Source organism: Eublepharis macularius, chromosome 19 (genome assembly GCF_028583425.1).
Source record: "Eublepharis macularius isolate TG4126 chromosome 19, MPM_Emac_v1.0, whole genome shotgun sequence".
Lineage (NCBI taxonomy): Eukaryota > Metazoa > Chordata > Lepidosauria > Squamata > Eublepharidae > Eublepharis > Eublepharis macularius.
The window spans coordinates 15,052,699-15,341,056 of record NC_072808.1 but is presented as its reverse complement, the minus strand read 5'-3'; the positions used below and the strand labels follow the sequence as shown (position 1 = coordinate 15,341,056).

The window sequence follows — 288,358 nt, the reverse complement described above, 5'->3', positions numbered from 1 at the left end:
CAACCTGAGTTGTAATATCACATAATGTTTCTGTTGCATAGAAGCTAAGGTCCTATGAGAGAGTCTTTCGCTAACTAGCAGTTCTGGGGATGGTTCCCAGCAGACCCAGAAAGAACTCCAAAAACCCACAACGGGATCTCATTTGATGTTCACCTTACTAGCATGTGCCGTGCCTGTTACACCGAGTCAACTGAAACAGATCACTACTCAACGTGGCTTGAAGACAACTACTCAATGGGGCTCCAACGTTCTTTCCAACCTCTTCCATTTAATGTACTCCACTCTTCTAGGATATGACAGCATCCTGTAAAAAGACCTCAGGCATCATGCTTGGTAGGAAGGAATTGGTTAGAAATACGTCATCCACAAGTGTGAATGGTGAGATTTGTTGTCTTTATGCACAATGGTTGTACTCCTAGTAGTATTAGAAACAAAAAGCAGCATGGCTGCTTTAGGATGATGGAAGCCTAGAATGGAAGAGGTTCACTCATGAGGGTTGGGTTGGGTTTATGGCTACTCTGAAGGGGAGGGCAGTCTAGAAATGCGATTAAATAAATAAATAAATTTAGAAGTTCAAGGAGAGAAGGCTTTTCATAAACAGGACTTTTAACATTCTCTCTGAAAGCCTCTGGAACATTATCTGTTATGCAACAATTTCTATCTTGCCTTTGGGATAATAAGCATCGGTCTCCACTCCGCCCTCTGTGGGGTTCCCTAGATGGACTTGCCTAGACTTGCCCGGTAAATTTCATAGCTGAGGGGAGGTTTGAGCCAGGTCTTTCTTTTTATCCTCACATCGGCTGTATCTACAGGCAACATTAAGTTGTTTTAATGCTTCAAAGTCCATTGCTGCAGAATCCATTAGCCTGAAGGTCTGCATTTATGGAGGCTATGTAAGACCCAATATAGATTCTTCAGTCTATGGGCTTGCTGTCCCAGAGTGAATCTAGGGGTGTCCCAGGGAATTCACCTGCCTCTTAATTTGTCCTGTGCTCCGAACAATGAGGAAACTGCTGTCTAGATATGTCCTAGTAGGGTGAGAAGTTTCTGGAAGTGGATAAAGGCTCAGTCATCATGACTCATCTTTCCTGTATCTGGCATCTACATAGATGTCACTCAGAACCCATTCCCATGCTATCCTCCACTGTATCTTCTGTGTATTTGATAAAGGAAATGTTATGATCAGCTTCTGAAAACAAGCCAATCTGTGAACAAGAAATATCTGAAATGCTCAGACACCATTTGTTAAGCTTTAGGGGGATTTTGGCTTCCTTTGCTATTTCTTCAGCTGCGTGAAACCAAAGAATTTCCCCCTCTCCATTCTCTGTAAATATAATTCCTGTTTCCCACCAGCACCTTTTGTGATCTTGCTTTGCTGCTACCGCTGAATCCAGCGATCCGAATTCATATCTCGGTGGAACCTCCCGGGAGCTGCAGTAGCATAGTGGTTAAGTGGCGGGGCTCCAAGCCATTATTCTGCTGGTTCGACTTCCACTACTGCCGTGAGTTCAGCAGGTGGCCTTGGGTAAGCCCCTTTTCTCAGCTCCAGCTCCCCAGCTGTGTTGTGGGGATAATAATAATGCTGATTTTGTTCACTGCTCTGAGTGTGGCACTAATCTGTCCAGAAGGACAGTGTATAAGCACACTCTTGTTGTTGTTATTAAATTTCCGGTTTCCTCTGTGCACCTTGGACCAATTTCTTCCATATCACTCCATGCCACTCCATAACTATCTTATGACAATAACCCAACAAGAGGGAATAATCAGCACAAGGGAAGTAGAGTGGGATTCTGCTGGCTGGCCTCGGTCTTCTGCACAGAAGCAATATATGGAGAAGTTGCAGGTGTAGGACATGAGCAGAAAGTCCATGCATGAACACCTAGGTTCTCTGCAGAAGCCATGAAAGAATAAATCCACAGAGGCCGAGAGAGAAGCCTGCAGATGCAACTATCCCTCCCATTTGATTATTCACAAGAAACATATGGAAATTGCTAAGGCAGCTTCCACATGTAGACATTATACGCATGTGTGCACACATGCACACAGACACATCATGGGCAGACTGGAGATAATGCAAAATTTAAAATCAAACTATTGAAGTATAGTTTGGGGAAACACCTTAAAATGAGATCCAGAGGAGTTTGCCGTGTTAGTCTGTAGTTGCGAAATAGTAAAGAGTCCAGTAGCACCTTTAAGACTAACTAACTTTACTGTAGCATAAGCTTTTGAGAACCACAGCTCTCTTTGTCAGATGCATGAAGAGCGAAGAGAGCTGTGGTTCTCGAAAGCTTATGCTACAATAAAGTTGGTTAGTCTTAAAGGTGCCACTGTACTCTTTACGACCTTAAAATGAATTACTCCTTATTTTCGATGGCTGTTGGTCAATAAAAGGACATTCCATATGTGTAATAAATGGAGCTCTATAGCATGTAAATGTCTATTGGGCATTTCACAATATTTGATATGCTTCTGGGAGGGCTCCTACTGGAGTGGCAAATTCTGGAAATAAAGGAGTGGTCTTTCTGTTTATTTTATTTAGCCATTTTTATTCTTCTTAAATAAGAAGTCGGGTGCACAGGCGGAAAGGACTCTCCATCTGTCTCTATACAGACCTTCTCATACGATGGAGAAAGAGAACAGGACTATCGTCTCTGAATTCGTACTCCTTAGCATCTCATCTCAGCAGGACTGGAACAGGCTATTATTCCCCATCTTTTTGATTATGTACATCATCACAGTATTGGGAAATCTCATTATTTTCTTGGCCATAAGGATGGACAGTCAGTTCCTCCACATCCCGATGTACTTCTTGCTCAGTAACCTCTCCCTGGTGGACATCTGCTTCACGACAGCCACCGCGCCCAAGATGTTGGCCAATATGCTCTCTGGAGCAAGGAAGATCTCCTATAGGGGATGTTTGGCTCAGATGTACTTTTTTATTGCCTTCGGCATCACCGACAGCTTCCTCTTGGCCTCCATGGCCGTGGACCGCTATGTGGCCATCTGTCGGCCATTGCACTATGCTACGGTGATGAGCCACCGCATCTGCCTACTTCTGGTGGCCGGCTCCTGGTTGGTTTCTCACCTCCACTCTCTCCTGCACACCGTCCTGATGTCCCGCCTCTCTTTTTGCGCTTCTAATCAGGTATCACACTTCTTTTGTGATGTCTTCCCACTGCTGAAGATCTCTTGCTCTGATACACACTTGAACACTTGGGTGGTGCACACGGAAGGGGCTGTGGTGGTCAACAGTGCGCTCGTAGTCATTGCTCTATCTTATGCCCGCATTCTAGTGGTTGTCCTAAGGATTCCTTCCACTAAGGGGAAAAAAAAGGCTTTCTCCACTTGTGGGTCCCACTTGACCATGGTGGCCTTATTCTATGGCACTGTCATCTGGGTCTACTTCCAGCCTTCGTCCAGCTTTTCGGCTAAGAAAGACACTCTGGCTGCTCTCATGTACACCATGGTCATACCCATGCTGAACCCCTTCATCTACACTCTGAGGAATGACAAGATGAAGGAGGCCCTGAAGAGGTTTTTGGGCCGGAAGGTCAACTAAATTGCCCCTTCAGGAAATGTAAGCTATCCCATCATTATGGTGTGGAAAAGTCTGTGGAAATGATTCATTCTTCTTACTGTGCTTTCAGTCTGCCGTGACTCCTAGTTCTTTCATTTACTTATTTTAAAATAACCGTATGCCTGCCTTTCTCCTGACTGAGGACACCATATCAAGACCAAGTCAGGTTGTCATTGCATAGACATCTTACTTGTGGTGGCAGCCATTTTCTTACGTTCGTGGCAACAACCTGCTCGCAACGAAATGGAGTCTTTTCGAGTTTCGCTCACAGGTAGATGAGAAAGGATGGGATGGGAAATCATTTCGTGATATTGCAATGCTCAGATTCCATTCTATGGGTTTTTATCAGCCCCACGGGACCAAAATCTAGAGCTGTGGCAAGTCAGGTTTTATTTATGGTTGTCTCTAGACAACCTTCTATGAAAGATTTTGGTGGGCCTCGTTATCCTTTCTTCTTTTTGTACAGATTTTTTCCCGAATAAAGTTATATTCTTGTTTATTTACAAAGACCTTCAGCAAGTTCCTGCATGACTACAGGTTCATACACTTACTAGTTGACCACTCTTCAGAAGACGGGGTTTTATTGCTTGACTCCATGACATTTATGCTATGGAGCCCCACGGAATTGTTTTATGTCCCCCCCCCCCCATGCATTTCAGCCTCTATTAGAGAGGTTGGAAATGTCCTGGAGCCTTTGGGGCAGAAGTTGGCAAGGGTGGGATTTTGGGAGGGAAGGGACCTCAGTGAGTATAATGCCATAAAGTCCACCCTCCAAAGCAGCCATTTTCTTCGGCAGAACTGATCATTCTCTGGAGATCAGTTTATTTATTTATTTTTGTAACTTATAGACCGCCTTTCTCACTGAGGGCCAAGCTACACATGACGAATGACACTTGAACGGCAAGTGGATTGAGTGGAGGGCAAGTGAACAGGGAGAAATACACTTGCTGTTCAAGTGTCATTCGTCATGTGTAGCTTGGCCCTGAGACTCAAGGTGGATTACACAGTGTGGATTATTACACTCAGGGCGAAGCTACAAGTGACGAATGACACTTGAACGGCAAGTGTATTCCTCCCTGTTCACTTGCGCTCCACTCAATCCACTTGCCGTTCAAGTGTCATTCGTCACTTGTAGCTTGGCCTTCAGTTTCAAGGACATTTCAATAAACAATGTAATACAGTATATAATGCACATTTGCAGATTTAAACCAGCAGAAATCTCATACAGAGTTGAGAAATGCTGAAACAGAGTATAAGCACTTCTAAGCCTGATGAACAACACAGAACTACCCAGTACATAGTACATAGTAGTAGGGTTTTTTTTCTGGGAAAAGAGGTGGTGGAACTCAAGACTGCACAATGACGTCACTTTGGTTCAGCTGGAACAAGGGGGGAGTTTTTTAAAGTTTAAATCGCCCTCGGCAAAAATGGTCACATGGCCAGTGACCCCGCCCCCTGATCTCCAGATAGAGGGGAGTTTAGATTGCCCTCCGCGCCGCTGAGCAATCTAAACTCCCCTCTGTCTGGAGAACAGAAGGCGGGGCCACCAGCCATGTGACCATTTTCAAGAGGTGCAAGAACTCCATTCCACCGCGTTCCTGCTGAAAAAAAGCCCTGCATAGTAGTAAAGTCTTTGGTCCCTATCTCTTTACTAGTACATCTCTTTATCACTTTTTGACAGTACAGCCTTCCGATCTTAGTAAAAATCCCTCTGGAATAATTTCAGTATCACGTTGTTTGTGGAAAGCCAGGAGAGTGGGAGCTTTCCTGACCTCTTCAGGTAGGACATTTCATAAGGTGAGGCCATCACAGAGAATGCACGTGTACAAGCAGCTGTTGATTTTGCACGTGTGCAAGCCAGCACCTGCAGAAGGTCCTGTTCAGACAAGCAAAGCTGCCATAGTGGAACATAAGGAGAGTGGTGGTTCCATAGATATGCCAGGCCATGAAGAGCTGTGTATGCGATACCCAATATATCTTGAATTGAGCCCAGTAACTGATAGGCGCAGAGTGGTGAGCTGCAGTACTGCAGCCCAAGCTCTGCTCACAACCTGAGTTCGATCCTGGCAGAAGCTGGGTTCAAGTAGCCGGCTCAAGGTTGACTCAGCCTTCCATCCTTCCGAGGTGGGTAAAATGAGTACCCAGTTTCCAGGGGGTAAAGTGTAAATGACTGGGGAAGGCAGTGGCAAACCACCCATTAAAAAATCTGTCAAGAAAACGTCGTGATATGATGTCCTCCCATGGGTCAGTAATGACTCAGTGCTTGCGCAGGGGACTGCCTTTACCTTTTTACCTAACTGATAGGTAGCTAGCGGAGAGACTGCAGAATGGGAGTAATATTAATTTTTCTCCTAGTTCCTGATAAGAACCGAACCACAATGTTCTGCACCAACCAGAGTCTCCAAGTTAACTTAGAGGGGAGACCTATATACAATGCATTGTACTAGTCAAGTATCGATGTTACTATGGCATGTATCAAGGTGGCCAGATTGGCTATGTCGAGGCAGGGGACCATCTCCCATGCTCGAAAGAGGTTTTTGCAGCTGCCTTAACTTGTTTTCCTAGCAGTAGCACTGGATCCAGTTTAACTCCAAGGGTCTGCAAGGGTCAGATGAACTCCACTGAAAGTGGGAAGCACTTCAAGATCTCTGCCTTTGTGTACTGGCCTGCAGGTTCCTAGTGCTGGTGCTGGGAGGCAGACTGGTGTCCAATATCCAGTCCAAGGTGGAGACTCTAGGGGCTAGGCGAGGCATGGTCATTCAGTCCAAGGTCGGGGTTCCAATCAGGCTAGGCAGGGTCAAGAGTCCAAGATCAGGGTTCCAGCAGGCTGGCTAGGCAAGGTCAGGCAATCCAAGGTCAGAGGTCCGACAGTCAGGCTTTCAGGGAGCAGGAAAGCTAAGGCAGAGTGAATGGCATTGAGCCTCTCTCAACTGGTTTTGTAGCCCCAGGGCTAAGGGCCGTGAGTGCAGCCAATTGCTTGGGAAAGAGTCCTGCACCTACTCTTTCTCATCATCATGGGGCAGCTGGCACCTGCTCAGGACTTTGCCTCCTTGCCTGCAGTTCCATTCTCAGCTTCCATCTTCAGCAGTCTAAGGGTGGAGGTGAAGCTGGAGGGCTGGAGCCTCCTGCAGGTCAGCTTCTGTTAGCCCCCCTTCTCCTGAGGAGTCCTGGTAGTTCCAGGCTGGCTGCACGGGGCTCCTCTTCCCCTGAGGAATCTTCACTGTCACTGAGCCCTGACACCTTGCAACAAGCATCACTTCCATCTTGGCTGGGTTTAGTTTCAAATTGTTCGCTTTTAGCCATTTGACCACAGCTGTCAGGCAGCGGGCCAAGATTTCTTCTGCATCCTGCATTGATTTGGATAGTGACATATAGAGTCAACGCCCAAGTCGAATATGTTTGGTCTATGATGACCAGTACAAACTGAAGGACAGAAAATTCACATCAGAACAACTTAAAAATACAGAAGGTCACTCCTGCTATACAGCAGTCAAAATTGACTAAAATTTAAAATCCCCGACGGATTTTGCAAGCCGCTGAAATTTTGCACAGCTGATAATATTTTGCTGATTATCACCCCTTAGAATCTTCTTTGTCACATCCACAACAGAAAGGCCTGGAAAACTTTTAAGCAATGGGGCAATTTTATATGAGTGAACAGGGCTCATTTTGAGGGGGAACATGCAGGAACCCAGTTCTGGCAGTTCCCCAAAGAGGTCACATGTCAGGTGGCCCCGCCCACCTGACTCTCGGCCATTTTGGGCCCGTTTCATCCTGAATTGGGGCCAAAATGGGCCGGATCGGGCTTCTGATGGGTGGTGGATCACTCTCCTGTTCAGCAATGGCCCAATCCTGACCATTTTGGGTCCCTTTTCAGCCATTTTCAGCCCCTTTTTGCCATTTTGGGCCCAATTTCAGTCCTGAATGGCCAGGATTGGGTCCAAAACAGCCAGGATAGGTGAAGTCAGGGGGTGTGGCATATGCAAATCAGTTATGCTAATGACACATTTCCAGTGATGTCAAGGGGTGTGACATATGCTAATGAATTATGCTAATGAGTTCCTCCCGCTCTTTTTCTATGAAATGACCCCTGTGAGTGAATATCATTATACAAATGGCAATTGAACAGGACATGCTCTACTGTTTCCACCTCTTCAATGCCACAGGGACAGTGTGCTGTTAGCTTTGTATTAGCTCAATCAGAAATATGTGCTGCTCCTTTAAGAATATGCCTTCATGGGAATTGTAGTCTTGCCAAAGGAGAGAGGGACATTTGAGATCTTTCTTTACCACTTATCTTCCTCTTTTAAGTGTGATTTTACAACCTCTTTTCCTCCTTTTTGTCTGTACCAAGCCTCTCCCATGAGGATGGGGGAAATGACTGCTTTTTTTACCGCCTCTTTAAATAAATCTCTGCTATGGATACAAAGGAAGCATTCATCTCTTTGGCTCAACTGTGAGTTGTTTTTGGGTCAATGGGAATGGGATTCCCTGGGTCAGGAGGCACCTAGAGAAGTGGTAGCCTGGAAGTCAGGAACAGTAAAAAAGCAGTCACATTCCCCATCCTCATGGGAGAGGCTTGGTACAGACAAAGGAGGAAAAAATTCTCCTTCATGGGGACCTTTTTATATCTCCCCTCCAAAACTGCAGAGGTATGGAGTCGAGTGTCATCCACATATAGGTGGCATCAAATTCCATAGCTGTGAATCTCCAAAAGGCAAATTTCCATCGAAAGCTACACCATTTGGAAACTGTTTGTGATAATGTTCGTTGTAAGTAAGCTGTATAAGATTCTTTAATGGTACATTGATATAAGATTCTTTAATGGTACATAGTGTCTTAAGATTTTGACTGGTATACTGTTATTTAATATATGCATGGTTTTTTTTCTAGAAATTGTCATGGTTTTAATGAGCCTTTGAAAAAGTGTTAATCACGAAACGGGAATATAATGCTGACACATGCCCGTCAGACTCCGCCCAGTTTTTTGGGAAAATTCAAAATGCAACCAGTTTTGTGAACTAAGGCTTTATTGACTTCATGCACATCTTGGCAAGAAGGAAGAATAGGCTGGTCTTCTTGTGAATGCCTGACAATAGAAGTACTTTCTAAGCAACTGAAAGGAACAAGAATAATATCTTTGTGAATATTTATTCAGGACTGCATACTTACCTACTTTTTACCAATGGTGTATGATTGATTCTAATTCTGTAACCTCTTCTATTTATTGCTTGTAATATTTATGAAATTAGAATATTTATTGCATTTAATCATAACTGTGACAATTTGCACTATTGAGCACCGTTTGCACTTTATATAAAACGAAAAAGTATATCAATCATAGATGGTTGTTTCCCTCCGATAGGCAGGGCCTTTTTGCCTTTTGTTTTTGGTTTACTTTGGAGGAGTCCCTGGTTTGGGGCTTGACTCGTATGAAACTACTGGGCAAGGCCATCTGGAGATGTGGAGTTAATTGAATGACACACAACTTTATTTCTCCATCTCACCAGGCTGTGGACAAATCTTGACTGGGTGCTTAACAATAGCATGGGCTGGATGAGGCCAGGCCACTAAAGTAAAACTCAGCCAGATAATGCCGAGTCACTGTCAGTCAACAAGAGAGTTGGTTAGAGAAATGGGATTCATCCTATTCTAGTTAGGTGATTATTACATGTAGTGCTTCAGAGACAGACACTCAGATTTCTCATCTATAGAGGAAGTGGCTTTTCCACCTTTTGCTGTTTTACCAACTTCGGGTTTTCCTTTAAAAGTCAGCTCTGGCCATGGTTATCCATGCTGTGGTCACATCCATGATAGACTGCCACCATGTGCGTTTCATGGGGCCACCTCTGAAGACTGCCCAGAAACTCCCATGGATTCAAAGTGTTGTTCACTAGCACTGATCGTAGGCAACCTATTCTGTTGGCTCTTAAAGAACATCACAGACATTCTGTTCATTTCCAGGCTCAATTCAAAGTGTGGGTTCTTGCCTTTAAAGCCCCCAAAGGTTGGGAACCAGGATATTGAAAAGATTGGTTGGTCCCATTATGAAAATGTCCATTGAAAGGGGATTATTTTATAGTACTCAGTGTTTTAAATTTAAGCCCCCTTCAGCCAATGGCTTTACACAGAATCAAGACACCAAATGCAATGATCTTCAAAGAAATATGGGTTTATTGTTTTTATCATCAGAAGTCCAGACACATTCTCCATTTCAGGCAGAAATGTGTAAAGACCAGTCACATCAGAGGATCTTATATACCCCAAATGCTATTTGTTTACAGAATGAGAGATCAAAAGGTTAATACAAATAATTCTTCAGAAGTACATCTCCCAGGATACATGGCACCTAATGGCCTGATTGACGGGACAATCAAATCTCACTGTAGTATAAACATGTTAAATGCCTGGAGCCAATAATTCTGTTATGGGTATAAAACCTTTCTCAGAGACTGCTTCTTCCAAGGCTAGGGCCGTTTTCACACATCTTCTCCCCCTCAAGAAAAATAGCGCACAAGTTACAGAATGACACGCCTTCATGGCGTGATTTCCCGACATGACTTTGCTTCATGGCATGATGATGTCAGAAAACGTGTCACGAAGCAAAGTCATGATGGAAAATCGTGCCATGAAGGCGTGTCGTTCTGTAAGTTTGGCGCTATTTTTCAGGAAGGGAAGACAGTGAGGAAACAGCCTAGTACTCGAATGCAAAGTGAAAACAAGAGGGACTGTTGACAATTGGAAAGAACGTTCTTTCCTCAATGTAGGGCCAAGGCTACCTGCAGCCTATTCCTCTAAAATGTAGCAGAAAAAATTAGTCTATCAAGGCAAACCCTGCCTCCTGTGTAAGAGTTTTAGCTTTAATAGTATTCATATAACTTTTACGTGAGGGATCCTTAGAAAAATTCCCCTGCACCCATCAGCTAAGAGCTGTGTGCTTCCATTTTCAATGGTCAGGGAGGTGTCCACTAAGCACAGGGCCTTTTTGTTCATGGCACCTCATGTATGGGACATGCCCTTCCCAATAGGCCCAATACACTGATTTTCCATTGCCAGGTAAAATCTTTGTTAATGGCAACTGCCAATTGTTGAATTTAATTTATCTATGAGCAACCCTCTGAATTGCTAGGATTTTATGAGACGAACAGATCTATTCCTTTTGAATCATTTTTAGTACCTTTGATTGAGTCAAACAACTAGGAATCTGCACTAAAAATTTTGTTTCATTTTCATGTATTTGATTTTTTTTGTCCGCTGTCCCCATGGTGGGCTTAGAGTGGAGTAATAACCAGATTAAAACAAATTAAAACATGCATAAAACAGTTCATACAGTGGTAAAACTCAGTTCGTACAACAATAAAGCGCAAGCGGTGCCCCTCAAAATATGCCCTGCCCCATTAACATTCAAGAGGTGGAAGGTGAAGAGAGCAACCAGTTTGGTAGCTCTCTCCACCAACCAGTTGAAACTGATTTTAAAAATTGCATTCAGGAATTGGGAAGGTTATAAATCTTGGTATTCCACATATTTGGGAGCTTCCATACCAGTTTGGTATTCAAATCCAATTGGGGGAGGGACTCCAAAATTAACTCGGTCTGTTATTTCCTATTGGGGAATATTCCTGAGGGATGGAGTGGTTGTTTTAAAGCAAATTTAAACCAAAAAAACTTCAGCAGAGCTGGTGCTACCTGTCCACTAGCCCCCCTCCCTCAAGTTTCAAGTAGTTTGAGTCAAAGGGCCCAATTCTATAGGCCTCTGAATAGGGGCCGATTCCACACGGCTTACCTGAAGCCGGAACGTTGCGGAACATGCGGAAAAAACGCAGATCGTGTTTTCTCGCGCGAGTTTTGCATGACATTGCGCAAAACTCGCGAGAGAAAATGCGATCTTCCGCGTTTTTTCCGGCATGTTCCACAACGTTCCAGCTTCAGGTAAGCCATGCGGAATCGGTCAAGGTGTCCTCAGCTACTCTCGATTGTTTCCTGTGAGGGAGAGGGGATTCCAGCCAGTAGCCAAACACACAAGAGCAACCACTGACCCAAAGTCTCCCTATACAAAAAGAACCAACAAAGCTCAACAGAACCAACGTTAAACCAGAAAATTATAGCAGAACCATTTGGCAGGGTAGCAGCTCTCCATGGCTCACTTGAACCACCTGATTAGAGGTAGAAACATTTAGGACAGGGGCAGGAGTTGAGGATATTATATGAACCAATAATTCAGTGTTACTAAGAAAAGACCCTCTTTCCTAGGAGATGCTTTAGGGCTCCTTTTACATCTTTGTTCCGGAGACTGTAGATGTAGGGATTGGACACTGGGGTGATGACACTGTACATGACAGCAAAAACGGTCCCTCGTTCGGAAGAATAGTTGGATGTGGGTAGGAAGTAGACCCCAATGACTGACACATAGTACAGGGCCACCATGGTGAGATGGGAGCCACAGGTGGAGAAAGCCTTGTGCCTCCCTGAGGAAGAGAACTTTGACACAGCTGCCACGATACGGACGTAGGTGATGATAATGAAGACAAAGGGGCCAAACATGATGGGAACACCCTCAACATATATGATTACTTTAGTGAAGCTGAGGTCTGAGCAGGCAAGCTGTAGCAAGGGCTGATGGTCACAGAAGAAGTGGGACAAGTGGTTGTCTCCACGGTAACTGAGTCGCAGGAGGAGGCCAACGTGCAGCATGGAGTGAAGGGTGGAAACGATCCAGCAGCCAGCCACCAAGTGTCCACAGACCTTCTGGTTCATCACTGCCGCATAGTGGAGTGGGTTGCAAATGGCAATGTAGCGGTCCAGAGCCATAACGCTCACTATGAGCAGCTCTGTGATACCAAATAAGTAGAAGAAGAAGAACTGAGCCATACAGGAGTAGAAAGGGATGGTCTTGGAAGAGGACAACATGTGAGCCAGCATCTGGGGCACTGTGACAGTGATGAACCCCACGTCCACCACAGAAAGGCTACGCAGCAGGAAGTACATGGGGGTCTGAAGTCTGGCGTCCACAGTGATCAGAACGAGCATCATGATGTTGCCCAGAAGGCCTGCTCCATACATCAGCAGAAAGAGGAAGAAGAAAAGAAGCTGTTTTTCGGGTTGTGAGGAGAAACCCAGGAGGACAAACTCCACAATGTCCGTGCCATTCTCACAGTCCATGGGACCTACAGAGGGAATCACAACATGGAGGAAATAGAAGGCCTTAGATGTACAGCCTCATGCCTGAGGGTACACCCACCTAAAAGGGAAGCAAAACTTTTGGAACAAATTTAAATTGCGGAATTTTTAGTTTTCAAGATTCAAATCCTCTACTTGAAATGTTCAGGACTATAGAGGTTGAAAAGTTTTCTGGCTGTCAGCTGTCAAAACTTCATGCCATGAAACTGTCAGTGTCATCAAAATCTCTTCAAATATCATTGCATTACCAGTAACCAGCACAAGAAACTGGTGTGAGCCTTCTACGTTTAAAGCAGGTATGGCTACTGAATTTTGCTTTGATATGGCATTAAATATCCCCCTGACAATGGGATACATTGGCCTATATCTACCAGGGTTTGTACAAGGATCTTTGTGTATAATAAATTTTATGTGCATTTTATGTGGTACTTCTTAGCTTGCACCTGATTTGGGTGGCCTCTCCCTCTTTTTTGGGTTTCCTAGGTCAACAGTGAAATATTGTCAATGTAGTTACATGTCTGCTGTCAAATATTAACTGTCAAATGTGCAATATCTGTGTTGGAAGAGGAGGATTCAGCGCTGTCCCTTTCCTCAGGTTTCAGAGGGGGACAAACCAAAAAGTTAGAAAGATAGAGAGGTCACAGCACTCTATTTACTATTGTTTACTGCTCTGATTGTCCTTTGATATGTAGGATTCAGGATTTCCTCCTCTTGACTTCCTCCCTCTCACTTCTTCTCTTCCTGGCTTTCTTCCAGGCAACACTTCTCCTTCTTCTCCCTCCATCTTGGCAGCACGGAAGCAGGCCTTGCCCTGCCATCCATGCCCATCCTTAGACTAGATAGGTAGTTAGGGTCTGTCTTTCCCCTTTCCTATCAGAGAATGGAGTTCCTTCAATAAAGAACTCTATTTCTTTTCTAAATATAAACCAAGCATATGCTTTTGTTATTTTCTCTCCTGCACACGCAGCAGCCAGCAGAACCAGCTCACAACCACCTATAATCATGCTTCCTATGCCAAATGATAGACTCTGTCTAGCGCTTGGCTCAGCTGTTATAGCAGTTTGACAGCACCCGTTACCAGCAATTAAACCACTTCACCACTTAGCACTTAATAACATTTAACTTCAAACCACGAAAAATTTTCACTGCTGTTGTCTGCATAGGAAATCTCTTTTAAAGGAATGGGGGATTTTTTTTCCTGGCCACTTGGCAACCCTAAGGCAGACAATGAGCAAAATAGATACTGGAAGATCCACAAATGGATTTCCTGAATGGATTCGTGGATAGACAGAAGCTGCAGGGAGATCTGATTGGGTCTGGAAAGGGAAATCACAACATCCTACTGAGACTGCGTCCTTTACAAGACATGGAACAGACCCTGATTATTATTGGTGCACATACTTTCCTCTTTCTTCTTTAATGCACTAACCTGGATTAGGCAATAACTACGCTGTAGTTATTGTAGATTCGTGGATAGACAGAAGCTGCAGGGAGATCTGATTGGGTCTGGAGCTGCAGCATGGAGAGGGTTAATCTTTCCCCTTCCTTCCATTTCCCCAACCCTGTGTGGCTCTTCGTCCAGTTGGGAAAAACGTATAGACAACATAGTGGGAATCTGTACGTGAACCTGAGTCCCCTAACAATAACCACACAACACCACACTGCCCCCATTTTCTCCCCACCTACAAACGACAATGTACTCATTCTGGAAACTGGCAAGTCTTTCCCCAGCTAGCAAAGCCATTGCAGTGTGTAGTTCTGTGGCATATTTGACAGCAACAGTGTCCAGGGCAGCCAGCAATCTAGAGAAATAAATGTTCTGTTGCTTTAGCAGAAGCCTGATGGGATGTGATTTACCAGGTAATGTTATTTAATTCCATGAACGGCTTCACTTGCCCATTTCCACACATTAAGCTTCTGTTTAACATGCAAGTCATTTCCCCCCTCCTGGTTGTTGACAACTCAACCTGTGAATTGGGGCCCTATGCTTCTATTTCTACCTTGATTTGTCCACCACACCCCTCTACAAATATTGGAACTATTTTGTGACTCACAGTGACACACAAGAAACATTGCCCACACTTGTACAGCTTTACCTGTATATAAGGGCACAAAAGGTTTTTAATAGTATGCATAACTTAAATTCCAGATTGGACGGAAGAAGTACACCCATGAAGGAAAGACCTTAGATTATTCAGTATATATTTATCCTGCCTTTCCTCCAATGAGTTCCAGACAGTATGCATGCTTCTTCCGTCTCCCTTTTTATCCTAACAACAGCCCTGTGGAGTAGGTTAGGATAGGACAATGTCAGACCCACGTTCACAAGCCTCTGGCATAATAAGGATTTGAATCTGTACACACTGAGCATTGCCAGGTGACACCTCCAGGGAACCAAGATCAAGAAAATCCATACTATCGTGTTCCCCATTACTCTGTATGAATGTGAAAGTTGGACAGTGAAGAAAGCTGACAGGAAGAAAATGGATTCATTTGAAATGTGGTGCTGGAGGAGAGTTTTGCGCATACCATGGACAGCCAAATTAGTGGGTTCTAGATCAAATCAAGCCTGAATTCTCCCTAGAAGCTAAAATGACAAAACTGAGTCTATCGTACTTTGGTCACATCATGAGAAGACAAGATTCTCTGGAAAAGTCAATCATGCTAGGAAAAGTGGAAGGCAGTAGGAAAAGAGGAAGACCTAAAATGAGATGGCTAGATTCAATAAAAGAAGCCACGTCCTCCAGTTTGCAGGATCTGAGCAAGTCTGTTAATGAAAGGATGTTTTGGAGGTCTTTCATTCATAGGGTTGTCATAGGTCACGGCGACTTGACAGCACATGACACACACCAGACACAGCGAACAGCCAGGCAGTTCCTCTTGCTCTCTTTTCCTTTTGCAGGAGGAAGACCGGTCGGTGAGCCCTGTTGCTGCTTCCCTGCTGTTAACTACACCCACAAAACATTTTCAAGGTGCCAGAGACTGCTAAGCCGTTTGCTGTGCCTGGGGCGTCGCTTGGCAATCCTCAAGGTGTACAACAATGAATAGATTTTGTAGTATGAGCTGACTTGTATTTCTTTCAAAAAGCAGGGGGGAAGAGTTCCTCAGGATAACAGCAGGTTGCATTGTAAAAGTGCCCAATGAAAGCACACATTCTGCCCAGCTTACAGACCCTGCATGGGTCCTGTAAATAAAAGGCCAAGCTAGAAGTGATAAATTACACTTGAACGGCAAGTGAACAGACTCAGGGCCGAGCTACAAGTGATGAATGACACTTGAACGGCAAGTGGGTTGAGTGGAGGGCAAGTGAACAGGGAGAAATACACTTGCCGTTCAAGTGTCATTTGTCACTTGTAGCTTGGCCCTGAATGTATTATTCCCTGTTCACTTGTGCTCCACTTGTGCTCCACTCGATCAAGTGGAGCACAAGTGGAGCGCAAGTGGACAGGGAGGAATACGTGTGAGGGCCAAGCTACAAGTAACGAATGACACTTGAACAGCAAGTGTATTTCTCCCTGTTCACTTGCCCTCCACTCAACCCACTTGCCGTTCAAGTGTCATTCATCACTTGTAGCTCGGCCCTGAGTCTGTTCACTTGCCGTTCAAGTGTAATTCATCACTTCTAGCTTGGCCCAAAGAGGCCATGGAGTTGGGGAATTTTTCAAATTCGGAGCTGGGATGGGGAAGGGACTAAATACCTCTGGTCCTGTGCACTCACAAATACCCAGCGCGCCTGTCCTGCCCTCCTTCTCCCTGGCCCCTTTGCAAAGAAGCGACACTGAAGCTGTATTAAGCCTGTATTAAAAGGAGAGGACCTTTTTCTCCGGGGCTGGTGGCAACTCTAGAAAGAACAAAGAGGAAAATCTGGCCACCGAAAGCAGAGAAAGAAAGGAAGGGTGTGAAGTGACAGAGGGTGGATGGAAACAGAGAAGGAACCTTCCCCTTTCTGCATGTGGATACAACACTAGGCTGGGCAGAGGGAGGTAGGCAGGCAGCACTCATCAACTTTATGATCAGAGAGGTGTGGGCAGGGGCAGCCGGATTGGGTCCCTGTCTTCCTCCTGCATGGGCGAGCTGGCCGATCAGCAAGCACACTCAAAAACTAGGGCTGCCTCACTGTGTGCTTGTTCTGGAGGGGGTCTTCGCGGCTCTGTGTTAAAAAAAACTACAAATCAATTAAAAATGGAGTCCACAGACATGGGTTTAAAACCTAGGATCCACCCCATCTTCCTTCCGGGATGTGCTTAGCTGAAAGAAAGAGCCCAGGGCCTGGGAGCAAGTGCTCCGAAATCTGGCTGTTTGTGGAGATGTCTTGCTGCCGAGGGAAAGGCATTCTATATACACTTGCAGACTCTCTTATTACATCTATACTTTCCATACTTGGGTGAGGTTTGCAAGCAGGGGCTTGGAAGCTGTGGCTAGTGAAGGCTTTTAAAGGACAGGTGAATAAAACGTTAAGAAGGCAGATGGATATTGGAGACTGGAGAAGGGGAACGGCACACTTGACCTGGAGGAAAAAATGTCCCCCTGTGCCTTTAATAAAGACATTATCAGGTAAATAGCATTGAGCCTGTATTAAAAGAAGAGGACATTTTTCTCCAGGACTGATGGCAACTCTAGAAGGAACAAAGAGGAAAATCCAGCCACAGAAAGCAGAGAAAGAATAAGAAGGATGTAAAGTGACAGAGGGAGGAAGGATACAGAGAAGGACTCAGCCTCCACTGCTAGCTCAACCTCCTGCAAGAATTCAAGGAGTATGTGGGATTGGGAGATCTATTTAGGCTCAGAAGAAAAGGAGTCAAGGGCTTACACAGGAGAGAAGAAATGTGCTTTCTGGTCTTCTCTGCTACCGATGTGCCTGTCCTGAGACACAAGTTTTAAGGGGCCAGCGGTAACTGGACACATTGCCCTCCTCCCATATACATTGTGGACACACATCCATCCCACAGGTTTTGCTGACATTTGCAGGGAGGTTGAGTGTCATGGAAATCTGACACGGATCTGTTGCTGGTGAAGATGAAGGATGGGTGCCGTCCTCTCTCCCATGACACCCGACAGCATAAGCAGGAGACTGGGGTGAAAGTGGTGAGAAGAACAGGACAGGATACCTCTGAGAACAATCAGGGCTGCCAACTGGCCCAGAGAAAAATGTCCTGTCCCTTTCACACTGAGAAAATGGGCTGCTGTAACTTCTCCAGGCATTAGAGTTCCTCACACTCCCTGGTAAATAATACCCCAACAAGCCTGTATTAGGGGAAGAGGACACTTCCCCCCTTCCAGACTCGCTGGCAAACCTAACAATAATTCTTAATCTCAGCTCACCTGAGTCCCCTGATTCTTGTGTGATGTATTGTGATGTAAAACACAGGCTGTCAGAATATTTACATGCTGCCAAGCCAAGCTGGGAGCATCCCGAAAAGAAGAACAGATTTAGAAGAGGGAGGCACATTAAAAAAACTGTAGAAAATACTGAGATACACTCATCTACCTGTGTCACTCGAGGGCATGAGCACACACACAAGCATTTTAAGACTCACCTTTCATTCCAAAGGTGATCTAATAGCAAAGCATGTTTATGCCTCTCATCTCCCAGGCCCAGGCAATTCAGTCCCCACTGCCCACCTACTTCCCTCTGGCCAATGCTTGTGTGAGATTCTCTGGTTGGTACTGTATAAAACTGTGTGGTTCTAATGGAGGCACCAGAGACGGCTGATCTCCCGGTTCAACCCCAGCTTACCGTTATCCATAAGATGCTCCTAACTTCTCCCCAACGTGTCCCTCTAGCATTGGATAAATGTGTTCAGCAAAAAGGGGATTGCAACCAAGTCTGGGAGTCTTGAGGTTCCAGCAAATTGCCAGGAGATTCTCATTTAAGTATCAGCGCTAGAAATCCCTGAGGAGATTGCACAGGGAATTCTCTAACTCCAGCACGTACTCAGGCTGAGAAAATCACACCACCCTCTCTTCTGCTTCCAGGGGGGCCAGCAATGCACTTCCATCCCATTGTTTAGGGAGAAACAGCTCTGGTCATCTGGGTGGGGAATGAAAGAAGAAGGGTAATGGGGTAGGTCAACACTTTGGGGGACAGAATCAAGGAACTGAAGTGCAACTTATGATCATGTAGTATAACCCCCTGCCTTGAAGTAGGGCAGGACTCTCTATATTCCAGTCCCAGAGCACTGATTCCAGTCCCAGAGGCCCTCATTCTCACACTTTTGGGTCTGTCGCTCCTGGCCCGGAGCAGCTTTGTCTCAATCCATTTCTCATTTTCTTTGCAGCCGTTGGGTTCTGTAATGCATTTCAATGGAGCCAGTGCAAGTCGAGTGGCAATCCTGTCTCCCATTCTATCCAATGGACCTTCAGGCATCTCCTATTGCCCTCCGGGGGCATTCTCGTCATTCGTTCTGGGATTCACTTTGGCGTGGAAAGGGGCAATCTGCAGGTGATCAGAAGTTTTGAGTTCCAAGTCCCGAACTTCTGGTCTTCCTGTTGCCAGACATTTTCGGACAAGAGACGGGTAATGTAGATTTTGTGGCTAGACAATAGATTCAGATGGAGTGAAAGAATGTTGCCCAGGAAAATAAGATGCAGCACTGGGGCCTAGCTTGCCAACCTCCAGGTACAGCCTGGAGATCTTCTGCATGACTGCAGAAATGAGTTCTGTAGAGAAGATGGCTGCTTAGGAGGGTGGAATTTATGCCATTTTAATCCACTATTGCCTCTCCCATTCCCAAATTCCAAACTTCCTGTGTTCCCCCTCTATATCTCCAGGAACTTCTCAATCTGGTGATGGTATCCCTAGTGGAGCACTAAGGGCCAAGCTACAAGTGACGAATGACACTTGAACGGCAAGTGGATTGAGTGGAGGGCAAGTGAACAGGGAGAAATACACTTGCCGTTCAAGTGTCATTTGTCATGTGTAGCTTGGCCCTGAGTGTGCAGAAGTATGAGCAGCTAGAGGGGGTGAGCAAAGGCTAGGGATGAGGGAGGAAGGTTGTTGCTTCTGGGATGCTTTTGTGTCACCCCTTGTCTTCTCTGCAGTTCCATAGGGAGCCAGGTTGGGGCATTACAACAACCTTAAGAAACAGGATTGCAAACTTCCAGGTAGGAGCTGGAGCTGCCTCAGAATTAGAACTCATTTCCAGATGATGGAGATCAGTTTCCTTGGAGAAAATGGCAGCTCTGGAGTGCAGACTCTATGGTATACCATCAAGTCTCGGAAGAAACAGACGTCCCTCCCAAAGAACTGCTTCAGAATTTCCAGGAATTTCCCAAGCCAGAACTGGCAATGCTATTAAGAAAAAGTTGGCTATTGTCATTGACTCAATAGCTCCTTGGAGAAAGGGTGGGATAAAAATGTACCATATGGACTATTTGTATCACCAGCAAATTTCCCACTGAGCCCTCGGGGGCAAGTGGGGGCCAGAAGGAAACTGAGCCAAGCAGCCGCACAGCTGCGGCTCATAGCTGGGTTATCAAGTCAATGACAATAGCCAGCTTTTTCTTAATAATAGTAATCATAATCGTAATTGTAATAGTAACATTCAGTTTCTATACCGCCCTTCTGGACAACTTAACACCCACTCAGAGCAGTTTACAAAGTGTGTTGTTATTATCCTCACGAGAATCCCTCTGTGAGGTTGGTGGAGCTGAGAGAGCTCTGCGAGAGCTGTGACTGACCCAAGGTCACCCAGCTGGCTTCAAGCAGAGGAGAGGGGAATCAAACCTGGTTCTCTAGATTAGAGTCCTGCTGCTCTTAACCACTACACCAAACTGGCATTACCAGTTCTGGCTTGGGAAATTCCTGGAGATTCTGAAGCAGTCCTTTGAGAGGGACATCTGTTTCTCCTAGACTTGATGGCATATCATAGAGTCTGCACTCAGGACCTGCCATTTTCTCCAAGAAAACTGATCTCCATCATCTGGAGATGAGTTCTAATTCTGGGGCAACTCCAGCCCCCACTTGGAAGTTTGCAATCCTATTCCTTAAGGTTGTAGTAATGCCTCAACTAGACATGGGCACGAACCAAAGAAAATTAACGAACCAGCAGATTGTGGTTTGGTACCACCACCGAACCCGAACTAATGAACCATAACAAACATTTCCCGTTGCTGAACCTGTTCATGGTTCGTGGGCATCGGAATGCCCCCCGTTGGACTTAGAGAGCCCATATTCACAGGGAGTATTTAGCAGGCTCTCCTCCAGCCAGCACCCAAGGTTGGTCAAGATTGCAATAGGGATGTTGGTGCCTATCAGGGTTTGCAGGGATGAGATTGGAGTGCCCATGGCTACAGAACACCCCCCTTCCCCCTCCCTCCCCCGGATGTCTTCTCCCGTGTAGCCAATTGTAACCAATTTACAGCTCCATGGTTGGAAGGAAGATCTGCTGATCAAAGTAAGCTGGGCTTCCATTCGGGTTTCCAGGGCGACAGAAGGAGTGCAGATAGAGTTCAGGCATTCCCACGGCTCCGTTTCCAAGGGAATAGATTGCTGGCGCCTGACTGTCTGGCTTCCCGAACTGCGTCCGAATGCAACGAACCAGGCCTCTCCCGAACGCTGGTTCGTTGGCCGTGAACAATCACAAACCGCCGGGTCACTATCGCGTGATCACCATTTTCGTGGGGTTTTGAGGTTCGTAATGCGGTTCGTGCCCATCTCTAGCCCCAACCTGGCTCCATAGGCAACTGCAGAGAAGACAAGGGGCAACACAAAAGCATCCCAGAAGCAACAGCCTTCGTCCTCTGTCCCTAGCCTTTGCTCATTGGTCACCCCCCACCCCGCCAGCTGCACACTCAGTGCGCTACTAGACAGAGATGTTCCACCAGGGATATGGTTGAGGCTGGCACTAGGACCATCACTGAGCCTCCCACAGGCCCCCTGCAAAGCATTGGACTATTTAGGACTGTTATGAGCTGTCCCGCGTACGTATCTCACCTGTCCATTTCCCTCCCTCCTTGTATGTTGCAGGCAGAAACGTGGAAGCAGCCATCTATGATTCTGTGTATATGATTATAATTGGTGATTTTTTTCTGTTTTATTATATTGTGTTTCATCCTGTTGTGGAATTGCATTTTAAGACTGCTGTACCCCGTCCTGAGCCCGCTTGTGGGGAGGGGAGGGCTAAACAATGAATAAACTAAACTTCTAGGGATGCCATCTCCAGATTAAGAAGTTCCTGGAGATATAGGGGTGGAGTCCAGGAAGGTTGGCATTTGAGAGCTGGAGGGGCATTAGTGGAGTAAAAGGTGGAGTAAAAAGTAGTCCCCTGTGCAAGCCCCGAGTCATTACTGACCCATGGGGGGACGTCGCATCACGATGTTTTCTTGGCAGACTTTTTTTGTTATGTGGAGGTTTGCCATTGCCTTCCCCAGTCATCTACACTTTATCCCCAGGAACCTGGGTACACCTTTTACTGACCTTGGAAGGCTGAGTCAACCTTGAGCCAACTACCTGAACCCAGCTTCCTCCAGGATCGAACTCAGGTCCTGAGCAGAGCTTGGACTGCAGTACTGCAGCTTACTACTCTGCGCCACAGGGCTCAGGAGTATTGGGGGAGTAAAATGGCAGAAAATCCACCCTCCAAAGCAGCCATCTTCTCTACAGTCAACATTCATTCACTCCATCTGAATCTATTGTCTAGCCACAAAATCTACATTACCCGACTCTTGTCCGAAAATGTCTGGCAACAGGAAGACCAGAAGTTCGGGACTTGGAACTCAAAACTTCTGATCACCTGCAGATTGCCCCTTTCCACGCCAAAGGGAATCCCAGAACGAATGACGAGAATGCCCCCGGAGGGCAATAGGAGATGCCTGAAGGTCCATTGGATAGAATGGGAGACAGGAGTGCCACTCGACTTGCACTGGCTCCATTGAAATGCATTACAGAACCCAACGGCTGCAAAGAAAATGAGAAATGGATTGAGACAAAGCTGCTCCGGGCCTGGAGTGACAGACCCAAAAGTGTGAGAATGAGGACCTCTGGGACTGGAATCAGTGCTCTGGGACCGGAATATAGAGGGTCCTGCCCTACTTCAAGGCAGGGGGTTATACTACATGATCATAAGTTGCACTTCAGTTCCTTGATTCTGTCCCCCAAAGTGTTGACCGACCCCATTACCCTTTGTTTCTCATTCCCCACCCAGGTGACCAGAGCTGTTTCTCCCTAAACAATGGGATGGAAGTGCACTGCTGGCCCCCCTGGAAGCAGAAGAGAGGGTGGTGTGATTTTCTCAGCCTGAGTACGTGCTGGAGTTAGAGAATTCCCTGTGCAATCTCCTCAGGGATTTCTAGCGCTGATACTTAAATGAGAATCTCCTGGCAATTTGCTGGAACCTCAAGACTTCCCAGACTTGGTTGCAATCCCCTTTTTGCTGAACGCATTTATCCAATGCTAGAGGGACACATTGGGGAGAAGTTAGGAGCATCTTATGGATAACGGTAAGCTGGGGTTGAACCGGGAGATCAGCCGTCTCTGGTGCCTCCGTTAGAACCACACAGTTTTATACAGTACCAACCAGAGAATCTCACACAAGCATTGGTCAGAGGGAAGTAAGTGGGCAGTGGGGACTGAATTGCCTGGGGCAGGGAGATGAGAAGCGTAAACATGCTTTGCTATTAGATCACCTTTGGAATGAAAGGTGAGTCTTAAAATGCTTGTGTGTGCGCTCATGCCCTCGAGTGACACAGGTAGATGAGTGTATCTCAGTATTTTCTAGAGTTTTTTGAATGTGCCTCCCTCTTCTAAATCTGGGGGTATTATTTACCAGGCAGTGTGAGGAACTCTAATGCCTTGAGAAGTTACAGCAGCCCATTTTCTCAGTGTGAAAGGGACAGGACATTTTTCTCTGGGCCAGTTGGCAGCCCTGATTGTTCTCAGAGGTATCCTGACCTGTTCTTCTCACCACTTTCACCCCAATCTCCTGCCTGTGCTGCCAGTTGGCTTGGGAGAGAGGACGACACCCATCCTTTATCTTCACCAGCAACAGATCCGTGTCAGACTTCCATGACACTCAACCTCCCTGCAAATGTCAGCAAAACCTGTGGGATGGATGTGTGTCCACAATGTATATGGGAGGAGGGCAATGTGTCCAGTTACCGCTGGCCCCTTAAAACTTGTGTCTCAGGACAGGCACATCGGTAGCAGAGAAGAGCAGAAAGCACATTTCTCCTCCTCTCCTGTGTAAGACCTGCCAGCTGCCCTTGGCTCCTTTTCTTCTGAGCCTAAATAGATCTCCCAATCCCACATTCCACAAATATTATTTACCAGGCAATGTGTTTTAGTCTTTTTAAAAGGCACAAGGGGACATTTTTTCCTCCAGGTCAGGGTGCAATTCCCTTCTCCCAATTTCCAGTTAAGTTATGCATACCAATAAAAACCTTTTGCATCCTTATACACAGGTAAAGCTGTGCAAGTGTAGGTAATGCTTCTTGTGTGTCACTGTGAGTCACAAATTAGCTTCAATATTTGTAGAGGGGTGCGGTGGACAAATCAAGGTGGAAATAGAAGCGTAGGGCCCCAATTCACAGGTTGTCAACAACCAGGAGGGGGGAAATGACTTGCCCGTTAAACAGAAGCTTAATGTGTGGAAATGGGCAAGTGAAGCCGTTCATGGAATTAAATAACATTACCTGGTAAATCACATCCCATCAGGCTTCTGCTAAAGCAACAGAACATTTATTTCTCTAGATTGCTGGCTGCCCTGGACACTGTTGCTGTCAAATATGCCACAGAACTACACACTGCAATGGCTTTGCTAGCTGGAGAAAGACTTGCCAGTTTCCAGAATGAGCACATTCTCGTTTGTAGGTGGGGAAAATGGGGGCAGAGTGGTGTTGTGTGGTTATTGTTAGGGGACTCAGGTTCACGTACAGATTCCCACTATGTTGCCTATATGTTTTCCCCAACTGGACGAAGAGCCACACAGGGCTGGGGAAATGGAAGGAAGGGGAAAGATTAACCCTCTCCATGCTGCAGCTCCAGACCCAATCAGATCTCCCTGCAGCTTCTGTCTATCCACGATTCCATTCAGGAAATCCATTTGTGGATCTTCCAGTATCTATTTTGCTCTGTGTCTGCCTTTGGGTTGCCAAGTGGCCAGGAAAAAAAAAATCCCCCATTCCTTTAAAAGAGATTTCCTATGCAGACAACAGCAGTGAAAATTTTTCGTGGCATGACGTTAAATGTTATTAAGTGCTAACTCGTGGAGCAGTTAAATTGCTGGTAAGTGGTGCTGTCCAACTGCTATGATAAGTGAGCCAAGAGCTGGACAAAATCTTAATCTTCTTCACTCTCTGATAATATTTACTGAGGGCCAAGCTACAAGTGACGAATGACACTTGAACAGCAAGTGGATTGAGTGGAGAGCAAGTGAACAGGGAGAAATACACTTGCCGTTCAAGTGTCATTCGTCACTTGTAGCTTCGCCCTAAGAGTCAGAGATGATGTAACAGATGTGTATTCGTGTATTTTCATGCTATCATCTCTGGGAAAATAGTTTCCTAAGTGTGTGTAGTGCTACAAATACCTACAAAACTTCTTTGACCATGGCTCTTTTCATGCTACTTACTTGCTTCTAAAACATCACGATCTGTAGTGCAAAAAATGCGGAAGATAGCGTCTTCTCGCAAGAGTTTTGCGCAACATCACGCAAAACTCTCACGAGAAGACGCTATCTTCTGCGTTTTTTGCGCTACATATCACGATGTTTCGGAAGCAAGTAAGTAGTGTGAAAAGGGCCTATGATGATAGTCGATGGGTGTGCATGCAGTTACATAAAGATTTTGCATCTTTTTTGGAAGATGAGTTCCATGCAGCAAAATAAACAACTGCGCCTTTGTTCTGTTGTGATCTGGTCTTCTGGAAAAGCCATTGGCCAGGAGTTGTACGGCTTTTAGCTAAATGAGGGCGAGGTGGCAGCAGGCGGAACCTGGTTGCTTGCTCCCCCATTGAGCATTGGTTTTAAAACTGAAGGCCAAGCTACAAGTGACGAATGACACTTGAACGGCAAGTGGATTGAGTGGAGGGCAAGTGAACAGGGAGAAATACACTTGCTGTTCAAGTGTCATTCATCACTTGTAGCTTGGCCCAGAGCCATTTAAACAAGTGCACTTTTACAGCACATCAAGCACATTTTTATCCTGGCCTTTCTAACAAAGAGCATAGAATAGCACTCCCTCCTCTATTCCGGTCCTTGCTGCAACCCTGTGAGATAGGATAAGAGGAAGAAGTGACTGGTCCAATGTCACTGAGTGAGTTTGAGGGCAAAGGGGGGATTTGAACTTGGATTTCCAATCTCCTAGTCTAACCACTCTACGGCATTGGCTCTGATTTGGACTACAGCGTAGTTATTGCCTAATCCAGGTTAGTGCATTAAAGAAGAAAGAGGAAAGTATGTGCACCAATAATAATCAGGGTCTGTTCCATGTCTTGTAAAGGACGCAGTCTCAGTAGGATGTTGTGATTTCCCTTTTTTAAAAAGTGTGCAGCCAGGAGAGAGGATTTAGATAGGGGACCTCAGTGGGTAAATGGAAGGCCTAAGATAAAGCGGGGAAGTTCCCTTCCCAATGGACGTTTCTAAGTGAGTTCATCATGCTGCTCTCTATTGGATTTGTATGCAAAAGGATTTTCTGCAAAAAGATGCTGAAGTTAAAGTAGTTTTTTTTTTAAAGGAAAATATGACCGCCAGGGGGGATGAGGGGCAGGTGTCCTTGTGGGCTCTTTGGAGGGGACAAGAGACTGAGCAGCCAAACTTGTACTTGCTTCAGACAGCTTCCCGAGGAACCTGTCAGGCTCTACTGAGCGATGCCGAGGTGTATGTTGCTTTGATGTGATTATCTATTCCCTGTTTGTGGAATTGATAAACACAGTGATTGCAGACTGGGAGCAATACTGAACTGAAATGAATGAGGGCCAAGCTACAAGTGATGAATGACACTTGAACGGCAAGCGTATTTCTCCCTGTTCACTTGCCCTCCACTCGATCCACTTGCCGTTCAAGTGTCATTCGTCACTTGTAGCTTGGCCCTCAGTCTCCACAAAATTCTCCATTGCATATTTTGGGAAGCTGATTATCAGGATAGGGCTTTCAGTGACATATTTTTCAGTACTTCAGATTGATAAATAAATTGTATGTAGTCTCCAGAAACCTTCATGGTTGGGCAGTTAGCAGAGGGCCAAGCTACACATGACGAATGACACTTGAACGGCAAGTGGATTGAGTGGAGGGCAAGTGAACAGGGAGAAATACACTTGCCGTTCAAGTGTCATTCGTCATGTGTAGCTTGGCCCCCAGTTGGCATGAGGCTGTACATCTAAGGCCTTCTATTTCCTCCATGTTCTGATTCCCTCTGTAGGTCCCATGGACTGTGAGAATGGCACGGACATTGTGGAGTTTGTTCTCCTGGGTTTCTCCTCACAACCTGAACAACAGCCTCTTTTCTTCCTCGTCTTCCTGCTGATGTACGGAGCAGGCCTTCTGGGCAACATCATGATGCTCGTTCTGATCACCGTGGACGCCAGACTTCAGACCCCCATGTACTTCCTGCTGCGTAGCCTTTCTGTGGTGGACGTGGGGTTCATCACCGTCACAGTGCCCCAGATGCTGGCTCACATGGTGTCCTCTTCCAAGACCATCCCTTTCTACTCCTGTATGGCCCAGTTCTTCTTCTTCTATGTGTTTGCTGTCACAGAGCTGCTCATGGTGAGCGTTATGGCTCTGGACCGCTACGTTGCCATTTGCAACCCGCTCCATTATGCTACGGTGATGAACCAGAAAGTCTGTGGATATTTGGTGGCTGGCTGCTGGTTTGCTTCCCTCTTGAACTCCATGCTGCATGTTGGCCTCCTCATGCGACTCAGTTACCGTGGGGACAACCACTTGTCCCACTTCTTCTGTGACCATCAGCCCTTGCTGCAGCTCTCCTGCTCAGACACGAGTCTCAACGAAGCCGTCATCTTTTTTGAAGGGGTTCCCATCATCTTTGGCCCCTTTGTCTTCATCATCATCACCTATGTCCGTATCGTGGCAGCAGTGACAAAGTTCTCTTCCTCGGGGAGACGCAAGGCTTTCACCACCTGTGGCTCCCATCTCACCATGGTGGCCCTGTACTATGTATCAGTCATTGGGGTCTACTTCCTACCCACATCCAACTATTCTTCCGAACGAGGGACCATTTTTGCTGTCATGTACACCGTCATCACCCCAGTGTCCAATCCCTACGTCTACAGTCTCCGGAACAAAGATGTGAAAGGAGCTTTGAGGCATCTCCTGGGAAAGAGGGTCTTTTCTTAGTAGTGGTGAATAATTGGTTAATATAATATCCTAAACTCCTGCCCCTATTTTAAAAGTTGGCACCTTTAATCGGGCGGTTCAAGTGAGGAATTGAGATCTGCTATCCTGCCAAATGGTTCTGCTATAATTTTCTGGTTTGACGTTGAGCAGAACCACAAGTGACAAAAGGCACAGGTTGGACACTTGTCAGCTTCCCTCAAGTTTTGATGGGAAATGTAGGCAGCTTGGCGGAATGTTGGACAAGTGACAGTTGAAAAGTCCATTGGACAGCAGTTGGAGAGTGAAGCTGCGAGACCAGGATGCCTACATTTCCCATCAAAACTTGAGGGACGCTGACAAGTGTCCAATCTGTGCCTTTTGTCACTTGTAGTTCCGCTCCTTGGTTCTGTTGAGCTTTGTCAGTCCTTTTTGTATAAGGAGACTTTGGGCCAGTGGTTGCTCTAGTGTGTTTGGCTACTGGCTTCTCTGACCTGGAGAAAGCCTTAGAGTCCCCCCTCCTCCATAGGAAACAATAGAGAGTAGGTGAGGACACCTTGTTCAGGGGCCCATAGAACTGGACCTCTTGATTTAAAGTACTTAAAACTTGGGAGAGGGGGGCTAGTGGACAGGTAGCACCAGCTCTGCTGATGGTTTTTTTTGCTTTAAAACAACCACGCCAGCCCCTAGGAATATCCCCCCGATTGGGAATAATGGACCGAGTTAATTTTGGAGTCCCTCCCCCAATTGGATTTGAATACCAAACTGGTATGGAAGCTCCCAAATATGTGGAATACCAAGATTTATAACCTTCCCAATTCCTGAATGCAATTTTTAAAATCATTTTCGACGGGTTGGTGGAGAGAGCACCCTTCCACCGCTTGAATGTTAATGGGGCAGGGTATATTTGGGGGGGCTCTACTTGAATTTTATTGTTGTATGAACTGAGTTTTACCACTATTTGAACTGTTTTATGTATGTTTTAATTTGTTTTAATCTGGTTGTTACTCCACTCTAAGCCCGTCGTGGGGAGAGCGGACAAAAAAAATCAAATAAATGAAAATGAAACGAAATTTTTAGTGCAGATTCCTAGTTGTTTGACTCAATCCAAGGTACTAAAAATGATTCAAAAGGAATAGATCTGTTCGTCTCAAAATCCTAGCAGTTCAGAGGGTTGCCCATAGATAAATTAAATTCAACAATTTGCAGTTGCCATTAACAAAGATTTTACCTGGCAATGGAAAATTAGTGTATTGGGCCAATTGGGAGGGGCATGCCCAATAAATGAGGTGCCACATTTGATCTCGCAGGATACCTATAAGAGTAGCCAAACTAATTTAATTAACCAGAAACTAAAAACTCTGGATATTGATATAACATCTTTACAGACAAATGAGGCCCTCAGAGTTATAAAATTAAAACTAAAGGATCTCGATTACAGCAGTACTCTCCAGAGAGCCAGACGTACATGTTCGGGCTTATCCCTGGGACTTTCAACCCCAGAGGCTATTCCATCTTATTGCTACTCTTTAAAGATTCCAGCTCAACGCAGAGCCTTCACATTGGCTAGACTTAACTCCTTCCCCTCTAAAGTGCTTTCTGGTTGCTTCTCTGGACTCCCTTATTCTGAACGAGTTTGTGACTGTGGACAAGGAAAGTTAGAGACCTTGGATCATATAATAGTTTTTTGCCCTAAGTGGAGTAAGGAAAGAGAGAGATTTATTATTCCTGTTATGTTAAAAGAAAAGCTTCCCTTCCTTCCTTGGGCAATCTCAGTGTTATTGTCTGATAACTTTCCTGACAATCAAACCTCTGCCATAGTGGCTTCCTTTTTAGCCTCGGTGATAAAGAAACAAGATTGTCATGAGTTTAGATAGTTTAAAGTGATAATGACGAGTTATGTCTATGTGAATTGGGTATGTTCAAGTGTACAGTTCATATTTTGTTGGTGTTTGTATGGCTTATGGCTTCGACCGGAAAAGCAATAAACTTATTATTATTATTATTATTATTATTATTATTATTATTATTATTATTATTATTATTATTATTATTATGAGGTGCCATGAACAAAAAGGCCCTGTGCTTAGGGGCCACCTCCTTGACCCCTAAAGATGGGAGGACACAGGGCAGAAGTTCTAAGATGCAGAAGGTCTTCACATTTTCATATGGATCAACCAACCAATCTTTTAAATGCCCTAGTTCCAAACCTTTGGGGGCTTTAAAGGCAAGAATCCACACTTCAAACTGAGCCTGGACATGAACAAGATGTCAGTGGTGTTCTTTGAGGGCCAAGCTACAAGTGACAAATGACACTTGAATGGCAAGTGGATTAAGTGGAGGGCAAGTGAAGAGGGAGAAATACACTTGCCCTTCAAGTGTCATTCATCACTTGTAGCTTGGCCCTAAGTGTAAACAGAATAGGCTGCCTATGATCAGTGCTATCGAACAACCTTGACGATGCACTTTGAATCCATGGGAGTTTCTGGGCAGTCTTCAGAGGTGGCCCCATGAAACGCACATGGTGGCAGTCTATCATGGATGTGACCACAGCGTAGATAACCATGGCCAGAGCTGACTTTTTAAAGAAAAGCTGAAGCTGGTAATACAGCAAAAGGTGATTAAAGCCACTTCCTCTGTAGATGAGAAACCTGAGTATCTGTCTCTGAAGCAGTACATGTAATTATGACCTAACTAGAATAGGATGAATCCCATTTCTCTAACCAGCTCTCTTATTGACTGACAGTGACTCGGCATTATCGGGCTGAGCTTTACTTTAGTGACGTGGCCTCATCCATCCCTTCTTCTCCTTAGGGCACCCCTCCCCTTTCTTGACTTAGGAGGGGGCGAGAAATAGTTCTTGGTGTCAATATCCCCCCACCCCCTATGCCAGTGCCAAGGCTGCTCCACAATGCTATTGGGGAACAATTGCGCTGCTGTTCATCGCTCCCAGCCAAAGGTAAGTCTGTTCTTGCCCAGAAACCCTTTAGTCGCCTAGGCGAACTAAAGTGGAAACCCACAGCCAAGGAACTAGAAACAGTCTGTCAATAGAACGTTGGTATAAATTTGATATTATTTTTTAATTGACTTGCAAGTGTAAAGTGACGAAGTGCTTATTTACAATAAAGATACAATGTTATATGAACAAATAGGTACAGCCTTACATTAATAAATAGACTCTGTCAAAATATCTTATAAAACATCCACATTCCACAATAAATAGTATAAAAATAGAAAGTAGGCCAGATTAGTCCATGAAATGTAGTACAATAAATAGTAAACCAACTGCACATCTGAGAATCCTCTATACGTTCTTTCTTTCTCTCTTTATAGGTGTGTTGAGGAAAAGTGTTCCTGGAGGAGACACCCAAACCAGCAGGTAAGAAGCCACACCTTATATTCTAATCTTTCAATCTATTTTCTTTTGCAGAAAGAATCAGAGAGGAGAAATATCCCTGCAGACCCCAACCAGGAGCTGGCTATTCTTACGCTTCTTTTATGTACAGAACTTCCTCAGGGGTCATAGGACCGATCCACCATACATCCACACACATGCTTGGATTCTCTCATGCGTCAGTATTGGTGCACCTCACATCTTGGCCGTGTAATATTATCCTATTACATTGTTTTAGTGAAATGTCTTTGAAATTGCCTGTACGGGCTCACGCTGTGTAACCTGCCTTGAGTCTTGACGAGAAAGGTGGAGTATAAATAATGTAAATACATAAATAACTAGCTGGGCCCTCTCTGGCAGAAGCTGGAACTAATTCCCTGGAGTCTGGAACCTAGTCGAAAGAGAGAATAGACTTAGGGTTGACTGCGGCTGGTCTCCAGCTTCCTGGCAGGGTACAGTTGCCACAGTGGCAACCCAATTTTCCCTTTAAAGCTGCTGATCTGGCCAGAGAAGTTCAAATCTCCACTCTGCCATGGAAGCTCTTCACTGACTTGAGCCCATCACACTCCCTCAGCTGCACCTACCTAACAGGATTGTTGTGAAGACTGAGGGCCAAGCTACAAGTGACGAATGACACTTGAACAGCAAGTGGATTGAGTGGAGGGCAAGTGAACAGGGAGAAATACACTTGCCGTTCAAGTGTCGTTCGTCACTTGTAGCTTGGCCCTGAGTAAGGGAGAAAGAACAATGGCTACTGCTTCAAGCTCCTTGGAAGAAAGGTGGGATAAAAATATACTATATGGACCCTTTAAAAAGAACAGCTAATTTCCCACTGAGCCCTCGGGGTGGGGGGCAAGTAGGGGCCAGAAGGAAACTGAGCCCTTACTATTACTATTATTAAGACAAAGCTGGCTATTGTCATTGACTCGATAACCCAGCTATGAGCCGAGTGAGGACTTGCCACCACCCTGTGCGGCTGCTTGGCTCAGTTTCCTTCTGGCTGCTTGGCTACCTTGGGCCTCAGGCACTGGCTGTCAATGTGCATGTGTGTGTGTGATGTGCCATCAAGTCACCTCCGACCTATGGCAACCCTATGAATGAAAGACCTCTGAAATGTCCCATCATTAACAGACTTGCTCAGATCCTGCAGACTGGAGGGCGTGCCTTCTTTGACTGAGTCCAGCCATCTCGTTTTAGGTCTTCCTTTTTTCCTGCTGCCTTCCACTTTTCCTAGCATTGTTGACTTTTCCAGAGAATCTGGTCTTCTCGTGATGTGATGTGACCTAATTTACATGATAGCCAAGAAAATGTTGATCTTAGGAGAAGGCCAGTAACAGCCGTGTTCAGGTGGGCACCACGGATGTGGCCTATGCTTTGGGCCACGGTGACCACGGCAAGCCCCAACACCAGCGAGACCTTCACGTTGTCTTGGATGGATGTCACGGTCATGTTGGCCACAATGGGTGAATCGAAGTCCTGGGCCGAGCCAATGCCGATGAAGACGGAAGAGAGTCATGTCAACGATTTCAGCCACCACTGTCCTCCAAAACTTCTTGAATTCACTGGCCAGCCTCGCTTCTCGTGTTGCTGGCCAACTTTCTTCTCTTGCTGCCTTTCCCCTCTCCCTCTGCTGAAGAAAGAGAGCGCTGCAATCATTTATAGGATTTTGGATGGTCAGAAGGAGGGAAAGGTGTTACGCAAAGAGAGACAAGAGCATTGAGTGGGAGGCTGACTGAAAGACGGCACCAGTTGCTCGCCAAGTATTTTCCGCCTCCTCTTTCGGTTTGCCAAGTGTCCAGTTTCGAACTGGGCAGGCCAGGATCTGCCCTTTCTGTCCAGTATTTTTTATTTAAGCAAGCCTGCTACCACTGCAGCCAAGCTGCATGCCTGCGCTCTTCCGTTCCTCTGTGCCTTGTTATAGTGGTGAAACCTTCGCCCACTTGTCATCCATTAAAGCCAGCAAGGTTTGAGAAGAACTGAATCCACCACTCAGCGGCCAGGCAGAACATTCCTGGAGAAATCTTACTGGGGAAAGCTGGAAAGGGAGAGACTTAGGGCCAAGCTACAAGTGATGAACGACACTTGAACGGCAAGTGGATTGAGGGCCAAGCTACAAGTGACGAACGACACTTGAACGGCAAGTGGATTGAGGGCCAAGCTACAAGTGACGAACGACACTTGAACGGCAAGTGGATTGAGGGCCAAGCTACAAGTGACGAACGACACTTGAACGGCAAGTGGATTGAGGGCCAAGCTACAAGTGACGAACGACACTTGAACGGCAAGTGTATTTCTCCCTGTTCACTTGCCCTCCACTCAATCCACTTGCCGTTCAAGTGTCATTCGTCACTTGCAGCTTGGCCCTCACACCGCCCTCCAATTAGCTTCCCATTTTGACTCCGAGTGATGGAGGCAAGACGGAATCTAAAGAAAAGTGAAGGAGAAATCTTGGGGGGGACGGGGGGGTCATGGTGGTGGTGGGGAAAAGCTGGAGACTTTGGACAGTGATTTCAGTGGGAGGGTTAAGTGTAGGACAAGCAAAAATGAATGACATTGAATGCCCATTGAAAACAAGGGGCGATGACTTAAGGCCCATCCCAAAATTTGCAAAGAAACTAAAGAACACAATTTGAGAATCCCGGTCTGCGGCCTGGAATGACAGCTCCCACGCTGGAATAACGGCCCCCAGGACTGTCTCAAAATCAGTTTCTTTGCCACTTTTGTGAGCTGTCATGCATTTTGATAGAGCCAATGCAAGTCAATTGGCATTTCTGGATCCCTAGTGTGACTAGGGTTGCCAGCTCCAGGTTGGGAAATTCCTGGAGATTTGGGGGACGGAGCCTGAAAAGGGTGGGGTTTGGGGAGGGGAGGGACCTCAGTGGAGTATAATGCCATAGAGTTCTCCCTCCAAAGCAGCCATTTTCTGCAGGGGAACTGATCTCTCGTGCCTGGAGATCAGTGGTAACTGCAACTCCCCTCCCCCCCAGCCACAAAAGCTGTAAACTTAGGGTTGCCAGCCGCCAGGTGGTGGCTGGAGATCTCCTGGAATTACCACTGATCTCCAGGCAACAGAGATCAGTTCCCCTGGAGGAAATGGCTGATTGGGAGTGTGATCTCTGTGGCATTATACCCTGCTGAGGTCCCTCTCCTCCCTAAACCCTGCCCTCTCTAGGCTCCTCTTCCAAAATCTCCAGGAATTTCACAACCTGGAGCTGGCAACTCAAAAACTTATGCATTTTTTAAAAAGAATTATTAAAACATGAAGGCCATTTTCACACATCTTACCAGCCTCCGAAATGTTGCGCAAAACTCCCTACAGACAATGTCTTCTCACGCGAAATGGTGCCAGGAAGACACTGTTATCTGGGAGTTTTGCACGAAATCGCGTCTTCCTGGTGCAATTTTGCGCAAGAAGATGCTGTCCGCTGGGAATTTTGCACAATGTTCTGGAGGCCAGTAAGACGCGTGAAAACGGCCTAAGTTGATACTCGTTTCCCTGTGATTCTTTCTCTGATACAGGGCCAAGCTACAAGTGACGAATGACACTTGAACGGCAAGTGTATTTCTCCATGTTCACTTGCCCTCCACTCAATCCACTTGCCGTTCAAGTGTCATTCGTCATGTGTAGCTTGGCCCGTAGTTAATCACTTCCAGCCTACCCGTGTGGCTAACAGTGCAATCCTATACAGAGTTACTCCAGTCTAAGCCCATTGAAGTCAATGGCCTTAGACTGGAGTAACTCTCCATAGGATGGCACTGTAAGAGACTCAAAGCAGACCATCTGTCCAGGTTGAATTGGGCAGTCGAGGCAAATGAGAGGATGGGGTTGTCTCTAAGTCAGCTTTAATTAAAACAAAAATATTTCTGTGAGGGTTATGCTTTTTTAGAGTAAAGAGTCTTTGTATTTTTTAAAGAAAATGTTTAGGGTTGGTAGCCTTTTAACTGTTTTAGAGCTTCAATCAATCCGCCCCGCACAGAAGGGGTAAATTTACAGTATGCAGAACTTTTTTTTCAAAGAATAATTTTAAAAACCTTGATCATAGTTCCTGTGTGGTTCTGTTTTTAATGCAGATAGTTAACTTATTTTCATTTTATTCTGTTTCACTTCCAGCCTGCCTTTGTGGCTGAGGCTTGGTGAATTTCAAAATGTTAAATTAAAAATCAATTAGGCAACTCAAGATAGCAAGAAAGCAGTGCAACTGAATTTCATGTTATAGCTGATAAATTATAAAACAGTTAAAACTAATTTCAAGAGTTGGGGAAATAATTTTAAATCTTAGAGGGGTCTTGCATCCTGTACTCTATGGCTAACAATCCTGGTTCTGAGACCTCATAATTTAAAACTATTTAAGACTCAACTCTTAGAAAAATTTAGTGCTTCTCAATATTATTTGAAGTAATAAAGCCAGGTTAGTTTGGCAGACCTTTTCATTATGTGGTTAAACATGTAAATGTTTTTTGTTTAATAGCTGTGAGGTGTATAGAGAGCTAAATTCTGTAGGCTTATGGACTGCAGAGAGATTTACAAATCAAAGTTGTGTTAATAGAACTGAGTGAAAAGTAGGAAGCAACTTAAGGGCTTTTTGTCACAAAATTCTCACTATTCCAGGGAAGTGGTTACTCACAACTTCACAAGCTTGCGTGTATACTGGTAAAGCTTGTTCTTCTTTCTTCCACAGGTACTCAAGGATCAAAGTGGAGCAGCTGGGTATGCCCGATGAGATGCCAGCTATAATCCCGTTTCATGCCCTTTCTCAAGGATGTCATTAGATGCCATAAACCCCACCAATCATTGCCATTCCTTAGTAAAAAAAAATCCCATAGCCTTGTCAGCTTCTCGCTGTGCTGTGCTGTCAACTTCAAGCTTGGCTCTGACGTGCCCCTCCCTGCCCCCAAGATCCTGGAGGAAAACCTGAGTGGAACGGATTTTTGTAAGAGACACTCTTGCAAAAATCTGCTCTACTGAGGTTTTCCAGTGGGAGCTTGGAGGCAAGGTCTGACTACTCTTCCCAGGTACACTTGAGGGAAACTGACTTGTGTTGGGCGTCTCATGCAGTTTAGCTCTAAGGGGCATTAAGCGGTGTTAACAAGTAAAATAAAGTTCATAGAGAAAGCCGTGCCCATTTCCCATATTTGTAGAGGGTATACAGTATCTATAGAAAAAATAGACAAGACTTAAATACCATTTTTGTGCTCTACTACTTCAGTTTAACCTGAATTCATGTAGAGAGATTTTCTCACCTGTACTGGTCTCCTTGTCTCTTCTGTTATTCTGTTTTGGTTCGTCCAAAATTCATTAAAAAAGCATGTTTTATGGTTTCTTTTGTTCCCCTTGGATGAATTGCTTCAACATGGGTCTTTTGTCCTTGTAGAAAGCGCTGAGCGAGGGTAGCTGAGGGCCAAGCTACACATGATGAATGACACTTGAACGGCAAGTGGATTGAGTGGAGGGCAAGTGAACAGGGAGAAATACACTTGCTGTTCAAGTGTCATTCGTCATGTGTAGCTTGGCCCTGTGGCAATGTTTTAGTGACTACCTCAGTGTGCAGACCTACACTGTATCGGTTTGGAAAAAGGGTGTCCAAGAGATGCATCAGTGATGAGACAGGAATCATAGACTTTACTACTGCGTGCTATTATGTAGTATCTTGCGTGAAGTGTGATCCTACTGGGTAGCCCTAAGTTGTTTCAGAGGTCAGTCTTAGAATTGCTTATAGTCAGTTTCAGCATTGGTTTGGATGCAGTGCCACTTTGTGGCGAAGAGACGTTATAGCATTTGGAATAATTGTATTTTGGAATGTGTTTTTGCAGGATCATACAGCTGTGTTTTGACGTGCTTGTTAAATCCTTTACATGCTCATTAGACCTTTATTAGATCCTCATCAAAAAGAGTCCAGTAGCACCTTTAAGACTAACCAATTTTATTGTAGCATAAGCTTTCGAGAATCACAGTTCTCTTCGTCAGATGCATGGAGGGCAAAAAGAGAAACTGGTCAGATATAGAGGAGGAGAGGGGGGGGCGGGGTAGATGCAAACATCTCCTTCTGATATGCAGATGCAAACAGCTCCTTCTGATGTGGAGATCAGTTTGCTTCTGTAAAGGTTCAGAGGAGTTAGCCGTGTTAGTCTGTAGTAGCAAAATCAAAAAGAGTCCACCAGCACCTCCAAGACCAACCAATTCCACTGCACCACAAGCCTTCGAGAACCACAGCTCTCCCCGCCAGATGCATCTGACAAAGAGAACTGTGATCCCCGAAAGCCCATGCCAGGTGCCACTGGACTCCCCCTGACCCCGCCTCTGTAAAGGAAATCAGTTACCTGTGATAATGAGGTAACCATTCATAGTCCCTAGTTCAACAGAAACCTTTCAAAAACAAAATCCAATGGGAAGCTGCTGAATTGGAATTCATATGTAAATTTGACTCTGTCAAGCTAGGACTGAATAGGGACTATGGCCATTCAGAGTCAAATTTACATATGAATTCCAGTTCAGCAGTGGTCAATTTCATCTTCTCCTCCCAGAAGGCTCTGTCAGTTTCACTTCTCCAGTTTAAAACTGTGTGGGATGGCAACCAGAGAGCAGCAAGGAACAGAAATGGGCTGGAGCTGCCTTCCAGAGCCAGGCTTGGACCTGGAGAGGTTCTAATGGGCTGAAGTTTCCCTTCTGGCATTTCACAGCCCCTTCACACATCTCCAGTGTCTAGAAAAGCCTTTGCCCTGCCGCCAGCTCTGTCTTTTTAAACTACCCTTCCTGCTAACATTGCATCTCCTGACACGTGTTCTTCACATGTCAGATGTCTCATGTAAAGACACTCTGAGATTCCATTCGCTAAGCCAAACATATTGTCTGCTGCCCTCCCCCTCCATGGACTTAAATCAGCGCACTCCCTTTGCTTTAAAGAATGCTCAGCTTTACATAGTTACTATCAGTCTGGAAATACAACGCTTTCATTTTAAACATCTCCCTCTGAAAAAAGACTTCTGTTTAACTATTTAATTCCCTCCCAATATTTTGAAGATTTGGGCATGTCCACACTACAAACTTAAACCATTGCTTTCCTCCAGGCTTGAGAATTACAATTTTATGGCACTTCAACCTCCTTCTTAGTTTCACTATTTCAAACCAGCTCCCCTGTTCTACTGTTAGCGTTTTAAAGAAAAAGAAAAACGGTTTAAAAGATCACACTAATAGCAGGGCCAGAATGGAGATTGAAGTAGCAAATGCCCTGCACAGCCCCAATGGAAATTGAGGCTACACGAGACCAAGAGCTGCAATTTTACTCTCCCCCGTCTGACCGCTAATGGGAGTGCAGGGATTTCTTTGTTCGCCATCACAATTTCTTTCAGAGAACTGCATTTCCCAGGGTCCTTTTGGTGGGGAGCCATGACAGTTGAAAACGTTTTGTTCTGCATTCTCATTTTTAGGTTCCTTGGTTTTAGTTTGCATTTTTCCAATTCTTTAATCATCGTCCTTCTTGGATTTTTTGGAGAATCAAATCAAGGGAAGTAAAATAATACGAATTTTGAAATATGAATGCCTTCCTCCTCCCCTCCTACTTCTAGGTCAAACATGCTGGGAATCAAGTTCACTCTGTTTGACAATGGAATCATCCCGGAGAAGAAATCTTTTGTTGCGGAATCAACTGCACTGTGGCAAGAGCTTGTTGCCATTTGTTATGTGAGTAAAAAGGAGGATGCTGCCAGGGCTTTGCATCACATATGCAATGCCTCCCAGGTGCACACTGGTTCTTTTCAGCTTGTGGCCGCACCAAGCTGTAGCCCTCCACTCCACCACTGCTTTTGCATCATCAAACTGTCCCTTGGAGCCACTGTTGATTCCCGTGTGATTACTTATGTGTAGCCATGCTAGTAATGTGATTTTTTATAAAGGAGCCAAATGGGGTTCCACGGGATGGTTTGGGGACACAAAAGCAGCAGGGGTGGCAGGGGAGGCTACAGCCCTTTCTCCTTGCATGTTGTGGTTGTAAACAGAGAAGAGCCAACTTGCTTCTCAAAGGCGCGAGACTCCTATTGTGCGAAAGTCCCAGTTGACAAAGACTGGAACTTTGTAATGTGTAGTTGGAGCCTCAGACATGTAAACTCACAGTGCCAAAGTTTAACCACCCTTTCCCCTCATCTGGCCTTGATATGAATCAGTGCTGAACGCTCCAGAAATGTACATTTGAAAACATGGATGTTACCCAGTTGGGGGAGGTATCCTTGTAAGTTGGGGGAATTAGCATTCAAGGAGACACAACGAGAGGGGGTAACTGGGATCTCCTCCAATATATACCAGGATATTCCCTTAGAGAACTTCTTAATGAACAGGCAGGTGTACAACAGGAAAAGTTTCTTTATTAACAGAGTAGTAAAAGGCAAGCACACAGAAAACACACACAGCACAGACATAGAGCTAACTAAGAAAACCGAGAGGAAAACGGGAGAGAGTAGGTGGGATTGGGTGATATTTACCAGTCTCAGGGAGAAGGAGGAGAGGATCCACAGAGGAGCAGCAAAGCAACCAGCTCTTCACAGCGAGAAGGAGACCTCAAGTGGGCATGTGGTCGGGCAGTCCAGTTATAGGGCAAAACAGTCTGGGGCAAGAGTGTCTTGCCTCCAGAGCAACGGCTTAATGTCTACAGGTAGGACAATAAGTTGGAAAAGATGTGATATGACTATCTTGGGCTAAACTCTAGGTAAAAATATTGCTTGATGACCTGGTAACTACTGGATAGGGAGGCTATCATATGGTTGCATGGCTCAGATTAGGGAAGTGGGAAAGGAATGGTGGAGGGAGGTGTTGATGGGATTAGGTTAGCTTCGTTATCTCTGCTGCTGTCTGGGGCGTGGGGGCCGTTCAGTCAGTCATTCCCTATGACTCGTGTCTTCGTAACTTTCCAGTCTCCAGGCCACCTGGCATCTGTGCTGCCTTGTTAGGCCGTGTCTGGAACTGCTGGTAAGGGGTTTATGATATTCCATATCCATAAACTGCCCTTTTAGTATGAGAGAGGGTCTGACTGCTAACTTTGGGACCTTCTACAATCTCCATCTTTTCTTATTTGATCCCTTGCAACCCACTGTTGCCCTAGATGGATCAATGGTTTGGTACAGAGCGTGCTAGCAACATAGGGTGTTTATTAGATCAGGTCAAGCAAAAATTGGCTAGTGTGCACATGGCCGTGTGAGGACCCCCACTACAGCCAACTAACTAAGCTTACTACTGTATGTGTCGTGATGGCCAGGTGGAAGGGGGAAAGTTGGGTGCAGGCAGCCAGAAGGAGGGATACCTGAGAGGAAGATGCTGAGTAGATTTCTGAGGAATCTTTGGTGAGAGGGTTAAGCAGAGGGATGGAGTTTGCCATCCAAACCCTGCCCTTTATCTCATTCCTCTGTTTCTCCCCAACCCACAGCCCGGTCCATTGTGCTGCAGTTCGGCTGTGTGGCACCATGGACTACAGCTACTGCTCGGTGCGCTTCAGGCCTTCGCCATCTGTTTGTCCATCTTCGACAGAAACTAGCTTGCAAGTCGAGGCCCAGCCCAACCAATTGCTGGCCTCCAACCCCTGTGGCTTTGCTCCAGATGGTGTCCTGCTGTCCCGTAAAACTGAACGTCATCGGTTGCATTTTCAGCATCACTCACCTTTGACCTCTGACTTTCTCGTCTTTGTCAAGGTGAACCTCCACATAAGCTATTACTTCAAGATTTCCCCTTGTTCTCTCCTATTTGTCAAGAACTTTCTTCTGAAGATGTCCTCCCAGTTTCCTCTCCTGATCTTCCCCCTTTCATTTGCTTTGGCAACCGGATTTCTGATTTGGGCAACTTCGCCATTGAATGTCATCACTTCGGTTCAGGCTTCTTAGGCCTCAGCTCAGTTCCTCCAGAACTATCAATGACAACCCAGCTATGCAGAAAACAGACCACCTTGCCAGATACAGACCACAGCAGCTCCATTGCTGAAAAAACATCAAAAGCTGAAAGAACATTCTGTCAGCTTCCTGTATTCAGAACAAGGGCAGCTTTTTCTTGACCTCCCCACGCACCTTCCCTTCTCTATAAAATTGTATAATAGATTGGAAATAAAATTTACAAAGAGACCAAACAGGCCTGGTGACTGGATCCTGGGAGCAGATTAGACCTTCTCCACGACAGCCAGCTTTGGACGGGATCAGCTAGCCATCTGGGGATCCTGTGAGCTTCCTTTTTAGCAAACTTCCAATCTCCCTCACAACCAGACACTTTGGTTTATAACATAGCCCGTGCTCTATGCCAGACTGTGGAATGTGGTTCTTGGAATATTAGATAAAAGCTTTTATCCTGGCACGGTGAGGGGCCTGTGGGTGTGCCTACGCAAGGCCTTTGAGGGGCCACGGAGGTGGCAGAGAGGCCCAATGCCATGTTGCGGCCCTCAAGGCCTTGCGGTGGTTTCAGAAAGCTGCAGCAGCCTGGTGCACAGCCTTAGCAGGGCAGCACCGCCAGCACACCCCTCCCAAGGCCCCGAAACTAGAGCCCGTTGCATTGTTTCACACAACAGGCTCTGATGCTAGTATATATATATATTTAATAATGGAGATGCTGCAGATTTCTTCAGCCTGAGGGAGGAATTAATTCTCCCCAGACAAACTACTCCGGATCGGGGGCACAATGGGACTGTGGCAGGATGGGCTGGCCCCACGCAGCTGGGCCAGCTCCCCTTAGGATGAAGAAGTTTCTTGATTGTAGAATATCCCTTCTAATCATTCCTGACAAGCTTCGTCAACCGAAGTAAACTAAGGGGGCAATCTTATACTCTCTCTCCCCTTCACTAAGCAGCCGTTAGTTTGAAGTGAGAGCCACTGATCCAAAATGGCAAGAGAATACGGAAAAAGTAGATTGGTGGCTTGACCAAGTGGAGAAGACTTCTGCAGCAATATTGACCTCCTTTGTAATTTCATCTGGCATGGACACTATGCATGATTTTTTTTCTATCAGTGGGAATAAGAACCAGAAACCTTAGGACCCCATTGTATAACAACATCTTTCCTTCCAAACTTGATTCAAGACCAGTGGCACCTTAAAGACCAACAAGTTTTCCAGGGTCTAACCTAGAGGTGGGCACAAACAGGGAAAATACTGAACCATGTGACACTGAGAGATCTCTGTCTTTTGGTGCTATACCTCTGAAGATGCCGGTCACAGCTGCTGGCGACACAATGCCAAGACCATGGCTACAATGCCAAGAACTACAATGCCAAGACCACGGCTATACAGCCCAGAAAATCCACAACAACCACTGAACCATGTGGTTCGTGGTTTGTCGCGTTTTACAAACTTTCACGAACTTGCTCCGGTTCACGAACCGGTTTGTTTGGTTCGTGAAAACGTCACTTCCAGGGCAGCAGAAGGTCTGCAGAAAGCCCCTCCCGCCGTTGCCTAGGAAACTGACTGATTGGCACCAGGCTGTCTACAGTGACGAACCGAAAAACAAATCAAACAACCTGGCCTAAAGTTTTTGGCGGTTTGTCAAAAATGGGCTCTGAACTGCCAGTTTGTGAACCACAAACCAGCCCAGTTTGTGACAAACTTTGGTTCGTATTTCAGTTTGTGCCCACCGTTCAAGATTCCAAGCTCATCTGACAAAGGGAGCTTTGACTCTTGAAAGCGTATACTCTGGAATTTCTGTTGGTCTTTAAGGTACTACTGGACTCGAATCATGTTCTTCTACTTCAGACCAACGCAGCTACCTTACAAATGTTTCACTAATTGGGTGCAGGGAAACGATCCTCCTGAGCTTGATAATAAATTCCTCTGGGTATAGACGCTAAACCACCTAAACAAACCTACAGGGGACGTGCTCAGGAAGTAGTGACATAAGTAGGGGGTGTTAGATCATCACTGCCTAGGGGAGATGAAGAAGGACACATCATGACTTCCCAAAGCAGTCTGAGAAACCATAAAAACAAGCAATGTGAAGAAGCCAACCGTATGAGAATTGGCGAAGGAGTCACACCTTTTCTCCCTGCTCAGGTAGGATGGCAATTCTTGTAATAATGGAACAGAGGACTTCTCTCTGCCTGTTCTTCTCAGGGCTAAGCTACAAGTGATGAATGACACTTGAACAGCAAGTGTATTTCTCCCTGTTCACTTGCCCTCCACTCAATCCACTTGCCGTTCAAGTGTCATTCGTCATGTGTAGCTTGGCCCTCAGTCTTCCATAAGGGTCACCAGATGGGGCAGAGAACAGGACAGGAAACCTTCAACCTAACTTTTTGGGGTGAACTGGAAAAGGTGAGCAGTTTCGCTCTAGACTGAGATGGGATGGACAGGTTTAAAGCATCTGGTCCATTAGAGGAACTGGATATTGAAAAATTTACCCGATCATCATCTGCAGTGAAACTAATTGGAACCTAGATCCTAAATGTCCCATGCCACCTTACAGGAATCCAGATCCTAGCAATCCTTTCTAGTATTACTAAGATGAAGGACAGCTCTTCATCTTACGGTCGCTGTGGGGAATGTAAGTGTTTCAGGGTATCTCCCGAAGCAACCATGTAAAGTGTGGGCATCGTACAAATGTATGCCCATGTCTGAGAACCCTGGCCCCTGCAGGGTGTAATACCAGATGTTGAAAGATGCCTGTATGTGTTTGCATGGAAGCCACACATAGGGCCAAGCTACACATGACGAATGACACTTGAACGGCAAGTGTATTTCTCCCTGTTCACTTGCCCTCCACTCAATCCACTTGCCGTTCAAGTGTCATTTGTCATGTGTAGCTTGGCCCTTAGTGTTTGCTGTGGAAGATGTTGACTATGAAGCTACACATTACGTCATCTGGCAAGTTGGGCTGAGGTTCCTTTGGCCAGGCATGCTTTCCCTACAGTCACATAGCAGCTATAGGAGAAAGCATTTTTAAAGTCCACAGGAGCCCAATTCTTCTTGGAACTACAGCATGGAAGGAGGAGAGGCTCTCGCATTCCCTTCCACGGGCATCTTCCAGAGCCTAAACTGCCCCAGTTATTTGCATCATGTTGGAGCTTCACGTCGAGTATTCAGAGCACACACACTCCAAAGTTATGCAAGCAGTTTCTTGCTGGGGCCATTTCAGGTTGAGAAAAGAGTAGAAAAGACGCTCCCATGCTGCAGTTCGAAGCAGATGTGGCACCCCGTGGATTTGAAAAAAACGCCTTTCCCTGCATCTGGATGGGAGGGATTCATTTCGATCCAGGTTTTTGTTGTCAAAACCCTTCACTTTTTGTATCACAGGATACAAATTGGCCTGCCTCAATTCCCCTTCTGCAGTCAGCACAATCTCTATGAGTTTACCTTATCCCACCTTGTTTTCTAGTCTGCCTGTCTGCTCCTCCAGCCCCACCACCCTCAACTGCTTGAAAGACTCATTACAGTTCCTTCAAATTCTTCATCAAAATCCATTTTTTCTGGGAAGTTTAATCCTTATTAACTGCCATCCCCTTTGGGAATGAAAGTCAAGTACACATAACCACATTTATCCCCCTCTTCATTGTTCCTCTTGTTAAAATCTAGACTATTAGCTCCTTGTGGCTGTATCCTGAAAAGCACGGGTGCTGAGTGTGTGTGTATAAAGTGTGGTCAATTCACAGCCACCTTATCACAACTTCTGCTGGGATATTCAAGGCAGGAGACATTCCAAGATGGTTTTGCCATTGCCTGCCTCGGCATAGAGATCCAGGGCTTTCTTGGTGGTCTCCCATCCAAATACTAACCAGAGCCAAAGCTACTGAGATCTGATGAGATTGGGATATAGGGTGCTAGCTGAACAAATAAATACATTTCACCTATATGGCCAATGAAGGCCATGTGAAGAAAGCTGGCCTGGAAATGAGCTGAAATGACAAAGGGTATGCTTCTGTAACAACATCTACAGATACTTCTGTCTTTGGAAGATGGACTTCCATAAAGAGGGATTTCTTCTGCAGTGGTGCCCTGAGGGCCAAGCTACACATGACGAATGACACTTGAACGGCAAGTGGATTGAGTGGAGGGCAAGTGAACAGGGAGAAATACACTTGCCGTTCAAGTGTCATTCGTCATGTGTAGCTTGGCCCTAATTGTGGAATTCCCTCCCTACTCTCAGGGCCAAGCTACAAGTGATGAATGACACTTGAACAGCAAGTGTATTTCTCCCTGTTCACTTGCCCTCCACTCAATCCACTTGCCGTTCAAGTGTCATTCGTCACTTGTAGCTTGGCCCTCAGAGTGGAAATACACATTACTAAGTACCTAGGGATGTTCAAGTGAACCTCATTTCATGTGTTCCTCCTCCAACTTTCCATGCACTCACTAGCACAGTCATTTGCTCCGCATGAGCACACTCACACTTTCGATATCAGTTCCTCCTCAACTGCTAAAAGTATCCCAGTTTCCTTGACATCCATTCATTGAAATGAAGATCTTGACACTTTCTCACAACTTAAAGAGATGCAAGTTGGCAAGTCAGAGGAGCCCACAGTACTTGTTCTCGCAGAAAAAACAGAGCTGAATTGGCGCTCTGCCCTCCAGAATCACTTCCCAAAGGCTCTGTCAGTTTCACCTCCCCTTCTAGAAGGTGAAGAGGAAATAAACTCTCTGAAGAGTGATGTTTGCTGGCTCCGTAGAGAGGAAAAATTGACAAAGCCTTCCGATCTGTCTTTTAAAACTCAGCTTCCCAGCTAACATTGTGACTTGCTTCATGTGAGTGTCCTTGTGTAATTCATCTCTTGTTATTTAGCTCTGAGGAAATTTTATAGGCACCTGTATTTCTCATCCTCACCTCCCTGGCACAAGTTAAAGCTGCTTGTGAGAGGTTGGTAACTTTTCAGCAGGAAAATGATTCCAAGGAAAATAATAGCTCCTCTCTCCCCCTGCCTCCCAACCCTCTATGCTCATCACTCCTTTAAATCATAGTCCCTGTGGCTGCTGTTCATTAAAAAATAAAAATCTCAGGAAAAAATGGATCTACATATAGAAGTTCTGCCTTTTTATTCATTTAATCAGAGAAGTCTACGAAGTGCATTGGCTTTCAGACAAAATAATATAGTTCTGCCGTTTAATATTATGCTGCACCATCATTCTCATTACAGAGATTTTTCACATGACATGGTGTGATTCTTGTCATGCGTCTTTCTAGGGCTTTTCTTACAGCCTGCTCAAGTTCCCTGTTGAAACTGAGCTCTGTCCTCAAGATATACAGAGCTTAACCTGAAGGCTTGACTACCTGATATGTTGTTGCTGGGTCCATCCCTTGGTCACTCCAGGTCTTGTTAAGCAGATATGAATGGTGACAGCCCTGGTGAAATGTGATCGCCAGGTGCACAGGGGACTGATTTGGATCAGCACCATTGCACACAGGGATAAGAGTCTTAAATCCCTTTTCTACCAAATGAAACACCCCTGTAAGGCCATGTTTTTGTCCTGTTGGAGAAACTTATGGGTAGCCCAGAACTCACAGGCAGACCCAGTTATGCTATATTGCATCCCAGAGTCCAACCAATGAGCTCATTGGTCCCAAAGCCATCTGTTCAAACCGGTGTTAGCTCTCTTCCAGATATAAAGCCAAGAATCTTTCCTACAACTGTTGCCGTTCTCCTGTCCTTTAAGAGGTTGAAATGATTGAAACTGCTTTTTAAAAAGTTATCCATCAAAACCAAAATTTGACCATATTCACATTGCACCGAACTTAAAACCTCAAAACGTGGGCTAGTTTTGAACTCGTGCACAGGTTTCTTTCAGCATTATATCTGTGCCTAGGTATCACAGCTGCAGATAATTGCCCCGAATTGCAGGAGCCAGCAATAACCCACATAATGGGGACTGCTTCTCATTCTGCGTCAAATGTACACTTGACTTTCAAGTTGCCTTTCAGCTATTCCTTCCATTTTCTGTGCATTGGGGTAGAAGAGAGAAAGACAGTTTCTGGCTATGCGAGCTGAGTTCAGGTTCTGTCTACTTCAATTTATACCACCTGTCCTCCAAGGTACCCTAGGTCATTTTGTCCTCACAACAACCCTGTGAGGTAGCTTGGACTGGCAGAGAATAACTGACCTAAGATCACTCAGTGTGCTTAATAATAATAACTGTGCTTATGAACAGTGTTATATTATCCCCAAAATACAGCTGGGGCTGAGAGGAGTGGCTTACTCAAGGGCACCTACTGAGCTCATGGCAGGAGTGGGATTCGAACCAGCAGAGTGCTGATTCACAGCCAAACCACTTAATCACTGTGCTACAGTACAGTGGGGGTTTGAAAGGGTTCTAGTCCGTTGCCCCATAGTAGCTATCCATTATTTAGTGATAGGTGGAGAACATGCCTTATCAAACAGGGAACTGAGAGCATGGAGTGAAATCTGGACACCAGAATATTTGGTTTCCTCTTTCAGGTATGTGCCGTCTAGTGATTCAGAGAAACAGGAAGGGTGGTGCAGGACAGAATCCTTTCCTGAATTGACTACCGCTGCTCTTTCCTCCTTGCTGGAGCAGAACGGTGAACCCTCGCCGAGTAATATTTGGACCAAGCAGAGTCAAATGACTACCTGACAAAGGCCGTTTCCACACACATTAAATAATCCACTTTCAATACGCTTTAGTGCACATTTGTAACAGATTTTCCATGTGTGGAACAAAAAATCCACTTCTAAAGGATAACTAAAGTGCATTGAAAGTGCATTATTCAATGTGTGTGGAAACGGCCAAAGGCTGCTTCCACACACATTGGATAATCCACTTGCAATACTCTTTAGTGAACATTTGGAACTGCTTTTCCATGGCTGCTTCCACACACATTGGATAATCCACTTTCAATACTCTTTAGTGAACATTTGAAACTGATTTTCCATGTGTGGAACAAAAAATCCACTTCCAAAGGATTGCTAAAGTGCATTGAAAGTGCATTATTCAATGTGTGTGGAAATGGCCAATGAGAGCTGTGGTTCTCAAAAGTTTATGCTACAATAAAGTTGGTTAGTCTTAAAGGTGCTACTGGACTCTTTACTAATAAATGAGTGAATAAATTCACTCTCTTGTCTCGTATCTGAAGGTGGCAAGGCAGGATTCTCTCACGGTGTCTCCCTCTAGCAGATCCAATGGCACGTCACAACAGCACACGGGTGACAGAATTTATCCTCTTGGGCTTCACTTCCCGCCGTGACCTTCAGCTCCTCCTCTTCAGTGTCTTCCTGCCCATCTACCTCCTCGGCCTGGCAGGGAACCTGGGCTTGGCAGTTCTGATCCGGGCTGAACGGCCCTTGCACACGCCCATGTACTACTTCCTGAGCCACCTGGCCTTGATGGACTTGTGCTCCTGCTGCACTGTGGCTCCCAAGATGCTCTGGGGCCTCTTGAAAGGCCGCGACACCATCCCCATCCCAGCCTGCGCCCTTCAGATGTTCTTCTTCGCAGCTGCCTCGGATGCCGAGTGCTGCCTCTTGGCGGCCATGGCTTACGACCGCTACGCAGCCATCTGCCGCCCACTCCACTATGGAACAGCCATGCCGCAGCGCCTTTGTCGCCTCCTGGTGGCGGCATCCTACGCAGCAGGGGTAGCCTCCGGAGTCATCCACTCCAGCATGGCCTTCCGCCTGCCCTTCTGCAGCTCTCGCACTCTGGACCATTTTTTTTGTGACATCCCTCCAGTGCTAGCTTTGGCCTGCGCCAACACAGACCTGAACCAGCTCCTGGTGTTGGCAGTCTGTGGGGCGATCCAGAGCATCACGCTGGCCGCCATCATGGCTTCCTATGGAACGATTCTCTGTACGGTGGGGCGGGCGGGATCGCGACGAGCCGCGTCCACCTGCGGCTCCCACCTGACGGCTGTGGGGGTGCTCTACAGCACCCTCATTTTCATGTACCTGCGGCCTGACGGCACGTACGCCCCTCAAACCGACAAGATAGCATCTGTCTTCTACACGGTGGTTATCCCCACACTCAATCCTGCTATCTACAGCCTCCGTAACGCTGAAGTAAAGCAAGCGGCCCGGAGGAGATTCAGCAAACAGAGACACCGAGCCTGCTGCTTCTGAGCAGAAGTTGAAAGGAGGAAGAGCAAGAGCTTCAACTACACACAGGCCTTCTCTTTTCAAAATTGAGCAGACAGGATTACTTTACGAAAGAAGAAAATAATGCGGGGCAGAGAAGGAAGCTTTAACCCTCCCCCCAAACTGGAAAAAGCCACTAACTCATGAAACACACCTGAAGCTGCCTTTTACTGAATCGGACCATCAGTCCATCAACATCAGTATTGTCTGCTCAGACTGGCAGGGGCTGTCCAGGGTCTCAGGCAGAGGTCTTTCGCATCACCTCCTTCCCAGTCCTTTTAAGTGGAGATGCTGGGTATTGAACCTAGGACCTTCGACAAACAAAGCAGAAGGTCTTCCACTGAGCCACAGACCCTCCCCAACCCCTGATCTGCTGTCACCCACACTGGGGATAAAAGTGAGGATAAAAGCGGCTGGAGGGAGACTTTTTCCAGTGAGAAAAAGATTGGGTTAAGAGCCAAGCTACAAGTGACGCCTGCCACAGGTTGGACACTTGTCAGCTTCCCTCAAGTTTTGATGGGAAATGTAGGCGTCCTGGCCTTGCAGCTGTAATGGAGAGCCAAGCTGTAAAACCAGGCCGCCTACATTTCCCATCAAAACTTGAGGGAAGCTGACAAGTGTCCAACCTGTGTCAGGCGTCACTTGTGGCTTGGCTCTAAAATGTTCCTCTCTCTCCCCCACCCTCACCCCATACACACTCATACCATCCTTGTCTCTAATAAAGAAACCCAGAAGGCTGCATTTGCAAAAGAAATAAGTCTTTGGGACAGCACCCTGCAAAGCCACTAGATGGCTCCTCCATTTTAATTTCACATTATTTATTAATGTTTTATTTCACTCCTTGATTATTGCTTGGATTTAAAAACATGCTATTAGTACCGCCTCCCAGTATAAAAATAATGCAATAAAAAATTAACATTTTAAAGTTCCATCTGTCCCTATTTTCTGATATTACCAGTCTCTGGCAAATCATGATCCCTGTTTTGTCCCTTGTTTGGAAACGTTTTACAGTACAATTCTAAGAGGAGTTATGCATTTTTAAGTCCATTGAAGTTAATAGGCTTAGAAAAGTATAACTCTCCTTAGGATTGCAGTGTCATAGATTCTATATTGTTATTGTTGTTATTAAACCATATTATTTATTATTTAATTATTATTATTATTATTTAAATTTTTGTAATAATTCATAATAATCATAATGTATAGTCCGCCTTTCTTACTGAGATCCAAGGCAGATTACACCGTGCAAGTGAAAATACAGTATAATCAACAGCTAGAACATTCACTGATCAAGGTACAACAATGAACTTTCAGTGAAAGAGATACAATAGACTATGAAAGCAGAAGACATTTGAAAAACAAGCATAAATCCGAGCACAAGACGAAATCTTTCTGAAGCCAAACAAAACTAAATTACATGGACTCCCTAGTAGGTATAAGTCGACCAGTACTCAATAGAATAGTGTGGAGTTTTGTGCAAGTACCAGAGCAGTTCTGGTGGGCTTGGCGGTGTGATGACGTCACTTCTAGGAGTGACATCAGTGCATTGCTGGTGACATGATGACATTGTTGGCAAGCCCCCTGCACCCCGTAAGTCTCGGTCCATTTCCCCCCACCTGGTATATAACATGGTATTAAGCCTTTATTAGGTCAATAAAGTTACTTTCTGGTTGTTGGTCCCCCTTTCCTTTTTTCTACCCTGGGAGACCTATTAAACCAATCCAGGGATTGTGTATAAAATACACTCATACCCTGGAATTCATGTCCAGTTCTATGCCTACAGAGGATGGTCACACATGCATGCTTGATAACGGGACCAATTTGAATAACAGGTGTGTATCTAAAAAGTCCTGTGACAGACCTGCTGCAGTTGTTCAAAATTCCAAACATCTGCTTTTACTGTTCCTTTTGAACTGAGAGACTTGCTGCATGAGACAACTTACACAGGATGCTCAAGTGTAGGGAGATGCAATGTTAGCCGGGAAGCTCTGTCAATTTCGCCTCCCCTTTGGGGAAGTGAAGATGAAATTAACAAACCCTCTGAGGAGCAATCTTTGCCTGCTCTGTGTAGAGAGGTGAAATTGACAGAGCATTTGGCTCTGTCTTCTTAAACTATGCTTCCCGACTAACATTGCATCTCCCTACACTTGAGAGTCCCTGTGTAAGATGTCGTGTTGAGACACTCTGAGAAGGGGTTGAATAAACCACAAAGCTTACTGTTTTCAGCTCTGCATCTCCACTAAACATGATTGGGCCAAATGAAGCCTTTGCTTCTGGGTGTGGCAGCATACAGAACTTTCTTGCCATGCTGTTTCCTTCAGGAATAATGAAATTCCCAAACCAGCAAAGGCTGACGATAGCCATCTTATTTACTACAAATGCCCAGAAAAAGACAACCAGAACATAATCCCAGGAGGAAGGCATTGCTGCTAACAATGCCCTGAGCTGCAAGGATCATAGTGAACACACCAGGGCCCAGGCTAACAATCTTCGAAGAGAGAGGAGCTCTTATTGCCCATGGGTGTTTTCCTACACATAACCATGTCTGTCCACACTACCAGAGTGCGCCACACGATCACAGCTTTGCATTCATCTGTGCTTGTCAATTCCAGCTTGAGAAATTTAGAGATTTGAAGGTGGTGCCTGGAGAAGATGGAGTTTGGGTTGGGGATGTGATGACCCTCTAGGACCTCTGTTTCTCCTAGATACTACAAACTCCGCCCACCAAGAGAGCCATTTCCTCCAAGGGAATGGATCTCTGTAGTCTGGAGATCAGTTGCAATTCCAGGAGATCTCCAGGCCCCACCTTGACGTTGGTAACCCTATCTACAGGAGATCAATTAGCATTAAGAGCAGCTATACTGTCACCTCATCCTACTTCATAAGCAGGCCAGACGTAAACTTTCCGGCAGGCTTAGCTCTTCTTTATCTTCTAATCCTGGCTCCTATGGTTTTAATGTGCAGTACTTCATTAAAACTGTGATGGCAAGAGTTATCTGGAACCCGTACCACAATGTTGCAACATCACTTCCAAGTAAAAACCGAAAGTGATAATGGGAAGCTATAGGAATCATTGGAACCTCTATGGTTTTTCTATAGAGTTTATGGTAATTCCTAGAGCTACCCTTTGAACTAGCAATGTTGCACCCCGCATGTCCCCATCCCCAGCCCTCCTGTCAGTTGCCAGACTCAGTCTGGCAATCAACAGGACTGCTGTAGGTGGGGACATGCGGGGTGCGACATTTCCAGTTCAAAAGGTAGCTCTAGGAATTACCATAAACTCTATGGTAGACTCAGCCTGGCAACCCCCAGGGCAGGAGGTTAGATCCACACAAGGTCCTTTCTTAGAGAACATCCCTTAACCACTGTTCAGTTGGCTAGAAACCAAGGGTGGGCCTTTTCTGCTGCTTCCCACCCCCACCTATGGAATACCCTGCCCCAGGAAACGCAATTGAGCACACCTCTAAGGGCCTTCCATACTGGTTTAAAGACCTACTCTTTTCATTGTTCCTTCGATTTAAACTGAGGGGTTGCTGTGATGGTGTACACTAAATGTTGGTGCAGCTGATGGGTGTGTGTGTGTGTGTGTCTGTCTGTGGGCCAAGCTACACATGACGAATGACACTTGAACGGCAAGTGGATTGAGTGGAGGGCAAGTGAACAGGGAGAAATACACTTGCTGTTCAAGTGTCATTCGTCATGTGTAGCTTGGCCCTGTGAGTCTCTGTGTGTGTGTGTGAGAGAGAGAGTGACAAGATATGGTCAAAGGGTTATATAGAAAATATACTAGATAAATAGCAGCGACAGGAAAGACTGCTGTAGAAGAAGGCCAAGTCTAAGAGGATCTCAAATGACTTTTACCACTCCTAGAAGACCATCCACTTACAATGATAATGCTCATTAGTTCTTCCACATAGCTGCTGCAGCAGAAGCGCCTTCCCTGTTCTCTTGAGACACGTTGCCAGGCGCAAGGTGGTTAAGCCCTATGACATCACAGTCAAGCGGTGAAGAAATACCTTCCCTTCCACCGAGCCACAAGCTGATGAGCCGATCTTCTGCTCCTTGTTCCTATCCTGCCACCTGGAAGAGGATCAACCACCTTGAACCCAAATAATCTCTTCACATCCTGAACAGGAGGCCCAGATCCTACCAGGTGAACCGTTGCTTCTAGGTCTCATTTGATAGCGGTATCGAGTAGTTTGCAACAAGAGCTTCTGTTCCCAAGTTCAGCAGAGAAACAAGTGAGATCTTGTATATCCCAGCTGCACTGGAAGCCAGCTCTCTTAAATCTGGTTACCCAGCACAGTAATGGGAGGGATGGTGTGCATTTGAGAGGTACAGAACTCCCCAACAAACACAAGGACCATGCAGACGGATCCCCAAGATTTTGGTCCTAGGCGAAGGTGTTTCTCCTCCACCCCCACGATCTTGTTAAGAGTGGCAGGACTCTAGTCTGGAGAGCCAGGTTTAATTCCCCACTCCTCTGCCTGAAGCCAGCTGGGTGACCTTGGGTCAGGCACAGTTTCTCGGAGCTCTCTCAGACTCACCCACCTCACAGGGTGATTGTCATGAGGATAATAATAACACACTTTGTAAACCACTCTGAGTGTGGCCGTTGTCCTGAAGGGCAATATATAAAGCGATTGCTGTTGTTGTTGTTATTTTCATTTCTGGGGTTTGGGTTTTATTGGGGGGGGGTCTTAGCTTTTAAGGTCCTCTTCTGCTACCTCTTCTTAATTTTTCCTTTGTACTGTTCTGTGTATGCATGTGTGTACGTATATGTATATGTATATGTTAATTTTTATGCATTGGGAACTCGTCTCCAAAATGCAACATTTAAATACTGTTGTTATTATTTTCAGGTGGGTAGCTGTGTTGGTCTATAGTAGAAAAGCAAGACTGGGTTCCAGGAGTACCTTAAAGACCAATTAGATTTCCATGGTATGAGCTTTCAAGGGTCAAAGTTCTGATAAAGGGAGCTTTGACTCTCAAAAGCTCATAGCTTGGAAATCTAGTTGGTTTTTAGGGTGCCACTGAACCTGAATCTTGCTCGGTTACTGTTATTATTATTAGTATTGATGATGATATAAGCCAATATGAGGGCACCACTCAGACTTGTTTATTAATTTTCCGCCACTTACTAATGAGTACCCAGTTTCCTGGGGGTAAAGTGTAGATGACCGGGGAAGGCAAAGGCAAACCACCCCGTAACAAAAAGTCTGCCAAGAAAACGTCGTGATGCCACATCCCCCCCACAGGTCAGTAATGACTCAGTGCTTGCACAGGGGACTACCTTTACCTTTACCTACTGTTACTAATATATGAAACAACTAGAAAGCAGAAGCAACATTTCAGGAGAACTAAGGAGAAAATGTCTACATTTCTTAGACTGTTTCTCCAACAAAAATAAATTTTCTCCAGCTGAGAACCTGAATCATTTCAAAATCTAGCTAACGTCCCTCAGCTACTTCAACACTGATGTGCTTTTTGTGTTCAGTTTTTTTAACCAAAATCTATCACGTTTCTATGCCACCCCACCCTACTCCCAAGAAGGCCAGGATAGCCCACATGGGCCTTGCCCTTCCTTTTTATCCTCTCAACCATTCTGTGAGGTAGTTTATACTGAGAGAAACTGTTCCGAGGTGCCCCAAGGACTCCATGACTAAGGGCCAAGCTACAAGTGATGAATGACACAGGTTGGACACTTGTCAGCTTCCCTGAAGTTTTGATGGGAAATGTAGGCGTCCTGGTCTTGCAGCTTGGCTCTCCGACTGCTGTCCAATGGACTTTTCAACTGTCACTTGTCCAACATTCCGCCAAGCGGCCTACATTTCCCATCAAAACTTGAGGGAAGCTGACAAGTGTCCAACCTGTGTCAGGCGTCACTTGTAGTTTGGCCCTCTGTAGGGATTTGGGCCCAGGTTATGCTACTCCTAGACCAACACACTGACCTGGATAGCCCAGGTGAGCCTGATCTCGCCAGATCTCAGCTGCTAAGCAGGGTCAGCCTTGGTTAGTAATTGGATGGGAGACCTCCAACGAAGACCATGTTTGCAAAAGCAGGCAATGGCAAACCACCTCTATCAGAGCAAGCTACACATGACAAATGACACTTGAACGGCAAGTGGATTGAGTGGAGGGCAAGTGAACAGGGAGAAATACACTTGCCATTCAAGTGTCATTCGTCATGTGTAGCTTGGCCCTCAGTTTCTTGCCAGGAAAACCCTACCAGGGGTCACCATAAGTCAGTGATGGCTTGAGGGCAGACCAACACCTAGACCACGCAGGCTCTCAATCCCAAGAATACAATAGTGATTTTAAAACATGGCCAGATGTAAACATACATTTAATTCAGCGTACAACCATAGCAATCTCATCTTTTCTGCTTCCAAGGTCACCCGTCTGATGCAGAATAGAACCTCAGTCACCGAATTCATCTTGATCGGCGTGTCAGATGCCCGTGATTTCTACGGCTCCCTCTTTGGTCTCTTTCTGCTCTTGTATATAGCCAACATCTCCGGAAACTTAGTGGTAGCCGCAGTCACCCTCTGGGACCCGCATCTCCAGACGCCCATGTACTTCTTCATTGGCAACCTGGCTTTCATTGACATCTTCTACTTCTCCACCACCGTGCCCAAGATGTTCATGGGGTTGGTCTCCAACAGCAATCGTATTCCCTATGCAGCCTGCATTGCCCAGATGTTCTTCTTCCATTTCCTGGGCAGCACTGAAGCCATGCTCTTGGCCATTATGGGCTACGACCGCTACCTGGCTATCTGCCACCCTCTCCGCTACCCTCTCCTGATGAGCCGCCAGCTGCGCTGGACCTTAGCAGTTTCTGTGTGGACAGCCGGCTTCTTCCACTCGCTTCTCCATGCTATCATGATGTCCCGTCTCTCCTTCTGCCGAGGCAATCAGGTGGAACACTTCTTCTGCGATATATCTCCGCTCCTGGCCCTCTCCTGCTCGGAAACTTGGATCAACCGGGCTTTGTTAGCTGGCGTGACTGGCTCCATCATCATGGGCTGCTTTGCTTTAACCTTAATCTCGTACGGTCTAATCGTACGGGCTGTGGTGGCCATGCATTCGGCGGAAGGTCTGCGGCGTACCTTTTCTACCTGTGGGGCCCACCTCACTGTGGTGGCCCTCCATTATGGCTGTGCTGGGGCCATGTACTTGCGCCCCCACTCAGAAAACTCACTAGAAACAGACAGAGCTGTGACAGTGCTTTACACAGCAGTGACACCCGTTTTGAACCCGCTGATTTATACCCTGCGCAATAAGGAAGTCAAGGCCGCTCTAAGAAGGGCCGTGGGCAGGAGTGCCTGCAGTCAGAGAGAGTAAACGGGGAGGGGAATGGAGGAGAAGGGGAGGTCAGAACATTATACAAATACATTGACTTGGGGCCAAGCTACAAGTGACGAACAACACTTGAACGGCAAGTGTATTTCTCCCTGTTCACTTGCGCTCCACTCAATCCACTTGCCGTCCAAGTGTAATTCGTCACTTGTAGCTTGGCCCTTGGTAATAACAACAACAACAACAACATTTGGTTTATATACTGTTCTTCAGGACAACTTAATACCCACTCAAAGTGGTTTACAAAGTATATTATTATTATCCCCACATACAAACACCCTGTGAGGTAAGTGGGGCTGAGAGAGCTCCTAGAAGCTGTGTGACTGACCCAAAGTCACCCTGCCTGCTTCAAGCAGAGGATTGGGGGATCAAACCCAGTTCTCCAGATTAGAGTCCCGCCACTTTTTAACCACTACACCAAACTGGCTCCCTGGTAGTAACTGAGGGCCAAGCTACAAGTGACGAATGACACTTGAACAGCAAGTGAACAGACGCACATGTATTCCTCCCTGTTCACTTGTGCTCCACTTGCGCTCCACTTGATCACTATGTGATCACTAAGGGCCAAGCTACACATGACGAATGACACTTGAATGGCAAGTGGATTGAGTGGAGGGCAAGTGAACAGGGAGAAATACACTTGCCGTTCAAGTGTCATTCGTCATGTGTAACTTGGCCCTGAGAACCAAGCTACAAGTGACAAATGACATTTGCCTGGCAAGTGAACAGACTCAAGTGTATTCCTCCCTGTTCACTTGCCATTCACTTGATCAAGTGGAGAGCGAGTGAATGGCATGTGAACAGGGAGGAATACACGTGAGTCTGTTCACTTGCCAGGCAAGTGTCATTCGTCTCTTGTAGCTTGGCCCTATGTGACCGAGTGGAGCGCAAGTGAACTAGGAGGAATACACGTGCATCTGTTCACTTGCTGTTTAAGTGTCATTCATCACTTGTAGCTTGGCCCTCAGTTCACCTGGCGAAAATGGCTACTTTGTGGGGTGGACTTTATGGAATTATTCCATGCCAAGGTCCTTTCCTTCCCTAAACCCCACTTTCTCCAGGTTTCACCCCCACATACACACCAGGGGCATTTCCACACACGTTGAATAATGCACTTTCAATGCACTTTCGCAATCCTTTTGAAGTGGATTTTTTGTTCCACACATGGAAAAGCAGTTTCAAATGTTCACTAAAGAGTATTGAAAGTGGATTATCCAATGTGTGTGGAAGCAGCCCAGATCTCCAGGAATTTCCCAATTTGGAGCTGCCAACCCTAGTGGCGAGGCAGCCTACCACATCACCCAGAAGAGAGACCACGTCCTCCCCAGACATTGCCCTCAAAATCTTCTGACATTTGCTGTGTTGGGAAACCCTGTCTGTCAGTAATATGAATATATGAAGATCTCTTATGCTGAATCGGATCAATATTGCTTCAATATTGGCTCCCAATGGCGAATTATCTTGCTGAACAAGAAGTGGTTCCCACAAATCCATTCTTTCGAGATCTGATTTTTTTTGATGTCTGGGAATTCCCTAAATGCCTGTCCAATGTTTAACAACAATGAGAGTCTGAAGCGATTCAGTAGGCTGTACAGGTTGCTTATTTTGTTCCTGTTAGTTTTTGTATTGAGCAGGTATTAACGTTGACACCATGTTGTACAATTTTTATTAATACATTTTTTGGGGGGGGAAAGATCAATGTTGTTTCTTGTGATTGACAATGCTATTCCAGAGGAGGGACTTTCTCAACATTTGTTACCAGAGATTCTGCAACTGGAGATCCTATTTAATTTAACGTTGGCCGTTTTCACATTGCTTACCAGCCATGGAACATCGCGCCGAGCTCCCAGAACGGCTGCGTCTTCCTGGCGCGATTATTACCGTTCTCGCGCGAAATCGCGCCAGGAAGACGCTGCCATTCCGGGAGCTCGGTGTGATGTTCCGTGGTCGGCAAAAAGGTAAAGGTAGTCCCCTGTGCAAGCACCGAGTTATTACTGACCCATGGGGGGACATCACATCACGATGTTTTCTTGGCAGACTTTTTACAGGGTGGGTTGCCATCGGTAAGCAGCGTGAAAACGGATGTTATTTATTTAAAATATTTGTAGATGGTATTGACCAAGAGATTTGCCCAGAGGTGGTCCTATGATTGAACCTCAAAGTTTCTGCCTGCTGCAAACGGTTTCCTACTGGGTCATGGCCCCAGCCTTAAAAAAATCTGAACCTATAGAGAAGATGCAGGTCCTCTTCATTACTACAATTATCCTTACATTACACTCCTCGCGTGAAAATATTTTTAGGTTAGGGTCACCAGCTCCAGATTGGGAAACATCTGCTGATTTGGAGGTGGTGCCTGAAGAAGGCGGAGTTTGGGGAGGGAAGCGAACTCAGCAGAAAAGTGATGCCAAAGAGTCTGCCCCCACCCCAAAGCTGCCATTTCCTCTAAGGGGATAACGACACAAAACTCCTGCAGTAAGAATTTACAGTACACCGTGCAAATTAGCAATTTCAACATATAATATAAACTCTACTTACAATTCAATCTTGTACAAGGTAACCAATGCAATAAATCTTACATAAAGTGCAAATGCAAGATGCATGAACAATTCTTACACAATGCAACCATACAATGAATAGTTCCTTCCACACTATTGCAGTTCCAAAATATATAATACGTAAGGTATACTTAAGAGAAGAGAGTAGGGAGTGTCCTTCCACTACCCTACTGGGGTTTGGCTCAGGGCCAAGCTACAAGTGACGAATGACACTTGAACGACAAGTGTATTTCTCCCTGTTCACTTGCCCTCCACTCAATCCACTTGCCGTTCAAGTGTCATTCGTCACTTGTAGCTTGGCCCTCAGTTGTAATTTTGGGAGAACTCCTGGCTCCAAGTGGAGGTTGGCATCCCTAAGTTAAGGGCTTCCCTATTCTCTGAGGGCCAAGCTACAAGTGACGAATGACTCTTGAACGGCAAGTGGATTGAGTGGAGGGCAAGTGAATAGGGAGAAATACACTTGCCGTTCAAGTGTCATTCGTCACTTGTAGCTTGGCCCTGAGTGGCATGAAATCCTGAAACAGAACCTGGAAACTTGTGGTGTGTCATTGACATATGTACAAGGGAAACCCCCACAGAGACAGAGAGGTGTTCTAATAAAGCTTCTACTCCCTAGAAGCTAAAATGACAAACCTGAGGCTGCCATACTTGGGTCACATCATGCGAAGACAAGATTCTCTGGAAAAGTCAACAATGCTAGGAAAAATGGAAGGCAGTAGGAAAACCTAAAAAGAAATGGCTTGACGCAATCAAAGAAGCCACGTCCTCCAGTTTGCATGACCTGAGCAAGTCTGTTAAAGACAGGACGTTTGGAGGTCTTCCCTTCATAGGGTCGCCATACATAATACACACACACTCCTACATCAAAATCGTAAGGAGAACCTTCACTTCAAGGCTGTCTATCAGAAGCCTAAAGTGACGCTACCCCTCAAAGGAACTTCACTTGCCAGCCAGTTCAGTTTGCTTTCTATCTCCTTCTCTCCCTCTCTTCCAGACTCCAAAATATTTCTTCACACACACTCACACACACGCTCACTCTCCCTCAGCCAAGGGAAGTCAGACTGTTAGTCCATTAAGGTCAGCAGGGCTCGTTTTGAGGGGGAACATGCCGGAACACAGTTCCGGCAGTTCCCCAAAGAGGTCACATGACAGATGGCCCCACCCACGGGACTCTCAGCCATTTTGGGCCCGTTTCATCCTTGATTGGGGCAGAAATGGCCTGGATCGGGCCTCTAATGGGTGGTGGATCACTCTCCTGTTCAGCAGCAGCCCAATCCTGACCATTTGGTGCCCCCTTTTGGCCATTTTCAGTCCCTTTTTGCCATTTTGGGCCCAATTTTGGCCCTGAATGGCCAGGATTGGGTCCAGAACAGCCAGGATAGGTGATGTCAGGGGGTGTGGCATATGCAAATCAGTTATGCTAATAACACACTTCCAGCGATGGCAAGGGGTGTGGCATACGTTAATGAGTTATGCTAATGAGTTCCTCCAGCTCTTTTTTTACGAAATGACCCCTGAAGGTCAGTATTGTCTACTCAGACTGACAGCAGCTCTTCAAGGTCTCTGTCAGAGGCCTTTCACATCATCTACTACCTGGTCCTTTTCATTGGAGACAGTGGGGATTGAACCTGGGACCTCAAATATCCTACCACTCAGCCAAAGCCCCTCCAGGCTTCCCACTTCAGAGAGAGTCTTCCTGCTGCCCTTCCCTGTTGCCTCTGTAAAGGGCAGCAGGACAAAAATGGAGGGAAGAAAATGCAGCCATCAACATTGTTGGTGCCGTAATGACAAAACTTCCTTGGCGACCAGAAGTGACATCATCATCATGGTGCCAGAGACATTCTAGCATTTGGCCAAAACTCTATGGAAGTGACATCAATGCATCACTAGTGACATAACTCCATCATTAGCAAAGCACCCCAAACCTAGATTGAGCTGGCAACCCTAAGTCCCTCCCAAGTCTTTATCTGAGGATGGAATCATCAAGTAATGAAAGTACATCTTCTGCACAGAGCCAATAACGAAAGCACCTATTGACAACCAGAACCCTGTTTGAGATTTGTTCCACATCACAATGCGGCTCTAACTCTTGTTTTTTAACAGTAGTTCAAGAAAGTTATGCATATACAGATTTAAGTAATCCCTTCTGAATATAAAGTCACTGAGACTCTCAGCTACGTTGTTTTCATCAGGACTCCTTGATTGATCCCCAAGCTGAGAAGATCTGTGAAAGTCCCAAGAGATCACATGTATTTTCGCCCAGCTCCCTGGAGCCACCTACTGGAAACACAGCTCTCTCTGAGACACCAATGCTAACAATGTCCCATGAGAAGCCACGAGTCATTGACAGCAATCTTGGTGGGGAGGATGAAAACAGGCCAAGAGTTACAAGCCAAAGAGCACCAGTCCCTATGAAAAATAGGTGTAGGGTGTCCCGAATCTATGCATCAGTCCAAGAACCTGAACTCTGGTTGGATCATAGAATCATAGGGTTGGAAAAGACCTCCAGGGTCATCTAGTCCAAACCCCTGCACAATACAGGAAATTCACAACTACCTCCCCCCACACACCTCCAATGACTCCTGCTTCATGCCCAGAAGGTGGCAAAACACTGCCCCCTGACCCCAAAATGGTGATTGGCATTAGCCTGGGCATGTAAGAAGGGGCCGCAAGAACTAAGCACAGATATAACCCTTCCTGCCCTCCCTCTCATGGTCTGCCCAGGTTCACAGAATCAGCATTGCTCTCAGATGGCCATCTAGCCTCTGCTTAAAAACCTCCAAAGGAGAGCCCACCACCTCCCGAGGAAGCCTGTTCCACTGAAGGACCGCTCGAACTGTCAGGAAGTTCTTCCTAATGTTTAGCTGAAAACTCTCTTGATTTAATTTCAGCTCATTGGTTCTGGTCTGACCTTCTGGGGTTGCGGAAAACAACTCTGCTCCATCCTCTATATGATAGACCTACAAGTACTTGAAGATGGTTATCATATCACCTAACCTATCCCTCTGTGTCCGTTCAGTTCAGTTAACCTTTATTTGCATCAGTTGGCATGATATTCACAAGAAACAGAGAAAAACAAAGTTACTTCTGGAACCACTCTTGACGGAATTTTATAGCCATATAGAGAAACATTGCTACATTCTCAGGGGTTTTAGGCAGGGTGTCATTCAGAAGGTGAAAGACCTTCAAGGAATCCAGGAAGCCCCTCAAATTAACTAATTCTGCTTCTAAATATTTAAGACGCAAGTCTGCATATAGTTGGCAATAAAGCAGGACGTGCGAAACTGACTCAATACTATCATGATCACAGTGACAAACTCTATCTATGTACGGGATCTTGTTATATCTGCCAAATAAGATTGAAGACGGCATCGCATTGAATCTTGCGAGGGAGAAGGCTCTGCGAAGATGTGGTGCCTGTAGGGAAGAAAAATAAGCAGCCATGCCACCAATCTTAAGGGGGATCTCAAAGCTTAGAGGGGAACAGGTTCTATTGGCTTGGCTAGATAACTCCTGATATCCCTCTGTGTCAAGTCGAGTAAAATTCTCCCCACCCAAACAGATGTTTATCCAACTTTAAAAATACATACAACTTTCTGTGATAGCAGAAGTGGTGATCTTTCCACAACTTGCTTTGCTGTAATGTTTTGGGACCCATGTGGGTGGGGACGTGTGGAGAGCTTTCTATTCCCACCCGTATTTTGGTGCAATATTACCTGCCGTGCTCCCCTTCAGCACAACAAAAAAGGGCTAGACACTATTTTAAAAAAACAAACTGTAAAATCCACCAATGGTGTAAGCGGGGCAGGGAAAATGGGCGGGGGAACTGGCCAGGTGAAAGCCCCATTGCTGCTGAGCTATATTGGCAGCTACAAGAGAAATGAGGAAGCCAGACAAGCCCATCGTCATGTGGAAAACGCTCCATACTCAGAATACGTTTAACTTTACAGCGCATGCATGGATACAAATTATGTTGTGTTGTACGGGAGTTGATTTGACAGCTATGTGAAAGCCAGCCATTTGCAAAGCATTACCCTTTGATGAACACTTTTCATCAAGTAGAAATCTTTTCGATAAGATTTGTTTTTTTCAAAAGTTGGTATTTTAATACAACCACTAAAAAAAAATTAGTTTCTGTATTAAGTATGTCAAGTACAATGAAAACTTTATTTAAACAACAGCTTTGAAGGGTCAGACCAATGACCAGCATTTGTTTCCAGACAAAATCGTCCCAGAAGCTCTCAAGCAGCATACGGAGATGGCTTCCCCCCTTTTCTTGTCCACAATATCTTTTGAGAGGTACACTGCCTCAGTTCATGGAGGTTCTATTGTCTAACGGTCACTGATTGAAGTGTTCTCCCACTGGTTCTCCCACTAGAACACTTCAATCTACCAGGACATTCCATCAAGGACTTAAAAGGTCACTGTTGTTCAACAGAAACCTTTCAAAAACAAAATCCAACGGGAAGCTGCTGAATTGGAATTCATATGTAAATTTAACTCAGTCAAATTGGGAATGAATAGAGACTATGAATGGTTATCTCATTATCAGAAGTAACTGACTTCCCTAACAGAAGCAAACTGATCTCCATATCAGAAGCTACTGTTTGCATCTACTCCACCCTCCCCTCTCCACCTATATATCTGACCAGTTTCTTCTTGCCTTCCATGCATCTGACGAAGAGAACTGTGATTCTCGAAAGCTTATGCTACAATAAAGTTGGTTAGTCTTAAAGGTGCTACTGGACTCTTTTTGATTTTGCTACTACAGACTAACACGGCTAACTCCTCTGCAACTGTAAATATAGTGTTTAATTGCTGGTGTTGTGACTTACAAGGCACATCTCTTAAGCATATGCTTTGGGCATGTCCAGTTATTCAGTCTTTTTGGAGAAAGTTATTATATTAATTTTCTATTAGAATACCTATTGACTTTTGAAGATGCTTATGTACTTTTAAACTATCCACCTGTATCCTGGGACCTAATCTATGGTAAATGAAAATGAACCCTCCATGCCGTTACAGTAGCTAAAATACTTACGTTATGACACTGGATAGAAAAATGCCCACCTCCTGTAATTCAATGGATTGAGGACCTTATAACTTTATTAATATACAAATATATGGCATACAGACAACCACTGCGGAGGGATTTATTTTTAGGCGTTTGGAAACCTTTTGTGGATGCTTTTGTGTCGATTTCTCACTATTGTTGTCATGCTTTTATTTTTATTTGCATGAGGCCTGTTTTAATTTATAAATTAAAATATAATGGGAAACTCGTAGAAGGAAAATACTGAAGCAGTATGTGCTGCTCCATCTTGTACTTCTTCCGCTTCGCAAGTTCCCCTTCAAGAAAAATTTCAGTGAAAATGAACCAAGCACAGGGTTATACAAGATTTTGAGGCTTTGCTTGATAATGCACAATACTGTTCTAACTTAAGCTTGATCGTGCTGCTTTTCATGAAGACAACAGTCTTTGAGACAATTAAACATGGCATGATAGAGCCGGAGTCCCCCCCCCCCCGTGATGTTGTGCACAGTCATCCCGTTATTGCCTGTACAACTCTATGCAGTCAAATGCAGTCACATCTCCTTGGCCAACATGAGGAAAAGAGAGCCCTCGCTCCACAGCTCCTTTCTATCTGTGGAAGCTCACTGGTTGGAAAGCAGGGACAGATGTACACAGAGGAGTCCTTTTCCTTCCTCCAAATCATTTGGAAGGTGAGTGTGGTCACATACTCAACTCCAGTTGAGCTCAGCTTTCCCTCAATCACACATGTTTAGTGCACATGTAACCAGACCCACAGTCTTTCTCATTCCGACACAAAAATTGAGAACACTCCGTTTTCTGTTGCTGTTTTTTTCTTCCTGCTCATTGGGAAAAAGCACATTGGAAGAACATCTCTCTGTCTGGGAAAGGAGTAATAGATCATGAAGATGCCCATATGATAAGACTGAAACCATTGAGCATATGATTATAAAGTGTCCCATATATAATGAGCTGATGTCTAGCTGAGGGCCAAACTACAAGTGATGCCTGACACAGGTTGGACACTTGTCAGCTTCCCTGAAGTTTTGATGGGAAATGTAGGCGTCCTGGTCTTGCAGCTTGGCTCTCCGACTGCTCTCCAATGGACTTTTCAACTATCACTTGTCCAACATTCCGCCAAGCTGCCCATCAAAACTTGAGAGAAGCTGACAAGTGTCCAACTAGTGTCAGGCGTCACTTGTAGTTTGGCTCTCAGTCATCCCTCTACTTAAAAATATGGAACTACCTAATATAAGAGCCCAGGTGACGTGGTTATTATTGTATACAAATGACTCCGTTACTCTTTCTGTGGCAAAATATATAGGGGCAATAATTAAGCATCGGAGATATGACATCAGGTAAGGTTCTTTCCATTTTAATTTCTGCTTAAGGCAATAGCCGTAGGAGCAGTGGTAGACGGACATACAGATGGATAAATGGATACCAGGGGAAGGGGGAAAATGTGCTAAACTAGTGGTCATCACCCTTTCCAGACCCAGGACCAACATGAGACCAACAGAACTGCAAGCTTATGACCGGAAGACCATTATCTCAATCATGTGATGGGACGAGTCATGACCTCACCAGAGGCAAGGCCATGACTATGAGCAGCAGACCGAAAGAGCTAAGGAAAGGAAACACAGGCCAAAAAAACTAGAGTCTGTCTACACGAGATGCCTTGGGGTGTGTTTGTCAAGTGTAGAGAGACGCAATGTTAGCCAGGAAGCATAGTTTTAAAAGACAGAGCTGGCAGCAATCACTCCTCAGAGAGTTTGTTAATTTCATCTTCACCTCCAGGAAGGTTGTCAATTTCACCTCTCCAGTCTAAAACTGTTTGGGATGGCAACCAGAGGGCAGCAATGAATGGAAATGGACTGGAGCTGCCTTCCAGAGCTGGGCTTGGACCCAGCTGAGGATCATAGGTTGAAGATCCCCGAGCCAAGCAGTACTTTCCTTTAGATAATTAAGAAGTTGGCAGCAAAACAGCTCATTAGGTCTTCCGCCCAATTTAGAAATCCCACCGGGAACTATGAGCTCATGGCAAGCCCTTGAAGAAACAATTTTCTCCCCTTCTGATCAGCATCAGAGAAGTTCAGCCCTCTTCCTCCGTTACAGGGGATCTGCAGCTGAGAAGATCACATACCCTCTTTGGCATTCTACATCGAGCTCTTCTTCACATTGAAATAGAAGACAATCAAATCCTTCCCTATCAGGTAAACGTGTGATCTGGAGACAGACGAACATCGTCTGCATATTGGCTCAGAAGTCATTTCAGTTGTGGTCAATGGGACATAGGAACAGTTGCAACTAATTTTTCAGAGAAAATGTCCCTGCAATCTCTACTTGTTACTGGTGGTGGTGGTGGAGAGTGCCCTCAAGTCATAGCTGACTTACAGTGACCCCTGGTAGGGTTTTCATGGCAAGAGACTATGAGAGGTGGTTTGCCGTTGCCTGCCTCTGCAACCTTGTTCTTTATTGGAGGTCTCCCATCCAGTTACTAACTAAGGCTGACCCTGCTTAGCTTCTGAGATCTGATGAGATCAGGCTCACCTGGGCTGTCCAGGTAAGGGCACCTGTCACTGGAGGGAAGTAAAAACTGAATTTATTAAAGCCCCATTTACCTGAAAGGAAAACTAGTGGGTTTTCCCCCCAGGAATACAGTCAAGAAAAATAGAGGATCATGTTAAATTCACATGGAAGTTACATGAGTGTATAGCAGTTTAAAAACACCCGTTTTGTATAAAAGGCCAGGGATGTCTTACATTTAGGGTTGCCCTCCTTTCAGATAAATATTAGATTTTTGTCCTGCCCATTCTCCAAGGAGCTCAAGGTGGTGTGTGTTTGTAGATACTTACTCTATTTGTAGATACTTACTCTAATGTGGTCCAAGGAGTGAAGAAATACTTATATACACAGATCGTTGTTCTTTTCCTCCAAGCGGTTTGTTCAGGGTGTTGGACTACATGATTTTTTGCAAAAATTTCTGAGTTCTACAGAACTCTTCATCAGGCTAGATGTTCAAAACAAAAAGGAGTGTAAAAAGACAAAGAACACATGACATTAAGGTAGGACGTCGGTAGGTGCTTATCTCCAAAGGCAGTAGGATTGGAGTCCTTTAGATAAGAAAGCGCCAAAGACTCCAAGGAAATCTTTATAGTCATTGCAAGATTTACAAAACACACAACAAGATTTACAAAACACACAAGCAAAGCTTAAGTGGTGGTAAATGGGGGGTCCTACAAGAGCAATTCAGGCAGCTCCTTTGACACACTCCAGCTAGCTTGCTTGCTTATATTGAATTAGGCTATGGTCTATCAGTGTAGGTATTGTCTACTCAGACAGGCAGCGGGTCTCCAGGGTCTCAGGCAGAGGTCTTTCAGACCAAACACTACCTGATCGTTTTAACTGAAGAAGCTGGAGATTAAACCTCAGACCTTTCCAGCGCCAAATAGAGGCTCTATATTGTCGAAGGCTTTCACGGCCGGAGAACGATGGTTGTTGTGGGTTTTCCGGGCTGTATTGCCATGGTCTTGGCATTGTAGTTCCTGACGTTTCGCCAGCAGCTGTGTCTCAGTGTCACAGTGTGGAAAAGATGTAGGTCATTTGTATCTACTCAGGAGGGGTGGGGTTGAGCTGAGTCATCCTGTAAGAGTTTCCCAGGGTGTGGAATGCTAATGGCGGGAGGCTTCACTGTATCCTGAGGAGGTTCTTTTGCATATGGATTGGTGCTTGATGTGCTAATCTTCTCTGCAGGGCTATTGTCGGGTGTGGAGTGTTTTGTTGGCCTTGTGTTTTTCAGAACTGGAGCCCATGCTCTGTTCATTCTTAAGGTTTCTTCTTTCCTGTCCACAGCTGCAGGGTATACGGTATACTCCTGCAGAGGTGAGGGGGTCTCTGCTGTCTTTTGCTGATCGTAGCATCTGTTGTATTTTGTATGAGGAAATTAATCATCTAAACCACGCACTTCAGGCAAATGGCTACTCCAGAAATGAAATCCGAAGAGCAATCAAACCCAGGATGAATCAAACAACCAAAGAAAAACAGTCTCCCACAGGAAAAGTGTTTTTGCCATATATCAAAGGAATTACTGATCAGATGGGAAAGCTTATGAGAAAGCATAACCTTCAAGCAGTATTCAGACCCACCCGAAAAATACAACAGATGCTACGATCAGCAAAAGACAGCAGAGACCCCCTCACCTCTGCAGGAGTATACCGTATACCCTGCAGCTGTGGACAAGTTTACATCGGGACCACAAAGCGTAGCATCCAGACAAGAATAAAAGAACATGAAAGACACTGCAGACTTGGACAGCCGGAAAAATCAGCAGTGGCTGAACATAGCCTAACTCAAACAGGGCACAGTATCTTATTCCAGGACACCAAAATACTGGACAACACTTCCAACTACTTTGTCAGACTGCACAGGGAAGCCATTGAAATTCACAAGCATAAGCAAAACTTCAACAGGAAAGAAGAAACCTTAAGAATGAACAGAGCATGGTTTCCAGTTCTGAAAAACACCAGGCTAACAAAACACTCTACACCTGACAATAGCCCTGCAGAGAAGATTAGCACATCAAGCACCAATCCATATGCAAAAGAACCTCCTCAGGATACAGTGAAGCCTCCCGCCATTAGCATTCCACACCCTGGGAAACCCTTACAGAATGACTCAGCTCAACCCCACCCCTCCTGAGTAGATACAAATGACCTACATCTTTTTCCACACTGTGACACTGAGAGATCTCTGTCTTTTGGTGCTACACCTCTGAAGATGCCAGCCACAGCTGCTGGCGAAACGTCAGGAACTACAATGCCAAGACCACGGCAATACAGCCCGGAAAACCCCCAACAACCAGAGGCTCTATAGTGTGCCACAGCCCCTGCACTGCACCCTGTTGTCGCCCTCTCCTAACTGTGATGGCTCTCTCTGTCGAAAGCACAGGGAAATGCCTAGCTATCTCCACAGACCATCTTCTCGCCATTAGCTCCCATTGATGAAAGTCCAGAGGAACACGATCACGTTCTTCAAATACCCGGAGAGCCAGTTTGGTGTAATGGTTAAAAGTGGCCGGACTATAATCTGGAGAGCCAGGTTTGATTCCTCGCTCCTCCACTTGAAGCCAGCTGGGTCACCTTGAGTCAGTCACAGCTCTCTTAGAGCTCTCTCAGCACCACCCTCCTCACAGGTTGATTGTTGTTGTGGGGATAATAATGACATACTTTGTAATTGTAAATCGTTCTGAGTGGGCGTTAAGTTGTCCCTGGCCCCAAGGAGGCCTGCCTAGCCTCGACTAGAGCCATGGCCTTTTTGGTCCTGGCTCCCACCTGGTGGAACGCTCTGTCTGCTGAGATCAGGACCTACCACCGGGCCTGCAAGACAGAGTTGTTCCGTCAGGCATATGGCTGAGGCTGGCCGGCCAGAAAAAAGGGGTGTATAAAATCTTAACCCTCCCTGTGAAGGCTGTCCACCATCCTGTTTTAAATATGTATTAATAGAAATACACTTCTGATTTAATAATGTTTTTATGTAGATGAATTTTTATTGTATTTTAATATGTTGTTATCCTCCCTGAGCCCGCCCACGGGGAGGGTGGAATAGAAATTTGAAATAAATAAATAAATAGTATATAAATCGAATGTTATTTTTATTATTACAGTAATATCACCGGGCAAATTTGTTCTATGTTGGTCAGGAGGGTGGGATTAGATCTAATGGATTAATTCAGAGGAGGGTCAGTTTCATTGAAGGTTCCTAATAGTAAGTGGTTTGATGATGGAACTAGTTACCCGTGGGGTGGGTGGAGTTCTCTTTAGCAAGGACAGTCTAGGCAGCCGTTAGACAGCATTGATGGATTTTTCGGGGGATTTCCTGAATTGGTCAGAGGGTTAGATGAGATGGCATAAGAAGACCTTTCCAACGCCATGTTTTTATGATCATCCTACAGTAATCAACCAGTAATTAGCTTAACGAAGAACGGGCACATGGTTTGCATTAGTCCCGCTTTTGGTCAGTTAAAAGGAACTCATGTAGACAAGCTAGGAAAGACCATGGAGAGCCATTGCCAGACTGGGTGAAAAGCAGTGGGATAGGTGGGCCAACAGTACAATTCAGAAAAGGCAGTTTCTTGAGTGTGTGTGTGTGTGTGTGTGGTGCCCTCAAGTCATAGCTGACTTATGGCAACCCTTGGCAGGGTTTTCATGGCAAGAGGTGGTTTGCCATTGCCTGCCTACGCAACCCTGGTCTTCATTGGAGGTCCCTCTGCCATTCTGGAAGGAAAGTTTAAAGCAGCCCCTTACTCTCTTAGGCTTTGCTCCTGCCCCCTAAGAGAAATTGGCTCAACTGAGCACATCTTCTTCAACTGCCCAAGTCACAGTAAAATTAGAGCGGAAACCAGGGAAAGATTCCCTGGAAGTTCAAATAAAATCAAACTTGGTTATCTTTTGTCTAGTCGGAATCACCAGACAACACGTCAAGTAGCAAGATTCTGTGCCCAGGTCTACTAGCAACGCAAATCTCATAAGGCAGACTGAATGTATTTTAACCTTTTAAACAACTAATTTACGATGATTTTATTTTTCTTTTACTGTTATATTTATGTATTGCTCTTCTCCTGTATCCAGTCTTAACTGTTTTTAAACTGATTTGCAAATGGTTTTGTATGTGCTGGTCGCAGATTGTAATAATAAACCTGATACCACTGGAGGTCTCCCATCCAGTTACTAACCAAGGCCGACCCTGCTTAGATTCTGAGATCTGATGAAATCAGGCTCACTTGAGCTATCCAGTTTCATATATCTATCTTATTTCGTTCGACAGCTCTACTGACTCTGGGGAAGATATTAGCTGGCCTCAACGAGCCAGTCTTCATGCAGAATAGAACAACGGTAACAGAGTTCATTCTCCTTGGTGTATCAGACACCCATGACCTTAACGGCTTCCTCTTCGGTCTCTTCCTTCTCATGTACATAGCAGACATCTCTGGAAATTTGGCAGTAGCCGCGATCACGCTTTGGGACCCGCATCTCCAGACACCCATGTATTTTTTCATTGGCAATCTCTCTTTCATCGATGTCTTCTATTCTTCTACCACGGTACCCAAGATGTTCCTGGGACTGGTCTCCCACAGCAACCGTATCCCTTACGGAGGGTGCATTGCCCAGATGTTCTTCTTCCATTTCCTTGGCAGCACTGAAGCCATGCTGTTGGCAGTCATGGGTTACTACGACCGCTACCTGGCTGTCTGCCACCCTCTCCGCTACCCTCTTCTGATGAGTCGCCAGCTCCGGTTGACCTTGGCAGCCTCGGTGTGGACCGCTGGATTCTTCCACTCGCTTCTCCACGCTCTCATGATGTCTCGCCTCTCCTTCTGTCAAGACAACCAGGTGGCACATTTTTTCTGCGACATCGCTCCACTGCTGGCCCTGTCGTGCTCTGACACCCATATCAACCAGGCCTTACTAGCTGGGGTCACTGGCTCCATCATCTTGGGTTGCTTCACCTTTACTCTGGCATCCTATGGCTACATCTTGCGAGCAGTGGTGGCCATGCGCTCAGCAGAAGGCCTCCGTCGGGCCTTCCGCACCTGTGGGGCTCACCTCACCGTGGTGGCACTGCACTATGGCTGCGCTGGGGCCATGTACCTGCGGCCCCGCTCAGAAGGTTCGCTAGGAACTGACAGGGCTGTGACAGTGCTGTATACAGCAGTCACGCCTGTCCTCAACCCGCTCATTTACACCCTACGCAACAAAGAGGTCAAGACTGCTTTGAGATGGGTTTTGGCAAAAAAGGTGTGTGTGCTACAAAGTTGAGAGGACGTTATTATTATTTATTCAGTTTATAGGCTGCCCTCCCCGTGAGCAGGCTCAGGACAGTAGATAGAATTACAACAAATAAACCAATAAAATCACAGACTCATTTATCACAAGCATAATTTCCAGTATCCTAGATGGGGCCCCTTTCCCCTTTTCCCACACATCATACATGGAAGAAAGGGTGGGGGTGTGAGTTAATAAACTTGTAACTCTAACTTCTCACGCATGGGGGGGGCAGATGATCATATCCCCCCCCCTCCCGCTGGTAGGAAACTTGTAACTCTAACTTCTCATGCTTGGGGGGGCAGATGATCATATTCTCCCCCCCCCCCCGCTGGTAGGAAACTTGTAACTCTAACTTCTCGCTAGATGGAGACTGAGCCCTACAAGGAAAGGCTGAGGGCCTTGGGAATGTTTAGTTTGGAGAAGAGGAGGTTGAGGGGGGACATGATTGCTCTCTTTAAATATTTGAAAGGCTATCATTTGGAGGAGGGCAGGGAGCTGTTCCAGTTGGCAGCAGAGGGTAGGACCCGAAACAATGGGCTTAAATTACATGCACAAAGGTACCGGCTGGATATTAGGAAGAACTTTTTCATGGTCAGAGTAGTTCAAAGGTGGAATCAGCTGCCTAGCGAGGTGGTGAGCTCCCCCTCACTGACAGTTTTCAAGAAGAGGCTGGGTGAATATTTGTCAGGGATGCTTTAGGCTGATCCTGCACTGGGCAGGGGGTTGGACTAGATGGTCTGTATGGCCCCTTCCAACTCTTATGATTCTATGTATGGGGGGGGGCAGATGATAATATCCCCCCCCCTCGCTGGTAGGAAACTTGTAACTCTAACTTCTCATGCATGGGGGTGGGCAGATTATCATATCCCCCACGCCCCGCTGGTAAGAGACCAGCAGGGAGGCTGATTAGATGGATCCAATGCTAGCCTCAACACGACTGCAACAAAGTACAAAAAACCCTTTCCTTTCCCTGAGGTTCCCCTTCCAACCTCTCATCCAAAATCCGACTTTCTCCAGCCTCTGTTGTAACTTTCTCTTCCACAACCAGCCATGTCTATAACCTGAGAGCCCCCATAAACCAAACAAGTTCCTCCAAAATTCAATTTCCTAAACTTCACTCCCGTCCACAGAGCTAACTGTCATTGGAGCAAGATAGGACTTCCCTGGTTCCATTTTATTTCCCCTCATTAGGAAATTTATCGGATTTATTCCCAGTTCACTTTTCCTGAGGACTTCTGACAAGTGAGAGGTTGACAAGATTTTTTTTTTAATTCCTAAAACAAAATTACAATTTTGATATATAACATATGAATGAATCGATGTACTGTGTATACGGCGAGCACTCACCTGGCTGCTATTTTTACCAAGGAAAAACAGCCAACAGGCTTTAGTGACTCACAGTCTCTCTACATGAGACATCTGACATGTGAAGGACATGTGTCGGGAGATGCAATGTTAGCTGGGAAGGGTAGTTTAAATAGACAGAGCTGGCGGAAGGGCAAAGGCATTGCTATACACTGGCGCTGTATGAAGGGGTTGTGAAATGCCAGAAGGGAAACTTCAGCCCATTAGAACCTCTCTACGTCCAAGCCTGGCTCTGGAAGGCAGCTCCAGCCCATTTCCATTCCTTGCTGCCCTCTGCTTGCAATCCCACAGTTTTAGACTGGTGAAACTGACATAGCCTTTGGGGAGGCGAAGATGAAATTAACAACCTTCAGGGGAGTGATCTCCACTGACTCTATCTTTTTAAACTATGCTTCCCGGCTAACATTGCATCTCCCTACATTTGACTAACATGCACCGAGGCGTCTTGTGTAGAGAAACTCTTCCATGGAGACACTCAAGTGAAAGATCTGACACTTGTTCTCCCATTGTGGATACACATGCACTGCTAGGGAAACAGAGTACACTTGAATATAAGACCGCACAGAAAGTAAGTCACTTGAGCATCCCCATGTAAGATGTCTTGTGTAGAGAGACTTTAACCCTCCAATTGGTTTTGCTGTTCATATTATACTGTCTGCAGTTCCTTAGCATTTCAAAGGAAAACAAAAATAATTTTTAAAGGACAATTTCCCCCCCCTTTAAAATGTGGCACACGCACTTTCAACCTGAAACTGAGCAATAATTGAAGGATTAAATCCCGTCGTGCATTCCCAAATAGTCCTGAACCAAGTCACAGCTGCGATGCATGTGTACAAATTTTTCTATTTCTTTTTTTTTTACTGACTACCAGAGATCCAGGACCTTTGCGGCTTGTGCTTTGGCCGTTCCCTTGTGGGGTGTGCTGTTTTTGCCAGTTTGGTGTCGTGGTTAAGAGCGCGGGACTCTAAAGTGGAGAGCCGGGTTTGATTCCCCAGTCCTCCGCTTGAAGCCAGCCGGGTGACCTTGGGCGAGTCACACAGCTCTCTCAGAGCTCTCTCAACTCCACCCACCTCACAGGGTGTTTTATTGTGGGGATAATAATAACATATTGTCGAAGGCTTTCACAGCCGGAGAAAAATGGTTGTTGTGGGTTTTCTGGGCTGTATTGCCGTGGTCTTGGCATTGTAGTTCCTGACGTTTCGCCAGTAGCTGTGGCTGGCATCTTCAGAGGTTTAGCACCAAAAGACAGAGATCTCTCAGTGTCACAGTCTGAAGATGCCAGCCACAGCTGCTGGCGAAACGTCAGGAACTACAATGCCAAGACCACGGCAATACAGCCCGGAAAAGCCACAACAACCATCGTTCTCCGGCCATGAAAGCCTTCGACAATACAATAACATATTTTGTAAACCACTCTGAGTGGTCATTAAGTTGTCCTGAAGGGCAGTATATAAATCGAATGTTGTTGTCGTCTTTACTTTGCAACTTCCACAAAGCTTCACTGCCACACAGCTGTCAACCCATATGACCCCGTGATTTTGGGACTTGTCCCTAGTAAATCACAATCCTTATTTTTGCTTATGGGGGGAGGTTTTATGGGTGACTTTGTTAGCACCAGTTGAGAGACCCAATGTGCTGAACCGTTTGGAGTGTTAGATTAGGACTGAGGTTCAAAACTCTTAAATATGAAACTCCTTGCATTACAGAGTTTCCAGGTCCCATTACCCTCCAGGCAGGGGAGTGGGAACCTGGCACTCATCTTCTTTTTCTTCTTCATGCAGGAAGTGATGTCATCACACAGACTTGAAAGCATCTGTACGCATCACACCGGGATATTATGTACCCCAAATGGGCCCAATTCAGCCCATCTGGGGCCCAAATCGTCCTCATGCAAAGCGTGGGAGTCCCAATGCAGTGTAATGGCATCAATCCCAGCAGAGACATTGTGGCACTGCCCTGAGAGTGTGCCCTTGAGGCCTGTCCCCCTTCTCCTCCTCTTGTATCACAGACAAGACATTTCAACCAATGTACACTTAAAGAATCCACATCTTCATTCCTTTTTATTTCAAAGGTGAATTTTCAGCCCGCAAAATTATGGTGCAGTGGAGTTGTCCTGCCGTGCTGCCCTGGAGGGCACTCTCAGCAGGAGATTGGCAGTGGGTTCGCCAGCCTCGGTTTTCCCGTTTCGCCCGAACCGCTTCTTCACGGCCTTTCCCAACTCCTTATTCTGGCTGTCTATATTGCTCTACTCCAAATCTTTTCGCCGAATCTCCTGCTGGAAGCTCCCTCCGGGGCAGCACGGCAGGACAACTCCACTGCGCAATAATTTTGTGGGCTGAAAATTCACCTTTGAAATAAAAAGGAATGAAGATGTGGATTCTTTAAGTGTACATTGGTTGAAATGTCTTGTCTGTGATACAAGAGGAATCGAAGAATTAGGTCTGATTGGACTGGTTGTCCCTCCCCTTTGGCATCTATACACAGACCTTCCCTTGACATATTGCATCCCCCTTCTCCTGCCTGCCGGCCAGGTGAGTGGTGACTAGGGTTACTAGTCCCCTAGTGGGAGCGGGGAATAGGGTTGCCAGCTCTAAGTTGGGAAATTCCTGGAGATCTGGGGAGTGAAACCTGGAGAAAGTGGAGTTTGGGGAGGGAAAAGACCTCGGCATGGCATAATTCCATAGTCCACCCTCCAAAGCAGCCATTTTCTCCAGGTGAACTGATTTCTGTGGCCTGGAGACCAGTTGTAATTCCGGGAGATCTCCAGCCACTACCTGGAGGCTGGCAACCCTAGTGGGGAATCCCCCACTCCCACTGGGGGAACAGCAACCCTATTGGGTAACTCTGATCCAGACCTCATATCCTCACCTAAAATACATTGCAGGGTTAGTGTGAAGATAAAATGGAGGAAGGGGGAACCAAAGATGCCATACTGAACTCCCTGGAGAAGAGGTGGAGATAAAAGTGTAATAGAGAGAACACAGCTATCTCCCAGGTTTCAGCCACACCCTACCCCTTCAGCTTTCTGCAAGATAAATCCTGCTTATTTATATTTATATTTATACCCTGGCCTGACCTAGATAGCCCAGACAAGCCTGAGCTCATCTGATTGCAAAAGCTAAGCAGGGTCCACTTTGGTTAATAATTGGATGGGAGACCTCCAAAGACAAGCTGGCTTGTTATGCAGAGCCAGTCGATGATGGCCTTGAAAATGCCAGTAGGGGTCACCATAAATCAGCTATGACTTAAGGGCACTTCCTACCACCAGAATTATACTCCACTTTTCCCCCCAAAGTGACTTTTCACATTGTTCTCCTATCCTCTATTTTACCCTCACAACAACCACCCTGTGAGGTGGATTAGGCTGAGAGAATGTGGGAGAACACGGATTCCAAACCCAGTTCTCCTGGGTCCTAGGCTGACACTCTAACCACTACTCCGCACCATCTTTCATTCTTGGGAGGTATGGGTGAGGGCATGTGTTTGCTAATGCCTTCTTTGTTTAAACTCATAGCAAGATGCTGTCTTTGAGACAGCTTATCCTATTGCCCACTTCCAGGGGCCAGGTTCACTTCGCCCTGTCTTTGTAATATGCCTTTATTCACAAGAACAGCCAACGTTGTTGCTTTTAATTCAGTGAAACATAAATACAGCATGTGCCAGGAAGAAGCGCTTCACATCATGCATTGCACATCTCAAACAGGTAGCAAAGCTTCTAGAGGTGAATGGTCCAGGTCATCTACCCCGAGCCCTTTGTGGGGAAGGCAGAATAGAAATCCAAAGTAAATAAATTATTGTCACGTAGAAGAGGAGGGCAGGCAGAGGGTCTCCTCCATCTGAGGGCTGAGCTATTGAGACCCTAAGAAAGGAAAATCTCATGAGCAGATCAAGCAGGGGATTGAGGCAGTGGGCACACGGAACCAGGTAAAAAGGGGTGGGGCAGGGGAATGAGAGGTGGCCAGGAGGAAGTACCTGAGTGGCGAAGATGAATTGATCCAAAAGAGAACTTCTTGAGATTTGGCTGCAGAACTCTCCTTTTTATGGATGCTCTATATTTGTGTTCTTATGAGATTTCTATACGGGCAGACACTGTGTGCCCCATGAGTAAACCTAGAATCATAGGGTTGGAAGGGACCTCTAGGGTCATCTAGTCCAACCCCCTGTACAATGCAGGGAATTCACAAATCCCTCCCCCTCCACAAACACCCTCAGTGACCCCTGCTCCATGCTCAGAAGATGGCAAAACATGGTCAGGATCGCTAGCTAAACTGGCCTGGGAAAATTGCTACCTGACCCCACCGTGGCAATCAGCTTTACCCTGGGTGTGTAAGAAGGGGCCACGAGAACTAAGCACTGATATAACCCTTCCTGCCCTCCCTCTCATGATCTGCCCAGGTTCACAGAATCAGCATTGCCGTCATATGGCCATCCAACCTCTGCTTAAAAACCTCCAAAGAAGGAGAGCCCACCACCTCCCGAGGAAGCCTGTTCCACTGAGGGACTGCTCTGTCAGGAAGTTCTTCCTAATGTTTAGCTGAAAGCTCTTTTGATTTAATTTCAACCCATTGGTTCTGGTCCGACCTTTTGGGGCAGTGGAAAACCTATGGGTCTTATAGTTCATTTGAGGAAAACCTCAAGCATGAAGACAACAGCCTTTTCCTTTTGACTGCAACTAGTGCTCGAAGGTACACTGTACTCTGGTTAATGTAGCCCTCAGGTCACCTATCATGAGTTTCTGGATAGTTTCTTTCTGCTTGTGGATTATAAAAGTAGTTAGCCTCCATGTTTTCAGCAATATGAGACATTGACACCTGATCAATTTATCTTTGCTTGGCTAGAAGTTGCACCATTTTTCTTGTTCTCCTCATGAAGCAAAGACATCTACTTTTTAAAAGACTTGGTCTTCTGTGTCCCTTGACTCAGCTTGTTAAGTGTAGCACACAAAGAGTAGAATAATAACATTCGATTTAGACACCACCCTTCAGGACAACTTAACACTCACGCAGAGCGGCTTACAAAGTATGTTGTTCTTATCCTCACGAGAATCACCCTGTGAGGTGGGTGGGGTTGAGAGAGCTCTGCGAGAGCTGTGACTGACCCAAGGTCACCCAGCTGGCTTCAAGTGGAGGAGTGGGGAATCAAACCTGGCTCTCTGGATTAGAGTCCTGCTGCTCTTAACCACTACACCAAACTGGCTTACTACCTAAAATTCAACTCTTGCCATTTTAGTAACTTCCAAGCATTGTGAGCAGATTCAACCATCTCCTTTAAGAATATTTTCTACTTTGGCAACCCAATGTGACCATGATTTGAGTCCAATAGTACCTTAAAGACCAACAAGATGTTCAAAGTATGAGCTTTCTAGAGCCAAGCTCTCTTTGCCAGGTCTTTAATAGGCTTCTAGACTTGAATCTAGCTTTTCTACTGCACACCAACATGGGTGTCTGCCTGAAAATGTGACCATCTTGCACTTCTTGGGCAACTGCACATGATGTGCTTAATGCCGTAGTAGGCCAGTTGCAAGTCAACTGCGCAACACTTAACATTTCACGTCCTGAGAATTATGCAGAATTGCTTCCTCTTAAGTTGGCTCCATGACTAACTTTTCCAAGGCACAGCCATTTGTGCTATGTAGAGATCTAGGCAAGAAGAAAAGATATGCATGAACCTAGTTATGAAAGGCTCAGGGCCAAGCTACACATGACGAATGACACTTGAACGGCAAGTGGATTGAGTGGAGGGCAAGTGAACAGGGAGAAATACACTTGCCGTTCAAGTGTCATTCGTCAGGTGTAGCTTGGCCCTCAGAGGTGATGAACTTAGGTGATGCCCACCAATGTGTTTCTTGGCACCCACTGGCTTTTTCCACACCCAGCTCTTCCTCAAAGCACAGAGCCAACCTGGGCTTTCATCCCCCTTGTGGGAAGAGAAGGGCCTTCACAAAAGTTCAGAGGCATCCCCTTTTGTGTCTCCAGGGTGCACCCCTTCCAAAATGGCTGCCTCCATCATAGGAGGAAGCTTAGCTTGGAACCTCCCACTGTTTTGTCATTGGCCAGTACCCCATGACAGGCATTATTGGCTCACTCAGTGTTAATCATCTAGGTGATATACTTCAGGGAAAGGAAGCCAAAGGAAACCTTATAGTTCAGGTGTTAGAAACAAAATGCAACAAGGTGTTCGTGTACTAGCCGACTGGCGTACAGGAGAGGAAGAAGAATGAAGATTGTAACTGACCAAAAGTTTGGGAGCAAGTCAAGCTGTAGCAGTGCCCACCTGCATCCATGAAGCTAACTGTTGGGTTCAAGAACTGTAAACTATGCTTATCACTTCCTGCCACCACTTCCAGTGCCATTACAAGCACTTTGGGGCCATCTTGGTTGCTTGAGCAAAGAATAAACCAGCATGCCAAGTTTAAAAAAAAAATCTATCACCAAAGCTAAGAGCCCCAAGCCCTCTGTGACAAAAATGTAATCCGATATTTAAATATCCAATATAAATGTTTTAAGTGCCAATTTCAAAATTAGGCAAAGGACAAGTGTATTTCCTTATGCTAAAGTGTCTATGTGCAATAAATATGTCATATATATGAAACAGCTGTCCCATCCACATCCTAGACCCATAATCTAATAATCATATATGTATAAATCTATACATATACTCTAATATACAATATAAATACTGAATGACCACAGAATTGAATGAACACTTGTGTTCTCTCTAGACCCTGTGAAAAAAAAGTTCACATAAGTTTTCATTCAATCCTGTGGTCTATAAGCAGCCATTGGAAATTGTTTCTAATATTTATATTGGACATTTACATATCGGATTACATTTTTGTTACGGAGGGCTTAGGGCTCTTTGCTTTGGCGATAGTCGCACACCGTGACACTTCCTCTTTTGGTTGTACATTTAAAAAATCTGGCATGGTTCTGTTTAGAAAGCATGCCGCAGTTGTCCATCCATTACACAGCCCTGGTTGTGGCTCCTGTCCTCTCAGACCTGACCTGTGGCACTCGTAATATTGAAAAGGAAGACACAAGTCGACAGTCAGCTTTATAAAGCAGTACTGTCATGCTAACATTTTCTTTTCTCCTCATTTGTAAAGGACGAGAGCAGCTCAATTACCACTTTGTAGACAGCCAAAGCAACCATTCATTTTGTAGCAAAGAGACAAACAGAAGGAAGATAGCAGTGACTTTGGCTGGTTACAAAGTGGGCTGGGTGCAGTGCCGTGCGCCTGTAATCCCAACTTGAGCACGGGAGGCTGAGGCCGGCGGATCGCTTGAGCTCGGGAGTTTGGGACCACAGCTGTGTAACCTCAGTGGATGGCTGTTGCTGTGTCTGTGAGCCTGAAGGGTCTAGGAGAGGTGGCCCAGCTCGTTCCGGGGAGCACCAGAGAGGGTTACAAAGTGGTGTCAAGTAGCAAAGGCACCCACCCGCAGGTAATAACCGATGATTAACCATTGATTTGTGAGCACCCCACAAGAACCAGCCACAAGACGACATTTGTGTTCAGCTTAGAGAAAAACTGCAATAAGAAGCAGACTCTTTAATGAAGGGTGTGATCTGAATACATGTAGTAGAGCTTGGGCCCCAGGGGCCGTTTTCACAGAGAATGGTTCTGCTTTGGTCTCAGGGCCAAGCTACACATGACGAATGACACTTGAACAGCAAGTGTATTTCTCCCTGTTCACTTGCCCTCCACTCAATCCACTTGCTGTTCAAGTGTCATTCGTCATGTGTAGCTTGGCCCTCAGTCTTGCACAACACCCAGTTGTGCATCAGTTCTGTTGGATGTCTGAGGAAGCTTCCCTCTAAGGGCAAAACTTAGTATTGTCAGCAGAGACAATATTGAACTCTTGCACTGGGCTCTGAGCACCAATTAAGGCAAATTAGAAGGCCACCTCATCGCCTCCATACCTGACCCATTGATGTCCTCCAGAAAGTGTGTCCTCGATGTCCTAAGCATAGGCTCTTGGGTCTGCCTTCCTCATCGTCTGCTCCTACATCTCCAGGGATTTCCCAACTAGGAGTTGGCAAGCCTATTTTCTATGTATGGGTAATTGAAGTTATTCATCATTACTGATTCTGCACACGTTCTGCACACTTTAGCTATCGTTTGGAAGTGGATTTTTTGTTTCACACTTGAAAAATTCAGTTTGAAATGATCTCTAAAGAGGATTGGAAGTGCATTATCTAATGTGTGCGGAATCGTGACTGGTCACCTTTCCTATTTCTTTCTCTATTTCAGAATCATTCTTGGTTTGGGTCAGATAGGCAGTAGAAAGCCCCAATTATCGTAGCCTTTGGTTCTGGTATTTCCACCCACAACTACTGGGGAGTTGTGTGTGTCTCCACATGTTAGTTTGTTGGACTATGCCTTCCCCCATAGCACCACCCCAACTCGTATGTTCTCCATATAGTTTACAACCAGGGAAACCTAAATTGTACCCATTTTCCCCATCCCTCCAGGTTACTGAAATGCCTACTAGAACTATGTCGTCATAGTCCCATCATCTGCACTTGGGGGCTTTTGGTATTTGCTTGTAACCCCACCCCCATACTTCACCTGTAGGTCTACTCCCTTTGAGTTTGAGCTCTCAGAGTTCACTCAATCACCTGGCATAGCAAGTGATGGAACAGCCGTGAACTGGGAGAAATAAACATTTGGCCCACAGCTTACTCTACCACCATAACGCACTTCTGTTAAAAAAAATAGTTGATGCATGTTCAAGGATAATAATAACACATTTTGTAAACGGCTCTGAGTGGGCATTAAGTTGTCCTGAAGGGCGGAATATATATAACTTAATATATATCAATTGTTATTGTTGTTGATGATATTGATTATGATTGGCCTGAGCTTTGAAACCTGCTTTTCTTCTCCCCCCATACCTAAAGAACAGCCCAGCTTCTCTTCCGTGCACAAAGCAGCATCAAGAGACATTTTCAAAAGCTGTTGCAATTTTATTTAGTTTACGGTGTGAGCTGTGATCCCCACTCCTGCATTAAAAAGTCCCCTTGGTGCACCTGAAGGCAGCTGGGAACTCCCTCAAGGCTTCACATGGTTGCACACGAGATCCCAAGTGGTTCCACCTTGACTTCCAGCTTGAGACCGTAGTAGACAAGCCCGCTCCAGGCCCCCGGTTCCACAAAAGCCTGCAGGCTCCCATCCGCTCTCAGCTTTCGGATCCGGGCCTTGAATGACACCGCCGCGTTATCTCGCTTGTAAACCACCAGGCGGGCCGTGGCCTTGGTCTTGGGAGGGAGCTCCACCACTTCCGTGCGCGTCTCAGAAATGCTCTGCGGCACAGAGGCAACCTTGTCATTGTCCTCGTTGTAGTGCAGGGTGGCTGTGGTGTCCAGTACTGTGAACTCAGCCGAATTGACCAAACCAAGCCCCCAGCGGTGCGTCCAGGCTGTGGTCTGAGTCACTTCTTCTGCCCAAGTCAAGGTGAAGGTGTGGTTCTCTGCTTCGTCGCTTCGATTGACGTACGTTTCCTTCTTCACGACACAAGGGCTACATCTCAGCTTGGCGAGGTCCCCGACAACCACATCTACTATGTCGAAGGCAGGAATAAGAAGGTCTCCAATCTGCGGTCGGAAGAAGCAGCTAGAATCCACAATGGTTTTGGAAGCTTCCACTGTGTAGACCCCTCGGAAGACTTTGGCCAAGAAGCTCCCATCTTGGGCTTGGAAAGCGACCCTATTGCCTCTGTGAAAGACTTTGAACTCGGAAGACGGTTGCGGCCTATCGTGCAGAGGGTACAAGGGGTAGATGGGCTGGCGCTTACCCAGAGCCTTTGGGGCAAGATACAAGCCTCGACAGTCTCTCAGAGCCACTTTCCCCGATGGCATAACGGTGACAAAGAATTTGCTCGAGTAGGCCTTGTCATCTACCGCCTGGAGAGGAAACTGATGGTCACCACCGACAGAGTCCCAAAACATTCCATTGTCCATCTGGAAAGCCACGCCTTCCTCCTCTTCAGTGTAGGCTTCAAGCTGGCCGAGGCCTTTGTAGATTGCCTGGAAATAAAACTGAAAGGCAACAGATACGAGCTCAGATCAGGGCACTTCAAGGCTACGTTTTGCGAACTCTGCACTCCCACACCTCACCAGCTTTGCTCTGGAAGTTTGCAAGGTTCTTTAACACTCCATTGATGAAACTACTTGGCTGCCGATGCACAAAATATCGGCCGTTTCCGCACTGCCTTTGCATGATATAAGATGAAAAAACACCCTGCATCCGTTTTAAAGAAAACATCGCACGAAGAAGCCGCCAGCGTTTCGGGAGCATGCCACTTTTTAGAGATAGTATGGAAAGGGCCATTGTTTGAGAGAGCTATAAAGTACATTTTAAAAATGTGCTCCCTCTCACGGAGAAAGCACCCCCCTCTGATGTATGAAGAGTTGTAAATACCCAGAAAAAAAGTCAGCCCGTATATGGTCCCTTGCAACTTGTGCCTAGCTTTTCAAATAAGCTGCAAAGAAGGAAATACTTTCTAGTTAGGCTCATTGCCCATGTTCAATAGCATTAACTGCCCCCCTCCCCAGCACATAAACACACACTATGTAATAAATTTTATTAAAATCAACAAGAATCAACCAGCTTTCAAGTTCTCTAGAACTCTTTATTGGGCTGGAGGTTAAACCACTAGATGTTTCAGACCAGCCGGATTTGAGTCCATTAGCACCTTAGAGACCAACAGGATATCCAGAGTGTAAGCTTCTGAGAGTCAGAAAGTCTGAAGAACAGAGCTCTGACTCTTGAAAGCGTACACTCTGAGAGTCTCTCTACATGAGACATCTGACACATGAAGTACACGTGGCGGGAGATGCGATGGTAGCTGGGAAGGGTAGTTTAAAAAGTCAGAGCCAGCGGCAGGACAAAGGCTTTGCTATACACTGGAGCTGTGTGAAGGGGCTGTGAAATGCCAGAATGGAAACTTCAGCCCATTAGAACAACTCCAGGTCCAAGCCTGGCTCTGGAAGGCAGCTCCAGCCCATTTCCATTCCTTGCTGCCCTCTGGTTGCCATCCCACCTGGTTTTAGACTGGAGAGGTGAAATTGCCAGAGCCTTTGGGGAGGTGAAGATGAAATTAACAAACCCTCTGAGGAGCAATCACCGCCAGCTCTGTCTTTTAAAACTATGCTTCCCAGCTAACATTGCATCTCCCTACACTTGATGAACATACCCCAAGGTGTCTCATGTAGAGAAAATCCTGTTGGTCTCTAAGGTGCCACTGGACTCATCCTGCTGTTCTACTGCAAACCAACATGGCTACCCACCAAAAACTATGCTCATGTTAAAGATTATGATCCTGGCCTGCTAATCATGCCCTTCAGCGTTTTCCTTCCTTGTCCTTAACATGTACCTTGACAGAACCCTGCAGAGCCTGAAAACTTTCACACTACAGAGGAGTTAACCATGTTAGTCTGCAGTAGCAAAATAGTAAAGATTCCAGTAGCACCTTTAAGACTAACCAACTTTACTGTAGCATAAGCTTTTGAGAACCACAGCTCTCTTCGTCAGATGCATCTGATGAAGAGAGCTGTGGTTCTCAAAAACTTATGCTACAGTAAAGTTGGTTAGTCTTAAAGGTGCTACTGGAATCTTTACTATTTGGGGGGATCTTCATGATAAAAGGTACTATGTGGGTTCTGGGTTTTGCTCTAGACTAACATGACTTCTTGCAAAAATGTACTCTTTAAGTAATGTCTCTCTCTAGGTATTGGTACAGAGAAAGACAGGACAGGTGCATTTGGTAGTCATTGGAGCCTCACTTGTTCAGTCCACTCACTAGCTTCTTCCCATCAGAATTCCACCTACTTGCCAGTTTGGTGTAGTGGTTAAAAGTGGCAGGACTCTAATCTGGAGAGCCAGGTTTGATGCCTCACTCCTCCGCTTGAAGCCAGCTGGGTGACCTTGCCGTCAGCCACAGCTCTCTCAGAGCTCTCTCAGCCCCACCCACCTCACAGGGTGTGTTTATTGTGGGGATAATAATAACATACTTTGTAAACCGCCCCGAGTGGGCGTTAAGTTGTCCTGAAGGGTGGTATATAAATCAAATATTATTATTATTGCCACAACTCGCTGATCTCTGCAATCTCTGAAAAGTGCGTCTCAAGCTTAATCCAGAAAGACCCATCTAACTAGTTTCTTTCATTTGTAGCATGACGTTTGCTCACATATGCTATAAACCCCTTGCGATTTCTATTGACAGAGCCCTACTACGCTTTGCTTATTGCCTTCTGAAAGCATCTGCGTGCTTACCATTTTGAAAGTTTCTGCAGTGGTCCCAACCAGACACAGACGAGCTAGAAGAAAAAAAAGAAGTCATATCAGCAAGACGATAGAGTCTGATCCTCTTTGCAGAGTCTGATCCTCTTTGCAGCCCCTAAATGATGAAGAAAGGCCAGCCCATGCATTTAGAAAATTTTATGGAATGCCCAAAAAGCAAGGCAAAGAAGGGGTTTAGATTTGCCGTCTCCATCTCTTCTAGGCTGAATGGTCTATCTGGGGATGCTTTGTTTAAGCACATGGACTGCTTGATCCAGCCCCACTATGCCCCCATTTCAATGCTATGCGCCCTCTGAAATACCTAACAAAACAGAGCTCCAGATTTCTAGCACACCCTTATATGGAATTTAGAATACTTACCTCAGCATGGTAAAAAAAAAAATCCTCATAATAGGTGCATATACAGATAGAAAGTATTTTCTACAAGCCTAGGGGAAGTCCCAAGATTGCAGAGAAATATGTAAAAAAGAGGATTAAGCATTCTAGAGTCATATAAAGTGGGTCTAGATTAAGGAAAGATGGCCACCGAGATCTCATAGGACTATGGGCCAAGCTACACATGACGAATGACACTTGAACGGCAAGTGGATTGAGTGGAGAGCAAGTGAACAGGGAGAAATACACTTGCTGTTCAAGTGTCATTCGTCATGTGTAGCTTGGCCCTATGTTGCAAGACCTCGGTGGCCATTTGGAAAGATTGCTAGGCAGTTAGGAGAAGGGAGAGAGACCCAAAAAGCTAAAAGATAAAGCTAGAGAGAAGAGTGGTGGTAGTGGAGGAGAGTGCCCTCAAGTCATCGCTGACTTATGGCGACCCCTGGTGGGGTTTTCGTAGCAAGAGACTATTGCCTGCCTCTGCAACCCTGGCCTTCATTGGAGGTCTCCCATCCAATTACGAACCAAGACTGACACGGTTTTAACTTCTGGTGAGCTCCCGCTCACCTGGGCCATCCAGATCAGGGTGGAGAGAAGAGTACGGAATAAAAAAGGAAAATAGAAAAAAGAAAGAAATGAAGGTGGGTGGGCAGGAAGGAAAAGGGAAGAGCTGTAGGCGTTCCCGGGGGCGGGGGGGGGACACAGAAAAATAAGATTCCTTCCATAAGTCCCCTCTGCTGGTCATTATAATTCCCAACATAAATATCTTCATCTTCTCCACTAGTCTACACGGTTACACAACTTGAACTCCAAGCAGAAAGCTGAGATGGGGGACCCTTAACCTATTTAAAGCCCCTGTAAGTAACAGCTTTAAGTAAGGTTTAGATTTCCTGCCCAAGTTCTCCTCTGCCCCCAAAAGTGAAGTCCAGTCCCAACAAAGAAGCACGCTTCTGCCTAAACTGCGGTCTGGCAAATTGCAAGTGAAGGTCTCCCTTGAGCAAAAGCTCCACCCTGCAGATATTTTCTCCTTACAGGAAGCCGAATGCTAAGGGGAGAGCTGGGTAATTAAGCCAGGCATGCATGATAGCTCTCTATATGCAAGTCTTTGTCTTTGGACTAGGGCTTTTTTTCGGGGAAAAGAGGTGGGGGAACTCTCAAGAGGGAAATGAGGGGAACTGAGGGGTGGAGCCACCAGACAAGAGAGTATTTTCGAGAGGTGCCAGAAAAAAAGCCCTGCTTTGGACTGAGCATCAGGATTTCATAAGCCATTAGCCCAGTATTTTTGGAAGACTATGTTGAAGCTACAGTGCCAAACACTCACTTAACAGAGAAACATCAAGATGGGTAGCTGTGTTTGTCTGTCTGTAGCAGTGGAAAAGAACAAGAGTCCAGTAGCACCCAGAAAACTAACAAAAGTCTTCTAGGTGTTACTGAATTCTTGCTCTTTTCCACTAAACAGAGAAATTTATGTTTGAACAAGCATTGATAATGTTACAAAACTCAAGAACTATGAGAAGAATACATATGTAGTTAATAGAATAAGTAGGTCTAATAAGAGAGATAACAGAAGAAAAACCAAACTCCTTCACAGCCTAAACAAAATAAGGGTTCACTTTTTGTCTCGCTCCTGGTCCAGGAACTCCTGGACACAGAACCTCAAGAGGAGAATAGAGCTTCTCACACCCCTTAAAGCATCACACCAATTGAGCAAAATAGTAAAGAGTCCATTTGCACCTTTAAGACTAACCAACTTTACTGTAACAAGCTTTCGAGAACCACAGCTCTCTTCATCAGACGCACACCAACTGAGAGCACTGAGCAAATAAACAACAGCCAACACACACATACTCACCACCTGTAAGGCCCTCTGTGGCAACACCACTGCTCCTAACTAGGAAGGGGAAAAAAAGGTGAATACCTGGAGTTGCTCATTAGGCACCTTTTATACGTCTCAGGGGGTCACATGTCAATCAAAGGCAAAACAGCACAGGTGAGAGCCATTAAAGACTTTTCATGGACTCTGCTGGGATGCAAATAAAAGGGACATCCCATGCCAAGCTATTTTAGTATTAGCAAATTGTGTGTGGGTCTTCCCCTGTGGTAGGTAGGGCTGTATTTTAATGCCATAGTGGCTGCAAAGTCAGGCAATTATTTCCCCTTTTTATTTAATAGAGGTTTCTGATCTGACCATTGAATGAAGATCTGGGGTGGGGGCATGACACTGCCCCCCCCAAAAAGGCGCCTGTCTTGCAGCCCGGTGTTCCTCACTCAGTCTCTCTACACAAGACATCTTACATGGGGATGCTCAAGTGACTTACAGCCAAGCTAGAAGTGACGAGTTACACTTGAATAGCAAGTGCACTCTGTCTCCCTAGCAGTGCCTGTGTATCCACAATGGGAGAACAAGGGTAAGATCTTTCCCTTGAGCATCCCCGTGTAAGATACCTTGCGTAGAGGCTCTCAGAACTAAGCCCCACAGAAATCAGTGACACTTAAGCTGTGATCCTATGCACACTTCCCATTGAACTCAGTGAGACTTACATCTGAGTAAATGTGCATAGGGTCAGGCCATTTCTTCCTAATAAAGGTTGCAGGCTCAGCACCATATTATTAGACAAGCAACTGGCACTTAGATATGAATGGCTCACACCACAACAGCCTCCCCCCCAGTGAGTATAATATATTAGCTGAGTGTAGTAAAATACTAGGGGTCTTGGCAATGTTTTGCTATCTTCTGTGTGTGGAGCAGGGGGCGGTGGGGGAGGGGAGGTAGTTGTGAATTTCCTGCACTGTGCAGGGGGTTGGACTAGATGACCCTTGAGGTCCCTTCTAACCTTATGATTCTGTGAAATAAGTGGATGGAACAGGCTATTTCCCATCCCAATAACAGCAGTTCCAGGCCCCGTCTGGGCTGTGCACTCCATATTTGGTTATAACTGATTCTAAATTTGGTGAGAGCCTGCACAGGTTTCGCCCATCTCATTGTGGTGTGGTATCTTCCAGTGTGATCATCTAGAGTACAGTTCTATAGCAGTTCAAATCTTTCTTCTAAGGGTTTGCCCAAACTGAACACCTCAGCTCTTTGATCTTGTTCTAGCTGAACCCGTGCAAGGTTGTTTCAGGTAGCTAGCCATGTTGGTCTACAGTAGAACAGCAGGACTTGAGTCCAGTGGCACCTTAGAGACCAACAAGGTTTTTAGCGTATAAGCTTTCAAGAGTCAAAGCTCCCTTCTTCAGCGCAAGGTGGAGACTGCCAGCCTAGCACAGTGCATGCATTGGCATCTTACCACTCTATGCCATTAGAATTGGAGACCTACTTTTGCTCATTTTGCTACACTGAACTGTCTTCAGGGGGATGTACTTAAGAGTTCTGTAGAATGTTCAGTGCTTGGACCTTCATCTTTCAGTGCTAACTTCGTGCACAGCCACAGAATCAGAACTGTGCAATATGTATGTGAGACAAGCCTTTGATAGCCATTTACATTAGGAAAAAGTAGTTCGGAGAGGAGGTATTTTAAAGCAGGAGACAAGGATGGGGGGGGGGGTCTCTCCCTACAGCCCCTATTTTCTGCCTCCTCCCTAAACCTTTTGGCTTAAGGGTTTTGAGTGCATATGCACACCTGGAAGCCTGAGTTGATAGGATATTGGGGCCCTGACCTGGATAACCCAAGTGAGCCCGATCTCATCAGATCTCAGAAGCTAAGCAGGGTCGGCCTTGGTTAGTAATAGGATGGGAGACCTCCAACGAAGACAATGGCTGCAGAGGCAGGCAATGGCAAACCACCTCCGATAGTCTCTTGCTGTGGAAACTCCAGCTGGGGGTCACCATAAGTCAGCTATGACTTGAGGGCACCACGCACAGTAGATTGGGAGTGTGTATGCTACGTGCCGTCAAGTCACCTCTGACCTATGGCAACCCTATGAATGAAAGACCTCCAAAACGTCCTATCATTAGCAGACTTGCTCAGAGCCTGCAAACTGGAGGACGCGGCTTCTTTGATTGAGTCCAGCCATCTCATTTTGGGTCTTCCTCTTTTCCACTTAAGTTGCAATAGAAAGCTGGCAGATAGAAGGGTTAAGTGCTCCTCCCACCACTGCTTTTCTGCTTCAAATTCCCAAGCTTCTTTTGATGTTTACGCCTTGCTTATCTTCCTGATGGAGACCTAGAGCAGCTTACAACAGAATTCTCCCCTCCCCATTTTATCCTCATAACAACAACCCTGTGGAGTAGGTTAGGCTGAGCGTGTGACTGGCCCCAGGGCGTCCAGAGAGCTTCCATGGCAGAGTGGGGATATGAGCCAAGGTCTCCCAGATGCTAGTCTGGCACTCTAACCACTGCCCTACCCAAAGTAGTGACCAGGGAGTTATTACATGCAGGTGCACATAGCATGAAATTCCATAGTCAGTGTTTGATAGTCTGTGCTTCTCCGTTTTACAATTATTATTATTATTATTATTATTATTATTATTATTATTATTATTATTATTATTATTGCAGTCCAAGAATATATTTTATTCATATATATAGGCCTCAGGTGGTGGGGGACAAACTAAAAAGGGTGAGGATCACCTCTGTGGCCTGTTTGAGAGTTTCCCACTCCCCTTTGGCTGTCCTCATTGGGAACAGGGTGCTGGTCTAATTGAAAATTGGTCTGATCCTGGCAGGCAGTCCTTATGCCTATGTGGGGTCATTCCGTCCAAGGAGCCGAAACAGCTCATTTTGCTACTCATTTTGATTTACTCTTCCTGGTCAGTTTGCTGTGACTGGTCACTCTATTGTACAAGGGTTGATATGGTATCTTTTAACATTCCTGGCTGGCTTCCAACGATAGCAAATACAGAACTGCGTTTTCCTCTGCAGGCGGCTACATTTCCCAGCAATGTACAAGAATGCGGCCAGTCCCCTGTGGCCTGGATTGCATGCCTGCATGGATGGCTGCAGCAGATGTTGGAGGTTTGGTGCCTTCACATTTGTTACTCCAGTAAGGGAACTTCTCTCCACCCCACGCTCAACCCACACAATGTCACAGCATTTAATATTCTGTGGGGACATAGGAAGCCCAGCAAGAAGCTCCCGGGGTGACCTTGGCTGGGGTTGCCAACTCCACCCTGGAGAATTCCTGAAGATTTGGGGCTGGTGCCTTTGGTGGTGGGTATTTGGGAAGGGATTTCACCTAGAATCTATGATACACCATAGAATCTGCCCAACTTCCCCTTTTCTCCAAGGGGAAGTAGTAAATGTTACAGGGACCTCCCCGCACCGCAAGCCAACTTACTAACCAAATTGAACAGTTCTCAAGGAGAAGTTTCCAAAAGCAGTATTTATAAGTAACAATTCCAACCTCCATAAAATGAATGAACGTGTAAAGTGTAAATTAGCTAGTAAATATACAAATGTACAAAGGGAGGTTAGTACAAACCACAAAGAGTCCTAAAGTTATATTCTTGAGAGGGTCCAAAAATTCTGCAGAGCCTTAGATATGTTCATTAGAGTCCAAAACTAAGCGTTTCCTTTTATATTCCTTCCAGACGAGAGGTGAAAGATTAGAAGATGTTAATCGGCTCCATCCAACAAGGAAGCTAGCATTTTTGCACTTTACACTCTGTTTTCGCTGGGCTGATTTTCTCCAGGGGAACTGATCTCTATAGTCAGGAAAGCAGTTGTAATTCCAGATCTCCAGACCCAACCTGGAGGTCGACAACCCCAATTAACTTTGGACACAGTACCAGCCTCTCCACCTAAATTATGTGGGTCAGAGGCAGGCGATTTGGAGGCAAACCTGTGTTTAAGCTGTGCTATTGCAGACCATGTGATAAGGGCCACATGTCAGAATGCTCTCCCGCATAGAACGCTCAAACTGGCAGGGACTTACCTTCTGTCTTGCTAACATCTGGTTCTCTGGGTTCAGAGGTGGGTGGAGGAGTCTAGAGAGGCATCCAATCCTCTGATCTGATATGGACCAGCCTCAATTGACATTTCCACCTCCTCTGCAGTTTGCAAGAACTAGGCCTTCTTTGCAGGGTTGTTGTGAGGCTGCAAATGTTGCTTGGAGAAAGGGCAGGAAGCATTTAATAAATATGGTTGCCAGCTCTTGAGCTGGGAAATTCTTGGAGATTTGGGGGTGGAGCCTTGGGAGAGCAGAGTTTGGAGAGGAGAGGGACATCGGGTATAATGTCATAGAGTCCACCTTCCAAAGTAGCCATTCCCTCCAGTTACACTTATCTCCGTCATCTCGAAATCGGTGTAATTCCAGATCTCCAGGCCTCACCTGGAGGTTGGCAACCCTAATTAAACCAGCTCCTCCCTCCCATAATAAAACTATTGTTATTACCAAGCCCATGCCCATGCTTGACCTTGAACACGGCCCCAAGCATAGGCCAAGGGGAAGAAATCAGATACACTTCCATTGCCGTTTCCCTGAATTGGCACTATATGCTTTTTTGGAAATTTCTGCCATACATAGCCCATATTGTTGGACGATTGTCCCAGTAATCCTTCTCGGGTCTCAGTGCGAAAGGTGGACTATAATATCACGTAATACAATAACTTTACTGTGGCCCAGGCTCCAGGTGGAACTAGCTAGGGCTGCAAGCCCTTTATGGTCTATGCCAGGGGTGGGCAAATTGCGGCCCGTGGGCCACATGCGGCCCGCTACAGAGTTTTTTGTGGCCCGCCAAGACAGTCAGAAAAAACTGCCTTGAACTGAGATTTCCTTCCCGTGCGCGATATGAAATTAGCACAATAAATAAATTGAATAAAACTACCACTATTTTATTTAATTTATATTTATTGATTTTTATGATACAATTTATACCTTTTCTGAAATGCAAAGTTAACTAATGAATGCAATCATTTTAAAAGGTGCAGCCCTCCGCTAACCTCCGCTCCCACAAAGTGGCCCCCAGCCAAAACAATTGCCCACACCTGGTCTATGCATATAATTTCAGGAATAAAGATACATCAGTATAAAGATGGAGAGAACCTTTATTACCGTATAGTCTGTTGCTGTGGATCTGATCTTGCAGGGTGGGTTCTACGTTGTTTAATATGTCAGTCTTGGAATAGCTTATACTCTGTTTCAGTGTTTCTCTCTATTGGATCTCTAGAATAGTGATTCTGCACACGTTGGATAATGCACTTCCAATCCTCTTTATAGATCATTTGGAATGGATTTTTTCGTGTGCGGAACAAAAAATCCACCTCAAACGACTGATAAAGCGCATTGAAAGGGCATTATCCAACGTGTGCGGAATTAGCTGCTAATTTGCAATTATGTACCCTACTGCTTTGTTTCTGAAATGCCTTTCAAATGGACTGTACTGATTCTCTCTGTCATCTTGAGTCTCGGTGAGAAAGGTGGACTATAAATAACGTAAATAAAAAGCATTAAAAAGTAGATCTCCCCCCACCCCCACCCCAGGACTTATGTATTGAAGAGGTAGCTGTATGAGTTTGTGTGTGTTACAGGTTTGCAGCAGGCCCGACAATAATATGTAATACAATAATATGTAATACAATAACTTCCTTGTGGAAGCCAATGCTTCTTCAGGAAACCAAATCTGGAGATATTTATCCAGTGCAATCTTGTGGTGAATTACTCCAGTCTAAAACCATTGATTTCAATCGGCTTAGAGCATTGGATCGCTATGACTATTACCTTTTTGTGTTGCTGTTTCTCCAGGGAGTGCAAAGTGGCTTACGTGGACATCCCCCCCCTTTTATTCTATTGTTCACAACAGCCCCGCGAGGTAGGTTGGGCTTACTGGCCTAAGGTCAGCCCACACCCTGCACGAACCGAACACGGAGTGGAACCGAACCCTTCTTCCAGAGCTTCCGGCACAGCCCTGGCAAGTCACACCTGCTTTTTCGGAATGAATGACTCAACGTGCTTCCTTACTGGCGATCAGCACTGCGGTGGCGGGGCGGGGCACAGAGCTGCCCCCGGTCTCTCGGGTTCTGTTTAGCTGGCCCGAAGCCCACGCCTGGAAATGCAAACAGATCTCGCAGAGGCGGCTTCCAAGGGAGCGGCAGATCCCCGGGAGATCGCCTGCCCCGCTCCGTCTGGCTTTCCGATTGACCGGCAAGGAAGGAGTTAACTTCCCTTCGCTCTCAGCTGGGAATTTCCTTCCCCTCCGTGTGACGTCAGCGTTCGAGGCCACGCCCATTCCGAACGTTCGTACAAGATGGTGGCTGGATCAAAGTGACAGGTAGGAAGTCCCCTTTCCCTTTGCATTCCATTGGTTACTTTCCAGCCCCGTCCCTCGGGGTTGGGGGGCTGCATGCAAGAGGGGGCTGGAATGTACTCCCCCCTCCCCAATTTCCTCCCTGTTGCAGCTGCGATCCCCCTTCTTCCTAATGCTTTGGCACCCCCCTCGTATAATGGGAACCCTAAAATACGAGGAAGGGTTCCCGCCCCCCCCCCCCCAAAACAGCCCTGGCACCTTGATCCCTTTTTTTCTGTGGGGCAGCTCCTTTTGGAGGAATCAGGATCTGCGGGGCCCCCTTCCCTATTAGAGGAGCGGAGTTTATTAGACTAGAACAGGTGAATCTAGGGCTGATAGCTTCTCTTGTCTTTCCAGGCACGGTTAGGATCTCTGTCTATGGGGAGGCAGGATGTATAGTGGTTAGAGCCCCATCAAAACATTCCTCTGCAGCAGGCCTTTTGCCCAGGGAATGCCGTCTAACTGGCCCGGGATTGGCCTGAGGCTGTGGCTTAGCTCGCAGGAGGCACCAGCTTCCCCCCCCCCCTTTTCCAAGCAAGAGGCAGACCCGAAGCCTCTGCTGAAATGAATACCGGCCCAGGGTACACTCTGTTCACCATAGGAGGACTGCCTGGGTAAACACCAGCCCCTGCTCAGTTCCCCAGATGCAGCTGGCTGCCTTTGCCATCGGAAGCTGAGACTAATTGTGAAGGGTGTCAGTCATCTCTGTAGCCCACAGGTTCGGGCTAAGATGTTTGCTACTTGTGGCAGAACTTGCAAACGCAAGAGGGGCAGCGGGTTTAAAACTGTTGCTGCCTTCTTGCGTTTTAATCATTGCTCGCAAATGTGTGAAGGCATGTGCCTGCGTGGGCCGCGACATCTGACAAAGTATTTTTATCCCGTTCCAAGCAGTTCAGGCTGGTCTGCGTGCCTTGCCCCTTCTCTGTTTTATCCTCACAACAATCTTGCAAAGGAGGCTAGGCTAAAGAACAGAACGACCAGCGTGGGGGTAACTCAGTGAGCGTCGTGGTCAAGTGGGGATTGAACCCACGTCTTCTCCGTTCTGGCTTGTTTCAGGTGGAGAGTCATGTTGCGATGCAATCCTAAATGGAGTTACACCCCTCTAAATCCGTTGACTTAGAAGGGGGTAGCTTTGCATTGTTGATCTGCAGTAGAAGAGCAAGATTTGAGTCCTGGGAATCTTGTTAGCTTTTAAGGTGCTACTGGACTCCAATCTTATGCTGTTCAAGCTTGATACTCTCACCACCGTACTGTGACAGTTTTCCAAGCGGCACCGTCTCTCCTGATGAAGAGGGAAGGTCTCTTGCACAAGCCATATTGCAATGGAAAAGGGTTTGAGGGGAGCGCTCCTCTGCTTTTGCATAGCCCCCCGTTGATGCCGTTTCACATTTATGCAAGACAGCTTGCTCCCTACACTGTATCCCACGAGTCCGAGCCATCGACACCCTCCCCTCTCTTTCACAATATTTAACATGTACAAGTTTTATCTGTATTTATTTATTTGTTAACTTCATTCATTCAGTCATACCTTGCCTCTCTTCCCCAATGGGAACCCATAGAGTTCTCCTCTCTTCCGTGTTATCCTAACATCGACCTTGTGAGGCAGGTTCGGGTGAGTGTGTGTGACTGGGCCAGAGTCTTCCAGAACCTGGCCCAACCACTACACCACAACCTTCTTTTTATCTCGGCCTTTGTTTGCACACGTAGGGTGGCTTCCCTCTTCTTCTCTGCCCCCCTTTATCTACAATACAATCCTGTGAAATAATTAAACTAAGAGAGAGTATCCCACGATCACTTAAAATGCTACGTGGCAGAGCAGGGATATCAACCCAGGTCTTGCTGTTCCTAGTCTGGTCAAGAGGGGTAGCCGTGTTAGTCTGTCTGTAGCAGTAGAAACGAGCAAGAGTCCAGTAGAAACGAGCACAAAAGCTCATACCCTGTCACAAATTTTGTTAGTCTTACAGGGGCTACTGGACTCTTGCTCTTTTCTACTGTTCTTAGTCTGATACTGTGGCTATCTTGCTGGATCTCTGTGGTTAGCCTGCTACAAACTTTAACCTTTTCAGTTGTCATGTATTCTCCGCATTCTAGCGAGGGAGGTTAGGCAGCAGTGCTTAATTTCTTTTTTAAACCAGGCGTGGGGCTAAATTCTTTACAGAATCTCTGTTACCTGCCCTTGGGCAGAAGCTATATTTCACTTTACATGTATAGGGACAGTTTATAGTTACTCAGCAGTAACGAAAAAGGCATTTGGTGCATGCTCAGAGGTTTGGATTTTTTCTTTAGCATATTATGTTTCTTTAAAGCAGGTGTGTGATGTCACCAAAGGTAGGAAGAAGTAATGCTAAATTGGCGTGTTGAAAAGAGCTGGGGTTGAGTCAGTTGGGTCATGGCCAACAGAGCTGCGAAAGACGGATCTCTGATCAGGTGGTGCCTCGACACGCCTGGAGAGATCGTGGTGTAAGCAGACACCTTTTCCCAGCCCTGCAAAATGGGATCCCTGGATTACAGGCCTCACCGCAGATCTTCAAATGGGATCCCGTACAGGTCGCTGGCCCCATGTCTTGCAACAAACTGCCTGGAGCATCCATCGATCTCGTTTCTCCCCTTCCTCCATTTCTCACAACAATCTTGTGAGGTAGGTTAGGTGGACTGGCACAGGGTCATCCAACAAGCTTTATGGCAGAATAAAGATTGGCACCCAGCTCTCCCAGCTATAGCACTACCACTATGCCACACTGTATTTTTAAACTCGGTAAAGATTCCCTGTAATAAGCAGTGTCTTCCAGCCCGGAGACAGCCGCCGTGCCCTTGTTTCATGCATTTCCCCCACAATTGTCGTTCCTGATAGCAAACCTGTCTTGGTGTTTCTGTTTCTATGCTTGGCACGTAGCCGTGAGCTGCTCCTGATACCCGTGATTAATCGGTGCCTGAGTGACGGGGGCGCTAATTTGTTTCTTTCAATAGAACGCTCCTTGTGAGCGTGCCTCCCCCGTCAGTTTATTCAGAGAGCGCCTTGACAGCAAAGCACCTGTCACGATCGAAGCAGCTGCTGATGCGAATTTTGTAGATGTGCAAGGAGCCCAGCGTCCCTAGATCCGGAGAGAACTTACGATTTACCACAGGGCTGCAGAGCAGGATTGGGGGGTCATCAGACCAGCTGGGGAGAAGGGTGGCACTGAATTTAACTGGCAAGGCCTCTGAGGGTGCCCAGTTTGGTGCCCCCACACACACAGCTAGTGCTGGTGCGCACTAAGGGTGAGTAGATGGGGGAAAGGACAGCTTGTAGAATGTCAAGTTCCCGTTTTTCTGCTCAGAGGTTGTCATTTCAAAGAATATCTTGGCTGCCTCTGCCCCATCTTTTCCAGTAGCTAGAGGCTCTTTGAAGTGAGAGACGGCAAAGGTGCTGCCCTGGCCAGCTGCCCTCGCTAAGCCTCGTGAGCATGAGAAAAACCACATCTCGTGATATTTTAACTATTATGGGATCACTGATATTTAGACTGCACATGGGGTCTGCACCCATATTTTCCTGCCCTGGTTGTGCAGCTGACAAATTGCTGGAAGTTAAGGGACAGAAACAACCTCTGAAGTGGTTGGAGATGGGGGGGGGCGGTGTTGGAATTAGACAGGGAACTAGAGAAGGGTGCCGTGGCCACTCAGAATTGAGGATGGATGGGGAAAATGCCACAAGCAGCCGCTGATGGAGAGAAGAGGGTATGACTATTTTGAATAAATGAATTATTTGTAAATGTTTCCTGTGAGCAATGCTAGGTAGTAGATTTTTGCTGTTACTTGGGGGGCATTTCCTTTCATTTTTTTCTCCTTGTTCATTGGTGGCTAGGAATGGGGTTGCAAGAAATAGGGTAACAAATGGGAAAAGGAGATTTTTCTTCTTCAGGAATCAAAATTTTTGCCCAGAAATGTGTGTACAGTATAGTAAGCACGACTTCCTTACCTTTAACCCAGAGTTTAATTATTTTTCCGAATTAAGTTTGCCTCAAGCCACGCATGCAGTAGGAAAAATGTCTCTGAATCAGCCTATTTCCTTCTGCCAAACAAGCTGCTATCTTTCTCCATAGCTCACAGGTGCGTTCTGTACCAAAAACCGGGCATAGGACAAATAAGGGTGGGTGGAGGGAGCCATGGGAACGAAGCGGTCCAATTTTAAAAAGCATATCTGCTGCTGGAAAATAACAGAGTTACGGTCTCTTCAAAATCTGCTAATAGCACCATGTTTTTTCCAGGAGATTATTTAAAGCTTTTTGTGGCATCCTGAGTCAGTTTCTAGGTCCTCGTAAGTCTGAGAATCTTGGCATCCCAGATTTCTGTGACACACAGGTTCTGGGCTCGTGTTATAAATCGGTGGATGCGTGGAGTACGTCCCACTGTTTTGTGGCTCAGTCCTAAATCCCGGACACGAATGAATTGCTGACACCCGACCAGAACTGGTGAAGCATCCTTTCAGAAGAAGAAAAATAAAAAAAGCGACTTCCCCAACTCCAAGGAGCCAAGGACACCAGCCACATCCCCATCATAGGATGACAGGCCAGCAGCCATCAACTGGCACACCTCCCTGCTGGTTGGAGTGAAGGGAACTCGCCCAGAAATGATTTGTGCTCACAGTTCCCCTCCCAGCACGTAGGCTTATGCTGGCATAACATTGTAATGACATCAGAGTGATTTTCTACCAGCAGATCTCTGAGGGGTGTGTGTGCGTGGCTTCGGCATTTGCAGCCGCCAGAACGTCCCACTTGGATCCCTTCCTTCCATGCACAGGGTACATCCCCAGTTGCTGGAGTGCAGTTTGGTGTTTGTGTCCTCAGCACCCGTAAGGATTCTGCGCAGAGCAGCGTTAGCAATAGGCTGCAACAGTCACACACGTGGGTGTTTTGTGCAAAGGGCCTTTTCTGTGGGTGTCCATCACAGGACTCCCACCACTGCATGCATATTTGAAATATGCCTGACCTGAGGCCAAAGAAATGCAGCCATGTGCTGCGCACCCTGTTGTCTGATGCCTGGGCAGGGGATTTTATATAATGCTCAGGAACCCATCATAGACTACGGACTTGCTCTGTATTCTGAACTGTGCAGGCATGGTGGGAGGCAGGCAGAGAGAATTTTTCGCTCCTATTAAGTTCAATGGGAATAGTTAAATGTTATTCCATTGCCAGGGGCAGAGCATGGGTGGAGAGGGCTTAAGATGCTGATTTCTACTCGTCTCTGCCCTTAAGCTGCTCATTTTTGGTCCCTACTCCAGCACCGGATTCACACCAGTCGATGGGGTGCTGCCCTGGTGCATCTCTGCATTACACCAGCATGGTGTACTCTAAGCAATTTCCAGACTGGTTTTAGGAGTGTGCCTTACGATAGCATTCCATTGTGCTTAGTAAAGAGCGGGAGAGCCAACGCGGTGTGGTGGTTAGAGTGTTGGAGTAGGATTTGGGAGAACTGGGTTCAAATTATGCACTCTGTCACGGAAGCTCACTGGGGGGCCTTGGGCCAGTCATGTACTCCCAGCCTACCCTACCTTGCAGGGTTGCTGTGAAGATAAAATGGAGGAATGATGGCGTAAGCCTCTTTGACTCCCCATCAGGGAGAAAAGTATGTTCTAAATCTCTAAACAAAGGAATAAAGCTTGCGTAATGGTTCACATGGAGTATCTTTCCTTCTCCCTCCAGGTAGCTGGATGAAGCGCCACCAGAACTCCTCGGGCTCTCTCACTAATGGCTTCAGCTCGTCCTCTCCAGACCCCGGCTCCGCAGGAGGGGATGAAAGCGGGGCCCTCCTGTCATTCTCAAACAGCCTGACTGCCATGCTGGGCGCCTCTCGGAGGAAAAGGCCAGGAAGGCGAGCCATGGCCGAGGGCCGGGGCACCATCAAGGTGGATCTTCCTAACCAGCAGAGGACGGTGGTGAGTGAGAAGCAGCCGGTCCGATGTGCCGATGATTAGAAATACAGTTCCTTGAATATGCCGGTCCATTGAGTTATTGCAATTGCCAGTTTACTGGCAGGGGAGCAATGTTTGAGTAAAGCTATGAATCCAAAAGAGCCCAAAGTGGTCCCAAATCAGAGTATGCTACTATACTGGAGAGCCAGTTTGGTGTAGTGGTTAAGAGCAGCTGGACTGTAATCTGGAGAGCCAGGTTTGATTCTCCACTCCTCCACTTGAAACCACCTTGGGTCAGTCACAGCTCTTTCAGAGCTCTCTCAGCCCCACCCACCTCACAGGGTGATTGTTGTGGGGATAATAATAACACACTTTGTAAACTGCTCTGAGTGGGCGTTAAGTTGTCCTGAAGGGCAGTATATAAATTGAATGTTGTTGTTGTTGTTATGCTGGGATTTGAATGATATCTGGGACAATTGTGTGTGTGGGGGGGGGAGACGACAGGGAGGAGAGATGAAGGCTGGAGAGTCACCAGGTCCGTGACTAAAATGGAAGGACAGGTCATCCTCTGCCTTGCCCATCCTGCTTCTTCCCTGCTTCCTCTCAGGTGACTGTCCAACCAGGTACGACTGTCTACAGCTCTCTAGACAAGGCCCTGAAGGTGCGTGGGCTCAACCAAGACTGCTGCGTTGTCTACAGGAAAGTAGGTGGCGGGTGAGTGACTTGAGCAAAGGGAAAGGAGGCCATGAGAAACACATAATGGAGGAGCCATTTTCGAATAGCAAAACTGAGTGGAAGTGGAAGGGTTAAACCCCTTCTCCTTTCCCTGCAGGCCCCGAGGCAAATTGAGGCTGCAAAAGCCTGCAGCTTGCATTTGATGTACATGTATTCATTTCTACCCTCACTGAGAAGGTCAACCTGAGTCTTGGTCGTACCATTCCAGGCTTTAGGCAAACATGATTGATTGCTTCCCCCCCACCCCGTACAAAAACTCCCTGCTTATAGAAAGCTGTTGTATCAGGTAAAAGAGAAGAGGGGTTGTAACACCAAGACTGAGCACGTGGACTGCATGTGTGAGGTCCCAATTTCAGTGAACATCATGGAGACAGGACTTCCAAAGGTTTCTGGCGGCAGAAGCATGGAAAGCTTTGGGGCGCAGCTGGGTAGCATTCACCTCAAATCTAAGGCAGTTCTCTCTGCAGGCGAAAAACCATCACAGATTGGGAAACAGACCTGGTCAATCTGGAAGGGACCGAGCTCTCAGTGGAGGTTCTGGAAGACGTGCCACTCACTATGCACAATTTTGTGAGTTCATTTGCATGTTGTCATTGCCTGAGAGATTCTCTTCCCCAGAGCGCTTCCAAAAGCACGTCCAAGCCCAATCCATCTCTTCCAAGGCACTTCGCAATAACGCTCTAGCTGTCCAGGAAACAGTTCACCAAGGGAAGATTTATACTAGCAGCAAGATCATTTGGTGGAACCCTAACTTCAGAAAGTGATCTGAGCCCCCATCTGTCAACCCACTGTTGTCCAAAACTAATACAACACGTCACAAGTGCAAAACCAGGAACCGATCAAGATTTTGCATCAAAATAAAATTAAAGCAAACAAGAGCTGCTCCAGGGACACCAAACTAACGCAGAGTACAAAAAGCCCTTAGGAGTATACAATAACCAAAATTATCACAAATTCATACATTTAAATTGCTAGAGTGCTCAATGAAATCAATTCCCACATGCAAAATGTCACAACTCAGATACACCAAAATTCAACGGTGGTAAGACGAATCAAAGTTCCTTCATACAGTGCATACAGCAAAGTCCTTGGGAAAAGTCCATAACAGTCCGTAACGGAGCAAATTTTTACCGTAATCCTGTAAACTTCAAATTGGTAGATGCCTCCTCATGAGTAAATCATGCCGCCTACGGGTTTTGCCGGCATGTAAGGAGTCCAGTCCCGTTTCGCACAAAAGGCTCCTTCACAGGCAAAACATTAAACATTAATTCAATATTTGCCAAACATTAATTGTACATCTTAACGAATTGCAAACATATTTACTCACAACGAGCATAACAGGCAATATCATTGCACCATTACAATTACTTCTGGACGATCTAGCGTCGTGCCTCGGTGTAACCTTCCCATCGCTTATATTTGTTGTTAGATTTAAAGACACATATTTGTCTTTGTTGTTAGATTTGGTTATTGTATACTCCTAAGGGCTTTTTGTACTCCTCGAAATAAAATTGAGCTGAAATTTAATTTTCCAAAGATTGGTACTTCTCTCCATTAACTGAACACAAGTAAATGGTTAATTGAGATCTTAAGATGATAATAACTAGGAAGGCCCCAGCCCGCCCTGAATTCATCCCCTGGTTGAGGTCTTCCTGGATTGTGTCGAAGTGAAAATGTTTAATGTCTTGGTATCCTGAAATAATGGTACTCATGTGAACCTGACCTTGGATTCCCACCCTCACCCCCCTCTTCATGACATGCACACGTCACCCTGCCAGCAATCCATTGGGCACCCCAACGAGATGCCAGTTCTAAAGCCTCAGAAGCTCTTTTCCCCACCTCTGACCTTTGTCCCATCTCTTTGGGCAGGTCCGCAAGACTTACTTCAGCTTGGCCTTTTGCGATTTCTGCCGTAAGTTCCTGTTTCATGGCTTCCGCTGCCAGACCTGTGGCTACAAGTTCCACGAACACTGCAGCAGCAAAGTCCCAACCGTCTGTGTGGACCTGGCTACTACACATAAGCCGTGCGTATCCTCCAAGCTGCCGTGCGCACCCCCCCCCTCCCCATTTTTCCAAGAATAAGATTGGAGCTCTGCTAAATGCCCCAGCCTGCATTCCTCTTGTAGTGACTATTGTCTCTATTCTTTTTAGTGTTTACAGCCATGACCCGTGGACAGACCCTTCACTGTGGCAAGATATTGTCCCTGTTACCCCAGCCCGGGCTAATCACGAACCCATGACCCCTCAGACCTCTAGGTAAGAACTTGCTTGCACCCAGCAGTCTTAAGGGGTCTCAAAACCACCACTGGGGTAGGATGGAGCCAGGGGGAACTTGATTGGACATCATGCACTACTTCAAAGGGTTAGGCAGGTGTTGCTGGGGAACTGTAAAAGGTTGCCTGGAGATCCGTGACTCCGCCCACAACACTTTCCACTCCTTCAAGTAAGCCTTCCTCCAAATGAAGCGACTCTTCCTCCAATGCAAGAAGAGCCCCTTAAGTTTCAGGGAGGCACCTTAGGTTGGAGGGAAGGTTTCTGGCTTTGCTTAGTGGAGTGGGAGCATAGGGGGCCCACCCTATTATGTGTGGGGTTTGAAGCAGGAAGTAGAGGGCTAACTCAGAGCTAAAATATACGAGATGAATTACATGAGGATGCTCAAGTGAAGAGAGACGCAATGTTAGCTGGGATGCGTAGTTTGAATTTCACCTCTCTCTACAGAGCCGGCAAAGATCGCTCCTCAGCGGGTTTGTTAATTTCCTCTTTGCCTCCAGAAAGGCTTTGTCAATTATTAACAAACCCTTTGAGGAAGGGGAAGTGAAATTAACAAACCCTCTGAGGAACGATCTTTGCTCGCTCTGTACAGAGAGGTGAAATTCAAACTATGCATCCCGGCTAATAATTGCGTCTCTCTTCACTTGAGTGTCCTCGTGTAACTCGTCTCGTGTAGTTTAGCTCTCAGCCCCGGCATATCACTTCTGCGGAAGGAAGGAAGTCAACATCATGACCAAAACAGTTACTCTCGCAACACAACATATATTGGCTAAGGCCAAGCAAAGATCTTTAAATATATAGTTTCTAGTCAATGTTCGTGGAGTGTTAAAAACAGAATGCCACATTTGGAGAAAGGAGCACCCACAGCCACCTTGACTGAGGTCGCTTGCAAGCATAATGCTTGAGCATAAGATCAGGTTTCTTCCTTTTAAAGAATGTGCGTTATCCCTTACGTACTGAAAAGGGAAAACGTCTCCTGAATTTCACGAGGCAGGCAGCTCTCGTGCTGGTTCTGCATCGCTCCACTTATCCTCATCGTCCCTGCTGTGGCAGAGGTCTGGTCTGATCTATGCAGTCTGGGTCTAAAGTGTTCCCCATTGTGCCCTTTCCCTTCCAGCTTACACAAGCAGCCACTCCACAGCCCGGACGCCTTCACCTTCCCCAGCCTTCATGGCGACGGGCAGCGTCTCCAACGGCATCGCTCCACTTCGACCCCGAATGTCCACATGGTCAGCACCATCAGTCCGGTGGACAGCAGCATGCTCGAGGTGAGGCCTTTCTGCTCATTTTTCACCTCCCGGGAGTAGAACCTGGCTATCTCGCTAATCCCATCTCGCTAATCCCATCCTACCTCCAAAGAGTGCAAGAAGGCCTGTATAGTTCTCCCTCCGTTTTATCCACAAAACAACCCCGTGGCATAGATTAGGTGGAGAAAATAATTGGCCTAAGGGTACCCAGAAAGCTTCTTGTGTTTCCCAGATCCTAGTCTGGAACTCTAACCACTATGCAACACTGGGACATCTGGCCATTGTGGGGCATGTCGAAATACACTTATTTTCCCCCATCTTGTGGAATCAAGGAAATGGTCTGGCTTTGGCTGAGTCTAAAGCTTCCTTTGTCCAAATCCAGTCCAGTTCCCCGGGATAACTGCATGACACTTCTAAAGCAAGGGTCTGGGACTGGGCCAACTACCTTTTGCACAACTGTCTGTTCTAAGGGTAATTCGTGGTTTTATTCCGCTTCTTTCCCAGTTGTTCAACTTTCAGATAGGCACAGGCAGGGCTTTTTTTCAGCAGGAACGTGGTGGAACAGAGTTCTGGAACCTCTTGAAAATGGTCACCTGCCCGGCGGCCCCGCCCCCTGATCTCCAGACAGCGACGTGGAGGGCAATCTAAACTCCCCTCTGTCTGGAGATCAGGGGATGGGGCCACCGGGCAGGTGACCATTTTCACCGAGGGCGATTTAAACTTTTAAAACCTCCCCCCTTGTTCTAGCTGACCCAAAGTGATGTCATTGGTCCTGGAAGCGTGCACACACTTTGCGCGTGCACATGTGGTACATGTGGGGGTTCACATTTCATCATGTGAACCCCCACTTGCCACCAGAAGTGGTACAGTCCAGACGTGCCTTTACCACCTGATAAGAACTAGATTTCAGAGCTCCATTTCAGCCTGGATCTCATGACTGTTTTACACTCATGAAAATTACAGCCAACCAAAAAGAGGTCAGTCGTATGTCAAACTTGATTTGATCTGCAGTTGGGATCCCAGGAAGCAGGAACTGGGCAGACTGGGTTCCAAAACCAAGGGGCAGGAACCAGCAACCTGTATAAAATAATGAAAAAGATCTAGGCGCAAGTGAATCCCTATAGAAACTGTGGATCAAGGGTTGCCTTTGAGAACAAAGTTCACGTTTAGCAAGCACCAGGGTATAACCTCTTGGCCAAAATGGAGGCTTTTAAATATTTACTTACTTCAGTTATACTGGTCCTTTCTCCCCAATGTGGACCCACGGTGGCTGACATCCTTCTCCATCATTTTATCCCCACAAGAACCCTGTGAGGTAGGTTAGGCAGAATATGTGTGATGCCCAGTGGTCACCCAGTAAGCTTCTGGGCAAAGATTTGAACCTGGGGACTCTCAGATCCTAGTCTGACATACTACGTGTTCTAAGGGTAAATTAGCTCCTCCCGCCGAGGGTAGTCAGCCCTCTCTTCCTACAGGACAGTTTAGATGCATAGCAGTTAATCACAAGGTGCCAGATCTCAGAAGCTAAGCAGGGTCGGCCTTGGTTAGGAATTGGATGGGAGACCACCAACGAAGGCCAGGGTTGCGGAGGCAGGCAATGGCCAACCACCTCTGTTAGTCTCTTGCCTTGAAAACCCCACCGGGGTCGCCATAAGTCAGCTCTGTCTCCTTCAATCCCAGGGTGGATTCTTGGCTATTGCTGATTCACAACATATGGCCCACAGACCCGTTCCCTTTGGTCTGCCAAGCCACTTAGAATCATAGAATCATAGAGTTGGAAGAGGCCATACAGACCATCTAGTCCAACTTCCTTTTCCCCTGGCGTCAGCAGGACTTCACCGGCCCCAGAGGTGGCGCTGTTCCCATCCCAAGGCCACACTGAATAGCAACCACTCTGCCGAACGGCTTCTGATCATTTCCAGCCGGGGCTCTGGGGCTTCATCCCATCACAGAAATGATGGGGAGGGATCGGCCTGGTAGAGGGGTGTGCATTTCCTGTTCAGTGGACCGAAGCGTTCGAAGAATGACAGCTGCAGAAGGGCCTCCAGTTGAGCCCCAGAACAAAACCCTCTCTACCTCAACTGTGGGTGTGTACATCTGTCACCAGCTGACACACAGTTGTGTGTAGCACAACTGGGCCAGGACCAAGATGCATGAGGCAAAACTGGGGCGGGGCCAAGAGAGATGCAGGTGTTCCCGCCTACGGCTCTCTACGGCTCCTCCCTGCCTCTCTATCTGCTATGTCTTTCTCATGGCCTGGGAGATTCGATTTTAAACTCCCAAAGGTCTGGAGGGCTGCAGGCAGTACCGCCAAGGACTTAGAAGGACTCTTGACACACTGCGATTACTGGAGTCCTTCAGGAGAAAGTGCAATGGTGAAATGGGTTCCAGAGCACATCAGATCTGTAGAGCAGAAGAGCTGAAAGTAAAAGGGCTGAAAAGCCGCTGGGTCCTCGAGCTCATCTCACCCAGAGGCGGATTCAGCCCCACCCCAAAATAATGGAGACTACCAGAGAGCCAATTTGGTGTAGTGATTAAGAGCGGCAGGACTCTAATCCGGAGAGCCAGGTTTGATTCCCTACTCCTCTGCTTGAAGCCAGCTGGGTGACCTTGGGTCAGTCACAGCTCTCTCAGGGCTCTCTCAGCCCCACCCACCTCACAGGGTGATTGTTGTTGTGGGGATAATCATAACATACTTTGTAAACCGCTCTGGGTGGGTGTTAAGTTGTCCTGAAGGACAGGATATAAATCGAATGCTGTTGCTGTTATTCATTTACTCACTGAGAAGGAACCCCATCCTCCAAGGAGCTCAGGACAATTTGAATGATTTTCCCTTCCTCGTTTTATTCTAAGAATCCTGTAAGGTAGGTTAGGCAAGTAGAGAGAGAGAGCTTGACCCAGGACCACTCTGTGAGCTCCAAGGGCACTAACACACATTATGTTTCTCCCAGGACCCTGCAGTCAGATGCATGTTCTGTGCTGGGAACCCAGTTTCCAGAGGCACGAGCCCCAATTTGGATCTGTAGCATGGTGATCAGGGAGCGAGTTCCTATTCCTCCCCACCCTGCTGTTCTCCCAACCCAAAATGGTCCTTGTGTAGTGATGGGGTACACATTGGTTTCCCTAATGGGGCCATTTCAGGTTAGGAAATGGCTTTGGGGGGGCATGACTATCCTCTCCCCATGTAACCCAAGTCTAATCCAAATCGGGGGGCTCTCTTGCCCGGGGATTAAGATCCCCAACATGGAACTTGCAACACACAGCTTGTGATGAATATCCAGTGCAAGAATAACATATAATTAGAGTAGGAATTGGAACTCGAATCTCTCAGGTCCTCATCTGACATTCGGACGACTGTATCAACAGACTGTCATTTAAAGAAGTCCTGTTCACCCCACCAAAGTCCTCACTTCTGTGTGGTCACACTTGAGCTCTGTATTTTCCTTTTCTTTTCTAGTTCATCAGCCGAAACTACCATGCAGATGGTAAGCATCTCTGGAAAGGGGGGGGGGGAGTGGCAGGTGTAATGCGTGCATGTGTGTGGGCAATCCCTCTGTGTTGCAAAGAACTGGGGGTGGGAGGGTGGGCAGAAAGTTCTGTTTGGGTGCCTTTCCTCAGGAATGGAAATGGGCTGGAGCTGCCTTCCAGAGCTGGCCTTGGACCCGGAGAGGTTCTAGTGGGCTGAAGTTTCCCTTCTGGCATTTCACAGCCCCTTCACACAGCTCCAGTGTATAGCAAAGACTTTGCCCTGCTGCCGGCTCCATCCTTTTAAACTACCCTTCCCGGCATCTCCCGACAGGCATTCTTCACGTGTAGAGAGACTCTTAGCCTGTATTCAGACATAATGTGAAATCTTGGTTTAATGAAACCTGCTATGGCTTGCACAGTTGTCTGAATGCAGGCCACTACACTTAACTCTGGTTAATCAAGGTATCTGTTAAATTAAGATCTGAAGTTGTGCTATTAACCACACTGTACTATGGTTTCCTGTGATGCCTGAATGCAGACTTACAGTGCAGTCCTACGGAGATAGATCCAGAGGAGTTAGCTGTGTTAGTCTGTAGTAGCAAAATAGTAAAGAGTCCTGTAGCACCTTTAAGACTAACCAACTTTACTGTAGCATAAGCTTTCGAGAACCACTGCTCTCTTCGTCAGATGCATGACAAAGAGAACTGTGATGCATCCGACGAAGAGAACTGTGATTCTTGAAAGCTTATGCTACAGTAAAGTTGGTTAGTCTTAAAGGTGCTACTGGACTCTTTTCTACCCTATGGAGAGTTACTCCAGTCTATTGAAGTCAATGGGATTAGGACTGCACTGTTTATCTTGGTTTAATCCTGAACTCATTCCCAAGCGATTTCCTCCCAGGCTGCAGAAAGAAAGAAATGGAACTGGCATGTGTCGAGGCAGACCAGGGTTTGAGCAATTATGGAAGACGAATCCGGGTTTCCCAAGCTAAACCTAGTTCAAATAAACCGTGGTTTTGCCCTCTTGTGAGCAGCACTGAGCCTCCATCCCTACATTGTCAGATATTACGCTATCCCTGGGCTGTCTGTAGCAATAATTTGCAACTGGATTTTTCTATGTGAACAAAACCCAGTTGTGGATGACTGCTGTAGCATAACAGCAGCTCAGCGTCCCACAGTGTGCGGATGCCGCCTTTGTAAGGAAACATGCGTGCCTGTGAAGGAAATCTATATCTGAACACATCAAGTTGCTTTTCATGGGGTCCTGTCGCTGGCCTGTCCCAATCAGTCTTATCTACTCTTGCCTGGCAGCAGCTATCCTGGGTCTCAGCACTTTGTTCTTGCTGCAGGTCCCGGTGGGCCAGAGCTGCCGCCTCGTACCCCGCCGCCCCCCACAGTTCCCAGCATGGCTGCGGTTTCACCTGGCCGACGTTCCCCGCATCCCAAGTCCCCTGGCGAGTCCCCAAGAGAACACAAAGCTCCTGTGGAAGACAAGAAGAAACCTGTGAGTGGCGGGTGGGGGAGAGGGCCGTTGCTTTAAAATGGCTGCCAGGTGGTTGCCGAGGGGCAATGTGAAACCATCAGAGAAGTGTGGGTCCAGAAAGGTGACATGGGCGGGCTGGAACGGTGTGACTAGGCAGGTTTGATAAGGTGCTTGGAGGAACCGTGCGGCTTTGTGGGGAGGCGCGGCACAGAAACCAAAACCTCATTCCTGGCTCCGTTTTCATCTTTGGGCCTTGCCCCTGCAGAAGCCTTTGAACTATCGGGACTCGAGCTATTATTGGGAAGTTCCCTCCAATGAGGTAACCTTGCTGAAGCGCATCGGGGCCGGCTCCTTCGGCACGGTCTTCCGGGGCCGCTGGCACGGGGACGTCGCGATCAAGATCCTCAAGGTCACCAATCCCACCTGCGAGCAGGTGCAGGCTTTCAAGAACGAGATGCAGGTGCTCAGGTAGGCCCAAGGGTTGCTGGCCTCCAAGGAGGCAGGCTTTGGCGAGAGGCAAGGAAAAGGGATCCGGGGAGGGGGGCGTGTTAGCCAGGCCTGCCGTCGACACCTGCACCTCGCGCTTGCAGGAAGACTCGCCACGTGAATATCCTACTCTTCATGGGGTTCATGACCCGGCCCAGCTTTGCCATCATTACCCAGTGGTGCGAAGGCAACAGCCTCTATCAGCATCTGCACGTACAAGAGACACCCCTCGAAATGGTGCAGCGGATTGACGTGGCCCGGCAGACAGCGCAGGGCATGAAGTGAGTGCCGGGGAAGGAACATTACAGTGGGTATTCGGGATACAGGAGGAAAGTGGCAAGGGGACGGGGAGACGGACTGTACTACAGACGGGAAGTGTGCACATCTGGGGACTGCTAAAAAGGTAACAATAACAACAATAACAATAGCATTCAATTTATATATCAGCCTTCAGGACAACTTAACACCCACTCAGAGCAGCTAACAAAGTAGGTTGTTATTATCCCCACAACAATCACTCTATGAGGTGGGTGGGGCTGAGAGAGCCCTGAGAGAGCTGTGACTGACCCGAGGTCACCCAGCTGGCTTCAAGCAGAGGAGTGGCGAATCCAACCTGGCTCTCCAGATTAGAGTCCTGCCGCTCTTAACCACTACACCAAACTGAAATAACTCTTGCTCAGTCCTCGGAGTGCATCCCTGTCTGTGTGTGGCATCTTTGCTATTTATTTGTTTTGTTTATTTACATTATTTATAGTCCACCTTTTGGGACTCAAGGAAGATTGCACAGAATGTCAATACAATTGACAGGATTGGACAGCCAATAATTAAAGCAACAGGATATGTATTGTAGGATTCTGGAATCAACCACAAATCTGAAAATAGAACTGAAGTGAAAACATATGTATTAACATTACTGTTAAACGATGCTAGTCACTATAGATGCTGATCTCTTTCTCTCTCTCTCTCTCTCTTTCTCCCCAGTTATCTTCATGCTAAGCAGATAATCCACCGAGATCTCAAATCCAACAGTATCCTTCCCTTCTAGCTATTTTAGGGAGGGTGGGGCTTCATGTCTCTTTGTTGTGGGGGACTGGGGTTACATGGGGTTACCTGACCAGCGTGAAGAGTCCCAGTGTCAGGAGAGTCATAATGGGAGGGGACAGGATTGTATCCTTTGATGTGCAAGAGACTGTTTCCAGTACGGCAGAAGGAAAGGGTCGATTTTCAGCATGGCGCAGAGCTTGATACCTGTTGCCAAACTGGGCAGTAAGCAGCCCTGCGTGGAAGCCTGTGCGACGTTCCTTCACATGCCACCCACAGACATCTTCCTGCATGAGGGACTGACGGTGAAGATCGGCGACTTCGGCCTGGCCACGGTGAAGACTCGCTGGAGTGGCTCACAGCAAGTGGAACAGCCCAGCGGCTCCATACTTTGGATGGTGAGCCCGGCGTTTTAAGTAGACTTGGGGTGGGTTCGGTTGAAGCAAGAAGAGAGCAATGGCCTGTTTCCCTTGGGAGGTATTTGCCCTAGATCTGAATGCCTTTTCTCTGGGCTCCCTCAGGCATCTGAAGTGATTAGGATGCAAGATGACAACCCCTACAGCTTCCAGTCCGACGTCTACTCCTACGGAGTGGTTCTGTACGAGCTGATTACCGGGACCCTTCCCTACAGTCACATCAACAACCGAGACCAGGTAAGGAAGGACAGGATCTAGTGCTGCGTCCTTTGCACAGGGGCAGAAAAACTTTGCAACGTTCTTTGCCTCTATCTCTGCGTTATCCCATGGTGTGTCTTGCTAGCTGTGTGTTCGCGTGGCAAGCGGATTTTCCCCTGCTACCCCACCCCCCATACTCAATTGTTAGAGATTATTCAAGGTTTGATTGTGGTTCCACCTCACTCTGGGACACGCTTGCAGGATTCAGGCAGTCTTATGTAATGGTTGGAGGGTTGGACTAGGGACTGGGAGAGGAATTTGGAATCCCCTCTTTGCCATGAAAACTTCCTGGGTGAGCTTGGGTCAGGTGCACACTCTCAGCCTAACCTACCTCACAGGGTTGTTGAGAGGAGGCCAAATGAGGGAGGGGAGAGCCATGTCTACCACCCTCAGCTCCTTGATGGAAAGGTGGGATAATTATTTGTAGAGCCAATTCGGTGTAGTGGTTAAGAGCGGCAGGACTGTAATCTGGAGAGCCAGGTTTGATTCCTCACTCTTCCGCTTGAAGCCAGCTGGTGCCCTTGGGTCAGTCACAGCTCTCTCAGAGCTCTCTCAGCCCCACCCACCTCACAGGGGGGTTATTGTTGTGGGGATAATAATAACATTGTAAACTGCTCTGAGTGGGTGTTGTCTTGAAGGGTGGTATATAAATCGAATGTTGTTGTTGTTATGTAAAGCAGTGGGGGAACGGGACCTTCAGGAACAGACCCTTTTTCACACGGGTGTGTCTCCTTCCAGATCATATTCATGGTTGGCCGGGGGTATTTGTCTCCTGACCTAAGCAAAGTGCCGAGCAATTGCCCCAAAGCCATGCGCAAGCTGATGTGCGATTGCCTTAAATTCAAGCGTGAAGAGAGACCCTTGTTTCCCGAGGTGAGTCCATGGGTGTGTGAGAACACGCTGGCCTAAGAAGGGCTTGGTAGGCTCAGACCAAAGGGCCACTGGATCCAAAATTCCTTTTATAAGAGTGACTTCCACTAAGTTCACAGCAGGACGCAAAGGCTTTTAGCCTTCACCACATTGATTTTCCTCAGTTAATAGGTGAATACGGAACTCGCTACCACAAGATGTAATGATGGCCACTGGTTTAGATGGCTTTAAAAGGGGAGTGGATACATTGATGGGACTATCTGTGTGTGTATGTACACCAGTGTGGCTTAGAGCCAAGCTACAAGTGACGCCTGACACAGGTTGGACACTTGCCAGCTTCCCTCAAGGTTTGATGGGAAATGTAGGCAGCTTGGTGGAATGTTGGATAAGTGACAGTTGAAAAGTCTGTTGGACAGCAGTCGGAGAGCCAAGCCGCAAGACCAGGACGCCTACGTTTCCCATCAAAACTTGTGTCCAACCTGTGTCAGGCGTCACTTGTAGCTTGGCTCTTAGTGGTTAGAGTGTCAGACTAGCATCTGGGAGACCCAGTTTTGAATCCCCGTTCTGCCATGGAAGCTTGCTAGGTGACCTTGGGGCAGTCATGCACACCCAGCCTAACCTACCTCACATGGTTGTGTTAGATCAAGATGGGTAGCCATGTAGCAGTAGAAAAGAGCAAGAGCCCCATAGCACCTATAAGACTAACAACGTTTGTGGTAGGGTATGAGCTTTCATGAGCCACAGCTCACTTCTTCAGATACAGCTAGAATGTGAGTCCATCTGTGCTTATATCTTGGAGAGTGGAGTGATTACAGAAGCTGAATGATAATAGCAGATGATTGACAAATAGCAGGCTTGGGGTATGCAGAGGGGTTAGTGGGTGTGGAGAAATCAGCATTGGTAATGAGTCAGGAAGCCTAGGTCCTGATTCAGTCCAGGTGCACGCATTGTCTTGAGCTTCGTTATCAGTTGCAATTCAGCAGTCTCCCTTTCTAATCTCCCTTTGAAATTCCTCTGCAGGAATTTGTGTTGTGAAGATAGAGAAGGGGGAAATGATGTAAGCTGCTTGGGCAAGGGACAAAGTATAAATGATATAAATAAATAGGTATCAATCAGGTGTCTAGTACCTTTTAAAGCCATTAAAACCAGAGACCATACCTTGTTGCAGTAAGATCCATAAGATAAAAATATGTGTCATGTGAAAGAACTATTTTCACTGGCCAGAATCAACTGCCTGCCAAATTCATTGGGTTAACCCCAAGTTTTAGGGTATTGGACATTCTGTCTTTCCACTTTCTCCACACCAAACTTAATTTTATACACATCAGCCATGTCTCCTTTCTCATTTTCCCCGAGATCTAGTAAGTTAGAATTAAGAGGGGATTAAGTGCCAAGGTGCCCTTGGTTCCATGCGAAGAGAAAGTCAGAGCAAAATTTTCGGGAGGGCAGACAAACCATTTTTAACAGTTCTGTCCAGCTTCATAGCTAACCACTTGCCTAGGGTAAATTACAGTCCCTTTAGGGATCACAGTCTGAGTTACCTTGAAATCAGAGCTATGTGTGCTAAAAGAAACCAAAATTCAGCACCAAGCTCACCCAGATTCTGCAGCACTGAAAATGGAATCCTTCTATATACATACTAAGCAAATTGGCCTGTTTTTATTTTTTTTAATCTATCCTGCAGTGTCTACAGTTTTGCATAATTTCTTTTGCTTCTGCTAGCCATGGGGAGAATTAAGGCATTATGCAAAAGAGTGAATCTCACACCCACACACCCTTGGCCTCTGAAAATCTTATTTAGCAGTTCTTCTGGCTTCTGAGATTTCTCACAGCCATTGCCCCCACAAATACATTAGCACAACCGATAGGATCTAGAAATCTGATTTTTAGAAATCTAGATTTAAATTTTCAAGGAGTGGAATTCTTTGTCCACTATGACGTTCTGTTTTTGTGCAGGCTCATAGAATTGTGGCATACACATCCTTGAGCCTGTTACCACGTAGGTAAGAGCCCCGTGGCGCAGAGTGGTAAGGTGCAGTACTGCAGCCCAAGCTCTGCTCACGACCTGAGTTCGATCGTGGCGGAAGTCAGATTCAAGTAGCTGGCTCCACGTTGACTCAGCCTTCCATCCTTCCGAGGTTGGCAAAATGAGTACCCAGTTTCCTGGGGGGTAAAGTGTAGATGACTGGGGAAGGCAAAGGCAAACCATCCCATAAGAAAAAGACTGCCAAGAAAACGTCGTGATGCAACGTCCCCCATAGGTCAGCAATGACTCGGTGCTTGCACAGGGGACTACCTTTACCTTTTACCATGTAGGTACATGAATTGTTTAACGCGATAAACAGAAATAGCCCTGGACTCAAATCCAGTTAAAATCTATACCTTATGACTGAAAACCCAGATTGTGAAGGTACTGACTCGGGAATTTTTCACATACTCAGATGTAGCCTCATCTAAAGTTTATGTCCTTGCATTGAAAACAGACCCTGCAGGTGGATTGGCTGCAAATGTGTGATTCTGGGACCTCTGCATAATTTTCTCATTAAGCAGATCTACATATATTTCCCTAATGTGCAAAATCATTTGACTGGTTACGGGGAGGTAGTCAGCCATGAACGGCCTTGTAGACCCAGCCCACAAGTGCTGGACATTTTACCAAGATGTCTCTGGAGATTTCACGCTTTTTCCAATCTTTGCCTCTCGGAGTTTTCAAAAAGCCGAGATTCTCTCAGCATATGCTGAATGTTGCGTGTGTCCTGAGACACTGTATTCAGTTACTTTAGGGTGGCATCCAGAAAGGTGAGTCCTGCTAAGCTAATATGTATCGGTGCGTGATTTTGATCCAACTCTTCCATTCCCTTCTTTCCAGATTTTAGACACCATTGAGTCACTCCAGCACTCCCTGCCTAAGATCGAGCGCAGCGCCTCTGAGCCCACACTCCATCGGGTGGCTCACAACGAAGAACTGACCCCCTTCGCTCTGCCCACTATCCTGCGGCTTCGCAGCTAACATGATGCGAGGGTCAAAATGCCCACCAAGGCCACATACCCCTCAAGGCCAGCTCCCTCCGATTTTCCGCCCTCCAGGAGGGCAGCCTCAGTCCAAGGCGTTGCATTGCCTTTCTGCTCCTGTGTACAGAGAGACTTGAACTTAGTAGGGAGCTTCCGTCGGGCTCGACTTCCTCACTCCACAGCCTGCAATCCCAGCAGGGGGCGCCAGAGCAGAAAAGGCGACGCTCTCCTCTGCGGGCGGTTTGGGCGCCATCTTCCCCAGGTGTATTTTTATGGGGCGCTCCTCCTGTTTGGGGATTTTGTGGGAGGTATCCTTGGAAGAGGGAGCATGTTCCCATAGAAACAAAAAGCGTAAAATAAAATGAAAAGATTATAACTGGTTCACAGACTTGGCAGCATCACTGTGTCACAAGAAGCAGTCTTGCAATGTACTGTGTTCACAGCACCCTTGGTTATTCTACAATAGATGCCTTGCTTTTAGTAAAGGCAGGGCTCATTTCGAGGGGGAATGCACAGGAACGCAGTTCCGGCAGTTCCCCAAAGAGGTCACATGTCAGGTGGCCCTGCCCACCTGACTCGGCCATTTTGGGCCCGTTTCGGCCTGGATTGGGGCCGAAATGGCCCAGATCGGGCCTCTGACGGGTGATGGATCACTCTCCCACTCAGCAGCGGCCCGATCCTGACCATTTTGGGCACCTTTTCAGCCATTTTCTGCCCCTTTTTGCCATTTTGGGCCCAAATTTAGCCCTGAATGGCCAGGATTGGGTCCAAAACAGCCAGAATAGGTGATGTCAGGGGGTGTAGCATATGCAAATCAGTTATACTAATGACACACTTCTGGTGATGGCAAGAGGCGTGGCATATGCTAATGAGTTCCTCCAGCTCTTTTTCTACAAAATAACCCCTGAGTAAAGATATACATATTCATTATTTGACCATTGAAGATACTGCAGCACTCAAGTGGCTGGAAAGCATACAATGGAAAAAGATGCCCTCTGGACAAAGCTGGTGACCTTAAAAGTGACCCCCAGGCACCAGTGGAGACTTGCCCGGATTGGGCCTCTGATGGGTGATGGATCACTCTCCCACTCAGCAGCGGCCCGATCCTGATGGCATCCTCTGATGCCAGCAGGGCGCCTTCTTGTGCAATGCTAAGCAGAGCTGGGACTCGGATCCTTCTAAGTCCGCTGGCTTCAACGTGCTTTGAAATTCTGCCACTGTTACTCTATGGAAATTGGCGACACTCAACTTCAAAAGTCAGGCTCCTCTTTCCCTCCCCACCGCCCTTTATTTTAAACATAGAAAAGCAGTTTTTAATTCAGTGTGTCTGATAGATCCTGGAAGTTTAAAACGTTCTAAGTGCAGCTTTTACCATGCCTGTTTATGTCAAGCTGAGATTTCATTTTTAGACCAGCTTTTAAAAACAACAACAGAGATTCTTACTGAGGTTGAACGGTAAGAGAGTAAAAAAAGGTCTAATTTAAAATTTAAAACCTGGCTTTTAAAAAGACATTTAAAAAAAAATCCAACCTGGCTGACAAGTGGGATACTTTGCCACCAGGAGGCACCATCCAACTTTTCCATGAGCGCTGGTGGTGGCGGTCAAATCATAGCTGACTTAGAGCCAAGCTACAAGTGAGGCTTGACACAGTTTGGACACTTGTCAGCTTCCCTCAAGTTTTGATGGGAAATGTAGGCGTCCTGGTCTCGCAGCTGTAATGGAGAGCCGAGCTGTAAAACCAGGACGCCTACATTTCCCATCAAAACTTGAGGGAAGCTGACAAGTGTCCAACCTGTGTCAGGCCTCACTTGTAGCTTGGCTCTTAGGCACCAAAATATCTCAAACTGTATAGAGACCAATCCACGATCCCCAAGATATTTTCCTTTGATCCTTCATATCCCAATAACACACAAACACATCTTTCCTCTTCACTTCTCCAGTTTAATATCTTGATACATCTCTCTGTGTCAATATATATATATATCTATATATAGATTTCTATTCATTTTGTTCAAGCCACATAACGTGTATTTTTCCAGCAAGTTTTGAGGGTTTTTTTGTAATGTATTGTGTGTATATATATATATATATTTATTTATTTTTGTCTTTAACACCACTGATCCATTGAAACTTTGATCCACATAGAGACAAAATCACAGCAAAAGGAAAGGCCTCTGACCCCCCCATGAGGGTTGCGGGGGGGTGAAGCACTTTCCGGACAAGAATAAATAACAAAGATACCAAGTTAGCACTTGAAATTGCCCTCCCCAGATCCCTTTCGGGGGAAGGAATATCTCTCTGGGGAGAAGAGGTTGGAGAAGGGGAAGAGAATGTGTTCTCTGGGGACGAAGCCCTGCCATCTCCTCTTCCTCGACCCCGTGATAGATTACAAACACAGCTCAAAGCGTCATGTCACGACACGGCTACGACACGCGACTTTGCAGCTACCAGACCATCACGCGTTTAGTGACTTCCCCCCCCTACCCCGGCCCAGGGTTTCTCAAGGAAGGCGGTGGGGGGTAGCAGGCAACACAGCTTTGAAGGTAAGGGAAACTCACAAAAATATAGTGGGAGGTTTCTCGATTTGTGTCTCTCTATATACAGGGGAAACAGGAGGGGGAAATCACATTCTTGGACTGGAACGTGCCCCGGCCCCCTGCATAGTCCATGGGTGCCAAGTTTGATTATTCACCCACCGACCAAGATGGCAAAAGTATCCCTTGGCTACAGTGGCAGTATTATGGCTGTTCTTTGAGAAGGCTGATCCAGGACCGAGTGGATTCCTGGAAGCAGCTGGCCAAGTGGTGGGGTGGGGACTGGGGGATCACACCAAGTCCTCCAAAGCGATCTTGTTCTCCACCACAGATCCGGAGTTGGCCAACTGGCCCACCGTCCACAGGGCAATTTGTCCCGTCCAATTGCTTTACACCATCTTGGCGCTTGGCATGAGGGAGTTGTCTGGGGAGGAACTTGTTGAGAAGGTTCTAGAATATTACTTGGTGAGTGAAAAAGTGGCATGAGGCAGGACGGGGAAGGGCTGTGTGTGCTCACACCAGCATTAAGGCGTACTGTTGCCAAGAAGTGTGTGTGTGTGGAGGGGGACACATTACCAGTTGCATAATGGTGGGAAAGGAAGAGCCCGTAGCAAGGAGGTGGTGGATAGGAATGCTACCAAGAAGGAAAACTGGTTGCCGGGAGGGTGGGTGGCGATTGGCTTATTCACAAATAGCGACACAGACACCTTTGTGGCCACAAACACAGACATGGCCCTGGGAGGGGTCCCCTCCCTCGTGCTATGTACAGAGATCCCCGGAGACCCCTCCTCTCCTCCCTTTTGCCCAGCCCTGGGGACCGCCCCTCCCTCCCCAGTATCAGGGCAGGGAGAAGTGAGCCGGGCACAAATTTTGCATATTTGTGTAGAAGGAACGTGGAGGTGAGGAATCTGCAGCCTCGGGATTCCAGGGCAGAAGGGAGAGAAGGTTTATTGGGGAGTACGGCCCTCTCTTGGCATGGGGAGGGGAGGTAAATTTTTAAAAACCAAGAGGAACAGTAGGAAGCCAGGAGAAAAGGATGGGGGGAGTGGGGCTTCTATGGGGCAGGAATGTCTCCCACTCCGCCAAGGCGGGTAGGGGCAGGACCGTATTAACCCATGGCCGGGCCCCTAGGCTTTCAGTTATTTCAGGCCCACTCCGGCACTTCGATCTCTCTCCCCACTACAGCTGACAGCCTGACCCTGGTTACGGTAGATACGAGGCCGCAGAACGTACGTAGCCCTATATCCATTTGGGGTGTGTGTGTGTTTCTCCTGAAGAACTCTATTCACAATTTTAAAAATATTTTTTATTGCACAAGTAGAACTCTTCAGGAAAGCACATTGGGGGGGGGCAGGTATAATTGTTCAATACTGTAAGATTTTGAAGTGAATAAAGTTATTATTTATTACAAATATATATAATTTATGGATAATTGTTTTAATATAAGAGACAATTTGTTTCACTTCAATAAGGAAGCAGTTAATTATCTTATTAATAGAGGTTATATCAGAAGCTAAGCAGGGTTAGCCTTGGTTCATAATTGGATGGGAGACCTCCAACGAAGACCAGGGTTGCAGAGGCAGGCAACGGCAAGCCACCTCTGTTAGCCTCTTGCCATGAAAACCCCACTAGGGGTCGCTACAAGTCAACTCTGACTTGAGGGCCAGATTTCATTTCATACGAGAGAATCGGTTAATTGTGATTTATGTGGAGGTGTGCCTCAGCAAAAAAAAATGATGGGCCCCTAGTCCCTGTGGGGCCCCTAGGCTTCAGCCTAGTCAGCCTTATGAATAATACGGCCCTGTATGGGGGCGGATTATGGAATGGATTTGGGTTAGGACTGAGGAAAACTATTTAATATGTTTAGACACCAGCCTTATCTATAGACTTGGGGACAAATTCTTTTCATCTTCAGAGGGAAACAGCCTCTGGCGTTTCGAGGCATCAGGAGGCAATGACACCTTGCCCCCCCCCCACTTGTTTAGCCCAGAAGCTGTGAGCACATTCAAAATGGATGTTCAGAGGCCTACTGGGTTACTCCACCTCAGACTCCCACAGGACTATTGAGGAGTCCCCCCCCCCATTTTTGGAGGAAGGGTGCCGTCCTGTGGTTCACCGGTGGAATTGGGGATGAGCCAAGATAGCACGTAGGGTGGGGGGAAGGAGAGAGTGCTGGGTTGGGTGGTCCAGGATCCCAGCGTGGAGGGTGAGGGGAGTTGCTCAGTCGGAGAAGAGGCTGGCGAAGCTCTGTCGGAGGCTGCGGATGCTCTCGGCACGCACTTCGTCCTGACTAAGGCTGCCCCGTGGCACCGGTGCCTCTGCAAGGGGGAAGGTATTGGTCAGAGACTGGGATTTGCTAAGGGACAACGAGGGAGGGTTAGGGAGGCAGGGAAAGAGGGGAGGGGGAAGGAAGGGGGAGGCGGAGAGGAGAGATGAGAAAGACACTATTAATATCAGGCCAGGCAAGAGAACTTGCTGCTTAACTTATGCTTGGAGGGAGGGGAAGGGGAAGGTTAGGTTTGGGAAGCAACCCCAGCCTTCCCAGGAGAGTGGGAGGGAGCAAGCACAGAGCACAGAAGGGGGCCAGACAAGCAGGGGGTTGGAAATGCAGGCCTCCCCGCCCTTCACCTCCTCCCCGAAAGCTGCAATGGATAATCTGACCAGCAGAGAGAAGCAAAGAGCAGGAAATATCCTGGTAGTTGGAAACAGAACTCTGCTAGAGGGTATTTGGAGGAGGGAAAACATGCAGGCCAGTTCTTCCTATCCCAGTACAGTAGTCTCTGTTTGCAATTTACCTTCAGCACTCCAGTTGTGGACGGATGCCATTTTATTCCCCCCCCCCCATCCCACCCAGGGGTATTGAATTTGGCAAGCTGATGCTAGCTAGGGCTGTTCCCAAAGGACAGAAGTGAACCTCTTCCGTCTAAAAGGGGGCTTTGTGGAAATATCCGCCAATGACCTCTAAATGCTCACCTGATATGTGCTTGCTCACTGCCGTTCGCTGTCCCTCTTGGCACTGCCTCAGCACCATTTTAAAAAGGAAACTTCTCTAGTGGTTCCAGAAAACCAGGAATGAACAAAACAATGCCTTGCAGCCTTTCAGAGGCAGCAGTGTGAGACTGTCATGATGGGTTTTTCCCTTTTTTGCAGCCCCCTCCTCCAATTGCTGAAGGGGGGTGCTTTTGCCAAATAAAATGCTCCATGGGGTATCCCACTCTGTTTCAGCTTAGCCCACGTGCTATTAATGTTATTCTGAAGTTTGTCCACAAGACTTCAGTTACAGGACTGTTGTTTTTAAAAGGACCCCTCAAAGTCCATTTCCCAAAGTCTGAAAAGCAAAATTTCAGTTTTGAATTCTGAAATGGCGCATTTTGAGTTTGTCTTTAAATTTGTTTGCTGTCCACATTCAGCCCTATTAATTCTTTTTTTTTTTAAACCCTTTCTTGTTTTCATGAGCTAGCCCTTGGGTTTTAAAAAATATTTTCTCTGTGGACAGGTTGACAAATACGTACACTTTAGCAACTTAATTTCATTTTAGATTTGTTTTTCTAGCTTTGATGGCTGCAAATAAAAACTTTGAACATGCAGGCGGGTGGTGATGAAGGCTAAAAAAAAGTCAAAGGGGAGTGGCATAAGGATTTTGGGGAGGGGGGAAGGGCTACTTCCCACCCTGTTCTTTCTTCCTGCCCGCCACCCACCGATGCTACTCCAGTCCTGGCCCACTAATTCCATAGTAAGTAAAAACCAAGCAAAAGCAGAAATTATGCAAGGCAATCCCATGCAAACACCCTTATTTTCCATAGCCTGTTCTGGAATCTGACCCAAGGCCTGGGATAAGGGCGGTGCAGTCAGAGTGTGCAGAGCTCTAGCTGGGAACTGGGAAGACTACGAACCCCCCTCCCAAACTAAAAACAACGCCAGGAGTTGTGGCTTCTGCGTCTTAGAACCAGCTTCACCTCACTCCCTGCAAAACGAACTCAAGGGTCCCGCGCTTACTTCAGCTGGGGCTGCGGCGGAGGCAGGTCCTGGGTTGGTTTCTGGGCCACTTGTGGTTTTCCTTGGCTAGGTGGAGGTCGGCTGCCTTGCTGTCCAGGTCCTCCCGGCCCCTGCCCCTGAGTGCTGGGCCTTGGCTGCTGGGTCGTGGGTGGGGCAGGGCGCTGCTGCTGTGCTCCAGCTCCTGGCGGGCGCGGCTGAGGCGGGCCCCCCTGGCTGCCCTGGCGTGGATGCTGCCGTGGTTGGCCTGCCGCCGGAGGGCGCTGCTGTTGCGGCAGTGGCGGCAGCGGCTGTTGTCCCGGCGGACCCCCGGAGGCTGCTTTGGGGGGGCCTGCTCCTGCAGCCCGCTGCTGCTGTGGGGAACCGGGCTGCCGCTGCTGTTGTCCCCCGCCACTGGGGCTAGGCCCCCTCTGTGGCTGTGGGGACTGTGGCGCGGAGGGTGGCCCCTGCTGGCGAGGCTGTTGCGCTCCTGGCCCAGGCTGGCGTTGCCCGGCAGGACGCTGCTGTGCCTGAGGAGGGGGCTGCTGGGTGGTGGGGCTTGGCAGACGCTGACCCATCGGAGGACCGGCGGGCTGTGGGGAGAGGCCAGACAGTTGCTGGCCTTGTGGAGGAGGGCGCTGTTGTGAAGGGGGGCGCTGGGAGCCAGGAGGCGGCTGCGGAGGACCTCCTGACAGAAAGAAGGAGAAAAAGAAGTGGGGGGGTGAGCTGATGCCTCTACTTCAGCTAATCGCGATAACATGCCAACCTGTTCCCTGTAGCAGACAACCTCTCCCCCTGCCCAAGGCTGCTTTTCATAATCCAGCACAACCACTGAGACCCCTTACTCATTCCCACAAACTCCCCCTCCTCTTGTGTCTTATGCTTACCCTGAGGTGGGGGCCTCTGTTGGGCTGGGGGGCCTTGCCGCTGTCCAGCTGGAGCCGGTTGACTCTGGAAACAGAACAAGATGGGATATTTTTAAAAAAATTATTCACGTAAAAAAGTACACAAATATAAACATGATTAGACCCCCGGAGAGTGTAAAAGACTATACTAGCTTTAGACATAAGATCCAGAGGAGTTAGCCGTGTTAGTCTGTAGTAGCAAAATAGTAAAGAGTCCAGTAGCACCTTGAAGACTAACCAACTTTACTGTAGCATAAGCTTTCGGGAACCACAGCTCTCTTCGTCAGATGCAACCACTGAAAGGGAGATTGAAAGGATGCATCTGACGAAGAGAGCTGTGCTTCTCGAAAGCTTATGCTACAGTAAAGTTGGTTAGTCTTAAAGGTGCTACTGCACTCTTTACTATTTTAGACATAAGGACAGTCAAAGAGAAAACCAAAGTCCATAGTCTTTCTCTGTGCTAGGATTCCTCTGAGTTCCAAATAATCAAAGACAGGATTCCAGATTTCTTCATAACTGCTCTGCTGCGCACTAGGATGCGAGCTGCAGAAAAAGGGATTGTACACATTTCTAAATCTCCCAAAGTTTTTCATACCATCTATCCCAGGAAGGTCCAGTTGGGTCTGACCAAAAGGCAGCCGTCGTCAATGGGATATGTTGGAGATTCATTCCTGCATATTCATCACTCAGAAATCAATCTTGCCCATACCTTCCAGCGCCCCCTGTAGGCCGCCTATACCATTCCCCATCCGCCAATCTTTAACCCCATCCATGCAAAGGCGGAGCTCTCTAATCTAGCACAGCCCTTGGAAGACTTTGAAAAATGGGATTAGACCCGTTTTTGGAAGACGTGTCTATCAACCGTCATGACCGCTAATTGAAACTGGAAGGACCATGCCTCTGAATGCAATAGTCTTCATGCCCTGCTAGTGGGCTTCCTGGAAGCATCTAGCTAGTCACCGTTGGCAACAGAAACCCGGACCGCTAGAGTTCCTCGGTTTGATCCCGCAACATCGTTCTTACATGACTGTGAACTCCAACTGGATCTTCAGGATTTTGGACAACAAGTTCTCCAATTTCTGTCTGCCCCCCAACCTTTAAGTGAAGGTGCCAGAATTGAGCCTGGAATTCCTATGTGCAAAGCATGTGCTGTTCTACAGAACTGTGGTCCTTCTTGATATCCAGCTCCTAATGTAACACCCATTATGACTGTCCATTCCCTCCACCACCATCAGCTTCTCCATACTCTCCCTCTTCAGTTTCTGAATAATCATAAACTACACATATAAAAAAGGAGACCTGGACACAGTTTAAGGAGGATGAAGGGAGGCAGGAGGGAGAGTGCCATAATACCTGGGCATGCTGTCCAGAGGCAGAGCGCACGGGCGAGGGCACGGGTGTACGAGGGAGGACCTGGGCCATGCGGGTCAGCACCAGCTCCACAATTAGGTGCTTGTCTTCATCCTGGTGGTCTCCAATCAATGGCATGGAAGACCCCACCACCTGAGGATAGTGGGAAGGAACATAGAATCATAGGGTTGGAAGGGACTTTTAGGGTCACCTAGTTCACCTCCCTGTACAATGCAGGAATAGAATCTATTTATTTATTTCAAATTTGTATTCTACCCTCCCCGCGAGTGGGCTCAGGGTGGATAACAACATATTAAAAATACAATTAAAATTCGTGTTCATTAAAAACAACACATTTAAAACAGGATGGTGGACAGCCTTCACAGGGAGGGTTAAGATTTATACACCCCTTTTTTCCAGGTCGGCGGAGGCCCAGCCTCAAGCCATATGCCTGGTGAAACAACTCTGTCTTACAGGCCCAGTGAAAAGATAGTATGTCCTGCCAGGCCCTGATTTCATCAGACAGAACGTTCCACCAGGTGGGAGCCAGGACCGAAAAGGCCCTGGCTCTAGTCAAGGCTAGACAGGCCTCCTTGGGGCCAGGGACCACCAACAGCTGTTTGTCCCCTGATCGGAGTGTCCTCTGGGGAATATATGGAGAGAGTCCTGTCTCAGAAAGAAAGAAAGAAAGAAAGAAAGAAAGAAAGAAAGAAAGAAAGAAAGAAAGAAAGAAAGAAAGAAAGAAAGAAAGAAAGAAAGAAAGAAAGAAAGAAAGAAAGAAAGAAAGAAAGAAAGAAAGAAAGAAAGAAAGAAAGAAAGAAAGAAAGAAAGAAAGAAAGAATAAACCCAGCTAGCATGACAGGGTATTTCCAAGATTCAAAAGCCAACATTGGGAGTTGAGTAGGAAATAGGGGATTAAGGACTCCAAACTCCACAGGGACTAGCATAGCATAGTGGTTAAGAGACTAAGCTGTGAAACAGGAAGCCCCCCACAGTTCAAAGCTCACCTTTGTTGTGGATTCACTGGGTGAACACACAAACACCCCCCGCAATAAAAGGGTAACCTATATTACAAGATTGTTTTATGGGTTACTGAGATAGCCTATGTGCTTTGCAATGTTAACTACTAGTTAAGCAAACTTTCAGTTAGGTCACAAGGTCTACAGGAAACCAACTCACACTGATCGGTACTTACACAAAAACTCCAATCACCACCCCCGACAGAAAAGAGGCATAATGAAAACATTAGTGGATCGTGCAAGACGGATATGTGAGCCACGCTTTCTCAATGAGGAAATTAATCATCTAAACCACGCACTTCAGGCAAATGGCTACTCCAGAAATGAAATCCGAAGAGCAATCAAACCCAGGATGAATCAAACAACCAAGGAAAAACAGTCACCTACAGGAAAAGTGTTTTTGCCATATATCAAAGGAATTACTGATCAGATGGGAAAGCTTATGGAAAAGCATAACCTTCAAGCAGTATTCAGACCCACCCGAAAAATACAACGGATGCTACGATCAGCAAAAGACAGCAGAGACCCCCTCACCTCTGCAGGAGTATACCGTATACCCTGCAGCTGTGGACAAGTTTACATCGGGACCACAAAGCGTAGCATCCAGACAAGAATAAAAGAACATGAAAGACACTGCAGACTTGGACAGCCTGAAAAATCAGCAGTGGCTGAACATAGCCTAACTCAAACAGGGCACAGTATCTTATTCCAGGACACCAAAATACTGGACAACACTTCCAACTACTTTGTCAGACTGCACAGGGAAGCCATTGAAATTCACAAGCATAAGCAAAACTTCAACAGGAAAGAAGAAACCTTAAGAATGAACAGAGCATGGGCTCCAGTTCTGAAAAACACCAGGCCAACAAAACACTCCACACCCGACAATAGCCCTGCAGAGAAGATTAGCACATCAAGCACCAATCCATATGCAAAAGAACCTCCTCAGGTTACAGTGAAGCCTCCCGCCATTAGCATTCCACACCCTGGGAAACTCTTACAGAATGACTCAGCTCAACCCCACCCCTCCTGAGTAGATACAAATGACCTACATCTTTTCCACACTGTGACACTGAGAGATCTCTGTCTTTTGGTGCTACACCTCTGAAGATGCCAGCCACAGCTGCTGGCGAAACGTCAGGAACTACAATGCCAAGACCACGGCAATACAGCCCGGAAAACCCCCAACAACCATCGTTCTCCGGCCGTGAAAGCCTTCGACAATACATTCGACAATACATTTAACTACTAGTATTAACAAAACCGCATGGTGACTCAGAGATACAGTCTGCCCAATAAAGCCAGAAAGTATTTGGATGTGAGCCAGTTTGCCCTACTGACTTCAGGGCTTCCCCTTGCCATGTTACAGTTAGAAGGACGGCCAGACGCGTGTCAAAATACAGATGAAAACACAGTATTGAAAGAGTGAAATGTGCCTCTCTTTCCAAACTGAGGTCATGTAAAGGGCAAAATTCGAGCAATGGGTTGGAAAATTGCACGTCCCAGTGCATCTCAAACACTTTCTCTGTGTTAGGTCATTTTTCCAAAGGCAGCGTGAAGACTCAAACACGAAAGGTGTTCCTGGCCACCTCCATAAAATGCACACTACAGGCTCCTGCCCTTCAAAACCATCTCCCCTACTCTGCCCATTAGCATTTGAAAGGTGGGGAAATGCATCCTTTAATATGCATTTTTTTTCTTTTAAAATGTTGAAAAAGCAGGAAGCCTGTTTTCAAATAGCAAATGCCAATGTGGGTTGAAGGGTTAAACCCCCTTTCCCTTCTCTACAGGGTCCCAGGGCAAATTGAGGCTGCATGAGACTGCATTTGGCATTTAATGGAGGGATCGAGACCTGTGATCTTCATCTCATCTAAGCCTTAAGAGTTTCTCTACATGAGACATCTGACACGTGAAGAACACGTGTTGGGTAGCTGGAAAGGACAGTTCAAAAAGACAGAGACAGAGGTGAAATTGACAGCCTTTGGGAAGGCAAAGGGGATATTAACAAACCCTCTGAGGAGTGATCTCTGCAGCTTTGTCTTTTTAAACTACCTTCCTGTAGAGAGGTAAAATTGACAGCACTTTCTGGGAGGTAAAGAGGATATTAACAAACCCTCTGAGGAGCGATCTCCACAGCTCTGTCTTTTTAAACTACCTTCCTGTAGAGAGGTGAAATTGACAGAGCCTTCTGGGAGGCGAAGATGAAATTAACAAACCCGCTGAAAAGTGATCTCTGTAGTTCTAATTCAGGGGTTCCTCCATGAAAAAAGATTGCAAAACACTGCCCTAAATAAACAAGAATATCCTTAATTTGAAGCCCCATCAATTAAAAAATTGCCCTCACCCAATTAAAAATGGCACTCACTGATGAAGCAGCTAAATGTGTAGCTGATTGATTTACTGATTGAACCTATTGGAATTTGCATGTGAATTTTTTTTAACACAGTAAAACAAACTTAATATGTTGGCATGCTGAACTGGTCACGGGAATGCTTTGACCCACACTGAGTCTCTACATGGGACACCTCGCGTGTGTTCCTTAAGTGTAGGGAGTGTTAGCCAAGAAGTGTAGTTTAAAAGGACAGAGCCTGCAGAGATCAGTCTTCAGAGGGTTTGTTAATTTCATCTTCACCTCCCAGAAGGATCTGTCAATTTCACCTCTCCACAGGAAGCGTAGTTTAAAAAGACAGAGCTGCAGAGATTGCTCCTCGGAGGATTTGTTAATTCATCTTTACCTCCCAGAAGGCTCTGTCAAATTCACCTCTCTATAGGAGGGTAGTTTAAAAAGGCAGAGCTGCGGAGATCGTGCCTCAGGGGGCTTGTTAATTTCATCTTCGCCTCCTGGAAGGCTTTTTTCTATTATCTAATCTTATTTTTTCAAATATCAAAATATCAAATTGAAATGAAGTTTACTTAAACATCAAAATAAAGTTCACATCCAAAGCCAATATAAAGGTTACTTTCAAGGCAATATTTGGGCATATTCATTTTGGCACAGAGGCTGAATTCTTGGACAATTTCTTGCGGAACCCCTGACAATGACCTGTGGAACCCCTGGGTTCTGCTGTACCCTGGTTGCGAAACACTGATTTTGAGGGTGCTATTTTAATTCTGATGTTTGACAACAACATAGAATTTAAAAAAAAAACTTGCTCATGAAATTGTAGGCTACCAATATCTCAAAAATGCACATATTAGTTTTGTTAAACCCTTTAGTGTCCCATCTAATCTTTCAGGGGCCCAGGGCAGAATACTTGGCATGACCCCATTTTTATCCTCACAACAACCTAGCGAGGTAGGTTAGGTTAAGGCATTTTAATAGGCCTAATGCTGCTCACTGAGCTTCAACTGAGCCCTGTCTCTGCTCTTCAGATCTGACCCTCTGTCCACTTCTTTAAAAAGGCCCCTTGGAAGGGAAATGAGTCTTTAACATTGCCGCAGGCCTCACTTCTTCCTTCTGGATCTTGGATGTCTTACCTCAATAATGTGGTCACGCCCGTCCTTGCCATGTAGGGCCTCCACAGCGCAGATATCCAAGCCACCAAAGATTTCTGAGCAAGTGTCTACCCACAGCTTGTACCTGCCAGAGGGGGAGTGGGGAGGGAGAGTAGGATTGACGTGTAGTAGGAAACGCCTTCAAATCTTGTCGCCATTCACCCAGACAGTTTTAGCCAGGAGAAACCTACACAGCTAGGAATGCTTCTCCTTGGCTGCCATACAGAGGCCACCCACCCACTGGACACTCAGCCACGCCACTCACCTGTCTGACATGGCAATTTGCTCCAGCATGGCGGAGCCTGTGTTGGTTTTCCAGTTTCCGGATACAGAGGTCCTCCTGTGGTAGGAAAGATGGTAGCATAAGTGTTGGGAAGTGGGAAGGCCAGATAGCGGAGCATTTCCCCCAGAGAGAAACAAGGGAGAGTTGCTACTGGAAGAGGGAGGGAAATTCAGTAAGAAGAACCAGTACCAAATGGAGCTTCTTAGCTGTTGATCCCTTTATGGAGCACTGTGCTGTACGGAATAGGGACCTTGCACCCCAAATGTACTATCAGAACATTCAAGTCCCTGGCGGTTAACTCCCAGACCTTATAGCGGCTGGATGCACAGAAGGCAGAACTTCTTTGTTTTTAATAGCTGTGCAGAACAGAGAATCTCAGGAAATGCATCTTTCCTGAGCCCGGTATGACTGGCTTGCTCATGCTACCTTTCTGTCTATTTAGTTATTGCAGATTCTATAGCATCATCCTTCTTCATACCAGGGTAGATAAAAAGGAGCTGTTTTAGGAGAATTATGCTACTCTGACAAGGTGAAAATGATGATTGGTGGGGAAGTCTGAGGCCTTGGAAGGCACTGCGTTTCCCACAGTGTGAGACTCTTGCTGACTCGATTAAAAGCCTATGAGTTTTACTGGACCTGGAAGCAAACTAATTCAGCTGCAGTAAAAAAATTTCCATTCTCCTTTGCAGCGGTCATTTCGTAGAAAAAGAGCTGGAGGAACTCATTAGCATAACTGATTTGCATGTGCCACGCCCCCCGCCATCACCAGCAGTGTGTCATTAGCGTAACTGATTTGCATATGCCACACCCCCTGACATCACCTATCCTGGCTGTTTTGGACCCAATCCTGGCCATTCAGGGCTGAAATGGGGCCCAAAATGGCAAAAAGGGGCTGAAAATGGCTGAAAGAGGCCCCAAATGGCCAGGATCGGGCTGCTGCTGAGTGGGAGAGTGATCCACCACCTGTCAGAGGCCCTATCTAGGCCGTTTCAGCCCCAATCCAGGCTGAAATGGGCCCAAAATGGCCGAGAGTCAGGTGGGCGGGGCCACCAGACATGTGACCTCTTTGGGAAGCCATTTTGTTCCCCCTCGAAATGAGCCCTGCTTCTTTGACCTGGAGAATGGCTCCCTACCTGGCTCCAGCAGATTCGGCCAAGTGGATCCATGCCACAGTAACCTCGAGGCTAGATTTCTATAACACTCTCTGCATGGGACTGCCCTTGAAGACAACTCAGAACCTCCAGCTAGTACAGAACACCGCAGCTTGTTTACTATCAGGAGCTAGGCAGAGTAGGGACGTTCCACCTATTTAGCAGTCACTCTCTTGGTTACTGATTCGCTTCCAGGTTCGTTACAAGCTGCTGCTTATTACCGACAAACCTTCATGGCCTAGGACCCACTTATCTGCAGGACCACCGCTCTCGGTATGCTCCGCTAGACAGCTTTGAAGTTCCCACCCTGCAAAGAGGTAAAAACAAAAAATGTCCCTACCCAAACATCCTCAGTTGTGGCCCTCACCTGGTGGGATGGCCTGCCTGAACAGGCCAAGAAGGTTCCTTCACTTCAAATCATTTCACAGAATGTGTAAAATGGAACTGCATAGGAGGGCGTTTTAAAATAAAGCGTATAGAGTTGTGGGGAAAGGAATTCAGATAGGAGCGGATCTTTCTATAAGGTAATAAGACTCTAATTTTAATTGTGATTTTTTGGGGGGGTTCAGTTTTCTTTTCCTCCCTCTTTATACTGCATTGTCTATTGCTGGGTTTTTGAGCCTGGAGGCACCTTTTGGATTCTGAGAGGTGGTGGTAAGCGCTGCCCCAAAATGGCTGCCTCAGAAGCCAAAGCCAAAATGGCTGCCTCAGAAGCCAAATCCAAAATGGCTGCCCTGAGAGGTGAAGCCGACTGGAATACCGCCACTCCTCATACCTCTTGGTAGGAAGGAAAGCCCGAAAAGGGAAATGGAACCACACGGGGGTTAAGGAAAGCCCAGATTGCATACCAGTCTTCCTGATTCTCTAGTAGTAAGCCCTTTTGTTTGAATGAGGGCAGCCTACAACAAGCCCTGCCTTACAATGGCAAAACTCACTTTCTGAAAATCTCACTGGGTGTCCTGGTGAGAGCTGCGTCACCCATGAGTGCCACACTGGAGAGCCCTAGTCTGCTGGATGTCTCATACTGTCTGTATTTCATCACTCTCTTATTGTGAAACCCAGCATTATTTTTTACAATTGTTTAAATAATTCTATAAACTGCCTTGAGTCGCAACCAAAAAGGCAGATAATAAGTAAGTATATAAATAAGAATTTGGATTTAAAAAAAGAAAACCTTCCATTGGCTGAAACTCTGAGCCACAGAAACAAATATGTAAAACAGTGGCACTCACGGTGCGGCTTGCCAAGAGCCACATTTCCATTACCATCCGAGAAGCACCACATGGCTACCCTATGCTCTGTGCACCACTCCACAAAGCCACACACACACACAATAATAATATAATGTACGATTATTAATATTAAATATGCAACTATAATCTTTTAAATTACCAGAGTACCTTTGAGCAAACAGCAACATTAAATTTATATACCCTGACCTGGACAGCCCATGTGAGCCTGATCCCATCAGATCTCAGAAGCTAAGCAGGGTCAGCCTTGGTTAGTAATTGGATGGGAGACTTCCAACGAAGACCAGGGTTGCAGAGGCAGGCAATGGCAAACCACCTCTGTCAGTCTCTTGCCATGAAAACCCCACAGGGGTCGCCGTAAGTCCGCTATGAGGACAACTTGACGCCCACTCAGAGTGGTTTACAAAGTGTGTTATTATTATGCTTATGACCATCACCCTGTGAGGTGGGTGGGGCTGAGAGAGCTCTGGGAGAGCAGTGACTGACCCAGGGTCACTCAGCTGGCTTCAGGTGGAGGAGTGGGGAATCAAACCTGGCTCTCCAGATTAGAATCCTGCCGCTCTTAACCACTACACCAAACTGGCTCTTTATGTTTCCCCACCACTACTGACGTTTAGTCAGCACTTGTGTGTCTGGAGTGAGGGGAAGGGCTGGCAAGTCAAGACCTCTGACACAAAACAATCTGCAAGCTTTCAGATTCTCCAGAACCCTTTTTTAGGCTGGAGGTTAAGAAACAAGCACTTCCCTATGTTAAAAGTTCCCTCCAACTTGAACTCTAGAGTTGCAGGAGACAGGGTGGTGAGTGCCTCTATGCTAAGCTGTCTGCTTCCAAGGAAGTTTGTTTTATGGGCTAGTGTTCAACAGTGGCATGTCCCATTCATTCAGCAGCATGTACACAGAACCTCTGCGTCTTAGCAGCTCAAGTGAAAATCAGAATCTCTCTACACAAGACATGTGACACACGAAAAACACGTGTTGGAAGATGCAATGTTAGCTTGGAAGGGAAGTTTAAAAAGACAGAACTGGCAGCAGGGCAAAGGCTTTGCCATACACTGGAGCAGTGTGAAGGGGCTGTGAAATTCCAGAAGGGAAATTTTCAGCCCTTTAGAACCTCTCCAGGTCCAAATCCAGCTACGGAAGGCAGCTCCAGTCCATTTCCATTCCTTGCTGCCTTCTGGTTGCAATCTCACACCTTTTTAGACTGGAGAGGTGAAACTGACATAACCTTCCTGGAGGCAAAGATGAAATTAACAAACCCTCTGAGAAGCGATCTCTGCTCAATCTGTCTTTTTAAACTACGCTTCCCGGCTAACATTGCGTCTCCGTACACTTGACAAACACGCGCCGAGGCATCTTGTGTAGAGTGACTGTCAGATGGCCAAGTTTACTATTCCTTGTGTCCAAGAAGAGAATGAGAAGGCAGTGAAGGAAGGACAGAAAGTTCAGGCTTCTTATTGAGAAACCTTTAGCATTATGAAACCTCTCTTCACAAACAGCTTCAGGGCGAAGAGAAAAAAAAACCCAACAGGTGCCTCTGCCCCAGGCTCACATGTAGGCCTTGTAGTTGTTGCCAATCTTCTGGATACGGACGTCGTATTTGGCATCGATGAAGGGCTCTGAGGTGGCGTAGGTTTTGGTGAGGGCTACCACGCTGGCGATGTCCTGAAAGTCGTATTGGTTCTCCACCTTCACCTGCAAGCAAACATACAAGAGCTTCCTCTTTCACTGTGCCTAATGCAAGCAAATCCACTGCTTCTCCCCCCGCCCCATCCCAAGATATTCTCTCAACATCTAAGGGGGCTCCTCTCCTAGGAAAACCTTTCAGAAGTAGCTTATGGTCCCTGTTTCCTTCAAGCCTTCTCCAATCAGATGTCCCCCAAATGGGTCAATCGCTGTGGTGGGGTGGGTTAGGGTTACCTATAGCTTGGGAAATCCCTGGAGATTTGTGGGCGGTCCCTAGGGAAGGCCGAGTCTGGCAGGGGAGCTCAGTATGGATATGATATCACACTAGGGCTTTTATTTCTCCTAGTCTCTATGGTATACCACAGAGCCTACCCTCTGAACCTTCAATTTCTTACAGGGCAACTGATCCTTGGAATGTGGAGATCTATCTATCTATCTATCTATCTATCTATCTATCTATCTATCTATCTATCTATCTATCTATCTATCTATCTATCTATCTATCTATCTATCTATCTATCTATCTATCTATCTATCTATCTATCTATCTATCTATCTATCTATCTATCTATCTATGTCATTTATAGTCAGCCTTTCTCACTGAGACTCAAGGCGGATTACACAGTATGAGATTAGTCCAATCAGTATCAAGTACATTTCAATACAGTATCAAGGACACTTCATAAACAATGCCATAGGGTAAACAGATACAAGTTTAAAAGACATAGTATTAGCAAGAATCCAATACAGAGTAGAAAAATACTAACAGGACTAACGTTAGACAACATGGAGCACTGGTGGTACGTAGGAATACATATTTAAAGCAGCAGATAAGGCAGTATAGTGATGAAGTCTATGGTCCCTAACTCATTAGCGAAGCATCTGAGACCCCCATCCCTACAATAGAGCCTTCTCATTTGAGTAAAAAACTGTAATTGTAATTCTGGGAGAATTCTAGGCTCTGAAAGAAGAAAAAAAGGCAGGGGGAACTCAACCCAAAATAGTGAGTGAAATAGGAGGGTCAAGCTAACTATACAAGAATTAGCTTGACCCTCCTATGACCAATACAAGTACATTCAAATTTAAAATATCCCATAGAAACGTGTTTGGTCTATCTGGTTTTGGTAGTCCATCCATTGTCTATGGGATATTTTAAATCTGAATGTACTTGTATTGGTCTCTGGGTAATCCATCACTGTATGAAATATTTTAATATTGTATGTATTTGTTATGCAGTCTGATCTTCAGACTTTTTACATTTTTAATTGATGTACATGTGTACACTCCATAATAAATATATGTAATTTTGTAACACTCTTGTATAGTTAGCTTAACCCTCCTATTTCACAGAACTTTAGGCTCGACCTTGAGTTTGGTAACCCCCTAGGTAGGGTAGAGGGGAATTTTAGGCTGGGTAACAGCTAATTTGAATTAGATGATGATCAAACTCCACCATTTATGATCAGAAGACCAGAAGAAAGAGTAGGACAAAAAAAAATCTCAAGAAGTGAATTTTTTCCTGCCTAAAAAGCGGAGCTCACCATGAGTGGCAGGGCAAATACTGAAAGCAACAAAAGCCCCGTTTCTTGCTGAACGGTAAGGGGAACTGATTCTTCCCCCAAAGTACTCCCTCCTTCTGAGCTGTGAAAGTTGCTGATGGAGACCACAGAGGCAAATTAGACATTTGTCTCGGGAAATGAGAGAAAGCCCCATTGGCTGCCCTTTTAGAAGAGGTGCACAGAGGTAGCTAGGCAGTTCCCGGTTGTGTGAATTCCAGGCAGGGCTGGCTTAACCCAGTCCCAGAATCTGCCTGAATCATAATAATCCAAGATGGGTTAATTCATCTAGGGTCCCTGCTTAAGGAATTGAGAATGGGGACAGAAAAGTCAACACGTTGGAGGTGTGGCGCAGGACAGGAAGGTGACTTCTTAGCTGTGTTATGCTACACTGAGGAGAGGAAGTGCAAGAGAAATTGTGACACTCACCTTGCCCATTCCAGAGTGAGCATGCCCCATCTTCACTACCACCGGGTACTTGGAGGTTGTGAGCTGAGAATTGAAGGAGAAAAAGGTGTCAGGATATAGTTGCTTTCCCTAGGATTACCCCCATTACAGGGCTTCGTTGTGGTCACTGCAATGCCCCGGGCCGTTTAATACAGTAAGAAAATAATTTTTTAAAAGCAAGAACTGCAAACTTTACGGAAGACCAGTCGTTCCAATTACTCCCAATAAGCCAGAGAACTAGGAAGACAAAATGAAAATTTTGCTGTGCAAGGGAAAATAGATCCAAATATACAAGCACAAGGTCGCATTCACTCATTGGTGTACATTACTTGATTTCTTGACCAGCAAGCTGAATGCATAAACTGATTTTAGTTAAAAAGAAAAAAAAAGTATGACATCCAGAGATATGACCCTTTTATAGTAACATTTGATCTGGAATTGTTTCTTCTGCTTCACTTGATGTGGCCTTTGTCTGTTGCAATAAACACGAGTGTCTCCATCTGCCAAACATAAGTGACAACTGACAAATGTCCAAGAGATCGTTTTATATAGTATACTTATTTTTAAAAACTATTGTTCTATTATAGACCTGATTCTTATTTATTTGTTTGTTTGTTAAATTTATAGTCCGCTCTCCCTGCAACCAGGCTCAAAGCAGATCACATCGGTTTAAAAACATCAAATGAAGCAGATAAAAACGGTAGCATAAAAAACAGGAAACGTGGAAAATATCCATGGCAGCGTCATCTGGTTGCGCAAACTTCAGAGACTCTCTGCTTCCTGCATGGGTGGTTCAGGTGCATGTCTGCCATTCGCGATGCCCAGGGCTTTTTTTCAGCTGGAACGCAGTGGAACGGACTTCCGGCACCTCATGAAAATGGCACGGCACGGAGGGCAATCTAAACTCCCCTCTGTCTGGAGATTAGGGGGCGGGGCCACCAGCCATGTGACCATTTTTGCTGAGGGCGATTTAAACTTTTAAAAACTCATCCCTTGTTCCAGCTGACCCAAAGTGACGTCATTGGCCCTGGGGGCATGCATGCACTTTGCGCGCGCACGTGTGGTACCAGGGGCACCACCTCCTGCCAAGAGTTGCCCCCTGTGCTGGCAACCCACTGAGTTCCACCACCTCTTTTCCCAGAAAAAAAGCCCTGGCGATGCCCATATTTAGTGCAGGGAACACTGTTGTAATACCAGCACACACAAGGAAATCTCCCAAACAGTCCCTGTAATAGTCATCTTCCGTGCTGCACTCAGAAAGAAGACTGTCTTCCTTGCTGAGCACTGCGGTTTGAGAAGGAGACAGGCAAATTGCAAAGGATTAAGTTGGGAAAGAAGCTAATGAGCAATGGCCTGTCTATTCTGTACATGATTATGAAAGGTAAGAAAGAAAGGAGGCAATAAAAAAAAACAGATCCTTAAGAATCTAAGGAATGTATAAAAGAATGTGGGTGTATCTGGAGTTGTTGCTCACAGCGGATCCGTGCCAATCTGAAACATCTTTCGATGAAGACCTCTTGCCTGTATAGACAACATACGGGATTTAGTGTAGATGTGTGATGTAATATGGCGTTGACTGCACAGCATGCTTTTGGAGAGGAAAAAAATTGAGTTGGTACAACCTGCTGCTTTCAGTATAAGAAAGCCCGCCGGAGAGGTCGTGCCCAAGAGTAGCGTTTAGGGTTGCCAATCTCCAGGTGGGGCCTGGAGTTCTCCTAGCCTTACAACCAATAGCCAGTTTACAGAAATTAGTTCCCCTGATGAAAAAGGCAGCTTCAGTGGGTGGACTCTCTGGGGGAGCACCCTCCCTCTTCAAGTTCTACAGAGCGTGTGTTTGAAGAGCTGTCCCTTTCCTCAGGTTTCAGAGGGGGACAAACCAGAAAGTTAGAAAAATAGAGAGGTCAGGGCACTCTGTTTACTGTTTACTGCTCTAACTATCCTTTGATATGTAGATTGCTATTCTCAGGACTTCCTCCTTCTCCTTCTTCTCTTCCTGGCTTTGTTCCAGGCACCATCTCTCTCCTTTTCCTCCCTCCATCTTGGAAGCATGGATGCAGGACTTGTCCTAGCATCCATACCCATCCTTAGACTTGATAGGTAGGATGTGTCTCTCCTCCTTTCCTATCAGAGTAAGGAGTTCCTACAATAAAGAACTCTTATTTCCTTTCTAAGTATAAGCAAGTGTATGCTTTATTTTCTCTCCTGCACACACACCAGCCAGTAGAACCAGCTCACGACAACCTATAATCATGTTTCCACTGCTAAACGATAGACTCTGCTAATGGCCCAAGCTTTAATTAGGTTTCTGGGGCCAACATATTATTTATCAGCCTGCAAGTCTCCAGGACTTTCCCGGTGTGGAGTTGGCAGCCCTACCCAAGAGCCTCTCAAATGGTGGAGCTGGAATTGCAAATCCATAGCTGGGCTAAAATCCCACAAACCAGGTGTCCTAATTTCCCCAGTCTCAAGGCTGGATTTTAAAGTTTCTATGCATCCCTCTGGGTTATGAGATATACTATTTTCTCATGCAAAAAAGGATCTGTATGGCTTGATAGCTGAAGATATTTGCATACAGACGTTGGTTTGACGGATGGGGGCTACTCCAAGCCACTGAAATTTGTGTTGAGCAGACCCAATCTGTGTACATGGAGGGCCAAAGGAAACAGGTTTTGCACTTAGAGAGAAAAGAGCTCAGGGCTGGCAGCTGATCAGCAGGGAGCTGCAACAGCACGCTGATCAGAGACTTAATGAAGTTTCAGGATTAATACCACGTGTCTGGGTCCCAAGCATGCCTACCAGCCATCCCTCCCACCTAGGGTTGCCAGTTCCAGGCTGGGAAATTCCAGAAGATTTAGGCGCTGGAGCTTGGGAAGGGAAGGACCTCAGTAGGGTAGAAATTTCGCACAGCTAAAGCAGCCATTTTCTTCAAGACAACCGATACCTGTGGTTTGGAGGTCACTTTGGGTTGCCAGGTCCCCTTATCCTCCTGGCAGGAGGGGAGGACCCGGCGCTTACCTTCTGCATGTTGCTTGCTCTGGCGGGCCCCTACCAGCATGATGATGTCACTTCCAGGAAGTGACGTCATCACACAAGGCGGGGAGTACGCACACGCTTCACAGCAGGACGATTTGGGCCCCAAACTGGCCCAATTTGTACAGTTTGGGGCCCAAATCAGCCCATGGCTAAGCTTGGGAGCGCTCTTCGGGAGGCGCAATGGTATCAGTGATGTTGTTGCACTGGCCCCATAAGCAGTGGGGGGGGGGGAAGGTGGTCGCTGGAGATCTGCTCCCACTGGGAGAATGGGAACGTTAAGGTCAATTGTAATTCTGGGACATCTTCAAGCCCCATCTGGAGGTTGGCAGCTCTACTAGTTACCAGCTCCAAGTTGAGAAATTATTGGAAATTTGGTGGGTGGAGCCTGGAAAGGGTGGGGTTTGGGGAGGGGCCTCAGGGGGGTATAATGCCATATAGTCCTGCCACCAAAGCAGCCATTTTCTCCATAGGAACTGATCTCTGTGGCCAAAAGATCAGTTGTAATTCCAGAGATCTATAGCCACTGCCTGGAGGTTGGCAACCTTACTCACCAGTAAGCTTGTGTTTTCATCAATAAATTGGTGTTACAACAAAAGAAAAAGAGAGAAAAGTCTAAGTCAGCAGTACTGATTACTCAGAAGGAAACCGAACCTGTAAAAATCTGCTCTGTTTGGGGAAGTAGGGTGGCACAAAGCAATGATCTTTTGAGGAGGCCACGTTCATTTGTGTTCCAGTTGTTGTGACTCACACCCAACGCCAAGTGACTTTGAAAGTACAAAAAAAGAAGGAAGCGAAACCACTCCTCGGAACTGTCAAACTGCTACCCAAGAAAGGGAGATCCCGAGGGATGACTGAAAGCAAACTACGCACATGCCACCAGGAACAACCCTTGCCAACGCAAGCTGACAACGGCACTCCTATCAAAAGTGCACGGCAGGCATTGTGAACAACATCATCACACAAACGGTCAAACAGGGCAGCAGCCATTGCTAGGGGCAGAGAGAATCAACCAGCAGCCCATGGGGCAGATGAATTTCAAGAGTGGAAAAAAACTGGAGAGGTTCATGTTAAAAAATACAAGTAATATGGGTGTTTTAAATCAGGCCTTGGTACCAGAGTCTGCAACAAACCAAGATGCCAACTTTGCTTTCCTATCAATCCGAGAGACATCATCAGTGGGCCCCACAACATCAGCCGTACCATTTCGGGTTCATGCTCCTGCTCATCCTCCAATGTGATTTACGCCATCACAGGTCAGCAATACCCCTCCGCTCTCTACATTGAACAAACTGGCCAATCCCTTCGACAAAGAATTAATGGACACAAGTCTGACATTAGGAACCAAAACGTTCAAGAACCAGTGGAGGAACATTTTAACTTTCCAGGACATTCAGTTACTGATCTAAAAGTAGCAGTTCTCCTGCAGAGGAATTTCAAAGGGAGATTAGAAAGAGGGACTGCTGAACTGCAAATGATAACAAAGCTCAAGACAATGCATCTACCTGGACTGAATCAAGACCTAGGCTTCCTGTCTCACTACCAATGCTGATTTCTCCGCACACCCACTACCCCTCTGCATACCCCCACCCTATTCAATCTCACCTGCTTTTGTCATTCACTGGCTATTATAATTTGGCTTCTGCAATCTGTTCTAGATATAAGGACAAATGGACTCACATTCTAGCTGTGTCTGAAAAAATGAGCGGTGGCTCACAAAAGCTCATACCCTACCACTAATGTTATTAGTCTTATAGGTGCTACTGGACTCTTGCTCTTTTCCACTGCTACAGACAAACATGGCTAACCAGCTTGACCTATCTCCGCCAGAAAAAGAAAAACATTGTCAACGACTTTAAGACAGAGAGAGATTTGACATTGTTCATGCTATCTAACTTGCTCATATGGGAGGATGTTGATTACAGTATGCCACTGAATGTCTGAGGCACCCAAAGTTCCTACAAAGCAAGACTCTGCCCTCCATCCAAGTTTCCATCAAGAATATTGGGATGGGGGAAGGGAAGCTTGGCCTTGCCACACTGAGTTTCAGAGGAGCTTAAAACGCAATGACATTCTCTTGCAGCTTCACAGTTCTTTCCAGGGTGAGTATGACTTTTGAGTAATCTCTTCCTCTTCTTCAAGCTTGACAACGGATGTTGTCAGAATGAAAAAATATACTCATCATCAGACTCAAGTGCAGTTGTGCAGTAATATTATTTTGCGTAGGATTTCAGAGGATTTCTAAATTATCTCATAATTCATTCAACCATCAAGTTATATAAGGCAAATTAGTATTATTATCCCCATGGTGCAGAAGGCATTTCTTTAATGCCGCTGTATACCAGAACTCTATGCCAACTTAAAATTTCTAGGCCAGCTAGATTCCTGGAATTTTTCCAACCCCAAGTTCAGGTGCGCCCTTAAGGCTTCACCTGTTATCCATTTCCGCTTATTACAGATTGCTATGGCTAATAATCTTGCATATGGGGTTTTCCTAGAATAAAGCTGCGGGAAGCTATGACCGGGCTCATCTTCCCCAGATGTGTACATACCTCATATGCCTCATCAGGCGTGACTGCCTTGCACATGAGTTTTGTGCTTGCACATATAAATTCTATAACAGGTGCAGCAGCCCAAAGGAAAAAACCTCCTTGCTGAAATGAAATACAGAAGACATCTGACATACCCTCAGAGAGATGTAGCTTTCCAACACCATACAGTCAGAGGCAAACAGGTTTATACTTACATAATCTGTGACATTTCACCAGGAGCGACAGCTAATCCTAGTTTCTGTAGAGAGCTTACATGTGTTCAGCAAGTGTTTTGAAGCAGATTTGTAATATTTACTGTACCTTCTTTTTCAAAAAGCCAGCTCATTTGGTTCCCCTAGTGCAGTATTGTCTAGTCTGACCGGCTTGTCCAGGGTCTCGGGCAGAGTAAATCTTTCTCAACATCTTCTCCAGAGGTCCTCTTAACTGGAGATTAGAAGGATCCAACTTGGGCCCTATGCAGTCCTATCCTAAAATCACACTTTGAACGTGTATGAGATACAATTTTTACGGCCCCAAAACAACATTACCACACTAGTGTGGGGTGGTATATCTGTGGATAGTGCTCTAGACTCAGGTTAAGGGAGCCCTGGGTAGTTCCAAGCAAGACAGCCAAATTTCAGTTCTCTTGTTGGTGAGGTAGGGAATGGGATATTAATCATCTCCTTCACTGTGTCATGAGGGAAAGTTGGACAGTGAAGAAAGATGACAGAAAGAAAATAGATTTATTTGAAATGTGGTGCTGGAGGAGAGTTTTGCGGATACAAGGGCTTTTTTTCAGCTGGAACGCGGTGGAATGGAGTTCCGGCACCTCTTGAAAATGGTTACATGACCAGTGGCCCTGCCCCCTGATCTCCAGACAGAGGAGAGTTTAGATCGCCCTACGCGCTGCATGGTGATTTCGCCGAGGGTGATTTAAACTTCAAAAAACTCCCTCCTTGTTTCAGCTGACCCAAAGTAACATCATTGTGCAGTCCTGAGTTCCGCCACTGAGTTCTACCACCTCTTTTCCCAGAAAAAAAGCCCTGGTGGATACCATGGACAGCTAAAAAGACAAATAAGTGGGTACTAGATCAACTCAAGCCTGAATCCTCCCTAGAAGCTAAAATGACAAAACTGAGGCTATCGTAATGTGGTCACATCATGAGAGGGCAAGATTCTCTGGAAAAGTCAATAATACCAGGAAAAGTAGAAGGCAGTATGAAAAGAGGAAGACCTCAAATGAGATGGCTTGACTCAATAAAAGGAGCCATGTCCTCCAGTTTGCAAGATCTGAGCAAGTGTGTTAATGATAGGACATTTTGGAGGTCTTTTCTTCATAGGGTCGCCATAGGTCAGGCGTGACTTGACAGCACATGACACACACACACTCTGTCGTTAGAAATGCATGAGGAAATAACTGGAAAGACTTCTGCACCCAAAAAAAATGCTGTCAAAACACTTATTATGATGTTTCATAATCATATTGCAGTAGCGTCAAAAGCCAGCTTGAAAATCAAGCTAGCATGTCACAGTACCAAATTAGCAAAATCAGCTGACAACTGCAGCATATTTCAGAATGTGTCTAATAATGTTCATTAAAAAATTACTGTATGCCAGTGTAGTTATTTACAACATTTTAAAGCTCCTCATCTCTAGTGTGGTATAGTGGTTAAGAACGGCAGGACTCTAATCTGGAGAATTGGGTTCGATTCCCCACTCCTCCACTTGAAGCCGGCTGGATGACTTTGGGTCAGTCGCAGCTCTCTCAGAGCTCTCTCAGCTCCACCTGCTTCACAGGGTGAGTGTTGTGGGGATAATAATGACACTGACTTTGTAAACTGCTCTGAGCGTGGTGTTAATTTGTCCTGCAGAGTGGTATATAAGCACAAGGTTATTATTGCTGTTGTTATTGGTGGTGGTAGAGAGTGCCCTCAAGTTATAGCTGACTGATGGCAACCCCCTGGTGGGGTTTTCATGGCAAGAGACTAGCAGAGGTGGTTTGCCATTGCCTGCCTCTGCAACCCTGGTCTTCATTAGAGGTCTCCCATCCAATTACTAACCAAGGCTGACCCTGCTTAGCTTCTGAGATCTGGCTCACCTGAGCTATCTAGGTCAGATCATCATCATCATCATCATCATCATCATCATCATCATCATCATCATCATCATCATCATCATTATTAAAATGACTCAAGGCAGGTTATCCTATTACTTAAACCACAATACAACAGAGATAAAAATAATCATAACAATATCAACTAGACTTGCTTTCGTATAGTGAAAATCCATTCCTTACCCCAGATCCTACAATCCCAATTCACATAAACACCATTTCAATAACTTGTTTTTCCGATGCCTCTGAAAAATCAACGCTGGGCTCTTCCTGACATCTTCAGGAAGGACATGTCACTATTACTGAGAAAAGCCTGGAATTAGCACCATTCTAATCCGTCTGAAAGTCGTAACTTGTAAAGAGATGATAATAACTATAAAATCTCTATGAAATGTGCAACATCTGGAGAACATTCGTTATCAAAAGTTGCAGCGGGTCATTTGCAGAAGCTGTTTCTTTCCATTTCTATTTAAAAACACATTGCAACAGGATGTACTTCTTTTGTGAGTTACTTTCTGAATCAAGGGGCCAGGCTTTGATAAGGGGAAAGGGTTATGCTTTTAGATTAAAGGGCTTGGAGTTATTTCAGCAGAAGAGATCAAAGTGTGTCTGATCCCAAGGGTTAAAGCAGGACACAGACCAAGCAGAGAGGGCTTGATAGTTTTTAGCAAGAAACGGGGGATTAACCACAGCCTGCCCAGAGAAACGAGGAATTTCCCATCAAGGCTAGACATTCCTCTAAAGGCTGCAATTTTAAAACCCACATGTTAACAAAACATTGATGTTTGCAGCAGACATGATCCCAGGCACCAAGGGGTCCCAGAAAACTGGGGAAGGGCACAGAAGAAGGGCAGGTTAGAAGAACGTAGTCTTGGGAAGCTGGCAAAGCCAGACAACAATCACTCAAAGGTCTCACAAGACTATCAGAACCTGTGAGAAGTTGATCAGTCTGTGAAGGTGATGTTATACACTGTGGTGTATCACTGTGTGATACAATTGGCTGCATCTAGGGCCGTTTCCGGACGGCTTACCTTCTACTGCTCCATGCCGCAACGCCGCGGCTCGTGCTGGGGCGAACGTGAAATAAGACGTTTTCTCGTGCGAGTTTTGCGCGATGTTGTGCAAAACTCGCGCGAGAAAACGCGCTCTTTTGCATTTTCTCCGGCACGAGCCGCGACGTTGCGACACGGAGCGGCAGAAGGTAAGCCGTCTGGAAATGGCCCAGGTCCGTTGATAGCACAGTCAGTTGTCACCTATGTGCTACGTCAGTCTGAGTTCCGGCAAATAACATAAAGAAACCATCTCTTAGTTGGAAGGGCCACAACTTTATTGATTACAGCTAGATGGGAGCATTGGCCAGGCATATGGGCACAGATCCACGTTGGCATCGGAAGGCCCACCCGCTGTCCTATGCATGTCACTCCATCCCCATGACGGTCCACCACAGCAAGCGTTCTTCCGCCGTCAGCCGTGCTAGTCAGCCCTTGCCTCTCAAGCCGCAGGGGTGAGCTGCCCGAATGCCCCACTCACCCTTTTAGGATCCGGCCCAAAGCCGCAAAACCCATAAAGTTGTGACAACCCCCTCCTGCCCTGAGAGAGTGGGGGGTGGGTGGGAAATGTGCTGCTCTGCCGAAGGATCCACTGGAATGGCGCTGACCACATTGCTGGACCAAGAGGAGGACTGGCTGCTCCTCCTCTTCCGACTTGGCCACGCCTCCACTTCATCCTTGCCCTCGGTGCCAACTCAGCCTGCGGGTGAATCTGCAAGCTTCCTTTGAGACTGACCGTGGGTGGAGCGTGACTGCAGTTCTGATCACGGAAGGCAGTGAAAGCAGAGATACATTGGTAGTAATTTCCCTGGCCTGCTGGAGCAGGGAATAGAGTTCCTCGCATCCTCTCCAGGCCCCACAACATTAAGCCTATGGTGCATACAAATGCCATCATCCTTCCTGAACGGCTAGGTCAATGATCCACGATATGGTGCCCAAGGCGATGCTCACCAGTAAAGCGGTGGAGCCCCCTCCCTTTCAATCTGTGCTCAAAAACGGTAGCCACTGACACGTCCCTCGGCCTCTAGCAGCTCTCAGATTTAAGACTTTGTTTAACTCTTCTGTCCTTGTAAACCTATCTTCATGGATGACCTTGAGTCAGTCACAGCTCTCTCAGAGCTCTCTCAGCCCCACACCTCACAGGGCGATTGTTGTGAGGATAATAATAGTAACATTCTGAGTGGGTGTTTAGTTGTCCTGAAGGGCGGTATAGAAATCTATCTATCTATCTATCTATCTATCTATCTATCTATCTATCTATCTATCTATCTATCTATCTATCTATCTATCTATCTATCTATCTGTCTGTCTGTCTGTCTGTCTGTCTGTCTGTCTGTCTGTCTGTCTGTCTGTCTGTCTGTCTGTCTGTCTGTCTGTCTGTCTGTTGTTGTTGTTTTTATTATTATATAATGTGTCTAATCCTTTAGAAAGAGGCATGTCTGACAGCTTTAGAGGCATAGCCAGGTTATTTGGGTACCAAGGGGCGGGCAGGCAGTGCAAATGGGTAAATTAAGGCCCAAGATAAAGGACGCGCTCCACTGAATTCATGCAGACTACTAGAGTATGCTGTAGTTTGACAAAATCCTTTCAACAAAGTTGACTTTCCGAATGCTTGAAAGCTCCCACGCTGCATCCCATTGACCAACAGACCCTGACTGGAAGCTGAAGTGTCCTATTACATTTAATCAGTTTGACGTGGTAATTGCTGGAGGGAGTTTAACAGGCCAGAATCCTGACAGGGGGTGAGATGAGAGGAAGTGATCTGAACATTGCCTCCCAGCTGCCACTTCTGCGAAAAAGCATCCTTGTGCGAAATGCGCTGGCCAGTCCCAGCGCACGGCCTCCACCTCACGCTCTTCATTTTCATTCAAAACAATGACGCAAAAACCGATGCCTCAGCTCTTTGTCACTCGCTGCACGTTGCTGTTCTTTCCGAAGCCTTACTCTGGTTCCACTGTATCAGATCTGACACATTCTCTTCTTACTGGTGGCTCTGAAAACCAGCCAGAGCCAAAAAGACCTCAAGGCAAGAGGGTGGGGAGGAAACCCAGGCCTTAGCCAGGACAGCTGCCAAGACTGGATAACGGGAATGTATTTCTCAACCTTGGGACGCCGAAGAGAGGGATACTGGGCCTCTATGGCTTTCTTTCTAACAAGAGTTGCCTCCTAAACAGGAAGGCAAAATGGCCCAGCTGTAAGACATCTGACAAAGAGACCTGTGGTTCTCAAAAGCTTACGCTACAATAAAGTTGGTTAGTCTTAAAGGTGCTACTGGACTCTTTGCTATTTCACATACATATAGAAACCCTTGCTCTTACTGCAACATCTGGGGGCGGGGGAGGGTGACTCTCATCTGAGACATTTCATTAGCCTTGATGGAACTTTTTCATCTTCCCTCAAATCTTTTTAGCACTCCAAATGTCGTATTAAGGTGAAATTTCAATTGCACACACTCTCCAATAAGCTTTTATATTTGCATGCAGCTGCAAGAGCGGCCTCCGCACGGCATAATCTGTCAGAGTTCTGGTTTGCGTGTAAACAGTGAAACACTGTGGGCGGGGTCTTACCCACCCAGTTGCCACCCTCCCTCCAGGCAGGGTCACAGATCGACCTTCCCTGCCCATGTTATGACAACATTCGCACACGTGCCACACCCACCATGCAACTGAAGAACTCGGATGGCTGTGAGTGGCATGTAAAGGTGGTCTTGGTGTTTTTGCAAGACCCTCGAGTTTGATACCAAGAAGAGATCAAGGAAAAGCTCACTGGTGCGGTGCTGAATGAATACATCTGTGAATAATGTTGACCTTCTCTTTTGATTCTATCGTCAAAAAAGGAGTCCAGTGGTGATTCTTGTCATAGATGCCACGGTGTTGCACAAAAAAGTGCTCTTCCCCTTTGCCCCTTCCAATCTTCTGAGCAAAAGAGAGATGAGACAGACAAGGGCTGTTGTAACAGAGTATATTTGCAAATATAGGGTACCAGCTTACAAAATGAGCTTAGAATGTACCACCGAACAAAGGAGCACGTGCTTCTTTTAAGGGCTCATGACATCATTTTGGAGAAACGAAACTCACATTCAAACAAAACCTGTGATCTCTTTACACCTATGGATAGGCTATTCTCCATTTCTCACTCTCGCGACAGCTTTATTACCCTCCTTGTCTCCATGGTAGTTACTCGTTACTTTCACACACACTCTCTCCCTCCAAAAAGGAGGGAGGGGAAACTTATAATTCTCCCTTTGTCTCTGCCTCTGCATCCCAAGAACATTCAGTTATCTGTCCAAGGCCAGATTTTCTCTTCTCATGTGCAACCAGGGAGAAAGGGGGGGTGGTGGCTAAAAGACAGAGACCAGTTACTTAAAACATAAAGAATCCATCCTAAGCTTCTTGCTAGCTTAATATCACAGCTATATGATTAATATAAATTTGCTAATCCCACAACGGGACTCCTGTTTTGTTTTGTTGCTACAGACGACCAGGGTTCCCCATATGGAATTATTGATTATATTATGTCCTCATTCCTCCAACCTGTCACTCCCTGGATTATTCACCTGCTAACTAGGGTTCCTAATAACCAGGGGTGGGGTGCCCTGCCCTTTTAACAGAGGCTTGGCACGATGTTATTTACCAGGTGATGATATTTATCCCTGTGCCGTGAAAAACGTCAACTGCCCATTTCCACATATTAAGCCTCCGTTTAAGGGACAAGACACCTTTACTCCAGATTGTTGGCGAGCCCAGCTGGCAAACCCAGTGGTTAATGAGACTGAACTCCACCTACCGTGGACCACCAACCACACCAGGGGAAAAAGTGTGAATTGATGGGGAATGGGGTAGGAACCAAGAAGGATGTTCGGAGAGTCCTGATCCAGGGCAGCTCTTGAGAAAGAGGTCCTGGGCAGTGAAGCACTACATAATTTGTGCTTGCACAACACATGCTGAGCTAAGAATGGTGTTGGTGCGTACCAGTCGGTAGACACCGGACTCTGCACTCAAGTACAAGTATTAGCTGGGGCAAGAATCGGCATTTTTCCAAGAGACAGAAGTTCAGAGGCCGGTCAGCCAGGATTGCAGGGTATGAGAAATAATACCGTACAGCTTTGGTTGCGTCACACCGGCCCATCGCCCTGACACAGTCAGAGACAGAAGCCCACACAGTTATATACACAAAGTTCTGCAGAGTCTCCTTTACCCTGCCTCCCTCATTTTACCATTTTACCATATTTGGTATCCGCGCATCTGGAGATTCCCTCCCACAATGCTGGGTGCATCACCCCATCTCCGAATCCTAATCTCCCATTCCACCACACTGTTGCAACCACAGCTCTGAGCCCCCAGTTGCAGTCTCCCTGCCCCTCTTCCTCAGAAAAGCAAGCGTTGTCTGGCTGCTTTCTCACACTGTTTCCAACTGCGTCCTGGCACCCGGCCCAGCCTTACTTCTCCATTTATCCAGAATCCTGGCTGGCCAGCCCCCTCCGTCCTGGGCACCGCTTCCAGGAACAATGGATCGTTCAGGGAAAGTGAGCCACCCCCATACAAATACATCCTTTTCCACTCTCTTCCTAAGGCAATTATTCCTCCCCCACCCCCACAGTGCAGCTGCATTCAGCGAACACGGCTGCACTTCAAATAGCCCAATGTACTTTCCTTTTCTCTAACCTCATTGCCCAACCTGCACCAAGATTAGAACTTCTACTGCCTGGTTTCGATCCCAACCAGGTCTAGCCCACAAAGAAGCCAAGAATAGAACCCAGGAGTCCGGGCTCCCAGTCCCATGCTGTGACCAAACAGTTTATTTATTTATAATTTGTACCCTGCCTTTTAACATCACCACCCCACCCTCCAAACTGGCTTTCAAATCTATTTACGCTCACCACCATTTCCTTCGTTGTTCAGCAGAACTCAATAACCTTGATTCAGAAGGGAAATTATTTGAGGGTTGGGAGGACCTGTTGGGGAAACTTACATATACTTACAGGCTACATAAAAGTTTCCTCAACAGGATGGCTTCAGGGCAGAAAAAGGGCACGGGAGGGACGTTTAAGCTCCCTGCCCCTTCACAACATGGTCCCATTCTGTACTGGTTCCCTGCAGACCTGGGAATTAAGTTCTTAGCATGGAATAATATCTAAAGGGAAACATGCTAGACAGAAATTTAGCAACCGATAAGGATCACCATCCAGTATCAGATAGGGGGAAATCTCCCCTTGAAAATTATTAAATGGAGCACAAGTTAAAAGAGGTAAAATCCAACGATTCCTAAAAACAGTAAAAAGAGGACATTCCAATGTTTTATGGATAAAGTGGCAATTTTACCCTGACTGCAAGAACAGAGATGATTGGAATATGGAACATGATGAAATCTACTGCTTCAGAGGGGTTTGCATTCAATCAAGCTAGGGCAAATACCGTAACATAATGAAAAACAGTTAACTCTGTCATGTAGGAAGGTAAGGACTGAGGAGGTAAAATGCCAAAAAACTGGGTTGAGCAAACTCTACAAGCCTGTATTGCTGTATTACTGTAATCAAAGTCGATAAGACGACACTGAATAATAGATAGGGTTTCTGCCCTACCCAGCACAAGAATGTCTTTGGTTGTAAGCCCCAGCTGTCATAACCTAGCATCAACAATCTTCATCTAAGCATCTTGTTTAAGAAAAATAGCAAATCTTCCATTTTGGTGGCAAAGATGGTCTTTATTCTTAACTTAAAGGCACTCAGCCATGCTCTAGTTCCTAGTGACTTTGGGCCTAATTCAGCCCTGGGAGATACATTTGAGACACATAGAGGAGTGCCTATTATCCTAGGTGCCATCTTATTCCATTACTCTAACATGAGATCCACTGCAGAACTACACAGCCCTGCGTTGGTGTGATAAAGCAAGACCTCCCAGGCAATGTGGGAGGAGCCATAAGGCAAGACAGCCCTGTCATTGGTCAGAAGGCTGGCCCACATGACCTGTGGTGCTTTCCAGCTCTACACTGGAGACTTACTACTAGACTCTCTACTTGGTGGCTATTTCCACTTTAGTCCACCCACTATAGAAAAACCCTGTCCTTATACTTCAAGGCCGTTTCCACACAGCCGGTCGCTCTCGCCCTTTGCCCGCTTTTTGTATGTGCGTTGCTGAGTCACTCGAAAAACTCAGCCTCCACACACACTCCCCAAAACCTTGCAGTTTGGGAGGGGAGGTCAGGCACTGTTTGTCATCGTCGCCGGCCTCCCTTTCAAATGTTTGTTTTGCTCTGCATATGCGCAATTGCATACTGAGAGCTTCGGGGGAGGAGCTGAGCTGTGAGCCGACGATTCCTCAGAGCGCTTTAACCATTCACATGCCCAAGAATGCAGAAGAAGCGGTCTGTCAGCCCACAGTAAAAGAAAAGACCAGGGAAAGTGCAGTCCCAGAGAAGGCACCGAAAAACTGCAAACCAAGTGGCCTGCAAGTATTTTGCAAATGGAGGTGTCTGGAATCATGGGGAAAAGCCTTCCGTGTTCCATGAGTGGGCCATCCCTATAAGGGCGTGTAGAAATGACCCAAGTTTGCAGGTGACTAAACCCCTTGCTGTGATGGGTCCTTTAGGGTAGCTAACTCTGGGTTGGGAAATTACTGGAGATATTGGGGGTGAAGGCTGGGGACGGCAGGGTTTGGCAAAGGGAAGGACTTCAGTGGAGCATAATGGCCGTTTTCACACGCACCCATAAGATCGCGTGAAACTCATGGAACAAAGCATCTTCCTAGTGCAATTTCCCAGCACGACCCCCTTTAATGGCATGACGACGTCAGAAATCACGCCATTAAAGGGGATCATGTCGAGAAATAGCGCTAAGAAGACGCTTCATTCCGTGAGTTTCACGCGATCTTCTGGAGGATTTGGCCGTGTGAAAACGGCCAATGCCATACCAACCATAGTGATTAAACAAAACCTCCCTATTCAGAAGCAGTAACCCCCTGAATGCCAGTGATAGCCGGCAACATCAGGGGAAGGCTTCAGGCTTCAGCCTATGTTAGTCCATAGTTGCAAAATAGTAAAAGTCCAATAGCACCTTTAAGACTAACCAACTTTATTGTAGCATAAGCTTTCGAGAACCACAGCTCTCTTCAACAGATGTATACGACAAAGAGAGCTGTGGTTCTCAAAAGCTTATGCGACAATAAAGATGGTTAGTCTTAAAGGTGCTACTGGACTCTTTACTATCTTTATTGATGTCCATTGGCAATTTGTCTTGAGCTTTCCTAAAGCACGGCACCAAAGAGCAGGCCCTATATAATCAAAAACTATCCTATTAATGACAGCAGTACAGATTGCATTCATTTCCCTTAACGTCAATACAACACCGCTTCCAATACAATCCAAATAATGTGTATGTGAGAATGTTATTTCCATGAATCATATTACAATTTATGAGATACTATTACAACCAGGCCAGGATTGAGTGTTTTCTAACTTCTTAGGAAGTTATATAAATGTTTATTAACGAGAACATTCCGGGGAAAGTTATTCATTTTAAGAGCTCCAATCGTTTTTGGGAAACTCCTACGTACAGAAACCCTAGTTTCCCGCACAAAGATACAAAGCCACATCTGGAAAGATGTAGGAAGGAAAGAGGTGGCAGCCAATACTTTGCTCAAAGTTTTAAATGCAGCCACCTCTAGGGTGGAGCAGCAGGCAACACCCACCCAAGAATGTATGCAGTGATGGCTCATACAGTGCTGGTTACAATAGTTTTGCTGCCTCTGTTTGCTAGTTATCGTTTTAACACTGCCTCCACTATATAGTAGCAGCTCTCATTTTAGTTTACTGTGATTACTATTGATTTAAGTATATTAATATCATTATTTTATTGCTGCTACCACTTCTGGTTTACCACTGCTACTATTATTTACTTACTTACTTCATTTATACTCCACCTTTCTCCACAATGAAGGCCCACAGCAGCCTGCATCCTGCTCCTTGATTTTATACTCACAACCACCCTAGGAGGTAGGTTAGGCTGAGACTGTGACTAGCCCAAGGTCACCCAGCAAGCTTCCATGGCAGAGTGGGGGTTCGAACCTGGGTCTCCCATGTCCTAGTCCAAAACTCTAACCCAGGGCTCATTTCGAGGGGGAACGCACAGGAACGCAGTTCCGGCAGTTCTCCAAAGAGGTCACATGTCAGGTGGCCCCGCCCACCTGACTCTCAGCCATTTTGGGGCCTCTTTCGGCCTGGATTGGGGCTGAAACGGCCCAGATCGGGCCTCTGACGGGTGGTGGATCACTCTCCCGCTCAGCAGTGGCCCGATCCTAACCGTTTTGCGGCCCCTTTTGGCCATTTTCAGCCTCTTTTTGCCATTTTGGGCCCAATTTTGGCCCTGAATGGTTGGATTGGGTCCAAAGCAGCCAGGATAGGTGATGTCAGGGGGTGTGGCATATGCAAATAAGTGATGCTAATGACACACTTCTGGTGATGTCAAGGGTGTGGCATATGCTAATTAGTTATGCTAATGAGTTCCTCCTGCTCTTTTTCTACAAAATGACCCCTGCTCTAACCACTGCACTACACTGGCTCTCATATTACTATTGATATTTATATTTTACTACTATTTTACTACTGATACTTTACTACTATTTCCACTTTTATATTATTGTTTCTCCTGCCGCTTCTATTTTACTGATAGCGAATGAGATCAGCTTTGACTTATGAAAGCGTATACCCTGGGAAATGTTGTTGGTCTTTAAGGTGCCACTGGACTTGAATTTTGTTCTATTTCAGTGGTGTGGCTCCTCCCTGTTTTGTTATTTCCTGGGTGGTCCAGGTAGCCTAGTCTCATCTGATCTCAGAAGCTAAGCAGGATTGGCCCTGGTCAGTATTTGGATGGGACCACTAAGGGCGAAGCTACAAGTGACGAATGACACTTGAACGGCAAGTGTATTTCTCCCTGTTCACTTGTGCTCCACTCAATCCACTTGCTGTTCAAGTGTCATTCGTCACTTGTAGCTTGGCCCTAAGGAAGGCCAGGGTTGATCACAGAGGAAGGCAATTGCAAGCCACCTCTGAACCTCTCTTCCCTTGAAAACCCAACAGGGTCACCCTAAGTCAGCTGCAACTTGATGGCAAAAAAAAAAAAGGCCTGCTGTGAACTTCGGTGTCGATATGATTGCCTCAGGTGAATTTTGCTAGTCCACCTCGCTCGATGAGATGGGAGCTGAGCTCCAGACTGGATCACCTTGCTCGGGTGTTCATTGCTGAAGTTCCTATTGATCGCTTTTGTGCCTGCGTATTAGCCACTTCCTCTACAGGGCCAGCTTCAGTACTTGCAGTTACAGTTGTCACCCTCTGGACTGCTCGCCATTGCTGTGTGTTTAAACAAGCGGAGCTATTATACCATTACATCTTCACAGTATTTCTGTAATTAGTCAATATTCCTGCTGTCTTGCCCTGACCTGAATAGCCCAGGCGAGCCTGATCTCATCAGATATCAGAAGCTAAGCAGGGTTGGCCTTGGTTAATAATTGGATGGATGGGAGACCTCTAATGAAGACCAGGGTTGCAGAGGCAGGCGATGGCAAACCACCTCTGTCAGTCTCTTGCTATGAAAACCCCAGTGGAAGTCTCCGTATGTTTTACCTAATGTTGTAGATACCTGGGAGTGGGAAGGAAGGAATTCAGCTGCATCACTGTCTTTTTACAGTCCTCTAAGGGCCAAATTGCCCTGACGTGGATAGCCCAGGTCAGGCTGATCTCATCAGATCTCGGAAGCTCAGCCTTGGTTAGTAATTGGATGAGAAACCTCCAGCAAAGACCAGGGTAGCCGAGGCAGGCAATGGCAAACCACCTCTGTTAGTCTCGTGCCTCGAAAACCCATCCAGGGGTCGCCATGAGTCAGCTATAACTTGACAGCACTCTCCACCTCCTGTTGACTTAATAAAATCATGCTAATCACCTCAAACTAAAAAATTTTAGAGATATACTTCACCAACTTCAGTAAACAGAGGGTAAATACATGATTATCCCAAGTAGACACAGGGACATGGAAATGATGGCTTGGATCAACCAAGTGCTTCTAACAGATGGAACAATTGCCACCCACCGAGCAATGCTCCTTGGGGACAGGGGACATACAAGAAAAGCATTTTTGGCTTGCAGTGGGAGGGGCAAGGTGGGAAAACTGAATTCTGCAGGCAGAAACTGTTCCAGCCATGGAAACGCTCCGGTGGATCCAAGCCATTATATTTTAATTCAAAAGATTTTTTAAATATGCCTTTTAAAATTGGAGACGGTGGCAGATAAATGACAGGGGGTTCAAAAAAAAAGTGTCATCGTAATTGTTCAAGAAAGCAAGGTAATCGTGAAAAATGGACTCCATCCAATTTATCTGAGCAGCCTGAGAAATCATTAGCTCCCTACCACGACGGCAAGCGGGACACGAGCCGCAGGGCAGGCCGTTGCTCAACCATGTCTAATTAGCACTGATATCATGTTGACTTAATACCTTGGGATAATAAAGCAAGGATCGCTCTTCCTCTGTGTTCTGAAAACAACTGTTCTGCAAGATGAAGGTCTTTATTTATGCCCCCTATTCACTCCGTAAGGGGAGATAAAGCAAAATGGAAGAAGAAGGCTCTACTACAGAGAATTCCAGGCTGCTTCCACACGGGGGAGGGAAAAGGGTCTCCGCTGTGGAAGCATCGGGGAAAAGGGTGGGAATGGCCTCCCTGTGGCCCTATTCCTGTTCCTCTTAGCTGCTCCTCCCACACTTCTCCCCTGTGATCCATTGCATTGGCGCAGAAGCTCCGAGCCAATCAAAATCATGCCCCCCCCCACAGGGCAATTCCCCCTTTCCGCTTCACAGCGGAGTCATGGCAGCACAACTGCTCACTGGGTGAGGGGAGGCTGTTAAAGGGCGGAAGGGGGATGCGGATTGGCTGTGGGCTGCCTGTCCACAGATAGGCCTAGCACGCAGCTGCCCCACTGCTTCCCCTTTGAGTCAGAAGGAAAGGAGTGGTTTTTTCCACTCCCACTCAAATAGGAAAGCCGCAGGAGCCAGACACATTGTGCTTGTAATGAGCACAATGTCGTGTGGAAGCAAAAAATGTGCTGGACTTATGGAGGGAAGGTAGAGAAAACTCTATGCAGAGCACCTCCAAATCTCATTCAGCCGAAAGAATCTCCCTGCATCTAGTGTTGCCAGGGGCAACCGGTGGGGGACTTACCTGGGATGAGGCCTTTCTGGCAATGCAATGACATCACCAGAAACATGCTGACATCACTTACCATGCACCCGGAAGTGACATCAACACGTTGCTGGGGGACGCCCTCATGCCAGAGCACCCCCGGCAGCTCTCAACAATGTGCTGATATCACTTCCGGGTGCACAGGAAGTGACATCAGTATGTCAGGACGCTGTCCATCCTCTCCCTCGTTCCCCATTCCCCCTCCCTAGGCGGGCCAGCTGAGTGGCGGTGGGAAGTGCTGGATAGTAGCAAGGGACCTCCCTATCAGTACTGGGGGAATGGCAGCCCTGCCTACATTAATAAGGGTGGAGAGAACCCCCAATAACCTAAAGACGAAGTAAATTTTGGGCATCTCAAGTTAGCAAAAAGTTCAGGAACCACAGGAAACCGCTGTCCCATAGTGCCAACCGTAAGGCATCTCTTCGATCTGGGCCTCTGGTTACATTCCGGTAGCAGCAGAGATAAACAAGAAGATCTCCTCCTCCATCCTGTTAAAAACGTATGAGTGATAACAAAGTGGCGGAGGGAAGGCATGGTGGCGCAAGGAATCTCTGAGTTTTCTTGATACCTAGGATGGTTTACCGTAACATTGCATGGGTGGTCAGATAAGGAAGTAATATGCCAGCCAAGTCACAACTTCGCATCTTTGCTTCACTAAATTGCTTAACGCAGGGTCAGTGGAGTGGCCTTAATCCTATTCTCAATATGGGCCAAAAAATTTCTGTAAAAAGAGATAAAAATGCCACCGGCACCCATTTAAATCTCTCTAGCATTGGTAGCAGGTAACAAAACTATGCAGCCAGTGTTTCTCTGCCTAATCGAGAGGGTTAACAGGTCCAGCCTAGCAACCAGTGGGAGACAGGAGGGGTGGTGACATAGGGCAGTGTCCATCAGCAATGGTGTGACATCACTTCCAGGAAAAAAACCCAGAAGTGACAGCATGCCTCTCTAGGAATCATCAAAATTATATGGTTTTACCAAAACGGTTTTACCCATTCAGGTTTTTTTCCAGAAGTGGTGTCACCCCATCAGCCTGACAGCCATTTTCTAAAACTTTTCTCCCATTGCTGCTCTGAGTAGTGGTGGAGATGGGGGAATCCTCCTCCAGGGGACTGGAAACTCTAGCCAAAGATGAGATTATACTTTCTTTTTAGCCTGTGCCTCCCTGAATTGATTCGCAAGGGGCTAACATATGCCTTTGCCTTCTCCTCATTGCCCATATTCTATAGTTAGAGAGAACAACAAATCCAATAGATACAGGAAATAACTTGCAAGCTGAGACATATCTCCATTAACAGAACTTCAGTGCAATTCAGAATCACTCATCCCAATGCTCCACAAGTTTTATGTTTAGCGTGCCTGATTCAGTGATACGTCATACTTGGCATGCAGACTCTCCCAGGTTCAGTCCTCCTGTTAAACCAACCTATCAATCTGTTAAACCTGTTAAAGGGTCTGCGGAAAGATCTTTCTGTGTCTTGAGATTCTGGGGAGCAGCTGCCAGTCAGAGCAGACAACGCCACGCTAGACTCAGTAAAAGGCAGTTTCAAATGTTAATATATGCTGACCCCCTAAGTCTGTACTAAAAATAAAAACGAAAAGGAGTCTTGCAACTCCTCAAAGACTAACAGATTCCTTTTTGATTGGTTCTACAAGAGACTAAGGCTGTTTCCACACTGTCTAAGGGCCAAGCTACAAGTGACGAATGACACTTGAACAGCAAGTGTATTTCTCCCTGTTCACTTGCCCTCCACTCAATCCACTTGCCGTTCAAGTGTCATTCGTCACTTGTAGCTTAGGGCCAAGCTACACATGACGAATGACACTTGAACAGCAAGTGTATTTCTCCCTGTTCACTTGCCCTCCACTCAATCCACTTGCCGTTCAAGTGTCATTCGTCATGTGTAGCTTGGCCCTGAGCCCTAAGACTCACGGAAGGCTGCCGGCTTCCTCGTGCAATTTTTAACACCATCCGATTAAAAAACGTCATAAATCACCGTTTGTGGTGTTTTGTAAACAGATGGTGTCAAAAATCACGGGAGGAAGCCGTCAGTCTTCCGTGAGTCTCGCACTGTTTATAGACAGTGTGGAAACGGTCTAACATGGCTTCCCCAGTGACATCTCAGCTGACAAGAAGTCTGAAGGAATTGGAGTCCATCGTATCCAATTCCAACAGGACCCCAATCAGTCATGGCAGCACTGATGAAACCTGTCGAAAATGGACACCTTGCTGTGCACTGATAAAAACTAGGTTTGGAGAAGCCACAGCGAGTGTAATTACAGGCCTCTACACACAAAATACTTAAATGGGTCATTTCTGTGTATTAAACATACACCCACATGTTGCATAATAGTACAAATATTTGAGTTTGAATTCTCACCTCATCTTGAACCTGTCTAGGTGCCTTCAGGACAAATCTTTGTACTTGTGGTTTCTGCTGCCACTCTCCATAGGGGGAAAAATAATACTGGTGTACCTCACAGGGGTGCCATAAGAGCACCTGATAATGGAAGTAAAAGGCAGGACTTTTTTTCTGGGAAAAGAGGTGGTGGAACTCAGTGATGGAACTCAGGACCGCACAATGACGTCACTCCGGCTCAGCTGGAACAACGGGGCGGTTTTAAAGTTTAAATCGCCCTTGGTGAAAATGGTCACATGGCCGGTGTCCCCGCCCCCTGGTCTCCAGACAGAGGGGAGTTTAGATTGCCCTCTGCACCAGTGGTGTGGAGGGCAATCTAAACTCCCCTCTGTCTGGAGATCAAGAGGCGGGGCCACCGGCCATGTGACCATTTTCAAGAGGTGCTGGAACTCCGTTCTACTGCATTCCCACTGAAAAAAAGCCATGATAAAAGGCTGTGTGTTGTCAAGGTTCTTGTTTTTAGTATTGTTACTGAATTATAAAATCAGAGTAAGAGGGGAGTCTCCAAGAACTGCTCAACTGTTAAGCTTGGTCTGAAGCGTCTGTCATGTCCTTCAGCCATTTCTCTCACCCTCTCATCCTCTTTTTCCAGTCAGGGCACAAACTCGTCCTCCTCTGACTTTCACCTTGAGTTTTCCATTCCACACTCCTTACATCACGGCTCCTCCCTGCCTTTTTGACGTTCTTTGTTTGGAGGAGTTTTGCAAGAAAGACGCGAACTTTAGGAGCAGAGAGGGAAGCCCTGGAGGGATGGAGAAGAGGGAAATGTGAGAAAGTTGATGATGCTTAAATGTTCACCATCCCTGCAGAGCTCCTTTCCCAACAATTGAACTTTTACTCATCCTGGAATGTAAAAAAAAAGAGCAACCACCACTCAATTTCCTGCCAATGATGAATGGGAAACCTCCATTTTCCTTCTTCACCAATGATTTTCTGTTCCAAGCCTTCCTCCTGCAACTTTGTCCACAACCTCAGTAACCACTAAACACCTCTTCTTTCTTAGGGGTGAAAATAGAATACAGGTGTTTTCTTTCTTCATGCAAGGTGCTTTAACTCACTACTAGACTCCCATTAAGTCACTGATAATTTAAGATTAGAAGTTTGCGCACCAAGAACAAGATGATTCATTTGAATCAACGCTAAACTGACACTGCCCTTTCCCTCACAGAAGTTTGACTGTAAAAGTTTTCTCTTCCTTGAGTAAGTTGAAATGTTAGTGAACGTTCTGAGCCACCAGAACACCTCAGCCCATCGGTGTCAAAGACTTTATGAACATAGGCAGATATAAAGTTCTCCATATCTTCCTGTAGGAAGTTGTAAGAAAACCATATCAAGCAGCCTTCAGCAAATTTCTCCCCGCCTTCATCTGCAAACCAGGAGGAATAGCAATCTACTTAACTGGCAGATTGTGATAGGAAAGAGGTAAAGAAAAGATATCCCTAAGGAGTTGTGGAATCTCCTGTTTTATTTTTGCAGATATTTCTGCATCCTCGGGAAAAAAATCCCATACATTCAGGACATTCATTTGCAAAGGTATATATGAAATGTTTGCAAGTCTTTCTAAATAGATTGCAAGTTACCTTGGATCCCAACATTAGTACACCGTTCAATTACTGGCAGAGAGAGACATGTGCTCCTACTTTCTCTTGTTTGAAAAAAATGAAACTACTGTACCATATCTGCAGGAGCAGAGGGGATGTTCTTAATATTAAACAACCCTCATTTTTCTAACGGCATCAGATTTTTTTAGTGGCTTGTTTAACAGATTTGTTTTGGTTTTCATGGTTGTGTTTGAAGAGATTTCTTTTATTGTTTTAGTTGTAAAGATGCCTTGAGCAGGTCTAGAGGAGGCATATAAATTTTCTAAATGTAAACACAAGGTTATCCCTTGTAAAGAACTTACCAACATGCTATTTCTCAAAGTGTCTGGCTAGCACTTGACCACTTTCCCTAAGCATTGAACTGTAGGTTAGAGTGATCTATAAACAAGATATTGTGCCCTCTGTATCAAATAAAACTCATTTTGAATCTGGAAAATCCAAATCCAGTAGATGTTATGCATATTTAGAAAGATAGATCAAGATGGGTAGCTGTGTTAGTCTGTCTGTGTTAGTCTGTAGCAGTAGAAAAAAGCAAGAGTCCAGTAGCACTTATAAGACTAACAAAATTTTTGGTAGGGTGTGAGCTCTCGTGAGCCAAAGTTTACTTCTTCAGATACCATATTTAGGACATTTTGCACAGTTTATTCTTCTATTCATTCTGATGGGGAGTGTTTCACAGAATATCAAAGCACCATGATAGATCTCTGAAAGTTCTGCTCAGCCTACGCTTTCTCTCGAAAACAAGAAGAACAGCTCCAGCTTCCGAGATTTCAACAGCCTTTGTTCACTTTCACGCTTGACATTAAAGCCATAAAGGTTAGAAACTTGCTTGTTCAGGAACTGAAACCTAACATGCTCAGCAAGCGGCATTCTGCAGAACAAACCCAGGACAGAACCAGGAATATTTGCAGATGTTTGAGTGAGAAGGACGTGGGCTTCCTCCTACTAAATATCAGAACAGGACCTGATCCGGAAGTAGATTTGGAATACCAATTATCTTACCTTGTGCTTTTAAACTTAATTTTTTGACAAGACAACTTTCTACTCTTCATGATAAAGAATACATTTGGAGAACGTGAAGACGGCGCCTGCACAATATTCAAACTTCAGAAAATGGCACTTCTTTAACCATTCTGGCTTCCGGCGATCTCCCCCTAGCTGCTCCACCTCCTGTCCTCAAATCTCTCCCCCTGCAGCCAGGACTTCTTCAGAAGGAAAATGAGTCAAAATCCAGCAAAATTGGTTTTCAAAATGCAATTCTGCAGAACTATCATTGGTTTGCATAATATTGGACCTTCTGAAAAGCAAGTCTAGACAGCTCAAATTTTATGTCAAGAATTGGGGACTTCAGGACTTCCAGACATACTGAGAATGTGGCCAGCAGCCTGTATGGTTAGCAGGGGCCAAAGTGGTGAGTGCAAATCTTACTGCAGGCTTTCCATCACGAGCATAGGGGTATCTTGAATGAAATTATGGTGGCATTTCTGCAGGGCCCCCGGGATACATCCCAGATCAGCCTTGCATGGTGAATATACATTTCCAGTACAAAAAAAAATGCCATTCACATTAGTGCACAAATAGGTTAGTCTAGACTTACCTTTGCAGAATTCTAGCTACAATAATTGAACAAGGACATAAGAAGCTTCCAGGTATTCCCCCCTAGTAAACTTGGCAGTGCCCCCATTTCCAAGAACACGGCAATTAGTCTATCTTGATCAAAAGTTTTTCACACACCCATTCTAGATATAACATTGTCCACTCTTAAGAACCCCATGAACTCAAACGATCCCCCCCCCTTTATATTTGCATTCTCCTTTCTTATCCCGTCATGAGAAAACTCCTCCTCTCTAATTATCTTTTTTGTGGTTAGTGTTAAATCTGTGGTAGGGTTAGTTATGTTTGCAAAACCCACTTATAACCATGGTTGCAAATAGCAGTTTGGAGATAACCATGGTTGATAAAAGCACTAAAGCACCACAGTAGATCTTATATTAAGTGAAAGAGAGGGGAAACTTCATAGCTGAGAGGGCAGGTGAGAAAGAGCGAAGGATAAATCCAGGAGGGTGGACCCAAAGTCTTAACCATGGTTAGGCGAGTCAGCAGCATTACTCATTGCTGCATTATTTAAAATAAATACTGATACAATCAAAGGACACTGGCCGTTTCCACACGACTTACTGGCCTCCGGAACGTTGTGCAAAACACGCGAAAGATAGCATCTTCTTGCACGAAATTGTGCCAAGAAAACGCTATTATCTGGAAGTTTTGCACGACATCGCGTCTTCCAGGCATGATTTTGCGCGAGAAGATGCTACCTTCCACGTGTTTTGTGCAACGTTCCAGAGGCTGGTAAGTCGTGTCGAAACGGCCTCTATTTCTTGTCACGTTTGCCCGGGCCTGTCCATTTTTCTGGATCCAGATGTTCCAGTCCAACTTTGGAAAACAGGTGAGGAGATAACCATGGTTGATAAAAGCACTAAAGCACCACAATAGATCTTATATTAAGTGAAAGAGAGGGAAAATTTCATAGCTGAGAGGGCAGGTGAGAATAAGACAAGTACAAAGCCAGGAGGGTGGACCCAAACTCTTAACCATGGTTAGGAGAGTCAGCAGCATTAAAGGACACTATTTCTCATCACATTTGCCCGGGCCTGTCCATTTTTCCTGAACCGGATGTTCCAGTCCAACTTTGGAAAACAGGTGAGGCTGGGAAGATAACTCTCATCTTCAGAGCTAGCAAATAAACACAAATAGAAATTACATTACAGTGTGGTGCCAATCAGGACTCAATGGTCCTCTGCAATGGCATACCCTCTGCATGACCCAGAATTGACTAAGCTGAATTTTATTTCCTGACCAACCTCAACCCCCTGGTGTGAGTCATACACTGATTTACGCCAGCTCTACAATCCTTAAAGTCACTTTGTGATGCTCTCTGAGTGTGGCCTGCTTGCAACAGCAATACACTCTCTGCAGGAAAAAGTGAAGGACAGCTTGCACCATCATCGGGGTCAGATCGAGGTTGGGGATGGCCTGGCAAGAACCAGGATAAACCTCACTCCAGCTTGCCTGAACAGGTTACCTATAAGCCGAGCAAGAGATCACCATCCATCATGAGGGTTGGTCTGTCAAGTGTCCTTCATTTTGAAAACACAGGCTGGCTGCAAAACAGAAGGTTCATCAACCTGCTGTCAGGTCTCAATTAGGGATGCTGCATATCTTGCCACAAACTCGTCTGACAGTCAAATTTACTGTGTTCCAAAATGGCAATCAGATGTGAATCAATCACTCAGTCTGTTCGGTTTGTGCCGAGCAGCGGCGAACACCTGCTGGAACAGTTTGCATCTGGTATTCCCAAAACTGCGACACTGCAAAAAGAAAAAGGCGGCTGCACCAAGCACAGAGCAAAAAAAATAAGAGACAATTGGTGCAGAGGGAGAATTAATTTTAATTCATCTCTGAGCTCTCGACGCATTTCAGATATGCTGTTCAGACTATGCTAATTTAAAGACCTCCCTTGATGAACAGTATGCAAAACCTATAGGTGTCTCAGCACTGAATTAAAATGTATTCTCCTACAGAACCAATTGTTTATTTTATTTTTATTTATTTATTCAACTTTTCGCCTGCCCTCCCCGCAAGCGGGCTAAGGGCGGGTCACAAGGATAAAACAGTCAATGCAAATAAAAATACATTTCCACAATAAAACCACTAAAATCACAACAACTACAGTACCCCCAAAATTGCGGCAGTTTTTTGTTTCAGTTTCCCCCCAAAAAACTATACATGTGCAAAGATTCTGCCAATTCAAACTGATTGGCAGCCAGTGGTGCCACTAAGGACTACTTTGATAAACACCGGAGGATAGGATTTTATTGATGGTGGATTTCAGTGATTTGTGAATGATCTAATTATCTATTTAAACATTTGCCTGTGGAACAGATCAGTTAGCAGCAGGAATAGGGGTTAGCGAAACTCGATCAGAGAACATGCATGTGTGTATCACTGTGCAAGAACACGCGTGTGCAAAAAGCTGAAATGCACCGTACTGCAGAGAAAGTAGGGAATACAGTGAAACAACCTACCGAATATGCGCAAGCAGATCAACAATTTATTGACTGTCAAAAAATCAGGTCTCTGTTTGCAATTGGCAAATAGGACATGAGCCGAACAGGGTGGTGTTTGAGCATTGGTAGTCTTCATGCATAACCAGAAGGTTTCGTTTGACTTAGTAGGCCACAGAATTCGCAAGCTATACCTCAGCATCTCATGTTGAGCCCTTGAAGATGAGCTCTGCGAGGATCGTTTTGCAGACCTGTGAGATATTCTGCAGAGGTATAATAAAGAGCTGATGAAACGTTGGATTGTTGATCATTATGTGAAGTTTTGGGGTTATACACATATGCAGCTAAACTGCTCAGAGGGAGTTTGGGGGCTTGTACTGAGAAGCTGCAGAAGGATTCGGAGTTCGGAGAAGGCATGGATGGCTGCAGTCTGGGAATGAATTCTGATGTCATGAGAAAGCTGGAATATTGTGCTCAACCAATGAAGCAGTTTAGCAGACTTTTGCAGTTCACAGGACTCCTCGCCAAACAAAACGAGGATTCAAAGATCCCAAAGGTAGACTGACCAGTCTTATCTGCTTATTAAAGCTTACTCAATTTTTTAGATTGCTGAATATTCATTTTACCTGATGAAGAGTTCTGCAGAATTCAAAAGCTTGCTGCATCTTAAAATCAGGGGCTGTCCCGTGAGCCACACAATCTCACATATATTTAAAATGGGTTTCATCAATAAGGCCACAACAAGAAGATAACGGGAGAGCGTGAGGAATCTCTTTGTGGAAAGTGAGCAGGAACAGTCAAGTATAAAGTACCACAATAGAGATCTACAACAGTAGAAAAGAGCAAGAGTCCAGTATCACCTCTAAGACTAACAAAATTTGTGGTAGAATGTGAGCTTTCGTGAGTCACAGCTCACTTCTTCAGATCCCCCCCAAAATTCAGTCAGGGCAGGCCTTCTCCTGGGGTAACCTGCTCTGTGGTTCCACCCCAAGGACTTCTTCTGAACTTCACCCTGACACCTTTTTCAAACTCAGTTTTCCAAATAAGTCACCCACGTCACTTTTCTTCAATTGAGTAATCCAGAACTTCCCACCAAATCCTTCCTTGAAGGCGGCTGCTGTGGCTCTCTCTCCCACGTTCTCCCATCTCTTAAGCTGGATTCATCAGGCAAGGAACGCCGCACCCTGGCATGGCTGGCTCTTTGCTGGAAACCACAGGCTGTGTCTGTCACGCCCCTTTGGCAGGCAGGACAGGAAAAGCAGGGGGAGTGGAGGGGGAAGCGGGGTGAGCTTTAAATACCAGCCAGATGGGCTGGGAAGTGCAGCCTGAACTGGCAGGAGACGCCTGAAGCACCGCAAAGAAGAGAGAGGTGAGCAAAACAGGCCTATTCTTTCTCTATTTCCAGCAAGCTAGGCCCCATCCATTCCAAACCCCTGCTTCTTATATGGGGCAAGATTTCCGCCAGTGAATTCCAATAAGGTATTTCTACCTTGCCTCAGTCTTGGTCCACTCATTTTATTTCGCTCCTTTTCTATGCAGTTGCAGAAATTCTTGTTAGGCCACGTCTTCGAGGCGGACTCTTCTCGGTGGATTTTCCATTTCCATGTCATCCTTCTCGTTATTCAGCCTTCGGTTTTTAATCCTCTCTCCCCGTTTCAAAGGACCCGAACACAGAGATCTTTGTTCAGCAAAGATGGGAAAGTCTCTGGCACTCTTGACCTCTGCTGAAAATACAGCAGTCGACAGGTCTCTTAGCCCCGAGTTTCCCTCTCAGTACTTTCCATCCTGAGAACCCCACCCCTGGAATAAAACTCTGTCTCTGCCCTCCAGGACACAACTGGGACCCTTCTCCCCTCCTCTTCTCTGATAAAAATGGACTCAGCAAAGATGTGCGGACTCCTGGCAGCCAGCTTCCTCCTCCTCACTTTGCTGTGGGATCCCACTGCCGCCTGCTCCTGTGCTCCCAGACACCCCCAGACTGCATACTGCAACGCTGATATCGGTGAGTTTATTCTCAGTCTAACTTGACCATCTTCACTCCACACCCTGATCTTCCCTTCAGCGAAAAGAGGCACCTGATCCTGGTACAGCCTTCCTATATTATCCATTAGATCAGTTGCTTTCTCATTAAAAAAAGGAAAGGCATGGGTTCTTTCAGCTGGACCACAAATGCCATATGGAAAGAAACCGGCTATCCAGAACGGGGGCTCGTACTGTTTTGCAAGCCAGAACAGCTGTCCACCTCCACCTTTCAGAATTTCTAACACCACTTCAAATTCGCACTCACTTAAGCCACTTGAAGTAATTTTATTTATCCTAATGCCAATGATATATTCTAGTAGTTGGCTGGGTTTGTTGTTTTTTTTGCAGTCATTTTGAATACTTTACTTTGGAGCGCTTCCCAGTGTGAATGCATAGAATTAGAGAGTCAGTCATTATGGCTGCTTCCAAACCAGATATTTGGTCTAGCTTTGGCGCTCGTGGGTTTTCTTCCAGCTTCCACTCGGCGCCATAGTTCTCTTGTGCACCATATGGCTTTTCCTTGGCTATTCTGAGATCCTTCCAAAACCTGGAAAATTTTTGCAAAGCCAAGGAAGCTTCCATGAGAATAGGAAAGATCAAATTTTTCCTGGTCCCTCCAAAACTTGACAGTATTTCCCAGCTGCAATCTCCTGTGGTGGCCAGCCTTCCCCACTGCAACACTATTGAGCTTCTTTCTTTCTTTCTTTCTTTCTTTCTTTCTTTCTTTCTTTCTTTCTTTCTTTCTTTCTTTCTTTCTTTCTTTCTTTCTTTCTTTCTTTCTTTCTTAAAAAAATGTAACCAGTGGATCATTGTAGCAATTTAACACTATAGTGGTTTGTTAATTTCCAGTCTTCAAAAAATATCTTGGGGTGGGAGGTGATTTGCCTGGGGCAGGGGAAATACAGGGAAGTCCTTATCTCTAGCCCATAGATTTAGCATCGCCAGGTTCTTTTCCTAGAAGGGTTCTTGCACCTTCCACTTTCTTGGCCTGCAGAAACGAATCAGGTAAATCTTTTTTCATCCCTCGCTGTCAAGATTGCTAAATTTCTGCAGGTCAGAGAGCAACGGAAAGCAGAGAAGGCATACCAGAAAAAAACAAGAATTTGGCAGCCCTAATGGAAACTTGTCCGTGCTTTATAGTACGGATGTTATCCTCAAAAGTATTTCCATCCTACAGTTCAGTTAAAATGCTTTGAAAATGTAGAATGCCTCAGCAGCACACATTTAAATGAGTTACTCTGCCTCCTGGTGGTGCAACATGTCTAAATTCCCTTATTTCTGGAGCTTGAGATATACTTAGGTTAAGAATCTAGTAATTTAATTTAATGATTTCCAAGAATTGTCCCCAGAACACACACAAAATGTGCTACTGACAAATATTAGGCAAACTTGCATTCTCAATTCTTGTTTCATTTTTATTTGCAAAATGTGCCTGCAAGGTATTTATTTGCTTTAAGTTGCATATGATGTCACAGTTGCTCCCGTTTTATTTTCTTTGTTAAAAAATAATTTGCAGCTATTCTGTCACTGACTGCTGGAGGGGAGATAGGTTTCATGCGACAACGCAGTGAGGGTAGAGGGTTGGACACTGAGAAGTATGGGGATCTTGTTGAATAAGCCCTACTCACAGTGAAAGGAAACCTCTCACAGCTTTGGCATGATTTCTTTACAGTTTCAGGCCTCCCTTTACAATGCTGAGAATAAGAGCTATATATTTTTAAAGCCAAGCTTTACTTGTCTGGATTTTAATAAATCAGCAAGTAGTAGTGCAACATTGTGCGATGATGTAAGCACTTTGTGTTGAATTCCACACAAAAATCTCCACTGATGGAAAGGATGTCTATCGGCAGAGTGATATTTCTCCTATCCCCTCCCTACCCCTCTGGAGGACTTCCAGGGGAGAGAGGAATTGGTGAAAATAGGGAGAAATGCAAAAAGATATCACATCACCTCATCTTTCTTGGAGCCTTTACAAAGAATGGGAGAACCAATCCTGTCCGAGCTGGTTCACACATACAAGTGTGCCACTGGTTTTCTCCAAACTTTGTTACTCTTCACTTGAAAACTTAGGAATTAATACGAATGGGTTAGGGAAAGAGATTCAGAGTGGCTTTTTCATTTGTGGTTGTATCAAACCTCCACATCAGTCCCCACCCAATGCTGCTTTGGGGGGGATTATGGGGAGAGTCTGACCTGGATAGCATAGGAGAGCCTGATCTTATCAGTAAAGATGGGCTTGAACCAAAATACGAACCAAAATTTGTGATGAACCAGGTCGGTTCGTGGTGCGCGAACCAGCGGTTCGTCAGATCCCATTTCTGACGAACCACCACGAACTTTAGGCTGGTTCGTTTGGTTCATTTTTTGGTTCGTCACTGCAAACAGCCTGGTGCCAATCAGTTTCCTAGGTAACAGGGGATGGACTTCCTGCAGACCTTCTGCTGACCCAGAAGTGACCTTCTGCTGGCCTGGAAGTGAAGATTTTCTGACCTGGATGTGATATTTTCACGAACCAAACAAACTAGTTCGTGAACTGGGGGCAGATACGTGAAAGTTCGTGGTTCGTGAAATTTGACAAACCACGAACCACATGGTTCGGTTTTTTTCTGGTTCATGCCATCTCTACTCATCAGATCTCAGAAGCTAAGCTGGGTGGGCCTTGGTTAGGAATTAGATGGGAGACCTCCAATGAAGACCATGGTTGCAGGGGCAGGCAATGGCAAACCTGTTAGTCACCTGCCTTGAAAACCCCACCAGGGGTCACCATAAGTAAACTATGACTTGAGGGCAGGATTTAATTCTGCGAAGAGAATTACATTTCTGCAATTCCTCTTCACTGCTCTGAGTTAGCGAAGTAAGAGGGGCACCAATCCAACTCCCAACCTTTCTATGATGAACTCTCAGTGAGAGACTCACTCTCAGTGAAAGGTTGTAACTTCTACCATTTTTATGAAGACTGAAAAGAGCAACCAAGTTCCATGTTTACCTCTCTGCATTCCGCATCCATGCAGTTTTCAAGGTCCATTTGCACAAATTATTGAAATCCAAGGAGAGGAATTTATTTAGTGATGCGACTTCATAACTCAGGGCATCACAACAGACAGTATTTCTACGTTAGAATCTGGTGAGAGCAGTTATGGACTGAAGTCCAAAGCTCCCAAAGAGAAAAATCTGGACAGGTATTGCACCTGCTGTCAGAGGAATCCACAACCTCATTAACTGTTCCTCCTTAGTAGAACTAAAATCTGTATCAAAGTCAGTGCTGGAACCCTGGAAAGGTGGTAATAAAACAATGTGACACACAATCTTTTTTTTCTTTTGCAGTGATCAAGGCAAAATTCGTGGGTGTCTCGAAGCAGCCTATGAACATCTCCATTGGAGAGCCCGTGTCCTGGGTGCGCTATGAGATCAAAACTACCAAGGTAAGCACTCCCTCCTGCTGGCATATCTCCTCCCCGTGTAATTTGTTACAGCTACTCTCAATGGAGGCGCCGGAGATGGGAGAAATAGGTGGAAATTACATCTCACAAGCAGTTGTCCTGTTAGGATCACCACAGCAGCCACATGGAGCCACTCCTCATCCTTTTCCCTTTCTCCATGGATACAACCTTTGCAGAAAATGGAGCTGTTAAAAGCTCCTCCCCCACTCCCTGCAGCCCAAGCTCTGCTCACGACCTGAGTTCGATCCTGGTGGAAGTTGGGTTCAGGTAGCCAGCTCAAGGTTGACTCAGCCTTCCATCACCAGCTACCTCAGTCATGCATTCAAGGAGATTTGCTGCCATCTGGTGGCAAAGAGCAACAGATGGCAGCTTACGTGAATGGGGGCGGAAGACATTGTGGCATCACTTGTTGGCCGGAGGGGAAGGTCGTGACTCCTTTGGATGACCGGCTGCAGGCAAGCAGAGGGACCTGAAAGATAATTAACTGTGAAGAGTGGAAGAGCTCAACCCAGCTTCCCTAGTATGAGGCAGGTCTGTGCTGCTTGGGATAACTCCTTCCATGCTGCGAGTTTCATCATTAACAAGATGGCCCTGCTACCTGCTCCAATGGGCAGGACAAACCCGAACGAGGAAGAATTTCCCCCTGCTTCCGCATTAAGGATGGATAAGATTTGAAAGCTCACGCCACACTGATTTTTTCCTATCTTTTTTTATCTTCAAAAGTTATCATCTGCAATTATTCCCGTTTTTAAGATATGCGGCGATACTGGGTTGTTCATCAAGTTCACGATACAACTGTGATCTGTATTGTTCTTTTTTATTATTGAGGTTGCTCTCCTAAGCACGCTTTCTAGGGACTACGTTCCACTGAAATCAGCTGGATGGATTTCTCGGTATATAGGCTCAGGATGACACCGAATACATACCCTGAGGCTCTACCTTTCCCTGTCTTGTTTCTCTTCAAAGCTACTCCCCTCTATGCCTTTTGAAATACATCGGGGCAACTGAGAGCCAAACTACAAGTGACGCCTTACACAGGTTGGACACTTGTCAGCTTCCCTCAAGTTTTGATGGGAAATGTAGGCACCCTGGTTTTACACCTTGGCTCTCCATTACAGCTGCAAGACCAGGATGCCTACATTTCCCATCAAAACTTGAGGGAAGCCGACTAGTGTCCAACCTGTGTAAGGCGTCACTTGTAGTTTGGCTCTGAGACAGGGAGGAAGAATGATTCCTTGAGCAAACTGAGAGCTGAACTACAAGAGACGAATTACATGAGGATGCGCATGTGAAAGAAGTCGCATTGTTAGCCAGAAAGCTGAGTTTTAAAAGCGATCAGAAGGCTCTGTCAATTTCCCCTCTCTACAGAGCCAGCAAAGATCAGGTTCATTTCCTCTTTGCCTCCTAGAAGGGGAGGTGAAACTGACAGAGACTTCGGGAGGAAAAGCGGAAATAAACCCTCTGAGGAGCGATCTTTGCTGGCTCTGTAGAGAGGAGAAATTGACATATCTTTCGAATCTCTTTTAAGACTCAGCTTCCCTGCTAACATTGCAACTCCCTTCACTTGCGCGTCCCCCTGTAATTTGTCTTTTGTAGCCTAATTATGAGATTGGAACTTAGATCTCCCAAGGGTGCACTCATCACTGAACTCCATAGAGAAAGCTGATGAAAAGAACCGCTTCAGCTCGGAATGACTGAAAGCTCTCATATGAGTCAGAACTTCCAACATCAAAGAGGCATTCTTCCTGCTTATTAAATCCTGTTTTCTCCCCTCCCACCTATCTGCAGGTATTCAAGGCCCCTGAAGTGATGCAAGATGTTCGCTTCCTCTACACCCCTGCCGTGGCAAGTGTCTGTGGATATGAACATAACGCGCCTCTGAAAGGAGAAGAATACATCATTGCAGGTAAGAAGAGCCTCACGGCACAGAATGATAAACAGTACTGCAGCCCAAGCACTGCTCACGACCTGAGTTCGATCCTGGCAGAAGCCGGGTTCAGGTAGCCAGCTCAAGGTTGACTCAGCCTTCCATCCTTCCGAGGTCGGTAAAATGAGTACCCAGTTTCCTGGGGGTAAAATGTAGATGACTGGGGAAGGCAATGGCAAACCACCCTGTAACAAAAAGTCTGCCAAGAAAACATCGTGATGTGATATCCCCCCATGGATCAGTAATGACTCGGTGCTTGCACAGGGGACTACCTTTACCTTTAGGTAAGGAGTCCTTCCCAACAACAACAACATTCAATTTATAAGCTGCCCTTCAGGACAACTTAATGTCCACTCAGAGAGGTTTATCCCCAGAACAATCACCCTGTGAGGTGGGTGGGGCTGAGAGACCTCGGAGAGAGCTGTGACCGACCCAAGGTCACCCAGCTGGCGGAGGAGTGGGGAATCAAACCCAGTTCTGCAGATTAGAGTCCCACACTCTTAACCACTATACTGAACTGGCTCTCTATTGATAGGGAGTACTTATGGTAATTCAAATTTGTACATCTTTTTGTTCCTCATTCTGAACCAAAAGAGGTGCTATGAGGTACAAAAAGAGATCGGCGTATGAAATCTTTTTTTTGATTTTTAGTGAGGGAACAACATTTCATGCACGCTCAAAGAGATTCTCCCACTACCTGCAGTCCCAGGTATCGATCGGGCATATCCAGAATGGCTGTTTCACCTGGCACGTAGCCTTGCCGCTTGCTCTTTATGTAAAGGAACTGTTCTTTCATTAGCACTGAAATCTACTTTTTTTCAAGTTAAAAATGAACACAGCTTGCATTCCATGGACAGTCCATTCTAGTAAAGATCAAGTAGTCTTCTGACATACGCTATTCTTTCAAGATCACAATAAGTTTGGAGCTGTTCGTGTGGGACACCTCGTTGGGCCTACCATAACTCGCAACAAACAAACCAATAAAAGCAGCAGGTTTAGGATTCTGATAAAGGGTCAATGATTAACATCGGGGAGGAAGAGGGAATTAAAGACCTTTAGGATTTTGATCCTCGCGTACCATGGCACGCTGGGCTCAGTTTACCCAACACCAGTAGCACCTGACATTTTCTCCTCTCATCTCCAACAGGAATGCTTGAAGGTGACCGTGTCATGATTACAGCTTGCTCCTTTATCCAGCCATGGTCTCAGCTGTCCCCTGCACAGAAACGAGGCCTGAGTTTGACGTACAGCAAAGGCTGCAGCTGCATGGTGAGAGGCCGCTGCCGAGTGACACGGGGTTCCAGGGGCCTAGAAATATTATTCGGAGGTCAAACGTAGGCTGCCAAGTTGCCGGATTTGGCAAGCAACCTCCTGCCCCCTTGTCCCCTTTCCCTCCTGCTGCAGAGGCAGGAACAGCGTTATGCAACGCTGTGACGTCATTTCCAGTTGAAAAAAATGGAGGGGTGTCACTGCATGACACAACGCAGTGATATCACTTCTGGGTTTTCAAGCAGAAATAACATTGTTGTGCCATGCAACACCATTCATGACATTCCAGTTCCTTTCCCCAAGCTTCTTTGGTTGCCAGGAAGCAGAGCTGGCAACCCTAGATCAAATGCTTGCAGAGAGGAGTGCACGGTGAAGGGTTTAACAGGAAACAATCTTCTGCTCACTGAAATGTTCTATGAAGCTTGCAAGTAGGCAATCATTCTATGACTAGCAACCAAGCTCTAGAAAATGGCCTCTGGAGAGCTCTGCCAAACTGCCAGGCCTTCCCGGCCTTCCGGAGGGCCATGCTGCCACACTGGGCTTTCTTGCCGCCATGGCAGCCTCCCTGGGGACTCTGGAGGGCTGCGCTGGGCCTTCCTGCCACCACACTGGGCCTTCCTGGGCCTCTGCAGGGCTGTCATGCCGTGCTGGACCTTCCCACCACCACAGTGGCCTCCTCGGGGCCTCCGAGGCAAGCTGCATTGCCGACGACTCAGTTTTTATCTCCGCGGAGGGGCCTGCGAGTGCACCTGCGCGGGGATAAAAAGTGAGTCGTCGCCAATATGGTTTGCCTTTTATATAGTATCGCTTATCTCTAGATGATGGAGAGGCAGCTAAAGGAGGGCAGCAGATAAGGGTGTTGGGTTGTGCTGAGCTGCTGAAAAGATTTTCCTCACCTTGTCCTCATATCTCTCACCGACAGGTCGTGCCCTGCACCTCTATGCCCTGCTCAGTTACCTCCGACTCTCAGTGCCTGTGGACAGACGGCATTGGGAGCAGGATATGGGATGGCTCCCAGGCCAAACGCTTGGCTTGCTTGCCTCGGTCTAACACTTCCGATCTCTGCGCCTGGGAATCACTCAACACCCAAGGGCCCGGAAACCTTCGGCGGGTTCTCCTGCGGCAGTGACATCTCCAAGGACTCTGATGGGGTTGGGGTTCCTCCCTCTGTATATGATTCACCTCTCCTTTTTTGGGTCATTATTTTTAAATAAACAGCTTCCAGACCACCAGCTCTACACCTGCTTGTTCTTCCTTATTCAAACATTATGTCTGATGGTTCAACAGCAGTGGCCCCTAACGTGGGTGCGCGTAAAGTGCCATCAAGGCAGGGTTACAAAATGTCAGATTTTTGGAGACATTTGGACTTTTTTTTCTACTTTTGATTGAAATAAACTCCATGTATTATACCTGGAGAAAAAGAATACATTTCATTCTTTAATTTTTTATTATTGTAAAAGTTACGTTCCTGCCCCAGAAAATGAAAAAAAGAACAAAGGGAAAAGGATACAAAGGAAATTATAACAATGGTATCTTCGTAAGATTCATAGATAATAATAAAGAGTCCAGTAGCACCTTTACAACTAACCAACTTTATTGTAGCATAAGCTTTTGAGAAGCACAGCTCTCTTCGTCAGATGCAGGTTCTCGAAAGCTTATGCTACAATAAAGTTGGTTAGTCTTAAAGGTGCTACTGAACTTTTTACTATTTTGCAACTGCAGACTAACATGGCTAACTCCTCTGGCTATATAACAATAAATGATTGAATCAGCATGACTACCAAAAAAGTGCCATCAAGTTGCAGCTGACCTGTGACAACCCCTTATAGGGTTTTCAAGGAGAGACAAGGAGAGATGGCTGGCCATTGCCTACCTCTGCACCCCTGGCCTTCTTGGGTGGTCTTCCATCCACATACTAATCAGGGCCAATCCTGAAATCAGGCTAGCCTGGACTATCCAGGTCAGGGTAGCTTCTAATGTAGACAACATCAGTTCCTGAACATCTGGAAAGTCCAATCTTTTGTGTGTGTGTGTCCCATCAAGTCTCAACCGCATACACTTCTGGGTAGCTGTGCGTGAACTAGATCTTGGGATACGGGTGGACAGGAAAATAAATGAGGATTCAGTGTGATGCAGCAGCAAAAAAGTCGAGCACAATCTTGGGGTGTATCAACGAAGGCATAGCATCCAGATGAAAGGATGTCATTGTCCCATTATATACCACGTCGCTCAGGCCCCACCCGGAGTATTGTGTGCAGTTCTGGAGGCCTCACTTCAAAAAGGATGTGGACAAATTGGAACGGATGCAGAGGAGAGCAACCAGGATGATCAGGGGCCTGGAGACCAAGCCCTACGAGGAAAGATTGAAGGTTCTGGGAATGTTTGGAAAAGAGGAGGTTGAGGGGAGACATGATTGCTCTCTTTAAATATTTAAAAAACTGTCACTTAGAGGAGAGAATGGAGCTGTTCCTGTTGGCAACAGAGGATAGGACTCAAAACAATGGGTTTAAACTACAGGAGGGAAGGTACCAGCTGAACATTAGGAAAAACTTTAATAACAACAACAACATTCGATTTATATACTGCCCTTCAGGATGACTTAACACCCACTCAGAGCAGTTTACAAAATATGTTATTATTATCCCCACAACAAAACACCCTGAGAGGTGGGTGGGGCTGAGAGAGCTCTAGGAAGCTATGACTGACCCAAGGTCACCCAGCTGGCTTCAAGTGGAGAAGTGAGGAATCAAACCCGGCTCTCCAGATTAGAGCCTATTAGAGCCAGATTAGAGCCTACTACTACACCAAACTGGCTCTCACTTCACGTTAAGACTAATTTGGTGTTTCACAGAACTCTTTCTTTGTCAAGAAAAATAAATATTCAGAGCCAAAAAAGGTTGAAAAAAATTGTCTCACTGTTGCTAAAGCTGAACCCATCATGCCTATCTTGGCATGGCTGGCTCTGGCAACAGCCCCTTTGGCACTCAGGACAGGAAAAGTTCGGTAGCCAAGGAGGAAATGCGGTGAGCTTTATATAGCAGCCTGATGGGTCAGGAACTATGGTTTGGGCTGGCAAGAGTCACCGAGAGAACACAGAAGACATCTAGAGAACTGCAGTGACTAAGGTGAGTAAGCCACCCACGTTCTTTTACTGTAAACCCGGCCCCATCCAGCCTCCAACCCTCCAAGAAAGTGACCCTTCTCATCTCTCACGCTGAGTTTTCAGCCAGTGAAGCTGTGAGGCATTCCAAGAAGACTGTCCCTGCTCTCATTCTTGACCACCACCAGCCGTCCTATTTTGAGCCCTTTTCTTTACAGAATTGTGAAATTCTTGTCGGGCTGGTTTTTGAAGTCTGATTGAACACAGTCAAACTACATGTTGCACTTTCATCCATGTTATTCTTGAATGACTTTTTCTTTTTCAAACTCAGTCAATAAAACTGAGAATGGTCTTGGGGGAGTCTTTCCTCTCTTTTTATCCTTCAAAAGCATAAAGCCACTGCTGACCTGCTGGCAATCCCAGAAGGAAGAAGACCCACAAGTACTTTTTGCCCCCAGCAAAGATAAAAGAAACTTGCAATTAACATTTCTCGCAAGGAAATGGCAAGGGGGAAAGGGCTGAGGCATGGGAGCACCACATGTGGCTCACAGGGTCACGATTCCACACACAGCCCCAGCAGAAGACATAAGATGCCCCCTCTCCTGTGGACCTGGGAAGGGAGCCATGGCTCTTTGTACATTGGAAATTGGTGGTCGCCAATGTTTTGGCCCTTTGGGGGGAAGCGCCATTCTCAGCTGATTCACTGTGATCACACTTGAAAACTTAGCGCCTTGGCCAGCTGCAATGGGAGCCGTGGATTTCTTCAGAGGAAGCACCAGAGGTGGGCAAGACACTGCCGTTTCAATTATTGCAGCACCTTGAACTCCCCAGGGGAGGTCACAAAGCGAAAAGGTACCGTGACCAACCTACTATCACAATCCCCGAGAACAGAGCCAGAATCTATCATCAAAAGGCTTATTTTATATATATATATATATATATATATATATATATACAGTCAATCAAAAATAGAGAGGCAAAAAACGTCTACAATAGCCAGTTAATAGTGCTTGTAAACTTCTATTTATCACGTGCAAAAACCGGCTAAATATAAGGAGTTAATAATACAGCACAATCCAGAGTATAGTTCATGAACATTCCTATACAGAAACTACTCATATTGACAGTAACCGCAATGGGTTTGCTAGCAAGAAATATCCCGTTTCCGGTATCCCTTCTTCACGGCAGTTACTAAACTGAAATAAATAATCAATCTGTTAGAATATCAAAATACACAGCACTCTTATCATGCCCTGGAATTATACTTACAATGATAGATTAGAAACTTTCCCATACTCATCTCCAAGTACAATGGCCACTCGCTCCTGGGCGTGTACCTAACACAACTCACCTCCCAATATATAGTAATGAAATCACTATTTCTTAAAGAGCCCGCAGCCCCATAAAGGATGTCCTCACAGAAACGCTGACAGTTAACATTGAGTCCGTTGGGAATACAGATTTCAATTTATGAATCCCAAAGGGAGGGGCAGCATCTACGAGAAGGCATGGGCACTGAAATCACTGTTGCAGCTCCAGATTCTTCTCCCACAGGACATCCAGTGCTCCCATTGCAGCTGGCCAAATTGCTCGGGTCGCGACATGCCCATCATACTTCATTGGGCCTTAGCCGGAAGGTAATTGCACTTCTGTGCCAAGTGTTTGAGTCCCCTTACACGTTCCTGTAAAGGTTTCTCCTTACAACTGCTCCTGGTGAACTGGAGAAGAGAGAAAGCAGATGGTACCTGGTACCTCTGCCATGGCAGAAAGCCGGTCGAGTTTTCAGGATCCAGAATAGACATTCCCCCTTTTAAGTCATGATCCCTGGATTGCGGCAGTGCGGGAGATCCTTATATTAACGGGAACCTCTCATTGTAGCTGGAGTGGCTGACCCTGCGGTCTTGCCTTCTCCACCTTTTCTCGCTCCATGTGGTAATTTTTGACCCTGCCTTGTTTCTCCGGTCCACAAAAACTGAAATTCCCGATGTTCAGACCCTGCTTTTGGGAACTCCTATCCCTAGCATAGCTCAGAATTTCTATCCTACAGGCCACCACTGAGACACTTTCCCGCTCGGTTTCTCCAATGAAAATGGAGTCAGCTAAGGGGTGTGGATTGCTGGCAGCTAACTTTATCCTCCTTGCTTTCATGACGAATCCTACTGCAGCCTGCAGGTGTGCTCCTCAAAGCCCAGAGGAGGCATACTGCAACTCTAATTATTGTAAGTATCTCCCATCATTGAGAAAGTATCTTCTTTGTCGTCTCTTGTTACCCTCTGTATGCCTCCATGTTCACTCTTGACTCTGATGCTCCTTCCAGCAGATGTATACATGCACAAATACTCATACACTTAAACCCTAATGGTTTCTATATTGTCCTTCCATTATGCCCACTAACTGTGGCAAGTGGTTGGTTGCCTATGGCACATATATGCTTGAAGGCAGGCAGATGATAAAGCTACATTCAGAGCAGGGTCAAGAATGCAGGTTCTTTGATATTTGGGGGGATGCAAATGGACTACAAACAGCATCTTTAGAGAAACAGGCTGTAGAAAACATGAGCTAACATTTGGAAGCCTGCATGCCTTTCATTGTTTTTCTATAAGGACTTTTGGAAAATTTACATCACCCCAATTATATCCACATATCCAGGCAGGCACCATACGTCCCTTCTCCTTGTCGTTTTAACAAAACTATTCTTAAGGTAGCTAGTTTTTGTGTACTGGCACGTTCAGCAAGGAAGCAGCTGGTCTCGTATTTTAATAATCTTATTACAAATTAAAGAAAAATAAATAAATAAATGTCACCACTAACTTTATGATTCCTGCATAGAATGCTTTATTTTATGTGCTATTTTATGTATTATGTACTGCAGTTTTTTGGTAATGTTTAGCTGATCATGGATCATAATAAAAATGATGATGATGATGATGATGATGATGATGATGATGATGATGATGATGATGATGATGATGATGATGAAAGAGAAGGGGGAAATAGCAATGTCTTTCTCAGAAGACCAGAGAGAAGTTAATAACTGTATGTGTGCAGGAGAGAACTAAGTTCCAAGCTGGAAGTGACAAATTACACTTGAATGGCAAGTGAACAGACTCACATGTATTCCTCCCTGTTCACTTGCGATCGAGTGGAGCGCAAGTGAACAGGGAAGAATACACGTCAGGGCCAAGCTACAAGTGACGAATGACACTTCAACAGCAAGTGGATTGAGTGGGGGGCAAGTGAACAGAGAGAAATACACTTGCCATTCAAGTGTCATTCGTCACTTCCAGCTTGGCCTTATGCAGAATATTGCTCTTGGGGGAGCAGACTGAAGCACCAGTTTCGGAGCAATAGCTCTGGAATTCTACGGAATTTCTACTACATCAGTAAAGACTGAGGGCCAAGCTACAAGTGACGAATGACACTTGAACGGCAAGTGTATTTCTCCCTGTTCACTTGCCCTCCACTCAATCCACTTGCCGTTCAAGTGTCATTCGTCACTTGTAGCTTGGCCCTGAGCCTTTCTGCATAGAGACGATAATGGAGAACGTGATGCTACATGGTATATAGATTCCCTTTTTCAGAGGGCTTGGCACAATAATTAATTAGGCCAATTAGCATCTTCAGTATCTATGTTTGATTCTGGTTTGCAAAGTTTGCCTGTGGGATATTATTTTGTTTGCTTCTACACTTATATCCTGTACTGTGCCCAGTTTATTCATTGAAATGTTGCGGCATTACTTTTCAGCTGTTCTACAACTGACTGAAGGAGAAATGCCAGGATTCATAAAATTACAGGGAAGATAGGGGATGGGGGTTCCTACTCGGTTTTGCTAAAGCAACCAGTGCCGATACTGATATTAGTACTTGAAGAGGAAAATAAACTTTAAAAACAATCTATCTTTCCTCCCTAGAAGAGTTTATATTAGATTGGGAAATGTTTCAGTTAGTAAAACTGTGCAAGAGATAAATACCCTTCTCCTCACTGTGCAGCCTGGCTCCAGTTATAGGTCTTTTGATGCAATCTTGATGCAATCTTTTCTTTTCTTTAAGACAAGCTTTAGTAGTCCAAGATTCTCAGGCCCCATAAATATGCAAAGAGTACCAGCATGACAAAGCACAGCTGATACTATCAGGTTATGTTTCCACTCTGATTACAGTTATTAGCACTGGAGGTTCACTGATAATATCCTCATGACCAGGTGAGAGAAGCAAGTACACATGAAGACATACATCACTGGTGCAGCAAAAAAGTGGTTGCAGCCTTTTAGCAGAGAGGTATTTAGCAATGCAGAGTTCTCAAATTGGGCAGATGATGAGGAAAAGGGGCACCCCTCGGGGCTTCTGCCTTCATTCAGTACTCCTAGAGAGTAAGAGTAGAAGAGCCAAGAGGCAGTCTCTCATCTTCCCTGAAGCTCCAAGAAAGGTGGGGTGAAGTTTCTTTGCGTATAACCTTTCTTCAAGTCCACTCAAGAGTGCTGGTACACATATGCAAATGACTAGATTTCTTTATACTCGACGGCCTGCAGATTGAAGCATGAACTGGTTCCATGGAAAAACAGGGGTTGGATCCAGTGCAGGATTTCTGTGGATGGAAAATGGGGGCAGATTCCCTCACTCCTGGGTCACAGGTTCAACTCCCTTGTCATGCTGCTACTGGTGGTCCCCTGTCCCCCAGGAACAGAATTTCTGTGACATTTGGTCATAGATCCAGAGAAGTTATCTGTGTTAGTCTGTAGTTGCAAAACAGTAAAGAGTCCAGGAGCACCTTTAAGACTAACCAACTTTATTGTAGCATAAGCTTTCGAGAGCCACAGATGCATCTGACGAAGAGAGCTGTGGTTTTCGAAAGCTTATGCTACAAATAAGTTAGTTAGTCTTAAAGGTGCTACTGGACTCTTTACTATGTGACATTTGGGGCAGCAGAGAATGTGAGTGGACAAAGGAGAGAAACCCCAGGGATGCTATTTGCCCTCTTGTGGGGCTGCATGGACCATTTGAAGTTGGGAAAACAGCACCGGAGAAGTATGAAGCCCCTTCTCCTCCCATGCCAAAGTCCTGATATAAATTTTGGAAAATGAGTTCCCAGCAGCATGACGTGTGATGACAGCTTCATAGTCACATGAGAAGCCCAACACAACACAACACAACACATGAAAGAATGCAATGTGTACTTTGGCCCTAAGAGAATTAACTCTCCCTCCTTAGATCCAGAGGAGTTAGCCATGTTAGTCTGTAGTAGCAAAATAGAAGAGTCCAGTAGCATCTTTAAGACTAACCAACTTTACTGTACTATAAGCTTTTGAGAATCACAGTTCTGATGAAGAGAACTGTGATTCTCGAAAGCTTATGCTACAGTAAAGTTGGTTAGTCTTAAGGAAGCTACTGGACTCTTTTCTATTTTTCTCCCTCCTTAGTGTAACCTTACTTTTTTCCAGGGCTCATTTCGAGGGGGAACACACAGGAACGCAGTTCCGGCAGTTCCCCAAAGAGGTCACATGTCAGGTGGTCCCGCCCACCTGACTCTCGGACATTTGGGGCCCATTTCAGCCTGAATTGGGGCCGAAACAGCCCGGATCGGGCCTCTGATGGGTGGTAGATTACTCTCCCACTCAGCAGCAGCCCAATCCTGACCATTTTGGGCCCCTTTTCAGCCATCTTCAGCCTTTTTTTGACATTTTGAGCCCAATTTCGGCCCTGAATGGCCAGGATTGGGTCCAAAACTGCCAGGATAGGTGATGTCAGGGGGTGTGGCATATGCAAATCAGGTATGCTAATGACACACTTCCGGTGATGGCAAGGGGTGTGGCATATGCTAATGAGTTATGTTAATGAGGTATGCTAATGAGCCCCTCCAGCTCTTTTTCTACGAAATGACCCCTGCCTTTTACCTTAGTGTAACCACAGTAATGCCAAGGAAAACAGTACAAAAAGACCAATAATCTCTTTTTGCAGTTCTGAAGGTCAAAGTTCTGTTTGCTATCGACAATATGGAAAAATTTGAGAGGCGCTATAGGATCCAAATCATTAAGGTAAGTTTTTCCTCTTGCTGCAGGGGTCCTTGACTGGTCTTATGGTGTGGCTGCAGCATCTCCATCACCAGAAATGGCGCCTGGAAGCAGTTCTGTTTGCCCCGTTTTCTAGCATCACATGTCCACTCCAGACACTCCTCCCCCAGCTCTTTTCCAGTGGCAAAAATGTTGCAGGAGGTACACCTGAAGACCCTTCCCCCTGCGCCCTGTTTGCAGCCAAACACAGAAAGAGAGAGCTTTTTAAAGGTAAGTCCCTGCTTGAATGTATAACCATGAATCTGGTCAGAATCCCATGTCCTGACTCATGGAATTTTATTGTGGATTTTGGCCCTGAGACTTCCTCATAACTCCAAAGGCAATCATTATGTGTCTATCCATGACACTGCTGATGAGTGTGAGGAATAGGTGGACCCGCCACTCCAAGCCTTAAAGGTCGATTATCAGGGCACGGCAAAAGCACAAAAGCTCTCCCCTGGCATAACACAAACAGGCAGAACAACGCCCTCATGTTCCTTCCTCCACAAAAAGCAGACCAGACTTTATGTAGATCAGTCTTGGTTATCACCCCCTCCCCAGTAGGTTTGCCAGGTCTTTCTTGTGGCTGGAGTTGTGTGTGTGTGTGTGTGTGTGTGCAGAACTTACCTAGACTTCCCTCTTTCATGCATGCTGTCCCAGCCCCGCCCATGATATCATTTCCAGAAGTGAAAGCAAGCATGCTCATTGGCTGGGCTGCCTGCAGGTGATGGGAAACTGCTCGGTGGCCTCCCTCCTGCCACCAATCGCCAACCAGGAAGGCAAACCATTGGGAGTTTGTTTGCCATCAGTGGGCACCAGCTGGTAACCCTACCCTAAAATCACCCTATGCTGTAGACTGTTACCTCTCCCCTTTGAATATGAGGCTGAGACATAATGCCTTGTTCAGCAAGCTTCAAATAACATTGAGGTCATAATTCAGCAGTCCACACTGACCTTTCAATTGCACAAAGACAACTGGTAATACTAGTTTCAGGTTGGGATGTTCACAACATAACAAGAGCCCCTGACCCACTGCCCTCTTCCTAATTACTGAATAGTATTCTCTCTCCCTCTCTCTCTCTGAAGGTGCTGAAGGGCCCAGAGACACTGAAAAATATCAGTTTTCTCTACACTTGGTTATACTCCAGATTCTGTGGACATGAACTCCCCATGCCTGTCAATGAAGAGGAATATGCCTTAGCAGGTATGCGCTGCCATCAATTGTCAAGAAGGGTGTGAGGCACTTCAAACTTGCACAACTTTGAGGGCCTATTTCTAAAGAAAGACCTTTTAGTTCAAAACCATTCAAAGCTCAGATGGGTGCAGACTGGGTTCAGTCTGGCACGTTTGGAGGACCTCTCTGTGGTTATTATATAATCATTGGATGAAATCCAAGAGACAAAATGGCCCTATAAAAGGCCCACCCCCACATGATGGAGTTAAGACAGCATGCACAAACACACACACACAAATAATCAACCAACACTACTGTGAACACATGAACACCTATATTCGACCAATAAACATCACACAGGCAACCCGGCAACACAGGGGCCAATAAACAAACTGGTTGAGCTCTCCCTTGGAGCAAGGTGGGAAAGGCGGACTCTCACGCAGTGCAGGTACTTAGAGGTGTGGCAATCAACTCCAAGTCCCGCCCACCCTCCAGGCTCTGAATCAATCCCAGAGATTTTGCCTGAGGGGCCAGCCAATCAGAACCCCTGGAACCCCCTCATTGGGAGGAGGAGTGACCTGCCTCGGCTATTAAAGGGGGAGCCTTAATAGGATTTCTTTAGACCGAGAGATGGCAGCTATGGATAATTGCCTGTGAAATCATGGTTGCTGGGGATGCCAGCATGGCCCTAGCCCATGCAGCCCCATTACAGGGGTACCCAGTCCTTGGCCAGTGTGGTTTCCCCTTTCCAGCAGGCAGTGGCCTTCACCACAGTGGCACAATTGTGCTACCCATGCAATTTATTTTGGCAACAATTTAGTATAAGGTGCTTAATTATAATATGTGTGTGTTATGTGCCGCCAAGCTGCCGCCGACCTATGGCGACCCTATGAATGAAAGACCTCCAAAACGTCCTCATTAACAGACTTGCTCAGATCCCGCAAACTGGAGGACGTGGCTTCTTTTAATGAGTCAAGCCATCTCAGTTTGGGTCTTCCTCTTTTCCTCCTGCCTTCCACTTTTCCCAGCATTATTGACTTTTCCAGAGAATCTTGTCTTCTCATGATGTGACCAAAGTAGGATAGTCTCAGTTTTGTCATTTTAGTTATAAGAGTTCAGTATTTTCAAAGTTGTAGCTTAAAATACACATAAATATGCTGATAGACCTATTATGAGAGTATTTCTGTCCAAATAACACACTTTCTTTTGTTTACTGTATAATTTGTTTTCTACTTTCTCCTTTTATTTTTTCCTGCCCCTCAAATGGCAAAAATAAACTTGCATGTGCTAAGATGGCATAAGGTGCAGCAATTTACAGCTCATTCCCAGCTATTGGGTATATTTGCTATTCTTCTTGTAGAATTTGCATTTATATTCTTAAATTCCATAAATATGCCAAATAGTATAATTTTATTTTCTCTATCGGTTATAAATTATGCAGTTATGTTCTTAAAACTGTAAAATAAGATCAGATTTAATACAGAAGTAAGTACTGCATATATTCAATTTCCCCTCAAACTTGCCCCAAAAAGAGTGGAAAAAACAGCCCCTTCCAAGGCTTCAAATTTTGCAAATATTTTACATATTCAGCAATAATTACAAAATATGTTCATTAAAATACAAAACCCTGAAGCGTAGAAAATAAGTCTGGTTCCCTAATTTTGGCACTGGCTCCTAAAGTCAAACTAAATTTGCCAAGGGCTGTTTCAGGAGGTTAGGCTTTAAGGCTCTGTATACCTCCAGACTAGAGATGGGCATAAACCAGAAAAAACTGAACCATGTGGTTCGTGGTTCCGTTAAATTTCACGAACCATGGACGTTCACAAACCTGCCCCTGGTTTGTGAACCGGTATGTTTGGTTCGTGAAAATGTCATATCCGGGTCAGAAAATTGTCACTTCCAGGTCAGCAGAAGGCCACTTCCGAGCCAGCAGAAGTTCACTTCCAGGTCAGCAGAAAGTCCATCCCTTGTTGCCTAGGAAACTGATTGAATGGCACCAGGCTGTCTGCAGTGACGAACCAAAAAACGAACCAAATGAACCAGCCTAAAAGTTCATGGAGGTTCATCAGAAATGGGATCTGACAAACCGTGGTTCGTAAACCACGAACCGTCCTGGCTCATGCTTAATTTTGGTTCATATTGCGGTTCATGCCCATCTCTACTCCTGACCCTTCCACATGAGCGGCAAAACCAGAATAAAACCCATAAAATAGTAAAAATTGCAGAGTAAGTAATGGAAATTTAAGTGACACCATGCAAATTAAACCAGGTTGCATCATTAATACGGATCACAAAATGCAGCTCTTCTTGCAACAAAAAATGGGGCTTCCTGGACACAGAAATCTGGTCAATTTTTAAAAAGATCTCTCATTGCGATCAGAAAGTACAATTGCTGTCACAGAGTTGGGAAAAGCCATTGCGAATTGGCCATTATATTTTGTCCCACCAAGTTAACCTTTCGTTCTCTTTTGATGTTGAACAGTGAGAAGTAATGGTGGCCGTATGATGATCATACTCTGTGACTTCCGTCAGAAATGGAATGATCTCTCTTATAAAGAGAAGAAAGGATTCGAGGGAGATTATAAAAGCCGATGTAACTAAACGGTCAGTGACTAATCACTGGGAGACAGGGGCTAGCAGGGAGCGTAATAAGGGGAGAGGGCTCTGGAAGAAGCACTTTCTTCTCACCGAAGTGTTCACTGTAGTTTAAAAGTGGACATGATATAGGGCTATCAAACTCCAACCGGGGGCTGGAGCTCTCCTAGAGTTACAACCACAAACATCAGACTATGGCGCTCAGTTCCCCCAGAAGGTGGGATCTTCAACATCACATCAATACTGAGCTCTCCTGTCTCCCCAGACTCTAGCCTCCTCAGACACCCCTCCTAAATCTCCAGGAATTTCCCAAGCTGAAGCTGGCAAGCCTAAGTTACAATGGTACAAGTTGCTGCAGGGCTGTAGCTACAGCTTCTGCACTGGGACAACTCAGTAATTATGGTCCACAGGAAAGAGGAGGAAGAACACAAGGAGGGGATGACAGGGTAGCCAGAGAGAGTCCCTGGTTGCATATACTGTGACATGGATAGCAGAGCTACAGGGTGACAGGGTCCAGGAAGAGGGCATCGTTCCTCCAAGACGAGGGCCCCAATTTTTCACAGAGATCATATTTGAATGGAGCAAGGACTGAGAGATGGCAAAAGCAGTTCTGCCCATGTGAGCTAAGATGCAGGGAAAGGGGTCTTTATCCACCTCCTCTCTGGTGTAAACAGTAACCGTTTTCCTCTTTAGCAATTGGTCTGCTCTCTAACACTTCACTTTACTTAGGCTGATGCACAGGACTGATCAGCCAACAAGCTGTGCAACTAGCAATGCTTCTGTTATCTTTGCAGCCGAGAAGAGCCTGCTTTAACTTGTATCGGAGAAGTTGGGTAAAGTGCATAAGGAAGGAGGCCATAACTTAAAGGGATGGGAAATTATGGGAACCATATAGGAAGTCCCTGGGGCATTGAGCCTCTTGGGTACTAGTTGCTTAGGGAGAAAGAGATCGAGGTGGTTGATGGAGGGGGGAAAGGGAATGTATTAAACAGCAGGAGAAGGAAATTGCTCCTCTTTCTTCCCTGCCCCATTCTCATGTACCACTGTGCTTCTGCCAACAGGTCCTCTTCCTCCTCCTCCTCCTCCTCCTCCTCCTCCTCCTCTTCCTTCACCACCACCACCTGCACGTTATTAGATAAAAATCTGTTCCAAACCACCGACTCTACACCTGCTAATGGATCTTCAAGCAAAAGTTACATGTGGAGTCTGATGAGTCTACAACATTGGCATCTAATTCCAAATAAAGTGGTCCTGCAGAATCTGGGACGTTTAAGCTTTCATTGCAAACACTGTAAAGAGTCCAGTAGCACCTTTAAGACTAGCCAACGGCTCTCTTTGTCGGCATCTGTTGTGCTTCTAACTACTAACACAGCTAACTCCTCAGGATCTATATGACCATTGCAAACACTGTAGCTGCAAGGAATAGCTACTAAAATATAATGCAGAGCCCATTGGGGCTTGAAGTGCTGCCACGAGGGGAGGAACGGCTCTTGCTTCTCTCTCCAGCTGTTTTCTGCACACTGAAACAGCACCGGGGGGAGCCATACCCCTCTTTTTGCTGGCCCACATGCACAGAATACTCCATAGGGATCCCCCTCCCCACCGGCAGTCGTTTCAGCGTTTGAAAAGGTACAAGGGGTGAACTCCATGCCGCAGGCCCAATCAGGATCAGGCTCTCGTGCCATTTCAAAGTCACTTTTCTTTTTTTCTTTTTTTTTTAATTTTTTATTTTTAATTACTAACGCTACAAAAAGGAAAAAATAGGAACAGGGGGAAAGGGAAGAAACAACATATAACAACACACACACTACATCTACAAGTATTGCATTCCCTTCATACTACAATTATTTAAAGTTAGAACTTTGTAAAATGCTATTAGATTGGTAGATCTTATAAAATACAAACTACAGTCAGGATCAGGCCTTCTTCCCCCCCCCCCCCCGGGTCTCGGTCGCAGTTCTCTCTGAACAGCTACAGTAACTGTGCTCGTTCCCTCCTCCCCCCCCTTCAGATTTTGAATCCTCTTCTTGCTGAAACTCTTGATGTTTACACACAAAGTCCCTTAGCTGGTCTTCTGATGTTATCTTGTAGGCTTGGTCTTTATAGCTGAACCAGATGCCTTCCGGGAATAACCATTTGTATTTTATTTCACGTTTCCTCAGAAGAGCTGCAAACCTTTTATATTTAAATCTTCTTTTCCGAGCTAAAAATGGAACGTCCTTCAATATCTTAACCTTGTTGCCCAGAAAGTCCAAGTCCACATTGTACGAATTATATAGGATGGTGTCCCGAGTCTTCTTAGATGAAAAGTCGATAATAATCTCGCGAGGCAGCTGACGCTTCATTGCATATTTTGAAGATGCCCGACGGACTTCCAAAATGGCGCTTTTTAACTCTTCTTTAGTTGCCTTTGCAGATATCGCCAAAAGTTCTGACACCAAATCCTTTAAATGTTCATTTTCCTCCTCCTTCACATTCTGGAGACGCAATATTGTCTGAGCACGATCCACTTGTAACCCTATCAGTTGATTCTCCAAAAGCTTTACTTCTTTGTTTGTTGCCCTCATGAGTGCTGCGTTTTCCTGAGCAGACTGCTCCGCCCCCGCCGCTGCTTCCTTAATGGTTTTCACTTCACTCTCAATTAAGCCAACCCTTTGATCGGTTTCATTTAGCTTATCAACAAAGGGCTTTATAGCTTCAACGACCGACCGCTTAACCAACTCTTCAAGAGACTCTCCTTTCCCCTGCAAAGCAGCCGAAATAGATTTGCCCATAGCAGGGCTCTGCTTTTTCGTCGCCATCTTAGGGGGGGGAATCCGCCAACTAAATTCCGGAACTCAGTGAGGGGGAAGATATGCGAACCTTCTTAGCTTCAAATCCCACCAATCCTTCGCATACACTTGTAATGACAGAAGGGATTCGCTACTTACAGGTTTTCACCTTAAATCTGCTTTTTGCCATTCTCCATGGCCCGGCGGCACGCGATGTGCTGCGCAAGTCTGCCGGCCTCCATAGGAGCAAACGGGCAATTTACCCCCTGGATCGACTTCAGGGGGTTCTTCCTGTCGCGCTCCGGACCCTGACCCCCTCACTGGGAGTCTTGGGGGTTAACCCTCACAGGTCAACCACCCGGTCAGGCTGCTCGGGCGCTTCCTCCTGGACCTGCGGAGAGGAGCGTCCGACATGGCCAAGAAAATGAAACCGAATCTCAAAGTCACTTTTCAATTGCAGTGGCAAACCCGTGGCTGCCACAAGTTTGCGGCTATGTTTAGTTTGGCACATTGAGTCGAAATGCGAAGAGGCAGTAAGGAGTAACACTTCTGGGGACCATCCTGCTAGGTTTTGGGGGGGGGGGGATGCCGTTGGGGGACGGTTGCATTCAGTGCTCACGAATTATCCTAGACTTTGTGCAAAGAGTTGTGTTTTCAACTCTGCAGCATGTCTGCCTGCAATTTTCAACCTCTAAAAAAAAGTAAGATCAGGACTTAGAACATGAAACGGAGAAAGGTTTCATCAATTACATTAATTTTCTGACTTTATAATGTGATGTAATAATCTTAAAATTTGAGGATTAAATTATTGGTTAACCCTGTTCCTCCAAGAATGATGAGCTCAGCCGTACGATGTGAATTTACACTAGAAACACTTTATAGGATACCATTAAAATGGAGAAGATGGAGAAATTTTCAAATAAATTCTATAAATCATCTTATGATATTACGGGCACAGAATTGGGTACTACAAATTTATCAGCAATAATGTGTATTGGTACAAACTACTGAATTAAAAAGGAGCAATACATTCTTACCTCTCTTCTACTTATACTCAAGGAATGAGATCTGGAGTAAAACCATAAGGTTATCAGTTCTATACAGAAAATGGTTGATAATAATGCTGAGCCAAGGCACAGAATTTGGTAAACAAGTTGAACAAAAACAGCAATACCTGGAAATAAATAATCTAATCAGTTAATTAGATTTAACTGAATTATATCAATATAATGGCTTTACTGGCAGTAATGGATTGGAAATATGTATGTTTGAATGTGAGAGATTTGAACACAGTGATCCAGTAGCTCAGATTTATACAAGGTACACAAAGAAAAAACTAATAGTTTGTAACGAAACAAGTTAATTGAGGAAATATGAAGATATATATGAGAAATATAACACCGAACATATGTCATACTGCGCTAGGGTTGCCAGCCTCCAGGTAGTGGCTGGAGATCTCCCAGAATTACAACTGGTCTCCAGGCCACAGAGATCAGTTCACCTGGAGAAAATGGCTGCTTTTGGGGGTGGACTCTATGGAATTATGCCATGCCGAGGTCCTTTCCCTCCCCAAACTCGACTTTCTCCAGATTTCTCCAGATTTCAACCCCCCCCCCCCCGGATTTCCAGGAATTTCCCAACTTGGAGCTGGCAACCTTATACCGCGCATGCCATTGTCACGGATCCAACTATGCAGTTTGAAAGACTTAATGACACTGGTTTTCAAAAGAGGGGTCAGCTATACTTGTAGTCTAGCCAGACATATAATTGGACAAATGATGTCTTTTGCTGAACCAACTGAGCAGTTGAAAGAAGGTATAAGTTTTTGTGTTCCACAGAACTCTTCCTTTGTCAAGTAAATATTTAGTCACAAAAGGCTGAATAAATTGTTTCACTTTGTGGCTAAAGCTGAACCCATCATGCCTATCTTGGCATGGCGGGCTCTGGCAACAGCCCTTTTGGCACTCAGGACAGGAAAAGTCTGGAAGCCAAGGAGGAAATGTGGTGAGCTCTAAATAGAGGCCTGATGGGCCAGGAACTATGGTTTGGGCTGGCAAGAGTCACCGAGAGAACACAGAAGACATCTAGAGAACTGCAGTGACTAAGGTGAGTAAGCCAGCCATGTTCTTCAAGCCCCATCCAGCCTGCAGCATCCAAGAATGTGACCCCTCTCAGCTCTCGCGCTGAGTTTTCAGCCAGGGAAGCTGTGAGGTATTCCAAGAAGACTGTCCCTGCTCTCATTCTTGACCACCACTACCCATCCTATTTTGAGCCCCTTTCTCTACAAAAATGTGAAACTGAATGGTGGGGGGAAAAGAGGCTTCCTCTCCTGTCATTTTATCCTTCAAAAGCATAAAGCACCTACAGACTTGCTTGTAACCCCACAGGGGGGAAAAGACCCCCCCCCCAAGTTCTCTTTTTTCCATATTAATGGGATGCTCTCATTGTGCCTGGAGTGGCAGACTCTGTGGTCTTGCCTTCTCCTCCTTTTCTCTCTTCATGTGGCCAATTTTGACCCTGCCTTGTTTCCCCATTCCACATAAACTCAAATGTATTCTCCCTAGATAGAAAACTACCTTTCCCATTTGCTCTCACCTGGAAATGCAATAGTTGAAACCTCCCTTAGAGTACTGCCTGATGTTCAGACCCTGCTTCTGGGAATTTCCTTCGTTGGAATAATTCTGTCTCTCTGTCCTACAAGCCACCGCTGAGACACTTTCCTGCTTGGTTTCTCTACTGAAAATGGAGTCGGCTAAGGTGTGTGGATGGCTGGCAGCTAACTTTCTCCTCCTTGCTTTGCTGATGGATCCCACCGCTGCCTGCATGTGTTCTCCTCAGACCCCAAAGGAGGCATACTGCTACTCTGATAATCGTAAGTGTCTCCCATCATCAACAAACTACCTTCTTTGCTGTCTCTTGTCACCTCCTGTATGTATAGTGGTCATGGGAGATTTCAATAACCCCAGTATCTGTTGGAAGTCAAACACTGCTAAAAATGAACGGTCCTGCTTGTCTTGCTAACAAATTCATCTTCTAGAAGGCGGAAAAGGAAGCAAGAGGGTCTGCTATCTTGGATCTCATTCTCATGAACAGGGAAGAAATGGTTGATGAGGTGAAACTAGTGGGTACACTGGGTAGTAGCGACCATGTAATTTTGGGATTTAAGATCTTGGGCAAGGGGAAAAGTGAACGTAGCAGAAATACAGGTTGTATTTTTTTAAAAAGATTTTAACAAGCTCATAATTATGCTGTGTAGAATGTCACGGTGAGGGATACTCAAGGAGTTTAAAACAGATGGCAGTTACATTTACGAAACCCCCCCCCCACCCATTTTGAACTCCTTGAGAATATAATAATAATAATAATAATAATAATAATAATAATAATAATAATAATAATAATAATAATAATAATGACATTCGATTTATATACTGCCCTTCAGGACAACTTAATGCCCACTCAGAGCAGTTTACAAAGTATGTCATTATTATCCCCACAACAACAATCTCCCTGTGAGGTGGGTGGGGCTGAGAGAGCTCCAGAGAGCCGTGACTAGCCCAAGGTCACCCAGCTGGCTTCAAGGGGAGGAGTGGGGAATCAAACCCGGCTCTCCAGATTAGAGTCCTGCCGCTCTTAAGTGACTGACCCGAGGTCACCCAGCTGGCTTCAAGGGGAGGAGTGGGGAATCAAACCTGGCTCTCCAGATTAGAGTCCTGCCGCTCTTAAGTGACTGACCCGAGGTCACCCAGCTGGCTTCAAGGGGAGGAGTGGGGAATCAAACCTGGCTCTCCAGATTAGAGTCCCACGCTCTTAACGACTACATCAAACTGGCTCACTTTTGAGGTCTTGAAGGCACAATTGCAAATGATTCCAATGAGAAGGACAAATCGGAGGAACCAAAAGAAGCCAGGGTGGCTCCATAAACACTTTCTAAAGATCTGAAAGGACACATTTAAGAAAGGGAAGGAGGGCTGTATAACCAAGGACACAGGGCTTTTTTTCATCAGGAACGTGGTGGAACGGAGTTCCTGAACCTCTTAAAAATGGTCACATGGCTGGTGGCCCCGTCCCCTGATCTCCAGACAGAGGGGAGTTTAGATTGCCCTCCGCACCGCCGAGCGGCGCAGAGGGCAATCTAAGCTCCCCTCTGTCTGGAGATCAGGGGGTGGGGCCACCAGCCATGTGACCCTTTTCTCTGAGGGCAACCCACTGAGTTCTACCACCTCTTTTCCCAGAAAAAAAGTCCTGGATAAATATAAACAAGGTGCCAGTGCTTGTCGAGAGAGTGTTAGAAAGGCTCAAGCTCAATATGGGCTTAGGCTAGTGAATGATGTTAAACACAACTAAGAAGAGTTATTCGGTTATGTTTGGAGCAAGAAAAAGAATAAGGAAGCGATAGGGCCACTGCAGGGAGAGGAAAGTGAAATTTGAACAGTGATAAAAAGAGACAGAACAGCTCAATTCCTACTTTGCCTCGGTCTTCTTTTACAAGAGAAACTCTGTTCAGCCTGGTAAAAACAGAACACATGATGAAGGGAGGGAATTGCAGCCTAGGAGAGGTAGAGGGGTGGTATATAAACTTCTACTTTCCTTCAATGAAATCAAGTCCTCAGGGCCAGACGAACTGCATCCTAGACTTGCTGATGCAATTGCAATGCCTCTGTCTATCATTTGTGGAACTCACCCATGGGGCAAAATCCTGATATAAATTCAGGGAAATGATTTCCCAGCAGCGTGGATTGTGACTGACTGCTTCAAAGTCACATCAGAGAAGCCCGAGACGTGTGAAAGAACGCAATGTGCACTTCGGCCCTAAGAGAATTATCTCTCTTTCTTTTGTCTAACCATGGTAACGTCTAGGAGAGCTGAAAACAGTAGAATAAGACCAATCATCTCTTTTTGCAGTTGTGAAGGCCAAAGTTCTGTCTGCTGTCGACAATGAGGAAACATTTAAGAGACGCTATACGATCCAAATCACTAAGGTAAGTGTTTCCTCCTGCTGCGTGAGCCTGATGGCCAAAATACACTACCCAAGATCTACAAATCAGGACAAAGGAACTTGACGGGTCTTGCGATGTGGCTGCAGCATCTTCATCACCAGAAATGGTGCCCGGAAGAGATTCTCTTTGCTCCTTTTTCTGGTGGTGCTGGAGAGTGCCCTCAAGTCATAGCCGACTTAGGGCGACCCCTGGTGGGGTGTTCATGGCAAGAGACTAGCAGAGGTGGCTTGGTCTTTGGTCTTTGTTGGAGATCTCCCAGCCAATTACTAACCAAGGCCGACCCTGCTTAGCTTTGGAGATCTGCTGCGATCAGGCTCACCTGGGCTGTCCAGGTCAGGGCCCCTTTTTCTGGTATCATATGCCGATTCCAAAAGCCTCCCTCCCAGCACTGTTTCTGGTACCAAAAATACTGCACGAGGGAAGCCTGAAGACCCTTCCCCCTACAACTGTTTGCAGCAAAACACAGAAAGAGAGAGCTTAAATGTATAACCCTGAGTCACCCCAGAATCCCATGTCTTGACTCATGGATTTTTATTGTGGATTTTGGCACTAAGACAATTATTATATATTCATCCATGGCACTGCTAATGAGTGTGATGCATAGGTGGACACTCCATTCCAGGCCTTAGAGGTTAATATCAGGGCACAAAGCACAAAAACAGGGCACAAAAGGACAAAGACAGTGAGGGCCAAGCTAGAAGTGACGAATTACATTTGAATGGCAAGTGAACAGACTCACGCGTATTCCTCCCCGTTCACTTGCGCTCCACTCGATCACATAGAGTGCAAGTGGAAGGGGATGCTCTGGAGAAAGCTGACATGTCGGTGAAGTCCTTCCCTCTCTGTTAGAATCGCTGCGTTAAAAGTCAGAGAAAGCCTGCTTTTGCAAATCGTTTCTCCAGTCACAAGACTGCTCTCAATGATCTTTGGGGGTGGGCAGCCGCAACTTTCTCAGCTTTCTCTAGAGCATTCCCCCCCCCCTCCCCGAGCAAGACAATTCGCAAAAGCTGCTGTTGTAGGCTTTCTCCGTCTCTTCAGGCAGCCATTCTAACAGAGAGGGGAAGGAACAGAAGGAAAAGAGGTGTGGGAGAGGGACTTCAGTACCCAGAAAGACTTGCCAAAATGATCCTTTATCCTTCACATGTAAAATGTCACTTGTAGCAAGGCTCTCAGTCTCCCCTGGCATAACACAAACAGGCAGAACAGCGCCCTCATACTCCTTCCTCCTCAAAAACCAGACCAGACCTTATGTAGATTCTTAAAGTACATGCAGAAGGAACATCAATCTTGTTTGTCCACCACCCCCACCCAATAGGGTTGCCAAGTAGGGTTACCAGCCAACAGGTAGTGGCTGGAGATGTCCCGGAATTACAGCTGGTCTCCAGGCCACAGAGAACAGTTCCCCTGGAGAAAATGGCTACTTTTGCAGTGGACTCTATGGAATTATGCCATGCCAAGGTCCTTTCCCTCCCCAAACCCCACTTTCTCCAGGTTTCACCCCCCAGATCTCCAGGAATTTCCCAATTTGGAGCTGGCAAACCTATTGCCAAGTCTTTCTTGTGACTGGAGGTATGTGTGTGCAGAACTTATCTAGACCTCCCTCTTTCATGCATGCTCTCCCAGCCCCGCCCATGATAACATCATTTCCAGAAGTGAAAGCAAGCATGCTCATTGGCTGGGCTGCCTGCAGGTGATGGGCAATTGCTGGGTGGCCTCCCTCCTGCCACCAATTGCCAGAAAATGGCAGGCAGGAAGGCAAACCATTGAGAGCTTGCTTGCCATCAGTGGGCACCACCTGTCCACCCTGCTCTAAAATCTCTCTATGCTGTAGATCACTACCTCCCCCCATTAACTACGAGGCTGAGACGTAATGCCTTGTTCAGCGAGCTTCAAATAACATTGAGGTCATAATAATTCATAAGTCCACACTGACCTTTCAGTTGCAAAGAGACAACTCGTAATACAGGTTTAAGGTTGGAACATCTAAAGTTCACATCATAATGGGATCCCCTGAATGACTGCCCTCTTCCTAATCACTGAAAAGCATCCCCCACCCCACCCTCTCTCTCTCTCTCTCTCTCTCTGAAGGTGTTAAAGGGCCCAGAGACACTGAAAGATATTCCTTACCTCAACACAGGATTACAATCCAACCTCTGTGGATATGACCACCCCAGGCCTTTCAATGAAGAGGAATACGTCTTCGCAGGTATGCACTGCCACCCATTGTCAAAAAGGATGTGAGGCACTTCAAAGTTGCACAGCTTTGCGAGCTGACCTCTAAAGAATGACTTTTTAGTTCAACACCTTTCAAGCCTCAGACGGATGCAGCTAGAGACCAGGTGTAAAAATTTGTCAAAGGTTGTTTCAGGAAGTGGGGCTTCTATTAGATTAGCAATATATATATATATATATATATATATATATATATATATATATATATATATATATATATATATATATATATATATATATATATATATTTAAGTAGTGTGAGATTAGTACAATTAGTGGTGAGGACAAGGGCAGGTATTTCCATACGGTGTCAAGAACATTTCCACAAACAATGTCATGGGGTAAAAGAATATAAGTTTACAAAGAAATAGCAAGGATCCAGTATGGGGTTGAGGAATTGCTGAAACAGAACATAAGCAATTCTAGGACTTGCATTGAACAACATAAAGCACAGGTAGGATATTTAAAAGTAAAAGATAATGCGTAAGGCAACATAATGGTGAATTTTATGGTTTCTAACTCATTAGCGAAACATTTGGGATCCTTTTCCTACAATACCATCCTCTTAGCTGAGAAAAAAGGCCTTTTTGAATAATTCAGTTTTGCATCGTTTGTGGAAAGCCAGGAGGGTGGGGGCTCTCTTGACCTCCTCAGGCAGGCTGTTCCATAGGCCTGCCTGAATAAAACCAGAATAAAACTCACAAAACAGAGAAAATTGCAGAATAAGTGACACAAATGGAGAGATACCATGCAAATTAGACCAATTTGCATCATTGACACAGATCACAAAATGCAGCAACAGAATCGGTATTTCCCAGGCACAGAAATGCGGCCAATTTTTTTTAAAGATCTCTCGCTGCAATAAGGAAATATGGCTGCTGTCACCTGATTCAGGCTTTGGGACAAGCCATTGTGAATCAGCTCTTACATTGTGACCTTTTGTGTCAACTTTTGCTTCTCTGTCTTTTATGTTAAACAGTGAGACAGGACGGGGATCATCTATCTACGTCACTCTGTGACTTCAACAAGAAATGGAAAGATCTTTCTCGCAGAGCAAAGAAAGCCTTAATGGGACATTACAAAAAACAGTGTAACTAAAAGGTAAGGGACTAATCACCAGGAGACTCTGGGTCTCACCACACGTTCCTTCAAGACAAGGACACCAATTTTTCACAGAGATCATATTTGAATGGAGCAAGGACTGAGAGATGGCAAAAGCGGTTCTGCCCATGTGAGCTAAGATGCAGGCAAAGGGGTCTTTATCCACCTCCTCTCTGGTGTAAATAGTAACCGTTTTCCTCCTTAGCAATTGGTCTGCTCTCTAACACTTCACTGTACTTGAGCTGATGCACAAGACTGATCGGTTAACAAGCTGTGCAACTAGCAATGCTTCTGTTGTTTTTGCAGCCGAGATGAGCCTGCTTTAACTTGTATCAAAGAAGTTGGCTAAAGCGCATAAAGAAGGAGGCCAGAACTCAAAGAGCAGGGAAATTATGGGAACCATATAGGAAGCCCCTGGGACATTGAGCCTCTTGGGTGCCAGTTGCTTAGGGAGGGAGAGATCAAGGTGGTTGATGGAGGGGGGAGGAAAGAAGGTAAAGGTAGTCCCCTGTGCAAGCACCAAGTCATCACTGACCCATGGGGGGTTGTTGCATCGCGACGTTTTCTTGGCAGACTTATTGTTACAGGGTGGTTTGCCATTTGACTGACCTCGGAAGGATGGAAGGCTGAGTCATCCTTGAGCTGGCTACCTGAACTTGGCTTCCACCGGGATCGAACTCAGGTCGTGAGCAGAGCTTGGGCTGCAGCACTGCCGCTTACCACTCTGCGCCACGGGGCTAAGGGGAATGTATTAAACTGCGGGAGAAGGAAATTGCTCCTCTTTCTTCCCTGCCTCATTCTCATGTCCCCACTGTGCTTCTGCCAACAGGTCCTCTTCCTCCTCCTCCTCCTCCTCCTCCTCCTTCACCACCACCACCTGCATGTTATTAGATAAAAATCTATTCCAAACAACTGATTCTTCAAGCAAACATTTCACGTGGAGTCTGAGGAGTCTACATTGGCCTCTAATGCCAAATAAAGTGGTCCTACAGAATCTGGGAAGTTTGAGCTTTCATTGCAAACATGTTTCGAGTCCATTTTTCATGAAGGAAAAAATAGAACTCATGAGAAGATTTTGATCACGGAAGTCTAAAGCAGTGAACAGGAAGTGAAACCTACCCCTGTACAATAAAACTGCTACAATAAAATTGGTTAGTCTTAAAGGTGCTACTGGACTTTTTTTGATTTTGCTACTACAGACTAACACGGCTAACTCCTCTGGATCTACCCCTGTAATTCAGGCTGAAACTGGACACCGTATCTGACACTGGCTGGGACATGAGTGCCCAACTCCTGACTCGCTGTCAAACTAGGCATTGGCCTCTTTAAAGAGCTGGGCCCTGGTTTACTGCAGCCACACTATAGCCGCAGGGAATGGCTACTAAAAAATAAAGCAGAGCCTGTTGGAGCTTGAAATGCTGCCATGGGGGGAGGAAGGGCTCCTGCTTCTCTCTCCAGCTGTTTTCTGCACACTGAAACAGCACCGGGGGAAGCCATACCCCCCTTTTTGCTGGCCGAGCCCCCTCCCCACCGGCAGCTGTTTCAGCATTCGAAAAGGTACAGGGTGGAGAGCAATATGTTTCAAGCCCGATCAGGATCAGGCTCTTGTGGCATTTTAAAGTCACTTCTAAATTGCAGTGGCAAACCCTTGGCGGCCACAAGTTTGCCGCCACGTTCAGTCAAAATATGAAAAGGCATTAAGGACCAACACTTACAAAGATCATTCTCATAGGTTTGGGGTGGGCCCAGATCAGGGAGGGTTGCATTGAGTGTTTATGAATTATTCTACGCTTTGTGCAAAGACTTGTGTTTTCAGCTCTGCAGCCTGCCTGCCTGCCGCTTTCAACCTTTTAAAATAAATGAGGTCAGGCCTTAGAAAATGATACGGAGAAAAGTTTCATCATTCAATATAATTAAATTAATGTTCTGACTTTATACTGTGACATAATCATCTTCAAATGTGAAGATTAAATTGTTTTTTAACACTATTCCTCCAAGAAAGATGAACTCAGCTGTAGGATGTGAATTTACAGGCACACTAGACACCCTTTATAGGATACCCTTAAAAGGGTTAAGACGGAGAAATTATCAGTTAAATTCTATACATCAATGGCTGGTGGCAGCAGCCTGAAAGGCACTTTTGGAGCTCAGGGTTGGAGCTCAGTGGTGTCCCAACCAGGGCAGGGAGCTGGATCCCAACAACTGGCAGCCCCCGTCCCAGCTGCAGGACGTCCGTCTTCACTGGGTTTAGTTTCAGCCTGCTCTGTCATACCAAAGGTGCGGAAAAATTTAATATTTATGTTACTTGCTGCTGCAAAAATGCTTCTAGCAGCACACTGGAAATCAGACAAGCTTCCGAAGCTACAACAGTGGGTTCAGAAAGTATGGGATATTTTTATTATGGAAAAAATAGCAGACCACCTTCATTCTATTGATAAACCACAGTATCAGTCATCATTCTTTACGCAATGGTTGCCCTTTTTGAATTACTTATACAATACTAATCAACTGCCTAATGCTGACATCAATACTTTTAGCTTCTTAGCTATATTATGAGAATATCTTCTCACTGTTCCCCCTTGCACTGTTTTTGTAGTCTATTACATTGGCTTTGTTATTGTTATTGACCGTTCCAAGGTTTGTTTCTTGTATTATTGTTATATGTATTTATGAATATTGTAAATTGTAAAATGAAAAATAAATAGTTAAAAAAAAAAACTTGAGGGAAGCTGACAAGCAGGGCAGAGTGCGCACACGCTCCCAGGACCGCACAATGACATCACTTTGGGTCAGCTGGAACAAGGGGGGAGTTTTTAAAGTTTAAATTACCCTTGGCGAAAATGGTCACATGGCCGGTGGCCCCGCCCCCTGATCTCCAGAGAGAGGGGAGTTTAGCTTGCGAGCAGCGCGGAGGGCAATCTCAACTCCCCTCTGTCTGGAGATCAGGGGGCGGGGCCACCGGCCATGTGACCATTTTCAAGAGGTGCCGGAACTCCGTTCCACCGCGTTCCAGCTGAAAAAAAGCCCTGCTGACAAGTGTCTAACCTGTGTCAGGTATCACTTGTAGCTTGGCTCTCATGCAATGTTCCCCCTGTCATGAAACAATTCCCCTATCCCTTAAATGGTTGGTTATGTGTGTGTGTCTTTGTGTGTGTGTGTGTGAGAGAGAGAGAGTGAGAGATTCATCTAACATCTACATCAGTGTTTCGCAAACCATCTCTATTTATCAAAATCAAAAAGAGTCCAGTAGCACCTTTAAGACTCACCAATTTTATTGTAGGTGTTACTGGACTCTTTTTGATTTTGCTACTACAGACTAACACGGCTAACTCCTCTGCATCTCTATTTATGGCTCTCAACCCCTACTTCTAACCATAGTTGCAAATTGTGCACTGGAGATAGCCAAGTCTAATAAAGACACCACTACAGATGTAATGCTAACTACACCCAGATCCAAAATCAAAAAGGAGGGGGAAATTCCGGCTTGAGAAGAAAGAAGGTGCAAAAGCCAGCAGGGCACACCCCATTTCCTAACCATAGTTTAGAAGAGTCTGCAAAATTATTCATCATTCCATCATTTGCAATAGACATCAACATATTCAAAGGAAACTATTTCCAGACAAATTTGTAGGGCTTCTCCAGCCCTGGGAAATACTGGAAACCAGATTTCCAGGATGACTCCTCTGGATAAAGAAGGGGGATGTTTTCAGCCTTGGAATTAGCACAGAAAAACATGAGCAGAAATCACGCTATAATACAATGCCATTCTGGACTCCTGGTCCTCCACTTCATATCTTCTCCATGACCCAGGTTGTTCATTAACTAACTCAATGGTGACCCCAAACCCCCCTTTTCTGAGCTATATAATAATTGGCACCACTCCTATGATTCCTAGAGGCACTCTGTAATTATCCTTGAGCACAGCCTATTCCACTGTCTGAGGATGGCTATGGTAGTACTAGACGAGACGAGACGAGACGAGACTAGGGTTTTTTTTTCATGACCACCATGAGTAGTCACTCCATCCATTATGCAGCGTGTCCCCAGCTTTCCTGGGAGTACTTATACCCCAACTTTTTAGAAAAATCCGCTTTGTGGTAGGCTGTTTCCCTGTGCATACTCTTTACTCTATGTTTGGTCTTCCACCCTCTTCTCCCCTCTCCCTCTCCCTGCCAGCCCTCTGCATTGTGATTGGCTTCTCTCTTCTAGCCAGCCACTCCCCCTCCCCTCCTTTCCATTCTTCCCCGCTCCCCTCTTTCTTCTTTTTAAAGTTTTTTTTTTTTTAAGTCCAGCACAGGATCGACAAATCGCTGGTTTGAAAACACAGGGGGAAATCCCCTTTTTATTCTTTTTACTTTGGCATGAGTAGGAATATTGTATAGGGGGCTATATATCCAGATATAAAAAATAAAGATTTTAATGTCGAGTTTTAGAGAGGTGAGAATGGCCACATACAAGGTGATTCCCTGCCTTTTGGCTTGATTTCGAGGAAAGGGAAGAGTTATCGCCCTGGTGCAGGAGAGGCTCATGCTACAACATGCTGACAGTTTGTGACCCACCAAGAGACTGGAGGCTGGCACTGAGAAAATGTAGATCTTAGAGGTAGGAAATTTGTTAGGCTATTTTGGCAAGTGTCCTACGTTCAGTCATGAAAGAGTTAAATTGTTATTCTGTTTGTTTAGTCAGATAGCTAGTTAGTATACGACCACTTAGAGCCAAGCTACAAGTGACGCCTTACCCAGGTTGGACACTTGTCAGCTTCCCTCAAGTTTTGATGGGAAATGCAGGCGTCCTGGTTTTACAGCTTGGCTCCCCATTACAGCTGCAAGACCAGGATGCCTACATTTCCCATCAAAACTTGAAGGAAGCTGACAAGTGTCCAACCTGGGTAAGGCGTCACTTGTAGCTTAGCTCTTAGGCATGGTCAGACCTAGGCGTGGCAGTTCCTGCCAGAGAAAGTGGGAGTCTTTAGTCTTAATGAGGGAATCTAGGAATGTCCATTGGATGAACTAGTTTATTGGGGGGGGGTAATTAGCTAACAACATATACTAAGGTTTTATTGCTCTTTGTTCAGACAGACAGTCTCGTCCAGTGCTCCCTATGTTCTAACTAAGTTTTTCTCTCCCTAAGTTCCTTAGCCTAGTCTTCAAGATGTAATCAGTCAGGTGTTTGTTTTCCTACCAAATGTACCCTCTTTACCCTGTTATGTATTAAAGTATTCTTATAAAGCAAAACCACAGAAGTTTGTCTACTTATTTCCACTACGCTAATATCATACTCTGCTATCTTACATATCTCATTGAATATGCACCACCAACAGAATTAGCACGGTGGTTGGAGTAGAGGAATGATTTCAGCAGCCAGAATTATAACTGTTGAGCTATGTAAGGTGCTGAATGGAATTAGTAATTACAAGATGTAAGACTTCATATTCCACAGAACTCTATGCCAAGCAAAGTGAGTGTTTCAAGCCCAGAATGGAAGAATAAATTATTTCCCCGTTTAAAGTTACCCAGACTTGCACTCTCTCATTTATTTTGCTTCGTGAAGATTCCTTGAAACCTCTAAGCATACTCCATCATAAAATCGGGAAATGGCACCAGAAGAGATACCTTATGGAGTTAATCTCTGTGGCTCGGATCCTATGAATAAGTTCCATGCACACAAAGCACACTTCCTTCAGAACTTCTGCTTCTGCAAGGGCCCATTGAAAAACATTGTTCTTGATAGAATGTAAGTTTTATAGGAGAAGTATGGTGGAAACAATTATCTAGTGCACACAGAACTCATTCATAGATCTAATCCTCTGTTTCCTGGGCAAGAACATGACCACTAACATACTGAACACTCAGTAGGGGAAGTGAACACAAACAGTCAAGCATGGAATGACTTCAAAATAGGATGGAAGTCCATATTGGTGTCCTGAAACCTTTTAAAAACTCTTCAAAAGAACCACCCATGTCACTTTTCTTGAACTGATTAATCCACAGCTTGGCACCTAATCCTTTTTTTGGAAGATAGTTTCAGGTGGTCACGTTGGTCTGTAGTAGAAAAGCAAGATTTGGGTCTAGTAGCACCTTAAAAACCAACTTGATTTCCAGCGTATTGTCAACTAGATTTCCCTGTGTAGAGAAATATTTAAAACTGGAAATGGGATAAATTGTTTATCCAAGATGGAAACAAAGACTTACAGTTTGGGTACATAACAAGAAAAGTAGTTACGGATGTACTGCTTAGTATAATGGAGAATGTATATTTGTTTTAGATAGAGGAACTTAATGGAAGTAAGGGAAAAGGGACAAAGGGTGGGAAAGCTGTTGGAAGTCAACAAAAGGGGGGGAAAGGGAGGGGGTTAGAAGTGAAAAATTTGGGGAAAATTGAATGTAATGTAAAAAATAACGGATTCTAACCCAATAAAAAAATTTTCAAAAAAAAAAAAAGAAAGAAAGAAAGCTCATGCCCTGGATAGTTTTCCAGAATCCTGCTGTACCCAAATTTTGTTTTTGGGGGGAAGGTGGCTGCTCCTGCTCCCCTTCCCACATTGATATCCCAGTAAAACAGCATTTTGGGGCTCAGTAAAGCAAGATATCTATTTACAAAAGCAATTTGTAGCTCATAAAGGCCCTAACAAACAGTACCTTGGGCTATGTGTTTGATATAAGCAAGTCACAATTGCGCCGTTTAGTTACATTAGGTGCTGACCTCTGTCTCAAAGATAACGGTACAAGCAAGCACTGTGTGTGCGCCAGATACATACACACAAAAACGTGCTCAGACAGTAGCTTACTCTGTAGGGCCACAAATGTACAACGTAATAGGTACTTTAAAAGGCGACATGTATAGTAAAATTTCTAACAGCGACATAATTGTGAACCAATCATATTATAATTAATTATGCTAATGTTCTGATGTCATAATTGCTATAAAAGTTGTTCTGCTGAGGGGAGGGGCAGAAGAAACCATTTTTGGCATCATCTTGCCTGGGCTTCTCCTCTCCTTTCATTGCAATAAAAGTTTTGTGGATCGTTCTCCTTACTCCAGCCTCTGTCTCTGATTGGATAAGACAGAGAGGAGCCGACTTTGGCTTAACAACGTTCTCTCATCTCTCCCCACCATTCTGGATTCATGAAGCAAGAAATGCCTGAAGCTGGCCTGCATGGTTCTGGTCTGAAAACCAGATGCTGTATCAGTCACGTCCCATTGGCAGCGAGTACAGGAAGAGATGGGAGAGCCAAGGTGAAATGATGGGAGCTTTATATGCTAGTCAATTGGGCCAGGAGCTGCAGTCTGAACTGGCAAGAGACAGCAATAGAACGAGGCGAGGAAACATCTTCTTTGCTACCATCTGGACCCCTTCCAGGCTCCCACTTGCTGCTTTCGGGTGAGACCCCCCTCTAGTCCTAGCCCCATCAGAAGTTTCAGTCAGTTAAGTTCTAAAGAGTTCGTGCGTTTGCCAGATGCTCCACCATAGCGGGGAATACCCATTCCCTGGAAAGGCAGGAGGCAGGCCGGAGACAGGGGCACAAAGCACCTGGGACTCCAACCATCACGTCATTTCCGGCACAAGGCAGAAACAAAAGATTGGAAAGCGTCGCAGTTCTGGCAGCGTCCGGTGAGCTCTCACCGGCCCTTGAAAATCCGGGAGAGAAGGTGTAAATCTCGCGCCGGGACGTACCCATATCCACAGCAGATCGGAATTGGGGCTGATTCTTTAAACATCAGCCTCAAACACTAAGTTTGGGGCTAGTTTTTAGAGAATTGGCCCCCAGCATGACCCATTGCTTCCACATCATGAGGAAAATGACAATTTTCTTGCACAACAGAGGAGTGCAAGCACACTTTCCACACATGCGGAGTAAGTCCCCCAGATGCAACTGCCGTCTGTATACAATACATTTAAATGTTGATAAATTTATGAGGTCCTCAATCCAATGAATTACAGGAAGTGGGTTTTTTTGTTTTCCAGTGTTGCAATATACGTCTTCAGCAACTGTTAAGGGCACGAAGGGTCCATTTCCATTGACCACCAGTTAGATTCCAAGAGATGAGCAAATCGTTTAACAGTATATTTACATCCTCAAAAATAAATTATTTTAATACAAAATTAATATGAGTAATGACTTCCTCCCAAAAGGACTGAATGACTGAACATGTCCAAAGAATATGCTTAAGAGATGAACCTTGTAAATGACACCACCAACAATTAAACACTGCTTAATCCTTTAGTAAAAAGGTGCTGTGGTGTCCAATATACCCTAAGCGTAATTTTTTGCTGAATAAGTTGCAGCAATAGGCTTAAAGCCTTATCCTATTGTTTTAGCAGAATTGGACACTCCAGCTCGTTATTCCATTTATCTCTAAGTCTCTGTGCATCATATTTATTGACCAACATCAAATATTTATATACAAATATTGTAGGTTTCGTTTTCTGTATTGATTCTATAAGAGTTTCCAACAATGGGGGAGATTCTGAAGCACTCAAAGCTGACCGACCGTATTTGAATGCCAACAAATGTTCCAATTTTAAATACTGTCATTCAGCAAAAGTTGACAAATCATATTTAGGCCTCCGTTGAGAAAATGACAAGAATTCTTCAGCATAACCTATCAACTAAGGTAAAAATTCCCTTGTCTGTCCAAGCCTTCCATAAAAATTATTTCTTCCCAGTTTTAAACTCTGGATTGGATCGTAATGTTAATTTATCATGTGAGAACGGGTCAATATCAAATTGATATTGTTGTGATAATCTTGCTCCATACTTCTCCAGCTACAGGAAGTGACCTCAAGATAATATCAACTGGGTAGGCCTGGTCTGCCAGGTGCACCATCCTGAATTCCACCCCTATCGGCCCTCCAGGTTACGTCTGAGACACTTCTCTTTCTATAATAAAATGAGCTCAGCTAAGGTGAATGGATTCCTGGCAGCCAGCTTCCTCGTCCTCGCTTTGCTGACAGATGCCACAGCAGCCTGCTACTGTCTCGGCCAGCCTCAACCAGACCTCCAGGATATATTCTGCGCTTCTGATGTTGGTGAGTCTCCGATCACCGATAGATGCAGTTAACTGTCCCATTTTTATTTTGACTGTTGTGCTTTCTTATGCTTAAGAGAAGATGCTGCAGAGACTGAAAAGCAGGGAGGAGAGCAGGGATAGGTGGGAAGGGGTGGAAATCCGGGTGCATAAAAAGTGGCAGGGATCTGGAGATAGCTGGTTTGGGGAAGCACAAGCAGGCTGGCAAGACAACCAGGAAGATAATGGGGGAGGGAAGGGGAGGGACAGAACTGGAGTGGAAGCAAGAAAAATAGAGTTAGAGGGCTCTGGAAAAGGGCACACTCGCCAATTTGAGTTAGTTTTCCATCCTAAAGACTTCCACCACTGTTATGAGACAAAACAATGACCTCTTCAAGACAGGAAGTGTATGATCTAGCTAAGGTGGGCAACACCAGTTTGGAAGATCCCAGGAGATTTGGGGGTGGCATCTAAGGAGACCGTGGTGTGGGAAGGGGTGAGAGCTCAATGGTGTATAATGTCAGAGTCCACCCTCCAAAGCAGCCATTTTATGCAGGGGAACTGATCTCTGTTATCTGGAGATCAGTTGTAATTCTGGGAAATCAACAGTCCTCACCCAGAGATCTAATACATACCATTCAACTGCCCTTATTTGAATCTTCCTTCCATGTCCTTTCCTTCCCACCTGTTAGTTTATCCAGTTCCTCTCTCGATCTCTGGCTAACTGGCTTCACTTACCTTTGGTTTCCATAGCCACTTGATGCCCCTAATCTTGCCTTTCTCTCCTAATCCTTACATTTTTGTGTCCTGTTTCAGGCTCAGCTCACCTATTTTTCTTCTTCCTAAATGGGTGGCACGTGGGATGAACAGATTACTTTGATTTAAATGTAACTACTAGAATCTTGCCAGACAAATGTGTATTTGGCATAAGTATCCTCACTTTATTGTAATAATAACGGAGGCCAGGAAAGCAGAACATAAGATATAATCCACGATACCTTTTTGCAGTGGTCAAGGGGATGTTTGTGGATGCCACCCTAGGAGATCCTAAGTGGTACTATGCACGCTATCACTTCAAAACCACCCAGGTAAGCTCTTCCCTTCCGCTGCAAGATGCAAGTTTCCTTACCCCCGAACGGCACTCACTACAGCTATCATTAATGGAACAGATGATGGGTGGAGGAATAGGTGGAATTCAATCTTTAAAAAGACAACTAGATATCTCCACTGTCTTTCCCTTCTCACGCTACACGTAGCATTTGCAAAGAACAGAATAGTGAGAAGCCTCGTGGCGCAGAGTGGTAAGCGGCAGTACTGCAGCCCAAGCTCTGCTCACGACCTGAGTTTGATCCTGGCGGGAGCCAGGTTCATGTAACCGGCTCAAGGTTGGTTCACCCTTCCATCCTTCCGAGGTCGGTCAAATGACTACCCAATTTCCTGGGGGTAAAGTGTAGGTGACTGGGGAAGGCAATGACAGACCACCCTGTTACAAAAGTCTGCCAAGACAATGTTGTGATGTGACATCTCCCATGGGTCACTGTGACTCGGTGCTTGCACAGGGGACTACCTTTACCTTTTACCCCAGAAAGCTGGGACTTCTGCCATCTTCCATGTACAGCTCAGAAACTGGATGGAACTATTTATGGCACAAAATATTTATGGCACAAAATATACAGAACCTCTCTTGGAAAAACTTCCTCATGTTAAGAGTAATCCAGCAATGGAACCAGCTGCCTAGGAATGTGATAAGTTTCCCCTCATTGGCAATCTTCAAGGAGCAACTGGACGAACACTTGTCAGGAGTGCTTTAGGCTGTTCCTCCACTCGGCCGAGGGTCGGACTAGATGGTAAGATCCCTTCCTGATCTATGATTATACGATTCTACAATTCTAAGACTCCTCCGCATCAAACCTGCCTGCATGTTGAGTATCAGCATACCAAATCGAAGGACATAAACCTTGTCTTCTTTCTGACGTGACAGCTTTCTGTGTCTAGAGGTAGGGGTGGCAGCACCAGGAAGCATGTGAACATATAATTGCCCACATTTTCTAAAGTAGCGTTGCCCAGAAGAGCTGTATCAGTTGCTTTTTCCGAAAAATAAATATCAGTTTCGCAAGACAAGCCTTCACAAACCTACTGAATATACTAGAAGATAACGATCTCCCAAGCTTGTGCTCAACGAATCATTCTGGGACTGCTAATAATCACAATGTCTTGAAATGGTCAAACTTTCTCAGCGCAGTGGGATTTCTTAACTTATTCCCTGTACTGTCTCCCTTCCTGAATACTGAGGTATGCTCTCATGTGCTTTCTCTCTAGGTGTTCAAGGCCCCTGAGATGATGCAAGAGGTTCACTCACTATACACCAAACTCGTGGGAAGCACCTGCGGATACAGACACAACGGCCCTTTCAATAATGATGAATATGTCGTTGCAGGTATTGTAACTTTCCATTTCAAGAGCAGATTTGGAGAAATTAAAAGTCATCTTTTTGTTCCTTCCCCTAAAGGAGAGGTGCGGTGAACTCTTCAAGCATATTTTTTTGTGGCACAGTCTGGATGCAGAATGCAATTGCCACAGAGGCAAAATGTGTCGCTGAGGCACAGATTTGAGATGTGGTATTCAATGGCAAGGGCAAAGGTTTTTCCCACTGAACTGGTCATGTAAAGAAAAACGGTCCCAGGCACTATGGGAAACGTCCAAAAGAGCTGCCTCCTCCAGTGCCCTACCAAAAAGCTAGAAAAAGAAAGCTGCTATAGGCAACAGTTTTGGGGTTCCATTAAAAGGCAACAGAAACTGAAATGATAGTTTTTAAATGGGAATGGAGCGCTGTTGGGCTTTTCTTCCTCAGGTGCCAAAACATCATTGGCTAATCCTGCCCAACACCGGCTCCACCAAATAGGAAGTGAGAAAGTACTTCAAAGAACACCGCCTGCCAAAGAGGGTTTAGTACCATCGTCACTGGCTGTGCTGTAGTTATACACTTGCTAGTCCACCTTTCTGCTGACCTTGCTAGGCCCCCAGGGGCTGGCATGCAGACATGGTGGATTCCATCACACCACATTTCTGAGCCAAATCAGGCTCCCAAGTTTTCCAACTGCTCCAGAGAAAGCAAGTCCAGGAAACCCGGACTCAACTCACCCGAATACATATACATATTCTGTAGTTTGGCTCTCAGATATCACTCACTGACAAACCAAAGCGGGGTGGTGGTGACTAGAGATGGGCACAAACCGGGAAAATACCGAACTGTGCTGTTCATGGTTCGTCGCGTTTCACAAACCACAAACTTTCATGAACTTCCACTGATTCGTGAAACGGTTCATCTGGTTCGTGATTTGTCAGAAATGGACTCTGACGAACCACTGGTTCAGGAACTACGAACAGGCCCGGTTCATGACAAACTTTGGTCTGTACTTGGGTTCGTGCTCACCTCTAGTGCTGACTCATACTTGGAATCAGCCCTTTGTGAATGAGCCCCTAGAGCTCTTCCTCTCCATATTCACATTTTTTTTTGTCTGTGTTTCTCCTCCAACAGGGCATCTGATACAGAATCGTTTAATAATCTCTGTGTGCTCCTTCATCAAGCCATGGGATGATATAAGTCGTGAACAGCGCCGAGGCCTGATGCTCGTCTATCCCACACGATGTAACTGAATGCCTGAATGTTAGGATGCATTGGGACCCAGGGACCCAGCACCCATAGTGAAAGTACATGGACCTTCAGGAACATTGGTGGGGGGGTGGGGAGAGAAAAAAAAGTATCTTCTGCCCACTGAAGTGTTCTGTGTTTATAGCTTAAAAGCTGACACCATTCTACAACAGCAAAAAAGGGGGTTCAGTAAAAGATATACCCTTCCCTATGGCTTAATCATTGAGAACAACTCAATAATTAAATTGAACGGAAGGAGGAAGAATGGGTGCAAGGGTGAAGCAAACTGGAATCTGTCATTATATATTCTGTGCCAACGAAGTACCGTCAAAAGCAGGGGCAGAGTAAAGCAGGGATTCAGGGACAAGCTTGGCCTGTGAAAACATCTTGAAGAGGGCCTAGTAATAAGGTCCTAATGTTCTCAAATGGCTAGATTTTGAATTGAATGAGGTAACATTCCCTCCACCTACTAGACCTTGTGCCCTGGCCCGGATAGCCCAAGTGAGCCTGATCTTGTCAGATCTCAGAAGCTAAGCAGGGTTGACCTTGGTTAGTAATTGGATGGGAGACCTCCGACGAAAATCAGGGTTGCAGAGGCAGGCAATGGCAAGCCACCTCTGTTAGTCTCTCGCCATGTAAATCCCGCCAGGGGTCACAATAAGTCAGCTAAGTCTCCACCACACTAGTCCTTGTAAGACATTACAATCCAAAATACTGGAAGCCCACCAACAGCTACCCCCGCAATGTTCTAAATACACAGGAAAATCCACACATTGCCATATTCACACAGAATGGTGACCATGCATATCAGGACCATTGCAGATAGTGCACACTTCTGGCAGGGTCCCAGTGTGCGTGGTTGTTACATCTGAAAAGGCCGAGAGGAGCTAAGACTGAGAGCTAAGCTACAAGAGACAAATTGCAGAAGGACGCGCACATGACGGGAGTCGCAATGTTACCTGGGAAGCTGAGTTTTAAAAGAGATCGGAAGGCTTTGTCAATTTCCCTCTCTACACAGCCAGCAAAGCTCCTCAGAGGGCTTGTTTATTTCCTCTTTGCCTCCTAGATGGGGAGGTGAAACTGACAGAGCCTTCGGGAGGCAAAGAGGAAATTAACAGACCCTCTGAGGAGCCATCTTTGCTGCCTCTGTAGAGAGGGGAAATTGACAAAGCCTTCCGATCTCTTTTAAAACTCAGCTTCCCGGCTAACACTGCGACTCCCTTCACATGCACCTCCTCATGTAATTCGTCTCTTGTAGCTTAGCTGTAAGGCAAAAGGTTCTTTAAACCACTCCAACATGAACAATAACAAAGCTCTCCTTCTGCCTCTCACCTGCAGCCAACAAGGTATGACTTTCCCAATCTTTCTCTTGCTGTGGATGGAAGCCACACAAAGAGCCATTCGCTTTAACTTGCATGTGACAGAAAGTGAGTAAATTCTGAAATGAGAGAGATGGGATTCCAAAGAACTGAGATAAGTGTGTGCCAGACAGGAAGCCTTGAGAAACAGATTGGGACCCTTAGATTCCAGCTGCTTATCCATAGATTAGGAAGAGGCAGAGCTACAATGCGGGAAAATTTGGTAAGCGGCAAAAGAAACCCCTACTCGGTTTTTATATCCTCATTGTTCTCTAACCCACAGGTCCTCCGGTCAAGCCCTGCACTTCTGAGGCCTGCCTTCTCTCCCGTTGGTTGTGAACAGATAACTCCAATATGGGACGGGTTCCAGACCAAACATTTGGCTTGCCTACCCAGAACTAACATCCCCAACTTCCACATCTGGGAATCAACAAGGGCCCAAGCATCTGGATGCCTTTACAGGGCTCTCCTGAGGCAGTGACATCTTCATGGACACTGTCAGGGCTCGGGCTCCCCCACACCATGTCCGTTGACCACTCATGCTCCTCTTAGAGTTGCCCATTTTAAGTAAACACCTGTTCTAAACCATCTGCATCACAACTGCTTGTTCTTTCTTTTGCAAACTTTATGTATGGATTCTGGTGATTCAGCAGCAATTGCCTCTACATATAGTCTCTCTACAAGAGTTGCCTTGGCACAATGTTAGCTGGGAAGCATAGTTTAAGACCAAGAAGGTGGAGATCAGTCCTCAGAGGGTTTGTTCATGTCATCTTTGCCTCCCAAAAGGCTCTTTCACCTCTCCACTCTAAAACTAAGTTGGATCGCAACCAGAGGGCAGCGAGGAATGGAAATGGGCTGGAGCTGCCTTCCAAAGAGGTTCTAATGGGCTGAAGTTTCCCTTCTGGCATTTCACAGCCCCTTCACACAGCTCCACTGTACAGCAAAGCTTTCGCTCTTCCGCCAGCTCTGTCTTTTGAAATTACCTTTCCTGGCTACCATTGCATCTCTCGACATGTGTCTTTCATGTGTCACATATGTCATGCAGAGATAATCTGATAAATAGTGCCGTTCCAGAAGATCCGAGGGAGCCTTCCAGCAGCTTTGGAGAGAGTCATCTTCCGGCCATGACCCCCTTTCCCTATGTGTCTACTGTCCCATCAGCTACATCAGGTGTTCGAATGATAAGACCACAGCCCGGAACTGTGTCCATGGTCTGCCCTGAACCAAGACCACTGGGATTGTGTTGAATACCCAAGTTCTGGAGAACATGAAGCAGGAATTAACAGCCCATTTCCAAGCACCGGGAAACTGCCCTTCCTTCTCACACACAGCTGAGCAAGTACAGAGCACTCTCTCTCTCTCTCTCTCTCTCTCTCTCTCTCACACACACACACACACACACACAGACTTTGGGAGAAAGTATTTTTTTCCAGTAGAAAAATGGCCCCCATTGTATAAAAATATCCCCTTAACAGTCAAACCAGATGTGATAACGTCCTTGTGGCTGCCCCAGGAACACTATCCAAATTCTAAAGTCGTTAAAAAATTTTCCAAGGGCCACAGCATGGTAGGTTGAGGTGCTCTTGTTCCCACCTCCCACACCTGATCAAATGTGGAAACGGCTTTACTCTCACAGTACATGTAGTAACAGCAGCCAGAATGTTATTAGTGTTTCATTGGAAACGTCAAACAATACCCCCACAAGAGGAGTTAATAACAAAGATAATGGAAAATGCGGAAATGGACAAATTAACCTGAAAGGACAAATGGAAGAAGACTTTTCTGTCCTACGGACCCCCTTCTAAACCGGATTAAAAATAAATATAAAGACTAGAATGTAGTAAATATATAAAGGCACTATTGTAACTTGTTACCAGTAATCACAGTCGAACACTTGGTAGGATAAAACATGATGTATAGATAAGTAGAATGTTGATGTAAGCCGACTAAATTACTTTTTTTCTTTCTTCTACTTTTCTTTCGTGGCAGCCACAAGGATGCCATCACATCCAGTAAAGTGTATTTTTTAAAGTGTGTTTTGCTCAGAGGTAAGGAGACGAGAGAGCCAGAAATGGTGTGTGTGTCCCCTTCTGACAGACACTGTTTCCCCTGATGTAACTTAGAAAGGGGAGAGGCCTTAGTCGTTTTACTTGGAGGGAGTCTATCAAGGGGGGGTTGGCTCGGCCCTGGTGTCCTAAAAGGTTTCATCAGTGGCCTCAGAACCTTATATTGTGGTTCTGGCTGAGATGTTAAGAGAGAGTATCTGAAGAGGGGGGTCAGATCAATGACCGCCTTCGTGTTCACAGACACACTGGCTCCTCACTGGTGAGGAGCAATTTTCTTAGCCGGCTGGAGAGGTCTTGGGAGTGGGTCGGAGAAGACTCTAATTGGCAGAATTTTTTTTAAAAAACAAGAAATTTTCTCATTCGGAGGAGCATGTGAGGGATAAACGAGTTCTCAAATGTTAGGAGCAATTTATTCTCCTTAGTGGAAGCTGGGAGGGGTTCAACCTGCATATGGTCAATACTGCCCCGGTCCAATCTCATTAGCAGACTGAGAGATCGTCTGATAGCGGCCCAACTCTCCCATTTAGCAAAGTTAACTGGAATTTTAGCTATTTTCAAAACCACCTTATTCATCGTTCGTACTCTCCTGCATCCCACTGAACTTAGAGGATGATTATTATCAGGTTGAGCACACTCCGGCTGGCAAGTAACTGGGGCGTCCTTCGAGAGGACGTGGCTATGTTGACTTTTATGTGTAGCTTTGGCTGATTCTTCCACCGTCAGCAGCCAGAACTATAACTCATCCCATGCCTTTCGGCTTGACTTCTGGAAAAGTGAGGAGTTATAGCCCAATTGCAGAAGAGGCTTATGCTATAGCATGCCCACACAGTTTGTGACCCACCTACCAGAATACAGAGACTGGCGGCTGGCACTATGAAGTAGGTTACATTTGAGAAATACGGGCGTTAATGCCAGCTGCAATGGGTGAGATGAAAGGCTGGCACTAAAATGCAGGAAATCATAGTAGTAGGAAAGTGGCGTGGGGGTTGGAGTAGGGGAATGATTTCAGCAGCCAGAACTATAACTGGTGAGCTATGTAAGCCGCTGTATTAAATTAGTAATTACAAGATGTAAGACTTGGCATTCCACAGAATTCTGTGTCAAGCAAAGCAAGTATTTAAAGCCCATAAAGGAAGAATAAACTATTTCCCCATTTAAAGTTACCCAGCCTTGCACTCTCTCATTTATTTTGCTTTATGAAGATCCCTTGAAAGTTCTAAGCATGCTCCATCATAAAATCGCGGAATGGAACCAGAAGAGATACCTTATGGAGTTAATCTCTCTGGCTCGGATCCTATGAACAAGTTCCATGCACACAGAGCGCACTTCCTCCAGAACTTCTGCTTCTGCAAGGGCCCATTGAAAAACATTGTTCTTGATAAAATGTAAGTTTTATAGGAGAAGTATGGTGGAAACGATTATCTAGTGCACACAGAACTCATTCATAGATCTAATCCTCTGTTTCCCGGGCAAGAACATGACCACTAACATACTGAACACTCAGTAGGGGAAGTGAACACGAACAGTCAAGCATGGAATGACTTAGAAAATGTGATGGAGATCCATATTGGTGTCTTGCAACCTTTTAAAAACTCTTCAAAAGAACCACCCATGGATTAATCCAAAGCTTGGCACCAAAGCCTTTTTGGGGGAAGATAGTTTCAGGTGGACAGTCATGTTGGTCTGTAGTAGAAAGGCAAGATTTGGGTCTAGTAGCACCTTAAAGATCAACTTGATTTCCAGAGACTCTTGGAAGCTCATGCCCTGGATAGCTTTCCAGAATCCTGCTCTACCCAAATTTTGGGTTTTTTGGGGGGCGGGGGAGGTGGCTGCTCCTGCTCCCCTTCCCACATTGATATCCCAGTAAAACAGCCTTTTGGGGCTCAGTGAAGCAAGGTATCTATTTACAAAAGCAATTTGTAGCTCGTAAAGGCCCTAACAAACAGCAGATGCATCTGATGAAGAGAGCTATGATTCTCAAAAGCTTATACTTCAGTAAAGTTAGTCTTAAAGGTGCTACTGGGCTCTTTTCGATTTTGCTACTACAGACTAACATGGCTAACTCCTCTGATTCTGCTCAGGGGAGGGGCAGAAGAAATCATATTTTTTGGCATCAGCTCGCCTAGGGTTCTCCTCTCCTTTCACTGCAATAGAAGTTTTGTCAATCGTCCTCCTTACTCCAGCCTCCGTGTCTGATTGGATAAGGCAGAGAGGAGCCGATTTCGGCTTAACAACTCTCTCCCATCTCTCCATTCTGGATTCATGAAGCAAGAAATGCCTGAAGCTGGCCTGCATGGTTCTGGTCTGAAAACCAGATGCTGTATCAGTCACGTCCCATTGGCAGCGAGTTCAGGAAGAGCTGGGAGAGCCAAGGGGAAATGATGGGAGCTTTATATGCTAGTCAATTGGGCCAGGAGCTGCAGTCTGAACTGGCAAGAGACAGCAATAGAACGAGGCGAGGAAACATCTTCTTTGCTACCATCTGGACCCCTTCCAGGCTCCCACTTGCTGCTTTCGGGTGAGACCCCCCTCTAGTCCTAGCCCCATCAGAAGTTTCAGTCAGTTAAGTTCTAAACGGTTCATGCATTTGCCAGATCCCTCAACATAGCGGGGAATACCCCATCCCTTGGAAAGGCAGGAGGCAGGCTGGTGACAGGGGCACAAAGCTTGTGGGCCTCCACCCAACACGCCATAAAATGATGTCATTTCCAGCACAAGGCAGAAACAACAGGTTGGAATGGGAGCCGGTTCTTTAAACATCGGCCTCAAACACTAAGTTTGGGGCTGGTTTTTAGACAATTGGCCCCCAGCGCAACCCATTGCTTCCACGTCATGAGGAAAATGTCATCATTTTCTAGCACAACAGGGGAGTACGGGCACTTTCCACACACGCAGATTAAATCCCCCAGATGCAATTGCCATCTGTATATAGTATATTTAAATGTTGATAAATGTGTAAGGTCCTCAATCCAATGAATTACAGGAAGTGGGGCTTTGTTTTCCAGTGTTGCAGTATAAGTCTTTTAGCAACTGTTAAGGGCACGAAGAATCCATTTCCAATGACCATCAGTTAGATTCCAAGAGATGAGCAAATACTTTAACAGTATATTTACATCCTCAAAAATAAATGAGTATTCTCATACAAAATTAGTACGAGTAATGACTTCCTCCCAAAAGGGCTGAATGACAGAACATGTCCAAAGTATATCCTTAAGAGATGAATCTTGTAAATGACACCACCAACAATTAAACACTGTGCTTAATCCTTTAGTAAAAAGGTGCTGTGGTGTCCAATATACCCTAAGCGTAATTTTTTGCTGAATAAGTTGCAGCTTTAGACCCATAACAGCAACAGGCTTAAAGCCTTATCCTATTGTTTTAGCAGAATTGAACACTCCAGTTCACTATTCCATCTATCTCTAAGACTCTCGGTATCATATTGATTGATCAACTTCAAATTTTCATCTACAAATATTGTAGGTTTCATTTTCTGTATTGATTCTATAAGAGTTTCCAACATTGGGGGAGATTCTGAAGCACTCAAAGCTGACCGACCATATCTGAAAACCAACAAATGTTGCAATTTTAAATATTGCCTTTCAGCAAAAGTTGACAAATCATATTTAGACCTCAGTTGAACCCATCATCATAACCTATCAACTGATCTAGGGTAAGAATTCCCTTGTCTGTCCAAGCCTTTCATAAAAAAGATTTCTTCCCAGTTTTTAAATCGGGATTGGACCGTAATGTTAATTTAGCATGTGAGAAAAGGTCAGATTGATATTGTCGCTCGTGATGTTATGCTCCATACTTCTCTAGCTACAGAAAGTGACCTCAAGATAATATCAGCTAGGTAGGCCTGGTCCGTCAGGTGCGTGCACTCTGAATTCCACCCCTATCGGCCCTCCAGGTTACGTCTGAGACACTTCTCTTTCTATGATAAAATGAGCTCAGCTAAGGTGAATGGATTCCTGGCAGCCAGCTTCCTCATCCTCGCTTTGCTGACAGATGCCACAGCAGCCTGCAACTGTAAACCTCTCACAGACCTCCAGAAGATATTCTGCATGTCTGATGTTGGTGAGTCTCCGATCACCGACAGACTCTGTTAACTGCCCCATTTTCATTTTGATTGTTGTGCTTTTCCCTGCAAGTTCTTATGCTTAAGAGAAGATACTGCAGAGACTCGTTGTTCATTGCCATCCACGAACAGGGACTCACGAACAACCACGAACATGGCCCTGTTCACGAACATGTTCGTGGTTGGCTGTTCGTGGGGGCCAGCAGGCTCTCCTCCAGCCATCATCCAAGTCAAGATCCCTACTGCACCACTCCCAGAAACCTGACCTGAGCAGGCACCAGGAAAGGTACCAATAATAAATAATAGCTAGGACCCAGGCAGCAGCCCTGGAACTTGTGGCTTGACTGAATAAAGGAAGCAACGTCCTCCAGTTTGCAGGATCTGTGCAAGTCTGGGAATGATAGGACACTCTAGGAGGTCTTTAATTCATATGGCAGCACTAAGTTGGAAGTGACTTGATGGCACATAACACAAACAGGTGCGCGCACGCACGCATGCACGCACAAACATGTAGCCTCAAGGGCCAAGGTGGGATTCTCTGAGTGACTGACAGAGGATTCTAATTTCCTCAGAAAACCAATACTACCTCAGAAGTAACTGGGGGATGCCGATGGCATGGGTCTTGAAGATACAGCAAGACACCCCTAGAGTTGGAAACAATAGCTGGAATTCCTGAGGGGTGTTAATATATGGATTTGTTCCTGTGCATAAGTAGGCCTCACTTTATTGCAATGATAGTGGAAGCCAGGAAAGCAGAATATAAGCTATAATCCACAATGTCTTTTTGCAGTGCTCAAGGGAAAGTTTGTGGATGTCACCCAAGGAAATAATGACTGGTACCATGCACGCTTTGGCTTCAAACCCACCCAGGTAAGCTCTTCCCTTCTGCTGCTGCAAGCTGGAACTTTTCCTTACGGCACTCACTACAGCTGTCATTAATCGAACAGATGATGGGGTGGATGAACAGGTGGAATTCTATCGCAAAAAAGCTGCCCTCACTGTCAGTGGCGGTCCCCGCTGACTTTCCTTTCTCACAATACACATAGCATTTGCAAAGGACAGAATAGCGAGATGCTCCCCAGAAAGCTGGGACTTCTTCCATCTTCCGTGTAATGCTCAGAAATGGGATGGAAATATTTAGGATACAATATACAGAACCTCCTGATGGGACCAAAGAAGGCAGGATCCAAAACATGAGCTAGTTGGCACAATTGTGCTTATCAGCTAGGAATGGGCATGAACCAAAATAGGAACCAAAGTTTGTCACGAACCGAGCTGGTTCGTGGTTTGCAAACTGGCAGTTCGCCAGAGCTCATTTTTGACGAACCGTGACAAACTGCAGGGCAGTTTGTATTTCATTTCCTCACTGCAGACAGCCTGAAGCGATCAATCTATTCCCTAGGCAACAGTAGGGGGGGTGGACTTCTGCAGACCTTCTGCAGCCATTTCCATGGTTCATACCCATCTCTAGTGGCAACTCAAGAAAGGGCCTCCTCAGTCATGGAACCCAACTCCTTCTCAAGGAGACACAACTGTCTCCGTCGTTCTCTTGTGCCAGCAGGTAAAGGCTTCCTGGCTTTGATTGACACTTCCTCACTAACTCTCATTGGCCTGCCTCCCTGTTTGAGTGTCGGTGTGTTCACGTGTTCCTATGTTTTATTTAATTGCTTTAACTATTTTACATCTATTTATCTATATTACTGTTCACTGCCTTGGGGACCCAAAGGTGGGTGGACAGGCAGCATACAAATGTTTTAAATAAAAGAGCACTTGACACAATGGCCGTTTTCACACGACTTTACCCTCACGCTAAATCGTGCAAAACTCACAGACTGAGGGCGTCTTCATGGCACGATTTCTCGCCACAAAACAGAATCATGATGAGATGACATCAGAAATTGCACCATGAAGACACTCTCACCCCGTGAGTTTTGCACAATTTAGCGCGAGGGTAAAGACATGTGAAAACAGACAATGCTTCAAGTTCAGAGGAGAGCAACCAGGATGATCAGGGGCCTGGAGACCAAGCCCTATGAGGAAAGATTGAGGGACCTGAGAGGTTTGGAGAAGAGGATGTTGAGAGGAGACATGATAGTTCTTTTTAAGTACTTAAAAGGCTGTCATTTAGGGGAGGGAAGGGAACAGTTCCTGTCAGCAGCAGAGGATAGGACTTGCAATAATGGGTTTAAACTACAGGAGGGAAGGTACCAGATGGTTATTAGAAAAACTCCTTCACATTAAGAGTAATCCAGCAATGGAAGTGGTTGCCTGGGGGTATGGTGCATTTCTCCTCATTGGCAATCTTCAAGGAGCAGCTGGACGAACACTTGTCAAGGATGCTTTATGACAGTCCTTGGCAGGTAGATCCCCAAGTCCCTCACAGCAAGCACTCAGGAGCATTGGTCGAAGTAACTTTTATTAGAGATCTATGCAGTCCAAGTGATCTATACGAATGCATTGGCAGAAGTGACTATTCAAAAAGGGATAGTGTTAATTATAGGGAAACTTCCCGCCCTTTGGGTCCATTGGCATTCTGGTGCGAAAACCCTAAAGAGTTATGTGGGAGCTGATTAGTTTAGGCTAGATATAGTACAGAATGAAATCATCTCAATCTCCGAGAAAAGATACATTGCTCACTGCCCGTAGCTTGCATCCGAGTCACTTACTGTAGAAGTGAAAGTAAATTCCCTCGATAACAGACAACCCCCACTGGCTCAGCACATTTCATGTTAGCAGTCACTTCGGCTACTTCAGTTCAGTTCGGCTGCCTGGGTTTCATTTGTGCATCCTGTGAGAGGACTTTTTGCTGTGACTCAGACTGGACAGAAGCCACCTGTTTGCTGTGCTGAAGAACCTAACCGTTTTTGCCTCTTGACTAGAGACTGTGGGCCAAGCTACAAGTGACGAATGACACTTGAACGGCAAGTGTATTTCTCCCTGTTCACTTGCCCTCCACTCAATCCACTTGCCGTTCAAGTGTCATTCGTCATGTGTAGCTTGGCCCTGTGCCTTTTCCTCTTGTGAAGGCTTTTGGATTTATTTCTGCTGACTTTCGGTATGTATCGTTAGAGCTTACAAAGCTACAGGTATTTTTTATTTTACCCTCACTGCCTGTCTCGTGCCTTTATCTTGACCTTGCACCTTAAATAAATAGAGTTGCTATATTTTTGTGTGGTTTGATAACTTGGAAGTCTCAAAGCCTTAAACCAATCGATCAAACCTGCCTCTTTGTACACCCTCGGGCATCACCTAACAGAAAGTTAACTTACTGCATAGAGTACTTTGCCAAACCATTCTTGCAAGGTTGTCTTTGCTGTGCTTAATTTCCATACAAGCTGAGAGTGTGTCCCTTCACTCTTGGGCTTTGGAAACCATCAAGGGACTAGTGGCGGCTTTATGGGGGCAACTGCAGGGGCCTGACAGCAGACATCCTCTTACTCCCCCCTGGCATTTTGATATGGTGACAGTGTTCAGATCTCAAGCTGTGCTTAAGATTTCCCTCTCAGCTACATTATTTTGATAAGGTGTGTCAGTCGCTTTTTCCTAAAAATAAATATCAGTTTAGCAAAACAAGTCTTCGCAAACCTACTGAATATACTAGAAGATAACGATCTCCCAAGCTTGTGCTCAATGAATCCTTCTGGGACAGCTAATAATCACAATGTCTTGAAATGGTCAAACTTTCCCAGCACAGTGGGATTTCTTAACTTATTCCCTGTACTGTCTCCCTTCCTGACTACTGAGGTATGCTCTCATGTGCTTTCTCTCTAGGTGTTCAAGGCCCCTGCGACGCTCGCAGAGAAGGACTCACTGTACTCCAATGGTGCGGGAACCAAGTGTGATTACAGCCACAAAGGCCCTTTCAATAATGATGAATATGTTGTTGCAGGTATTGTAACCTTCCATTTCAAGAGCAGATTTGGAGAAATTAAAAGTCATCTTTTTGTTCCTTCCCCTAAAGGAGAGGTGCGGTGAACTCTTCAAGCATATTTCTTTGTGGCATAGTCTGGATGCAGAATGCATTTGCCACAGAGGCAAAATGTGTTGCTGAGGCACAAATTTGAGACATGTGGTATGCAGCAGCAAGGGCAAAGGTTTTTCCCACTGAACTGGTCATGTAAAGAAAAACAGTCCCAGGCACTATGGGAAACGTCCATAACAGATGCCTCCTCCAGTGCCCTACCAAAAAGCTAGAAAAAGAAAGCTGCTATAGACAACAGTTTTGGGGTTCCATTAAAAGGCAACAGAAACTGAAATGATAGTTTTTAAATGGGAATGGAGCGCTGTTGGGCTTTTCTTCCTCAGGTGCCAAAACATCATTGGCTAATCCTGCCCAACACCAGCTCCAACAAACAGGAAGTGAGAAAGTACTTCAAAGAACACCACCTGTCAAAGAGGGTTTAGTACCATCGTCACTGGCTGTGCCGTAGTTATACACTTGCTAGTCCACCTTTCTGCTGACCTTGCTAGGCCCCCAGGGGCTGGCATGCAGACATGGTGGATTCCATCACACCACATTTCTGAGCCAAATCAGGCTCCCAAGTTTTCCAACTGCTCCAGGGAAAGCAAGTCCAGGAAACCCGGACTCAACTCACCCGAATACATATACATATTCTGTAGTTTGGCTCTCAGATATCACTCACTGACAAACCAAAGCGGGGTGGTGGTGACTAGAGATGGGCACAAACCGGGAAAATACCGAACTGTGCTGTTCATGGTTCGTCGCGTTTCACAAACCACAAACTTTCACGAATTTGCCCCAGTTTGCAAAACGGTTCGTTTGGTTCATGAAGATGTCACTTCTGGGGCAGCAGAAGGTCTGCAGAAAGCCCCTCCCCCATTGCCTAGGAAACTGATTGATTGGTACCAGGCTGTCTGCCGTGAAAAACTGGAAAACGAACCAAACGAACCGGCCTAAAATTCATGGTGGTTCATCAGAAATGGACTCTAATGAACCGCTGGTTTGTGAACCACGATGAACTTTGGTTTGTATTTTGGTTCATGCCACCTCTAGTGCTGACTCTAATGCTCTTTGTGAATGAACCAATAGAGCTCTTTCCCTCCATATTCACATTTTGGTTTTTTTGTGTTTCATCTCCAACAGGGGATGCGGTAAACAATCGTGTAATAATCACCGCGTGCTCCTTCATCAAGCCATGGAACACTCTAACTCCTGAACAGCAACAAGGCCTGATGAGCGCATATTCCACACGATGCTAGGACACACTGAGGTACAGGGACCAGCATCCACAGTGAAAGAACATGGACCTTCAGGAACATAGAACAAGTGTTCTATGTGTATAGCTTAAAAGCTGACACCATCCTCAACAGCAAAAAAGGGGGTTCAGTAAAAGATATACCCTTGGCTTAATCATTGAGACCAACTCAATAATTATAAACTATACTGAACGGAAGGAGGAAGAACAGGTTCGAGGATGAAGCAAACTGGAATCTGTCATTATATATTCTGTGCCAATGGAGTACTGTCAAAAGCAGGGGCAGAGTAAAGCAGGGATTCAGGGACGAGCTTGGCCTGTGAAAACATCTCGAAGAGGGCCTAGTAATAAGGTCCTAATGTTCTCAAAAGGCTAGATTTTGAATTGACTGAGGTAACATTCCCTCCAACTATTAGTCTTTGTGCCCTATGCCGGATAGCCTAGGTAAGCCTGATATTGTCAGATCTCAGAAGCTAAGCAGGGACGACCTTAGTTAGTAATTGGATGGGAGACGTCTGACGAAAACCAGGGTTGCAGAGGCAGGCAAGGGCAAGCCACCTCTGTTAGTTTTTCGCCATGTAAATCCCGCCAAGGGTCACCATAAGTCAGCTAAGTCTCCACCACACTAGTCCTTGAAAGACATTTCAATCCAAAATACTGGGAGCCCACCAACAGCTACCCCCACAATGTTCTAAATACACAAGAAAATCCGCACGTTGCCATATTCACACAGAATGGTGACTCTGCATATCAGGAGCATTGTGGATAGCACATACTTCTGGCAGGGTCCCAGTGTGCGTGGATGTTACATCTGAAAAGGCCCAGAGGAGCTAAGACTGAGAGCTAAGCTACAAGAGACTAATTGCACAAGGATGCGCACATGAAGGGAGTCGCAATGTTAGCCAGGAAGCTGAGTTTTAAAAGAGACTGCAAGGTTTTGTCAATTTCCCTCCCTCTCTACAGAGGCAGCAAAGATGGCAGCTTACAGGGTTTGTCAATTTCCTCTTTGCCTCCCGAAGGCTCTGTCAGTTTCACCTCCCCTTCTAGGAGGTGAAGAGGAAATAAACAAACCCTCTGAGGAGCCATCTTTGCTGGCTCTGTAGAGAGGGGAAATTGACAGAGCCTTCCGATCTTTTTTTAAAACTCAGCGGCAAAAGAAACCCTACTCGGTTTTTATATCCTCATTGTTCTCTAACCCACAGGTCCTCCGGTCAAGCCCTGCACTTCTGAGGCCTGCCTTCTCTCCCGTTGGTTGTGAACAGATAACTCCAATATGGGACAAGTTCCAGACCAAACATTTGGCTTGCCTACCCAGAACTAACATCCCCAACTTCCACATCTGGGAATCAACAAGGGCCCAAGCATCTGGATGCCTTTACAGGGCTCTCCTGAGGCAGTGACATCTTCATGGACACTGTCAGGGCTCGGGCTCCCCCACACCATGTCCGTTGCCCACCCATGCTCCTCTTAGATTTGCCCATTTTAAGTAAACACCTGTTCTAAACCATCTGCTCTACAATGGCTTGTTTTTTCTTTTGCAATATTTATGTATGGATTTTGGTGATTCAGCCTTGGCACAATGTTAGCTGGGAAGCGTAGTTTAAGACAGAACCAGAGGAGATCAGTCCTCAAAGGGTTTGTTCATGTCATCTTTGCCTCCCCGAAGGCTCTTTCAACTTCACCTCTCCACTCTAAAACTGAGTTGGATCGCAACCAGAGGGCAGCGAGGAATGGAAATGGGCTGGAGCTGCCTTCCAGAGAGGTTCGAATGGGCTGAAGTTTCCCTTCTGGCATTTCACAGCCCCTTCACACAGCTCCAGTGTCTAGAAAAGCCTTTGCCCTGCCACCAGCTCTGTCTTTTTAAACTTCCTTTCCTGGCTACCATTGCATCTCCCGACATGTGTTTTTCATGTGTCACATGTCTCATGCAGAGATAATCTGAGAAATAGTGATGTTCTGGAAGATCCAGGGGAGGCTTCCAGCAGCTTTGGAGAGAGTTAACAGCCCATTTCGAAACACCTGGAAACTGCTCTTCCTTCTCACACACAGCTGAGCAACCACAGAGCTCTCCCTCTCTCTCTCTCTCTCTCACACACACACACACAGACTTTGGAAGAAAGTATTTTTTGACATCAGAAAAATGGCCCCTATCGCATAAAAATATCCCCTTAACAGCCAAACCAGACGTGATGGCGTCCTTGTGGCTGCCCCAGGAACACTATCCAAATTCTAAAGTGGCTTAAAAATGTTGCATGGGCCACAGCATGCTGGGTCGAGGTGCTCTTGTTCCCACCTCCCACCCCTTATTGAGTGTGAAAACCGCTTTACTCCTCACCCCGCATAGCTGTTTCAGCACCTCAAAATGTTCCGGGCAGGGAAGAGGTGGACAAAAGCACTGAGCATCCTCTTATAAGAGGTCTCATGTAGAGAGACCCTGAGTCAGGCCTTTGGTTCACCAAGGACAGTATCACCTGCTCTGACTGGCAGTGCGTGTTGGACTACGAACTGGGACACCCAGGTTTGAATCTCCACTGCCATGGAAGCTCGCTGAGTGATCTAGGGCCCATCACATACTCTCATTCCAACCTACCTCACAGGGTTGTTGTGAGGATAAAATAGAGGAGAAGAGAATGATGAAAGGTGCTTTGGGTCCCCTTTGGAGAGAAAAGGTGGGGTATAAACACACAAATCAAGTTCTGAAAATAGGACCTTCTATGTACAAACCTGATGCTCTGTCACTAAACCACGTTTTTTTAGGAATACTTTTTATTTTATTAATAAGATTAGAAGCCTAGTGAAAAGGACAGAGAAATAGAAGAAGAAATAGAAGAAGAAAGTAAAGAAAAAAGAATACAAAAAGGGAAAAGTAAGAACAAAGATTGAAAATAACGAAGAAAAATAATACGTTTCATTTTCCACTTGTCTCTACAATACCTATCATATTTTAACAGACGTTATACTTTTTGTTTTAATATCTCCAAAATTTACCTTTTCAATACTGCCCCCCTTCTATTTATTTTTCCCAAATTTATTTTCTTAGAAATTAAAACTACAAATTATCAGTTCATTTTTCCTCGTCTCACGCAGAAAGTCAATAAGGGTTTTTCTAAACCACGTTCCCTCTTGATGCTATGTCACTTTACTAAACTTGAATCGTTGATTGTAAGAATTAATTATTTTTAAAAAATAATTTTAACCATAACTAATGACACAATTGGAATTTTTATCAACAACAACTTCAACGATACAGACACAAACAGCAGTAAGAAGACAGGGAACAAACAGAGCAGGAGAATGTAGGGGTATCAAAAATGAAAAGAACTTTTCTCTGAGTTTAATATGTTTTAGAATGGCTTACATAAAAATGTGATTTGTTTAAACAAAAATGAGGGAAAGGATAATAACATAGTAGAACAAGTAAGAATAAAGTGATGAAGAGAAGAAAGTTGACAGGTCAGTTCTGCATATGGTTAAGATGATACAGGAAACTGAGTAAATCTGTGAGCACAATAAACATGTTATTAAAAACTTATGTAGGAATGATAAATCTATTAATGCTACTAAATGAACAACCACAATACAATAATCTTACAGTGAGAAAATTAAATTGGATTACTGAAGGAAGTCACTTAATCTTAGTCCTTCCGCTATGGTTAAGTCTCAGATGTAAATTCCATGTATAGTGGCATGCTAGAAACAGACACTGCATAGGTAAAGATAGTCCCCTGTGCAAGCACTGAGTCATTACTGACCCATGGAGGGACAGCACATCATGTTTTCATGGCTGACTTTTGTTACGGGGTGGTTTGCCATTGCCTTCTCCAGTCATCTACACTTTACCCCCAAGAACTTCTGTACTCATTTTACAGACCTCAGAAGGATGGAAGGCTGAGTCAACCTTGAGCCAGCTACCTGAACCTGACTTCTGCCAGGATCGAACTCAGGTCATAAGCAGAGCTTGGGCTGCAGTACTGCAGCTTTACCACTCTGCACCATGGGGCTCTTAGTCACTGCATAGTATACTATTAAAAACAGAAGACGTATCCCACAGATATATTAGTTACATTCCCCATGAGAGGTCATGCTAGGATAATATTTAGGAATGGAGAACTAGTTATTATGAATCAATCAAGAATCTGCACTTCCTAGTCCATCAAATGTGCCCCCCCTGCTGCCACTCAATGGCACACATTCCACAGCCTGCCTGCTTGGTACCATGGGATGTAGGCCTGTCAGTCCCCTACTGGGGGTGGGGGATCCCCACTCGCAGCCTCTGCCCCCACTCACCTGGCTGGCAGGGGGGAAAGGCATGGAGAATGAGCCCAGGAGCTGCAGAACAAGTTCCTGAGCGCTCTGGAGCCTTCCTTGTCACACCTGAAATGACGTCATTCCTGGCGTGACAAAGGTAGTGAAGGTCCCCATGTGAGGCTGTTTTGCTTAAAATCAGAGGTAAGGACTCCAGGAGCACCCCCCACAACCCTCCCGTCCTCCAGTTTTAAGGCCAAGGAACCTAGCAACCCTAACGGGACAAAAAAGGGGGGCTCGACTGGGTGCCACGTGGCTACTAACAACAAAGAACAAACCTCCTGGGGATAATTAAACAATACAATAGTTACTACAAAGTCAGTAAATTTTTAAAGTGCAATTGTGCTATAAGATGTAGTAATCTAATACAAAAAGATCAGTCCTATATCCTCTACATACAACACTCAATATATACAAGGCAATCCATACATTAACATCACTGTATAAATAACACTGAAGAAATAACACAGGACCATTCATAAAAAGTCCTCTGAAATCTACACATTCAACTGGTGAAAGTTCATTCATTATAAGACACATTTCCTTTAAGAGACGGAAAAGTGAAGAAGGTATGTGTATTTTTCATTGTGGCAAATGCCTGACTGATTTTTCCCCTATATTTCTGTAGATGTGTGCCCTCCAGATCAGTGGATCCTCGCCCGGAGAAGTCACAAGACATCCCAGTAATGACAGCCAAAATACATAATGCTGAAAAGCCAATGGGATTTTGCTGGCATATTGATTTAATCCTGTTTCGAACAAACTTCTTCAAAGGCTATTATATTACAATGTGTAATCAAGCCCTGTAAGCAATTACATTCTCACCACTGAGTTGGTCTAGTAAGTGACAGTCAAATGCCTAACGGGACAACATGAGGCACCCAGGGTGAAGCCTGCAATGGCCAGCCCAGCTCCCCATCTGGATCCCTAAAATGAACCTCAATAAAAGGGAGGGGATAAGCCACCCAGCCAGCACGACTCACCCCAGTGGACCCCTATGCCCTGAAACTGCCCAACCAAATTGTAACAAGAATCCCCAGCAGGAGCTGGTACCTAGGGAGGGAAGGAGGGAAACTGTCCATCATCCTCCACCAGGAATGGTTGCAAGGACCAAGAGGGCAGATGATGAGATGCTAAGCCCCTCCTACACTCCTTCTTCTTCCTTCCCCCAGCAATCCTTGCTTCCATCACTGGCTAGCAGTTTGCCCATTGCCCCAGCCTCACCTCCTTGCTGCAACATAGCCCACTGGTAGGTAAGCCTCTTTAACAAAGGGAAATGAATCCAGCAACCTACGTCATTCACCTAATTGTATACTGAGAAGGCTTTCGACAGAATGGAAGGAAATTTTTCTAGATGCTATATTTTAAAAAATTGTTGCATGTTGGAGAAGGTCTTCACAGTAGGGTTAAAACTTGTTATATAGAGCCAGGGCAAAATTACTGATAAATAGGAAATGCTCCAGTGAAACGTTCCTCCATAAAGAGAGTCAGAGGCACTGTTTGTGCTTTCTCTAATTATTGTAACAAATATTATACGATTAATAAGGAAATAAATGGAGTTATGCTCAGGCAAGAAGAGACTATGATTATATTAAAAACCTTCCTGTCAACCCTAGCAAATCTTTATTTAAAGTTAAGGAAATTGTAAATAAAATTGGAACAGCACTGCAATATAAAATAAAAGATGTTAAAACAGATTTCCCCCCCATTTGGATACTAATCAAAAGTGAGAGATAAAACAAACCTATGGAGCAGAAATATTGGAAAACTAGCAACCAAGCCTCTTTTTTTAAAAAACGGACTCTAGAAAATGGCCTGCTGTGGAGCGCAGAAGCACTTGAGGGGTCATGGCACCACTCCAGCCAAACCGGGCCTGCCCATGTCCCCAGTTCCACCAATGACAAACAGCATGGGCCCGGACTTGGGAAATCCTAATGATACACACTTGTTGCAGAGAAAATCGGAAGTCAACTTGTAGTGTAACTTACGGGTTTTTTGTTTTCTCCCCCCCCCTTTTTCTCCTCTTAATTTTATAGATATATGTATTGTTAGTGTATTATGTTTAGAATTGTGTGTTTTTTCTTGTTCTCTATGTTTGTTGTTTATTGTGTTGTGGTGTGTAGTTTATAGTTTAAATAAAGAAATTTAATACAGAAAATCCTAACGATCCAGGTACAACCACTCAACCATCCTAGCCTCACCCGTAACACCCTCCAGAACAGGAAAATAATGCCCATGAGAATGCCAGCAGAGAAGAGGGTGCAATATACACACCATCGCATTTAGTCTAGTGCTTGAGATATGTACATGCCCTAACTCACATATGTCTAAATCTCCATTAGTCCCATGTGGAAACAGTATTAGCAGGGCTTTTTTTCAGCTGGAATGCGGCGGAACGGAGTTCCGGAACCTCTTGAAAATGGTCACATGGCTGGTGGCCCCACCCCCCGATCTCCAGACGGGGGAGTTTAGATTACCCTCTGCACCATGTGGCACAAAGGGCAATTAAACTCCCCTCTGTCTGGAGATCAAGGGGCGTGGCCACCGGCCATGTGACCATTTTCACCGAGGGCAACCCACTGAGTTCCACCACCTCTTTTCCCAGAAAAAAGCCCTGAGTATTAGTATCACAACCCTTTCAATAATCAAACCGTCAAAAAAAAAAATCAGAGTGCTGAAGACCGGCGTGAAACATTAGGAGGCCAGAAATCCTGCTTGCTTCTAGCACAACTTACCATCTCCTTGTGATTGGGATAGAATGTCTGGTCAATGAGAGGGAATTCTTCCGGTCCAAGTTTGCGATGCAGACGAACCATCTGGGCAAACTGTTGGAAGGAAAAACAGTGAGTGCAAACTGAGAGACTCTATAGGACATGTGATTATCAGTGTCAGATAACAAAAACACAATCTTCTCGATTTCAGAGTATGTGGGCCAAGCTACAAGCGACGAATGACACTTGCCTGGCAAGTGAACAGACTCACATGCATTCCTCCCTGTTCACTTGCCGTTCACTTGCTCTCCACTTGATCAAGTGAACAGGGAGGAATACACGTGAGTCTGTTCACTTGCCAGGCAAGTGTCATTCGTCACTTGTAGCTTGGCCCTGTGTTTGTCACTGATAGGATTTTGGCCAAAAATTTAGCTCTGGGTACACTATATAATGGACAATAAAGTAGGTAGTGAGAAAGGTTCTCCACTGTAGGTAATCCACAAATGCAGGTGCGATGTTCCATGGGGGTGTGAGAATAACGCCCTGCCAAAACAGCTGTCCGCATCATCTGGCAGCGCAGAGCAGTGAAAGACACTCTGAGGTTGTAATGAGAAATACTGGCTAGGCAGGGAGATCTTGAATGGTCAAATTTGATTAGTTTATACCAAGGAGCTGCCTTAGATTTTGATATTGATAGTCGATACATCACTGCATCTGACTTGTAGATCCACTCCTTAAGTGGGAGGTTGTTGGCTGAGACCCCTAATAGGTCATCCGGGACGGTATACCTTTGGCAAATGGTGGATAGAAAGCCAGGGCGTATGGGGTCTTTGGATAGTGAGTAATTTACTGATTGGCAACTTAAGGAGTCAGAACTGGAAAATTGGATCCTTTTCCAGTATTTTAAAACTACAAGGTGTACCCGCGCCCTAAGGGAGGGGAGTCCTCTTTCGGCCCTCATCAGGGCGGCAGGCGCGCCTTTGGGTAAAGCCAAAGAAAGGGAACATAGCTGCACCTTCTAAATATATTTTCTCTAGATCCTTCCCCAACTATACCCTCCCTGCCCATTGCCTTCTTCCTTGTCCGCTCTACCCATTGCATTTCCTTCCTTGGGTTTGCTTTTAAAGATTGTCTGGAATTGAAAACTTCATTGGGTGTAGAAAACTGTGGCTCAGCTACAGTCAAAGCCAGGCATGAAATTCCTCAGGGGACATCATATGGATAAGGAACAAGGTTATCAGAATGCTGATGGTCCCCAAATGTACCGTGTCCTTTCATCCCATCTAGATGAGGCTGTGAAAAGACTTATTTGGAACCAGTAACGGGCTACATGGGGGCCATCAAACGGAAACCTAATCCAGATAAAAATCAAGATACACTTTGTTGGGAATAGTTAGTTGGAAACCAAGGAACTGAGATTTGGCCAGCTCCGGAGGGACTGCCCTTTCCCCAATGGATCAGATTCACAGTTTACGAATCTTATTAGAGCATGTTGTACACAAGGCCAAACAATTATCATCATAAATCGCCTTAACCATATTTAACTGGTGCATCACGTACGTCGTTCTTGGAACAACATGATCTGGCCTTAGTCACACCAACCTTGTTAACATCTAGGTTAGATATCTGCAATGTGCTCATATATGTAGAGCAGCTTAGAAAGACTACAGGAAACTTGATCCAATACAGAATAAAAGATTGAGGCTGTTCACTCAAAGCCTTGCTATAAGTGACATTTTACACGTGAAGGATAAAGGATCATTTTCGCATGTCTTTCTGGGAACTGAAGTTCCTCTCCCCCATCCCTTTTCCTTCTGTTCCTTCCCCTCGCTGCCTGAAGAGACAGAGAAAGCCTGCGGCAACAGCAACTTTTGCAAATCGTTCCTCCAGTCACAAGCCTGCTCTCAATGATCTTTGGGGCAGGCAGCTGCAACTTTCTCAGCTTTCTCCAGAGCTTTCCCCCCTCCCCCGCCCCCCAGCAAGACGATTTGCAAAAGCTGATGTTGCCGTAGGCTCTCTCTGTCTCTTCAGGCAGCGAGGGGAAGGAACAGAAGGCAAAGGGGTGGGGGAGAGGAACTTCAGTTCCCAGAAAGACTTGCGAAAATTATCCTTTATCCTTCACGTGTAAAATGTCACTTGTAGCAAGGCTCTCAGTTGAATGGGACTTTACGTAATACTCCTTGGAACTTTAAAAACTTCTCTGGCTAACAGTTTGTTTCTAGGTAAAATTCAAAGTGGTTTTGATATATACTGTCCCGAACAGCCTAGGACTGAAGTATCTGAAAGATTGCTTATCAAACAGTAAAACCTAAGCAGAGTTACTCCAGTCTAAGCCCGTTGATTTCAATGGGCTTAAGGCTGGAGTAATTCTGTTTAGGATTTCACTGTAAGGAACTGCTTTGGGAACTATCTTTCACATGTAGCTTCCCATAAGAAAACTTCTTCTCCTTGCCTGTCTAACTGGCACCTGCTAACGAATTTCAGGAGATATGTAAAAACAATTTTACTTGCCCCCCTCCTTTTAGTGGTGTTAGAAATTAACAAAGTGCACCCTTTACCGCTGCTAACATTACATTTAAAGCTATATTTCTATTGTCTTTATGTAATCTCATAGTCAAGTTTGAGAGATGTTTTTGCATTATTGTGAGCTATCTTAAAGATTGGTCTAAGAAGGCAGGGTATACTTATTTCCAGGGCTTTTTTTCAGGGGGAACGCAGGGGAACGGAGTTCCGGCACCTCTTGAAAATACTCGGCAATAGTGCTCGAAAGTAATATGATTTCAAAGAATCCCATGTGTTTCTTCCTCATTTCCCTCTTGAGAGTTCCGCCACCTCTTTTCCCTGAAAAAAACCCTGCTTATTTCAAACCAAAATGAAGAATAATACAGTCCCATTTTGGTGGGGCTGCACTAGCAGCTCAGCAGTCATGAACACCGTTCGAAAAAGGTTGGCTATTATTCCCTTAAAAGCCCTGTGTTCTTTATTCCCATTGTTTCTCTGAGAATTTCTTTATCTGTATTAATCTCCATCCCCTCCCAGTCAAATTCTCTACTCTACGCTTCATCTATTTTTGAAACAAGATTTATTAGAACACAGAACGGAGCCTTCTCAGTGGTGGCATCTTCCCAAGGGAACTCTGCCAAGTGGCTTTGCTGTCTCTCTCTTACTGTTCATTTAGAATTTTTTAAAAATGTAATTGGATGATTGCTGTTTTATTTGTCTATTTCAAATTGCTTATATTTATACATGCAACATTCTTTTATGGCTGTTTTTCTTTTGCTTGGTTTTTAAATCTTGTACTCGGCCTTGAGTATTTTCTCGAAAAGGAGGCCCTATAAAACTCTGTAAATAATGAATAAAAATCATCTATGAGTGATTCCACACACGTTGGATAATGCACTTCCAATCCTCTTTATAGATCATTTGGGAAGGATTTTTTTGTGCGCGGAACAAAAACTCCACCTCAAATGATGGATAAAGTGCATTGAAAGTGCATTATCCAACGTGTGCGGAATCAGCCATAGATAGAAAATTCACAAATGTTCTGGTTGTACAAAAAAAGCAGCAAATAAACTGAAAGAGAGTTGCCAACCTCCAGGTTGGGCCTATAGATATCCCAGTATTGCAACTGAGCTCCCCCGACTACAGAGCTCAGTTCCCCTGGAGAAAATGGCAGCTTTGGAGGGTGGACCCTGTGGCATTATACCCTGCTGGGGTCCCTCCCCTCCCTGAACCCCAACCTCCAGGCTCTACCACCCCCCCCCCAAAAAAATCTCCAGGAATTTCCCACTCTAGAGTGGGCAACTCTAAACTGAAGCCCTAATTGCAATATTTTGTTTGGGCCGCGTCAATGCTGAATAGCCCCCCCATGTCCCCAGCCCGAAGCCTACAATTGCTTGAGTCTGAATCTCCGGAGGAGGTCAGGAGAGCCCCCACTCTCCTGGCTTTCTGCAAACGATGCAAAACCGAATTATTCAAAAAAGGGTTTGTACTGTAGGGCGGGGCTCTCAGATGCTTTGCTATTGAGTTAAAGACCATAGACTTCACCAGTATGTTGCCTCACCTACTACCTGTTGTCTTAAATATGTGCTCCTATGAGCTACTTGTGCTTCATGTGGTCTAATGTCAGCCCTAGAATTGCTTATGATCTGTTTCAGCATTTCTTCATCTCTGTATTGGATTCTTGCTAATGCTACATCTTTGCAAAATTGTGTTTATTTACCCTAGGGCATTGTTTATGGAAATATCCTTGATACTGAATGAACTAATCTCACACTCTGTAATCCGCCTTGAGTATCAGTGAGAAAGGCGGACTATAAATGACATAAAAAAATAAAGGAACAAATAAAATATATTTAAACCTCAGCCTATGCCACTCACCACCCATGGCTTGTCACAGAAGTTGTACACAGAATGCAGGGAGTTGACGCTGGGCACGCCTGCATACTGCAGCCCAATCACAATGCCACGATGGTCTCCGCCACGGGCCATGCTGAAGGCATGCTGGCGGATCAGCACAAAGTCAGGCTTCAGGCTCCTAGGAGAAGGGAAGGCCAAAAGGAAGAGAGCAAAGGATCAGGAAAAAAGGTCATCTTCTCGCACGCATCACAAATAGTTCTGCCAGGCATTCCCACCACAACAGGATCACACAACCTTGGCTCCTGGTGTCCAGCATACTGGGACCATCTGGCTCCACCTGTGTTCATGTCTTTATCCTTCCTCCACTTCCACTAAAGAATCCATAGATACTCAACCAGGCCGGATTAACCATAATGATAAATAAGTCACAAAATAGGGGGGAAAGGCTAGATTTATCAGCTTTCAAGTAACAAGAATCCCGCCATCTTGCAGAATTGCATTAGGAGAGGAAACTAGGCTTGTTTCATACCGGAGTCCCCTCAAGGTTTCCACTATTGCTAAATAGTGAAAAATAGTGAAAAAGTGCCATCCAACAGGACGGCACTTTTTGCGTTAGCAGAGTAACAACAAACAAAAGGGTTTATTTACAAGGAAGTCAGTTAATATCAAACAAGCAAACAAAGAAGCAAGGTGCACTAGCAACAATAGACGGGTGAAAGCAAAATAAACAAAAGGCCCTAGCATGACTGAACTCCCTGTCCCTCTGTCTGCCAGGCCTGTCTTCTCACACTACTTGGATGAGGGCCTCTCCCGCTAGCAGAACCTCCTCTGGCCTGCTCCCTAGGAGAAAGAACCCAGGCTTTTCCCCTCTCAGGCTTATATAGCGCTAGCCCCCCGTGTTCTGATTGGCCAAAAAGGGCGCCAAAACGGCCCAGGGGCCTACTCCCACTGCTAACAGGCTTCTGAGGCCTTGCTAGGCCTTCCTGGCACGGCCAGATCCTGACAAGGTGTAATGCGTATTTTCTTGATGCAGAAATTAACTCTCAGAAGTTCTTGTTTTGCAGTGAGCACCCAGGAAGGAGAACGCTCAGGGAGGGCAGTGATTGTCCCACTTTGGCAGGCGTCAAATTCAAAATCTCAGGACAAAACGACACCTTTGGCATGAATCAGTTGAGAAATAACATTTCTAGATAGGGTTGCCAGGCCCCCTCAATCTCCCAGCAGGGGTTTGGGGCGTGGCTCTTACCTCTTTTTTGATGGGGGGAGCGTGCGCGCAAAGCGTGCGCTCCCACAAAGCGCGACGACGGCACTTCCGGGAAGTGACGTCATCCTGCCATGCCCCCCCCCCGCCCATGCTCCACAGGGGCTTGCCTTGGGGGCTGCTGTTCCTGCACTCCACAGTGGCCCAAGACGTGCCTGCCGATTGGGCCCATTTTGAGCCACTGTGGAGCGCAGGAGCACTCCTGCGCACCACAGCATCCAAAAACAGGCCCGATCCATACCAAAACGGGCCAGATCTCTGGCTGTTTTGGTGCGGATCGGGCCCATTTTGGGGAGCTGCAGCACGCAGGAGCGCTCCCGCACTCTACAGCGGCTCAAAACGGGCCCTATCCAGGCCAAAACGGGCGCCGTTTTGAGGAGCGCTCCTGTGCTCCTGTACTCCGCAGCGCCTCAAAATGGGCCCGATCTGCGGGCGCGAGCAGCTCCACAGGGGAGCCCGCATGGAGGGTCTGTGCCTCCCGCTGACCAGGTAAGTGGGGGCGGGGTGTGGGGGGCGAGTGCAGAGGATCTCCCGCCCCCACCAGGGGTCTGGCACCCCTATTTCTAGACCTCTTCTGACTTTTCCCCTTCTCTTGTTTACAATGAGGTATGGCTGAGAACGGTTTCCAGTCAGCCCATAGCAGTGGCAATGGGGCTGGGATATTGAATTCTTTCCCCTCGCACCGTTTTTGTCCTCTAAATCCCTTCCACCACACCCTAGCCTAGCTATGAACATGGTACACATACTACCCCTTGCCTTCCCCAGCCAGCAAGGGCAGTCCAATCAAAGCAGTATGGGGTGGGGGTGGTGGAAAGTGCCCTCAAGTCATAGCTGACTTACAGCAATCCCTGGTGGGGTTTTCTTGGCAAGAGACTATCAGAAGTGGTTTGCCGTTGCCTGCCTCTGCCACCTGGTCTTCGTTGGAGGTCTCCCATCCAATTACTAACCAAGGCCGACCCTGCTTAGTTTCTGAGATCCGACGAGAACAGGCACGCCTGGGCTATCCAGGTCAGGGATAGAGTCGGGGGAGAGAGTATTAAATACCCTCTTCCCCACAACCACAGCTGTGACCAAGCTAGCAGCCCTCCATGCATTCCCGGTCATTCCATTATGTAGTTCGGCTCGCCTTGAAGAATCTTGCCCGCTCCTTGAAGACAGGCAACCCCCAAAGTGCCACCAAGAAACAAAACTGTAATAATAAAGGATAGTTGCTGCTTGTTTTTTTTTTTAATCACTCACCTGACTACCTTGACACCATTGCGTATAACCTCCATGTCAACAGAAAAGTTACCGTTTGCATGAGCCACTAAGTTGAGGTCAGAGAACTCCGCCTGGAAGACGTAAATAAGACAAATTTATACGAGGGGGGCATTTACACTGTACAAAGATGCCTGCTTCCACTATGCCACATGCTGCCCAAAGCTACTTAATTTGAAGGGGATCGGGGGGGGGGGGGCGTCCACAGAAAGGATGGACAGATTCAATTATCAAGTTTGTCGGATACAGGACTGTTCATAGATAAGAAGCCCAATGGTTTTCAAACTGCTTTCCAAGAAACATTGGGGGATCCCTGGAACTTTAGCAGGGATCTCTCAAAGAGAAGGTAAGTAACAGTAAAATAGCTTCTCTGAAAGACGGCTTCCCCATCACTACCCCTATTCCCCTGCAACATGTACGCACAGGAGAGACCTCCAACGTTCTGTCTGTACAGGGCAATAGCAAGGCCCGACAATTCTGGTCAATGCCCCAAACAAGCTGCAGCAACGTAGTCTTCAACATGCCACAGGGAACAAGTTACAAAAACTTTTGCTATTACTGGAATCAGCCTCAGGTCAGGATTTCTTGAACGCCTGACGTGCAACACAAATGACTTCATAAGTGTTCTTTTGCATGCAAAATTTGTAATTCCAGGGTTCAAACTGTTGGATGAGGACAGGGCTGGATCTAGGGTTGCCGGCGCCCAGGGCAACCCAAGTCCAGCCCCTCGCGCGTGCGCGCATAGCACACGCGCGCTCCCGGCACTGCATGATGACGTCACTTCCATGATGTCATCACGCAGGGCGGAGTGTGCCGCCCGCACGGCAAGCCGGGTACCCCGGTGCACCATGAGTTGGCGGAGGCAGCACGGGGCTGGGCTCGGAAACCACCCACGTCATTCGCCTGCCCCGCCACCCCCTGTCCTGCTCGGCAGGCGAATGGCACGGGCAGCCTCCCAGCCCCCCGCGCTGCCTTTTGCCTGTCCCGCAGCAAGCCGACCACCCCCTGTCCTGTGGGGCAGGCGAAAGGCAGCGCAGGGTGCTAGGAGGCTGCCCGTGCACTCCTGGCGGCTGGCAGCTGCACCCGGCGCCCCTCTTTGGCAGTGCCAAGGGCAGACTACCTCCCTGGCCGCCACTCGATCCGGCCCTGGATGAGGAAGACTAACGCTGGTATATGACGCCGGAGAAATTGGCTAGAACGTACAAGTGTACATTGAGAAGCAGGAATGTGTTTCTAACCCATCTAGGACACTGTATTTGCTGCATCCTGGGGAATATACCCCTCGAGGTGCTTGCTAGGCATTATGTCAGACACACTGAGAACTACATAGCCCAGAATGCAGCAGGCTTAGCTTATCAGCAGTGGCAAAGAGAAATTATCTTCCTTCCCACCTGACTATAGACCGGCTAGCCAGCTGGTCACTAGCCTGCCTGGCCAATCAGCTGCCACAACCACAACTCTGACGCTTAAGCATCCAAACGAAAGGACAGTGGAGGGCCCACAGTCCTAGATAAATAAAATAGATGAATTCGAAGTGCAAGATCTTGAGATCGCCTCATTCAAGCCCCGCAATGAAATACCCAGACACAAACTTACCTGTTCCACTTTAATGTCCATCTCCCCGTGAAGTTTCTTCCCCTTGAAATATTTTGCCCTAGGGATAGAAATGGTTACAAACTTTAATGTCAAGACAACCAGATGAATGATTTTTTTTTTCTCCGTGGCCATGTTACCTACCCAAGCCAACATTAACTTCCTCATATGTATCTGCATAGTGTTACACAAAAATGCCCTTCTGCCTTTACCCAGATTCTTCGGAGCAAAAGGAGGAGACAAACAAGTGCTTCCTTTCAATGTTTATATTGAATATTGCAATATGGGTACCCAGCTTTCGAAGGAGCCGTGAGTACCAAAGAATATAAAGCTTACACGTGGTTTTAAAGACATTTTTTTCAGTACAAAAGGAGCTACCAGATGAACAATTTGCAATTGGTCCTTTACATACATTTGATCTCTATAGTCAGGGCTTTTTTTCTGGGAAAAGACGTGGTGGAACTCAGTGGGTTGCCCTCAGAGAAAATGGTCACATGGGTGGTGGCCCCGCCCCCTGATCTTCAGACAGAGGGGAGTTCAGATTGCCCTCTGCGCCGCTCTGCGGCGCAGAGGGCCATCTCAACTCCCCTCTGTCTGGAGATCAGGGGGCGGGGCCACCACCCATGTGACCATTTTCAAGAGGTTCCGGAACTCCGTTCCATCGCATTCCAGCTGAAAAAAAGCCGTGTCTATAGTTATTTTAATTGGCTACTTTTAATTGGCTACTTAGCTACTTAGTTCTCTTAGCTAATATCGTGATATTGCATCTATCAATGTAACTTTCTATTCCCCTTATTTGGTCACTATCCTTTGCAGACTGAATTTTTCGCTTTTGCTGACTTCCAAACTTTTAGTATCCAGAGTTATAGAGATGGGGAGTGAACGTGCTCTTCTTGTGTCTGTTTCTCCCTTCTCATGAGACAATAGCCTAAAGAATGTGTGGCCTTATCTAAGTTCCCTAGGCAACTGAGAAAAGAGAAACATTTTCGGCCAGTTATGTTGTTCTGAAGTAACTTTCAGCAAAGATGGAACAGTGAAAGAGAGAAGGGGGTGGGTGGGTTGCAAGCACTATTAATTAATTCTAAGAATACATGTGTATAAAAGTATGAAATTCTATAAGAAAAAGAATATTGAATCTTGGTTGTAGTGGGTTTTCCGGGCTGTATTGCCGTGGTCTTGGCATTGTAGTTCCTGACGTTTCGCCAGCAGCTGTGGCTTGCATCTTCAGAGGTGTAGCACCAAAAGACAGAGATCTGTCAGTGTCACAGTCTTCAGTCACCTCTTCAGAGGTGTAGCACCAAAAGACAGAGATCTCTCAGTGTCACAGTCTGTGACACTGAGAGATCTCTGTCTTTTGGTGCTACACCTCTGAAGATGCCAGCCACAGCTGCTGGCGAAACGTCAGGAACTACAATGCCAAGACCACGGCAATACAGCCCGGAAAACCCACAACAACCATCGTTCTCCGGCCGTGAAAGCCTTCAACAATACATCAAAAAAGCCATTTCTGCCACCATGCCTCAATTCCCACCCTGGTCTAGACCTACAGTATAATTCTACAGACATCACTACACAAGTGGCTCGGGCAATATTTTTCAACCAAAAAATGGCAGGAGAGAAGTTTAAATACTGCCCCTCTCCCCTGTTCCAGCAGCTGTATTTGCAAGAGTCTTTGAATATTATCACAGAATTTATTTATTTATTTACATTATTTACAGGCTATCTTTCTCACCAAGGCTCAAGGTGGATTGCACAGCATAAATCAATATGATCAACCACTGGGACGTCAATATATAAAACAAGAGGGTATAGATTGCAAAAATTTGGAAACAATGTGGAACCCCCAAAAAATTAAGCAAGCTGACGTCGCAAAATAAATGACAGTAACATCCTTTAATTAAATTAATTTACTTGTAATATGGAGCCCCGTGGTGCAAAGAGGTAAGCTGCAGTACTGCAGCCCAAGCTCTGCTCACAACCTGAGTTCGATCCTGGCGGAAGCTGGGTTCTGGTAACCAGCTCAAGTTGACTCAGCCTTCCATCCTTCCGAGGTCAGTAAAATGAGTACCCAGTTTCCTGGGGGTAAAGTGTAGATGACTGGGGAAGGCCATTGCAAACCATCCCGTAACAAAAGTCTGCCAAGAAAACGTTGTGATGCAACGTCCCCCCATGGGTCAGTGATGACTCGGTGCTTGCATAGGGGACTACTTTTACCTTACCTTCGCTTGTAATAAGCACTTCCACCCTAAATTGCTGGGCATCTTCACTGTATCTTGTGATAGCAAACTCCACAAGTTCATTATGCGTGACATGAAGCAGTACTTCCTTTTGTCTGTCCCAAATTAGTGGTATGCACTGGAAGGCTATCATCAATTGCATGTGCAAGGACCATGGCATGATGAGATAGTGCTTAATAGGAACTGGCCCAAATACGTTCCTCTTTAAAAATGTTCAATATTGGCAGATACAGAGACATAGTGCCCCTTATTAAGATCATTATCATGGCATTCTAAGCAGCACAACACCTTCTGCATGGCAAACATGCCAATGCTTGTACCGTGGCGCCCTCTGGTGTCTCACACAGCATCCGAGCACACTACAAAGAGGGGAGGATGGACAGCAGGCAAATTGGAACTCCAGTTCTCTTCCTGCTCTGAAAGAGTCTAGACACAGTGGCTAAAAATAATGAACTGTTTCCTCTATTTATTATTCACTACACTCAGCAACTATTATGCCCAATAGGAACCAACTGGCAAGTGCCGCAAAGACCAAGAAAGTGTGTTGATGCTGCAGAGGTCTGGCTAAGAGCCCGACAGCTACAGGCAGGGCTTTTTTTCAGCGGGAATGCGGTGGAATGGAGTTCCAGCACCTCTTAAAAATGGTCAGATGACCGGTGGCCCCACCCCCTGATCTCCAGGCAGAGGGGAGTTTAGGTTGCCCTCCACACCAGTGGCGTGGAGGGCAATCTAAACTCCCCTCTGTCTGGAGATCAGGGGGCAGGGCCACCGGTCATGTGACCATTTTCGCCAAGGGTGATTTAAACTTTTAAAAACTCCTCCCTTGTTCCAGCTGACCCACAGTGATGTCATTGTGCGGGCTTGAGTTCCACCACCTCTTTTCCCCGAAAAAAAGCCCTGGCTACAGGGAAAACGAAATCTCGTCCGTGGGATCTGGGCACCTTCTGAACAAGGGGGCACCTCGGCCTTTAGAGATTTGTCCTCCTCATCCATTTCAGATACACTTGTACACCTGCAGTGGTGCCAAATACGGATCAAATAGCCCATGTCCCCTCATTCCAACCCACTAGAATACATCTGTCATGGCCCAGTCTGAGAGTGAGGTCTCCTCTGGAGGAGAGGAGCCTCGTGTAGCCAGCCAGGACTCCTCAGGAGGAGCCCTGTGTATCCAGCCCTAGCCCGGATTCAGCAGAAGGCAGCAATCAGGAGCAACAGCTTCTGGCTGGTCAGAGCTTGCAGCCAGCAGCTGAGACAACAGCACCCTCTAGCTCCAACACCACAGGGGAAGCTCAGCCAGGGACTTCTACAGGTGCAGCGCAGCCAAGAGCCTCCACCCCCCCCCCCAGGTTCACCCACGCCCAAGGAACGCCGCAGGCAGCGCCAGAGACTGGAACTGCAGGAGAGACGGCGCAGTGCTCGCCTCTTGAGCCAACACCAGCTGCTGGAGAGTGACGATGAGTAGCGTCAGGATAGAGCCCCAGCAGCTGGCTGAAAACCACGCCTGGCTATAAGAGCCAGTCTGGAGGAACTGCCGGGCGTGGAAGTAATGTGTCTTTTGCCTGTAACCACTCTGTGTTCTGTGAATCTTGCCCGTGCCTGCTTTTGGACCTGACGCTATCGGTGACTGACCTTGGACTGTGCCTGACCTTGCTCTTGGACTCTGGACTCACTCCTGGTGTTATCTTGTGCTCTGACCACCGGTTTGACCTGGCTTTAGCTCTTGGAACTCCCCTCAGACTCTGGCATTAAGGTTTGGACTTGACCCACCCTGCTTGGGCTGGCTTGGCCCAGCCCATGACAACATCTCTGGTACAAATCGGGGGAAATCCAGGAATCCCAGTTCTCTGTTCCCCAATGAACACACTGCTGGCCCTGGTTGTGGGAGATGGCAGTACCAGAGTAGCACCCAGCCTAGCTCAAGGGAAACAGGGAAGGTAGATGGGGGCTCCCAAGCCAAGGACCCCCGCCTCTACCTGTCAGGGCATGGTCACCCCTTTGGCTGGAGGCTCCAGAGATGGAGTACCTGTTAGGAGTCTGAAATGAGGCATGTTAGCCACCCAGCACAGACTCTGTTCTCCTCCTTAGGTGTTTGTGCTAAGTGTGGCCCCTAGTAGTATTATGTGCCTCTCTGTGCTTCTCCCACCACCCAGGTGCAATTCTATAAGCACTAAGTCCACACAGCAGAGAGCTCTGAGACGGAGTTCTGTGCTGCACACCCTACCTTATGACTTATGTAGCATCCTGGCTGGGGTTTACGTAGTACTGTGCTGGGGGGGCAGTGATTGACTGCTGGCAATCACCTCCCACTCGGGAGGGAGGTGATTGGTTGCAGCAGCCTCCCACCTCCCACTCGGAAGGGAGGTGATTGGTTGCAGCAACAGTTGGCATTCCTTCAGATATAACTGAAGGGGCAGTTGGTCTTTTCCATTGCATGGTCACTGCGCTGTTATAGCAGGATAAGAAAGCTTGTGTATTAGCCTTAGAGAACGCTAGATGATGGGTCTGCATCTTTAAGAACACAGACTCATGGGAATTGTAGTCAAATACTCCCTTCTGACTTCCTTCCTCCTGGGATGCGAGGGAAATACGAAACTTATTGCCTTTCTTCCTGTGTAGTGTGAATTTTATTATGCACAACACACCATATTTCTTATAGGTGTACCAATCTTCTGGAGTTGGGGGATGCATTCTACGGCTGGAGCAGCTTAGGAAGCCAGCTAACTGTAGACATACCTCTGGATTTATTTTTATTTATTTATTTTTTATTTATGTTATTTATATTCCGCCTTTCTCACTGAGGGCGAAGCTACAAGTGACGAATGACACTTGAACGGCAAGTGTATTTCTCCCTGTTCACTTGCCCTCCACTCAATCCACTTGCCGTTCAAGTGCCATTCGTCACTTGTAGCTTGGCCCTGAGACTCAAGGCGGATTACATAGTGTGGGATTAGTACAATTAGTGGCAAGGACAAGGGCAGGCATTTCCATACAGTGTCAAGAACATTTCCAGAAACAATGTCATGAGGTAAAAGAATGTAAGTTTACAAAGATCTAGTATCACCAAAGATCCAGTATGAGACAGAACATAATCAATTCTAGGACTTGCATTGAACAACATAAAGCACAGGTAGGATATAGGAGTACATATTTAAAGCAACAGGTAATAAGTAAGGCAACATAATGGTGAAATCTATGGTTTCTAAATCATTAGCAAAACATCTGGGATCCCTTTCCTACAATACCACCCTCTTCGCTGAGAAAAAAGGCCTTTTTGAATAATTCACTTTTGCATTGTTTGCCGAAAGCCAGGAGAGTGGGGGCTCTCCTGACCTCCTCAGGCAGGCCGTTCCAGAGGGTAGGGGCCACCACAGAGAAAGACCGTGTATGAGCTGCTGTTGATTTCGCCCATGTACAGGCTGGCACCTGCAAGAGACCCCGTTCAGATGAGCCCTCCCAACACCAACACAGGGCCTTATGCCAGTGTCTTGCCAGCAACAGGGACCAGACTTACAGCTAGGGTTGCCAGCCTCCAGGTGGAGGCTGGAGATCCCCTAGAATTACAACTGATTTCCAGGTAACAGAGAACAGTTCCTCTGGAGAAAATGGCTGCTTTGGAGGGCGGACTCTACGGCATTATATCCTGCTGAGGTCTCTCTCCTCTGCAAACCCCACCCTGTCCAGGATCCGCCTCCCAAATCTCCAGGAATTTCCCAACCTGGAGCTGGCAACCGTACTTGCAGCAGTGGGGTCTGCACCAGCACAACTCCTGCTTCCACCTTAGAGATACGCCAACATATCAGCTAGTCGATACCCTAAACACTTCCGCCCTCCCCATCCAGGGCTGTGCTGGTTAATTAACTTGCCTATTTCTGCCTGGTAAATCTCTATTAAAGGGACAGGACATTTTTTTCTCCCAGTTTTGGGCAACCCTACACTTTCTACATCAGCTCTGAGAAACCCCTGCATGTCTACCAAAGAACTCCAATCTCTCCTACGGGATTCTGGGGCGTTCTCTTAGGCCAATGTTCAGTTAACGTGGTGGAGATGTCTGGCCACCAAGCCTCTGAGAGCCAAGCTACAAGTGATGCCTGACACAGGTTGGACACTTGTCAGCTTCCCTCAAGTTTTGATGGGAAATGTAGGCGTCCTGGTTTTACAGCTTGGCTCTCCATTACAGCTGCAAGACCAGGATGCCTACATTTCCCATCAAAACTTGAGGGAAGCTGACAAGTGTCCAACCTGTGTGTCACTTGTAGCTTGGGTCTTAGACTCTGTTTAGCTCTGCTATTCTCGCCCCACTTAATGGCTAAGGACACCCTTCTCTGCATTAAGGTGCCTCCAAACTTGAAGCCAGGGTTTCAGTCATACAGGCCTTCATAATGTGCTATATTTCCCTTAAATATTTAGCAATGCCTCCCTGCTTCCCCCCTCACATGAGCTTTTTATTTATTTGCATAGAAGTTAAATCTTTTAACAAAGGTCCTGCTTCCCCCCCCCCCCCCTAAATAGTTACTTTTCATTTGTGCCTGATATTTCCTCGTCTGGCACAGGAATAAAAAGTTAATTATACCTATGGAACTTGTGCTTTTAAATGTCTTAATATTTTATTTTACTTCTCAGTAAGCGCAAAATAGCCGCTTGTAATTTTTTTTTTAAATCCTAATGCCGCTAATACAAAACAATAATTAAAAATATGAACAATATTATTACGCTTGCTGTAATTTTTTTTAAGCCCGCTGCAGCAAAAGCTGATAATCAGCCTTTTTTCCCATGAGCGCCATGAGAAAAACAGAGAAAAGGAAGGGAATTGTTAAGATCCGAAAGGGACAGCAGCCCTAAAAAGGTTTTTAAAAGGTAGCCCTGTGAACAGTCCCGTGGCACAGAGTGGTAAAGCTGCAGTACTGTAGCCCAAGCACCACTCACAACCTGAGTTCGATCCTAGTGAAAACCGGGTTCAGGTAGCCGGCTCAAGGATGACTCAGCCTTTCATTCTTCCAAGGTTGGTAAAATGAGTACCCAGCTTCCTGGGGGTAAAGTGTAGACGACTGGGGAAGGCAATGGCAAACCACCCCGTAACAAAATTCTACCAAGAAAATGTGGTGATGCAACATCCCCCCCCCCATGGGTCAGTAATGACTCAGTGCTTGCACAGGGGACTACTTTTACCTTACCTATGACCCCTGTATTTCCCCCTGCTGTCACTCAACAGGGCAACGGAGGGAGGGAATGGGGAACAGCACCTTTAGTTAAGATCTGAAAGGGACAGCAGCCCTGGAGTGGTGCTTGGAGAGGGTGCGCACCTTAGCAAGGTAGAACATAGGGTTGCCAGCTCCAAGTTGGGAAATTCCTGGAGATCTGGTGGGAAAAACCTGGAGAAAGTGGGGTTTGGAGAGAGAAAGGATCTTGGCATGGTATAATTCCATAGGGTCCGCACAGGTGAACTGATCTCTGTGGCCTTGTAATTCCGGGAGATCTCCAGCCACTACCTGGGGGCTGGCAACCCTAGTAGAATGCCATAGAGGCCCCCCCCCCAAAAAGCAGCCCATGTCCCCCAGGGAACTGATCTCAATGGCCTGGAAATCAATTGTAATTCCGGGAGCTCTCCAGCCTCTACCCCAGAGAGGCAACCCTGTCTATAAGGGGGAGAGCTTTAGCCTCGCTGCAAAAGTGCAGGGAGGGGAGGGGCTGCGCTGCAGAGTGCTTTTTGTGTACTACACGCTGCAAATCGCAAGATCCCGGCTCTGTCTTGCACGCACCATTATCTCCCTTGCGAGCCTCGCCGGATGCGAAGCGGAGAGCGAAAGCCAGACTGTGATGGGAAAGGAATTCCCGGCAGGCCAGCCGCAAGCAACCGCTCTGGCATGGTTGCAATGCCCCCCCCCCCCCGTTCTCCCAGCGCAAAACTAGGCGTTGCAACCCCTCCGGCTGCTCCTCTCCACGGCTTGCTGCATCCCAAAGATGCAAAGGCTCCCCACGGCTCGCTGCATCCTGCTCCCCGCCCTGCCGAGCCAGCCCCATTGCAACCCCAGCCTCTCCGCCTGAGCCTTTTTTCCCAGCCGGGCTCAGCTAAATATATCCTGGTTGGCTCTGCGGCAGCTCGGCTGGGAATTGCGCCGCAGCTGCTCCAAGAGGGCAGCGCTGCAATCCCCCCGGGCATCTGCAAAATCTCTTCGTTGCATTCGGTGCAAAGCACCTCTTCCAGCTTGCCCCTCCTAAAGGGAAGATTGCAGCCCGCCTCCCTGCAATCCAAGCTCCTTCCAAAGGTTGCCCCGAGAACAGCTAAACTCCGCTGCCTCTCGAGGTGTTCTCGGCTTCTGCCTTCTCATTCTAACCTGCCCTGTATTCCCCCCCCCCCCTTCTTGAGACGGCAGGCTCCCCAAACCCTGGCAGCTTGCACGGCTCGACTGCAGTCTCGGACTTTGGCAAACCCCCGCCGCGCAATTCTAATGACACCCTGCAGGATACACGGCCCTGTTCTTTTGCGCTGGGTTTGTTTAATACCGAGTAGGGCTCCTGTTACATAAGCAGCGTACATGGTGGCCCGCTAGGGGAGTGTACGCGAGGGGCTCTCGGAATTGGACAGGACGTGCTTACAAGCTGCACGATCCGTTTTGTTGCAGATCTCTACACGGGCTGCCTGCAGTTCTGGGCTATTGCAAAGCAAACGCTCCTGACGTTGTAACGCAGCTGCTGTTTGCATAACAGCAGACCAACTTTCACTCATTCCAATGTACTCAACCCACAAGCTTATACAAGCTGTATATAGTCTTTCAATGAGCAAGACACCTGCAAATCTCTGCAGTGTGTATTGGTTACACCCAGGGCTTTTTTTCTGGGGAAAAAGGTGGTGGGTTGCCAGTACAGGGGGCAACTCTTGGCGGGACCTGGTGCGTCTGGTACTACGTGTGCGCGCAAAGTGCCCGCATGCTCCCAGGGCCAATAACATCACTTTGGGTCAGCTGGAACAGAGGGGGGCAGTTTTTAAAAGTTTAAATCGCCCTTGGCGAAAATGGTCACATGGCTGGTGGCCCCACCCCCTGATCTCCAGACTGCAGAGGGCAATCTAAACGCCCCTCTGTCTGGAGATCAGGGGGTGGGGCCACCAGCCATGTGACCATTTTCAAGCAGTTCCAGAACGCCGTTCCACCGTGTTCCAGTTGAAAAAAAGCCCTGGTTACACCTTAGCTTCCTGAGCACTGCAATGTGCTGTCCTATAACCCTGTTCTTCTTAAGGCAGTTAAGTAGTTTTCAAACATTCTATCATCTCTGAGAGTGTGCAGAGTGTGTGCACACATGTGCACGCCTCTCTCACACACATACAAATAGTTCTGAGGCTAGGCAAGGTGCCTTTGCATTCAAACAGGAAGAAACTTTCCAAGGTCAGAGTGTCTTTGAGCATGCGCTGATCGCCCACCCCAGCCCCGAACACACTAAAAACTATTTTAAATGTATTTATTTTTTAAAAATCGTATGCCACCTTTATAACCAAAACAAGGTCCGCAAGGCGGCTCATATAAATAAAAGGGAGACAGAGAATTTTTCTCTCACTGGTTTTACATCTGCATATATCGCTAGCCGGCCAGGAGGAGAAAAGATTTTTACTGGCCTAACCAGAATGTATATGATTGGCAACCCTCTCTTCCAGTGCTATTGCACCTTGTTGCAGCGTTTGCTGTTGATAAGCAAAACGCTGTATCATGAGAACACACTCCTTATGCACACTCCATGTTTGTGCGGCAAAAAAACAAAGAGAGAGAGAAATATAATCCGCCGTAGGGCGAAGACATCAAAGCAACTTCCTCTGAAGTTACCTGGATTTCGTTGTAGCACATCAAACCTAATCTTCCATGATGGTTTGGGCAAAATCCACCTGCCCACTGCATTGCACCATGCTGGCCTTCCCGTCTGGTGCAGGTACTAAAGTCCAGTATGTAACACTTCACTGTTTGACTGGACTGTGCATCCGCATTGCTGCAAGCTTCACTTCCTGAATGTTTAACTGTGCCACCCACCCACAGAGTGGATTATAACGCTAGCTCTGCCAACGATCCTATCCCGAAAGATCCTACACTTCGGCACGGCTGCTCCCCATGCACACATTAAGCTTATGACTCAGAAGGTGTTCCAGGGGTATCAAGCGCACCTCCTCCCTATCTTGCAGTCCTGAACCAACCCTCTTGCTGCACTGGGGTCTGCCGTGGTCTGTAAGCACTGGGAGAGCCGAATATCAATGTATGACCTACAGGTTTGGGATTTCAGCCTTCTGCTCGGAATCTCTAGAAGAAGAAATCAATAAGCTATTTTCTGCTAGGCTTGGAAGCATCCGCTATTCACTTCCAACCTCGTGATCACCAGGCTCCGTCTTCCCAAAGGTGTCAAATACTGCCTGGCTCTTTCTGTGACACCCCCCCCTCACACACACACACACACACACACACACATGTATACCAGGTATTTCCAAGCTCCTCCCTTTAATTCTGAAGCTCCCCTTCCCCTGAAATCCCAGGCTTCAGGTACCTGACCACTAGGGTTTCCAATTTTCAGAGTGGCTGGAGCGCTCCTGGAATTACAACTGATATCCAGGCCACAGAGGAAATGGTTGCTTTGAAGGGTGGACTCTATGGCATTATACCCCCCAATGAGGTCCCTCCCTTCTCCAAGCTCCACCCCCAAAATCTCCAGGAATTTCCCAACCTGGAGCTGGCAACCCGACTGAGAACCCTCAGTACAGCACTGTAGCAAAGCACTCGCCCCGCCAACACTGTGTCATAAACATGCCACTTTGGTCACAACATGAGAAGAGCAGATTCTCTGGAAAAGTCAATAATGCTAGGAAAAGAGGAAGACCTAAAACGAGATGGCTGGACCCAATAAAAGAAGCCACGTCCTCCAGTTTGCAGGATCTGAGCAAGTCTGTTAATGATAGGATGTTTTGGAGGTCTCTCATCCATGGGATCGCCATAGGTCGGAGATGACAGCACATAACCCACACCCACACAAACGTGCCACAGAAGCCCTTTCCAAGCATTATGCTTGACTGCGTATATGGGGAGAATGCGCTATACACAATCCTTGTGACACACACAAGCCCCCTTTTGTCTGGAAGGGCAACACTCGTATATTCCAGCTTTGGAACTTGTGTACCAGAACCCCTCCATCTGAAAGTACGGAATCTGAACATGCGCATGCTGCCACTTTCAGACAAAATGGTGATTGCATGTATCGCGAGGATCACGCATAGCACATTCTTCCCATATTGCAGTTGCATATAACACCTGAAAAGAGCTAGAATCAAATAGTAAAAGTAGACTGGAGGGGATTGGAATTCACCCTTGGAAAAGAAATCTCCCTGGAAATAAAAAATTAGAATGTCAGATAGAAGTGTTAGGCCTGTATACTGATTCCTATGTTCAGAGTGGGGTTTTTTACCTCCAGAAAAGTATTCAAACATGTCACACACACACACACGGTCTGCTACAATCAGCGATGCAGCCCCAGAAAACCTTTAGTACGTGATTCTTCTGAACGTGTTGCCTTTTGAAGAGGAATTCTCTCGGGTCCTGTGTACAACCACAGCCGCCAAACATTAAAGCCCCTGCATTGTTCTCTCTCTATGGCAAGCAGTCAATATCCATTACCAAAAGACTCTCTTGCCTGCTGTACCTCCAGACTTCAGACCAGACAGCATAATATATTGCAATAGGCTCTTCCTGGCTAGGATTGCCGGCACAGCCCCTGTCTTTGTGCCTTCAACAGTAGCTTAATGTACAGACTGTTGGCAGGTGAAGTTTCTCTCCGTGCTGTAAAATACTCCACCAGCTGGTTTCTGCAGATCGAGGTGCACAAGAGCGGGCCAGGCTATTTTTTTCCTTGTAAGCTGGCACCTCTCTTCTCCACCCACACTCCATCACCGATTCTCTCTGCACCACCGCTCCGAAGAGTCTGTTATCGTTTGCTTCCACGGTTTTCTACACAGTGAAAGCATAATGCACCATCCCGGGGAAAAGACTAGAAATCAACACCTCCTGGAGCGCCACATGCTATCTCTCCTTACAGCACATCGAAGCGCAGTTTCCCTGCAGCCCACCCGCCCACGAGTCATGCAGCGCTACCCATTGCTGTCTTCAAAAAGGAAGGCTGCAAATACTGTGTTGTCCTGTGTTGAGGCAGGCACAGTAGACTGGTCCCGGGCTCAGCCCTGGCTCCTTTTGGAACATTGCAGCAAAGCTGTGAAGGATAGGTTTCCTCTGGGCATACACTAGGGATACCATACCCCCAGTGGGGGTGGGGTATTCCCCCTGCCCCCACTTACCTGGCCAGTGGAGGGCGCGCGCACCTTCTGTGCACGCTCCTTTGCGGCACTGCGCACTCCTGCACTCAGCAGCCACCTGGATCAGCCCAGTTTGGCCCGGATCAGGGCCGCTGTGGAGTGTGGGAGCGCTCCGCAGCAGTTCAAAATGGGCCCGAAATGAGCCCGTTTTGGCACTTATCGGGCCCATATTTGGTGCTGTGGAGGGCAGGAGCGGTCCTGTGCTTTGCAGCGGCCCAAAACGGGCCTGGTCCATGCCAAAACGGGCCACAAACTAGCCTGTTTTGGTGCGGATCGAGCCTGTTTTGGGCCACTGCAGAGAGCAGGAGTGCTCCTACCCTCCACAGCGGCCCCAATCCAAGCCCCTGCGGAGCGTGGGCGCTCTCCGGGGGGGGGGGGGACGTGCCGCATGATGACATCACTTCCTGGAAGTGACGTCATCACACTTGCGGGGGAGCTTTGCGCGCACGCACCCCCTCTGTCCCCGGAAAGGTGAGTGCCAGGCCCCAATCCCCCCGCCAGGAGGTTGAGGAAGCCTGGCAACCCTAGCATACACTGAATGTATTTTCTCCTTACCACTGAGTGTAAATAATTATATTTGATTATATTTATTGTATTTATTTATTTACGTCATTTATAGTCCGCCTTTCTCATGGAGACTCAAGGTGGATTACACAGTGTGTGATTAGTGCAGTCAGTTTCAAGGATATTTCCATAAACAATGCCCTAGGGTAAATAAACATAAGTTTACAAAGACTAGCAAGAATCCAATACAGAGGTCAAGAAATGCTGAAACAGAACATAAGCAATTCTAGGGCTGACATTAGACATGAAGCACAGGTCGCTCATAGGAGCACATATTTAAGACAGCAGAAGTTTATGGTGAAGTTTATGGTCCTTAACGCATTTGCAGAGAGCCCCTCCCTACAATACAAAAGCCTTTTTGAATAATTCAGTTTTGCATCGTTTGCGGAATGCCAGGAGAGTAGGAGCTCTTCTGACCTCCTCGGGCAGGCCGTTCCACAGGGTAGGGGCCACCACAGAGAAAGCCCATGTACGGGCAGCCCATGTGCAGGGTGGCACCTGCAGGGGACCCTGTTCAGATGAGCAAAGTTGCTGTGGAGGAGCATAGGGAAGGAGAAGATCCCATAGGTATGCCGGGCCAAGGCAGTGAAGAGCTTTGATTGTGATAACCAGAACCTTGAACTGAGCATGGTAGCTGATAGGCAGCCAATGGAGTGACTGCAGAATGGGGTGATGTTCATGCTCCTGCTCGCTCCTGATAGCAGTTGCGCCACAGTGTTTTGCACCAACTGGAGTCTCCTAGTTTGGATCGGAGACCTATGTGTAATGTATTACAATAGTCAAGTGTTGATGTTACCATAGCATATACCTCTCTTCAGGACAATTTAATGCCCACTCAGAGTGGTTTACAAAGGGTGTTATTTTTATCCTCATGTGAGATGGGTGAGGTTGAGAGAGCTCTGAGAGAGCTGTGACTGACCCGAGGTCACCCAGCTGGCTTCAAACAGAGGAGTGGGGACTCAAACCCGCTTCTCCAGATTAGTCCTGCCGCTCTTAACCACTACACCAAAACAGACTATAGTTCAGGGGTCCCCAACCTTTCTGCAGGCACTTTTAAAATTTTGAGAGGAGATGGTAAGCATCGCCCCAAAATGTTTGCCCAGTAGGTGGAGCCAAACCCAAAATGGCTGCCACAGGAGATGAAGTCAAACAGAATACCTCCTTCCTCACACTTCCTGGAAGAAAGAAAGCCTGAAGGGGGGATGGAACCACACGGGAAGGAAAGCTTACCACAGTCCTCCGACGGAAAACTTTTTAATTTGAATGAGAGCCACCAATAATAAGCCCTATATTAAAATGGCCCAATCCAATATATGAAAAGTGCAGCAAGGGAGGTACAGGAGGGCACTGCGCCATCCACACGCCCCACATTAGGCAATGCTGCAACCAGCCCAAAGAATCTTTCAAGCCAGAAGATTTGGCTGCAAGTCAACTGTGAAGCCATAAGCGTGGTGCCTGTGGAGATGTCCCATGGTACATTAACAGGCTACACTTTACGAAACACACCCTAGACTTTCACTTCTGAAAAGAAACTCAAATCCCCATTAGGAACACAACTAGGGTTGTCAATTCAAGGTTGGAGATCTGGGGGTGGAGCCTGGAGGGGGTGGAGTTTGGGGAGGGATCTTAGCAAGGCTGAGATACTACGAAGTCCATCCTCTGTGTATTCTGGAAATCAGTTGTAATGCCAGAGGATCTCCCCATGTGAAGACTGACAACCCTAAGTGTAACAATCTCCTAATGCTAAAACAACTTCTACTTTGCAAAAAAGCAGGGCTGATATGCCTTTAATAGCTGCATGACGTACAGAAATTCAACAAGCAGCGATTTCCCACAATTTTTGCAAATCCACACTAGGAAATACTGACTCTCTGCATGCTGCGTGCAATTTAAAGGTACACAAGCTCTGCCCAAAGGAATTGGGGAGACAGGCTGTGGGTCTTTTCTCCTTTATGAGGCAAAGTATCTCTCTTTTGATGCCGCACCTCTCCTCCTTTGTCCAGAGCCACTGCTAAGCTCTAAACATTTCCAGTAATAATCCACTTTCATGAGGCTGCAAGATTGGGAGGGGGGGAAATTTACTTCAAAAACTATTCCAGTTCTAGGAGTCAAGCACCTCACCTCTGTGGTTCCCCTTAGAAAATCCTCTCCCACTTTTCCAGACCAAAGGCCCACCTTTAACCACCACCCACAAACCTTTCTAATGCTTCTGTAATCCATTGTTTCTACATTTACAGCACCTGTCTACACCTGCTCCCCCTTTAACCTCACCTCAGTTCTCTCTGCCAGCCTTTTCGTTTCATTCCGCTTTCCAGGGAACTGACTTAAAACTCTTGAGCTGAGTAATCATCTGCCCTTTCGATGATTACTCAGATAATTACTGACTTTAAAAAAACCGCACATTTGAACAAAGCTCTAACATTAGCTCCTTTTTGAGATGCTACAGGAAGTGAGAGATAGTTTAATAAACAAAAGCTTCCACTCCTATTGTCGGCTTCCTTTTCAAAGGAAAGGCTGTATATAATTTTTTTCCCCATTCCTTATTTAGCAACATTCCAGAACTAACCTCTGAAAAAGAAATTTATGCCTTAACAGCCTCGCGAGTTTGAATTCATTCAAACGCTCACGGGCTTGATTAATCAACTGAAGCCTATAGATAAACTCGGACTAAAGCTCAAAGCCTTTCTACTGCCCCCTTCTCTCTGGTCATGGCACAATGGATGCAACCTGATTTACATCAAGTTGTGAGCAGCTCTGGTGCTCAGCACTTTGGAAGGAAGGCTGCTTCCATATGGAGACAATTGTCTGTAATACTTTCAGCGCAGCCACCATTTCCAAACCCCTCACCCCGAGGGCTTCTTTTAAAAAATGGGAATTGTTTAGATGGCTATAGCGTTACAACAATCTGCTAGAACAATCTGCTAGAACAAGTTCCCAGCTTCCTTTAAAAAAAAACTCTAGCCCTTTTTGTTGCAGAGTTATAAGAGGAAAGGTACAACCTTTGACTGTCAAAAATTATATGGCTGGCTGCTATCTTTCCAAAAAGATTGTGGCAAACCAGGTTGGGGAAAGACTGCAGCAAAGCAGCAGCGAGGCATGGATGAATGGAAGACAACAGCGTGTGTTTATGTTTTGGGTTGTTTTACCATTGCTTTTCAGTTCAGTATCAGATTTTTGCTTGTTTTCAGATCTCTGCTATCCTTACCTATTGCACTGTTTATTGAATGTCCCAGCCATTAATTGTATTGACTTATTCTATGTAATCTGCCTTGAGTCTCAGTGAGAAAGGTGGACTATAAATAAATAAATGTGGATAATTCCCCCAAACAGCCCTGCTGTAAGGAAGCCAGGGCACAGCATAACACCCATATAGAAACAGTCTGACTAAAGCATGGCTTCGTTTTATTTCTCTGTGCCAACTGCACCTGTCTAACTTCTGCCTGTCCCCAAAAAAGCAGGATGCTTGTCAGGGAAAAAATGGTGCAGCCCATCACAAGGCTATTTCCGGGGCTTCCCAACCCATCCCTGCTTCCCTCTTTCTTTCCCTGGAGGAAGGACTCATTGGGACCCAGCAGTGACTACAGACAACTTGCTACCATGTGATTTGTGCAACTGCCCCAGGTACAGTGGTGGTGGCGGTTACTAGACGACTTGATGCCGCACAACTTGCCTGGGCCCGGCAATGGTCTTCGCAGAACTTGTACAACTGCCACCACACAATTCATCCGAGTAAGTTGCTACTGCACACCTGGGCCAGATTTTTCCCAGCAAGAGGCTGCACACCAGGGCCAGACTTTGCCCAGCAAGAGGCTGCCAGAGGGAGCGGAGGAAGGAACACCCAGAGCCAGTTTGAAGAGGTTAGAGTGACCTTGGACCAGTTAATCTCTCTCAGCCTAATCCCCTTCATAGAGTTGTCGTAAGGACGAAATGGAGAAGAGGAAAATGGCCGTTTTCACACTGCTTACTGACCACGGAACATTGTGCCAAGCTCCCGGAATGACAGTATCCTCCTGGCGCGATTTTGCGCCAGAACAGTTCTCGCGTGAAATCGCACCAGGAAGATGCTGTCATTCCAGGAGCTTAGCGCGATGTTCCGTGGCCGGTAAGCAGTGTGAAAATGGTCAATGTATCGTAGAATCACAGAGCTGGAAGGGGCCTTACAAACCATCTAGTCCAACCCCCTGCCCAATGCAGGAACAGCCTAAAGCATCCCGACAAGTTTTCATCCAGCCACTCCTTGAAGACGGCCAACGAGGGGGAGCTTTCCCCCAGCATCTCCTTGAGCATCTTGGGAAGCATAGTCCCAAGGCCTATGCTTACAGCCATTTCAGCACATGACGGCCAGTTGCAAAGCAAGGTTGGCACAATCTCTGGGAGTCAGTTATGTGTGCCTGAAATGACACATGCAGGATCCAGCATTTATTGCACGCTGGACGTGGTGGACGTCAAATCCTTCAAGCCACAGCAGGTGTACTTCTGTCAGCTCACTATACGCTGGAGTGCCTAGAAGTCAACATGGGGAGACTTTTTTACATCCCCAGAGACTTATCCTGGGAATGAACCCTAGAGCCCAAAAAAAGGAGAGAGAGATAAGTTTGCAAACGAAAAGGGGAGGAATAACCTACAGCCAGGGTTTTTTTGCAGTGGGAACGCGATGGAGCAGAGTTCTGGCGCCTCTTGAAAATACTTGGCAACAGTGCATGAAAATAATATTATTTCAAAGAATCCCGTGTGTTTCTTCCTCATTCCCCTCTTGAGAGTTCCGCCACCTCTTTTCCCAGAAAAAAAACCCTACCTACAGCTATGAGGATGCCATAAACTCCTAGCACAGTGGTCCTCAAGACGCCTGCTGGTGTGTTTCCTGGCACCCACTTGCTTCTTCCACAAAGCAAAGAACCAATCTTCTATGGGGCTTCAGAAGAGCCCAGGAGGCATTACCTTTGTGTTTGCATCCTTCTGGAAACAGCTGCCTCCCTGGCGCCACCCATCTTGTGGCAGCCATCTTGCAGTAATGCCACCTAATACCTGTTATCCAAATTCCAAAACTGCTCACTGGCTCAACGGTGTTGGGGACCCAACTCTAGCTCAAATTAGGAGCCAAAGTAGTCCTTTTAAAAAATGGCAGAAGTCCCTTGATCATTATCGGCAAGCTAGCCCAAAGTCCCTATGTTTATTTATTTACTTATTTGCATTTATATCCCACCCTCCCCACAATTAGGCTCAGGTAGGGGTTACAACAATAGTAAAACAAACAAATTAAAATACTTTAAAACACAGGTAATCAAATTACCAAAAAACAGCATCTGCTGTCACGCTCCAGGAAGGCTATAATAGAACCGTAGGTGCCGTGCCGGCTATGGTGGAATTGCCAGGCATATCCAGGGCAGCAGGGTGTAGGGCAGGGGCAGTCAGTCAAAAGAGGCAAGAGAGATGAATGGCCGACACCTCAGCTGTAGGCCCAACTAAACATTTCCATCTTACAGGCCCGGTGGAAAGGTAACAAATTCCGCAGGGCCTGGGTCAGTACTGGGAGAGCATTTCGCTAGGCAGGTGCCAGGGCGGAGAAAGCTCGGCACCCACAAAAACAGGGAAGCTATTTTAACAACAGCAGCAGCACCTATAGTGTTCTTCTAGACAGATTAGTGCACCACTCAGAGATTCTCAGTCACCTGGGGGTGGTGGGTGCCCTCAAGTCATAGCTGACTTATGGCAACCCCTAGTGGAGTTTTCAAGGCAAGTGTCATGCTCAAGGCAAGACCGCCTGTCCCGGGCACCAAGGCAGGCAGGTGGCTCACTGGTAGTGCAGGTGGATTCTACCTAGGTGCAGTTTACTGAGATTTCCCACTGAGGTCAATTGCCAGAATGTCAGATAGAGGAGCAAGCAAAAGTGAGTCCAGGAGTCCAGCCAAGGGTCAGAACCAATAAATGAGTCAGATAGAGAAGCAGGCAAGAGAGAATCCAAGAGTCAGGCTGAGGTCAGAGTCCAGGAAGTCAATTCCAGGCAGGGCAAGATCCGGTCTAGTGCTTCCAAGCACAGAGCTGCTGGCCACAGAAAGTGGCAAACACCATTGCTTCCCCCACTGAGCTCCATTCAGCGTCTCCCTTTTATGCTGCTCTAACAAGATGCAGGTGTTGCTTCTTCCTCTGATAGCCTTGCCTCATTCTCAGAAATCAGCCTCACCCTATGCTGTGCCCACAAGCGAGCACTCCTCCGTCTTTCCCACACAGCCGCCTTTGCCTTACTGTTCCTTTTCTCAGCTGGCCCGGGAGGCCCATACTCTGTGGGAGACTTCATTTCCAACTAACAGAGGTGGTTTGCCATTGCCTGCCTCTGCAACCCTGGTCTTTGTGGAGGTCTCCCATCCAATTACTAACCAAGATCAACCCTGCTTAGCTTCTGAGATCTGACGAGATCAGGCTCAACAAAGTCAGTGTCATTGTTATCCCCGCAATACACCTGAGGAGCTGGGCCTGAGTGGAGTGGCCACTTGCTGAGTTCATAGCAGTAGTATGGGATTTGAACCAACAGAGTGCTGATTTGAAGCCCAACCACTTACAAAAAGAAAATTCTGGCAGAGTGTAGGAACTCTGAGCATGTGCAGTATGCTACCCCCAGCCCATGAAAGATATTTTAAAAATTATTTATGCATAAAATGTCTCTGGGCATATGCAGAATGTGAAGGGAGCACTTTCTTGCCTATCTAAAGGTTGTCTGGGTATGTTGGCAGATTCAGCGTCCTGCACCTTATGCTGCAGTGGGGGGAGGTCACTTGATGTAAGATGGCAGACAGGTCTACCGGTGAGAGGACATGGCTCAGGGTTACTCTGGGCTTCCCTGCATAGCACCAGGAAGTCCAGCACGAATGCAGTTGCTGTTTTGCCAAAGTCACCCTGCAAAAAGATGCCAACAGTCACCTCTGTACCTTCAGGTGCTGGCTGGGAATGCCCACGCTTGCAGTCACAAGGCTCTCTGTGGTCACAGCACAATTGTGCACCAACACATCCAGCAGCATCCCAAGTGAGGCCTCTTAAGGTAAAGGTAAAGGTGCAAGCACCTGTCATTACTGACCCATGGTGGGATGTCGCATCACGACGTATTCTTGGCAGACTTTTTGTTACAGGGTGGTTTGCCATTGCCTTCCCCAGTCATCTACACTTTACCCCAAGGAAACTGGGGACTCATTTTACCGACCTCGGAAGGATGGAAGGCTGAGTCATCCTTGAGCCGGCTACCTGAACTCGGCTTCCAGCAGGATCGAACTCAGGTCGTGAGCGGAGCTTGGGCTGCACTACTGCAGCTTACCACTCTGCGTCACGGGGCTTCTTAGCCAAACCGTGTTAATCACTATGCAATCTGACAACAAGAACAGTTTGAATTTTTTCCCCCTGACTTCGTATCCCTCAGCTCTACCAACAGGATAACAATCTGGGGAAATCCTGGCTGGGTGTGTGATCTATGCCAGCGTGCCACAAACAAGGGGGAAGCCTGGGCAAACGGCTCCCGAAGATTCAAGCAAGCTTGACTCTCCAGGGCACCATTGTCTAGGGAAGGGTGTGGGAGACTGCAAGGCAGCTGGGGTGAAGCCGGGCTGCCTTTGATCACCGGCTATTCAGCACAAAGATGAACGAATGAATTTTTATTGTAACAGTCATTAGACCAGCGATACAGATAAAATCAGGACATAAAGCAAGATAAAATACATTGTTTAAAATCCATATGCTTCAAGCGAGATATACAAACACCTGTCCCGTTATACTAATATAAAAGGTAAGCTTAATAAAGTCCAGAATGAAGCACAGAGATGCACACCGGGCAGGAGGCAGCAGGGGAGCAGGGCCTTGGTAGCTCTTCCTTAGGGCGGGCTGTCTCTGCCACAGCACCGAAGACACACGGACCCCCCTCCGTCTCAACATGCTGTGAAACAACAGCCTTTGCATCCTGACACATCCTTCCCAGCGGGGATCGGCAGCCTCCTTTGACAAATGCCAGCTGTTTCTTGCTCCTGCGCAGCTCCTGCGTCCTGAAGGCGCAACCTCTGGGGCAATGCAGGATATCCAGTACATGCAGTGTACCCCAGGCTGTTTGAAAGGGGCACAACATTCCCCTGCCACAATTGCTCCTTCCCCAGGCAGGCACTCTTGATTCTTGCTCTTCACCTCCACTCAAAGCAGATGTTTCCCTGGGGAGGAAATATATATCCCATTCTCCCAGTGACCACCGCTGCCATTCTAGGCTAAACTCAGTCCAACTGGGAGCTGACATACTTTGCTTTGTATTATGATTCTTAAAACCTCTGTGATGTCAGATTTCTGAGTCACCCTGTATAGAAACAAGCTGGGCCCAAAGCGCCAGAGAGCCTTGTAAAGACAAGCCATTCCAACGAGACAGAATGCTGTTATGTGATTTTTATTAAGTATTCCCAAGGCCGGGAGTATTTTTTTGACATCAAACTCGTAGCAGATTAACAGTTTTTGGATATGTATTTCACTCGGGATTGCCACACTCAAGGCAGGGCAAATTCTCCTGGAATTACAGCCGATCTCCAGACTACAGAGATCTGTTCCCTGGGAGAAAATGGCAGCTTGGGAGGGCAGATCTTAGCCCCTCTGAGTTCCCTTTCCACCCCAAATTCTGTCCTCCTCATGCGTTACCCCCAAATCTCCAGGAAACAGTGAACGGGTGCCTGGAGGCAGTTTTGGAGGGGATGAAGGCTAACAAACTAAAACTGTTTTGAAAAACTTAATCCAGACAAGGCGGAAGTGCTACTGGTGGGGAGAAAGTCTGACCCGGGAAATGGGTTATCTCCTGTTCTAGATGCAGTTGCACTCCCCTAAAGGAGTGGGCTCATAGCTTGAGGGCGCTCTTGGACTCAGGCCTCTTTTTGGATAAACAGGTGGCAACCATTGCCCGGGATGCCTTTCACCCCTTCCTAGGAAAGAAACTCTTCAGTGACTTTATCATTATGAAAGAAATAGGGAGAGTGGGCATAGGACATGAACAGTGTTTAAACTGGTGCTATCAACACTGTACCCTGACTTGGATAGCCCAGGTGAGCCTGATCTCGTCAGATCTCAGAAGCTAAGCAGGATCGGCCTTGGTTAGTACTTGGATGGGAGACCTCCAACAAAGACGAGGGTTGCAGAGGCAGGCAATGGCAAACCACCTCTGTTAGTCTCTTGCCAGGAAAACCCCACCAGAGATCGTCATAAGTCAGCTATCTCTTGAGGGCACTCCCCACCACAGCAGCCATATGCCTCTGACAAGCTTCCAAGCTGAGATTGAAGGCCTGCTCGTTTCGGTGCTCCCGTGACCTGGGCTTGGAGCTGAAGGCTCTTGTCTATTAGTGCAGCACCTCCAAGAGAGCAGCTTTTTCTCTTTACAGGGTGGATGTGTGATTTTTGCCCACTCCTCCCTCCTGCTGTACATTCCCAACTTTGCCCCCTCTGTCCCACGCACTCCACCCACCCGAAGAAGAATGATGTTGGTGGGCAAGGAAGGCTGCAGTGATGGGGAGAAAGGCAGACATGTCATCTTCCTCTAACACAATTCTGCGCATGCTGCTTATGAACCAAGCTCTGGTACAACACTTCTGTCCATGGAGGGTTCTTTCTAATTATCATCGCAACTAGTAGTTGATGGATCCGCCCTCCAGGAATGTGTCGAATCCTTTTCTCCCCCAAAGCCATCAAAGCTAAAAGCCGTTGACGTATCTTTTGGCGGTGAATTTCTAAGTTAAATTATGCATTGAAACATTAGCGAGATAAGTACCCAGACGTGTGCGGACGGGATCGTCTTTTCTATGAATGATAGATGGACGGATACGCAAGTGTCCTTTGCAGTGGCTGCTGGGAAAAAAATACATTTGCACAAACATGACAATGTGACCGAAATGGCCCCAGCTTGCAGAATATTCCAACAGTCAGAAAGCAGGCGATCCCATCCACGGATGCAATAGACTGATTGCTAATAGCAAGGAGCCAGCATATAACAGACGTCCAATTGGCCATCTGTGGCAATCTGAGCGTTGGCACCAGCCCTTGCTTGGAATTGACACCCCCCCAGCTTCAGAAATCACATCCTGCTAATTCACAGAATCAACTTGGCCTGCGTGTGTGTTTCTGCTTTCCTGTATCCAGCCTTCCAGCTCCCATGCACAGATCTGATGGGTCAGCAGTCCTCCGTCCCCGTTCTCTTGAAGGGCCCTGTGGCTCAGTCAACCTTCCCCTCCCCAGGCGTGTTATCCCCATGGCAAGATCTTCAGGGTGTGTGTCGGCACTGGGGTGCGGGCTCTTTTGGGCCTGAACCAATTGGGAACAGACGGAGCAGGGGTGGAACGAGAAAGCCAGTAGGAGGGACTATACCATTACAAGAGGAAAAGGGGGAACTGTAAAGACACACTCCGTCCCCTCCCCACACATGGTACAAAGCACAAATAACGGAATAGGGTCTTTTAACACCGCATCACAGATGGTATGGAATATGGATGGCTTACCGTAAGCGGGATAAAGGACAGGGATGGATATGAAGTCAGATGACATCCACGGACTTTTAATAAAAACACAATCCTCCCAGTCTAGAGAAGCAAGAAATAGGACCTGCAAAGGAGAGTCAAATGCTTTCCTCAAAAGGCAAACAGGTATGACTGACTTCCCTCCATTGGAGCTAAAGCGGCTGTCTCAGGCAGCGGATTTCGAGTGACATTAAGGACAGCCAGACGGGAGATAGATCAGATCCACAGTTGGCTGGGAAGTTCTCCTGTGCAAACCCCTTTGAAATGAACAGACCTCGCACAGTGCAAGAACATAAGAAAAGCCCCTGCTAGATCTAGGGTTGCCAGCCTCCAGGTAGTGGTAGGAGATCTCCCGGAATTACAACTGGTCTCCAGGCCACAGAGATCAGTTCCCCTGGAGAAAATGGCTACTTTGGGGCGTGGACTGTATGGAATTATGCCATGCCGAGGTCCTTTCCCTCCCCAAATCCCCACTTTCTCCAGGTTTCACCCTCCAAATCTCCAGGAATTTCTCAACATGGAGCTGGCAACCCTAGCTAAATCAGACCATAATATATAATATATCCATCTAGTCCAGCATCCCGGCCAATGAGGTGCCATGGCGGGCCAACAAAACAGGTCATAGATAGAGACTAAGGCCTTCCCCTGATGTTGACTTCTAGCCCGCGTAGTCAAAGGTTGAATAAATCAAATCCTACCCTGAAGTCATAATTGACTTATGGCGATCTCTAGTGGGGTTTTCATGGCAAGAGCCTAACATTGCCTGCTTCTTTGGAGGGCTCCCATCCGATTACTAACTAAGGCCAACCCTGCTTAGCTTCTGAGATCTGACAAGATCAGGCTCACCTGGGCTATTCAGGTCAGAGCATCTTGAAGTTGGCTGTTTCTGTATATGGAGGTCCTCTTCAATCACCACGGTGTGTAGCCATTGATGAACCTCTCCTAACCCCTTTTAAAGCTTTTTAAAGCGACGGCTTGTGGCCATCACTGTGTCCTCTGGCAGTGAATTCAATGGCAATGAATTGCTCATCTGAGCAAAGCCTTCTAAAGGTGCCACCCTGCTAATGGGTAAGAGCAACAACTGCCCATTCACACACAGTCTCTGTTATGGCTCCTGCCTGAGAACCATTCAGGCGGGCATTTTCACAAAGTGGGTTACAACTGTAGTCAAATCAAACCGTTCCAGTGGGAATCTGAATGTCGTCTACTGCAATGATTAAGTGTAAGTATCCTCTTGCGTTTACGGCGTTGTCTTTGTAATTACACTTCCTACATCGTTTTATAGTATGCCTTAAACATTTTCAGTTTGCGTTCTTTTCTGATTCTTACTGCATCGTAATGTTTTATGGCAAGATTCAAATCCAGTCGCGTCTTAAAGACCAACGGGATTTTCAAGGCGTAAGGTTTCGAGCATCAATGCTCCCTTTGTCAGAGCCCATCGCTTTATGTGGTCTGCTGTTTTATGTTGAATATTTTATGCTGTCTGATGCCACTGTTTTTATATTCTGTAATCCCCCTTGGCCCTGACCTGGATAAGGGAAGCTAGTCTGATCTCATCAGATGTTGGTAGCTAAGCAGGGCCAGCCTTGATTATTTGTTTGTTTATTATCCACTCTCCCCAAAAACAGGCTCAGAGCAGATTACACATATTACAATATTGGATGGTGGACCACTATGCACAGGCAGGCAATGGCAAACCACCTCTGTTAGTATCTTGCCTTGGTTACAACTCAATGAGACTTTCCACTATCAATCCACCTGGAGTCACAGTGAGAAGAACTCTGGGCTACAAATAAAGTAAATAATTAAATAAATACTAATTGAATAAATAAAGTACTTCCTTTGGCCAGATCCTATTGCCCATCGACTTTGTTAAGTGCCCTTGAGTTCTCACATTAAGAGAGAGGGAAAGTTCTCTCTCTCCTCTTCTTCTTTTTTTTCTTCTTCTTCTATCCCATGCGTCATGTTATAAACCTCAATAACGTTCCCAAACCAGAACAGGGGTCTTGCGCCGTTCCCATTCATTTTAATAAGGCCTGCGCATGGAAACTTCCCACAGAATTGCGCCCCCTGAGTTCATTAGTGGGAAGTGCATTTGGGGTTTTCCATGTTAGGCACAAAGGGGAGAGACGTTCATACTGCTTTTTAGCAACCTGTTTTAAACTATTTCGCCTTGGACTTTCAAATAGGGTTGCCAGATTTTTTTTCTGTCCTCTGCTCCTGCTTCCGCAGCAAGTTGCTCTGCAAACACGCATGAGCAATAATACCTATGGCCACATTGAGGAAAGTTGCATCCATTGGTTTTTCTCAAGACCAGGCTGCTGCGAAAGGCACAGTATCAGGCCCCTTCCATTGTTTCTGGTCAGTTGGCAACCCTGCTTTTAGGGCTGTCAACCTCCAGGTGGGGGCCTGGAGTTCTAGAATCACAACCAGCCTCCAGAATACAGAGATCAGTTCTCCTGGAGGAAACGGCAGCTTTGGAGGGCGGACTGTATGACATCATATCCTGCTAAGCTCCCTCCTTTCCCCAGATTCCACCCTTCCTGGGCTCTGTCCCCAAATCTCCAGAAATTTACCAACCCACAGCTGGCGATGCTACCTGCTTGCAAACGCCCTAAGTGTATTTATTTCCCCTCTGAATGCTTATGGGCGCAGCATATAGCACAGAAATCACGTGCACAGCCTTGCCAAAAGCAGGCTTTACATTCGCATTACAAACAGATTGCAAGGAAAGCTGATTTTAAGACTCGCGTTTGAGCACACCCTAAGCTGGAAGCCTTTTTGATGCAGATCCTGTGGGCCCAATCCAGGCAAAAGAGTTAAGTGCTGCTACCGCCCGTTGATTCCAATGGAAGAAGGAAGAAGGCATTTGGATCGTTCTCATTAAGAACAACCAGGCTTGCAAGCGCTTAACTTTTGCTGGTTTGGATATTGTTGTTAGAGGACCTTGGCCTCCACAAGGCCTGCCACACTTTTGGATTTACACACGAGGAGCCAGTGAGCCATCTGTATATAAGCCATACCCAACAAACATACAACACGCTTGTTTTCTATATGCAGGCAATTCTTTTGCACAGAGGGACATTCCATCCAGTGAGCCCCAAAGTGCATTCTAAAAGCCCAGGCAGAGATTGACCTCCTTAATCTTGAACGGGAAAACCTGATAGCCTGAACCGTGGAGGCGTCCTTGGAGGCCCCTCTGTTTTCAGTTCCCTGGCAATGCTCTCTTCAAGCGTACAAATCCTGCTCTGATTGGCACGCAGAAATGACAGGCTTGGATCAGCTGGGCCAGATATAAATACTAGGAGCCTGCGCCTCCATTCTTACACGCTGATCGAAGCAAAACGCCCACACTGCTGGACCTTCAAGAAGGCCAAAGTAGAGAACCCTCCTAGGCATGGCCACCTTCAGCCCTGCCGTGGATCTTACTTAAGAATTTCAGCCCTACATCCATGCCAGAACAAAACATCTGTCTGCTGTGCAGATGTTAACAGCAAAGGCTCCCTGCCCACTCCCCGATTAAAACAAAGGCCACCTTCGCTCCATCCCAAAGCCCATTGACTTTGGAGGGCTGAGTGCCAAACAGTTGCCTTCAAATGCAAGAGGAGGGACGTTGCTTCTCTGTGAATAGCATTCCTGGCAGAGGTGGCTTGCTTTTATCTATCTACTCTCTATTGTTAGTAAGAATCTAGGCCCCTCATTATCTACACAGCAGTCTCTGGTTTATTAGAGTGAAGGAAAATAACACCATATGTTGCATTTTTACAAAACAGCCTTATTTGTTCAAAGAGAGAGGGAGGGAGGGAGGAAGGCTTCTATATAGAAGCCCTGTCCACCCTTAAAAGATGTTAAATCATTCACGTCTGATTCAGGTCTGTTTAGACAGCCTTTTCAAAACAAGATGGACATTATGAACAAACTCTCTCCATAACATGCTGCCTATCTCTTTAGAACTCTTGAAATATGCACAACCCTCCAAAATTATGAACCACCCTGGCTTCAGTAATGTGGCATCTATCTGGTGACTGCTGGGATAACGTAGAGCCACGCACCAGTGAGTTTGCAGGCTGGAGTGGCCCCAAAACTGCTGTACAGGAATGTCAACGAGGTTTTTTTTTTTCCTCTGTGCCTCTTCCTTTGCCTGTAGATCAAGCCCAGTGTGTATCCTTCAAGGGCATCAAAGAGTGATCTCGCTTGATCTTGAAACAATCAACTTTTAGTATACCACATCATCATGGATACGGTGTAGACAGACAGACAGATAAACACCAGCTTTAGCCCAGTATCCTGTCTCTGGCAGTGGGACTGGCTAGCACTAGATGCTACAAAGGGCACCTACCAACACAAATATACTCCTTCCATTCATTTCTAGGCTGTGAGATTCTGTTTCTGAGATGTGTCATCTCTTCAGACCATCTGAGCGCTGAGTCACTGAGGGTTTAACTCATGGTGAAGCCAAATATATCATTTAAGGGTGGGGCTTCTGAGAGCCACTACAAGCCCCCAGGTAAAAAATTCCTCCGGGCCCCCTTCATACCTCTCTGATCCACCCGAAAGCATCACACGAAAGCAAATCCTATAACGTCCCAGCTTTATTGGCCTCCAGGGTGTCCATGGATGCTGGGATTTCCCCCCACATTCCTTGGTCCCCCCCTCCCTTCTTCTCGGCAGCCCTATTTAAGGGCACGACAGGCTTAGTAATAACTTCCCAATATGCTACTGGGATAAAAATGGACTTTTAGGAAGGATTAGGGGAAAGTGTCAGACCTCGTGAATGTTCTGATACTCATCCCACTCACATTGATTCTCCATAGTTTTTAAAAAAGGGTTTATATAAGTTGGAGTTGTGTTAAAAGCCCTTCCTCCATCCGTTTGTTTTGCTGATTTCCTAATCTGGTTATGCAGCTGGCCATTGTCATATCCTGAGGCAGTCAATTCCAAAGCTTAGCAGAAAGTGCAGTATTTTTTAAATCCCTATTGTTTAAAAAAAAAACTGTGTGTGTGTTTTTGTTTCATCTGAAAAGCACCACCACAAGGGCTGGTGAAGAATTAAATGATTTTGGTAGAGCTCAGACTCTGTTTTTCACTCTATAAAGCTGCCCAGGGAAAAAAATTAAGGTCAGATGGGGAAAGGTCCTTCCCAGTTGGTGAGTTGTTTATGCTGGGAGATATGGGGTCGCTCCGTTTGATTGGACTGCCTGTCACGCAACACACATCTATCCCCACTTTAATTTTATTCCTGGAATTAGCCTGAAGGGGGTGATGCCTACGGCCCAGGCTAGTGCTCCTTGACTAGCAGGTCCCAATTGTGCTAAGACGAAGCCCACAATTGTGTGATACTTACTCCACCTGGTGACTTCTGGGAAACCGGAGGACTTTGCACCAGTGAGTTTAAATGCCAGAATGGCCCCCCACAGCTACAGGAGGGCAAGACCACAGACAAGAAGATTGTATGGCTGGGGCAAAAAGGGTGAGCTCAAGGACAACTGAAGAGGACTTGAACCCAGAAGTGGAGGTAACATAGGGCCAAGCTACACATGACGAATGACACGTGAACAGCAAGTGTATTTCTCCCTGTTCACTTGCCCTCCACTCAATCCACTTGCCATTCAAGTGTCATTCATCATGTGTAGCTTGGCCCAGAGACAGAGAAATCAGAGGGCCAAGCTACACATGACGAATGACACTTGAACAGCAAGTGTATTTCTCCCTGTTCACTTGCCCTCCACTCAATCCACTTGCCATTCAAGTGTCATTCATCATGTGTAGCTTGGCCCATAGAAGCAGAGCTTGCTATAAACCATGGAAAGAAGGAAGGAAGGGAAGGGAGGCTTTTTTACTTCTAGACAGAAGCCCAGTCCACCCTTAAAGACATAAAATCATTCATATCTGATTCAGATCTGTTTGGACAGCCTTTTCAAGACAAGATAGACATTATGAACAAACTCTCTCCATAACACACTATTTCTTTAGAACAGAACTCTTGAAATATGAACAACCCAGAAGGAAGGAAGGAAGGAAAGTAGGTCTCCAAACATTGAGCCAAAATTAACTGTGCAGTGTATTCTTTTGCAGTGGTTTAAAGTTGTGGTCCTTGCTAAGGGATTCTCCTTTTTTTGTGTGATGCACGCCAATGGTTACAGCAATAAACTGCCAAACGAATCCAAACACTCCACCCACCCCCAATTCAGAAACAAGAAGAAAAGCTATTGCCACCTACCAGAGAACTAGTTCAGAAAGCAGGCAGGAGGCTTTCCAAGTCAACATCCCCCAACATCTCTCTGCTATTCTGTGACTGGTCTGAGCTGCATACAAAAGCCCTTGGAGTTACCCAGATACCTCAGAGCCAGCATTTCCCTCCCTCACCTACAGACTTATCTCAGCTGGGACCATCAATTCCTGGCCTGTTCCCTGTTAACGATAAATATATCCATGCCGCCCTTCTGCTCAGCTACCCGTCCAAGTACAATCCCAAGGCAGAACACCTGGCAGCCCGTCCGTGTCAATGCGGGGGAGCCCCCAAACCACCTCAATTCCTGTTCTTTGCAGCACTCTGACTATTGCCAGACAGGCAACAGATACTTAATCAGTGATTCCATATAGAAGAAGCAAAAACCAGCAGAAGACAAAATAATGGAATGGACAAACGGACAGATGGCTGGAATTACATGGATTGAGGGGCATGCAGGGAGTGGATAAATGAAATGCAAAGTTGAGTGGAAGGCAGAGGGAAGAAGATTGATTGATTGATTGATTGATTGATTGAGATGTCTATCCTGCCCTCTCTACAAGCAGGCTCAGGGCGGGTTACAGCATCAGAAAGGAGGACGGGGTGATGTGAGGGATACAAGAGAGGGTAAGGCCGCCTGCTTCGTCATTCTGTATGGCAGAAGAACAGAGGCGAGTGAACAGATGGACGGTTGGGTGGGGGCCTGAGGGGAGGCTCTTTTAGACCTCCTCTGTGCAGGTGCAGTTCAACATGAAGGCTCCTTCCGCAGCCCATCGATCGGCGATGCTGTCCAAACCACCCCTGGATACCAACTCATTGGAATTAGGGCAAGGGTGGGGGGGGGGTGACATTTGGTACCGCAGTTGTGTGAAGTTGGGAAACTGACTAGGGCGAAGGAAGGAAGGAAGAAGAAGGAAGGAGGGAAGGAAGGAAGGAAGGAAGGAAGGAAGAAGAAGGAAGGAGGGAAGGAAGGAGGGAAGGAAGGAAGGAAGGAAGGAAGGAAGGAAGGAAGGAAGGAAGGAAGGAAGGAAGGAAGGAAGGAAGGAAGGAAGAAGAAGGAAGGAGGGAAGGAAAGCAGCGTCGACCTTCTCTGTATGGCTGGAAGGGGACATCTAGCAGTCTCTTTTTTATCAGGCCAAGGAAGGAAGAAGGAAGGGTGGGTTGATGGAGGGACGGGCGAGTGGGGGACCGGCTCCCTTTGGCGGCTCCTTACCAGTCCGTGCCCGGCTCGTCCACCACCAGCAGCACTTTGCTGCGCCCCGAGGAGCCTCCAGCTCCGGCCACGCCGCCGACCTGCTCGCTGAAGGTGGCCGCCGCCGCCGCCGTGGTCTGCTTGACGGCGTTGGAGAGGGAGGAGAAGAAGCCCCCGGCCCCGCCGCTCCCCCCGCCGCCGGCCCCGGGGCTGGGGGCGGCCGGGGTCCTTTCCGCCGGGGAGACGCTGCCCGGGGACGGGGAGGTGGCGCTGGGGGGCGGCGGAGGGGGCTGCGGGCGCTGCAGGTCCGTCATGTAGCCGTTGGGCAGGTTGGCCATGAAGTTGCTATCCGAGAGTCGCCGGCGGAGGTAATTCATCTTGGGAGGGGGCTGCTGCTGGGGACCCCTCTCTCGCTGCGGGGATGGGGCGTCCCTTGAAGGGTGGGGGGTCGAAGTCTTCTAGGGGGGCTCCTCGCCACTCCCAGGGGGCTGCCCGTGGCCGGAGGAAGGGGTGCCCTCTAAGCAGCTTCTCCTTCACAGAGGATCCAGTGAGCCAGGGATCTTTCCAGCAGGGAGAGGCTGGAATAGGCGGCTCTCCAGCGGATCCCGTCTGGCAAGCAGAGGTGATGCCACCGGGCAGCCTCTCTTCTTTTTAAAGGGTTTGCAGGATGGAGGGGTCACTGCAACGGGGAAAGGGTCCTAGGCAGCTTTCTCTCTCTCTTTCTCTCCCCCTCTGCCCAGATTCTGTAGGGAAAGGGGGGCCCAAGTGCCCCCGAGCTTTTGGGAGGGGGGGATCTCTAGAGGAGGAAAAAGGCAGCCTTGCACGGCTCCTCCCAAGTCCGGAGCCTTCTGCAATCTCCAGCCGCCAGCCCTCCCCAGTTAATCCCTTCTCCCCTGCTTGGACTCTCCGAATTCCCTCCCCTCACCCCTCGGCTGCTGCAGTGGTTCCTCCCTTTTCTCTGCAAAAGCAACCCAGGGCTGCACCATTCGCCCCTGGGAGCAGGGGAGGGGCTCAGCATCCCTAGCCCCACCCCTTCTCCGGCAGGTGAGAATGGTACAGTCTGGTACCCAGCAGCGGAGATGCGAGGACCAAAACAGAAGGATGCTGACGAAGCCCATGATGCCATTCTCTCCCTGGCGGTGCCGATGCCCGTAATGCTGATACTGGAGTCATGGTGCCCATCGCTGGGGGTATCATGGAGATTGATATATTTCACGACAAACAGTAGCTCCAGTGAACTGCAATAGTTACGTGTGTACATTTATAGCCTGCCTTTCTCACTAAGGCAGATTACACAGTGTAAATCGATACAATCAGCAGCCGGGACATTTAATAAACGAAACATTGGGAAAAGATGCCTAAATTAAAATACAGAGATGAAACGTTGCTGAAGCAAAAAGTAATCTGACAGGACTTATTAAACAATGTGGAAATTACCCAGGAGGAGCATATGAACAGCATCCGGTAGTATGGTCTACAGAACCCATGCCTTTGCCAAAGCATCTCTTTGAACCAAGTCTTTAAAGCACAGCCCTATTGCATGAGTAAAAAGGCCTTCCTGAATAATTGTTTTGTGTTGTTTGTGGAAGGTATAGATCAGTGCCTCTCCAAATGAGGCACAGGCCACCCTTGGAAGATGTACACAGCTGCATTGTGTGTGCGCGCATGGTGCCCTCAAGTGATAGCTGACTTATGACAATCCCTGGTGGGGTTTTCCTGGCAAGAGACTAACAGAGGTGGTTTGCCATTGCCTGCCTCTGCGACCCTGGTCTTCGTTGGAGGTCTCCCATCCAATTACTAACCAAGGCCGACCCTGCTTAGCTTCTGAGGTCTGATGAGATCAGGCTCACCTGGGCTATCCAGGCTCACCTGGGCACATAGTTCCATTAGCATCAGCTTTTCCTTGGACGTTAGTGGGACCAAGTGTCAGTGTGTCAACAATCCAATTTACCCAATGACTATGGGAGAGAGAGAATCCATAGTTCAGGATGGCTAAAGAGAAGGATTCTCAGAAAGAAGATGAATGTGTTCTGCTTCACATAACGGCATTTTATCTACATAGGTATAAGCAAGAGTAAGAGGGAAGGTGTAACTTTGGGTACACTGCCATATGCAAAGATTGGGTGTCAATGTTTCATTGTTTCATTATTATTTACATGGCACTATCAATGTGCGCAATTTTAACTGGTGGCTGCCCCGACAAGGGGTGCAGTAATCGATCTGTCCGCTACTACCTCCCCTTTTTGTATGCTGACGGGCAGGAGTGCAGGACTGTCCCGTCTTGGAATGGTTTTATTGATTGCTGTTTTTATGCTGTGATTATTGTTTTTTATGTTGTATTTTAATCAATGTTGTACCTCACCCTGAGCCCGTTTGCAGGGAGGGTGGGTCAAAAATATAATAAATAAATAAATAAATAAATAAATAAATAAATAAATAAATAAATAAATAAATAAATAAATAAATAAATAAATAAATAAATAAATAGAGCAGCATAAATAAAAAATTGGGAAATGGGGGTCCTCCAAGCAACTTAGGTGGAGGTTGTGTAGATGGCAACTTGTAGCCAAGCTGAGGATATGCAGGTGGCAGAGACTTTCCAGAACGGGTGCAAACAGCAAGACAAACCCGTGTGCTTTCTTCACACAAGAGGATAGCCTTGGGCATACACTTTCCTCCCTCTCCCCAGAGTGAAGAGAAGCAGGATAAAAAAAATTCAAATAAAGTGGCATGCACATGGATGGGTAAAATGAGAGTCCAAAGGAAGGGACTTGGAGGTGTTTTGCCATCTTCTGGGCCTGGAGCAGGGGTCACTGGGGCAATGGGGGGGGTAGTTGTGAATTTCTTACATTGTGCAGGGGGTTGGACTAGATGACCCTAGAGCACCCTTCCAACCCTATGATTCTATGATTCTATGAATGGCAGGGCAAAAGAAGGGGGGGAAGACATATTTGTGCATATGTGCATCTGTGCGTATTCACATGTGTGTGCAGGCAAACACAGACACGAAAAAAATCTACAAAAATTCTAGCACATTGTAGTATGATAAATAGAACCCAGGATGGAGCTCTGTCAGTGATTCCTTACCTCTTCCTTGATGACTGAAAGCCATGTTCTAGCTGGGTCTACCCAGGCAGGTGATAGAATAGCAAGGCAGTAAACTGGGACGCACTGTTTCAGAATGGAGGGAGAGGGCTCATTTCTCTGACGGTTTCCCTCTGCAGATGCTCCCTTCAAGTAGGAAACCAGTAAAGCAGGCTAAACATTGATCTAGATCCTTTCCCCTGATGAGCTAGTTTTCTACTAGAGGGGAGTCTTGATGTGGGGGTACATTCCAAAGCAACATTCTGTGCTTGCAGTCTGAACATTCCATTCTTCAGCCTCATCTCCATGCATGTGTGTAGATCCAGTCCAAATGCCAGAATAACAGAAAAAAGAGCCAATTATATAAAGTAGGACTGCACTTGATTCACTCGAGTGGCTAGAGTGTTGGGCAACCCGGGTTCCATTCCCCCCTCTGCATTGGAAACCTTTTGGGTGACCTTGGACTAGTCGCATCTTCTTAGCCTAACCTACCTCACAGGGTTGTTTTGAAGACAAATGGTAAAGAGGAGAATGAAGCTATTTGGAGGAGAAAGGCGGGGTATAAATGAAGTAAAAATAAAAATAAATAAAATTGCAGTCGCCTCAGTGATGGAGTGAGGGGGTAGAGAAGTAGATGTGGGGGGGACATGGATTGGTGAGATTAGGAGTGGTGTGGAGTGGGATTGAGGAAAGGGCTCGAGCTTTTCATCCTTCCCCCCTCCCCAGTCATTTGAACATGACAGGCTTTCAGCTTGTAGCATAAGAGCTTGAGATGGGGAGTGAAGAAGCAAAGAAATGGAAGTGTGCTTATCAAAGAGCAAAATATTAGTTACCTCTACAGATGTGGAGTTCATTTTTAGGGCATCTTGCAAATAAGGGCAGTGTGATATTTAAAGGTCTGTGGTTTCAATGTGAAAAGACCACTAACAGATATTACTTAGGATAGAATTCATACGGAAGCTGACACATCTTTTTTGAATGCCAGGCTGGGAGTGAGATAAGTTCACAAGGTTCAGTTCCTCCAAACCCAGTTAGTCAATTCCTTCCAGCATATAGATCAAGATGGGTAGCCGTGTTAGTCTGTCTGTAGCAGAAGAAAAGAGCAGTAGAAAAGAGCAAGAGTCTAGTAGCACCTATAAGACTTTAAAAAGATTGTGGGAGGGTATGAGCTTTCGTCACAGCTCACTTGTACCTGAAGAAGTGAGCTGTGACTCACAAAAGCTGATACCCTGCCACAAATTTTGTTAGTCTTATAGGTGCTGCTACTATAGGTGCTCTTTTCTACGCCTTCCAGGATGGTTGCGCTGTCCGTGGTGCTGAAAATGCTGGTGCCTCTCTCCATGGTGCTGATTAAACTCTGTTTCTCTTCTTCCCACTTCCCCTTCTAATCACCAACACACCAACCTGAAAGGCTCCCTCAGCCCACAGATATTCCTACAATGTTCTAAATGCCAGCTGGATATAGAGCCAACCAGACTGTCCCTATTTTTACCTCCAAGTATCCCAACAATGAAATTGTCTACACCAGTGAAACGAACCAATCTGATACTGGTGCACTTTGCAATATCAAGGGGTAGCAGTCATAGCAGAATGGGTTTCTAGGAGACCAGATGAGTATCTTATCAGTTTGGTTCCTTACATCTGACTCTCGAGGCTGCCTCTGCAACTTTGCAATCACTAGATGCTTATTCTATTTCCATCCTAGGTACAATGAGGGAAGAAAGAAGGGGAGGATTGAACATTTTGGTCCTTGCCCTGGGTGTTTATTGAGAAGGGTGTGGACTGCATACTATGGACTTTTTAAAATGTTTATTCTTTCAACATTTATCATATACAAATCCAAAAGTAAAATCAGTTGTAATAGGGTTAGTAACATTATATGGCTCTCCCCCCATATGAACCCCAGAGGACTCTTCGCTCTAGTGATAAGCATCTATTAAAGATTCCTGGCCCTAGGGAGGCCCACTTGGCATTGACCAGGGCCAGAGCTTTTTCAGTCCTGGCCCCAGCCTGGTGGAACGCTCTGTCAAATAAGACCAGGGCCCAGCGAGATTTATTAGCATTTTGTCGGGCCTGTAAGATGGAGCTGTTCTGCCAGGCATATGGTTGATGCCGGGAGGTGCCCCCTAGCCAGGGTGAGCACAGTATATGCCCTCCCTTCTAGTGACACCTGCATCTCTCATACATCTCTGGCAAAATACTCTGGAGATGGCTAAATAGGGGGTCATCTGGATTATGTGCCGCTGTGTTTACACAGATACATACACATATGTGTGTGTGTGTGTGTGTATGGGTGTGAATATGTTTACATGTATTTTAATCTATGTATTAAGATGTTTTATGTTTTTAAATTGTATATATGATGAAATATGATTTTAAACTTGGTTGTGCTCTGCCCTGAGCCTGCTGATGTGGGGAGTGCGGAATATAAATTAAATATAAATAAATAAATAAATTTTGGTATTTGTCATGTTCAGAGGGTTGCGCAGGTTGTTGATCAATCGCTTAGGTCTTGAAATAGTAAAAAGTCCAGTAGCATTTTTAAGACTAACCAACTTTACTGAGGCATAAGCTTTCTAGAACCACAGCTCTCTTTGTCCGATGCATCTGATGAAGAGAGCTGTGGTTCTCAAAAGCTTATGCCTCAATAAATTTGGTTAGTCTTAAAGGTGCTGCTGGACTTTTTACTATTTTGCAACTACAGACTAACACAGCTAACTCCTTTCGGTCTTGAAGTTTACATGAATATGATGAGTTTTCAGGGAGTTGAGAAGTTACATTATGTTTCTATTGGCATGGTCAATATAACATTGTTTTCAAATGGATACTGTGAACTCAGTTGTCACCATGATTACGGTTGTGTAAGATTTATAGAACAGACATCTGATATGGTTGGTTTTGTGGTTGAACGGACCTGTTGAGACAAATCTCCTGGATTCCTATATAGATACTCCAGGATTACGCTACCCAAAGACATTGTTCATGACATTGTTCATGAAGTTCCAAAGGAGTTAGCCGTGTTAGTCTGTAGTCGCAAAATAGTAGAGAGTCCAGTCGCAACTTTAAGACTAACCAACTTTATTGTAGCATAAGCTTTCTAGAACCACAGCTCTCTTCGTCAGATGCATCCGATGAAGAGAGCTGTGGTTCTCGAAAGCTTATGCTACAATAAAGTTGGTTCATTACGTTGACATTGATGTTGGTGTGCTACACGTGAAAGATCTGTGTAAGACCATACACGTTTGCACCCCATGATGATTCGTCTCATTATTCATGCATTTATTGACTTTAAAGAATGGATTTGTGTATTTATTTACTTTACATAAAAAGTGGATTATTGAATGTAAGATAATGTTGTCAAATAGCATGCAACAGGACTAGAACGACAAAAATTAGAAACAAAGCAAAAAAAGTATCAGATATGATGTATCATAAACAGTGCAAAAAGTGGAAATTACAAATGCAGAAACAGTGTAGAAAGAGCAAGATAATACCTTCAATAAACAGTGAGAATAGCCTACAATCCTGTTTCCTTTATCCGAGAGTCTCCAATCCATTATGCTACAGCCTTGTTCCCTTGATAGAAATGCTTTCTTAAGCAGTTCTGTTGCCTACAGTTTGCAGAAGTGTAGCTCAGATACATCAGACATATATTAAACTCACAAGTGTTGAGCATACTGTGCCAAAGTCATTGGTGGGAGGGAATAGTTTTGTTTCTACTGGATATCCAGTGGCAGAGCTAGATAGAAAGGAGATAGGTATTTGGTCACTACTAGAGATGGGCACAAACAGGGGGGAAACAAACCGTGAGATTCGTGGTTCATCGCATTTCACCAGCCATGAACCATGAACTTTCACGAACTTGCCCTGGTTCATGAACCGGTTCGTTTGGTTTGTGAAAATGTCACATCCAGGTCAGCAAATCGTCACTTCTGGGTTAGCAGAAGGCCACTTCTGGGTCAGCAGAAGGTCTGCAGGAAGTCCATCCCCTGTTGCCTAGGAAACTGATTGATCGGCTCCAGGCTGTCTGCAGTGACGAACCAAAAAAACCGAACCAAACGAACCAGCCTAAAGTTTGTGGCGGTTCATCAGAAATGGGCTCTGATGAACCGCTGGTTCACGAACCACGAATCGGCCCGGTTCATCACAAACTTTGGTTCGTTTTTCGGTTCGTGCCCATCTCTAGTCACTACCTTTTCACACCAAAAGATGCCTTCTCATCAGCTTGCTCTTCATCATGTCTTCTGACTGATCCTGTTTTCCATTTCTGGGTTGGTTGCAAGAATTCACTTCCTGCCTGATGTTCTTTGCAATGAATTTTCCTATAGACTTTTTTTTGTTTTTTAAAGCAAGCGTGGAGTCTGTAAAGCTCAGATCATGAAGTGTCTGAGCCTGCTGGGTCTTTATGCCTGGAAGAAAGAGCATGTTGACAGTAAATTCAACTGCATCTCCCACTGGCCCTGTGGGAATACTCTCCTATTCTCACATTGTCTCCTCCCTCCTTGCTAAATGCTGTAATTGCACGTCTCAGTTCCAGACCTGCCAGGGGTTCTTTAGGTGTTAATAACACACTTGGCTTGTTGTGTGTCTGCTGGGCCTGGCTGTGTTTTAAATTACACCTCATCATGCTGTTCAGGTCTCACTGAACCGAATTCTGTTGCTTTGAGATGGGGAGTGGGGGGAAGCATCCTACCGCTTTGCGTGTGCAGTGTTCCATCCAACAACTAATTCCAAATGTGCGTCAGTCTATGTATTCGTGTGTGCACATTGGAGTGCCTGATGATGGTGTGCATGTAGCATATATTATCTAGATACATTAAGTGAGTATAAAATCAACATTTTAACAGGCAAGTTTGCAACCATGTGTGTGACGAGTGACTTACTTGTAATGGCTTTAACTGATGGCACGTATAATTGAAGCGCGCATTTGTATGTACGACAGGGCATTTCTGTAATGATTCAGTATGTTTGGATAGTGCAGTTATTACAAATGTGTACCCATGCAAAATTGCACAAGTGTGCATGCGTGTGCCTGTGTGTTTGTGATTTTTTTTTAAATGCCTACCTGCATTTCCCCCTCACATCTTGCCATTAAGGGCATTAGGGGACAAAGCTCAGCATGCTGCCTTAGGAACTCTGAGGGACGATGCTGCGGGGGCGAGGGAAGGATGGAGCAGGGAGAGGATTTTCTACTCAGGCGTCACCATGACAACCGTACCAAAAGAAATCTAGAAATCCCATTTTCGGGGCAGTGCGGGGAGAAGAGGAGAACTGAAAAGAAAAGCCAGTGGCAAAAAAAAGAGATGCTAGGCTACTCCAGTCCACAAGGAGATGGCTAGATGGATATGGCAGGCACCCAGCGAAAGGGTATGTAAGCTTAGCTGGTATGTGCCACTAGGTGTCACTGCTGGCCTGACTGTACATTCCATTCCGCAAAGGACAAGAAGAGGTACCCCGCAGAAAACTTCACTTGGAATCCCCCCTGGCAGAGGATCAAGTATGATCAAGTCCAGTCCAGGCTTTTCATTCCATCATCTGCAGGTACCACCACTGCTGTTAGCATTCCCTCTTTTGTGTGGCAGGACTGGCGCCCGTTTCAGAAGCAGAAATTCAACAGGCATCGTTCTTACCCTCCCCCCTCAATGTTGCTATGGAGAAAACCTCAACTGTTGAAGTTTGTCAGTTAAATCACCGTCAAAGCTACAGGAGCCTTACCAAACCCAGAGAGGTAGCAATCTGACCTGCTATGTATTCACCATATTTCATACTTTTGAGGTCGTTCCACCACAACCACCACCTGTTGTATCCATTTTTGGCCTTTCTGCAAGCACCTGCTGGCCTTCAGGTGTTTGGTACCTTGTCATTCCATGTGGTACCAAATTCTGTTAACATCTGCCCGAATCCTCCGGGGGAAACCATTCTTTCAGACATCTGGGGTCAAATGCCATCAGTGACCTGAGGATGCACCTTCCCTACTCCCTTTCCACAGAGACAAGTGATGTAGGTGGGTATCCTGCACAGAGGACTGGGGGCAGAAGTGGCCTAGAAGAGGGGCAATAAACTGAAACTCAATCCAGACAAAAATAAGGAGTTGTGGTTTGGAAAGACAGTTAACCAAAGAATGAGAAATCAGCCTGTTATGTGTTGGGTTACCTTCTCCCTCAAGGAACAGGTTCGCACAGGGGCTAATAACCTTTCAGAATAAAAGAGCCATACCACATTGAATTTCGGTACAAAAGATCAACAAAGAGCCAGTATAAGAAAGCCTGTTTGAGTAACTGGAAATATGCAATGTTAACTGATCATTGACACGCAGATTAATAATCTGTAAAGTTTCTGCAGCCCGACCGCTGCAGGTTGTGAGTCTTTTATTAGGAAGTGACACACATGAAATCTCACAAGAAAATCATAAAGGTACACTGGAGCACCCTGTGAAATAGTTTCAGTGCACCAGCATAAATCTGCTCAAGGTTCATACTTGGCTTCCTGGCTACTGTTCTTCTCTCTAATTTCCCTTTGTATAACGCATCTCTAAGAAGCCATTCGGGTCCTTAATAATCTTCTCTGCCATTCACTTCACATCCTGGTTATTCTAGCAATGCTCCTACCTCTCCAATAAACTTTAATATGAATGAAAAAGGGCAACCCCTGGTGGAGCTTTCATGGCAAGAGACTAACAGAAGTGGTTTGCCATTGCCTGCCTTCGCAACCCTCATCTTCATTGGAGGTCTCCCATCCAATTACTAACCAAGACCGACCCTGCTTAGCTACTAAGATCTGAGGAAATCAGGCTCTCCTGGGCTATCTAGGTCAGGGCACACCTTAATATAATGATTTCATTTTCTTTTTTAAAGAGCCATATCTGGTTCAGAACTGAGCCACATTTGGCTATGAAGTCGTAGGTTGCAGCCACCTGAGTTTGAAGCTTGCATGTGCTTGTTGAGAGCCAGTGTGGTTTAGTGCTTAGATCTGGAAGACCCAGGTTTGTATCTCCACATTGAAGGATGCTGGGTGACTTTGGGCCTGCCCAGTGCAGGATCAGCCTAAAGCATCTCTGACAAGTATTCGTCCAGCCTCTTCTTGAAAACTGCCAGTGAAGGGGAGCTCACCACCTCCCTAGGCAGCTGATTCCACTTCTGAACTACTCTGACTGTGAAAACGTTCTTCCTAATATCCAGCCGGTACCTTTCTGCATGTAATTTAAGCCCATTGTTTCAGGTCCTACCCTCTGCTGCCAACTGGAACAGCTCCCTGCTCTCCTCCAAATGACAGCCTTTCAAATCCTTAAAGAGAGCAATCATGTCCCCCCTCAATCTCCTCTTCTCCAAACTAAACATTCCCAAGGCCCTCAACCTTTCCTCGTAGGGCTCAGTCTCCAGACCCCTGATCATCCTCGTCGCTCTCCTCTGCACCGCTCTCCTCTGCACCCTTATAAGTTATGACCCTGTAGAGCTTCCAAAGCAAGAGATGAACAGAGGTGATTTTCCATTATCTGCCTCTGCGTAGCGACTTTGGACTTCTCGGTGATCTCCCATCCAAGCACTAAGCAGGACTGACCCTGATTCGTTTCTGAGATCTGACAAAATCAGGCTAGCCTGGGCTACCTCAGTAGGATGTATTCAGTCACTGCAATATCCTCCGCATAGAGCTGCCCGTTCAAGTCGGTTCAAAACACAACCACAAGATTGATGTCTGGTACGGACGATAGGGAACATTTTTGGCACGTGTTGAAAGAACTACACCGGCTGGTAACAGGAGATGCTGCAGACTTTGCAATAAACATGTTTAGGAGGCAAACATACCTGGTTTCAACAGCTGTGATCACTTGCAAGCCAAGCCTCAGATCTCTTCGCCTCCCTGCCGGCTGATTCGAGCAGTGAGCTTTGTGACTGCAGTAGGTGTGGTGGCGGAGTTTCCTTTCCTTGTGACTTCCAGCTGCTTGGGTACTAAAGGTCCTCACAGGCCTTTGTTTTCACCCCAGGGTGTGAGGGATTTAACTGGTAGCCCGGGTTTCAAGCAGCTAGCCCTAATGAGGAACTGACCTCTCCCAGCTTTTGTTCCTCTCATTCCCAAAGAGGGTTTACTTTCCACTGCGAACATTTGGCTAGAATTAGAAATGCAATCTGACAGCCAGCAACTGGGGAGGGTCAGAACCCCCCCCCCAGTACAGCCAACTTATTCGTTTGTTCATTTGTTCATTCGTTTGTTCATTTGTTCATTCGTTCGTTCGTTCATTCGTTCATTCATTCGTTGGTTCGTTCATTTGTTCATTCGTTCGTTCGTAGTCCACCTTTCTCATTCAGAGGTATTCTCCGATCTCCACTATTCATGCACTCCCTGTTTCTCTTTTATACTTTGGTCAGCATGATCCAAGCATGAAACAGGAGAGACCAAATAACTTCAGGAAAAGGGGGGGGGGTTATATTAAAGAATATAGTACACAATTGATATGCAAGAAATGTAGCAAATAGCTACAGCACCTGGACAAAGGAAGATATCATATAGATGTACACACTTATCCTCTATCTCCAAATCTTCGGCTTATCTCTGTGATGTTAAAGAGCTAGGCAGAAATAATGTAACGGCTTCAGGTTTATTGCTTAGACGCTGAGCACCTTCTCCAGATGGCTTGTGCCTGCTTCCAGGCCATGTGCCTCTGTCTGACTGTTCTTTGGTCTGGTTCTCCTCAAATGCCCTCCAAGAACGGCTTCCCCCTTCTTAAAGGGAGAACATCCTTTTACCTCAAACTCCCTTGAAAAATCTGCCGGGGGGGGGGGGGGCAGGGGATCATTTGCCTACATGACCAGGCAACTGTATTGCAGTTTCTTCTTCTCTGAGTTGCATTAAATTACTCTATTGATAGTTTTATGGCTTCTTTCTTCAGCTTTGAAACTCACTCTCCCTTTTTAACCAGGCTGCTTGAAATGGCAGTTTGAGATTAATCCCCCGAAGCGTTCACAAAGTATAAAATCCTTATACAGATACATGGGTGAAGTGTGATTACATCACATTTGCATCTGTGCAGAGAGTACAGTCAATTCTTCCCCAAGAACATGGATAGGTGGGATAGAGTTGCCAGTTGCCAGGTGGGGCCAGAAGGTCTCCTACCTTTCCAACTGATCCCCAGAGGAGAGAGATCTCATCTGCACGGGGTGCAGAGAGGTAAGCGGCAGTACTGCAGCCCAAGCTCTGCTCATGACCAGAGTTCGATCCTGTCGGAAACCGGGTTCAGCTAGCCAGCTCAAGGTTGACTCAGCCTTCCATCCTTCCAAGGTTGGTAAAATGAGTACCCAGTTTCCTGGGGCTAAAGTGTAGATGACTGGGGAAGGCAGTGGCAAACCACCCCGTAAAAGTCTGCCAAGAAAACGTCGTGATGCGACGTCCCCCTATGGGTCAGTAATGATTCGGTGCTTTACCTTTAGAATCCAGTACAAAACATAATATATTCAATCAAATCACAATAAAACAACAGCATAGTTCAAATATTTAAAACCGCTCTAGTCCCAACCCCGACTCATGGCAAACCCTGCTGGGGTTTTCAAGGGAAGAGATTAACAGAGGTGGTTTGCCATTGCCTGCCCCTGGAATTCCTTGTTAGTCTCCCATCCAAGAACTAACCAGGTCCCTGGTTAGCTTCCAAGTACTGAAAAGATCAGGCTATGATGTGAAAAGTTTCACTTGCTGACTTCTGCACACCACATTGTGGTTCAGTGTAAGAAAAAAGGAGAAATAGGTAGAAACTTTTGGATGTACCTGACAAAACTGATTTATTTTTGGAAGTTTACCTGATACAGTTCAAGTGTCTGTTTCTAACACATAAAGGAGAGAAACTTAAAAAATGGAGCATAGGTTAATTATATTGAAGAGTTTATTAGTATTTTTCAGCTAATAATTTGCAATCTGTGAATAGTGCCGACAGCTAGAAAAATACTGTTTTGAAAGTGATCGGTTGAAAAAAATAAGCTGTATGCATACTTTGAAGTGAACACAATAATCCTTCTGTGAAACAAATTGTGAAAAAAGATTGGAAGAATAATTAAATTTGACCTGATTTCAAAAGGGCAATTTTTATAGAAACGAAGCATTTTATAATGGTTAAGAGGTTGCTTTTATGTTCAGTGTGTGTATTATAATTATGATGGGAGTTATTTCTCTCTCTTAATATATATGAATATTACTTTTTAATGTACTGCCCATGAAAAATGTAGTCAGCTCAGAAAGCATTGCATACGCTTCTCAGAACAGATCCATTTCTGTGGCATATTGGGATGTTTCCCCCTGCTTTTGCTTTGAATTTATGGAGCGCTCTTGTTTCTAGATAACAGCAGGCCAGGTTGGGTTTTTCCTCCCTGGTCAGTTGGCAACCCTAAAACTAAGCAGCGTATTGAATGAGATTAAAGTTCCTCAAATTGAGGGAGGAAAAGACAGGCCAAGGCTCATCCGTAAAATCTAATGACTGACATCCCACTAAAGAATCTGGGGAATGCAAATCTTTAAATTCTTCTGTTCTTAAAAGTTTTTGTGCCGTTAAAGTCTGTGCAACAAGATGAAAGTCAACAAGCTAAACTTTCCTCATTACTGCAACTGAGAAAGTATCAGCTGCTGAATTTCTGCATAAAAAAGCACAAGAGCACTGCCAGGAAAAAGTTGGTAACCTTATTTCCTCACTACTTAGCCAGCGGAGTCTTTCTGTCCACTAGATGTGTCTGGTGAAGGAGAATGGTTCCAAATACCATATGCCATTCTTTTTTTTTAAATGTACTTGCTATTATAGATTCACACATGTAATTTAAATTTTGTTATGCTTTCTCTGTAAATTCTAATGGCTAACATTAAGTTGTTGCCGTGAAGTAAGCTAAATTCTTACAAGCCGTTTTGCTCTGGGTTGTCCGCAGAACCTCCCTAGCAAAATTTGTTCTGTGCATGTTAGAGTGCAGTCCTAAATAGAGATGGGCACAAACCAAAATACGAACCAAAGTTCGGCACGAACCAGGCTGGTTTGTGGTTCGCACTGGCAGTTCGTCAGTCGTCAGAGCCCATTTCTGATGAACCGCCACGAACTTTAGGCCAGTTCATTTGGTTCGTTTTTTCAGTTCATCACTGCAGACAGCCTGGCACCGATCAATCAGTTTCCTAGGTAACAGAGGGGATGGACTTTCTGCAGACCCAGAAGTGACATTTTGCTGACCCGGACGTGATGTTTTCACAAACCAAACGAACTAGTTTGTGAACCAGGGCAAGTTAGTGAAAGTTCATGGTTTATAAAACGTGACAAACTGCAAACCATGCAATTAATTTTTTGTCCAGGTTCGTGCCCATCTCTAGTCCTAAACAAGTCTTAGAAGGGTGTAACTCTGGTTAAGATTATACTGTTCTTGCTTGTAACTGTACTCAGGAAGCTTCACATTAGGAAATAAATACTTAGCATAATTATGAACCGGATCAAAGGAAAAACAACCAAAGGGTGAAAAATCTGGTTTAAAACTGATGTCAGTTTTTGCAGCAATGATTAGGGTGTACTCTTTTTTCCCCAGTAGGGCTCCTGTGCCTTGAATAGGTTTACGAAAGGCAGAAATTCATCAAAGGAAGATACAGGAATGGGGCAGGACAGGACACTTTTCCTTCTGGAGCTTGGCACATGATGAAGCAGCCTTGATGAAGTTTATTTATACCCTACTTTTCATTTATACCCTACTTTTCTTCCCAAAGGGGCTCCCAATGTTATTCTTCCTTCTTCTACATGTTGTCTAATGTCAGCCCTAGAACTGCTTATGTTCTGTTTCAGCATTTCTTCAACTCTGTATTGGATTCTTGTTAATGTTATGTCTTTGTAAGCTTGTATTTATTTCCCCTATGGCATTGTTTATGGAAACATCCTTGATATTGATTGTACTAATCTCACATTGTGTAATCCGCCTTGACTCTCAGTGAGAAAGACAGAGTATAAATGAATGAATGAATGAATGAATATTTGTCCTAATAACAACAACCCTGTGAGATAGGCTAGGAGAAGCTGCAAGAAAGTGACCAGCCCATGAAGTGAAGTTTTCATGGCGGAGCAGGCATTCAGATCTATACCTCCCATATCGTACTTGACATTCTATTTTTATTTCTTTCAATTTTATTTATGTCATTTATGGTCCACCTTTCTTACCGAGACTCAAGGTGGATTACACAGTGTGGGATTAGTATATAGGACAATTTCATAAACAATACCGTGAGGTAAATAAACGCAAGTTTACAAAGACATAACATTAGCAAGAATCCAATTCAGAGCTGAAGAAATGCTGAAACGGAACAAAAGCAATCCTAGGGCTGACATAGGAGCACATATTTAAAGCAACAGATAGTACATAAGACAACATAGTGGTGAAGTCTATGGTCCCTAACTCATTACCAGAGGATGTGAGACCCCTCCCTACAATACAAAAGCCTTTTTGAATAATTTCGTTTTTTCATCCTTTGAGGAAAGCTAGGAGATGGGGGCTCTCCTGACCTAAGAACATTTTAAGCACTACACAATGCTTCCTCTCTAAATTAAACAGGTCTGGGTTTGTCCCGACAGGAAAACGTTGTTTACACTCTCCTGAGCTATGCAGACAACGGGAATTCAACCGGTAAACCAGAAACTGACAGGGTAACCAACCGGGAAGTACAATATCCAACAATCAACAACAATTACAAAAAGTGCATATTTTTATATAGTGCAAAGCGCAAAGTGCAATTTTAAATAAATACGTTAATTCAATGATTATACAATAAATAAATAAATAATGCGTTCACAAAGTATTCCGTCTCCAAAATCCGTCTGTAGCAATGACCATACAATTTTAAAGCTCACATGAGCAAATTAATCACAAAGAGTACATCAATCCAAAGGAGTACAGGTGGGCGCAACAACGGTGAACGTAGGTGACTCAAGGTAAGCGGTCACCAGTCCCGTATAGGGTTTAGAAACGCCGAAAGGCCATATGCCGACAGGATGATGCGGGGCAAAGTTTCCAATTTCCGTTTCGCATGTCTTCTTCTCGGGCAATTATCTGGTGGGCTAAAGGAGTACGATATCATAAGCTTAAAAACATTTCTTACAATATTGACCAAGGAGCCATATAATTCATCGTATAACAAAATATTCACTATATAACAAAGTACTCACTCGCTGATCACCTGCGCTCCTACACCCAATGTGCTCAAAAGGACGGTTAGGAATACGAACTGAGGTGAACTCTATGGAATTATGCCATGCCAAGGTCTTTTCCCTCCCCAAACCCCACTTTCTCCAGGTTTCTCCAGGTTTCACTCCCAACTTGGAGTTGGCAACCCTATCAGTGCTCCTGGAGAAAATGGCTGCTTTGGTGGGAGGAGTTTATGGCATTATACCCAGCTTAGGCCCTCCCTTCCCCAAACCCCACCCTCTCCAGGCTCCACCCCCTCAAATCTCCAGGAATTTCCCAACCCAGAGTTGGCAACCCTATTACTGTCAGGCCTAGTGTTGTTAGCTTTTGTTCCAACAAGGCCCAAATGCCTTTACGAGCTGAGTGGTGAACAAAAAAACCTGAGCAACTACTCATCTCTAAAAGGACATGATCTCTGCTTGCAAAATATTATTTTATCATTGTCACAGACTACTACATAACTACATACACCTACAACAATAACCCAACAACACGACTCCGGGAAGATAAGGTAAGTATATAAAATTATATGAAGCTTGAGCATTTGCCACTGTAAACATCTGGAGTAAAGGATTTGTTATAAGTTTTGGCCTAGTTGGGGTTTCCCCTCTTTATTGTTATAGTTTGTACACTAGATTTGCCTTGTTGGTTACACCATTGCAAAATATTATTAGCACTGCAGACCTCGTGTTTTGCTGTTCATAAGTTCGGAACCCCCCTCCTCTCTTTTGATGTGGCTACGGCAAAGCCGCCGTCTCCTTGCCATGCCTCTACCACCTGCTGCAGACTCACCTGGGCTGATCGAAGGCAGGCCTGAACGCAGAACACAGCAGCACGCTCCTGACAGGTCCCTACAGGCCCTCCATGAACTCATGGCCCAGACAAACACGGGGCTCGCCAGATCCTTTGGAGGCATCTCCCTGCATCAGCTGCTGTACAAAAATGTTACTGCCTCTGTACAGTATTCATATAGAGTAGAACGTTTCCCTTGGCGCAGAGGGAAATGTCATTTGAAGGAGGGAAAGGGAGGGTTGTTGTTTTTTCTTTTAAGAAAGAGGGATATTTGCAAGGGAACTATAAGCACTTCTTCAGTTCTTTCTGTTCCTGAGCCTACGGTGGTTGCAAAATGGATTCTGAGGGAAAGCAACCTTCTCAAGAAGATTCTGCACACGTTGGATAATGCACTTCCAATCCTCTTTATAGATCATTTGGAACGGATTTTTTTGTGTGCGGAACAAAAAATCCACCTCAAACGATTGATAAAGTGCATTGAAAGGGCATTATCCAACGTGTGCGGAATCAGCAACGTGTGTTATATTTCCATCTTTGGTTGTCACCTCTGGAGATTTGGGGATGGAGCCTGAGAAGAGGGAGGGAGAGAGTTCTGCAGCCGTGTGATGCCATAGAGTCCACCTCCTAAAGCTGTCGTTTTCTCCAGAGTAAGATTTGGGTCAAACAGCACCTTAAAGACCAGGTAGATTTCCAGGGTATGAGCTTTTGAGAGTCAAAGCTCCCTTTGTCCCTGGATAGGGAGCTTTGCCTCTCAAAAGCTTATACCCTTGAAATCTTGCTGGTCTCTGTCTCTCAGAAGCTTATACCCTGGAAATCTTGCTGGTGTTTAAGGTGCTACTGGACCCAAATCTTGCTCTTCTACTACAAGCCAACACTGTTACCCGCCTGAAACTATTTTCTCCAGGGAAACGGAGCAATGTAGTCTTCAGATCAGTTGTCATTCTGGAATAATGCCAGCCCCCACCTGGAAGTTGGCAAGCCTACTTTTCACCTATGGTATGTCAGAGCAATTCTCACTTCAGACAGAAAGATACTTGTGCTAGTACCATCTGCTAATAGTGTGGGGGTGCCAACTAACTAGAAGAACAAGATTGGAGCCCGGTATCTTCCTAAGGAGTGACAAGAGTATAAGCTTTTGAAAGTCAGGCTCCCTTCGTCCCTGGATAGAGAGATTTATCTCTTGAAAGCTTATACCCTTATTGGTCTTTAAGGTACTACTGGACTCAAAGCTCGTTCTTCTACTGCAAAGTAACATGGCTACCCACCTGACAAGAAGAAAAAAGCAATCAGCTACAAAGGGTTGCCAGTCTTTTTATCAGTCCCTGCTCCTGTGCTTTTAACAGCCTTTTGATCACCAGGAATCAATGCTTGGGTGAATCTTTTCAAAGCACAGGAACGATAAACATTATCACCTGAAAATTGCTGTGGATCGAGTGGCTGAACAGGATCAGGGCCCGTGTTTTTTTTTTTTAAAAGTTGGCAACATTACTGTGCAGGAATGAGCAGGTGTGCTTAATTGCTGACCTGTGGGCCATTTTCGTGCGCCTGGTGCTGCATAAATCTTGTCTGATGCTCTTCATACATGGTTGGAGGGAAGTTTTGTTCCAGAAGGAACATTCTTATGCATATGGAAGGAAACCGGATTAAGAAAGTCTATGAATGCTGCCTTCGGGGCAGACTTGGGCAAGTCCAGGAATCTTGCCTCCCAGCCCCAGTTTGTGCTTTAACTTGCCGGGCTCCATTCCCAGTCCACTCAGAAGTCCAGACATCCAGTCTCCTCGCCCACTAGGCTCCGTTTCTTTCTACCAAACAGCTGCTTCTGAGGCAGGATAGGGCGTGCCAGGCACTGGGTGAGGCCGGCCTGTGGGTCCAACCCAGAGCTGCCAGCTTCCCTCCTTTCAGGGATCTTCCCTCCCTCAGGCACCTTGGGTGGGGAAGGCTCTGGAATGCAGCTTGACTGCTTCTCGGGGTGTTGGGGGGAGCTAGCCCTGACACGCGCCTCCAGCTACTTGGCGCGTGGCTTCCCTCACGCCAGGACTGGGTAGGGCCACTGCTTTTAATGATGGGATGCTGGATTTTTCCTCCGTTCCTCAGGGTTCACAACTAAAAGTCCCCCAAGGGTATACAAAAGGATCCAATACCAGACTTAGCAATTAGGGCATCTAAATGACAGGATTTAAACCGAATCCCCGCACCCAAGTTTATTCTCTGGCAACAATCTTGTTTTTCAAAACAGCTGATGTAGTGGCTAAAAGACTGAGCCCCGAATCACAATGCAAGTCCAAATTTGGCCCCAGTGTAAACTTTTTGGGGAGACTCCGGCCAGGGGTCCCCAACCCTTCTTAGCCTGTGGTCACCCTAGGAGTCTGACACAGTGTGGTGTGCACGGCCACTAAATGGCGTCCACAAAATGGCTGCTGCAGGAGATGGAGCTAGCCACAAAATGGCTGCCACAGCTTACCTTCAGTCATACACAGTGGCACCACCCACTTTCTAAAAACACTTGGTGAGCGCCAGGAAAAATGTGATCGGGCGCCATGGCACCTGCAGGTACTACTTTGGAGACCCCTGACTTAGATTAACCACAATCTGATAATATGGAGCGAGTCATGCTGGCCTCCCTTACAGGGTTGTTGTAGGGATTCCTAGATAATGTCTTGGAAGTGCTTTGAATGCTATATAAATGCTAAGTGCATATTTTTTTTGCCAAGTTCCGATATTCACACTGAGGATCCCCTAAATAGTAGTGGGGTCCTTCAGCTTCACGAGAATATTCAGCCAACTTCTGTTATCCCTTCCGCTCACGTGAGGAATCCCCACTCTCAAAGCTTTCCCACAGGATTATATCAACTCCTTTGCCCGTGATCCCAAAACATTTAAACCTTTCCCTTAGAATTTACCTCAGACCCCTGAATATTTGACCATTACACTGTTTCTCATACCCCTTCTGAGATTCCCCCCTCTCCCACCACTGTCATATTTAAATAGCACCGCCCTTATTCCAGAACCTTTCAGATTTGGATTTGGCAATTTCCGTATTGCTCCCATATCTATAAGAGGGCCTTCTCAAACATGGACCTTGAACATTTCTCCCACATCCTCACTCAATGCCCAGTCCCTTCACTTATCCCCACAACACTCTTACCTACCTCACAGGGTTGTTGTGTGGATAACACGGAAAAGGGGGAAATGTTGTAACGTGCTTTGGAGAGAAAGATGGAATGTAAATGAAGGCAACGAACAAACAAAGAGTAACTCTTTGGAGTTCCCATTTTGCAATAAATTCTGCCATGTAATGTTTGAAATTGCAATCAAAATGTAAAACGCACACAAATCTGTGTCACCAATATACCGACACAAACAGAAGAGAAACAAAACAGA

General features: G+C 46.1%; 9 protein-coding genes across 9 annotated transcripts; 7 read left to right on the top strand and 2 right to left on the bottom strand.

The window, feature by feature from the left end:
- Nucleotides 1–2,593: 2,593 nt before the first annotated feature.
- On the top strand, nt 2,594–3,559 carry LOC129346144 (olfactory receptor 1361-like). Its single transcript, XM_055003442.1, has one exon. It carries the CDS (start codon nt 2,624–2,626, stop codon nt 3,557–3,559), a length of 936 nt encoding a protein of 311 aa, XP_054859417.1. The 5' UTR covers nt 2,594–2,623.
- Nucleotides 3,560–11,803: 8,244 nt separating this feature from the next.
- On the bottom strand, nt 11,804–12,736 carry LOC129345943 (olfactory receptor 1B1-like). Its single transcript, XM_055003180.1, has one exon. It carries the CDS (start codon nt 12,734–12,736, stop codon nt 11,804–11,806), a length of 933 nt encoding a protein of 310 aa, XP_054859155.1.
- A 14,378-nt stretch (nt 12,737–27,114) lies between these two features.
- LOC129346524 (olfactory receptor 1B1-like) lies at nt 27,115–28,047 on the top strand. The gene has a single exon (XM_055003867.1). The coding sequence runs from the start codon at nt 27,115–27,117 to the stop codon at nt 28,045–28,047; it is 933 nt and encodes a 310-aa protein (XP_054859842.1).
- Nucleotides 28,048–48,493: 20,446 nt separating this feature from the next.
- LOC129346501 (olfactory receptor 5C1-like) lies at nt 48,494–49,429 on the top strand. Its single transcript, XM_055003847.1, has one exon. The coding sequence runs from the start codon at nt 48,494–48,496 to the stop codon at nt 49,427–49,429; it is 936 nt and encodes a 311-aa protein (XP_054859822.1).
- A 6,420-nt stretch (nt 49,430–55,849) lies between these two features.
- LOC129346500 (olfactory receptor 12D1-like) lies at nt 55,850–56,788 on the top strand. Its single transcript, XM_055003846.1, has one exon. The coding sequence runs from the start codon at nt 55,850–55,852 to the stop codon at nt 56,786–56,788; it is 939 nt and encodes a 312-aa protein (XP_054859821.1).
- Nucleotides 56,789–71,262: 14,474 nt separating this feature from the next.
- Nucleotides 71,263–72,204, top strand: LOC129346499 (olfactory receptor 12D1-like). The gene has a single exon (XM_055003845.1). It carries the CDS (start codon nt 71,263–71,265, stop codon nt 72,202–72,204), a length of 942 nt encoding a protein of 313 aa, XP_054859820.1.
- Nucleotides 72,205–94,372: 22,168 nt separating this feature from the next.
- Nucleotides 94,373–116,021, top strand: ARAF (A-Raf proto-oncogene, serine/threonine kinase). The gene is made up of 16 exons (XM_055003617.1): nt 94,373–94,459; nt 100,153–100,385; nt 100,969–101,075; nt 101,564–101,666; nt 102,966–103,120; nt 103,248–103,352; nt 104,485–104,635; nt 108,072–108,099; nt 109,431–109,585; nt 109,830–110,032; nt 110,155–110,331; nt 111,032–111,078; nt 111,371–111,489; nt 111,613–111,744; nt 112,504–112,638; nt 115,505–116,021. The coding sequence occupies exons 2-16, from the start codon at nt 100,161–100,163 to the stop codon at nt 115,643–115,645; spliced, it is 1,983 nt and encodes a 660-aa protein (XP_054859592.1). The 5' UTR covers nt 94,373–94,459; nt 100,153–100,160; the 3' UTR covers nt 115,646–116,021.
- A 4,381-nt stretch (nt 116,022–120,402) lies between these two features.
- Nucleotides 120,403–268,303, bottom strand: SYN1 (synapsin I). The gene is made up of 13 exons (XM_055003741.1): nt 267,948–268,303; nt 236,867–236,924; nt 235,253–235,344; nt 232,774–232,930; nt 228,418–228,507; nt 135,276–135,338; nt 133,157–133,299; nt 129,189–129,263; nt 128,906–129,008; nt 124,413–124,562; nt 123,042–123,105; nt 122,179–122,842; nt 120,403–120,538 (listed from the first exon to the last, which is right to left on the bottom strand). The coding sequence occupies exons 1-13, from the start codon at nt 268,301–268,303 to the stop codon at nt 120,403–120,405; spliced, it is 2,151 nt and encodes a 716-aa protein (XP_054859716.1).
- On the top strand, nt 164,589–173,219 carry TIMP1 (TIMP metallopeptidase inhibitor 1). The gene is made up of 6 exons (XM_055003742.1): nt 164,589–164,692; nt 165,154–165,325; nt 168,670–168,767; nt 170,574–170,691; nt 171,860–171,981; nt 172,904–173,219. Exons 2-6 carry the CDS (start codon nt 165,196–165,198, stop codon nt 173,108–173,110), a joined length of 675 nt encoding a protein of 224 aa, XP_054859717.1. The 5' UTR covers nt 164,589–164,692; nt 165,154–165,195; the 3' UTR covers nt 173,111–173,219.
- Nucleotides 268,304–288,358: the final 20,055 nt, after the last annotated feature.

Coding starts and splice junctions, on each gene's coding strand:
- ARAF (XM_055003617.1), top strand. CDS start 100,161: ATGAAGCGCCACCAGAACTCCTCGGGCTCTCTCACTAATGGCTTCAGC. Junction 110,332..111,031: donor CAGACAGCGCAGGGCATGAA/GTGAGTGCCGGG, acceptor CTTTCTCCCCAG/TTATCTTCATGCTAAGCAGA. Junction 111,745..112,503: donor ACATCAACAACCGAGACCAG/GTAAGGAAGGAC, acceptor GTCTCCTTCCAG/ATCATATTCATGGTTGGCCG.
- LOC129346524 (XM_055003867.1), top strand. CDS start 27,115: ATGGACTGTGAGAATGGCACGGACATTGTGGAGTTTGTTCTCCTGGGT.
- TIMP1 (XM_055003742.1), top strand. CDS start 165,196: ATGGACTCAGCAAAGATGTGCGGACTCCTGGCAGCCAGCTTCCTCCTC. Junction 165,326..168,669: donor ATACTGCAACGCTGATATCG/GTGAGTTTATTC, acceptor TTTCTTTTGCAG/TGATCAAGGCAAAATTCGTG. Junction 170,692..171,859: donor AGAAGAATACATCATTGCAG/GTAAGAAGAGCC, acceptor CATCTCCAACAG/GAATGCTTGAAGGTGACCGT.
- LOC129345943 (XM_055003180.1), bottom strand. CDS start 12,736: ATGGACTGTGAGAATGGCACGGACATTGTGGAGTTTGTCCTCCTGGGT.
- LOC129346500 (XM_055003846.1), top strand. CDS start 55,850: ATGCAGAATAGAACCTCAGTCACCGAATTCATCTTGATCGGCGTGTCA.
- LOC129346144 (XM_055003442.1), top strand. CDS start 2,624: ATGGAGAAAGAGAACAGGACTATCGTCTCTGAATTCGTACTCCTTAGC.
- LOC129346501 (XM_055003847.1), top strand. CDS start 48,494: ATGGCACGTCACAACAGCACACGGGTGACAGAATTTATCCTCTTGGGC.
- SYN1 (XM_055003741.1), bottom strand. CDS start 268,303: ATGAATTACCTCCGCCGGCGACTCTCGGATAGCAACTTCATGGCCAAC. Junction 129,009..129,188: donor CAAATTGCCATGTCAGACAG/GTGAGTGGCGTG, acceptor CCCCTCTGGCAG/GTACAAGCTGTGGGTAGACA. Junction 124,563..128,905: donor GGCGTGACCACATTATTGAG/GTAAGACATCCA, acceptor CACTATCCTCAG/GTGGTGGGGTCTTCCATGCC.
- LOC129346499 (XM_055003845.1), top strand. CDS start 71,263: ATGCAGAATAGAACAACGGTAACAGAGTTCATTCTCCTTGGTGTATCA.